The 264,234-nt window shown below is 37.1% G+C and overlaps 11 protein-coding genes and 1 long non-coding RNA gene across 20 annotated transcripts; 8 read left to right on the top strand and 4 right to left on the bottom strand.

The window, feature by feature from the left end:
• The first annotated feature begins 13,702 nt into the window (after positions 1-13,702).
• Positions 13,703-15,514, top strand: atp6v1g1 (ATPase H+ transporting V1 subunit G1). The gene is made up of 3 exons (XM_062988513.1): positions 13,703-13,888; positions 14,395-14,495; positions 14,780-15,514. Exons 1-3 carry the CDS (start codon positions 13,807-13,809, stop codon positions 14,951-14,953), a joined length of 357 nt encoding a protein of 118 aa, XP_062844583.1. The 5' UTR covers positions 13,703-13,806; the 3' UTR covers positions 14,954-15,514.
• Positions 15,515-24,816: 9,302 nt separating this feature from the next.
• Positions 24,817-39,837, top strand: slc31a1 (solute carrier family 31 member 1). The gene is given in 6 exon segments (XM_062989016.1): positions 24,817-24,915; positions 31,650-31,776; positions 32,576-32,648; positions 33,740-33,908; positions 37,742-37,887; positions 37,890-39,837. Coding segments are annotated over 5 exon segments (546 nt in total). The 5' UTR covers positions 24,817-24,915; positions 31,650-31,659; the 3' UTR covers positions 37,931-39,837.
• A 4,402-nt stretch (positions 39,838-44,239) lies between these two features.
• On the bottom strand, positions 44,240-50,064 carry cdc26 (cell division cycle 26 homolog). 3 transcript variants are annotated; one of them, XM_062988742.1, is made up of 3 exons: positions 49,971-50,064; positions 49,546-49,678; positions 44,240-44,654 (listed from the first exon to the last, which is right to left on the bottom strand). In XM_062988742.1, the coding sequence occupies exons 2-3, from the start codon at positions 49,624-49,626 to the stop codon at positions 44,475-44,477; spliced, it is 261 nt and encodes an 86-aa protein (XP_062844812.1). In that variant the 5' UTR covers positions 49,627-49,678; positions 49,971-50,064; the 3' UTR covers positions 44,240-44,474. The 3 variants fall into 3 exon arrangements, with proteins under 3 accessions (XP_062844812.1, XP_062844811.1, XP_062844810.1); XM_062988741.1 differs by lacking the exon at positions 49,971-50,064 and adding an exon at positions 49,828-49,961; XM_062988740.1 differs by lacking the exon at positions 49,971-50,064 and having other exon boundaries at positions 49,546-49,961.
• A 236-nt stretch (positions 50,065-50,300) lies between these two features.
• On the top strand, positions 50,301-62,418 carry prpf4 (pre-mRNA splicing tri-snRNP complex factor PRPF4). 2 transcript variants are annotated; one of them, XM_062988969.1, is made up of 14 exons: positions 50,301-50,531; positions 50,617-50,817; positions 52,486-52,672; positions 52,800-52,887; positions 53,011-53,090; positions 58,991-59,084; positions 59,167-59,261; positions 59,414-59,472; positions 59,553-59,676; positions 59,764-59,853; positions 59,930-60,052; positions 60,339-60,446; positions 60,535-60,653; positions 61,061-62,418. In XM_062988969.1, the coding sequence occupies exons 2-14, from the start codon at positions 50,655-50,657 to the stop codon at positions 61,252-61,254; spliced, it is 1,524 nt and encodes a 507-aa protein (XP_062845039.1). In that variant the 5' UTR covers positions 50,301-50,531; positions 50,617-50,654; the 3' UTR covers positions 61,255-62,418. The 2 variants fall into 2 exon arrangements, with proteins under 2 accessions (XP_062845039.1, XP_062845040.1); XM_062988970.1 differs by lacking the exon at positions 50,301-50,531 and having other exon boundaries at positions 50,576-50,817.
• Positions 61,651-76,335, bottom strand: rnf224 (ring finger protein 224). 2 transcript variants are annotated; one of them, XM_062988971.1, is made up of 3 exons: positions 76,042-76,335; positions 72,384-72,594; positions 61,651-61,932 (listed from the first exon to the last, which is right to left on the bottom strand). In XM_062988971.1, exons 1-3 carry the CDS (start codon positions 76,080-76,082, stop codon positions 61,651-61,653), a joined length of 534 nt encoding a protein of 177 aa, XP_062845041.1. In that variant the 5' UTR covers positions 76,083-76,335. The 2 variants fall into 2 exon arrangements, with proteins under 2 accessions (XP_062845041.1, XP_062845042.1); XM_062988972.1 differs by having other exon boundaries at positions 61,651-61,911.
• A 205-nt stretch (positions 76,336-76,540) lies between these two features.
• Positions 76,541-110,206, top strand: pisd (phosphatidylserine decarboxylase). 3 transcript variants are annotated; one of them, XM_062988703.1, is made up of 8 exons: positions 76,541-76,621; positions 77,471-77,535; positions 86,113-86,267; positions 103,801-104,037; positions 105,739-105,877; positions 106,799-106,948; positions 107,109-107,269; positions 109,553-110,206. In XM_062988703.1, the coding sequence occupies exons 1-8, from the start codon at positions 76,566-76,568 to the stop codon at positions 109,781-109,783; spliced, it is 1,194 nt and encodes a 397-aa protein (XP_062844773.1). In that variant the 5' UTR covers positions 76,541-76,565; the 3' UTR covers positions 109,784-110,206. The 3 variants fall into 3 exon arrangements, with proteins under 3 accessions (XP_062844773.1, XP_062844771.1, XP_062844772.1); XM_062988701.1 differs by lacking the exons at positions 76,541-76,621; positions 77,471-77,535; positions 86,113-86,267 and adding exons at positions 92,978-93,249; positions 99,131-99,296; XM_062988702.1 differs by lacking the exons at positions 76,541-76,621; positions 77,471-77,535; positions 86,113-86,267 and adding exons at positions 92,993-93,073; positions 99,131-99,296.
• A 15,752-nt stretch (positions 110,207-125,958) lies between these two features.
• Positions 125,959-127,773, top strand: LOC134303624 (uncharacterized). Its single transcript, XR_010007678.1, has 4 exons — positions 125,959-126,123; positions 126,225-126,269; positions 126,572-126,652; positions 127,636-127,773. It is a non-coding gene; the product is annotated as an uncharacterized LOC134303624 (long non-coding RNA).
• A 9,918-nt stretch (positions 127,774-137,691) lies between these two features.
• tmem150ab (transmembrane protein 150Ab) lies at positions 137,692-146,666 on the bottom strand. Of its 2 annotated transcripts, XM_062988686.1 has the most exons (8): positions 146,490-146,666; positions 144,879-144,985; positions 144,675-144,722; positions 143,232-143,318; positions 143,018-143,085; positions 140,696-140,823; positions 140,368-140,545; positions 137,692-138,413 (listed from the first exon to the last, which is right to left on the bottom strand). In XM_062988686.1, the coding sequence occupies exons 2-8, from the start codon at positions 144,941-144,943 to the stop codon at positions 138,103-138,105; spliced, it is 885 nt and encodes a 294-aa protein (XP_062844756.1). In that variant the 5' UTR covers positions 144,944-144,985; positions 146,490-146,666; the 3' UTR covers positions 137,692-138,102. The 2 variants fall into 2 exon arrangements, with proteins under 2 accessions (XP_062844756.1, XP_062844757.1); XM_062988687.1 differs by lacking the exon at positions 146,490-146,666 and having other exon boundaries at positions 144,879-145,133.
• Positions 146,667-146,931: 265 nt separating this feature from the next.
• slc25a46 (solute carrier family 25 member 46) lies at positions 146,932-164,420 on the top strand. Its single transcript, XM_062988571.1, has 8 exons — positions 146,932-147,313; positions 149,764-149,806; positions 149,895-149,952; positions 152,327-152,404; positions 155,085-155,185; positions 161,282-161,338; positions 162,100-162,157; positions 162,462-164,420. The coding sequence occupies exons 1-8, from the start codon at positions 147,070-147,072 to the stop codon at positions 163,050-163,052; spliced, it is 1,230 nt and encodes a 409-aa protein (XP_062844641.1). The 5' UTR covers positions 146,932-147,069; the 3' UTR covers positions 163,053-164,420.
• A 9,699-nt stretch (positions 164,421-174,119) lies between these two features.
• wdr36 (WD repeat domain 36) lies at positions 174,120-196,615 on the top strand. The gene is made up of 23 exons (XM_062988519.1): positions 174,120-174,382; positions 175,211-175,238; positions 175,808-175,908; positions 177,289-177,406; positions 181,377-181,509; positions 181,641-181,695; positions 182,022-182,154; positions 182,280-182,455; positions 182,714-182,834; positions 183,535-183,600; positions 186,063-186,146; positions 186,298-186,452; positions 186,540-186,654; positions 186,780-186,945; positions 187,495-187,603; positions 189,584-189,663; positions 190,040-190,147; positions 193,249-193,346; positions 193,472-193,614; positions 193,702-193,818; positions 193,984-194,065; positions 194,166-194,353; positions 196,337-196,615. The coding sequence occupies exons 1-23, from the start codon at positions 174,227-174,229 to the stop codon at positions 196,484-196,486; spliced, it is 2,682 nt and encodes an 893-aa protein (XP_062844589.1). The 5' UTR covers positions 174,120-174,226; the 3' UTR covers positions 196,487-196,615.
• A 12,320-nt stretch (positions 196,616-208,935) lies between these two features.
• kcmf1 (potassium channel modulatory factor 1) lies at positions 208,936-229,743 on the top strand. 2 transcript variants are annotated; one of them, XM_062988557.1, is made up of 8 exons: positions 208,936-209,129; positions 219,319-219,486; positions 219,574-219,713; positions 221,032-221,133; positions 222,983-223,160; positions 223,401-223,686; positions 228,989-229,304; positions 229,583-229,743. In XM_062988557.1, the coding sequence occupies exons 1-7, from the start codon at positions 209,114-209,116 to the stop codon at positions 229,248-229,250; spliced, it is 1,152 nt and encodes a 383-aa protein (XP_062844627.1). In that variant the 5' UTR covers positions 208,936-209,113; the 3' UTR covers positions 229,251-229,304; positions 229,583-229,743. The 2 variants fall into 2 exon arrangements, with proteins under 2 accessions (XP_062844627.1, XP_062844626.1); XM_062988556.1 differs by having other exon boundaries at positions 228,989-229,465.
• A 7,045-nt stretch (positions 229,744-236,788) lies between these two features.
• On the bottom strand, positions 236,789-262,417 carry ntrk2b (neurotrophic tyrosine kinase, receptor, type 2b). Its single transcript, XM_062988542.1, has 18 exons — positions 262,224-262,417; positions 259,472-259,546; positions 259,309-259,380; positions 259,072-259,140; positions 258,757-258,902; positions 258,435-258,586; positions 256,922-257,054; positions 253,947-254,255; positions 253,830-253,844; positions 253,393-253,410; positions 253,257-253,288; positions 252,980-253,079; positions 249,230-249,418; positions 248,836-248,966; positions 247,136-247,308; positions 246,743-246,983; positions 238,725-238,883; positions 236,789-237,225 (listed from the first exon to the last, which is right to left on the bottom strand). Exons 1-18 carry the CDS (start codon positions 262,415-262,417, stop codon positions 237,040-237,042), a joined length of 2,394 nt encoding a protein of 797 aa, XP_062844612.1. The 3' UTR covers positions 236,789-237,039.
• Positions 262,418-264,234: the final 1,817 nt, after the last annotated feature.

Raw genomic sequence — 264,234 nt, 5'->3', positions numbered from 1 at the left:
GAAAACCAATAAAGAGACTGATTAAAAAAGAAAGCCTAACAACTATCTCCTCACCAAGTCAGGTGGGCTCTCTTGACTCTGAACAAGCTGCATATGGTCTGCAGGAATGTGTGAGAAACTGGAATCTGGCCAGAAGAATGGACTAAATCAGTCTTTATTCCACTGCAGCAAGTACAAGACTATCGCACTGGTCTCACATGCTAGTAAGATCCTGCTGCGAGCAATCCTAAATCGAAAGTACACCGAGCTGAAAAAAAAACTGGATTTAAGCCAAGAAGAGGCACATAGGATCAGATCACAAGCCTCAGGATCATCATGGAGAAAGAAAGAGAAAGGAACCCAGAACTACTTTATGTTTCATTGATTTTACCAAGACGTTTGACATGGTACAGTGTGACTAATTATAGACATCTATGCCTGAGATGGGTTTCCCCTCTCACACCAGGTCCAACTACTAGGGAATCTGTATAGCCAACAACATGCTGCTGTCAGGACAGCCAATCACACACCAGCATTGTTCAGGGTAAAAAGGAGGTCTGACAAGTATGTAATGTCTTACTATGTCTGTTTAACATCCTTGGAGTACCAGTTATGAGAAAGGCACTACAATGATTTGCCACAATGAACGCTACAATGATTTAGGATTGGTGCAATTTCAGGTATGCTGATGATATTGTATCAGTGGTCACATCACCAGAAGAACTACAGGTGCTGGTGTGTTGTCTCAAGAAGGCCTGCAACACTGAAGAAGTACTAGAGACTAAGGTGGAAGGTAGAAAATTGGAACAAAGGAATCTTATATTTGAAAAGTATAGTATTAAATACTGCAAAATGTGCTGGTGAAGTGATGGCAATGAGCACAGTGGGAATGGCAAATTGGCAAAGATTAATTAGTACCATCACCAAACAACAGTTGATGAAGACCTTGGTTTGGCCAGTAGCCACACATGGATGTGAATCCTGGACAGAAAAAGAAAGAAAGATGCGTTCAGGCTTCCAGGTTTTAAGTGCATCAGAAAACTTCTAAAAATCTTGTGGAGGACGATAATGACCACTGAGCAAGATGGCCAGAACAGAAAAGGATCTACTGAAGTTAGTTGCTTTGGGCATGTTATGTGATCAGTGTTATGACAGGACATGTGAAGATGAGAAAGACCAAGAATAAATTACATTGACATCACCATGACATGGATTGCATTATCAGGTTCTAGTTTGATATAAGTGACATAAGAAGGAGAGCATTGGAGTAAGCTTACTTATCTGTGCAGCCAACCACAAACCGATGATGGCTGGATCTCATACCCTGGATCCAAATACTGGAAAGCTGATTCTCTGTCTGTATAACTATGATTTTACTTTCCATCAAGAATCTTTTTATTGAGCCCACCTGCCTGGTAGCCCCAGTCCCCTGGGACATCAACAGGGTGTTGTGAAAACCCTGTTAAAAAGGTTAACATACTACATGTCGAGAGAGGTATGCTCATCACTAAACACACAGGCCCCCCAAGAAGTCATGTCAACTTCTTTCAAGGGAGGCACTTTCCATTCAGATATATGTTTTGTCTTCATGTTCTGCATTTGCAGAGGTTGCTTCCTGCTGGCACTTTTAAACCTCTTCCCATGCCACAAAGACCTTGGACACACCTCTCAGTAGACTTCGGCATGGAGACAGTGAAGGTAACACCACTGGTAGTGAAAGATCAGGTTTCTAAAGAGTCTAATCCATGTTCCGGGTCTTTCTACTGCTTACCTTACTTTGGAAAATTTATTTCAATATGTCTTTTGGCCATAGAGAAAGATCATCTCACCAGAGAAAATCATCTCAGACCTTGGTGCAGAATTTATCTCACAGGTATGTAAAGCTTTCATGGAGTGGTTGGGAATAAATGTAAGTGTTACTTCTGATTACCACCCGGAATCCAATGAGCAAGTGGAGTTCTGTATATCCTGTGTTTATAGGTACTATAGCATAGGTTTGCATTTTTCATAATTGTGTAGGATTTTCAATTTAGTGCTTTCTGCACTCTTATGCCAAGTTCACACTACACGACTTTGCAAGTCGTCAGGTCGCTGTACAGTTCACACGACTGGATCTATTGTAATCGGGAGTCTTTCAAGTCGGTGTGTATTTCACACTACATGACTGATCGGCGATAGAGGGTTTCACACTACATGATCTATCACCAACTGGAATCGCAGGCGAGCTTCTCTGGTCTCCCAAACTACGTTTTGTCACGAAAAACAAACGCGAGAAATGACGAAAGGTTTAATGATACCACATTCAAAAATGCACGTCAACAAGTAGTGAGCGAAGTTTGTGCGCTGATGTGCAGCGTAAAAACAAAGAGTAAAAATAAATGAATCTGAGTGGATTTAGCTTGAATTGTTCTATAGTGAGTTGGAGGTTAATAAATATTTTTTGCAATGCAGCGTTGATGTTTTGTAGAAAACGATAAGGTCAGAAATACTGGAAAACTTGAGTGTGTGCTGGTGTATTCTGATATAAACTATATTAAGCCCCTGTACCACCTTTTACACACCTCCCCTGCATTTCCCCTCACACCGTATCTTGTGTTCTCATTGGCTGTTCAACATAGCACTCATTGCCAGTCGGCCAACTCAGATCAGATGTCTGACATGCTAGAAATCTCTATTCGGTCAAGCCACTCGGATCGAGTAGTATAGCGATCGAGAGCCGAGTTTTGATCACCGAGCGAACGCCGAGTTGCTTCCGAGCTGGCAAATCTAGCGCCGACCAGTCGCCTAGCAAAAATCAGGGCAAAAGTCGTGTAGTGTGAACTACGCATTAGTCACCTCTTCAAATTACCATTTAACATCGGCAGGGTAGTGTTGGACTATCAATCAGAAGATGGGTTTGAACCTCGGCTCTGCCATGCAGCCACTGTTAGGTCTTTGTGCAAGGCTATTTACCCTCTTGGCTCCAGGGCCGCTTTATAATGGCTGACCCTGTGCTCGACCCCAGCTTCTGAAGGAGCTGAGATAAGCAGAAAACAAATTTCAATGTACTATACAAATAAAGTCATTATTTTAGCACATTAGCAGTAGCGTTATGTGGTTACCATTACCATTTAGCATTATAATGTCAAGTTTGTTAGCACACTTCTATTCTCATTGGGTGTTTATATCTATTTATTATAGCGTTTTGTTGTATCTGTGTAGTGGCTTATGTTCTTGTTATTTCCTGTATTGCTTATTGTTTGTAGTAAATACATCAGTGTTTTAACTATAAGTGTCTAATGTTTCTTTTAACTGAGTAGAGAACTACATGCACAAATCTACAACTGGATCTATACTTACATAACCTTCTAACTGCGTTAACACATGTATGGCAGATTATCAGATGCTTGAAGGATCAGAAATTTAACTTCCAAACATTATACATTTCACTCTACTAGGCATAAAACATTCACGGATTGATTGTTTTCATATCTCTATAATAAATTTAATTTGTTATAGCAGGTCTTTCCTGTTGTTATATCTTATCATTTTCCTAGAGTGTATAAGTTTAAATTGGATAATCCTGGACAAAAAAAGATTTACATTTAATACCTTAGTTAAAAAATAATGATTTTCTTTTACAGCCTAAAGCTAAACTTCAAACTGCACTAAAAAAACCTCAAAAAGGTGAAATTAATCAGTTCTAGGTGGATTCAAAATTTAATGAACTATGAAAGAGGGCATGGAGAATTCAGACAAAAATTATTTGCTAAAAAAGGTATACACTGTTAGCCCGGACTTTATATTTAATCAAACATTTTTAGTACAACTTACATAAATTATTTAAGTTTTTTTGCTCTACTAAAAGTTGCAGAGTACAATGTACTCATTTGAGTACACTTTTAAATGTGCTAAAAGATTTAAGTTTACTAAACAAAAAAAAATACTTTTCTATCAGATTAACTTAAAAAAGTTAAGTTAAGGTACTAAAACAGAAAAACGTCCACCATTTACACGTAAGTCCGCCTTTTTTCAGCTTGCTGTTGGTGAATGAGTCAAAAATGATTTTCTTGTGTTCCTGTTGCAACCTGTTGTTGCAAATTACTTTTTACTTGTCATTTAAGGCTTTTTGCAAAAGTAAACTTGTCTTTTGTGAAGTGGAACATTTTCTTACTCATTATGCTATTTTTGAGTAGCATGTACACCAGTGTGATGGGACTTTTTCATCTTCCGTCCAATTTTGGTAAGTGTTGTACTTTACTTAACAATTATGTTTAAAATAAATGATCTTAATGTTGACACTAAATAAATAATCAAACAGCGCTGCTTTACTTGCCGTGTTTAGGCTACATGCTAGCATGCTAGCCTTCATACGAAGCAAAGAGTGTGCTGGCTTGCTTTATTTTAATCCTTAAATGAATAGTATTAATGTTGATATTAATAATTCTGTTTCTTGTTTCTTTGTTTTGTTTTAGAGAGCTGCAGCCAAACGTTAAGAAATCAGCTTGCTGTGTGAAACTGAGTACAGGTTCATGGTTACTGTGAAGAGCTGTTTGTGTTTCATCAAAACTTTATATACAGTTTGTACAGTTTTTAAGATGTTTTCTTGACATATTGTATTTTAAGTAAATACTTCTGAAGTGAAATAAAGAAAAATAACTTTATTATTCTGTCTGTTTTTCTATAAACATTTCTAATTGATATTTAATACGTAATTAACATGAAAACTAAGAAGAAATCTATATTTTTGTCCATTGAGCTCAAGATAATAAGTAGAATTATTGGGAAAAGCAGTTGGTATAACCAAAAAAAATAAAGTTTAATCAACTTGCCTTTTAGGTGTAATAACTTAATGTTTTAAGTTATGCTAACTCAAGTTTTCATTATACATTACTTAACTTTTTTAAGGCAACCGGTTTCCTCAAATTTTTTAAATAGATTGAACTTATCCGGGCTTACAGTGTACTTCCACATTACCCCAAAAGTTATAGCCCTTTGTCATTAATCCTAATATTGTATTCAATAATATTTACACACAACATACATTTTTGTCTCTTATTTGAAACAACTGTTGGTGTTAAAAGGTTTGAGGCTTTATACATATGCACCACAGGCATATTGGTGTGTTAAATATTGGATTAAATTTATGATGAGGTTTAGGGTTTCACACCTGCAATGCCAATTAAAGTTAAATTAAGTTAAATGCAGTATATTTCACTCTGTACCAATATAAATGTAGTATTCTTACATAAGGGCACCACTTGTGAATGCAGGATAAATTATCAATATTAATTAAACAGTAAAAAAAAATTATTACGAATGATAATAAATACTACAGTATGAGCTAGCTGGCTAAAAAGAAAACAGAAAAAGAATGGTAAAAACAATGAATAGGGAATCATCTCACTCAGTGAATCAAATAAGGTATCTGAAACTAAGAAGGAGAGTGCTATCTGGCACTGTGACCTGTGAGGTCAGTGAACTAGCTAGTCGGTCTACCCTATACACAGACATACATAATGCTTTTCCGTCAACCCTAACAAAAAGAAAAAAAACAACAATACCGGTTCTATATGACAGAATTTGATGACAGTATTTATTAGTCATTTGGTAAAACAGGAAGTAAACAGTGAAGTGGCTGGGAATCAGATAGGCAATTAACAAGACAACTCTCATAATTGTACTGAGGCATCGCAGCACTGTCCAGCTACCTTACAAGCTGGATCATTGGTGAATTGAAGACTCAGCTTTGTCCTGAACTGCAGGGCTTTATTATATAGCTCCGGAATCAGCTTTAGCATTATTTGTGTAGTCTTTTAGTGGTCCTTTTAGAACTATAATGGGTCAGTCTTGCAGTCTTTTGAGAAATTGCCCGCTATCAGAGACAGTGCTGCAGAGGGAGTCTGGCTTAGTGTTCTTGAGCAAAGTCAAGCTGCAAGCAGCTTCTTCTTCTCAACCCCTCATTGGGTATCAGAAGGTGAGAAAAATGTTTGTTATCAGGCCTTACGTGTTGGGATAGAACTGCTCCAACCCCCATCAGAGGCATCCACAGTTAAAGTCATACGTTTACATACAACCTAGACAGTTAGTTTATGACAATTCCTGATACGTAATACCTGCACACATTCCCTCTCTTGGGTCGCTAAAGATCCCTATTATATTTTAATAATAAAAAATGTCACAATTATTTATTTTAGCTTTTAATTCTTTAACATTGCCAGTGGCTCAAAAGTTTACATATGTGTGGTTAGTATTTTGTAGCAATGCCTTTAAATTATTTAATTTTGGTCAAACACTCTGGCTAGCCCTCCATAAGCTTCTTACAATAAGTTGCTAGACTTTTGGCCCATTCCTCTTGACAGAACTGGTGTTAATAAGTCAGGTTGGTAGGCCTTCTTTTTAGGTCTACAATGTCCTTGCTGTAGTTCTTGGATTGATTTGTATTTTTTCTCACACCAAAGTAATTTCATCTCTAGGAAAAAAATGCATCTCCTTCCTGAATGGTATGATGGCTGTGTTGTCCCATGGTGTTTAAACTTTCTTGCATATTATCATTTAAACAAGACTAGAGGTCCACCATTTTTTCTAATGTCTTTTCTTGTTCTTGTGATTTTTAGTGATGTCAAGCAAGTAGGTCTTAGGGAAAGGCCTTGAAATACTGGTACCCCACAGGTACCCCTCCATTTAACTCAAATGATGTCAAAAGCAACAGTGCATTGTAGTATGTAAACTTCTGACCCACTGGCCCATCGGAGACCTTCACCACTCTTCGCCGCTAACACCACAACACCCTGGACTACACACTGGACCTATTATTTATTATTTATCATTCGCATCATTAATACCATCAACACCCCGGACTACACACTGGACTGTTATTATTATTTAGCATTTGTACCTGCACTTTGCCAACACCCCGGACTACACACTGGACTGTTATTATTATTCATCATTTGCACCTGCACTTTACACAACTGTCATACCTACCTACCTACCTACCTACCTACCTACCTACCTACCTACCTACCTATCTACCTACCTACCTACCTACCTACCTACCTACCTACCTACCTAGTCACCTGACCCCTTGGTCCCACTGCTGATCCCTTGGCCCCTCTGCAGGTCCCAGGTGGCCCCTTGGCTCCTTTGTCAGTTCCAGCCAGTCCTTCGGTCACCCTGCCATTCCCAGCCGGTCCCTTGGGCACCCAGCTTGTCCCCGGCCGGTCCCTTGACTTCTCTGCCGGCTCCAGCCGATTCCCTGGCCCCTCTGTCAGTTACAGCCAGTCCCCTGGCCTATCTGTTGGTTCCAGCCTGCCTCTGGCCCTTTTTGCCTGTGCCAGCCAGTCCCTTGGCCCCTCTGCCTATTCTTTGGCCCCTCTGCCAATCCTAGCTGGTGCCTTGACTCTGCCATTACCAGTCATTACCCTGGACACTCTGCCTGTTCCAACTGGTCTCCTGGTCGCCACTGCTTCTGCCGGCTATCCAGGGTCCTTGCCACAGATTCCAGCTGTCAAATAAATTTGACTTGACCCTCCAGGGTCCTCACTGCCACTTTATGCTGACTCTCCAGGATCCTTGTTGACACTTTCAGTCATCTAAACTCAATTCTATGCTAAACGCTAAGATAACTTAGACCCTATGCTACACTATATTGCAAAAAGTATTCGTTCGTCTGCCTTCACACGCATATGAACTTGAGTGACATCCCATTCCTAATCCATAGGGTTTAATATGATGTCGGCCCACCCTTTGCAGCTATAACAGCTTCAACTCTTTTGTGAAGGCTTTCCACAAGGTTTAGGAGTGTGTTTATGGGAATTTTTGACCATTCTTCCACAAGCGCATTTGTGAGGTCAGACACTGATGTTGGACGAGTAGGCCTGGCTTGCAATCTCCGCTCTAATTCATCCCAAAGGTGTTCTATTGGGTTGAGGTCAGGACTCTGTGCAGGCCAGTCAAGTTCTTCCACACCAAACTCGCTCATCCATGTCTTTATGGACCTTGCTTTATGCACTGGTGCGCAGTCATGTTGGAACAGGAAGGGGCCATCCCCAAACTGTTCCAACAAAGTTGGGAGCATGAAATTGTCCAAAATCTCTTGGTATGCTAAAGCATTAGGTGTTCCTTTCACTGGAACTAAGGGGCCGAGCCCAACTCCTGATAAAACAACCCCACACCATAATCCCCCCTCCACCAAACTTTACACTTGGCACAATGCAGTCAGACAAGTACTGTTCTCCTGGCAACCGCCAAACCCAGACTCGTCCATTGGATTGTCAGACGGAGAAGTGTGATTTGTCACTCCAAAGAACACGTCTCCACTGCTCTAGAGTCCAGTGGCGGGGTGCTTTACACCACTGCATCCGACGCTTTGCATTGCGCTTGGTGATGTAAGGCTTGGATGCAGCTGCTCGGCCATGGAAACCTATTCCGTTAAGTTCTCTACGCACTGTTCTTGAGCTAATCTGAAGGCCACATGAAGTTTGGAGGTCTGTAGCGATTGACTCTGCAGAAAGTTGTCGACCTCCGCGCACTATGCGCCTCAGCATCTGCTGACCCCGCTCTGTCATTTTACGTGGCCGACCACTTCGTGGCTGAGTTGCTGTCATACCCAATTGCTTTCACTTTGTTATAATACCACTGACAGTTGACTGTGGAATATTTAGTAGCGAGGAAATTTCGCAACTGGACTTGTTGCACAGGTGGCATCCTATCACGGTACCATCACTGAGCTCCTGAGAGTGACCCATTCCTCCAGAAATGTTTGTAGAAGCAGTCTGCATGCCTAGGTGCTTGGTTTTATACACCTGTGGCCATGAAAGTGATTAGAACACCTGAATTCAATTATTTGGATGGGTGAGTGAAAACTTTTGGCAATATAGTGTATGTGGGCATTAAACTTAATTAAACTTAGAGCCACCACCATCTGCAGTGACCAAACGCACCCCTGCAACCACCTGTTCACCTTAATGCCCTCTGGACGCTGTTTCAGGAGCATCAGGGCAACAGAGAAAGTGTTAAGGTTTAGCACCAGGTTAGACAACTTGTCTCTCGCAGCCTTAGATCCAACAAGTAATACCTCTGAAAAGAAAAAAGCATTTGGCCCATGAGAAGACAATAACCAATAGCCTTGATGTGGATGAGTTTCTACTAGAAGACTTCTTCTATAAATTCCTTATTCTGAATTCTTCTGAATGTTTTTGAGTTTGGATCCACACTTTAAAAATACTGATTTAATTTATGTACATGTATATAGTAACTTGTTCGGAAATATGATTACTATTGTTCTATAATATATATTTTTATAACATTTTCATCTCATGTTCTGTGTGAAGGGTAGGGTGGTTTTTATTTAATTCAGTTCAAATTTATTTGCATAGCCTTTACTATACTGTACTTGGTCTTTGTCTAAAGCCGGGGTGGACAGTCCTCATCCTAGAGTGCCAAAAATCTGACCCAACATATCAGCATTTGTATGCTTTGAAAAGCTGTTTTCAAATAATCAACTGTCATCTATCCACTGGGAGCCAAATAAATTCTGCCTCAATTACAAAATACTTTAACTAACCTTCAACCTAAATTAGAAAAGGTTGGAACAGTATGGAAATAAAAAAAAAACAGAGTTCTTTATTTTGACTTACAGTATATTATTGCAGACAGTATGAACCCAATATATTTCAGGTTTGGTGTGTTTAGCTTAATTTCATTTGTTAATATACAGTGTATCACAAAAGTGAGTACACCCCTCACATTTCTGCAGATATTTAAGTATATCTTTTCATGGGACAACACTGACAAAATGACACTTTGACACAATGAAAAGTAGTCTGTGTGCAGCTTATCTAACAGTGTAAATTTATTCTTCGCTCAAAATAACTCAATATACAGCCATTAATGTCTAAACCACCGGCAACAAAAGTGAGTACACCCCTTAGTGAAAGTTCCTGAAGTGTCAATATTTTGTGTGGCCACCATTATTTCCCAGAACTGCCTTAACTCTCCTGGGCATGGAGTTTACCAGAGCTTCACAGGTTGCCACTGGAATGCTTTTCCACTCCTCCATGACGACATCACAGAGCTGGCGGATATTCGAGACTTTGCGCTCCTCCACCTTCCGCTTGAGGATGCCCCAAAGATGTTCTATTGGGTTTAGGTCTGGAGACATGCTTGGCCAGTCCATCACCTTTACCCTCAGCCTCTTCAATAAAGCAGTGGTCGTCTTAGAGGTGTGTTTGGGGTCATTATCATGCTGGAACACTGCCCTGCGACCCAGTTTCCGGATGGGAGGGGATCATGCTCTGCTTCAGTATTTCCCAGTACATATTGGAGTTCATGTGTCCCTCAATGAAATGTAACTCCCCAACACCTGCTGCACTCATGCAGCCCCAGACCATGGCATTCCCACCACCATGCTTGACTGTAGGCATGACACACTTATCTTTGTACTCCTCACCTGATTGCCGCCACACATGCTTGAGACCATCTGAACCAAACAAATTATTCTTGGTCTCATCAGACCATAGGACATGGTTCCAGTAATCCATGTCCTTTGTTGACATGTCTTCAGCAAACTGTTTGCGGGCTTTCTTGTGTAGAGACTTCAGAAGAGGCTTCCTTCTGGGGTGACAGCCATGCAGACCAATTTGATGTAGTGTGCGGCGTATGGTCTGAGCACTGAAAGGCTGACCCCCCACCTTTTCAATCTCTGCAGCAATGCTGACAGCACTCCTGCGCCTATCTTTCAAAGACAGCAGTTGGATGTGACGCTGAGCACGTGCACTCAGCTTCTTTGGACGACCAATGCGAGGTCTGTTCTGAGTGGACCCTGCTCTTTTAAAACGCTGGATGATCTTGGCCTCTGTGCTGCAGCTCAGTTTCAGGGTGTTGGCAATCTTCTTGTAGCCTTGGCCATCTTCATGTAGCGCAACAATTCGTCTTTTAAGATCCTCAGAGAGTTCTTTGCCATGAGGTGCCATGTTGGAACTTTCAGTGACCAGTATGAGAGAGTGTGAGAGCTGTACTACTAAATTGAACACACCTGCTCCCTATGCACACCTGAGACCTAGTAACACTAACGAGTCACATGACATTTTGGAGGGAAAATGACAAGCAGTGCTCAATTTGGACATTTAGGGGTGTAGTCTCTTAGGGGTGTACTCACTTTTGTTGCCGGTGGTTTAGACATTAATGGCTGTATATTGAGTTATTTTGAGGGAAGAATAAATTTACACTGTTATATAAGCTGCACACAGACTACTTTTCATTGTGTCAAAGTGTCATTTTGTCAGTGTTGTCCCATGAAAAGATATACTTAAATATCTGCAGAAATGTGAGGGGTGTACTCACTTTTGTGATACACTGTATATAAAGACTTACACAAACACATAGTTTATGTGTAGATTAAACACACATGTAGTTCTTATTAGCAATGTTAGCCTTGTAAGCCAATTACTTTAATGAACAGTTTAAACATTGTGGTACTAACCTAAACAGTTTTGAAAAACAGCAAAGAAAGTATCATCTTAACGTTTATCACTCACAATTGATGACATTTTGATTACTGATAGAAATTGTATGGTTGATACTTTTAACCAACACTTCATAAAGTCTGGACATGCCCCTGCTTCTAGAATTTAAAAGTTTCATGTGATTCGTTTTCCTGTCCTGTAGTTCCAGTTTTGGTCTCTGAGTCAACTCTGCCTCAAAGATCCTAGCTCAAGACCATTACCATTACCAGCAAGGTCAGATGACGTAGATCCATTCTCTTAATAAAATCGCAGCACCCATTATTGCTGCTTCCTTGATCTTTTTCATTTATCCATTCATACTAGATAGATAGATAGATACTTTATTGATCCCGAAGGAAAAACTCTACATGAACCAACAGACTAGAAAATTGCACTGTCTAGAAGACTAGAAAGTCTAGGAGAATAGAAAGTCTAGGAGACTAAACAGGCCAACAAACTAAAAAATTGCCAAATTTCTGCATAAGAACATTGCTATAGGTCTATTTCCATCTTACCTTGTATTTCCAAATTTTGGAGAAACTAGCTACCTAAATTACAATGATATTTTGTTCAGACAGGTTATGGTCATAAATGGTGTTTTGTCTGCATTGAATGCTAAACAACATTGTGCTGCAATATTTATTGACCAGGCTTTAGTGTTTGATTTTGTTGATCATGTTATCTTTAATAATACATTGGATAGCATAGGATTCTGAGATAATTTTTAGCATGGCTCACAAATCTTTATTGTTACAGAATGTTAAAATGTTCTTTCTTAGCCCTGTCTGGTTATTAAAAGTGTCCCTCAAGGGTCAATACAAGGTCCACTTTGTTTCTATCTATAATATTTATTTAGCTGCTGGTAATGCCTTCATTCATTTATATGCTGATAATATATTTGTATACTGATAATGTGCCACACGCTCTTTGCATGAATCTGTGATGTCAACACTCCAGGACAGCTTCCTTTAGGTTCAAAATGCTTCTGCTTATTTTAAATTGTCACTGATCATCTCAACAACCAAGATCATATGATTTGCTGTCTTTATTCTCTGGTCAACTGGCCTTCTTTACACACTCGTTGCAATAAACATAAATCATAAATCAGTAATCTCTGTCGTACTTACCAACTTTGATACAGCCAGTATTTACAACTGACTGTCCAAAAATCAAACACTTTTTATGGCTCCTATTTATTTCAGTCTGCTGTTGCACGAGTTGCACATGAGTGGAACACACATGGCAATTAACACTCAAAACGAAATAATTAATTTTAATTTGTTGTTTTAATAAATGTTTCATCCATAGTTCAGACATAAATCCCTTTGTTGTTAAATGATCTTCTTATGGTTGCCACTGATACGTTTGTCCCAGCCTTCATCAGATCATCCTGAAGCAAATTAGGGGTGGTTAAGTTCTCAATTGGTTAATTGTTTAACAAAACTTTAATTCATACAGAATTGCAGTAGGTTTTAAGCATTTAATAATTATCATGGGTCCTTTCTGTGTGGAGTTTGCTTGTGTAAAGAGGAACTACCATTTCTGTCATGAATGCAACCAAAGAGTGTAGAACATGACGTTAAAATCCTAACAAATAAACAAATAAATAACAATATTTTGTATAAGGTGGAATAATTGTATCATGGTTCTCTTATTAAAATATCCTGCTACATTAAAAACTCACTGTGTTCATTTGCTGTATCATTCTACTGACTAAGACTTAATTTTAAGCAAAATCTAGCTCTGCGTATGAGTTTTAATTTATTTCAATCCTTATTTTTTGGGAGGTTAAATATTTTCGAATGCAGCTGCCGGTACAGTATGGGTTACTTGGCAATTTAATAAAAAGTGGTACTTGCAATGAAAAAGGGCATTATGAAGGGCATTATGAAATCAATAGTTCACTCCCTGGTTAAATACATTAAATTGCACATTATTGTTCCCTTAACTTATACTCGTAATTATTAATAGTTTTAGCATTAAAATAACGTGTTCGTTTAACAATTGGTTTGGTTAAACGCATTATACAATTTGACAGTTTTGAAAAATTTTCTACAACATACTGTATACTAAACTTAGTATATACTGTATACTGCACCTACTATATACTGTATACTGCATAATGATTTGTGGCTCTATCGAGCACAGCCATACTTCCAGCAGAAACACTGGAAAAAGCGGTGCGTGCGTGCGTGCGCGTGTTTCAAGGATCACATGATTTAACGTTCGGTTCCGTAACGTGACGCAGAGTCAGCTGATTTCCTCGGGTTCGCATTTGTCCTTCTCTGTAAAAAATACAGTGGGGATATTCCCTTATTTCTAGTGTATAATTGTTTGAATTATGGCAAGTCAGTCTCAAGGTATTCAGCAGCTTTTACAAGCTGAAAAACGGGCTGCAGAAAAGGTCGCTGAAGCCCGCAAACGTAAGTTGTTTTACATTACAGCAGATGCTTAATTACCTAGCTGGCAGGGTATTAAAATAGCATTTTTAGACGATGTCTAGTGATATTCATTTATGGGGCAGGTGCTCTGGTTTGTGAATTATGTAAAGCATTTTTTATTATTCATTAAAATGTTGCGGGCACGTCTCGTTGTTAGTGAATTGGCTATATTTCTAGCAAGCAGCAAGTAATCGGTAGCCATCCGTTTGTCACGAAACAACAACTAGGCCAACTGTCTTACTTACCGAATCAATATATGACCAGCATAGTAAGGCCTGTTTTTAGTTTCAACGGTACTTAAAAATATGTAAGTATTTGGTACCAACTGAATCCTTACCTATTGATAACAGGAAAACGTATAACAACGGGTTATGTCAAACCCCATCCTTGCTGCTTTCTTAGTATTAACCTAATGTATATGTGATTACAAATTAATACCGTTTTTCCTCTGTTCATAATACTGAAGTGGATATATATTTTGTCACCAGGGAAGAACCGACGCCTGAAGCAAGCCAAGGAGGAAGCTCAGGCAGAGATTGAACAGTATCGTCTGCAAAGAGAAAAAGAGTTTAAGACCAAGGAAGCTGCAGTGAGTTAGCATTTAGGAAGTTGTTGTTTTAGGACACGTTGTTTGATGGAATGAAAAAACCCCAAATCTGTTTATTGCCTTATGTAAAATTAGAGATTTTCTGTGATCAGATTAATGCACTGTAAATTTATAGACACTTTTGTAGCTCTTAATTGTTTTGTACATTTAAACAGTATGTAAATAGTCAAAACCCTAAATAAGTGATGTATTTTAAACAGTTTAAAGTCAAATAAATTAAGTGCCGTATTCATATTTTTATTAAGATGTTTGTTTTATATTGTTAGGCTCTGGGCTCTCATGGAAATTCTGCTGTGGAGGTGGATAAAGAGACCGTGGACAAGATGAGCCACATCCAGAATAGTTACCATCAAAACCGTGATGCTGTACTGAACAACCTACTGAAGATTGTGTGTGACATCAAGCCAGAAATCCATGTCAATTACCGTGTTGCTGGATAAATTCCCTTAATGTATTTACAATTTTATCACAATATCTTTTATGCAATGGTGATAGACAAATTCTACCATTGTATAGGCATACATGTGTAGGTATTGCTGTAACAGAGCCATACTACCACTATATATGTCTCTACAATTTTCTGTTTTTCTCTGATGAAAACTGTAAAGATAAAATATGGAATTTATGTGATTTAAGAAATCGTATTGAAATCAATTGGAAATATATTTAGTTGTCTCTGCTTGCTTAAGCTTTAGCTGTGTTTTTTTTTTAAGGATTGCGTCATGACTGGTTTAGTACATGTCTCTGCGTTATTAAATAACTACTCTTTTGGACTATCAGTGTTCTCTGTGTAAACTTACCAGTAGTTGTGTTTGGCTATGCAGTGTATTGGTAAATTATTGATAATGTGTTGTGGTTGCAGCATAAAACAGTGAGTGGCAAACTTAACAAACCAATCTTGCGAAGAAATATCAATTTAGTTATCTGTGGCTTCCTTATTTGATATTAATGTGTAGCATTCATTGTTAAACCAGTGTGGTAATAAACCATGAATAACTTGACCTCTTAAGGTTGTCTTTGCCCTTTATTCTGACAAATGGAAATGCTAAGCTATTAAACACCCAAAATCTGTTGGCTTTATTAGGTTTAATTTAGAATTAAAAAATTTTTTTTTTTAAATACAGGTTGTAGGGCATTGACAAAAAACAAAACAAAAAAACAATCATTTGTTTAACTTGTATTTTTATTGTCCAAGCATTGTTCATGGGTTTTTTCTGTGTGTGTTTCCTCTCACAGTCCAAAGACATGCTGGGTGTTTCTTGCCTTTCACCCAGTGAATTGGACCCACTGTGGATTCTTTCTCTGAGACTCGTATATTTTGACTAAATATTACATTAATTTTTTTTCCTGAGAACAAGCAGAAACAAGCACTCATCTGACCATAGTACCCGTTTTCACTTTTAGGTCTAAAACGAGTTTCTGCATTAAATTAATCTATGGCTTTCCCTTTGCATAATAAACGTTCAGGTTGCATTTCTTGGTGCAGGGGTGAACTGTGTTCCACAGATGTGATAATGTTTTTTTTTTTGCATGGGTAAGAATTCATGAACTGTAAAAAAAATAATTATTATTATTTACTGTAGATTTTAATACAATTAAAGTATTGTACTTGTACTACTTACTACAAATGCATTTTAAAATAGATTTCCTACATTATGGAAACAGTAATAGATCATAAAAAAAAATACAAATTAAATCTAAAGTTTAAAATAATGAAAGTTGTCATAGTTATCTTGTTATTTGTACTACTTACTACAACTGCATTATAGAAGTCGTACAGTATGTAATAGATCATTTGTAAAAAAAATACTAAAAATGTAATGAAGGTTGTAGTAAATACCAAGAAATAAGTTACTACACTGCATTACAAAATAAAAGTCCTACAGTATGGGTACAGTATTAAATCATAAACTGTAAAAGATAAAATAATTCGATGTAGATATGAATATAATAACGATTATAGCAGTTAACCTGTCACTTGTATTACCTACTACTATAACATTAAATAAAATCAAATGCAGCATGTAGTTTATGTAACTAAGTAACTACTACAACATTTATAAAAATTGACATTTTTCGATTTTTAGTCATTGTGTTTTACATTTCATGATTTGTTACTGTACCAATAGTTTATTTTGTAATGCAGGTGTAATAAGTAGATAATGTATCTCGATAACTACTATAACCTTCATTATATTAAAATGTGATTTTTAGTTATCATTTTATTTATTACTATACCCATACTGTAGTTTTGTAATGCAGGTGTAGTAAGTAGTTTGTATATCTAGGTAACTTCTACAACCTTCATTTTAATAAAATGTACATGTACTGATTTTTAGTTATTTATAATATTTTATAATTTATTACTGTATCCAAGCTGTAGGACTTTTATTTTATAATGTAGTTGTAGTAAATAATACGTCACTAGGTTACTACGACCTTGGCATGACATGGCAGATTCAAACCTGCTGGCTTTATCTGTAGGTGGACAAAAAGGTACATCATGGGGTAAAAACAGGAAAATGTAGTTAAATATGATATAAACAAAACAATTAATAATCAAAACTCTGCATAGTATGAGACTCTCCCCTAATTATTACAGCCTAACTAAAAGGGGGAACTAGAAGATACGACAGCCATTAGGGCTCTCACGGGTCAGTCCCCACCTCCCCCACCGTCAACAAACCAGAGTGATTGCATGTGAAAGGCAGAAATCTCTGTGACTATGATCCCTAAGCTCTTTGTCTGAAGCAAGGGTGGACAGTTCTTATCCTAGAGGACCAAAACCCAGCACAGCCAGATGACCCAACATATTACATAAATCAGAGCCAGCAGACCAGGAGAGCAAGAAACTGACCAGACTGTAGACTCCCAAAACCAGAGCGATGCACCCGTATTACAAAGATTTATCAAATACCTGATTAAATAAGTATGTTTTCAATTGTTGCAACCCAAAGGTGGCTCTAGGGGTAAACTGAGTTGCTAACATTTAAGATTTCGTTTAGGGGAATAACATACCTAGCTAACAAAGTAACAACAAATTATTTTATTTTTATCATTTATTAAAGGAGTAGGAGAAAAAAACAGTTATGTACAATATTTACAGATTTTACAGGAAATTGATTAAATGTACCCACAATTAAGGTTGATATTTCTATAATTCCTGAAGGTGATATTTCGAGGGGTAGGGCAAGAAAGTAATAATTTAAACAGAACAGCTTTATAATCAAAGATGTAAAAATCAGTGCCATGCAAGTTAGAGATTAGAAAGAGAAGTGTTCTCTGTAGTGCAGACAAGGTCCACATTATGTCCTTTAGTGTGTGTGTGTTGCAAAGTTTACATGCTGAGTTAGATCACAGCATTGCAATAAATAATAAAGTGTGCTGATAAAAGATCACCTGTTGACATCACCTGTGTGGAATCACATCATTATTTAGTTTTTTCACCTCATTCCTAGCCCTATGTTGCCCCGTCCCAACTTTTTTGGAATGTGTTGCAGGCCTGAAATGCAGGAATGGAGATATATTAACAAATGAAATAAAGTTGAGCAGACAAAAATGAAATATCTGTCTGCAATCAAATAAAACCATTTTTATCTTTATTTTATTTGCATTTTCCATACTGTCCCAACTTTTCTGACTTGGGGTTGAACATTTCTAGGAATCAAAATAAAAAAGGAGGCATTTGCATAATACTAAGGTGCAGAAACATTAAAATGTAAATACAGATATCTTGAGCTGCTATTATAAATAGCATTTTTTACTAGTCAATTTGTAGATATCCAACTTCATTATGAATAATTATAATCAGACAAAAATTTTTTTTTAAACGTGCATCGTTTTCAGATAGAGCAGTATGAGTGCTTTATGTTTGACCTGCTCAATCTATGTTTTTGAGTGCCATCTGGCAACAACACTGTATTTCCAACATTGGATAATTACTAAGGCCTGTGATAGCTCAGTGGTTAAGGTACTGGACTAGTAAACAGAAGGTTGCCAGTTCAAGCCCCGCCACCACCAAGTTGCCACTGTTGGGTCCCTGAGCAAGGGTCCCTGAGCAAGGCCCTTAACCCTCAATTGCTCATCGTGTCCAGCTCATTGTGTAAGTCGCTTTAAATAAAAGCGTCTGCTAAATGCTGAAAATGTAAATGAAAATGTACTAAAGTTCATGTTCTTAGGGTAGAGCTGGCTCTGACTAATGTTGTGCCCTAGGCAAGATTTAGGCTGGTGTCTGTTACTTCATTCATCACTTAAAGGTTTGAGATTTTCTTTTAGAAACAAAAATTAGTATTAAACAGTAAAAACAGTATTAAAGAAACAAATTACTTTAAACGAGCTATAAATACAATACAGTAAAAATAATATATAAATAATATATATATGTAAATATTTAAGCAATAGAACACGAGAGGGAGTGTGTTATCGTGAATAACATCACGGCTGCAGACATCCCAAGTTGCACAAACTGATTTCAGGGAGGTAAGAACAACAACAAGAAGGCGACAAGAACCTCCGAAGGGAAAAAAAGAAATAAAAAAACCTCTCGCACACACCAAAGGCTATGGATGAAAACAGAACTACTAGGAGCTGCTAACTGGGCTTAACTAACTGTTCGCGTTACAAACACATTAATGTTCCCTACATAGTGCACTAGATTGTGTATCAGATCAGGGATATATGTTCCCTACATAGTGCACTAGATAGCGAAATAGACAATTGGTTATGTTCCCTACACCAGCGCGCGAGTGGCTGATCGGGGGCGTGGCATTACGAGATTATGCTTGTTAAGTGGTGACGTGTCGACCTTATGATACGTCACATCCGAGTCCCTCGTATTTTCAATATGCTACACAGTGCTGTGTGCCGTACTGCTTCAACAGGTCCGAGTCTTTTTTTTACCGCTTTCCTTGCGATTAGATATCATGAAGTAATATTTTTGTTCATAATTCAATGTAAAAAGGTAAACTGTCATTGTATATTCATTACACGTGTTTCAAGCTTTTTTTTTTTATTTCATATAATAATGTGAGATTCTGGATTTTTACTATATAAGCTATACTGATTAAAAGTAAAACCAAAGAGTTAGAAATGTCAGTTTTCATGTAATGAATTAAAAATATGACCGCTTACCTCTTGATGAGGTGACATGAAATGAAATAATGACATGAACTTTTCATGATAATCTGATTACCTGAAGTGCACTAGTGTACTGCACATCTTGTCTTATTTGTATCTTAATGTACAGGGGTTGGACAATGAAACTGAAACACCTGTCATTTTAGTGTGGGAGGTTTCATGGCTAAATTGGACCAGTCTTCATTAATTGCACATTGCACCAGTAAGAGCAGAGTGTGAAGGTTCAATTAGCAGGGTAAGAGCACAGTTTTGCTCAAAATATTGCAATGCACACAACATTATGGGTGACATACCAGAGTTCAAAAGAGGACAAATTGTTGGTGCACGTCTTGCTGGCGCATCTGTGACCAAGACAGCAAGTCTTTGTGATGTATCAAGAGCCATGGTATCCAGGGTAATGTCAGCATACCACCAAGAAGGACAAACCACATCCAACAGGATTAACTGTGGACGCAAGAGGAAGCTGTCTGAAAGGGATGTTCGGGTGCTAACCCGGATTGTATCCAAAAAACATAAAACCACGGCTGCCCAAATCATGGCAGAATTAAATGTGCACCTCAACTCTCCTGTTTCCACCAGAACTGTCCGTCGGGAGCTCCACAGGGTCAATATACACGGCCGGGCTGCTATAGCCAAACCTTTGGTCACTCGTGCCAATGCCAAACGTCGGTTTCAATGGTGCAAGGAGCGCAAATCTTGGGCTGTGGACAATGTGAAACATGTATTGTTCTCTGATGAGTCCACCTTTACTGTTTTCCCCACATCCGGGAGAGTTACGGTGTGGAGAAGCCCCAAAGAAGCGTACCACCCAGACTGTTACATGCCCAGAGTGAAGCATGGGGGTGGATCAGTGATGGTTTGGGCTGCCATATCATGGCATTCCCTTGGCCCAATACTTGTGCTAGATGGGCGCGTCACTGCCAAGGACTACCGAACCATTCTGGAGGACCATGTGCATCCAATGGTTCAAACATTGTATCCTGAAGGCGGTGCCGTGTGCATGACAATGCACCAATACACACAGCAAGACTGGTGAAAGATTGGTTTGATGAACATGAAAGTGAAGTTGAACATCTCCCATGGCCTGCACCAGATCTAAATATTATTGAGCCACTTTGGGGTGTTTTGGAGAAGCGAGTCAGGAAACGTTTTCCTCCACCAGCATCACGTAGTGACCTGGCCACTATCCTGCAAGAAGAATGGCTTAAAATCCCTCTGACCACTGTGCAGGACTTGTATATGTCATTTCCAAGACGAATTGACGCTGTATTGGCTGCAAAAGGAGGCCCTACACCATACTAATAAATTATTGTGGTCTAAAACCAGGTGTTTCAGTTTCATTGTCCAACCCCTGTATGTTTCTAATATACAGTATATACAATATATGTATATAATAAGACCTTTTCTCGTCCAGACCGCTATTGAGAAGGACTAGACATTTATGACTCGGGTAATGTTTGTAAATCCAGTTTTCAACGACAGCAACACGAGTTCCTTAAGTTTTCCACAAACAGAATTTATTTTAACTTTCTTCTTACATTGACTTATCCGTTAATCCAAGTTTCTTATAAAAACTCACTATGTTCGCAATTGGCGTATAACAAACAAAACTACGATCATAAATATGTTGCTCCACGTCCTCTTTCTTTCCGTATATTTGATAAATGTTGTCGGTATATAGAGTCAGTACAATTCTGCCCCCCGCAGGCTCCACCGAAGAGGACTAATGAATAACAGCATACACTGATTACCAGGAAAAATCATCAATAGCTGAAATACCAAGTCTCCACCTCAAATAAGTATTCTTTAACCAAACAGAAAATATTTATGACAATAAACATAGATCATTACAATTAGTGCAATATGGATCTTACAATATATATATAAAAAGGTTCACAGGTTTAGCCATAGTTGTTTGCGTTTGCGATTAGGTTCGTTTGGCCCCGGAAATGACGCTTGACGTCACACTTAACAAGCGAATTATGAACCGGTGGCACATGAGATCGAGCGGTGGTTCATCAAGGGGAGGGGGGCCTGGTGGAGTACGTGCTAGGCATCCGCGCCTGAGCCGTGGTTCATCAAGGGGAGGGGGGCCTGGTGGAGTACGTGCTAGGCATCCGCGCCTGAGCCGTGGTTCATCTAGGGGAGGGGGGGCGTGGCGGAAGCGGAGCTAATTTAGTGCCAAAACTTCGCAAATAAACAGAACGTATTCTGTAAATATGATTCGATTTGCAAACAAACACAACACGATCTACAAATAAAAAACACTATTTGTAAACAAACACAACACGATCTTCAAATAAAAAACACGACTATTTAACGCACACAATGTTATTTACAAATGCAAAACACCACTGTTGCAAATGCATATGTGACTTTCAAATAAATGCACAGCTGTCTTCTAATACACTGCACTTCACAAACAAATAGAACACGTTTTACAAATACAAACGCTGTTCCGCAAATGCCGTTCGTGAATCACGTGACTTTTGGCACTGTTCTGGCGCTTGTGTCACTTGTCAGATTTTCTCACAAATACATCCCGACTCGTACAAATGCATCGCACCTGAGCAGTAGGGGCCGCTGTGGGTCCACGTTACAACATGTGAATGAGCGAGAAGAAGCCACTCCAGCCGGCTTGTGAGTCTAGGTGGATGCAGCGCTTTGCCTTTTTGAATGAATTATTATTTTATACTGTAGGTCGCGCATCTCGATAGAGCCACTGATCTGTATCTCAGTCATATATCTCAAGTTTATTTATTTATTAGGATTTTACCGTCATGTTTTAAACTTTGGTTACATTAATAACAGGAACGGTAGTTACTCATTACACGAGGTTTAACAGTTTACAAGTTTAATATCAAACACAGTCATGGACAATTTAGTGTCTCCAGTTCACCTCGCTTTCATGTCTTTGGACTGTAGGAGGAAACGGAAGCTCCAGGAGGAAACCCACGCATGTCAATACATTCCCGTCCATTTACTGATTTATTAACAACAACACATCCTGAGTCTCTGGAGGACGTGTCTACATTTTAACATATGTAGTTTGGGTGTACATTCTGCACATTAAAATGTACCCATCTACTGCAGAGGTCACACGGGTAACACTTTAAAAAGAAAAAAACAGTAAATAATGTCCACAATAACGTTATAATAATAAAGTTACAATGAGATTAAATTCTCTGCATTGTCCTAAATTACCACTCAGCCCTGCTGTCATAAGGTTCCCTTGTCTTTACAAAAATTCATATTAATTCATGAACACATAGGCATAGTTTAGCAACTATAATTTAGCACATAGTTTAGCAAAATTCTAGCAATTTTTCGCTTGTTATGTTCTTCATTCCTGACTGGGTCAACATCATGATAATCTTAAACATATTTTATAGTAAATTAGACTTAAATAAGACCATAAACACAGCTAAAATATTTGGCCACACTGTCACAGTTTCAATGTGGACATAACTTAAACTATATATATAAACTATATATATATATATATATATATATATACTGTATATATATATACTGTATATATATATATACAGATAGATAGATAGATAGATAGATAGATAGATGGAAAAATAATTAAAACAGAACTGCCAATTGAGCAGCAACAAAAATGTTTTACTTATAAACAGTTAAGTACAAGATAACGTAAAAAATGCTCAACACATTTAGTCAGTAATGAACTTTATTAGACCCAACCTTCTACTTAACTGCAATGTTCCGTAATGTTAAGGTCACAGATAGCTATTTAAAAACGATTGGCTTCCCTAGTTGTATGAAAAACCGCTTTAACTATAACCATAAAAATTAAAACTAACTAACCGCTAGGAGAAATAAAGCAGGCAAAAGTAGCACAGAATTATAGACAAATGCTCGGATAAATTAAGTGGCTTCTTCTCGCTCATTCACATGTTGTAACGTGGACCCACAGCGGCCCCTACTGCTCAGGTGCGATGCATTTGTACGAGTCTGGATGTATTTGTGAGAAAATCTGACAAGTGACACAAGCGCCAGAACAGTGCCAAAAGTCACGTGATTCACGAACATCATTTGCGGAACAGCGTTTGTATTTGTAAAACGTGTTCTATTTGTTTGTGAAGTGCAGTGTATTAGAAAACAGCTGTGCATTTATTTGAAAGTCACATATGCATTTGCAACAGTGGCGTTTTGCATTTGTAAATCACATTGTGTGCGTTAAATAGTCGTGTTTTTTATTTGTAGATCGTGTTGTGTGTGTTTACAAATAGTGTTTTTTATTTGTAGATCGTGTTGTGTTTGTTTGCAAATCGAATCATATTTACAGAATACGTTCTGTTTATTTGCGAAGTTTTGGCACTAAATTAGCTCCATAGGAAGCTAGATTGTATATCAGATAACTGATTTAAAACGCGACCGGGACAAAAAGTCTGTGTCGCCTGCGTGCGCGTTTGTGTGCATGAAGCTTGTCGTTAATGGTAACGCGTCAGCGGAGTAATACAGTTGTGGTGTGAAAAGACCGTGCTGTTATCACATATATCGGCACGGTTAGAACGCTTCTCAACCAATCAGATTGTAAGGTCGGAACTAACTGTTGTATAAATAAATATAGATAATACATAAATAGAGTACAAATAATATATAAATAAGGTAGTACAGAAAATATCATATTATTACTATTTCCTTTACCCTGCCTTTGTTGCTGCTGTGTCGAACTCATAAAGGCCACTTAAATACCATTGTGTCCCAGAAACTCGCTCGCACCTGCTCTTGTTCAGAAAAATAACATGCAGTAGAATCTTAACTTAGAGGATGTTTGGAGCAGTGAATGTTTTAGAAACTATAGACCTCGAAGTCTGATGCTATGGCGCCACCATCAGGCAAATCGGGCTGAGGTCGAGCGCCTGCGGGGAGGGTGGATACTACCTGTGTTGGCCATGTCTCATGAACTTACGGTTTACGGTTTCTTCTGTGCGTTTTATTGAATAAAAAAAGAAAAAAGTCCTATAGAATTTACAGAAATGCGACCTCTATAAAGATTACTCGATCGAGTTACGGTTAACGGGCTGAAGGACATTTAGAATAAAAGTCCTCAGACACGTCAATGATTGTGCTGAGGTCTCAAAAAAGGGGACTTTTGTTTAATTTTATTAAACTTCCTTCCTTGTGTTTACGTGTTGTTGGCAAAGCTGTGTGCACGAAAAGATTGATCCTTCATGAAAACTATTTTATTTTGATATTACAAAACACATCGCGTCTGACCAGGGATTGAAATCCAGTAAGTTGTTGGGGTAGTGGCAAGTTTAGCCAACAGTTAAAATTAAGACATTGTTGAATGATTCTGTTGGTTGACCTTACTGTTTGCTTATGTTGACTTGATACTTGATGTCAGTTGGGTACTGGTCATGTGTGACTGTGATAACGATAGTCATGATCGTAAACTTTGTGCACTGATTTTCAGGCGTTTTAGAGAATGATCTGTAATCGCACAAAGTTTAAATAGCTAACAGGCTGCGCATTAGCTATTAATGTTTAGGATATGTACTGTCTGTGCTATAAGATGCTAAAAACCTTATTTTTTTGTGATAGCGAAATTTGTTAATTTGGCAAATGGAACGAACAGTAGTATGAGAAAATATATAACGTATAATTAATTATGTGCCCTGAAGTCCCCTGGATCAGCTGTAAGTCTGAAACCTATGTATAAAAAATGTAAAGTAAAGCCACATTCTTATAGTACAATACAAGTGACTTGTATAACTGACATTTATATCAAGGAGTAATTGTATTTAAAAAAAAAACCCACTTTTTATATTTTAGTAAATGCAGAAAGATATAATAAACCAACGGTAATAGTTTGTATCTCATAGTGAAGGAATTGTGTTCAAACAGGAACTTTATTTCTCATACTGTCTTTTTGCTGATTAAACATAGACCATAGTTTATGGCACTACATTGATTCTTGGAAGGCAAGTTCTCTTTACTGCCATGTATTTTCTTGTCTTTGTTCTGTACCCATTGAAATGCGAATGTAAAGTGAATTGCTTGTGTAATGTGAGTAAATACTAAAGGAGCAGTAAAACATGTAAAAGTGCATCTGTAAGATAAGATTAGATAAGTGTCATTAACACTGTTGCACGTAATAGTGTTAAAAGCTCAATATAAGACTATGACTTTGTGGCTAACTTGCACAAAATTCTCAGGATCAAAATGTCTTAGAGTAATGATTAACCAACTGTGACACATGACAGATCAGAGTGGTGTAATAAATATAAATCCATTGTGGCTTAATAGGCTAAAGTATGCAAAGCCTTAGCATTTTCTTCTTTTTTTTGCTATGGGAGGTAAGGGATGTTAACTACCCAGGCACAAAGGGCACTTTAAAAAGCATCAAAAGAATGAATGATTCTTTTTGCCTGCCACAGTGGATCATTCAACCACATATTTTAATTGGCACAGGTTTCTTCCTTAAGCAACCCTCCAAATTTTTCAGGCTTGGGATCAGCACCTAGGGTGCACTGATATGTGTCCCCCCAATGGCTAGGTTCATGTACCACTACATGCCTTCTATATTTCTGAGCCCAGCCTGGGATTTGAACGCCCAGAATTCAGGTGCTGCTATTACCAACAGCCTGGCTTTTACCATTACTCCACACAAGCTAAGAAAATAATTCAGTGGACTAAAACAGGGATTACAAAGCTCAAGTTGGAAATATATATAAAATGTTTATAGAAAACAATATTTGGTGTTTTACTTAACCTTTTATTGTGTATGTATTTTTAAGTTACAGCTATCCAAATTGCAATACCTGTTATACATTCCAAAAAGTTGAGCAGGAGCATGTTTACCACAGTGTTACATCACTTTTCCTTTTAACACCTATTCATTGTTTGGGAAATAAAACATCAACATATCCAGGCCTGCCCCTTTTATTTCATGGATGTCTTTAAATGTGCAAAAGTACAGAGCATTATTGGCATATTTTATATTACATTGTATTACACCACACATTTTAAGTGGGTGATTACACATTTATACATTGTCTGATTACACATCCATGGAGAGTGTGTACTGATGTTATATTTAAATAATAAAAAAAAAAAAAAAAACACTCATTTGCTAAAAACTTTTCAATAAACTTGACAATTAGCCTAGATAATGTTGTCAAATGTCTTGAACTCTGAATTGTACAATCATAACTTGAATTTAAGGATGCAGCAGTGAACTGTTTATTGATGTTTTTTAGAAGGTATCCCTTACAGAGCCATTTCAATATTTAATGCAGTGCCATTCAAGGGATTAAAGATTGGTGGTATTTACTAATCAAGTTGGATAATTTTCATTCATCGGTTTGATGCAAAAAGTATTGTCCCACCCTTTATGCTATTCTAGATTATAATTATAAAGACAATAATAAGTAATAAAACAACATGTATAAAAGCTATGAAGTTCTAAAATATACATAGGAAATTAAAAGGAATTTATTAATATAATTTTACATTTAAGGCATTTAGCAGATGTTTTATTCAAAAAAAAACTTACAATTATGACTGAATACAATGCAAGCAATTGAGGGTTAAGGGCCTTGCTCAGGGGCCCAGGTGTGGAAGCTTAAACCAACAACCTTCTAATCGCTAGTCCAGTATGTTAACCACTAGGCTACCACTACCCAATAATATAGTATATAATAATGCTCTTTGTCTAATAGTGCAGCTTAATGTAGCGTGAAAAGTGAAAGAGACCTGATAAGGGTATTAGGAAACATGGAAGTGTATAAAGAGAGCGTGGCACAGCTTTGTGATTGGCTTACTATCTGCCAGAAAAATTACTGAAAGACCGGTCAGCTTAGGGAGGTCACTCACACTCATTCTACAGCTGCACACACCCAAGAGCCAAGTTCCATTCTTTTATCTAAATAGTCCTTTCATGACCTTGCTTAACAAATCTTTAGAACTTTTAAAATCTGAGGATAGCTAAAAGGACATTTTTATTAAGTGTCTTAGAGGACCTGCTTGTCTTTAAGAACTGCAGAAATTCGGTAATCCTGAGGTAAGTTGAACCTGTTTTTAAGTTGTTGTGGTTTACAGCACTTAAAATGCAATTAATATACCTGCTAAATTTTGTTCAGCTAGCTTAATCTTACATGGTTGAACAAATGAGAGAAATACAGTTTCTAATTGAAGTAAATTCATTCAGAGAAAGAAAAATCCTCCAAGAAATAATTATTTTTAACAAAACCACATGTGCCACAATTATTGGCACCCCTGTATTTAATACTTTGTACAACATCCCTTTGCCGTATAAGAGCTATAGGATAATAAGAGCAGGGAATTTGCAACCATTTCAATTTGCCAAATTTTTTAGATTGTCTATGGCATTTTCTTAGAATTGTTAGGAGTGCAAAAGCTAATAACCTTTTTAAAAATAAGAATTAATTTTTGATACAGGGTTAATCTCACAATGAAAAATTGAAAAAAAATTCAACCTTTATTTACAAAAAAACTAAATTACCAACAGGTAAATGTATTATAAGACTTTATTATAATATGTTTCATGGAACTGTAAATAAAATCACTGTAGATCACCATGTTTTTAGAACACTTATTAAGTAAACTTAGGTAGATGCTATCTTTTCACAATAACATTTTAATTATGTTTATTTTGCGTCTACATGTCAGCATCACAAACTAAAAATTAGAAAATTTTCTACACCCTTCTAAAAATGTATGGTTTGAACGTGGCTAATTTTAGTGTAGACTGGTTTAGAAACCGGGAACTGGTGGTTTACTAGGCAAAATTAGTGACTAAAGCATATTTACTTATGTAGAATTCTCAGAACAGGACAATGTTAGATGATAGAAGTTAGAAGCTGTCTCTGGACCTACTCATTGCTGTCTTTGACAGACTGGTAAAATTTGTTTTGGTGTCTTTCCTCCAGGCTGTATCCAACCTTTAGAAAATTGTGTTATTTTCACATTAGTACTTTAATTAATTTGATATAGGAACTTATTTGATTACAAAGAACAATGTTTGTGAGTCTGTAGCCTGAGGTTGGTAGCAAGCATGACCAGTTGTGTTTTCTTTGCTTAAAAAGAATTATCTCTAAATAACATTGATTTATTGAATAAAAAGTAGCATCAGCATCATACCCACAGCACATATTTAAACTGACGTAACTTGAGGAGCTGTAGTTTAAAATGTTTACACCTTAACAAAAATACTAGTATTAGGGTCACATTCTGTACCTACTACAACAGTGTGTCTTTGTAGATACAAAGTAAGTGTGTGGGCAATGGCAGCTTAGTAGTTGAGGTACTGCCAGTTTAAGCCTCATCACCACCAAGTGGTCACTGTTGGACCCTTAAACATGGCCCTTTATTCCTCAATGGCTCAAATAGTTTTTGGTCAGTGAAAATGTAATTGCAAAATACAATTTAGTTGGTCAGTGAAAACATTAGAAAACATTTCTCATATTAAGTTAAAATAAAGTTATATGAACAGAATGAACAAATCACAGATTCTTGTTTTTATTGCTTTTTACAGAAATGTCCCATGTTTTACAAAAATGGGTTTTGTAAATGTAATAATCACAAACAGTATTCCTTATTAAGTCATTAGTGAGTGCATATGTGGAGAGTAATTGCTTCAACAGACTGTAACATTTCAAATATTTAATATATATCTCCAATTAGCCTGTCATGTAGTGCAGTGCAAAAAATCTGAGCTTGACCCAAGAGAGCTTCATTTTAATGTTTTCATGAAACATCAGAAAAGAGAGAAACTGGAATATGGGTTGATTTGACTGTGGAATGCTTGTTGGTACCTGACAGACTTGTTTAAGTAAGACAAAAATGTCATTTTCAGTCTCTAGAGTTTACACAAAATGGTGCGACACAATCCACACTAAATACAGTTTTGAAGGTGGAAATGCCTTGTTGAAAAGAGGTCAAAGGAGAATGGTTGTGAGAAAGGCTGCTGTAGCATAATCATTCTTTAGAAGTGTGGTGAGCAAATTACTAATACATGAGCAGCTGAGAGATTCTACAGTTTTAACCAGAAATTTACATCATCTCCATATAAATGCCATGATTTTGAAAAAAAAAGTCATTGTCAGGTGTCCACATACTTAGGGGCATAATGTATATTAGCTGCATTATTTTGTGCAGCATTTTGTAGGACACTAAAAGTGAGGTGGGTATGGACTCATATAAAATATCAAACACGTTATACCTACATGGTAGGACATCTCTGTTCTAGAACCAATACACATAATTTCCTGTTTTAAACAGGATGTGATTGTCTTAAATGTGTAAGTGGTTTGTAAGTTGTAGACAAAGAGTCAAGAAAAGAACATTACCTAAAGATTAGGGGAAAGATTAAGAACCTAATATTAAACAGACAACACATGGCAATTTCTTTGAGAGCCACCAAATGATACAATCAAAACTTTACTGTGAAGTCACAATGTCACCAGACAGACATTAGCTTATTCACTCATTTTCAGGTAATGTCGGAGCCTTCTATCTTTCACACAACTTTTACATAACCTGACTGCAGCCATTTACTAAGGAGACCTTGTATACGCCATGTAATGTGTAACAAATACGACACAGTAGATTGTGCTAATGTATGCTTCAATTACTAACCAGGTACATTTTCATTTCATTACATTGTAAATTGTACACACTGTGCTAAAATGTACTATATATGTTTAGGCTTATTTAATGAGGGAGGAATGGTCGAATGAGTTACAGCCGGATTGCCACACTACCACTGTCTGATTGAGACACTTGCATGACTTTCGTAGAACATCAGAATCAGAATCAGAATCAGAATCGGGCTTTATTGGCCAAGTATGCTCACACATACAAGGAATTTGCTTTTGGTTACACAGATGCTTGCAGTGCACGAAAAATACAATACAGACAATCTTATTCACACAGCTCACTCTCTCTCTAACACACACATTCATACCTGTAAACATAGAAAACATTGTAAACATTTAGCATGTGCAATTTACATTGTAATTTTAAAAAGGTGCAGTTTTGTGCAATATAAAAACTATAGAAAATATAAAAATATATAAATATGAAATGCAAGTAAAGGTGAAAATCCTGTGTATGCCATTACATAAATGAAATAGGTAGTTTTTGATGTGCAAGTGTCCCGAGTATTAACAGTACAGTAGTGTTCAATTGTTCATGAGCGTAATGGAGTTTGGATAAAAGCTTCTCTGTAGCCTGGTCGTTCGGGTCTTCATGTGGCTGAAGCGTCGGCCTGATGGAAGGCACCGAAACAGGTGATGACCAGGGTGAGACGGGTCAGTGATGATTTTCTCTGCACGCTTCCTGGTTCTGGAGGCATGCAGGTCCAGCAGTGTGGGCAGCTTTACACCGATGGTCCTCTCTGCAGACTTGATGATTTGTGAACATTACAGAGAAAGCAGCATTTTTTTGTTTTTATGTGCTGAGGCTCTCTGTAAGAATTCACCAGTGTAAAGATGCTTCACACATGTTGGACAAAGATATGTGTCTGCCTGCATCCTTTTTGGCCAATGTGGGTGCCAGCTGGGTTCACCAGGGTGCATGGTGAAAATTTATATTAAAATTGGGAAAATTCTAAAAAACATTTTCTTTTTACACTTTTTTGCTTTATCCATTTTGTTGTAGGGAAATAAAACATGTAAATGCTGTTTCTTTAGAAAAGTATTGTTTATAATAAACAATTGGACAATTTTTAATGTCTCTTACAATGAATATCAGTGTTTCTCATGTATATTATATTGGTTATCAGTCAAGGAATAATTTGTATGAACATGTCTTATGACAACACAAACAATGAATTAAGTAAGGATTTGCATTTCAAGGATGTGATATTGCACAGATCATAGTAAATGCCCTTAAAAAATAAAAATGGAAATGATATCTGAAATGATGAACCAGTAGCACAATAAAATTCTGACAAGTTTGTAGTGGAAATGCTCACTCGTTTACTCCCATTTGTCTTTCCAGATTCAGAAACATGGCAATGCCACATGCACACCATAACCATAGTGTCATGCATGCTCCTGCATTGATGGACAATCATGCAAACCATACGGGAGATCATGGATCGGGAGGCCATGAAAACATGTCAATGGTTAGTAACTTTTTCAGTGTGGTTGTATGACTATAGTAAATGTAATAGATCCACTTAAAGTAAAAGTAAGGTTAAAATACACTATATAAACAAAATTATTGGAACACCAACACATTACACCTACAGGAGATTTTATTACATGCCATTGTAAATCTAGGCATTAATACTGATCTAATGCTTGGTGTTGTGTTGATCATGGAGCGTTTTATTTATTTATTCATATTAAGGAGCATTTTATTTATTTATAAGGATTTTAACGTGATGTTTTACACTTTGGTTACATTTATGACAGGACATGTAGTTACAGGTAACACATGATTCATTAGTTTAAGTTCAGTGTCAGGCAATTTTATATCTACAGTTCACTTAACTTACATATTTGGAGGAAACCGGAGATCCCCACAAAGACACAGGGAGACCATGCAAACTCCACATAGAAAGGATTCGGACTGCTCCACCTGAGATTTGAACCCATGACCCTTCTCGCTGTGAGGTGACAGTGCTACCCACTGAGCCACCGTTCCACCCCTGATATCTAGGAGAGAAGAAATTTTATAAACAAACACAAACTGTCGCAGCAGTGACATTGTATTATAGTACCATGCTCAAATTTACTGAGCTCTGTAGAACAAACAATTTTTTCACAAATGTTTGTAAAGGCAGGCAGAATGGCTAGGTGCTTGATTTTATACACAATGTGGCAGTGTGACTAATTGAAACACCTGAATTAAATAATTAAGAGATGTGTCCCAATACATTTGTCTATTTTATATTCTTTGTCAATTTTTGGTTCTTTCAGCAAATGACCTTTTACTTTGGCTATGAAAAAGTAGAGCTGCTATTTGCTACGCTTGTCATTAACACACCTGGAGGTAAGCCTGAATTATATTTTATACAACTGGTAGTTCACACTCTAAAACATTTCTAAAGTTCTAGTGTAAAATATGGTTATTTCATCATACTTATCATTCATCATTAGTCAGGGTCCTCAGTGCACAGTAACAGAAACAGTCCTTCTTGGAAACAGTTTATTTATGAATAATGGATAAATTGGACTCATAACCTTTTTGCCCTTATGCCTTTTCTTTCCCTTAACTCAATATTTAGGCAACCTGGTGCATACAGTGCGCTCATAGACACACAGGCATTGAAAGTCTGTTTGATACCTTTCCAGCCTGTATATAGATTATAAGTAAGCCTCTACTTGATTCACAGCCATGAAAAATGCGTCACGAATCGTGAAATGAGCTTTTCCCCATGTAATGTGCAATTGGCTGTGAAATCCAAAGTTTAAAGTTTGTGTTTAGTGTTCAGCATTTTTCATTCATGTAGCGTTTAAGTGCCTCACATTTACTGGTTAATTTGCACTATGAGGCGCTCCGGCGCTCCGACCAATCCTGCAGCAATTCAGTTAGCAATCAGTAAGTCAAAATCTCCAAGATGTCGAAGTCTAAAGCAGCTAAAAACACTACTTAGGTAACTGAGTTTGGAAAACTCCCAACCAATTCTGTCGATGCAGAGGGGGCTGTGTCAAAACACGGACGAGAATTTTTGTTTTTCAGAACATAAAGCCTTGCACCGTCACTGGATGTTCTAGGTTTCAACCATTAAGATAGGCCATTCTGTGTATTGTGGCTTCCATTTATTTTATCATTTAATTTGAGTGTTATTTAATAACTGCTGTGAAATGTGGCACTTTTCTTTAAAAATCTGAGAAATCTGTGATTTTTGAAAAACAAGATCAATTAAATTAAGCACATATCCCGTAAATTTGGCAGGGCCCTACTTATAAGTTGAATTTTAAACAGCATTTAAAGTTCTATGTCTATGTATGTTATAAAACTAAAGTATGTCACACACCTAACATTTTAGAACTTTACAGTTTTATATTTATGTGGACTTGCAGGAAAAAGTTGGTTTTTTTAATTGTGCCTTTAACTAACTGCTCCAATCCTTATTTCAGAGATGGTAGGTGCCTGTATAGCAGTGTTTTTGTTATCTGCATTCTATGAGGGTTTGAAGATTGGTCGTGAGGTCTTGCTGAGGCGAAGTCAAGTCAATGTTCGCTACAACTCTATGCCTGTACCAGGCTCTGATGGAACTGTACTTATGGAAACACATAAAACAGTTGGGTGAGTTGCCAGAAAAAGGAGTCAAACTTTTTACTCATATACCTAAATGTATTTATTTAAATGATGCTTTACATATAGGTGACAAGGGGGTAAAACCCAATCTAGCATTTCCTGCCCTCAGACACGGCGAATTGTGTCTGTTAAACAACGACCAAACTGGAGGCACTGATAAAGCTCAAACTTGTGGGCTAGACTGCTGCTTCACCGCAGTGCCTTAAATTTATAATTATCCAGAGGCAGGAGGGTTGGGTGATAGGAATAAAAAATGACAATGCACAAAGGATAAAATCCAGACAGTTGCCAGTTTTTAATTTACACCCTCTTGTTCTATAAAAACTAAAATCTTAATATATTTTGTATTCACTTTATAAACACTTATTGTCTGTATTGGCCCATAATTATTAGTTATTTTAAGTAAATCCCTTTTTACTAGACAATTACTAGGGATTGGGGTAAGCAGGTAGAAAAATGCATTCATATGTGTGCTGTGTATACTGGTCATAAAAAAGTTGATTTATTTCAGTAATTCCATTCAAAAAGTGAAACTTGTATATTATATTCATTCATTACACATAGACCGATATATTTCAAATGTTTATTTTTTTTAATGTTGATGATTATAACTGACAACTAATGAAAACCCCAAATTCAGTATCTCAGAAAATTAGAATATTACTTAAGACCAATACAAAAAAAAGATTTTTTAGAAATGTTGGCCAACTGAAAAGTATGAACATGAAAAGTATGAGCATGTACAGCACTCAATACTTAGTTGGGGCTCCTTTTGCCTGGATTACTGCAGCAATGCGGCGTGGCATGGAGTCCATCAGTCTGTGGCACTGCTCAGGTGTTATGAGAGCCCAGGTTGCTCTGATGGTGGCCTTCAGCTCTTCTGAATTGTTAGGTTTGGCGTATCGCTTCTTCCTCTTCACAATACCCCATAGATTTTCTATGGGGTTAAGGTCAGGTGAGTTTGCTGGCCAATTAAGAACAGGGATACCATGGTCCTTAAACCAGGTACTGGTAGCTTTGGCACTGTGTGCAGGTGCCAAGTCCTGTTGGAAAATGAAATCTGCATTTCCATAAAGTTGGTCAGCAGCAGGAAGCATGAAGTGCTCTAAAACTTCCTGGTAGATGGCTATGTTGACCTTGGACCTCAGAAAACACAGTGGACCAACACCAGCAGATGACATGGCACTCCAAACCATCACTGACTGTGGAAACTTTACACTGGACCTCAAGCAACGTGGATTCTGTGCCTCTCCTCTCTTCCTCCAGACTCTGGGACCTTGATTTCCAAAGGTAATGCAAAAATTACTTTCATCAGAGAACATAACTTTGGACCACTCAGCAGTCCTTTTTGTCTTTAGCCCAGGCGAGACGCTTCTGACGCTGTCTCTTGTTCAAGAGTGGCTTGACACAAGGAATGCGACAGCTGAAACCCATGTCTTGCATACGTCTGTGCGTGGTGGTTCTTGAAGCACTGACTCCAGCTGCAGTCCACTCTTCGTGAATCTCCCCCACATTTTTTAATGGGTTTTGTTTCACAATCCTCTCCAGGGTGCGGTTATCCCTATTGCTTGTACACTTTTTTCTACCACATCTTTTCCTTCCCTTCGCCTCTCTATTAATGTGCTTGGACACAGAGCTTTGTGAACAGCCAGCCTCTTTAGCAATGACCTTTTGTGTCTTGCCCTCCTTGTGCAAGGTGTCAATGGTCGTCTTTTGGACAACTGTCAAGTCAGCAGTCTTCCCCATGATTGTGTAGCTTATAGAACTAGACTGAGAGACCATTTAAAGGCCTTTGCGAGTGTTTTGAGTTAATTAGCTGATTAGAGTGTGGCACCAGGTGTCTTCAATATTGTACCTTGTCACAATATTCTAATTTTCTGAGATACTGAATTTGGGGTTTTCATTAGTTGTCAGTTACGTATAATCATCAACATTTAAAAGAAATAAACATTTGAAATATATCAGTCTGTGTGTAATGAATGAATATAATATACAAGTTTCACTTTTTGAATGGAATTACTGAAATAAATCAACTTTTTCATGATATTCTAATTTTATGACCAGCACCAGTATATCTGATGACTGCCCCCTATTTATTTCATATGGTTATGTATTAACAAATAGGCATGAAGAATATATTCAGTATAAACTGACAGCAAACCATGTCCAAAGTCCCAATTCTGTTGGTTCAGGTCAGGGCATTAGGAATGGGACTACTCTCTGGCAACTTGTCCACAGTGTGCAAAGTCCGAGGTGGCTGCAAATAAGCTGCATGTTATATTGCTGATGGAGTTCAACAGAAAGAGTTTTTATAAGAAATAAGTCACCACCATTTATTGGCCATGGCAAGTCCTTATTTTAAATGGCTGTGGGTACAGTGGCCCTAAATATGCCATCATAGAGATAAAATAAGGATAATTAAACAATGACTTTGTACAACTCCAATTTCAAAAAAGTTACAATGGTAAATAAAATGCAAATTAAAACTGAAAGTAGTGATTTGTAAACTGTCATTTACATGTATGAAATTGAAAATGGCATAGACAAACACATACAAACCTCATATCTGGAAAAAGGTAGGACATTTTGTAAAATGCATTAAAAAGAGTGTCATTTGCTAATTTTCTTAAACCTTAATTTGCCTGACAAATGTATGATCTTCAATGGTTTCACTGAACAACTTGATTGTATTTTGTAAATATAGCACACACAAAGTTAGGAGGAACTGGGGATAGTAGTTTTGCTCAACGTTCTGTGGTTGTTATAGTCTGATTTGCCTGTTTTTGATGCACCATACATTTTTTTTTATTATTTTAAATAATTACTTATTACAAAAGTATTTTTATTATTTTTCACATTGTTAAACTTGAACTTGCATACAAACAGTGACCACTACACATTATTTACATATACAATATCCAAACTCCCACACTGTGTTCAATTTTTGATTTACACCCATTTATACAGCCATAAATAATAAATAAAAGATAAAAAATACATATATACAAACCCCCAACTTAAATACAAACTTCTCCAGTGTCCCAGTATAATAATTGGTGATCAGAGGATAAATCAAAGTTCCTAGCCACTCTATTATTTTTTCCAAAAACATTCTTGAGATTCGATCACCAGTATAGTCCAAAAAAACCAGTCCCGATATTATACCAGCACCATAAATTTTTAATGGGAGACAGATTTGAATGGCTAGGAGGCCAGTCAAGCACATGCAGGATGTCTGTCTGAAATCCCAATATATGCTTCAGTGTCAATAGTACATTCATACATATGCATGTCTCCCATTCTGTGGGCACTTATGCACAACCGTACCATGAAAGATGAGGCTTTTGCATCAATAACTGATACCAGTCTGGATGGCACAAAGAACCTTTTCGTCTTTGGTACAAAAAACTTGATGTCAGTTTTGACCGAAAATAAGCTGAAATGTGAACTTATCTGACCACTGCACACATTTTTACTGTCTTTTGATCTATTTGTAATGATGTCGGGCCCACAGAACTCAGGTGAAGGCTTTCTGTTTGCATAATAGAGTTTCAGGTTGCATTTCTTTTAAACTTTTCTGCCTCATACCAACTTTTTTAAATGTGTGTTAAAGGTACAATTTGTTTGGATGTTTGAAATACAATCAAGTTGGTCAGCCAAAACCAACCAAATTACCATCTAATAAGTAATTTGATTAAGTTGATTAATTAAAACAAAAATCTTTTAATTATGTTTTCAAGTTAACTATAGATCAAAAGGTCTTCTGTCTCAACTTTTTTAAAATTGGGTTTGTAATAGACACTCTTTTTTTACTCTCTCAGACAGCGGATGCTGAGTCTTGCACATATGCTTCAGACGATTCTGCATGTTATCCAGGTTGTGGTCAGCTACTTTCTCATGTTGGTGTTCATGACGTACAATGGCTACCTTTGTATTGCTGTGGCAGCTGGAGCTGGTGTGGGTTACTTCTTATTCAGCTGGAAGAAAGCAGTAGTAGTGGACATTACTGAACACTGTCATTAGGACCCAGACTAGCCACATCTCTCTTCCCACAAATATGTTTACACAAATATTAAAAACATACCCAACATTGTAATTTCAACTAATTCCAAGCATTTGTTGTTTTAATACTAGTTTGCTTAAGAGTAACAAGCACATTTTGGTTATTTTAAAGTTGTCTTTCCCCGCTATGAATTTTCATTAATTTATTTTATTATAGAACCAATATTTCACAGTCCACCACATCACAATTGTGAATGCTTTTATCGAAATGTGCCATTTTCACAGAGGTTTAGCAAACTTTATGTTGTATAAAGCATTTTAATAATATGGCTTTACAAACAGTAAAAAGTTTGTAATTTTGTAAAAAAATATGGTTAATTTAAAAGTATGAAAAATATGAATTCCCACTCAACTCTTAAGGATTTGGCCAGTGTTACAAGTTGATACCTTCAAGGACTCTTGTAGCATACATATTACAATATTTTGTATTGTCAAATTGCCTATCCCTAGCAAAATATTACAGTATTACTTTCCTTTTGAATTTGTAATTGTTATTTGTAATTGTAACAGTCCTCTATGTATACTAAACCTCTTGCCTTAAAATTAAGTCTTTAAAAAGAGTAAAACATGGTATGGCTTAGGTATGGCTTAGGAGTGATTGATGCAAATCCAGAATTGTTAAACTATTTTGAAGTTAATTTGACAGAGCGTTCTTACTTGTAACATTGCAGTTCAGGGTCGAATCATGCTTTCAAACTTGTATATGACCTTCTTATGTTTGCACAAAGCGGGGGAGGGGAAGAGAGACAATCTTATCTGTCAAGTTTTGGAACTATATTTACAAAGCTGTAGCTGCAATTTCTTCTCTGTAGAGTAATTGTATATACATACAAGGAATGAAGAAATATAGTGTTTATTAGTGTCTCTTAAGATTCATTGTTATAATTTATATTTGACACTTTCTTTTACTTTCTTACTACATGACTATATGAAATGTTTGTACACTCTGTCTGAAATCTTTAGCTTTATGTAACAGCAATTTAATTGTGCTTTTTGGCAGATGGACCATATTAAGGAACTTTTTAAAATGTTATATCCCAATATATAGAGGATTTGCATTTTACCGAAAGACTTCTGTATTGTTAATTCAGTAAAATGCATGTGACTGAATTTGTAAGCATGTTTGAGCAGTCATCAACTAGGGACCCACTGTTATTAATTTGTTAAAATGAAAAATGGGATTAGACCAGTTACAGTCCTAAGATTTTTTTATTGACTGTTATACAACAATTGTAATTAATGATAGTGTCATTTGCCAACATTATGAGCCCTATATGAATGACTAGTATCAGAAAAAGTTGGGACAGTATGGATAATGTAAAGAAAACAATGTTTTTTTTTTATATTTACTTTTGTTTTATTGCAGACAGTATGAATCCAAGATATTTAATCTTTTGTCTTCATTTAATTTGTTAATGTACCTCTATTCATGCATTTTAAGCCTGCAACACAAAAAAGTTGGAATGTTAAAGCATTTACCACTTTATGATGTTGCTACACACTTGAAAGATGTTTGGGCACCAAGGATACCAAGCATTAAAGTGTTTCAGGTGTTTGTCACATTCTTCCTTCAAACACACCTTAAGGTGTACAGTAAGGGGTTGTCATCACATTTAAAAAAAAAAAAAAAAAAAAAAAAAATTCTACACACACAATGAGGCACCAGATGCCTCCAAGCCCAGAAAACACAACGCCATTTCTGGACATGGTTAACAAAAAAGGCTTCTTTTTTGCACCTTGAAGTTTAAACTGGTTTAAAGTGGCATTTGTAAATGTAAATCTGTATTTTAGTGCTGACAAAGTAATCCCTTGCCCATGTGCTTATATCCAGCTATTAATAAATGATTGTTCCTGATGCAGTGCAATACCTTTTTCCTAGGAGATTTAAACTAGTAATGTCTAAATTAGACTAGGTTGTTAAATGCCTACACTTTACAATACATTGTCAGGACAAATGTATTTTCGTAGAATTAAAAAAAAAAAAAAAATTGTCCTAAAGCAAATTTACAGATTCAAGGAACAAACACCTCTAAAGAGCAAACTGTAGGCAACAGTGGCAATGAAAAATTGCTTAAATAGTACATGCAAAAAGCCTCAGGAGGAACCAGACTTAATCCATGCTCCTTGGGGAGCCTATGTAATAATTTAAATGAATTAAAATTAGATGAAATAAAAAAGCAAACAGAAGCAGAAAGATTATTTCAAAGCCATATAAGAGAACACTCTTCACCCTGCTGTGAATTCTTTTAATTTTAGAAACTAAAAGTAGCCCTGCACCTTGTGAATGAAGTAAACATGCTGGGTTCTAGTCCTCAATCAATTCACTTAAATATGCCAGACCTGTTGAATCTAAACATCACTTAAATAGAACCCGTCACTGAAATCTACCAGCCTGGAAAAGGTTACAAAGCCATTACAAGGGCTCTGGAACTCCAGTGAACCACAGTGAGAACCATTATCCACAAATGGAGAAAACGTGGAACAGTAGTGAACCTTTCCAGGAGTTGCTGCCCAAACCAAATTTTCAGTAAGAATACACTGATGACAGACAGGAGGTCACAAAAAACAAAACATTTAAAGAACTGCGAGCCTCACTTTTATTAATGTCAATGTACACGATTTAAAAATAAGAAACACCCTGGGTAAAATGGCATCAGTGGGAAAGGGGCAAACCACTGCTGACCAAAGAGAACAGAAAGTCTTTTCTTGCATTTGCCAAAATATATGTAGATGATCCCTGGTATTATATATTATGTAAGTATGTAATTTATCAATCTTTGTGAGCTTTAGCATATTTTAGCCCTTTCACCCTGTTTTCCTTCCATAAAGTGGCTTGTTGGCTGCTACCCTTACAAAAAGACCATTCATGATCAAGCTTCTTCGGACTGTAGAAGGGTCAGCTTGGCATCCTGATGAAGCTGCCAGATGATGAGTCAGGTCCTGGCTGGACTTTTTTTCGATCTCTCAAAAAAGGAACTTTGGAAAACTTATAAAACTTTATAACAGCTTGAGTATCACACCGTAAGTATCCAGTTTGTTTGCTGATTATTTTTCTGAGTGGCCTACCCTCTTATAAATATTAGCAAACTTTCAGTGAATTAAACTCATGTTTGTAGTGCTCAATTACACCTTTAGACCTTTTTGTACAGCAGTCATTTAGACATGAAATAGTTGGACTAATACAGGTGTTAGCTATGACATTAATTAGGCCTCCATTCTATTTAAGAGAGCCAGGCTCCTGCTACTGCTCAAGTGTGAGGGACGGTCATACTAAATACCCTGTAGAAGTGCTTTTTTGTTTCTTTTTTCAATTCTGTATACAAATTTGCTGTATTTTCTGGTTGTATTCTAATCAAGAAATAAGAAAAAAAAAAACATGGTCATTATGCCATTGCTAAAACAACATATCTAATGTTGGCCTAGGAACTTTGCACACACACACACACACATTTGTTAAAACTTTGTTAAAACAGTGATTTTATATAAAAACTGAAAATTTAGAACGTGTTAATTATGCTGTTCATGATTGGCATTAAAGGCTATTCTTTTCTCCCATTCCTGATTCACTAGCTGAATGCTAGTACAAGCATCAACAATTTAGTTCTTTTATATATATATATATATATATATATATATATATATATATATATATATATATATATATATATATATATACAGTATATATATATATATATATACAGTATATATATATATATATATATATATATATATATATATATATATATATATATATATATAAAATTTGTTTTAAGCATTTTCTACCCTTTTTTTTAGCACGTCCAATTGCCCGATTACGGCATGCTTCCTCTCCACCAATGCCGATCCCCACTCTGATTGAGGAGAACGAAGCTAACCCACGCCCCCTCTGACAGCCGTATGCATTTTGTCACCTACACTTTGACGAGTGCAATGCGGATCAGCACTGTGTATGGAGAGACACACCCTGACAGCACTTTTTTTCCCGTCTCTGTGCAGATGCCATCAATCAGCCAGCAGAGGTCGTAATTGCATTAGAGTCCCAATACGGCTTTTAATATCCCACTCCCATCTGAACAACAGGCCAAACATTGTTCATGTGGTTGCTCTGCCCAGCCAGCAGGAAGAGCTGAGACTCAATACAATGTATTTGAGATCCCAGCTCTGGTGTCAGCATGTGTTTTTACTGCTGCGCCACCTGAGCGGCATAACAATTCAGTATTTAATATAAACAACACTGTATATTTACAGAGTAAACAAGTCCCTTGACTTGATTCCTCAGATAAAAATCCAAAGGGGTCAGGTCAGGAGAACATAGTTACCACTCGATTGGACCCCTACAATCAATCCGCTTTTACCAAAACTGCACATCTAAATAGTCTGTATTGCATCCATAACATGGTGGGTTACCATCTCAGAAAGTCAAAAAATGTTCCACCTCATACAACAATAAAGAAAACACATTGAGTAATTGATTAAGTCAATTGAGTAACAGTCTGCTCTTAATGTTCCATCAATGCAAAATGGTCCAACAATACCATGACTTTAGGTGAAGCAACTGTGTTAGATTGATCAGTCCAGTTAGGGTTTGTTGACCTCACCATTTACAAAAAAATTAGCATAATCACTAATCAACACCTGATAGAGAAAACAAAGATTTATTTGAAGTTCCATCCCAAATTCTATCCCACGATCTGTGTAGAGACAACTTTATGAGTAGACAAAATCTACTGAATTTCTACGAATTAGATGTCACACACCTACAGTACCTTACCATTTGAAAAAGCTGAAGTTGAATCCAAGATGTCCACCATGTTGCCGACAGGTTTCGACCTTCCCCCACAGCTTGTATCTAAAATTGGATCACCATCTGCCAAACTGTTTTCATTTTTATATGGGTGATTCCTTACATTTGAATCACTTTGTACTTTAAATGAGTGTGCGCTTATTTTCGAGCTATTTGTTGAGTATGTATGTATTTTATCATTGAGCAAGCTTTTCCCCATATTAATTTTAATTCTAACAGGTGCGACATTATCTAAAGTTGTTTGGAATACAGGCTCTTAATGTTGTGCTCGCTTATCAAGCTGGTGACAGTCATTAATTCAGGTAGGTTATCAACACACCTGCAGTAGACAAATATTGTTAGTTAAACACTATATTAAGTTAATATATTAAGAGATATTGATCAGAGATTGAGTTTTGGGCTAAAACAACAAGGTTGTCTATGTCAGTACTAAAGTATGTTTACAGTGGTGAGTAGGTCACATTACATTCTACACTCTAAAAAGAATCAAGTAAAAATTGTGCTTAGGATTGTGCTTCATAATGAATACTAAAGTTAAAGCTATTTAATGGAAATACTTAAACTGTTGTTTAAATGCTTAAGTAATCAAAATAGGGACATTTTAGTATTTCAGCTTTAGACAAAGAAAATTTTAGGATGGCTGTAAATCTCCAGTCTTTCTTATTTCTCTGCATGTGTTTTTTATCGCAACCTTACTAACAAAGGGGAATACATTCCAAAGATCAGAACTGCAATAAAAATGTTTTCAAAGCACAGCAACATTAATGGGAATAGTTTTATAGTGGTGGTTAGAATTTCATACCATGTGGTACATCTTTTAAATGTCCACTAAACAAACCACTGGGCAATAGTAACTGAGCACTTAAGATACTGCAATCAAAAGGTTGCCGGTTCAAATACCACCACCGCCAAGTTGCCACTGTTGGGCCTCTGAGCAAGGCCCTTAAACCTTAATTGTTCAAATTGTATTTTGAGATTGCTAAGGCCTCAGGATAAAATTCTGAGTTTCTTCCACAGCCAGGCAGGTTTTCTGCAATTAAGGACTTTATGGCTAGACTCAAAGATGCATGAGACACAGAAACTGTTGACTGACCAATTTGTATAGGCCTGGACAGTTTTGGGACACATGGTCTTTTGCATATTTTTTCTCTGTTTACTGAGACTACTTGTATAATTTTACATAAGTTTATTCATACGTTTATATATTGTCAAGATAGAAAACTAGAAAACCACGTTGTTCAATTTTAACTTTAAAATATTTCAACAGTATCAATAAATATTATTTTTCTGTTTTCTGAAAGTTCATGTTGTATATTTCCATTCAGTTCAATGCACATCACCATAATACTTTTAAAGGTAAAAGCGGCTAAATATTCACAAATGCAACTGTACATATACACGTTTGTGTCTGTGTGTGCCAGATTGCATGAGTAGTGTAATGATAACACCAACATTTTAAGGACAGTTTACTGTTCTGTATTTATTTACTGTCATTCACTCGGTGTTGCTGTACCTGGTATTGATATGTTTATGCCAAGAAAAACACTGAGAAAACTTTACTTTGTTTAACAACTATGTACAACATGGAAGGGTTATGTCTTTAAACACTTAGTAAGTAGCAAAAGACCATTCCTGGTCAAAACTGCAAAAACGCAAAAACTTAAAAACATTTTAGGTAAACTGGTGGCCTAAAATTGAAGGTTTCCAAAGAAAGATGATAATGTGTTTGGCTTTGGGTGAGGCTTATATCCTATTCGCTCATGTATCTGCTCTCTTATTTTCCCTTCAGAAGTTCCTGCAGCACCGCTCATATCGCTTGTCGTTGCAACGCCAACTACGTCTACTTCCTCTCGTTGTTTCTTTCGACTCTGTAGATAGTAATACAAAAGACATATATGACTATTCTATGTACACTTTGCCTTATAATTACTTTTTCATGTAGGGCTAAACATTTTTACTTGAGTAAAAGAAACAATTTTAAAAAGCATTTTTGGTCTTTGTCTAATTTAGAATAAAATACAATTTTGTCTAAAATAGAATAAACTAGGAATGAGAAATTCTTTTTCACAGCACTGAATATCTGTTTAACATATGGAGACATGAACAAATTAGTTGGTACTAGGGGTATAACCGATCACACATCTCACAGATTGGATCATGTTTTTTTGAATCACGGATTGGATCGTTTTTTGGATCAGCATAAAAAAAGTAAACTGTACTTTACTTTTATTAATACTTAAAGAATGTTAAGAAAGTTTTAAACATGGAACTTTTGTCCATGGTCTTAAATGAAAACAACATTCAAGATGTTCAATCTTTATCATCAAAATAAAGTACTTAATGAAAATCATCAAAATAAAATACTTAATACTTATTAGTTGTTCTGCTTTATGCCGCTTTATCTGTGGCTATGTTCGATGTACTGCCATGGTCATATCGCTTTCTGTTGCCACAGTGCCTACACACTGTACAGATTTTGTCCACCACCATTTCTCCTCCATCAGCATATGTACCAGGAAAGCAAAAATTTTCCTATATTTATGTGATATAAATCATATAAATGATGGGAGAGACTTTACAAGTTCTTCCTCTCTTCCAGCAGCTATTACTGACGCTGTTAACTGCTTTAAACATGCTCTGTTTACTTGACATACAGAGGCTTTGTCTGTGTCTTTCCGCTGCAACTCTGCATCGAGATTTAAAGAATGATCACTTTAACGAAGTAATAAATTCACGCCTTTAAGAATTTTTTTTTATTATTACTACAACTTACTTACTAAACCTCTGTTCCATATTCAGTGTGGTGAACATGATGATACCAAACAGCAGAGTGAATACTTTTCTCAATTTTAATGCTTTACTCTATGCTTTACATATCAAGGTATGCAGTCAGTGATTTTAATTTCCTCACATTTCAACAAATTTGTCCACACTAAAGTTTGCAGTAATGTTCATACACTGTGTTGATCTACAACTGCACAGAACAATGCACACCTCAGTATAGCATATGGACTGCACCATTATCACCACGCTATACTACTACTTGTACAGGCGACATACACTGATCAGCCATAACATTAAAACCACCTCCTTGTTTCTACACTCACTGTCCATTTTATCAGCTCCACTTACCATATACTGGTGCTGGTCATAAAATTAGAATATCATGAAAAAGTTGATTTATTTCAGTAATTCCATTCAAAAAGTGAAACTTGTATATTATATTCATTCATTACACACAGATTGATATATTTCAAATGTTTATTTCTTTTAATGTTGATGATTATAACTGACAACTAATGAAAACCCCAAATTCAGTATCTCAGAAAATTAGAATATTACTTAAGACCAATACAAAAAAAGGATTTTTTTGAAATGTTGGCCAACTGAAAAGTATGAACATGAAAAGTATGAGCATGTACAGCACTCAATACTTAGTTGGGGCTCCTTTTGCCTGGATTACTGCAGCAATGCGGCGTGGCATGGAGTCCATCAGTCTGTGGCACTGCTCAGGTGTTATGAGAGCCCAGGTTGCTCTGATAGTGGCCTTCAGCTCTTCTGAATTGTTGGGTCTGGCGTATCGCATCTTCCTCTTCACAATACCCCATATATTTTCTATGGGGTTAAGGTCAGGCGAGTTTGCTGGCCAATTAAGAACAGGGATACCATGGTCCTTAAACCAGGTACTGGTAGCTTTTTGCACTGTGTGCAGGTGCCAAGTCCTGTTGGAAAATGAAATCTGCATTTCCATAAAGTTGGTCAGCAGCAGGAAGCATGAAGTGCTCTAAAACTTCCTGGTAGACGGCTGCGTTGACCTTGGACCTCAGAAAACACAGTGGACCAACACCAGCAGATGACATGGCACTCCAAACCATCACTGACTGGAAACTTTACACTGGACCTCAAGCAACGTGGATTCTGTGCCTCTCCTCTCTTCCTCCAGACTCTGGGACCTTGATTTCCAAAGGTAATGCAGAATTTACTTTCATCAGAGAACATAACTTTGGACAACTCAGCAGTCCTTTTTGTCTTTAGCCCAGGCGAGACGCTTCTGACGCTGTCTCTTGGTCTCTTGTTCAAGAGTGGCTTGACACAAGGAATGCGACAGCTGAAACTCATGTCTTGCATACGTCTCTGCGTGGTGGTTCTTGAAGCACTGACTCCAGCTGCAGTCCACTCTTTGTGAATCTCCCCCACATTTTTGAATGGGTTTTGTTTCACAATCCTCTCAGGGTGCGGTTATCCCTATCGCTTGTACACTTTTTTCTACCACATCTTTTCCTTCCCTTCGCCTCTCTATTAATGAGCTTGGACACAGAGCTCTGTGAACAGCCAGCCTCTTTAGCAATAACCTTTTGTGTCTTGCCCTCCTTGTGCAAGGTGTCAATGGTCGTCTTTTGGACAACTGTCAAGTCAGCAGTCTTCCCCATGATTGTGTAGCCTACAGAACTAGACTGAGAGACCATTTAAAGGCCTTTGCAAGTGTTTTGAGTTAATTAGCTGATTAGAGTGTGGCACCAGGTGGACCCCCACAGGACCACTACAGAGTAGGTATTATTTGGGTGTTGGATCACTCAGCACTGCAGTGACAATGACATGGTGGTGGTGTGTTAGTGTGTGTTGTGCTGGTATGAGTGGATCAGACACAGCAGCGTTGCTAAAGTGTTTAAATACCGGGTCCACTCACTGTCCACTCTATTAGACACTACTACCTAGTTGGTTCACCTTGTAGATGTAAAGTCAGAGACGATCGCTCATCTATTGCTGCTGTTTGAGTTGGTCGTCTTCTAGACCTTCATCAGTGGTCACAGGACACTGCCCACAAAGCGCTATTGGCTGGATATTTTTGGCTGGTGGACTATTCTCAGTCCAGCAGTGACAGTGAGGTGTTTAAAACTCCATCAGCATTGCTGTGTCTTATCCACTTATACCAGCACATTAACACACCACCACCATGTCATCGTCACTGCAGTGCTGAGAATGACCCACCACCCAAATAATACCTATGCTGTGGTGGTCCTGACCATTGAAGAACAGCATGAAAGGGGGCTAACAAAGCATGCAGAGAAACAGATGGACTACAGTCAGTAATTGTAGAACTACAAAGTGCTCCTATATGGTAAGTGGAGCTAATAAAATGGACAGTGAGTATAGAAACAAGAAGATGGTTTTAATGTTATGGCTGATCAGTGTATTTTAATACAGTATATGGTGCATTTTATATAATACATTCACTGGCCACATTTTTACAAATACCTGTACACCAGCTTCGTTATGTCATTCATTCAAATTATTAAACAAATTGGTAAAATAATAAAACATTTTAAAATTGTAAACAAATACATAAACTAAAACAAGAACAGACCAAAGTAAAATAAATATCCAAAAAAAGATTGTAGATTTTTAGATTTTAGATTGTACCGCATGTTAATCCAGATTACAGGTGCAGTACACTGCATAAAACCCACATAAAAAGAAAACAAAAAGGTTTTAGAGAAAACAAATAATTAATTAAATCCAGTGTCTATCATGCCTTTAAGAGAGAATGAACCACACAACCTTAGCATACACTAAATTTTTACTAATAAATTATGGATCTTCTTGTTTGTCATTACAATCATTGTGGAGTTGAATTACATTTCTTTTCTTCTTTGTGTTACACAGTTATGTCATGGATACACTAGTATACATTACTATGCTTATTTTCACCCATTTCTAGAAAAGTTGGGGCATTTTGTAAAACACAATAAAAAGAAAAATCTGTGATTCTCTTGATATAACTTAACTGCATTTTGTAAATATAAACACACTTAGAATTTGCACTTAGAAGATGGGACACAGGCCTGTTTCCCCCTGTGTTCCATCACCTTTCAAATTAATGATACTTTTTAATGGTTTGGAAGTGAGGACACTAATAGTTGCAGTTTTGTAAGTGGACTTTTGTCCATTTTTGCTTGACACAAGATTTCGGCTGCTCAACAGTCCACAGTCACCATTGTCTGATTCTCCCTTCATGATGCACCATATATTTTCAATAAGAGACAGAGCTGGACTGCAGACAAACCAGTCAAGCACATGCATCCAGTCATAGAGCATACAGAATGAGGCCTGCCATCTGCTTGCTGAAATACCTGAGAGCTCAAAGGTAATGCACATTTGCCTGCATGTTTTCTGGCTTTGTCATATACAGACTAAGATATCTCCAGATTGTCTTAATCTTTATACACTATTTTGAGCAGTAGATGGTGAAAATTATTTGCAATCTTACATTAAGAAATGTTCTTTTTGAACTTATTGGCAATTCCCTCCGTAAGTTTGGCACAAAGTGGCGAGCCACAATGCTTCATTGCTTGTAATGATCCTTTCTTTACCACGACACTTTGGTTGTTTGTGGTGGATCCTCCATTTATACCTAATCATAATTCCAATTTACAAGCTTATTGTGAAACACTGTAACTTGAATGTATTTGAATAACGTTTTACTCTTAATTAGCTGACAAGGACAAAGAAATTAAGTGTACAATTAAACTGAAAATGGCAATAAGTTCGGTGTACGAGATCTTACAAAAGAAATGTTTTCAAGAGCTAGAGGAATACATGCCACAAAAAAATTAGTCTGAATAGGTCCTATAGTGGCCAGTGAGTGTAAGTATTCTGATACTTTTAAACTAAAGCGAAAAGCACTGTAATTACTACATAACCCAATCAACTGGACTAAAGAGTGATATAGAAAACACTGTGACCTTACTGCAGGCCTACCTCTATTTCTTTTTTCACACTTTCGAACTCCTCTGTATCATCCAGTTTCAGCTCCAAGCGTGTTGGTTTTCGGCGTAGCATTGCTTTGGGTAACTTGATAAAATTTTAAGACGTGAAATGTAGACAGTAACTCCTGACAATCAAGATAACAGAAATAAAAACTGTTAATGTCACAATATTTTTAGCGTGACACTTTAATGCCCAATGATTTTGACAGGAGAGGCTTTTACAGGTCGAACAGGATTAGATTGCTAGAAAGGACTAGAAAGCAGGTAAGATTACTCTGGTAAAAGTAACTCAGTCTAGTTCCAGCTTGATCTATATTTTGCTCAGCTAAGACATCAACTTCACCAAATTATAAATTGTGTTTTGGCACGAGTTATCTCGGATGAACGTGTAAACTTGCAGCATCATTTTTCACATACCCCAGAACGGCGAGGCGGTTATTCTATAAACAGGAAGCGTACAATGGATCTTTGGGAAATGTAGTTGGTTTGAAACGAACGCGCTGTCAAACTTGGACGTACATGCAATTTACTGGTGTAAATTGTATATTTTATTAGTTTAAATATGGATAATCGTGTATAAATTGCTTCCACTTTAAAGGTTCCCAAAACCTTTTACGTAACAGTTTCTAAAGTTTTACCACATAAAGCTCGGAACTCGGATTTTTGTCTTGCGGGGACAGCTGTGTTGTGAACACAATTGATTATGTCATTTCCTGTGCGACGTACACATTGAGGCGGTTTATATCGTGGAGCAATTACCTTTTTTTGAAAAATTTATTAAAACAGTTTAATTAAAACACATTTTAACGTAAGTTTTTATTTAAAAAAACAAAACAAGGTGCTTTGGTTAAAATCAGAACGGTTTGTATTGTAATATTCACGTGCAGCTGCTTTAGAGCTGCTTAGGCTTTCGAACTTTTCAGGCTGAAGTTTGTCGTGTTTCGTCCAGGTTCTCGTTCTGCTGCCTTTCTTTAACGGGTAAGTCCGTGTTATTGCTTTTTGTAAAACGTTATTATTTGTTTTGGAATTGCTTTTTAACCATGACCTATTTTGCTTCAAGCAGTTTGTGTTGACTGAAGTAGAGAAATAGCGTTTTAAAAGATGTCGGATGAGGATGAAGTCCCATTGGTAAAAAAGGCTCGGATATTTTATGGAAGCATTGAAGAAAAAGAAAAGGAGCGTCTCAGTCGAGAGGGCGCCACCGCGTCTGGAAAAGATGCAATTAAAGCTGGAATCGAGGCTGGCAATATTAACATCTCCAGTGGTACGCTCTTTACTCTCTTACATATTGTGTAAATCTGTACTTTGATAATGTTGTCATACATTCAGGACTGAATTAAATGTCCAGACAACATTTGGCAAGCTGTTGTTCTACCCATACATGTCTTTACAAGCTCATACATATTTCGTTATTTGCTATGAACTACTGTCGTTATATTAACAAAATATTAATGTTTTGTTATTTTATCTACAAACGTATATTGAGCAAAATATTAAAAGCAAGAGACCAAATGCTAGTAACAAATTTGTCCTAACACAGTGATAAATGTATGACCGTATGGAGATGAACGTGCTATTTTGTTTTGTTTTGTGTGTATATCTAAATATTTAATGCAAAATAATGGATGCTTTAACGGAAACTGTCAAGCATTTATGTCCAGTTAAACATTAAATAACTAATAAAAGTAGATGAGAACACAATACAGTTTAGTTTACTTAGTTAATAAACAGTTCCATACATGTACATTAAATTTGGAAAGAATTCTAACCCATTGGCTTTTTGTGCTCTGTGTTATGAATTTGATTTGGAAAGAACTAACAGTTTTAGTTTCGAAATCAAATATGTGGATCAAAAGATATAGTTACATACCGAATTGGTTAAGACGCGGATTAACACCGTTCGCCTCCAGTACTGTTGATCAGCAGGGTACTGGTGGAACCTGTGCTACTGTTGGGACAAGGAGAATGAGGAAGAGAGAGGAATTCATATGAAACTCCATCTGCTTGATACCTAAATATCTTAGGAGATTCATCACTGCTACAACTTATAAACATTGTTTGTGTAAAGCACAACAGAATAACCGGTTGCAGTTGGAAATTAATTCATTACTATAGGTTGGTTATTGAGATTAGTAAAGGCAAGATTGAATGTTAAATGCAAGTTTATATTCAGTATGTATTCATTCATTTTATGTTGTAAGTTACTTTGTTAGTGGTAGGCTAGTGCATAAGAATGCAGTTGAAATTGTTAATTATGTTTAAGGGTAATAGAAGGGCTATTTTAAAAGCTGTAGCTTGTGTTTTTGTAATTGTGGATTTTATTTAGATTCTTGACACATTTGCTCATTGTAGAAATTTAATGGAATAAATTATCAATAATCAGTTTCCTACCCATGAAATGTTTCCTTTGCCCCTGCCACACACTTGAAATTAAAAGGAAATCCACCCCATGCTTAACAGTTGGTAAGGTGATTTGGTGATTCAGATTTAATCAGTCTTGTACCCCTGGCCTATCTAAATGTTTTGCATAGTTCAGATGTTGACTTATTTGAAGAGGTCACTTTGACTTTTAGATGTCATTTCTGACTGTGGAAATTGTGAGCTGGGAGTACTTTAGTATTTTTTGGTTCCCTTTCTGGCCATGGCTTTACTTTTGGGTTCTTAATAAACTGCTCAAAAAGCTTATGGTTGTTGAATCTTACATAGACACCCTAGCTTTGTTATTAGTTAATAGTTTTAAATAACAATTCTTGATCTTCCTAACAAGTCATTAACAGCCCAACAAATTGTGATTTTACAATTGTAAGGTTGTCCAATGTTGTATATATGCCTCCTTTAATTCCTTTAGGTTCAAGTGCTTTAGATTCACTTACAACCGGATATATCTGTAAGTCTATCTGTCTCTTAATTAATTAATCATTCATGTTTTCAGGTGAGTCCCTGGAAATAGAGGAGCATGTGAGTGAGCGGCAGGCTGAGGTACTGGCTGAATTTGAGCGTAGAAAAAGAGCCCGACAAATCACAGTCTCTACTGATGACACTGAAGTCAAAGCTTGCTTGCGTAGTCTTGGAGAACCAATTACACTGTTTGGAGAGGGCCCAGCAGAAAGACGAGAGAGGTGAGGGTACACTGCCAAAGTGTAATAAAAAAAGTTTGGAACTTGTTTTTGGGTTTTTAGGGTTTTTTGTCGTCTTTCGATTGTATGTTTGTTTTGCTTAACAGTCAGTTAAATCATGTCTTCACAGGTTGAGAAATATTTTGTCAGTAGTGGGCCCTGATGCTCTTAAGAAATCCAAAAGAGATGATGAAAAAGCAAAACGTTCCCAAGAAGAAGTATGTAAACTTTATATTTTTCAGCAGTTGTTGCATGTGCAAATTTTCATTTGCACATGTTATTACTGCATTGTAAAATTAGTTTTTGCTAACATCTCATGTTAATACATGTTTTTGTTTCAGTCTCAGCAGACATGGTATCATGAAGGCCCAGAGACTCTGAAGGAGGCACGTCTTTGGTTGGCCAAATTTTCACTGCCCAGGTAAGTGCACTTTAAAAAAATAAGAGTATTTTTTTCAATTGAAAAAAAAAAAATCCCATTAGTAATAATAGTCCTTTACCGCTATGTGCCACTACACTTGTGCCATAAAGCTTACCAGCTATTATAAAAATAAATAAGCGCAGCACCCGTCCAGGAGGGAAGTACTTTTGAACTGCTTCATCAAAAGTATACAAGTTATCAACAAAACCTGTGCTGAATGTAACACTTAACTTATTGGGTCCTTGGTGGTTTTAGGAACACTTAAAGGCTCAGTTTTTTGGATCCTTTTCCTAATCTTTGACTTTGACCCCAGGGCCTCTTGGGGGCCCTAGCCATGCTTTTGGGGCCCCTAGCCATGCTTTTGGGCCCCTTATGAAAATGGATGAGGCGTTGTGGCACTGCTCTGACTTCGACTTCTGGCTATTAGGGGTCCTAGGAAAGAGGGGGGCATATTTTTAGAGGGCCCTGGTTATGAGAGCCCCTACCAGGGGGCCCTAGAGAAGAGCAGGGCATACCATTAGAGGGCCCTTGATCACGAGGACCCCTGCTATGGGGCCCTTGACTTCCATAGAAGTCGTTTACCATGGCTCCTTGACTTTCTAGGGACCTACAAATTGCCAGGCAAGCTACCATATTTCATAACAGACGTTTTGTTGCAAATATGCGATTCAGGCCCTTACTTAATGTTTCTGAATTTGTATTGTTTCAAAACTATTATGTTCAATTTCTCTTAAGCGCAGAGACACAAATTAATTTAGCAATTTTGCAATTATTTAAATTTAAGACAAGCAATTTGTCTGATGAATACTATCTTTGACACCGATTAAATTGAGTGAATTTGGCCAAGGGTGTGATTCAACTTATGTGAAAACAACAAGCCATTTCACTAGTTTCATGTTTCCCCTTTAATAAACAACAGTAAAGAGACCAGTGGTCACTCTAGCTCTAAAGGAATGCATGAAAGGAAAAGTGCCTTTTCATACAACAGAACTGCAAGCTGATTTTACTGAGTAGCACAATTTTGGTTTGGTGACAGATGATGAAACAGTAAGTGGTTTTGTTGTAGTAGCTGTGACTGCGTATGCGTGTAACCCTGATATTTTGTTTGAGGATTATTTATTGGAAAACATATTTTATAAATATTTTTATATTATATTATACTATACTATATTGCATATATTCTGTTACATTCTTTTCATAGTCTTTTCAAAGGCTTATATATTATATTATATTACATGATATACTATTATACAGTCGAATCCGGTTAATCGGACCACATCGGGATGCGATCGTTTTGGTCCTAATAACCGGCTGGTCCGATTACACGAACATGCCCTATGTTACAAGACGGGACGTGCTATAATTTATGTAACATATTAAATGTTTATTAAACCTTTATTGTGCGATATACTGTACACGTATAGCGAACGTACAAACAAGAACTACAGTTGCTTACGAACTTTGTTCATTGACTTCCTTTCGCCGAAAAGCGGAGATGCAGATGGATCCAATAACCACGCTGCTGGCTACTGGGTGCTTCGTTGTGGGAAAGAAAGTGGTGGGCGTGTTCACCTCCCGCTGGTTTTGCTCTTGTCAACACAACTTTTCGGATTTCCTAACCTTTGATAAAAGCATAAATTCTCCCGGGGAGCCCAGGAATCCTCCCATATCTCGCTGACCCGCTTTGCATCCGCTCTAAGTGGCGACTTGTGGCTTCTTTTTCTTATTCGCTCTCACGTTCTTTGGTCCGATTAAACGGAATTTTGGTCCAAATAAGCGAATAACATTACACGTACATAATAGGATTTGTTTCAGTACTTTAGGATTCGGTCCGAATAAGCGGCTGGTCCGATTAACCGGTGGTCCAATTAACCGGATTCGACTGTATTACTATATATAATATATTAAACTTTGAAAGGTTCACAGCCTTTTTCAAGGCTAGTGTAACGTTGCTAACTAGCAACTCACAGCTTTTTTAAAAGCTTATTGTTATTTGCATATTACATTATTGATAATAGTTGAAGTGTAAGCTTTATAATATTAGTACATACAATACATTTACAATAACAACAATTTATAGCTAAATAGTTATAGGTCAGCCTTTTTTTTATTACATATTGTATCTGGTTCTACAATTTTGTGATTGTATTTTTTTCCTGAACATACAACATAGAAACAACATAGTAAGTATTGGATAGGAATTTGCAAGACAAGCCTCTATATTTGCATCTTAAGAAACACTTGCCATTCATAACATGGATCCCAAACAAAAAAGTGGTGCCTCAAAAAGAAAAGCAAAAAAGATTAAGGAAGCAAATCAGGCAGATTTCCTGAAAAGCGTTCCTTTGATCTCAAACTTCTTTGAGAAACCGCTGGATATGAGTGAGACAAGTATTGCTAATGTTAGCAGTGATCAGAGTTCTAGCAATGAAGATGTGATCACCACTGGCTTAGTGTCACCTGTCAGTGACTATGTACCTTTGCAGACCCAGTCAGGTGCAGAGCAGGAATGCCAGCCCTGCCAGGCTACCACAGACCAGCAGCAGAAAGACCATAAAAGGAAAGTTGCAGGTGTGTCAGACCCACAATCAGACCAGCCAGCTGCATCGTGTGAGTGTCGTTTTTCAAATGAGGAGGGCAAGGACCCCAACTCCTGGTGTGAAACGGTCAACGACCCTGCTTTATGGCCCAGTACCATTACCGACCAAGCCAAGTCGATTCTTGTTAGTAGAGGAGAAGCTGCATTTCAAAACAGAAGTGCTAAGTACCCAGCCTCAGTCAGGGATAGAGGCATTGGGGGTACCAGTAGGAGCTTTACAAATGCTCTGCTTTATAATTGCTTTCTACCCAACGGGCAAACTGTGACTAGGCAGTGGCTACTTTACTCTTCTTCAACTGGCTGTGTGTATTGTTTTGCTTGCAAACTGTTTTCCAGTAAGCACAATACTTTTGTTCATGGATTTTCTGACTGGAAACATTCAGAGCAGATTGGTGAGCATGAGGGGAGTGTGGAGCATAGGGCTTGCATGCTAGCATTATATAATCGCTCCAGAGGCACATCAACAATTGATTCTGATATTGTCAAACAAATTGATGCAGAAAGACAATACTGGCGGGAAGTTTTGAAAAGAGTTGTTGCAGTCATCCAGTTTTTGGGGGAGAGGGGATCTGCTTTCAGGGGAGATGATGAGCTATTAGGATCAGCCCACAATGGTAATTTTTTGGGCATCATAGAACTCTTAGCCAAATTTGACCCATTCCTAGCTGAGCACCTCCAAAGATTTGGAGGTAAGGGAAAAGGTTCTGTGTCCTACTTATCATCGACAGTGTGTGAAGAATTTATCCATTTGATGGGACAGAGAACAAAGCAGGCAATTGTTAATGAGATCAAAGAATCAAAATACTTCTCTGTTATAGTTGACTCCACTCCAGACCTTGCTCATGTGGACCAACTTACTTTTATTTTCAGGTTTGTTAATAATGACGGACATGTAGTTGAGCGTTTTCTAGCTTTTGAGCCTATTGAAAACCATAGTGGGGACAGTTTGGCAGAGTGTGTCGTTGCTATGGTGGAGAATCTGGGCCTAGACTTATCCAACTGTAGGGGCCAGTCATATGATAATGCAAGTAACATGTCGGGAAAGGACAATAGAGTCCAAGCTCATTTTGTGCATCATCTACACACAGATGGGGAAAGGTTTTCCGTGATACTGATATTAAACTCACACTGAAATCACTGTCAGGTACTCGATGGAGCGCACGAGCTGAGTCAACTAAGGCTCTTTGGAAATATTATGCACAACTGAGAGAGGCATTGAATGATATGTCTAAAGATATGGAGGAGAAATGTGTAACTCGAAGTGAAGCCTCTGCACTCTGTGACAAATTGGACACGTTGGAGATGGCCTTCATGGCATACTTCTGGGACACAATACTACAGACGTTCCAAGTCACAAGCCTGCAGCTGCAGAAGTATGATATTGACATATGTACAGCTACACAACTTCTCTTGTCTTTACGAGACTTTGTGGCAGCACAGAGAGATAACTTTGAGGTGTTTGAAGGGGCAGCTTTAAATGTCACCACTGCTGTCTCCCAAGAGTACAGGCATGACCTCCAGCGTACAAAGAAGCGCAAAATTATGTCTGATGATAGTGCAGAGCCAGGTGTAGCATTTAACGGAAAGGACAAGTTTCGGATCGAAACTTTCAATGTTGTCATTGACAAACTTGTGTCCTGTCTCAACCACCGTTTGAATGCATACACACACTTAACTGAGCTATTTGATGTTCTTTTCATGCCTGACAATATGTCCAACAGTGAGCTCACTTTAAAGGCTAACTCACTCGCTGCAGCATATCCTTCAGATCTGAACATGAGCCTGGCAGATGAATTGATACAATACAAATCATTCATAACAGAAAAAGAAAAATGTCCTAGTAAAATGCTCAAAACCATGATAAATTTGAATTTACAGTAAACCTTTCCAAATGTCTACATAGCACTTAGACTTGTTTTGACTGTGCCTATCACAAATTGTGAAGGGGAGCGTTCATTCTCCAAACTGGCTCGTATTAAGAATGAACTCAGGATTAGGATGCGCCAAAACCACCTGAACTCACTGTCACTTCTGGCCATTGAATTAGATTTGGTCAGACAGCTTAATTTTGATGAATTAGTGGATGACTGCAAGAAAGACGAGTAGAAAGAAACTTATATAAAATAGATTCTTGTGTTAGGGTTAGTTATTGACAGGTTGTTTAATGTATTAATTTATTTATGGTTTTTTTTTTTGGGGGGGGGGGGGGGGGGGACAGACTATCCTTAATCCGTCCTTGCCTCTGTCTGACCAATCAGTACATGTGCTTTTAACTTTTTTGCATCCAACTTCTCATACAGCTTGCCATTCGCCTTTGCCACTTTTCTCTTTGCCTTACATCGCATCTTCTTATACTCTTGTCTATTGTTCTCATCTCGCTGAAGATCCCAGATTCCTCATCATCCTCATTCCACCACCGAGTGTCTTTGGCTAAGCAGCATTTTCTTTAAAAAAAATTAAATAATAATTTAAAACATTTTGTTTACTTGAACTATCTTTGTTTAATATTAAAAGTAGTTTGATCTGAACATGTGACACAAATATTAAAAAATGAAGAAATCGGGAGGTGGCAAGTATTTTTTACAGAACTGAATTTTCGAACCACATTTCTAAAATTTATTTATAAAATGCAATAAAAACAAGAATTTGTAATTTGTTGAGCCTTCATTTCACTAAATAAAAAAAAAAGTACAAAACAATAATGTTTAAGCTGACCAACTTGATTGTATTTTGTAAATATATATATATTTTATTTCATTCCAGCAACTCGCTCAATAATAAGTTGGAAGATAAGTGTGAAAATTTGGTAAAATACTTAGGTTACACTGTATTAAAACCTTTCACAATAAACTTGTGACTTGGTAACAGGTGAGGGTATCATGATTGAGTGTAAGTGAATAATCCACCAATGACATCTTTGCAAGCAATGATGAGTTGAGGCTCACAACTTTAGAAAATTAGGAAATCTCTGTAGGGCAAGGTGGGAAACCACTGCTGATGTGCATGACCTTCAAGACGTTTTTCGCGTGTACTGGCTACTATTTCACGTTAGTTTGAAATGTGATTAATTAATTCCAAATGCAGCTGCATTCCCAGTTGTAATAGGGTGTGCACAATGATGCAACCACATTATTTTCCTCTCTAAAAGAGTGCAGATTTTTACATTTAATTGCACAAGTTATAGGTCACATTAATTAATAACTAAATCTGAAAATATTTATTGGTTTTTACTTCACAGACATCATAACGGGTGTATAGCATTTTATGTGTTCTGTATTTACGTGTGTGTTTATGGTTTCAGGGCTGTAAAGAGATTAGATGCTGCACATGAACAAAAAAGAATTCCAGAATCAACACGTACTGTGCGACAACAAGAACTTCACAAGACTCTTAGGGTAATATTGCTATGCTGAAGAAAGTGAATACTTTTTAGTATACATAGTTATGTTTATAATGCATATAATTTTTTTTTGTCAGAATCTGAATAACTTTTGCAGTCAAATTGGAGACGATCGTCCAATATCCTACTGCCAGTTTAGCCCTAACTCCAAATTATTAGTTACTGCGTCATGGTGAGTTTCCTTTCTTCTTTGATTATTTATTTTAAGGTTTACAGTAGGTTCAATAGGTTGAAATCAGTCAGCTTATTAAATGTATAATATTATTTATACATATACATTTATACATAGTGTAATATTTATTATTTATCCTTAAACCTAACTAGGAGCGGTTTGTGCAAACTCTGGAATGTTCCAGACTGTAGTCTTGTCCGCACATTAAGAGGTAAGCACTATTCAGTTTTTTCTACTTAGAAATGGACTTTTGACTATTATCTTATTGAATGTGTGTATCATCAATTATAGGTCACAACACCAGTGTTGGAGCTATAACGTTTCATCCACAAGCCACACTCACACTTCAAGAATCAGATGTCAACATGGCCTCCTGTGCTGCAGATGGATCTGTTAAGCTTTGGAGTTTGGACAGGTTTGTTTATATGTTGTAGATAGTAAATGGCTATTAAATTTAGTCAGTGAAAATGAATACATTTCTTTAATGCTTCCTTCTCTGTAGTGATGAGCCTGTGGCAGACATTGAGGGACACTCTATGAGAGTGTCTCGTGTAGCATGGCACCCATCTGGGCGTTTTCTGGGTACAACTTGGTAAGTAAATTATGAAGATTCATGTGTCGTGTCAAAAAAAAGAACTTTGCTGAGACTTTTTTTCAACCACACCTAGTTATGATAACTCATGGCGTCTATGGGATCTTGAGGTCCAGGAGGAGATTCTTCATCAGGAAGGCCACAGTAAAGGTGTTCATGACTTGCACTTCCATCCTGATGGCTCTTTAGCTGGAACTGGGTAAGAACCAAAGTTTAACTATTGCTGCTCTGCACATTTAAGCTTTATTTATTTGTGCATTAAAACAAACTCTAAGCTGGTAACAAATAGGTTTTGTTTTTTTCAATAAGGCTTTTGAAGATATAAATTTCATTGTTCAGTAATGAATTTATTGAGCTTGTACTGAATTTACATAATACTGTATTGCTAATTTTGTTATACAAAAGTTCCAGATATTTCTTGAGTCATTTGTTTCAGTAAGAAATGCTCCTGGTCCTAAGCTATAGTTTTTCCCTGCATGCTTTAGTGGCCTGGATTCTTTTGGTCGCATATGGGATCTGAGGACTGGTCGCTGTGTCATGTTTCTCGAGGGCCATCTTAAAGAAGTCTATGGAATTAACTTCTCCCCAAATGGGTAAAACATGTTAAAATAATTTATTTAAGCTAGAAAGGTCACAATTATCGATTATCGAAATTAATATTTTATAATATGTTTAATGTAGTTTTCATGTGGCAACGGGAAGTGGAGACAACACATGTAAAGTATGGGACCTGCGAAAGAGGAAGTGTATATACACCATCCCTGCTCACCAAAACCTGCTGTCCTCTGTCAAGTTCCAACGTAAGTGTTTGAAGCTTTAAACATGTATCGGGTTTTAAGTATAATGAGCATTGTGTTTACAGGTGACATTATTGGCACTTTTAATAGTTCATATAGTTTTTTAAGTGATCTTTCTTTGTGGTCAATTTTACCATATTTTAAAAACTCAATATTAAAACAAAGCTATTCAGTTGTTAAACATCTTTTTTTACATCAGGTTTTATTCATTTGAATGTGCTTGAACTGTGAACAGTGCAGCTGTATGTTCCATCTAGAAAAAATAAATGTCATCAGTAATGGTACTTAGTTTTACTGTACTAGAACCTGCACAAAGTAAAAATACTGAATTTGAACATCCCTACCATGAAGCTTTTGTAATATGATTCATTTATAACAACTTTGTTAAATTTTCCATTTTTGTCCAACAGCTACAGATGGCAATTTCTTGTTGACCGGTGCATATGACAATATGGCTAAAGTGTGGACTCACCCTGGATGGTCTCCTCTAAAGACTCTGGCAGGGCATGAGGGCAAAGTTATGGGGCTGGATCTGTCACTAGATGGACAGCTCATTGCAACCTGCTCCTATGACCGCACCTTCAAACTCTGGATGTCTGACTAAGAAACTTTCAATTGTTCATTTGTGCTTCCGTGTTGGATAATAGTTTTTGGCCTTTTTTGTGTTTGTTAAAATATTCAGGAACTTGAAACGGCAACTTTTATAGTATTTTTTTTTGTCATTTTTTTAAAAGCATTTTTTGTGTAATGTGTCTTTTGCTTTGTAATTAATCATACTGTTCATCATATCATAGTTAATCATAATCAGCTGTTCATTCTGGAGTCTTTATTAGCAACACAGATTTTGATACATTAAACATAAACGACTAGTGTAATTTTATTAAATGTTTTCTTATTTTAAGCTTTAATTTCCTCCTTCATTTTAGCACATGATTGCATATTGCAATTAATACCTTTTGCAATTGGTGATCAAATGCCATTATGGTATATTTTTGTGGCTTTAACACCACCAGCAACAGAGCAGACATTGTCTACAGCATGGGCTTCTGTGTATTCGGCGCTCTGCCAGTGCTACGTTGGGCCAGGTTGAAGGAGGCTGATCTGGGATTGGCAGCTTAACAAATGAGGACTTGGTGTCCAGTGAAGGTTTGTTAGGGTTGCTTCGCTGGTTCTCCACCTCTGCTTTGACACCCAGAAATGCAGCCAAGTCGAGGTCCAGTCCAATGGCGCCTCCTCGAGGCAAGGGAGTATTCTGTCTGCACTGTGGACAAGGGATCCACAACTGAGGTGAACAAAAGACAAAAGAAATTAAACACCTGAAAAGTTTAAAAACATTTTCAAATGTTAAGAAAGTGTTAACTGATTTTAGTTTTCAGTTCATTGCATTTTTGTGTTAATTCTGCAACTGCTTTAATCGGCCTTCCTTTAATAGGCCTTCCTTTAATAGGATGTCAGAGATGATATCAGAGCCTAAAGTAAATATGCAGTGATTAATCACACAATCATTAACCAAAAATTCTAGAAATATATATCACAAAATGAGCCAATCAAAGAAATAGTTGTTTTAAAATGTAAGTCAAAAGGACACACAGGCAGGTTAAATGAAGATTTAAAATGGCCCTAGGTATGTGTGCGTATGTGTTTGCCCTGTGATGGTGGCGACCTGTCCAGGATGTTTCCTTTTGCCCAGTAAATTGTACCCACTGCAACCCTGATCAGGATAAGGCGGTGGTAAAACAGACAATGAATAAACAAATGAATTTCTTTACCATACCTAATTTCTTTACATTTACCTAATCTGACAGTAAACTATAGGAAAAATAAAAATAGATTGAGCAAATTAAAATAATTAACTATTATTGTTGTTTAAGACTTGCTTAACATTCTAACTAACTCACTGGAAGAAAAGGCTGTTTTACCCATTGTATCTGTGTTGGTGTATTATATCATATCAACAATGAAGTTATACCTTGGTAACTGTATTTCAGTATATTTACATTAAATGTGAAAAAAAAAAACTTGAATTTTTTTATGTTCTTTTTTTAATTTTATACAATTTTTTAAATGAAAAGCTTACCAAAATGACAATAACACCAATAATTTTTTTAAAATATAAATTAAAAATGAATAAGAATTAATAACATAAATATTCATTACTATGTAGAAGCCCCAGTGGCAACAATTACAGCAGCAAAAAATATTTTTGAAACATCTCTGTAAGCTTTGCATTCTATATTTTGACAGTTTATTTCACGTTTCATAGCAGATTCTCCATTTACTGGTAAATTTTTCATGATGAAACTGCCCTGAGAAAATAGAAGTGACTCATTCACAAAAAGAACCCAGTAAAACATTTAACATCTTGCTATAGGATAAGCAGAAGGTCGCTGGTTCAAACCCCACCACTGCCAGGTTGCCACTGTTGGGCCCTTGAGCAAATCCCTTAACCCTCAATTGCTTAGACAATGTAAGTCGCTTTGGATAAAAGCGTCTGCTAAATGCCAAAAATGTAAATGTAGCTAGGATGGTGTTAGAAGGTGAAAAAACACTTTTATCCTAAAGGAGCATGAATACTCACTGTTGACATAAGGCACTGCACACATGCCAGCTATTTTGGGTGGAGAGCCCACTTGCATGATTTTTCTTACCACCCATTTTTTTTTTTTTACAACTAGTGATTTAATTAATGTCCTTATACTTGCTGTCTAAGCTATGATTTCATGCAAATCAAAATGCAGTATTTTGCCAAATATATGCCCAATAGCTTAGAAGTACAAGGCTTCACTTCTGTCATGTGGTCTAGCCCATAATTTACAGTCTCTGCAGATAAAGACCACATATTGGAAATTTGAATAGGCCAGGTATTTCAGATCATTTGTATTCAGATATGTGGCTTTGCAAAATGCTTGCCTATAAAACTTAAAATTCCTTAAGCTAAAATTTGAGATTCACTACCAATCAACCTTAATATAGCCGACCAAAGGATGGCCTTTTAAGAGGCTTCGCCCTCAGCTGGAGCCTGAAAAGAGGCTGAAATGATCTCCCAATCCCTGACCAAACTTGTAGACTGCAATTTGATTCTTAATATTGATACATGGTGATTAAGGTACTGGACTAATAATCCGAAGACTGCTGGTTCATGTCCCATCACTGCCAGGCTGTCACTGTTGGACCCCTGAGCAAGGCCCTTAACCTTCAGTTCCTTAAAAATTTTAGGTTGTCGACCATCTATTTGTTCTATCTATCCACAGTTTTCAGAGATCAATAACCTTATTAGAAAGCTCCACTTCCGTATTGTCTTGCGGTTATACCAGAGTGATTGTTAGTAGCTCTGATTTTAGCCAACCTCAGTGGTTTTTTTAGCAACCCTGAAAAGGATTTTTTTTTTGTACATGAAATAAATATTCTAGCATGTTAGCCTTCATAACATACTGTTAGGATAGGGGTCATTTAAGTGTCAACAAATGTCATTCAAAACGAAATAACTTGCCAAATATGAGGAAGCTGACTCTCCTGGACTTTAAAGTGATGGTACCAGGAATCACTGAAACATTGAGATTTTATCAATAATAATAAGATTTGTCTGCAAAACATGGTTCACTGCCAAACTCATTTAGCAGCCAGGGTATGCTGGCATGCAATGGTTCTATTTTCATTTTTGCATGTGCATGGCTTTACCTCTTGTTTTAATTGGGGGGTGTGACCCACCTTGTTACACTTGGAGCAGCATGAGTGCTGTTAGCAGGTTATCCAACAATGTAATCCAACTAAATTGCCTTAATCCAAGTTCCAAAATTGAACTAACTACTTTAATTAATTCATCATTCAAGTCATTGCACTTGACCATATTCCAATACACTTACTCCCTGCCATCATAGAGTCATTGCTTACCGTAATAAATACATCTCCTAGTACCGAGATATTAGTTTAGCACCCGCTGTAAAAAACTTTCTGGTTCCTTTCAGAAATTTTTTACTTGTAATAATTACGGAGTTGTTCCCTGCCACAGTTGCCGCTGGCTTGTTTAATTGGGGTTTTTGGTCCTGGAATCTGTTAAGTTGCTTTTTGAATACATCCATCGTAAAAATGCCTTTTGCCAAATATACTCCTTATTTCTTGCTGCTGTTTACGTTTTGTTTTAATATTGTGTTATGATCTTTATAGTGATAAAGAAAGTAGTTAGTGATTTTTTAAACCCAAAAGGCATGGCCTGATGTATGCTTTACCACTTCAGCCATTTAAAAGTTAAATTATACAATTTCATATTCGGAAGCATCCATACCACCAAATAGCTACAAAAACATTTTGTAAAATGCAGTAAAACCAAGAATGTCTGATATGTTAATTCTCTTAAACCTTTATTTAACTGACAAATGTACTAATTATGTTTTTTTAGTTTTTCATCATTATTGTCTTACCAATTTTATAAATATAAACACATTTAGAATTTGATGCCTGCAACACACTCAAAATAAAAGTGAAAAGTTTATAGAATATTTAAGTTATACACCATTTTAAAACATTTCACATTTAGCATGTAACAGGTGAGGGTATAATGATTGGGTATGAAAAGGCATCCACCAAAGGCTCAGTCCTTGCAAGTGCAGAAGTGTCAAGGCTTATCACGTTGATACTTATCAGTTAAAAAATAACTGATACTTATATACTTATCAGTTAAAAAAAAACTTTTCTCAATGCAACATTGTATATAATTTAGGTCTTTCACCATCCACTGTACATAATTTTGTGAAAAGATTTTGGGAATCTAGAGAAATTCCTGTGTGTATGGCAAGGTGGGAAACCACTGTTGAATGTGTGTGTTTTGAGCCCCTTCCTTCCAAGAAGCACTGGAAGGAAGACCAGATGAAGAATGTATAAACAAATTCTGGGCATATTCTGCCCAAGGCAGGACACACATGCACAGACATGATATGCATTATAAATTACTTGAAATGACACAAAAATAAGCTAAAACACCAAATTAACAAGGGACCTAGGATAGAACACATCCGAAAAGATCTATGAACATAAACACAAATAAATGAACACTAGACATGACATGGACTAAACCCTAAACCCAAAGTTTTGCTAACTACTAATAATAAACACAAAGGCTATTCCCTACACCAGGCTACCCTGGGCTACACAAAGAAAACATAATGCCAGATTTCTATGATAAGCTAACCGCTTATGCTAAAAGCTAATGCTAAATATTGAAAACAAGGAGCTAATGCATATGCTAAGATCTACTAAGCTAATAGCTAAACCAACCAATTTGAAAAAAAAAAAACAATTTTACTGTGATAAATATAGACACATGGATAAAACAGTCTATACAGTCTAGTAATGCATCAAGAACCACAACCTAAAACATTGTATTACAAAGTGAAGCACAAGACAGATAATAATGCAAAACACCACCAGTTATAAATTACATAAATACACACAGTACAAGTGTGTGCTAAATGCTGTGCCTATGCTTTAAGTTATAGATAAGTGGCTATTAGTGCTAATGTTTTAAGTAATTGCTAACGTGACGACTATGATAAATGTTAAACCTGACAGACAAAGAAAATGTAACTATACTCTTCTACTGTTAACTAAGATAAACTACTAGGAAATGCTAGGGAAACACCAGGATTTGAAGAGCATGGTAGGTACAATGCTGTGTACTGGGGAGATGGACTGGAGAAGTAGCTGATGTCATGAACTTCTGGTGTTTGTACTCGCCGCGAATGAATTTTGTCTAGATTGTGCTTTAGGACAGATGTCAATGAAATTTCAATTTTAGGTGGGGGTCTATGACATCCCTCCCAGTTCAACAGATACTGAAGCTGTCCCCTGGTCCTGCAGGGGTTCAGAAAAGCTCTTACTGTGGATGTGGGTGCTTTATCCATCAAGAAGGTGTTGCCATGTTTTTGGGGACATCTTCATGTAGGGGGTTCTCCAACTGCACATGGGCAAATTCCTTTACCTCCCTGCTGTGTCATTTGTTGACTAATAAGACTTCCTCATGGCCATGATTCCATGAGAAGAGAAGATGTTGGCATCAAAAGAAGCACTGGAAGGAAGACCAGATGAAGAATGTATAAACAAATTCTGGGCATATTCTGCCCAAGGCAGGACACACATGCACAGACATGATATGCATTATAAATTACTTGAAATGACAAAAAATAAGCTAAAACACCAAATTAACAAGGGACCTAGGATAGAACACATCCGAAAAGATCTATGAACATAAACACAAATAAATGAACACTAGACATGACATGGACTAAACCCTAAACCCAAAGTTTTGCTAACTACTAATAAACACAAAGGCTATTCCCTACACCAGGCTACCCTGGGCTACACAAAGAAAACACAATGCCAGATTTCTATGATAAGCTAAACGCTTATGCTAAAAGCTAATGCTAAATATTGAAAACAAGGAGCTAATGCATATGCTAAGATCTACTAAGCTAATAGCTAAACCAACCACTGACAAAAGGAACTAATCCTTACACTAAGCTACAATAAGCCAAGAGCTAAACTATACACTGAAAACACAGACTATTAAAAACACAAGACTATAGCAGAACACTGGGAAAAACATCTGAAGCAGGGAAACAGGGAAACAAGCAAACAACAGAGGATACAAGAGTCTAAACCAAAAACAAAATCAATTGTAAAATGCCCAAAATGAGAACATAACAAAAGGGGTACCAAATATGCAGACTAATTATGGGGAGACATGTGGAACAGCTAGACATGATGAATTAAAACACGAATAACAAAACGAATAACAAAAATATAGCCCATGTCTTAAGCCATGGAGGAAGACTGAGAGCCCCCTTTAGAGAGCGATGCCAATCCTCAAGGGCCAACTTTATGCCAAGTAGTTCCTGATTATCCACAACATAATTTCTTTCTGCAGAGGAAGTGACGAGATATTATTTATCTGGATTACATGGTGAACACTTGATTAATAGCAGATGACCAGGTAAATTGGCTATGGGCACCCTCCGAGGAGGGAGGTAAGAGATGCAGCTGCAGTGCTTAAGTTAATGATGAATCTCTTGTAGTAGTTTGCAAATCCAAAAGAACTTTTGGGGCTTAACACACAAAACTGAAATTTTTTAGCATTGACATACAGTTGATGGGACTGCAGTGGTCTCAGTACCTCCTTTACACAAACTACAGTTTTTAGGTGACCCCCAATGCTCTTAATAAACATCCTCCTTTACCAAAATTCTTGTTTTTTTTGTCTCATTATGCCATGAAAATCAAAATAAATTAAGTTTACCTTTTCCAGTTGTATTTACACATTGTAACCCTAGTGAAAAGGCCACTTTAAAAAAAATCTGATACATCACAAACATAGCCAGAAGCAGTGATATACCAGTCTAGTAAAAAAAATCTGGTTTGGATTAGTAAATCAGCCACTTAGAGTAATCATTATACATTTGCAAACTTCCAGATCACACACCAGGCTAACTGGCCCACACCCCACATCAGCTGTAGTAGTTCCGATTACTTTAGAATAAACCAGCTTTTCCTTGAGGATTCCCCTACTAGTAGTGCATCATAACACAAGAACTCACCATGGCTGGAAAAGTGATTTTAAAAGGGTTCTGTGATAAAGTTATGGAAAGGCACCAGTTAGTGAGAAGGATACAAAAAAGATTTCAGCAGCTTAAACTAAGTGAGTAACATTCAAAGCATTATCCCTCTGAGCATTATCCCTAATAAAGTGTGGCACCACCAAGACCTTGCCAAGATCTGTCTCTTCCTCTAAAGTGGATGACCAAGCCAGGAGGATGGCAACTGGGAAATTGGTCAGGACTGAGAAAACAGATGCTGCCAAGTACTACCAAGTACCAAACTCTTGAGGAAAGCATGTGGCCCTCAAAGAACACCACCAAAAAAAACAAAGTAGTGGCTTAAGTATAGAAATACAAACAGTTTGACTAAATTGGAAAATTCTGCAAGAATGGATGGGCAAATTTTCCCTCAATCTAGGTGTGCAGAGCAGGTAGAGACATATCCAAACAGAATAATGGCTAGAATTACAGCAAGAGGTGGCTCTGCAAAGTACAAAATCAGGGTACTTTTTGAACCCTGTAATTCTAATTTCCTTTTTCCTATTACTTGAATGCTTTAAAGCAAAATGTGTAAATAAAGCTAGAGAAAGTTTTTTTTTACTGTAAGATAAAAAAAAAGTCTATTCAAAGAGATATAAAAAAACAGGCACTGTATATGCTCCTCCATGTAGTGGGAATATACACCAAATACACCAGCAGGTTATAAATCACTTCACTGGCAAGGCCATAAAGCATGAACAGGTACTCAGTGGTTGTGGAAAAAGCTCATACACATCTTTAAAGTCTCCATGTGTCATGCCAAAAACTGACTTGCACTGACTTGTGAATTTATGTGGAGGTGTAAATTGGTATAAGACCGACATATGCTGACATTAAGTCATGTTTTTCCTAAGTCTATGGTTATTTCAGCAAGACAATACCAAGCCTCAATCTGTATCTGCTACAGCAGTGTGTCATAGTGCTTGACTGGCCTCTCTGCAGTCCAGATCCGTTTCCTATGTATGGCACATTGTGAAGAGGAGAATCCAAAAAACGCTGACTGTTGAACAGCAGAAGTCTTGTATAAAGCAAGAATGAAAAAAAAATCTAATAGCAAAATTACAACAATTACTATCCTTATTTCTCAAATAAATAATAAGAATAATCAATAGCAAAGATGATGTAACGCAGTGGTAAACATGCCTCTGCCCTAACATTTTTGAGTGTGTTGCAGGCATCCAATTCTTAATTTGTTTATATTTACAAAATAATTGTATTTTGTGCAGGTCAGTGAAAACAATGAAAATAATTTATTTGCACTTTCAACAGTTAAAGAAAGCTTTTAAAGAATCAACAAATGACAGATTCTTGCTTTTATTACATTTTACAAAATGTCCCAGCTTTTTCGCAAATGGGGTTTGTACATTTTTAGCCTCATTCTAGGTTTTTTCCATTATACAAACAAACTTTAACAATTATACTGTGTACAAACCCTATCGAATAATGTCAATTATTATTATTATTATTTATTTATGTTTTACCATTAAGCTGATTCAGACTCCTGGCAACCATATGGATAATGTATTCTGCCTTCTGTTTGTATTTTTGTTTGAGTCTTCAGGCTTTTTAATGGCTCATCCATTCTATCCTCATCAATCTATCCTTTTCTCTTATTCTATTCTAATCTTTCTATCATTCTATTCTATTTCTAATTCTATCCATCATTCTTGTTGCTGGCTGTCTGCTCCCTCTTTTACTTTCAACTCTCCCAAGCTTAACTGACTTTTCCAATGAACTGTTTCTTCTCATAATGTGTCATATAAAAATAATTTTTTAGCATGGAAAAATTTTGGACTGTGACGTTCTTTACATTTTATGGCTGGTAAAATTTTGTATTTAAAATTAAAGTAGATCTATTGTTGGCATACCACTCCTAATCAAATAGTTAGGTAATGCAACCCAAATCAGAAAATGTTGGAAAAGAAAAAATCAAAATATGAAAAAAAAATTGAAAGAAACAAAAACAGTGATTTCCCCTAGATATTTTATGTTTTGTCTGGTCAACTTCATCCATATCTGGTCAAATATTTATCTATGCATTTCAGGCCTGCAACACAATGTAAAAACAGTTGTGACGGTAAAGCATTTACAACTTTATGTTGCCGTTCTGTCTCACAAAAGATATTTTGGCACCAAGGACACCGAGCAATAAAATGTTTCAGGGATTATTTAGTCCCATTCTTCCTGTAAACAAGTCCTAAGTTTCCAAGTAATAAGGTGTTGTCATTGCCACATGTTTTTTGCACAGTAAAGATATAAATGGTATTTGTGAATGTAACTCCATTATGTAGTGCTTGACAAAGGATTGCCAATAACAATAATGTCTGTTTGGTTACTGGCTATTGATTCTCCTTGATTCTGAGTGATCAGATATCATTGGTGTTCATCATTACGCTTGTGCCTGTGTCCTTTACGCACTGAAATCCCCCCGAAGTCTTTGAATTATTTAATGATATTATGCAAGGTAGAGGAAGACATATGCAAATCCCTTCCAATCTTTCTTTGAGGAACATGTTTGAGGAAAGATTGGAAGGGATTTGCATATTTCTCCCTCTACAGTGCATAATATCATTAAACAATGTATAGAATTGGGAGGAATTTCAGTGCGTAAAGGCCAAGGGCGCAAGCTTAAGTTGAACGCCCGTGATCTTCAATCCCTCAGATGGCACTGCATTAAGAACCGCCACTCAACAATAACTGATATAACCACATGGGCAAGGGATTACTTTGGCAAACCAAAGTTTTTCAAGCACTACATGCAAAAATGTCACTTAAAACTTTACTTTACTAAAACTTTATGTTAACCATGTCCAGAAGCAGCGTCGACTTCTCTGGGCTTGGAGGCATCTAGGATGGACCATCACACAGTGGAAATGTGTATTGTGGTCATATAAATCAGCATTCTTGGTCCTTTTTGGAAAAAATGGACGCCATGTGCTCCGGATCAAAGACGAAAAGGACCATTGGCAACAAGTCCAAAAGCCAGGGTCTGTCATAGTATGGGGCTGTGTCAGTGCCCTTGGCAAAGGTCATTTACACTTTTGTGATGGCAGCATTAATGCAGAAAAGTACATTGAGATCTTAGAGCAGCATATGCTGACTTCAAGACATCATCTTTTCCAGGGACGTCCATGCATTTCTCAACAAGACAATGCAAACCCACATGCTGCACACATTACAAAGGCATGGCTGCGGAAGAAGAGGGTACGGGTACTGTACAAAACGTCTTTTAAGTGTGGTGAAAAGTAGTGGCAACATTACAAAGTGGTAAATGCTTTACTGTCCCAACTTTTTTTTGTAATGTGTTGCAGGCCTGAAATGCAGGAATGAATGTTTATTAATAAATGAAATTAAGTTGACCAGATAAAACATAAAACATCTCAGGTTCATCCTGTCTGCAATGAAATAAAAGTCAAAAGTAAAAGAAAATAGAAAATGTATAAAGTCAGATGACTTGGGAAGCTGTTTTTTTTTTTTTTACCTGTAAAGTGTTTTCTGACATTTTTGATAGTTAGGCTTGATATTTATACAGTATGTCCATTGTTGTTGGCCTTGGCTATCACTGTCCCTGGAGTTGGTAGAAGGTCCATCTTACTTGTCAAAGCTGATGCCGTATTTTGCCAAATGCTGGGGTCATAACATGTAATATCTGGTTAAATGAGAGGATTATTGCCCTGAAGAATGCTCTTGTTGTACAATATGAACACCCTTAATTATTCACTACTTCCACCATTTGCACCTGCACTGACCATCCCCCAAGAAGTAAGTATTTGTGTTGGAGTCATTTTCACACAAAACATTGTAAATAATTTAGGATTTCTGGCATTAATTTAGGCACTGTATATGCCTTGTTTCAGCTATTAATTTTTGGATTGACCTCCGGATTGTTAGCTGATTTAGTGTTTTTGTATGTTTGCTATTGCCTGGTGTTTTAGACTTGTTTAGTGATCGTGTTTTTGACTTGTCAAAGTATAATTCTGTGCATACAAACCACAACCTTTTGCCCAGTCTGTTTTATATAAAAAATGAATGCATGAACTGGCATGTTTTATCTTAACAACTGCATATAATAATAATAATAATAATAATAATAACAATGGTGACCAACCTGCTCATTAATGACCATATCCAATCGCTTTAGGCAAGCCTGACAGAATGTATGACCACAGTAGAGCTTTCGTGGAAGTCTATCTCCCAGGTTGTAGCCACTGTAACAAATAATACAGTCCAGCCTTCGATTGTCCTTAGATGGCTGAGCTTCTGGTATTGTATCATCCTCAACAGAAGCCACTGACACAGGGACCTCACACTCCATCATCCTGTTAAAAAATAACTTGCATTTACTTGTTTTTATCTAGTGTCCTTGTTATTTCTGTCCACCCTCTGTGTGTGGCAGCTGTGGTGGTAGATGTGTACCAACAGTATACCCATGGCTTCTGACTGTAATACACCACTGCTGTAATCTGAATCCATGGTATCTGTTTTCCAATGTTGGTCTGATTCACTGAAGTAAACAACAGCTTTAGATTTTAATATAAAGTATATATTTATATAAGTCTGGTTATTTTGTTTTATAATTCATTAATACAATTTCATTAACTTGTCACTTATGTTGATGTATCACTGCAAAGTATAATGTTAAATGCTGTATAGAATTTCATCTAATTCTGTTCAACCTTTGACTATCAACTTTTAGTACTAATACCCAGTATTTAAATATATTTATTTCTCCTAGAAATTTCCATTTAACAATGTCTTTGCTACTAAGAGTTATATTGTTATTTTTGTGATAATGTGTTGAATAACAGAAATATTGTATAAGCCTTTTAAGTTTACAAACATATTAATCCTTGTAAAATGCAAGGAACTTTAAATATGCCAGGATATACAAATGAAAACATGACCTTAAATCAGGGCCGGCGCTAGGGCGGGGGCTGGGGGGGGCATTGCCCCCAGATTTTCTCACTGCCCCCCCAAGTGCAACGCAAGCTAAGGCTTTTTTTTTTATTATTATCTCTGAACCTGTAACAGGGTGAGCGGCTTCTGCCACTACCGTGGGAATTAGAAAGCGTTTCATTATTATTTTAAGTAGTGTTTTAGTCTTTGTAACGCTGTGTGTGTGCAGGTTATATCAATGTGTTTAATACACCGCTGTTTGAGTAGTGCAGTGGGCAGAGCACATCTCGCATATTGTTCTCTTGCACTTAATACTATGCTATAACTTTTGAAAGAGGAAAGGGGAAGAAAGAGGGAAAAAAGAGAAAGAAAAAATAAAATACATATAGGTACAATATAGTATAAATAAACATTATTTTTATGAACATTTAACTTAACCCTTAGAATATGATTGCTGGCAGTCAACATAGACAGGCATAACATCTTAGCATGAACTGTGGACAAACAGCTTTCATAATCTTTAATATTTAAAACCAGCCTTCCACAAGCCTCTTACACACATATACAATCACAGAGCCATTGTATTTGTAAGGTAATTCCATTTTCCATTTTATTATTAACCAAATGTAGCTATCTCAATAATTAACCTTAGTACTTAAAAGGAAATATTACGTTTAAGGAGGCTGGAGGAAACTATGCTGTTGTTGGGCAAGGGAGGAGAAGAGGGGGAAGAATGTTTTACAGCAGAGATGCAGAAGGATATGAAGATGGAGGTGAGATTTTGAACGTTAAACTTGAGGACTATGACTGGTTAAGGAAGAGAGGTAGCTGATATGATGAAGAATGTAGTGGAAGTGAAAAGAGTCTGATAGAGTGATGAGTGTTAACATGCCATCAGTGCATATGCCCCACAGGTAGGCTGTGAGACAGAGGAGAAAAAAAGCTTTCTTGAGTGACTTAGAAGTGGTGGAGATGATACCCTTTTTTGGTAGGAGCTGGGATTCAAGCTGACTTTAATGGCACATTGGTGCAGGACCAAGAATCGGATGGTAGAGGTTAAAGGAGAAAGACTGAGGCATTGAGTGGTGGTGAATAGGTGCTAGAAAACTGGGTTGTTGTGTTGTGAGAGAATCATCTAGGAAGGTACTTGGTGTGAGGAAGGAAAAAAAGAGACTTTGTGCGGGAATTAGAATGTGCAGGAACGTTTAAGAAGAAAGAGTTTTGTGAAAAAGAACTGGCATCTCTAGAGAAACAAAGATAGTAGACAGAAGTACAAGGAGATGTGATGTGAGGCAAACAGAGAACTGGCTAAGAAAAAGATGTATGGCAAGCTGAATAAGAAGAATAACTAAGTGAAAAAGACTTGTACAGATTGGCCAGATGGAGAAACAGAGTTTGAAAGGATATACAGCAGGTTAGAATGATAAAAGATGCAGAAGGTGGAAAGAGTAGTGTAAGCTAATTTAAGAGTAGTGAAAGCTAGGTTGAGAAAAGAAGTGACTACTTGTGAGCAGCAATATAGTTTATTGCCAGCAAAGTGCGCCACAGACAGTATGTGATGTTTATTTTGAGAATGTTGATGGAGAAAGTTTAGGGAAGGCCAGATGGATTTGCATCATGTGTTTGTAGATCTAGAGAAAGCATATTATAGAAAGGAGCTGCTGTATTGTAGGAGAAAAATTTTAAATGGCAGAGAAGTATGTGAGGGTGGAGCAAGATATGTATTAGGACAGTGTGACAGCAGTGAGATGTGCAGTAAGAGAAGTGGGTCTGGATCAAGGGTCAGCTCTGAGTCCTTCTTGTTTGCCATGTCATGGACAGGCTGAGGGACAAGATTAGGCAAGAGTCTCCATGGATAATGATGTTTGCGAATGACATTGTGAATTGTAGCGCGAGTAGGAAGCTGTTTGATGAGATTGAGATTGTATGCTGTAAATGAAAATGAAAATTAGCAAGAGTAAAACAGAGTATATGAACGAGGAAGAGCAGTGGAAAGGTTAAATTGCAGAAAGTTAAGGTCATGAAAGTAGATTAGTTTAAATATGTGGGGTTGTGTGTACAAAGTAATGGAGAGTGTGGTATAGAGGTGAAAAAGAGAGTGCAGGCAGGTGGAGTGGGTGGCATAGACTGGCAAATGCAGTATGTGATAGAATGGTATCTACCAGAGCGAAAGGGACAGGACAGTAGTAAGGCCTGCTATGTTGTAGGCAGTAAGGCCTTGTAGGCAATGACACTGACAAAAGCAGGAAAGGGAGCTAGAGATGGAAGAGATATGAAGATGCTGAGATTCTTGTTAGGAGTGATGAGAATAAACAGGAATGAGTTAATTAGATTGAGAGCACAGATAGGATGTTCGTGAAAAGGAAAGGAGGAGAGATTTAGATGGTTTGGGCACATTTTGTTCTCCAAGCAATACACATTAGCTTGGTTATATTAGAAAACATAGTTTAGCGTAGTTTGACAAATACAGAGAATTTTTGCCTTGTCATTTTAACAATATTTTTTGAGCTGCACAACATTTAGTGGGTAGTAAAAGTAGTAAAGCTAGACTAGGACTCTTTATCAATATGTGCAGGAAAAGACCCACAACGCCTGATCCAGTATCAGCTGTCAAGCATGTGACACATTGCCCGTCTTGTGTATCAGGTATTTTAGTAAGTGATCACATTACAGCACAGTGGTGGTACAAAGCTCTGTTGTTTGCAGCCTGTGCTACACTCTTCAAGGCTAAAAGGAGGTCTGAAAGCAGATCAGCTAAAGGTTGATCTCCAACAGCCACCACAATATTACCTACCTACACCGATCAGCCAGTACATTGAAACCACCTCCTTGTTTCTACACTCACTGTCCATTTTATCAGTTCCACTTACCATATAGAAGCACTTTGTAGTTCTTCAATTACTGACTTCATAAGGTCACCTGAATTGCCAACGCATTGTTTACTTGCCAAAAAGATAGAGACGGGAAGACTGGAATGTACTGTGGGACGATACACCTTACAATGTACAGAAGTTCAAGTATCTGCTTGTAATGTCCTGGTACCAGATACCACGAGGAAACCGGAGCTTCCAAAGAAAGACATGGGGAGAACATGCACACTCCACACAGACTACAATGTTATGATAATCACATTTACAAGAACACATGCTGGTTCTATAGTGACGTTAACGATGTTCTGCAAACTGTAGATAGAACATATGGCGCTACTACTCCAACACAGTAGATGGCATTACAAACTTCTGTAAACCTTGCTTGCCAGCACCGAACCCTTGATCTTCAACGCATGAAAACAGGAATTTCGTTGAAACGATAGTTTAAAGATCAGTGAATATCTGCAAAACTGCTGAAAGTCTGACCCGGGAATGAAACTTCTGTATATTCGCATACAATCAAAATGGCAGCGCCCTTGTGCAAGGTGTGTTTCTCCTGGTTGCCAAAGAAAGGAAAGAGGTAATTATTATCAATACACATGTATGCAGTATATGATTTTATTTTATGGTTGAGAATTACATGTTGCCACGATCAAATGTACAGTTCAAAGTTGTAATGTATCAGATACAACATTCACGTGTATGTGAACAGGTTTGCCTTAACGGCAGCATATTTGTAAAATTTTCAAGTGTTTATAACAAAAAAATCTGTAATTAATGTGTGTTTTTATTAACAATCAAACAATATATTATAATGTATTACAAATAATAAAATACTACATCAACCACCAGTTATAACAGGAATAGTGCCAGGCTTATCATATGGACTGTTATACAAAAAAAGTAATCAGAAAATAGTCTGCAGTGCTGTTCTGTTTTTACAATTTGAAAAAGTATTCATATACATATTTTGAAAATGTTTTAAACCATTAAGAAACTACACAAAATATGTCCCAATATAAAGAAACCTGACGAAATACACGTCTAGGAAAATGTGACGACCAGTAATATGCACCAGATGCCTAGCAGACACATTCATACTGGATAAAAACATCCATAAATTTGCAGCCACTGCTCCACCTATGGATATAGACATACCAAATTATAGGAATATATATTATTATCTATATTTATATAACTGATCATATAACCATTAATCTACACTTAAGCAACCATTATGATGTAGTAAAAACTTAAGACTTAAGAGTTTCCTCATTTTTTTAAATCATAAACTGAAAACTATTTTTCACAAAATTATTTGGACCCATTATTCAATACTAAAGCCAATTACAGCAGAGTCAATTACAGCAGAGTCTTTTTGGATACATCTTTCACAACACTATAACAATATAACTTTCTTTGTGTGCAGTTTCTTGTTATTACGTGATCCTCAAGGATTAAGATGTAATCAGCATATACGTACATTTGCCAAAGGTAAGAATCACATTTTTTTCTTCTTTGATGTTAACAAAGGATTTAGCAAATGTCCTTGGTAAAGGTGTCTGATCAATTTCATAAATGGTAAAGTTAATAATAAAAAATCCAAAGCTGGATTACTGGGACTTGGAGGGCTTACTGGATTAAGGGTAAGGTGTGCTGTTTCAGGATGCATGCAGGCCACCAAGGAACTTGGGTAGGGTCACCACCTGCAAGATGTAGGGTCATATCCTAGCAGGCATGTTTTACACAGATTAGTGTTTGACAGTTGATACAGGCTTTGGGAACTTGCAACATGAATTTACGCACTAAATAGCAGTTTGGAAAAATCTGCCTCAGAGTACATGGGTGCTGAAAAGGGTTCAACCTTGACTTTTAGTCCCGCAATCCTGCCCCATGGTATACCCCAGAGCTAGCATGGCTTAAAGCTAAAGAACGTCAGCTGGAGCTACTTAGCAGGAAAACTGGTCTGACAGTACACCAGCTTGCCTATAAAGACCATATCTTCAGTTATAAGAATGCTTTGCAAAAGGCAAAATCTGACTTTTACTCCAACGCCATCAGGAATCGCCACGTAATCCTAGAGCCCTTTTTGCCACTGTTAATAAACTTCTGCAGTTCATAAATAGCTTTCCATTACCACCGAGCTGACTTTCTGATATTTTTTAATAAAAAGATTTTTTAATTCCTCTGAGCTCTGTCCTCTAACCAACAATTATTTGTTTTTAACTAGTTGATGAAAGCTTTGTGAGTAGACTTTGTAAAGAAAGTAAATCGATGACTTGCCCTTAGGGCTGGACGATATGGCTAAAATTTATATCACGATATAACTCCTAATTTCGGTCGATACGATATAATTCCGATATCGATATGAATAATACAAATGTCAGAAAAACTGTCAGGAACACCAACATTGAAAGGTTGTACCTGCGAACCTCTGAAAAATTTATTTGCAAAGTCTATGAAATCTCACCCTTTACAACTACATACTATTTTAGAAATAATAATAATAATAATACAAATAAATTAGCTTTCACCTTTTACTTGTATTCAGCATTTGTATACAGACAAAAACACATCATTCTCAAATAAACATAAGCTTTGACAATATATAATATAATATGTTAACATATGTCTTAACCAGAGGTGGAAAGACTAAAATATTGTACTCAAGTAAAAGTACTATTACTTTAATGTATTTTTGCTTAAGTACGAGTAAAGTTACTAGTCTAAAAATCTACTCAAGTAAAAAGTAACTCATTTAAAATGTACTCAGAGTAAACTTTCCTTTGTTACTTTATTAACAGCAGGGGGGGTCTCTTCTGTGTAATGCAAACAGGACAAGTGGATATAAATCTCACAATAGTTGTTTTTAATTCAAATATAATAGAAGAAACATGTTGATACAACATTTAAAACATTTAGGGGTGTGTAATGTGTCATTTTAGTCCCATAAAACTTTTTTAAACTGTATAACCACTAGTGATGTGTCGTAGAATTATTTGAATCTATTGAACGGCCCTTTAAACTGAAATAAAGGAATAGATTCGTGCTTCTGGGAGTCGTTGTGTATATATACGGCTCTTTAAAAGGAACCGAGAAAAAAGATCCGACTCCCCGTCGCAAAATTCACTGCAGCAGTTTCCCAGACGCGATTTCTTTAGCGTTTTTATTTTACTCAGTAACGGATCTTATTTAAAATGTAGCGAATTACAATTCTTAATACAAAACATACTTAAGTAAAAGTAAAATTACAGGCTGTGAAATCTACTTTAAAAAGTATAAGTACACAAAAAACAAAAAAGTACACTCAATTACAGTAAATGTAATTCGTTACTTTCCACCTCTGGTCTTAACTAACTTTAATCCACAACATGGACTGATTATTATTTGTATGTAAACATTTTCGAACAAAAGTGCTCAACCAGGATAAAAAATATAAAAAGTGCTTAAGAGTTGCTGCAGAATTTGCTGCAGCAGATGTTGTGCTTAAAGAATACAGAAAAAAAGAGTCTAGTCTTTCCTCTCTTATCAACTATTTCTACTGCTTCTTTTTTAACTGTGGATGCTCGTTCACTCACAGCTGTTGAACTCATTTAGCCGCTAATATCCACCGTGTTGTAGCGGAGTGTAATCAGAGCGGTAATGCTGAGCACTGGCGTCATGCCTGTGGCGTACTTCATCACGCACTGATGTATGCATATCGATCGAATTTATTTAAAAATCATATCACTGTTATTGAAACATTTTCTATCGCGTTATATATCGATATCGAATTATTGTCCAGCACTACTTGCCCTCTTGACCATATGCCGACACCACTTGTTAAAGCATGTTAGCAGAACACCTGACCAACAATAACATATTTAAACAATTTCAATCTGGGTTTAGAGTGCACCACAGCACTGGAACTGCTTTGGTCAGGGTCTTGAATGACTTATTGATGGCACCTGACTGTATATATGCTTGAGCTTCTGGATCTCACAGCAGCGTTTGATACTGTGTCCTGTGATATTCTGTTTTACAGACTGAAGAATTTGATTAGTCATGTCTTACAGGCAGTTTGTTTCATTTGGCAGTTTTAATCCGTCCATTCTTTCTTGTGATTCAAATTTCAGAAAATGTAGTTTTTATTGCATTTTTAGAAAGTGTCCCAACTTTTCTGTAAATTGGGTATGAGTTTAGCCCTCATAATAATGATCTAAAATTCTTTTTCAAAATTACTGATATACAGACAAGGTCATGGTCGAATAGGTCTCTTGTTCCAATGCTACAGTATTTAATTCTGAAATATTCTCTATTATAAAGTATAGAGTATAGATTATAAAGTAGTCTATTCTCGAGTAGACTTGGTGTGGTGCTGAGCAGTTTGTATAATCCCTGCTTGAAGGATATAGTTTTCTTCAGATGTCATCCCAGCTCATTTATCCTTTTATTATTTTTTTTTAATTTATTTATTATTTTTTTGCAAGGGCTTTTGTCTAATTCTCACCCTCGATGAGTCCAGATTTGTATTCAATAAAATATTAAGGTTTCCACTAGGGCTGGGCGATATATCGAGATTTTATGAAATATAGATATAATTTCATACGCGATATAAGATAAGACAATATCGCTTATATCGATATAGATGTTGCGTTCCAATTAGATCTGCCAGTTCTTTCTGCCCTCAGAACACATTTCTGTAAGTAAAACTCCCATGATAGCATGGAGACGGTTGAGGAGCTGCTTAGTAAAAAGAATAATAATGGCTTAGTTATTTGCAGATGGTTCGGATTCAGTGGTGGAGAAGTGTCAGATGAGCAGCAGAATAATGTATTCTGTAGAAAATGCCGAAAACAAGTCCAGACAAAAGGTTCCAGCTCCGTGTACCTTTGGTCATTCGTTTTTCACTTCAAATTCCAAAGTTGAAAAACAAGAAAACGAGTCGTTATTCGTTTCAAAAACCAATATTGGAAAACGGAAATAAACATGCACGCGCTGACATGCACGTATTTACTTCATATATAAACAGTGTAAATCAAGCACAAGTGTTGAGAAAGTAATAATAACGTAACGGTGCGTCTCCTGTTGTTCTGACTTGTGCGTTTGTATGTGTGACGTACATATATTTGCTCTATCTGTAAAAAACAAACATTATGGGGAGTGATTTCTGTACTGGATGTTGTACGTGGTCGTGTTAGTTTATACTGGATGATCGCCCGAGGTCCGACACGTCATTTATTTATTCATCTTGTATTATAGTATTTCTTGTTGTCGGCCAATAAACATCCAAAAATTAATAAAATTGCATGAACTAACTCTGCAGTAAACAAGGAGCAAACAGCAATTAAACAACAAATAAATCTGTTAAATAATAATAAAGTGCATGAAGCAGAACACTGATTAAAATGCATTAAATGTTGTAATAGTTACACAGTAACATGAACGATTAGTTATGCCTGTATTGCAGAACTGAGTTCTATACGGTAAAAAAAAAAATAATAATAATGCAAATGTCAATGTTGTGGCAACTGATGTAAAATAATGTATAAAGTCCAAACATGTGAGGGGGGGGTTTAACGAGAACGCTACTTTTAATGTCACACAAGCTCAGTGCAAAACAACAGAAGAACATGAGCACAGCCGGAAACGGTCAATTCTGATCTCTTCCCTACACACTTGCTCCCTGTGCCCTATAGTGCACTTAACATTCTTAAAGAGCCAGACAATATATTTGTAATTCACATGACACGACAGGTGAGACGGTAAAAAACAACAAACTTTTTCTTAGAATAGTTCTTTTTTTGTCTTTTAAGGAAAAATAGTTCTTGTGTGAAGCTTCCCCAGCATGAATATTAATAAAAGTGCCTGTAAAAAATTTGGAACATGTAGCTTTGTCTCAGAAGTGTCTTTTTGTTATTACCTTATGGGATGAAAAAATATCGAGATATACAGTGTATCACAAAAGTGAGTACACCCCTCACATTTCTGCAGATATTTAAGTATATCTTTTCATGGGACAACACTGACAAAATGACACTTTGACACAATGAAAAGTAGTCTGTGTGCAGCTTATATAATAGTGTAAATTTATTCTTCCCTCAAAATAACTCAATATACAGCCATTAATGTCTAAACCACCGGCAACAAAAGTGAGTACACCCCTAAGAGACTACACCCCTAAATGTCCAAATTGAGCACTGCTTGTCATTTTCCCTCCAAAATGTCATGTGACTCGTTAGTGTTACTAGGTCTCAGGTGTGCATAGGGAGCAGGTGTGTTCAATTTAGTAGTACAGCTCTCACACTCTCTCATACTGGTCACTGAAAGTTCCAACATGGCACCTCATGGCAAAGAACTCTCTGAGGATCTTAAAAGACGAATTGTTGCGCTACATGAAGATGGCCAAGGCTACAAGAAGATTGCCAACACCCTGAAACTGAGCTGCAGCACAGTGGCCAAGATCATCCAGCGTTTTAAAAGAGCAGGGTCCACTCAGAACAGACCTCGCGTTGGTCGTCCAAAGAAGCTGAGTGCACGTGCTCAGCGTCACATCCAACTGCTGTCTTTGAAAGATAGGCGCAGGAGTGCTGTCAGCATTGCTGCAGAGATTGAAAAGGTGGGGGGTCAGCCTGTCAGTGCTCAGACCATACGCCGCACACTACATCAAATTGGTCTGCATGGTTGTCACCCCAGAAGGAAGCCTCTTCTGAAGTCTCTACACAAGAAAGCCCGCAAACAGTTTGCTGAAGACATGTCATCAAAGGACATGGATTACTGGAACCATGTCCTATGGTCTGATGAGACCAAGATTAATTTGTTTGGTTCAGATGGTCTCAAGCATGTGTGGCGGCAATCAGGTGAGGAGTACAAAGATAAGTGTGTCATGCCTACAGTCAAGCATGGTGGTGGGAATGCCATGGTCTGGGGCTGCATGAGTGCAGCAGGTGTTGGGGAGTTACATTTCATTGAGGGACACATGAACTCCAATATGTACTGTGAAATACTGAAGCAGAGCATGATCCCCTCCCTCCGGAAACTGGGTCGCAGGGCAGTGTTCCAGCATGATAATGACCCCAAACACACCTCTAAGACGACCACTGCTTTATTGAAGAGGCTGAGGGTAAAGGTGATGGACTGGCCAAGCATGTCTCCAGACCTAAACCCAATAGAACATCTTTGGGGCATTCTCAAGCGGAAGGTGGAGGAGCGCAAAGTCTCGAATATCCGCCAGCTCCGTGATGTCGTCATGGAGGAGTGGAAAAGCATTCCAGTGGCAACCTGTGAAGCTCTGGTAAACTCCATGCCCAGGAGAGTTAAGGCAGTTCTGGGAAATAATGGTGGCCACACAAAATATTGACACTTCAGGAACTTTCACTAAGGGGTGTACTCACTTTTGTTGCCGGTGGTTTAGACATTAATGGCTGTATATTGAGTTATTTTGAGGGAAGAATAAATTTACACTGTTATATAAGCTGCACACAGACTACTTTTCATTGTGTCAAAGTGTCATTTTGTCAGTGTTGTCCCATGAAAAGATATACTTAAATATCTGCAGAAATGTGAGGGGTGTACTCACTTTTGTGATACACTGTATATCGTATATCGCCATTCAGCAAAAAAATATCGAGATATTATTTTTGATCCATATCGCCCAGCCCTAGTTCCCACCACATATAATTAGCTTTGAGTTAGCCATCAGGTCAAATATTCATTTAGAAACCACTTCCTGGTAGAGCATAAACATTTAATAATCAATAATGTTACCAACACCCTTCCCCCAAAGTAATCATTACAGAGCAGCCTTTCTTATCCTTAGCATGTGTTTATATGTCAGTGTATTTGAAATAATTATAACAACTCCTGTGACCTGCTTTATATGATGATGCAAACATATGATTAAAGCCTTAAATCTTTAATTTCTAGAAGGAATGCAATTTTGCTTGATCTTTTCTAACTCTGGATTGGATTTTACATTTCTTAAATAGATTTAGCACACCATTACTGCTGTATGAAATTATTTTACTTCTGGATTAGGTAGCTTTTCATCTGTTAAAAGTGTTTGTGATTCCTGCCTCCCCACTCAACAAAGCAGAGCCAGCACTCCTCCTTAGTATCACACACGGCAAACAACGCTGTAAACCTGAACACAGTATCAATATAAAATATTGCTTATTTGCTTTTTCTGTATCAGGCTGATTAGGATATTTTGTAAGCTGTTGCAGGGGCTCAAGGGTTTAACATGAGGGTTAAACACTACAACAGCAACGTCATGACAAGACAAAAGTCATATTCTACTTGTGTTACTTAGAACATGTAAAGGTGTTAGACTAGCCTATCTGCTACCTTAACCATGTGCAAATTTAGCCCCCCCTTCTGCTCATTTACACACAAGTACTTGGTTTTACTTCTGCTAACTGTCATTTCCCTTCTCTTCATTGCATACCTCCTCCTCTCCAGGCTCTTCGTAGTCTGCCCCCTACTCTCGCTAAAAATCATAATGTCAACCCCTTGGATACCCCTGACTAACTTTGTCTGTCAGCCTGTCCATGACCATTGCAAACAAGATAGGACTCATCTTTGTCACACTGTCCTTATACATACTGTATCTTGCACCACGCTCGAACGCCATTTCTGATTTATTCAGAGAGTACCACCATCAACACTCTAAAAGCAAACATCGCACGTGTTGTGCTCTTTGCTGACATGAAACCATAATGCTTCACACAAATCCTCACTTCTTTTTTTCAACCTAGCTTCCACTACTTTTTTTCCCAAATCTTCATGCTGTGGCTAATCAATGTTATGCCTCTGTAGTTACTGCAGCTCTGTATACCACCCCTATTTTTAAAATTTTTTAACATTATTAAGGTTATGTTAAACAATCTAACTAAAAATTTTACTGCAACCTCTCTAAAACATTTCCCTGCTTCCAATGGTATGTCATCTGGGCCAACTGCCTTTCCACTATTTATTCTCTTTATACCAGTCGTCACTTTCTACTTGATAATCTAAAAAATAAAAACTCTGTGGTGCACCCAACCTTCTCTCTCTATTCATCAGCTCATTAAAGTACTCTTTCTACCTTTTCAATACACTCCTCATTTGTAAGTACATTGACATGTGACATCAATTAAATAGAGTATATATCCAGTATAGATGTTGTATTTTGTGACAAAAAGTAAATAATTATTCTACTAAGATTTATGGAAATTCTAGTGATATAGAATAAAAGAAATAGCACTTTTAGCAAATGGCAAATTTAAAACCCTAAATCAGGTGGGGTTTTTTACAGTATGAACCCATATTTTGTCTGGTCAACTTCATTTTTATTTGTTAATTTACATCCGTTACTGCAGTTTAAGCCTGCAATACATTCCAAAAAAATTGGGACAATTAAGCATCTACCACTTTGTAAGTTCCTGTTCTTTCTCACAACAATTAATATACAGTTTGGCACCATGGATACCAAGCAATTAAGTGTTTCAGATGTTATTTTGTCACATTTTTCCTGCAAACACATCTTAAGGTGTGTAGCAGGTGGTAGGGGGTGGTGGTGGTTGGATTTGGACTGGCAAGGTAATTTCATGTTATTGGTGGCATCATGGCAATGTGGCAGGGGTTTAAATATTTGACAAATGCATCAATAATGCAACTATGTTATTGAACTTTAATAAATAAATAGCTACTCTTTAACAAGACAACTATTAAATGCAAGCAAATTGTATATTTAATTTGTTTTAAAAAATGACCTGTGTTTTGCCTAGTTGGAATGTTATTAATATAAAAGCAGTGATTTAATCCACAAGGTTTTAATAGGAAAAGCCCCACGTAAATTTAAATGCGAGTAACGGATGCTGTTCTAACTAGGGGAGTTTATTTGTGAAAGCATAGTCAGAATAATTCAGTTGAAGCCATTTTTAATGTAATGGACGACTCTTTTATTCTTCTTTTGTTTGGTTATTCTTTTCTTGGTTTTTTTCTAAATTTTTTATACTAAACAGCACATTTTTAATTAATCTAGTCACCATCTAAAAGGCTGTTGATTTGTGTAGGCCTGGTTTTCTTATCGGTGTATGTCTTTTGCTTTAGGCTTCCAAGGCTTACAAGCTCGTGTGTGGCCACTTCCTCTTTTAATTGCTACTGGTGGTGGCTACTTTGGATACAACCAATATGAACGTTATAAAGAACACGAGCTACAGAAACTTGGAATTGAGGTACCTCCACGCCTAGCCAATGACCTACAGGTGAGGGGTAATTTTATGCTTTTTAATTGCCCTGTTAACAAAATGATCTGAAATCCACAATTGGAGTGTCTTCAGATTCCAAGGTCATTGCAAAACTTAGATTTTAATTTTCTGAAAGCATTTCTGTGCTTATTTAAATGTAGTTTAGGATCATAATCTTATCAAATGATTTATTGATGGCTAGGTCTTAGTCTACTAGAAGAGGCAATTAGATTGTGTGCTAAATCATATTGGTAGTACTAGACTATTGCACAACTTTAGTAAACTGTAGTTCCTACTGTATGATGCTGTTTATATTATTTTGTTAGTTGCTCTTAGAAAGGGCTTCTTTCATCTAATCTTTCTACACAGCATGTTATAATAAATGAGTCAGTATGCTCATATGTCCTATATCCTGCAAACATATTCAACCTTTTTTTTTTATTATTTCTTACATTGTCAGGCAATAAATTGCTGTTTGCAAATCTTTACTTTAAGTGGATGTCCTATTAGGAAAAAAATACAGTTTACTAGTTTTGCAGTACAAAAAATAAAGCACGACTTGAGAGTGAATTTTTTAAAAATTGTACAACTTAGATTCCTGAAAACTTAGAACGTTAGAAAAGTGGTTGTCTACTGTGGTTTGTGCTGGACAAACAAGTCTGATCCATGGAGGCCCCACTTACAGGAGTTAAAGGATCTGCTGCTAACATCTTGGTGCCAGATACCACAGCACACCTTCAGGGGTCTAGTGGAGTCCATGCCTTGACTGGTCAGGGCTGTTTTGGCAGCAAAAGGGGGACCAACACAATATTAGGAAGGTGGTCATAATGTTATGTCTGATCGGTGTAATTGCCAGCTATCATCTATATGTTTTTTTTATTTGTTTCTCTTAGTTTGTATCTTGGATTACTTCCCTCATTTGACCTCAAACAATCTGTCTTAATACTCAGCTTGTCTTTTCTTACAGTATTGTAAATGTTTTTTTTTTTTAATTTTTATAAAGATAAATTTAGCCAAATACAATAATCTGAAAATGTATTCAGGTGACTGGTGTTGCCAGGACAACATATGTTCTCACTGCTCCCTCTACAGTGCATAATAATTGGAATTTTGCTGCATAAAGGGCAAGGGCTCAAGCCGAAGCTGAACAGCGGTGATTTCAAATCCCTCAGACGGCACTGCATCAAGAAATAGTTGTATATCAATAGCTGATATAACCATGTGGACAAGGGATTACTTTGGCAAACCAATAATGCAAAACCACATGCACACACATTACAAAGGCATGGCTGTACTTGACTGGCCTGGTATGCAGTCCTGACCTGTTCAATAGAGAATGTGTGGAGAACAAAAAATTTGAAAACAACTGGAATGTCTTTTAAGTGTTTTGAGAATGAATGGCAACATCATAAAATGGTAAATGCTTTACCATCCCAACTTTTTTGGAATGTGGCTTGAAATTCAGGAATGTATACTGAATGAAATGACCAGAAAAAACATGACATATCCTGTGTTCCTACTGTCTGTAATGAAAAACATTACAACATTACACACACGGTTGTAATTTTTTCTTTTCTTGGTTTATATAACACTTGTTGCTGAGTAGTCTAGGGTCAGTGCTTTTCCTCTTTGACCTGGAAAACACAACACTCATTATTTTCAAAAATAACTGGACAGGTGACGACAGAAGCCAGCATACATCCATCTGAGATGAACTTGGCTTATAAGCAAATCAAACTGTATGTACTGACAAGGGTTTTATAAAATATTTCATAGCCCATGTGCTTATATTTATCACAGAAGCTTATTGTTTTTTTTTATTGCCAGGCTTGTGAGGGATCAAAGGTCATGAACATTCAATATTGGATTTTGACAAACCGTCCTACTGAGCCTTTTGAAACTACTTTATTTTTACCCAGTCATGATGGCATTTATTTGTTTAATTGTGGAAAGTTGTTTATTTGTGGAAATCCTGGCTAGGCTCACATAATACAGAAGGTACATGGAGTTAGGTGAACCTAACCTGGGTGGCTGAGCACAGCTCAGATAAATTAGAGAGTTGCATATTGAAGAACATGCAAAACTGCCAAAAAACTGTGGTGAACCGTAACAGGAGGCGCAAAAAGGAATCATTTAATCATTCATTCAATAGGGTTTCATAAATTAGGTTACATATTACGGAATGACAATATTTGTTTACTTGTTGCCAAGTCAAAGCTGGCCTAACACTTGGAATCCGAGAGTAGAGTGACAATTTGTTACATGTCATACCTTATGCATTTTATTAGATAATTATTACAGAGCTGTAGACATTGTACCTCCAACGTGGATTTGTTGACTGTTTGACCTGCTATTGACCCATGTCACTGTGTCCAGAAACAGTCCCCTAATAACATAAACAAAATTGGCCATTTTTAAATCCTTTGTTGTTTATCTTGTTAATTCTTTGTTAAAATAACCAAAGCTACATTTATTACAAAGCTGCATTTATCAGAAGTACAAAAAACTAAATATTGTTACTGTAATAAATAAACTTAAAAATCTACATGTGCCACATATGCCATTCACATTTTATGTATTATTATTTGACACTAACAGTTAACCATGACTGTTTCATTGGGGTAAATATGAGTTGACACAGATGGCTAATCTTCTTATCAGTTACTATGAGAAAGGCCAGAGAATACAGCAACCAATACAAAAGGTTGTTAGGTACCACATATCAAGAAACCAAATAGCCATTTCTGTGAGGACAGTAATGAGGAAGTTAATAATAATAGCAACTGGATATGCGAATAATCTCCCTGGTAAATAATCTATTGGGATTTCTGTGGGTGGGCGTGAAATTTTATTGGATGTAATGGATAAAGGTTAATCCCAAGGGAAACTGTGTCTTTACAGCGACAGGAACATAGTATGTTTCAAAGTACTTTTTATACATTTTACAATTATGGCTAATAGTGTTTTGTAATGGCAGAGATTGATCATTTAGCGATTGATAAAGTGCAGCCATAGTCATATAAACAGAAATCTGTTCATTTTTATACAAAGCTGAGCGCAGCTATTGTGACCAAGGTTTAGAAAATTGCTGTTTTTATTTATGTACAAGTGCACTTGGGTAGGCAGCAGGGACAGGACATCTGCTCTGTTCTGCTCTCCTCTGGATCTCTCTTCTCTTTGCCAGCACACTCTCCTCCTCTCCTCTGGTACCATATTCTAATCTCCTCTTCAGTATTGCTTCTTTTCTCACTTACCTTCATGCCACCTGCTCTCACTGTCCTGTCAGCATCCTTGCTCCCACTCTCACGCCTCTGAACGCATCAGAGTGAACATTAAAGAAATATTATCAGTAATTTGATATTTCTGATCATCAAGGTAAGAAATATCAAATTACTAGCAGCCAGTCAGAGGACTCATAGGATCCGGGTTCTTTGAGATTTCGGACTCGTGATTTCTGATTCATTACAAAGATTCGAATCATTAACCCGGTTGATTCAGGAACCGCCCAGCTCTAGTATTGAACAGTCTAATCTGCAGCATTTCTCTCCCATTGATAAAAATACTCATTTACCTACACAAATACTGCTTTTTATCATAAGCAAGTACTGTCACACAGTATACTATACGAATATGCAATACATGAAAGCTCCTACCATCTGGCATGTTACATGTGCATCACTGCAATGATTGACACTTTAGTGAAACTTCATGTGGGTTTTCTAACAAGTATAACGTAAAGACATTAATGTTAGTTGACAATACCTGTGACTATTGTTGGTTGCAGCGTGAATGTGCGGCTAACTTATTTTCTGGATAGCTTACGTATAATAGCTAACATTAGGGATGGTTGGTTGATCGGCACTCATGAGAGACGAATTCCACTTCCAAATTTTGCATCTTTTTTCAGTTCACTTGTCCTCACTGCTTTCCTTTTAGGGTTGGTTGAATTACTAATCTTTTCACTAATCACTCATCTTTTTAGCCACATAATTAGCTACAATTGTTACATAAAGTCACATTTGTGTGACTACCTCTTATGCAATGCTGTTTTAGGGTTCAAAGGTTGCTCACATTCAACAGTGGTTTTCAGCCTTGCCAGAGATGTAGAGATGTCTTCTAATTCATGGAATCTTTCCCCAATGTTTTATTCAGTAGATGGTGAAAGAGCAAAATCATATGCAATGTAAAAAAATAAATATTTTTCTTTTTTGCATTTTCTCTTCTTTTTCTCCCTTTTTAGCACGTCCAATTGCCCCATTGCATCATGCTTCCTCTCCACCAAAGTCGATCCCTGCTCTGATTGAGGAGAAAGAAGCTAACCCACGCCCCCACGTAACACGTGGGCAGCATGCCGTATGCATCTTATTACCTACACTTTGACGAGTGCAGTGCAGCTTAGCTGCGTGTACGGAGTGACACACCCTAAGAGCACTCTTTTCTCATCTCTGTGCAGGTGCCATCAATTAGCCAGCAGAGGTCGAAATTGCACCAGTCATAAGAGAGACCCTATCCGGCTTAGTCCCGCCCATCTGAACAACAGGCCAATCGTTATTCGTGGCTGCTCAGCCTCAGCCGGCAAGGCAGAGCTGAGATTCGATACGATGTATTCGAGATCCCAGCTCTGGTTCCAGCATGTGTTTTTACTGCTGCGCCACCTGAGCAGCCTAATCATGTGCAACGCCCCATCTTTGCTTTGGTGGATCCTCTTTCTATCATGATGACCTCACCTGTTACCAATTCACCTTTATATTGTGGAAGGATTTAAAACGGTCCTTTATAAATATTGTATACTTTTTCCCCTTCCAGCTTTTGTAAGTTTATTGCAAGCATTAAATTTTTTCAAATTTCTATATTTACAAAACACAATGAAGCTTGTTCAGGAGGATTAAAAAATCACATTCTATTTTTACAAAACTATTTTGTAAACTATTTACAAAACAAAAATGACATTTTACAAAACATCAAAACTTTTCCATCAATGGCGTTTTATATGAACTTTACTTTTAGATACAATTTAAGCATACACAAATATCATATTTTTTGTTTATGATATATCGGAACATCAAGAATTTTCACCCATTTGAATTTCACCCAAGTGAATTAGAAATGTATGCATACTTTGACTATTAGAATAATCAAAAGTACTGGCTATTTTGGATATTCAAGACTGCTTTGAAACAACAGAGTAATAAGAAGAGGAATAAACGAGGGGTTTTGTAGTTCCGTGAGCACATGGTTCCACCAAACAAATGTTTTTGTATTTTTCATAGAAACAACACAGACCAAATGAAATCCTCACTCGTAGCAGCATCAGGATTTTAGACTTTTTCCTCCCTCAGGTGGTTTCTGGAAGAGGCGTTCCTAGTTGTCAACCAGCCAATCACTGACACAGCAGAACTGGTGACCAATTGGGGAGGCTGGGCTTTCTGTAACGGAGAGCGGCGACAGAATCCAGGGAGGAGAGGAAACAGGAGTTAGGTGGGATCAGAGCCGTAGATAGAGAGAGTTGCGACACTCCTTGATCTCGCCGCCACGCGGTCACGTGGTTCATGTAACCCTCCAATAGTTCCAAACAAACCCGGCGCTGTCATGTTCTCATATGGGACAGGCAGCAGTGAGTGAAATATTAAACATTAAATAATAAACATTTGTACAATTTCTGGGTATTTTCACCTGCCTTTACATTTACTGCATCTGCTTTAATATCAATTTGGTATATGAAGTGGAAGATTGATGTTTATAATGACTTAATAGGTCGTTCTTGTTAACACACAGTACATTATATTAGCATACATTACATAATGCGATATCATTAAGTAGTAGAGACAATATACAGTACAGAGATTAAAGAGTTTTTTATGTTTTGTTTTTTACATAAACTAATCTCCCTTCACTTTCCCGAGGATTCATAATAATAATCATTTTGGTTAAACACTAAGCCATGTGGCTGGATTCATAAGGTTTACCTGCACTGAATGAACAGATTCATAAACACACTACCGTACCAATACCTTTAACATTATAGTGCAGGTACATGAAATAGCATTAATTCATGTCTTATTTCATGAGTAAGTAATAATTTATTCCTACATGTAATACATGAAGTAATTCATAATTAATATGCACTAGTTCATTTTGTCTAATGTAAGTGGTGGACAAGGTACACAAACCATGTAGTTGAGTTGAAGTAGAATATCCAAGGTGAAATATTACTCCAGTAAGAGTAGTAATAAAAGTAAAATACTCTTTACCTCCACTAAAGTACTAAACTAAATTTACCTTCAAATGTACTTAAGAATGAAAGTAAAAGTAGCATGATTTATTATGGCTCTGATGTTTTATTATCATTTCTGTAACAAGACTCTTGATTAATCAACTTTTAATTAATCAATTTTAGGTGAAAAGACTCGTGTCAATAATTTAGCTTAGCTGACTAAGCTAAATTCAGTTATACCTATTAATTAAGATAAACATGTAACATTTAGTGCTGAGCAAATGCTAAACAATAACAGTATTAAGTATATTAATGACATCAAATTCATTATTTTTTTAAAACAAAGCAACAAACAGCTAAAAATGCTTGATAAGTAGTGGAAATGAATGGGGCTCTATGGGATGTTTGGAACTATACAGAGCTCCACAACCCGGAAGCTGCACAGAAAATATGTCCCGCCCCCTTTCCAACGGTTCCCTATGGGAGTGTCGCCACTCTGTTCTCTCTACCACTCTGGGTGGGATGAATTGCAGTGTTGTTATTTCTACAGTGTAATCATGTGTGAGCGGAGCTTGAAGCGACAGCAACAGCGCAACGGGGTCAGGAAATGGTGAGATGTTGCAGGACTTTACACAGGCCGTCTTCTTGCTACAATCTCCACAGAGTCAGGGTTGATGCGCGGCGCCTCCGACCATTTGGGTCCTCCTTAACAGGAGCAGCTGGGGGGTCTGCGGTTGAACTTAAAAACGACAGAGCCGTTGAGATCAACCGTCAGAGCCGATTCAGGTACCTCGAGTAAAGGATGTTAGAGACTTGGATGCTAGATTAGAGGGGCGTTGTTTGTGAAAATTAAGTAATATTGGTTTACTGGAATGGATGAATTGAATACAGAGAATACATGTTGCAGGTGAAGGAGCAAGATGTATAAAAATGATTTACTGTGGAATAGATCAATAACTAATTTGCACGCAGGAATAATATACACGTAAACAAAAAAAAAATAATATTGAGTGTGTAGCTTAGCTCTAAATTGTCCTATTTCAATTTGGCCTAATTACGGTGCAATGTCTTTAAAAGCGTCTGCCAGGCATCTCGTGTGAACAATGCATGCGGTGTAGTTCATCCCAAAGTGCCTTATTCCCGCATTTGCATCTTACGATAGGATCCGTGTTAGAGAGATATATTTAAAAAAAAAAAGATATTCAAACCATTAACCTTATCAATTTCTTTTTCGTTATTTTTCATTTTTTATTATTATTTTTTTACTTCCTATTTGAATTAAAAAAGAGAAAAGTGTCAACATTTGTAGCGCCCATAAAGGTTGCTTACAAAGGACGATAATATTTATTTTTAATTTTGTTTTACTATACGTTATACTTCTAGAGTTAACTACAGCACAATTGTTTATTTCTGTTGTCAGAATAGCAAATAAGCTGTAGTGATTTTTAAACCAGCTGTGCCAGACAGATTGGGGGAAGGGCACTAAAGCCTTTAGCCTAGTATGCCAGATAAAATATTTATAGCTGGAGACATTTAAAGCCATTAATATCTATTGTATGGGACGAAATAACTATTTATTGTCATTTATTTTGTAAGGTTACGTAATATAATAAGAATCAAAGCGATTATGATACAAAGTGAACATAATTTAAAAGTAGATACTGATAACCTCGATAAACTGCAGTGCAGATTTAAAGCTACAGTGTACACTATATGAATTCTTTCTGTTATAGTAGATTATCTGCCCAGTGGGACAAATTAAACATGTTACAAATGTAATGTTACCAAGAGAAATGCTTGTATGATTAAAAAAGGCACAGTATATTTATTATTATATTATTTTAGAACAAATTAATATTAGATAGCATTTATTTTTAGTTCCAATTACAGTTGAGTGCAAATGTCTCCAAACTCGTTTTAACGGAAAACGCTGCAGTGATGTTGAAGTTTGAAGTTAGAATGGTGTACAAATTAAAATATGTTTATAATATATTTAGAGAGGAAGATGCCGACTTTGACTTCGTGTAATTTTCCCCCTCTTATCTTTTAATATATACATGAATAAAGTTTTAAAATAATACTTAATTTAACCAGTGGAACGAATACTGAACTTCCTCATTCAACAATTTGTTTACTGCCCTTAAGGTGACATTGCATTATATTAAGCAGGTCCCTGCTTTAAAATTACATTGATTTTCACCGCAATACTTTTGGGATTACACTGTTTATGTGGTGTTATATTGGCTTGCAATACAAGGGAAAAAAATAATAGTGAGTCTACACAGACAACTGTAGTAATGGGTTATTTCTTTGAAAAACTTAATTTTTACAAGTAACGTGCATCACACAGTATAGTGTAGGTTTAGTTGCATGTACAGTGGATATAAAAAGTATTTACACCACTAACAGGTTTTTGTGATGTAAACAAATAAGACCAAGATAAATCATTTTAAAACTTTGTTCACCCTGTAATGTGGGGGGGGGGGGGGGGATAAAGTTTAACCTTGGTCTCATCAGACCATAACATATTTTTTCCACATGCTTTTGGCAGAATTTATGTAGGTTTTTGCTACATGTACTCAGACTTGAAAGGTTTTTCTTTTGTCACACATTAAGAGAAATCCCTGCAGTTCCTTTAATGTTGCTGTAGGTCTCTTGGCAGCCTCATAGGCCAGTTTTTCTGCCCAGTGCTTGGTAATGTCACTGTTGTGACAATTTTTTTTTTCACTTGCTGATGACTGTTTTGACTGTGTTCCATAGTATATGTATTGACTTGTGAAATTATTTATCTTGGTTTAGATTTTTTACATCTCAAAAACCTGGCATTTTAACAGGGTTATAGGTGTGTGTTGGGGGGGGGGGGGGGGGGGCATAATGTCAGATACATAACAGCTTACTCTTAAGACTATTAGTATGCCTTAATACTGCACAATTTGAGCAAAGATGTATCTTATATATAAAACAACATTAACGTTGGGATAAACAAGTATTCAACCACTTATTTTATTTACCTCTGGTGCATGTAAATGATTACAAACACAATGTCAAAAAGATCTTAATTGTGGTTAATTTTCCAATAATTTCTGATTAAGGACTTTTTGTCTGATTGTCAGAACTTTTTGTCAATAACTGTCAGAATCTTATTAAATTACACTGAGTATTGACAAAAAGTGGTGTTAGGCCTTAAGCCCTCTTTGTCTACAGCTTATTGTTGGGTCTCATCCTGATTAGTGTATTAGCTACTATAGATAGCTTCTGCACAGATTTGTCTATCAACTGCTCTAATGCTAGCTCATCATTTTCAGTTCTAAATACACAGAAAAACAGCTGATCTGTTTTGTGCATCTAGCAAACTTTCACACTAAATGTACAGTGCTTTAGAAAGAACTTACAGTAAAGTTTAAGCAACCAAAAGTCACCTTACATGCAATGCCCTTCTCCCTTTATTCTCCCCAAAAATCTCACACTTGATAACACTCATATAGACAGGGCTAAAATATCGACACACTCGCACTTCTTTTAGAAAATGCTTCTCTGCTTTTCAAAATGGTAAGGAACAATTAGATTTGAATAATGTGATGTACCTTTAATTTGTGCTTAAATTTACCTGTGGCACATAACAGGTTCTGGCATTCTACAAATCACATTTGCAATAAGTTTAACTTCAAAATACAAAGACTGAGTCAACTTTCCTTATGTCCCACACTAAGATGGAAAAAAATCTAGAGCAAATAATTGTTTACAGTCTATGGTACTATAACTGACCAAATAAAAAATGATTAAAGATTGCAACAAAGGATTATTTAAAAAGTGGATACTCAACCAACCTCCAAACAAATGCAAGCTGATCTGCAAGCACAGGGTACAACAGTCGGTGTCAGCTCACACCACTCACTGTCATCTGAATGGAACGGAGACCGAGCAGGAGCCCACTGCTGACACACAAACATAAAAAAGTCAGACCAGAGTTGCCAGATCTTACTTGAGGAAGCCACAATTCTTCATGGATAGTGTCATATGGATGGATAAGACCAAAATAAAGCTTGTTAAAGCACATGATGGTACCATTTACATAAAACTAAATGAGGCCTTTAAAGTAAAGTCCACAGTTCCTAGGGTCGAATATGGGAGAGCTTTAAAGTTTTTTTTTGCTTTTGGAAACTGTTTATAGAAGATTGATCTCAATTTTTTTTTTTTTTCAATGGTGTGCTCACAAATATTAAGTCGAGGCTGCCAATAATTTTGGCAAGTTCATTTTTGGAGTTTCGTGTTGATTAATGTGAGATTTCACTTTTATCTCAAATTTTTTGTGCTGTTCAAATGCAATAAATAAACATAAGCTAAGCAAGGTTGTGCATTTTTTAAAAGAAGTGCAAAGGTGTCAATATTTTTGGCCATGACTGTTTATGTGTAATCTGCTGTTTGCACCATTGATGTCTGTGTAAAGGGTTACTGATCCGCTAGACCAGGGGTTTTCAACCTTTTTGGACATGCGCCCCCCTTCGTGTGCCAACCGTGAACTTGCGCCCCCCCCCCCCCCTCCCCCAACTTGCGCCATGCCCCCCTCCCTTTCGTCAACCACCGCACAGAAATCATTGAGAAAGCTTCTGACAAGCTAAAAGAACGTAATTAATGTTGTGCACATTATATAATTTTGCTGATTGAAAATATTATTTTAAAAAGATAATACAGTCCGACCCCATCTGAGCCGATTCTATCAGCACATTATATCAGAGTCAGTCAGAGTCAGAGAGGTTTTATTGTCATTTCAGCTACATACAAGTACATATTGAAACGAAACAGCGTTCCTCTAGGATCACGGTGTAACACGGTACAAAAAGTGCAAGACAATACAAAAACAGTGTAAATACAAAAATAATTACAAAAAATCCTATAATAAATAACTACAAAAGATATTCCTAATTATCCCTAATATAAACAAGTAATTAGAAGACAGGACTAAAGACAAGTGTTAGTACATGATGGTGAATAGATGGTACAATGGTTCATGAGGTAGTGACATGTTGTACATTAGCAGCGTAAAATTGGCAATGCCGATAAGGTGCCTAAAAAGTAAATAAGGTGCAAAAATACAAGTAAGGTGCAGAAATTACTTGAGCAGTATAAATTATAAATTCGTGGTTCACTTTGGTAAATCATAAGCGGTTCTTGCTTTTTGATGTAGATGAGAGCAGAAAACGTTACTTCACAGAGCATAGACAAAAGTTCATCAATTACCAAGTTGGTTAGTTTGGGATCATCTGCTCTGACTGAAAACGTTTAGCCCCCCACAGGTTGAAAACCCCTGCGCTTGACTGGTGCACAATATTCATTGGTTCTTTTTCACAAGCTAATCTTATTTTTACGCTAAATAAACTATTAATGTATTTTAAGGTTTGGTTGTTGAGTTCAAGGTGAATATTTAGAGCATTCTATTGGCTGCTGTTTAATGTATTGTACTGGACCTAGATATAAGAAATTGAGCTCTAAAAGTAGATATGTCAGCGTATTATAGTTGACCTAGACTTATGTGGTAAAACAAAAGTTAATGGAGCAGTGAGCTGATAAAAACATAATATTTATATTTTTTAAATCAACATAAATCAGCCTATAAACATGGCAGATTGGCAAAATTGATTAATTTATTGATTAAACTTTAAAAAAATGCTTACTTTATTACAGACTAGTGAAGTAGCTTTTAGTTTAGAAGCTAAAAATGATAGTAAATGTAGTTTAAAACAAATACTTGGGCAACCTAAAAATAGTGTATGTTGGCTATAAAGTACTCAAGAAAAATATCACTAGCTAGATTAATACTGTTAATTTATTTACAATTTCATTTAAATCATTCTTTACATTTATTGAACCAGTGGTTGTCAACTTTGTGTGCACTATGTAAATACATTTTCAGATTTATCAGATTTTAATTTTTTCAATTTTAACTGCTCTTAAGTAAAGGTTCTGATATTGTGTGTATGTGTCTTTCCTATCTCCTTAAAAATACAACCCCAAATCAGAAAATGTTGGGGCACTATGGAAATTGCAATAAAAACTATTTCTTATATTTACTTTTTCTTTTATTTATATGCAGACAGTATGAGCACAAGAAATTAAATGTTTTTAATGTCTGGTCAACTTTTTTTATTTATTATTATACATCCATTCCTGCATTTCAGACCTGCAACACATTCCAAAAAAAGTTGGAACAGTAAAGTATTCACTACTTTGTAATGTTGCCATTTTTTCTCCCGACGCTCAAAAATAAATCTGGAGTACTGATATATATGATCACAATACATGTTTCCACTGTGTAATGGTCCATCCCAGACGCCTCAGAGCCCAGATAACTCAATGCCGCTTCTGGACCCGGTTAGCATAAAGCTGGAAAAGTGTCTAGGCCTAAAATGCACAAATTGATGTATGTTATCAAATGAAATAAGGCTGACCAGACAAAACATGAAATACCTTGTGTTACTGTCAGCAATGAAATAAAAGTCAAAGTAAATGTATGAAGCACTGTGGGGTTTTTTTTATTCAGATTTTCCATACTTTCCATACTTTTTTCTGATTTGGTGTTGTATTTAAATCAGTATATGCAGTATCACACTTTTACTGTAATATTGCTTGCATCCTGGGCCTTATTGGCTGCATCATGCATGTTGCACAGGTTGCAGTTCCCGCAGTGGGGTTTGCGGCGGCGACTTGGCCAGCTGAGCTGTATGTCCCGGCCCACTGCTCGGCTGCGCTCATGGCCACTGTCCTTTCTTCACTACATACTACCATATGCTGTACTCCAGTCCCTTGCCAGGGTCGGGTGGCGTCCTACCAGCAGAGTAAGTTTCAGGAAGTGTGTATGTGTGTGTTTGGGGGGTGGTTTGGGGGGAAGGTTTCTGTGTAACAAGATTTTTGTAACATTAACTGTGTTATTTATTTTAAAAACATGTTATTGGTTACCTAGCTTTTCTGAAACAGTGATAAGCCTGTTTTGATTTGAGATCAATTCCTTCTCCCTAAATTTTATTTTTTCTGATTATGAACATTTTAAAACAGTTTTCAGAGCAGCATAAAATATTGAGGGCAAAACAGCTGGTATAGTTAGCCGATTGTTATTTTCAGACTTATGTGAAAGGATCCCTTTGTTCTGCTTTGGCACATTGAATAAGCAATTCTTTGTCTGCTTGTTCACTGCAGTGGGACAAGTGGGCCATCTGTTCTCGGGCAGCACAATTGTTTAGTATCTACAGGATGTTCAGGCAGGCCTGACTGTTTATATGCACCCCTGTGTGCATATAAAAGCCTTTTTTTATTATTATTGAGGATTATATTTTCCACTGTAGACAGATTAAATGTTTTTCTATTTGATCTTTTTAAAAAAAGTGTATTTGATGCATGTTACACAAAACATGTGATTTGTAGTAAAAAAAAAAAAAAAAAAAAAGAACATGAAGTGCGTTAATTTCATATTTTTTGCTAGGGGTTGTACAACCTTAACATTATATCTAAGTATTAAATAAGTTTAATCTAACTAGGACTTTTATCTTATCCTATAAAGCCAAATGGATTTCAGTCCAGCAATCAATAAATTTATCACAAGTACACACCAGGAATTGACTTTTTTGCATTACGCTTCATTCCCAATGCACTAAATTGTGTACATAATCAGCTGTGTTTATAGTATGGAAATTGGGATACAGCTTTAGTTTAAAAAGTATTTTTTTAACACATTCATTTATAATTGTCAAGCGATGAGCGCAGTCTGTTGTAAAGCTAATGAACAAAAATAACACGATTGATTAAAATGTAGGTGACAGAAAGGAAGTGTTTGTAAATATACACTGACAAGGCATAACTTTATGACCACTGACAGATAAGGTGAGTAACACTGATTACAGTGCCTTGCAAAAGTATTCAGCCCCCTTGAACTTTTCAACCTTTTGCCACATTTCAGGCTTCAAACATAACGATATGAAATTGTAATTTTTTGTGAAGAATCAACAACAAGTGGGACACAATCGTGAAGTGGAACGAAATTTATTGGATATTTTAAACTTTTTTTAGAAATAAAAAACTGAAAAGTGGGGCGTGCAATATTATTCAGCCCCCTTGCATTAATACTTTGTAGCGCCACCTTTTGCTGCGATTACAGCTGCAAGTCGCTTGGGGTATGTCTCTATCAGTTTTGCACATCGAGAGACAGATATTTTTGCCCATTCTTCCTTGCAAAACAGCTCGAGCTCAGTGAGGTTGGATGGAGAGCGTTTGTGAACAGCAGTTTTCAGCTCTTTCCACAGATTCTCGATGGGATTCAGGTCTGGACTTTGACTTGGCCATTCTAACACCTGGATACGTTTATTTGTGAACCATTCCATTGTAGATTTTGCTTTATGTTTTGGATCATTGTCTTGTTGGAAGATAAATCTCCGTCCCAGTCTCAGGTCTTTTGCAGACTGCAACAGGTTTTCTTCCAGAATAGTCCTGTATTTGGCTCCATCCATCTTCCCATCAATTTTAACCATCTTCCCTGTCCCTGCTGAAGAAAAGCAGGCCCAAACCATGATGCTGCCACCACCATGTTTGACAGTGGGGATGGTGTGTTCAGGGTGATGAGCTGTGTTGCTTTTACGCCAAACATAACGTTTTGCATTGTGGCCAAAAAGTTCGATTTTGGTTTCATCTGACCAGAGCACCTTCTTCCACATGTTTGGTGTGTCTCCCAGGTGACTTTTTATAGATATCTTTGAGAAATGGCTTTCTTCTTGCCACTCTTCCATAAAGGCCAGATTTGTGCAGTGTACGACTGATTGTGTCCTATGGACAGAGTCTCCCACCTCAGCTGTAGATCTCTGCAGTTCATTCAGAGTGATCATGGGCCTCTTGGCTGCATCTCTGATCAGTCTTCTCCTTGTTTGAGCTGAAAGTTTAGAGGGACGGCCGGGTCTTGGTAGATTTGCAGTGGTCTGATACTCCTTCCATTTCAATATGATCGCTTGCACAGTGCTCCTTGAGATGTTTAAAGCTTGGGAAATCTTTTTGTATCCAAATCCGGCTTTAAACTTCTCCACAACAGTATCTCGGACCTGCCTGGTGTGTTCCTTGGTCTTCATGATGCTCTCTGCGCTTTAAACAGAACTCTGAGACTGTCACAGAGCAGGTGCATTTATACGGAGACTTGATTACACACAGGTGGATTCTATTTATCACCATCAGTCATTTAGGTCAACATTGGATCATTCAGAGATCCTCACTGAACTTCTGGAGTGAGTTTGCTGCACTGAAAGTAAAGGGGCTGAATAATATTGCACGCCCCACTTTTTAGTTTTTTATTTCTAAAAAAAGTTTAAAATATCCAATACATTTCAATCTACTTCACGATTGTGTCCCACTTGTTGTTGATTCTTCACAAAAAATTACAATTTCATATCGTTATGTTTGAAGCCTGAAATGTGGCAAAAGGTTGAAAAGTTCAAGGGGGCTGAATACTTTTGCAAGGCACTGTATCTCTTCATCACGGCACCTGTTAGTGGGTGGGATATATTAGGGAGCAAGTAAACATTTTATCCTCAAAGTTGATGTGTTAAAAGCAGGAAAAATGGGCAAACGTGAGTTTGACAAGGGCCAAATTGTGATGGCTAGACGACATCTTCAAAACTGCAGCTCTTGTGGGGTGTTCCTGGTCTGCAGTGGTCAGTATCTGTCAAAAGTGGTCCAAGGAAGGAACAGTGGTAAACCGGTGACGGGGTCATGGGCAGCCAATGCTCATTGATGCTCGTGGGGAGCGAAGGCTGGCCCGTGTGGTCTGATCCAACAGATGAGCTACTGTAGCTCAAATTGCTGAAGAAGTTAATGCTGTCAGAATACACTGTGCATCGCAATTTGTTGCGTATGGGGCAGCAAAGGTGGGGGGGGGAACACAATATTAGGAAGGTGGTCATAATGTTATGCCTAATTGGTGTATATGTTAACTCTAAATTAGTTCAACTTTTAACTGTTTTCCACTGACAGCAGGTGGCACTGTTGCATAGGCAATACGGTGAAATCCTAGTTGGTCTTTCCTCCTTCAGCAGATTGTGCGCATGTGCAAGTTATCCGTAGCATTCACACACACACACACATCCGATACCATGACAGACACTTTTCATTGGTAAGCTTTAGAATTGTCCTTTTCACCTTTTTAGGCGCCAAGAAAGGAGACCATATTACACCAGTCCTTGGTTTTGCTGGCTGCTAATTCAAAACAGGATACAGTGGTTTTGTTTGTTATCAAAGCACTAAACGACTTGCATCCCTCTTATATTGGTAATTTGCTCACATCACATCCAACAACACTGGTGATCCCTGAGCTTATTCTCACAGAATTTGTTGTCTATTCCTAGGGCTTGTCTTCCACCCACTATTCGCTAACCCCCTTCAGTCTGTTTTTAAGTCAGGGCTAGAAATATACTAGTACAAACTTGTGACTGCTGTGATTGTGTGTTTTAGAGTCAGTGTTTGCTTCATCTTATCTTTTTTTATCTTCATATGTTTTTGTTGTACAGCACTTGGGTCAAGTTGTTTTATAATGCTTTGTAAATAAATTTTACTTACTTTTTAGTTACTCTTCGGCCCAAAGTACTTGACATCCATATTTTAAAAACAATTTTAGAGGTGCAATCATCAGACCACAGCACATGCTTCCATTTTGTGTCTTTTTATCTCGGATGAGTCGAACGCATTTCTAAATGATGTTATATGGCTTTGCCTTTGAGTCCTAATTCCATTTGTAGTTGCAGCAATAAACTGTAATCACTGTCAAGTGTTTTTTGACTCTTTAATGTTATGAATTGTAGATAGTAGGGATGTTATTGATGAATCCATTAATTGATTACTGTCAAAGACATCATTGTTCCATTAAAGCTGTCTGTTAAAAAGCCAATTATATTCATTTTTTAACATCTGTTGCTTTTTTTAAACTAAAAGCACATGTACATATCTCTACACACAAGAGGTCAGGCTGCTGATTTGAGCCTCACCCACCCTCCGTGATACAAACTAAAACAGTAAATCTTCTTTTATTAATAAGGTTGTTGTTTAAGCTAGAGAACCACTTTGGTTTAAATTTTCTATAACTTTAAAAGCCTCAACCTTTAGGCAGATTAACTGTTACTGCTGCTGCTTGGAAATTAATACATGAATAAGCTAGCATTGAAACACTTTGTTAATACACACAAATTTAACATACAGAAGCATTATAAATTCATATCGGAGTTACTTTTCTGTTTTTGTGTATAACACTAATATCATGGCATTATTGTTGTCTATTTAGCAGCCAGAATCCTAACTAAACCTCTGCTTGTTTAGGTTACCATATACAAGTCCATACCCACAAGGCTGCTTTCCAGAGCTTGGGGTCGGCTGAACCAGGTTGACCTACCTGTGTGGTTGCGGAAGCCTGTTTACAGTCTATACATATGGACATTTGGGGTGAACATGAAGGAGGCAGCTGTAGAGGACTTGCAACACTACAAGAATTTGGGCGAGTTCTTCAGACGCAAGCTTAAGCCACAGTCCAGGCCTGTATGTGATTCACAAGGTGTGGTAAGTGGACAGTGTAATTTTAATATATGTTGACTTTGTTAGGGATTCTGTGATATTTTTATCTTTATTATGTAAGTCACCACAGTAGTATTGATAATTAGTAAGACTAACAGAAATTGATAGTTTAAATAAAATCAACATAAACTTAAAAGACAAGATAGCAGATTCAAAATAGCAGAATCTGTCCTGTTTGTCATGAATGTTACACCTAATATTACTGTTGGAAGAATTTTTAGTATGGTTCTTCAACAAGTGTATTAATTTATATGATGACAATAACAGGTTGTATGAGGTACTGAGAAGAATAATTTTCATATCAGTACAATATTTTAGTCACATGGTAAACAAAAATGGACAGGATGCAAGATGATAATTGAAAGACATCCTCTTAAAGCAAGGGGAAAAGAACTGTATTTTGTGTGTTTTATTTGTTTCTGTTGGGGATTCCTCAAGTACACTGTTTTCTTCCCCACGGGTGTGTGAGTCAGTAAGTTGACCTGTGATGGATAGGTGCCCTGTCCAGGGTGCATTTCCAGGTGGCCTCAAACCCATGAGACCCTGAACAAAGCAATTAGTTAAAAAAATATTGTTTTAAATATTATAATATGATTTAGGCATCATTCTGCCAAAAATATTATTTAACCCTTGTGTGGTGATCATAGTTTTGTTACTCTGCCAATGTTTGCGGGTCTGGTGGACCCACCACATTTATTGTGTTTTAAAATCAATACAGCCATAACTAATATCATATGTTTACTTTAAGATGTTTACAAGCAATAAAGACAGCTGTCTGTCTCTCTGCCTGTGTCTCTGTCTGTCTCTCTCTCTGTCTGTCTTTGTCTGTATCAGTATGTCTCTCTGAATGTTTGTCTCTCTCTGACTGCCTACCTTCCTGTCTGTCTCTGCCTGTCTGTCTGTCTCTTTCTGTCTGTCTGTTTCTCTCTGTCTGTCTCTGCCTGTCTCTGTTTTTATCTGTCTGTCTGTCTGTCTCTGCCTGCCTGTCTGTTTTTATCTATCTGTCTGTCTGTCCCTGCCTGTTTGTTTCTCTCTCCGCCAGTCTCTCTGTTTCTCTCTGTCTGTCTTTCTCTCTCTGTGTGTCTCTGTCTGTTTCTCTCTGTCTTTCTGTCTGTCTGCCTCTCTTTCTGTTTGGCACTCTGTCTGTCTCTCTCTCTCACACGCAGAGACACACATACTCACAGCAGGACATGTTGTAGTAGGACAGAGTAAAGGGACACGCTTTTATACCTGCGGGTCCAGTGGACCCGAACACCACATGTGTAATATAAATGTGTAGGGGGGGTGTACAGTGTGAACTCATTAAAAATGTGTTGTTTTTTATGTTCTTCACACAAAATGAGCCAAAGGCAAGGAGTCTGAGGTTAAACTAATAATAAATAGCATCATTTTTCTTTTGGTAAACATTGAAAACGGGTCTCACAGACCCAAACACCACACAAGGGTTCAATTAAGATGAGTGTTTATGGACAAGGCATACTGAGTACCACTCTAGCAAAGTATTAAGCTTTAGTGTATTGGGTATATTAATTTCTAAGATCATGGTAAAAATTTTTTAAATAATGTAATATCTTCAAATTAACACCTATTTTAGCAATATGTCTTGTAATAGATATTCATCTTAATGAAAGCATCTATATCAAGGCAAAATGCTATCACTGAGTTTCTTGATTTGTACATCCGTAGATTAGTCCAGCTGATGGAAAGATTCTTCATTTTGGTCGTGTAAAGAACTGTGAGGTGGAGCAGGTGAAGGGGGTCACCTACTCTCTGGAGACTTTTCTTGGTCCATGCACATGGGCTGAGAGGTTAGCTGTCAACACTAGTAAGTTCCTTGAATATGTTTTAGAAAAAAAAGATAGGATTTTACAGTAAAGAAAATACAATTAAAAGCAGGGATTTGTGAACAGACTGTTCTGTGTAACTATCTGAAAGAAAGATTTTTTACATTATCAGCTTTGTTTTTATGCTAATTCCCAATAAGACATATGCAACTTGTAAAACATTAAGACAGGCCATGTAATACTGCAAAGTTTGTGAAATAATCAATCGCACCTGTTTTGAAATAAACGGATAAATTGGTATAATTAATGAGATAAATGGAGCATTAACAAACGGCTCAGTCATTTACAAACAAGGATGGGTCAAGGTTTGCACTGAACCAGTCAAACTGCTTTAGTAATTTTACCATCTACAGTTCACAACATTGATTAAAATATTTTTTAAAGATTGAGAGAATCTGTAGAAATCTTGCTTAAAGGGCAGGGCCAAAAACCAATCCTTAAAACAAATGATACGGCATTGAAAAATTACTTCAGTAAAGAATATAACTACCTAAACATTGGGAATACTTTAAGAAACCACATTCAGTTAACACACAGTTTTGCTTTATCTACAAGTACAAGTACAAGTTAAGATTCCAGTACTATTTAGAGCAAAAGCCTCTAAATGCTGTCGACATTTCTGTCTTTAAGATGGACCAATGCAAAGTGTAAATGTGTGTTTTGGCTGACTTGTCCACATTGAGGTTGTTTTTGTGAACAAAGGATGCAGCTTTGAAAGACCATCCTGATTGGTACCACTGCAAAGTTTAACAGCTAGCGTCCATCTTGCCAATGGCATGGGTAACATAAACATGACATTTTTCCTACTATTCCACTTTTTGGGTCTGTACTGTATATTCCGTTCTGTGATTTTCTGTAAATTGCAGTTTTAAATGTGTTTTTGTCATATAACCTCTGTTCAGATGAGGGTGACCACAGCAACTTCCAAAACCTGTTAGTGACAAAAGAGGGTAATGAGTTGTTCCACTGTGTGGTGTATCTGGCCCCAGGAGATTACCACTGCTTTCACTCACCCACTGATTGGAAAGTTGTACACAGACGCCACTTTCCTGGTAAGGGCCAACTCCACCTCTAAAACATTTTTTGTATAATTATAAGGTCTTAGCTTCTAACTATTAAATAGTTTAAGTAATTCGGAGTACATCAACTGTAATTTGTTTTGTCTTGAAAACTCTGACATTGCCTGAATGAAAAAAAAAATGTGTTTTGCAGGTTCTTTAATGTCAGTGAACCCAGGGGTAGCACGATGGATTAAAGAGCTCTTTTGTCATAATGAAAGAGTGGTGTTGAATGGGGAGTGGAGACATGGTTTTTTTTCACTGACTGCTGTTGGAGCCACCAATGTTGGGTCGATCCGAATTTACTTTGACAAGGTCAGTAAATAGTTCTCATTTATTCTCATTTAACTCTGTTTCAAATGTTTCATTTATTGTACATAGTAGTTTGTTTACCACAGTTTTGTTGAAAAGGGGAGAATTTTGCCCAGACCTTTTTTTAAGTGGTGCGTGAACATCATGTGGTGTATGCGACAATTAGGGAAAAGGCTCTAGTATTTTGCCAAATGTAAAAAATTTTTTTACCAGGGTCCATATTACACTTCATGTTACAACTTTGGATATATTGTGTTAATTACGTGTTTTTAATTTTATATGTGCAAAATATTTTACTGACATCAAATCTAATTAAACAAAAAGCATACATTTGTTGTTTTGCATATTTATTCACCTTCTAAGTTAATACCTCATCAAACCACATCTGTATTCTGATATTTTTGCCCATGTATTTTGATAAAATTCCTGGTGGGTTGGATGCAAACCATTGGTTAACAGGTTTTGCTACTGATTCTGAATTCAAGTAAGGTCTTTATTTTTGTTGGTCATTTCAAAACATGGTGGTTCCTGGTTTTGAACCACTTAATTGTAGCTTTGGCAGTATGCTTATAATTGTAGCTTTGGCTTTTTTATTGGTTATAATGGCAAGTATTTAGTGTGACCTCTCCCTATACTTGAGTAAAAGCAGGAACCTGGCACTTGTAAACCTAAATGGAATAATGGAATAGAACTTTAATTAATGTCATTGCCAACACCTGTATTTGTCCCACTATTTCATGTCAAAATGACTGCTGAATACTATTTACTGTTTTCTTAAAATATTACCTTGTTGTAACCTGTTGATTGATATATAGTTGGATTGTTTTCATTCTCATGTAATGGTTTGTTCAAGTTTACTTTTTTCATACTGTACTGTAGATATGCTGTTACATTAGTGCAGTTTATATTTGTGGGCTTAGTTGGAGAAAGTGGCTATTTTGTTGTCTGGAAATAAAAAAAATAAAAAAAAGACATTGAACAAAAAAGGCAAATATTTATGGAAAACTATTTGTCCCATTTAAATTTTTTATAGTTTTGGCTAATTTGTCACATTAACATACTTCAGATCTGCCAACTAATTTTAATATAAGCTAAATTACAAGTTAACATAAAATGCAGCCTTTAAATGACCATTCCATTTAATAAAAATAAAGATTTACTCACAACCTAAATAATCCATGAGGCAAAGTAATTGCCACTTAGCAACTAAATCAACTATTTAACCAGATTCGCCTAACAACTGTGTTTAATTTTACTAGCCACACCCAGGTGTGATGACTGCCAAAGTTGTCGAATTAAGGCATTACTTATATAGAACCGGTCTGGCAACGTTAAGCAACCTCAAAAAACAATACATGATGCCACCTTCTAAAAAGATACAGAGGTGAAGTTTTTCAAATATACCAAACTGGAAATGGTTACAAAGCCATTGCTGAGGCTCTGGGACTCCAGCAAACCACAGTGAAATCCATTAGCCACAAATGGAGAAAACTTGGAACAGTGGTGAACCTTCCCAGGAGTGGCCGGCCTGCAAAATTTTACCAAGAATGCATCAATGACCTGGAGGTCACAAAAGAACCCAGACAAACATTAAAGAACTGCAGGCCTCACTTATCTCAGTTAAGTTCAGTGTACAATTCCACAGTAAGAAAGGCACTGGGCAAAAATGGTGTTCATGGAACAGTTGCAGGGTGCAAACCACTCCTGACCAAAAAGAACACAAAGGCTTGCCTTGCATGTGCCAAATACATCAAAATGACCCTTCAGAATTTTGCGATAATATTCCGTTGACTGGTAAGTCCAAGGTTAAACTTTGCGAGAAACTTTGCGGGTCCCGTTACATCTGGTGTAAAGCTAACACCGCATTCCATCATCAAGAACATCATTTCAGAAGTTAAACATGGTGGTGTTAGTCTGCTGGTCTGGAATTGGACCTGGACTACCAGAACAATAAATTCTGTTCTTTATTAGCAAATACTGAAGAAGAAGAAAGTCCACCAAAGCGCAGTTAGGTTATTCAACAGGAAAATTATCCATCCAAAGCACACAATCAAGTCCATTTCTGAATGACTTAAAAGACACAAAATAAAGATTTTGGAGTAGAAATTGAGAGGGCAAATAGTTGGTACCTTTAATAGCATTATCTTGTCCTAATCTTTTAGTTTAAGGAAGCATGCAAAACAGACATGAGACATTATACTGCTCATATGTTCTTTATGCTGTATGTTATATTAAATATGGATTAACCACAATTAACAAATCCTTCTACAATGATTTTCTTTTCAGGAGTTGCACACAAACAGCCCTCGTTACCGTAAAGGTTCATTTAATGACTTCAGCTATGTGTCCAAAAACAACCACGAGGGCGTGTGTCTGCGTAAAGGTGAGCACTTGGGCGAGTTCAACCTGGGTTCCACTATTGTGTTGCTGTTTGAAGCACCACATGACTTTACCTTCAACCTCAAAGCTGGACAGAAGATCCGCTTTGGAGAACCTCTTGGGACTATGGAGACATGATAGTGGATTTTGTCTGTAGTTGCATTAAGCAGACGTACTTTCAAAAAGGGTCTCACAAACTAACACACAATGGACACCAAGGAGCTCACTGGATTACACAGAGCTCTGTTTATTTTTACACACATTGTTGAGTCCTCCCAATTGCTTAGGAGAGGTTTTTAACAATGTTGTTTTTATTATTTGTTCTCTGTTAAAAGACTAAACCTAAACCAACAAATGTCGGTTTTAGTTATATTTTGCAAACTGTTTTTTTGCTTATACTGCCTTTGATCAGATTCATCAGAATGATATTTGTAATTTGTACTCAGACCAACAGCTTCAGTTGTACACAACCTGTTCCAAACTTTGTCTTGATAATTTATCCTGTTCTTTATTTTACAAAAAATCTGTCCAACTTGTAATAAAAACAAATTCTCATTTAAACAGTGGTTTTACTGGTTTATACATTAGTTCTGTAGACAACACTACCACAAAATTGCTTTGACTTTTTAAGTAATTGAACTAATCAGTTAATTTATAAAAAAAAAAACACATCTGGGTTTTACTTCTGTCGGTAAAAAAAAAACACATGAAAGTTTTCTTCTAAAAACTTTGGTCCTACTTAGTCCACTATTAAAAGTGATATACAAATATTGCACTGTTGCTCGCCAAAACAAGTCATTTAAGATAGTTGAAATAAAACATATCTGCTGTTATACAGTTTATTAGTTTATTTTGGCATCCCAACCAACAGCTGTAATTGTTGGGTGTCAATAGAATGATCATCTTAAGTTGTCACAACATGCCTCTTTAGATAAATAAGTATATGACAAAAGAAATTACCACAGACATGCATGATTGCAGAAATTGTTTTTACATTAGTTTGATATTAAAGCTGTAATATCAACCGTGGATTAATTCATTTTAAAATATAACCATCCTTAGCTATCATCTCAAGTTTGAATCTCGGCTCTGCTACCAGCAGGTTGAGCACAAAGGGTTGGGAATGCCAAGATTCCTCAAAACTGCTGCAGTTATGACCACTGCTTGCTGGTCAATGGCTTTTGCACAGTGACCCTGCAAGAGTGAATAAGAAGCAGTCGGCTGCAGCACACGTCAGAGGAGGCGTGCGTTAGTCATGGCTCTCAGTCAGGAGTTGAGGACTGCAGCATTAGAGGAAGCTAAATGCAATTGGGTAATTTTATTCAAATAAATGCAAAAAAAAAATGTATGCACAGCTTTTTGTCTTAAAAAACAAAACTTTGCTTTTATAACAATAGATGTTACACAAAAATTATAAACATAGTTCCTTTAATGGCTAGATTTTAAAGTTTTTAGTAAACATGGTACCACTAGAAGATTTAAGAATGGTCCTTGCCTTTGGTCTAAAAATGCATTTAACTGATACTGTAGTAAGCAAAAAATGACACTGTTCAGAATTGTTTAGGTGTTATGGGTGGCACTAAATATACATAGTTTGCAGTTAGAAAAAAGCTTTTGTCTCTAAATAAAGTCAGAAAGTTTTAGGCTTTAAATGCAACACTGCTTATTGAGACAACTAGCAGTTTGTCCTGACTCAAAATCAGTTATTTGATTGTTTATGCTAACTCAGTTTTTTTAACCCGGAGCTGTTTTCTGTAGGCATTCTGTTTCAAACCGGTTTAGTTGCTGTTACTGTGTGACTGTCGAGACTTTTTCTACAGAGACAAAGCCAGTAATAATTCAGAAGGCTGCTTAATGCACAAACACTTATCTGATAATGGTAAATATATAGACCCTAGCTAGTTCAGTTATTCAGGTTACAAATGCCAAAAATGACTAATTTATCATGATCTTGTGATTATTCTTAAACTCAAATTTATTAAAAGTATCAGCAGTAACGTTATACTCAATATTATTTGTGACTATTAAGTAAAATATCTAGCTTTTTTTATTGCTTTTAAAAACTAATCGAAGATTAGATTTAAAAGTCTCATGGCTTCCACATACATTTTTGTCTCTAATGTATTTGTTAACCATTGAGAGATTTATTTAAAACTATTTCTTCCTGAAGGTTGTTGACACTAGATGCTAAGATACGCCTTAAAGTATTTGCTTAGTCATAAGACATTATGTTGTTTTATGTTCGCACGCATCAGTGTTTAAAAAAATCCCAGGTATTTTTTAACTCTGGTTTAACCTGATTTGCTGGTTTAACTTACACATACTGAGCAATTTATATGCATAAGTAGTAAAGTTCAGTCAAAGGCACAGTTTAATACCAATAAACTTCTGAAGCAAGTCCCAAAGGCTGGGTGGAATAGAGTGAAACTAAGTGAGAGGCTGCCTCACAGGGTGGGGTTCACCTGAAACTTGATTCTATCTTTTCACCAAGAATACAAAGTAGCACAATGGTCAAAAGACTGAAAACAGTACTCCCTTAATAATAATAAGTCTTAATAATTTGGACACTTAGTCATTTTGCATAAAGCAATCTGAAGAGAGAATTAAGGAGTTCTTCAAAATCAAATACTGCTTGTTAAAAGGTTTGGATTCAGAAAGTATTCAGACCCCCTGACATTGTGCACTTTGTGTTGTGAATTTATATAATTTTTGTTTTTTTATCATCAGCTTACACTAAACCACCTATGATAATGTAAAAACATGTTTTTAAGAGTTAAAAACTTTAAAAAAAAAAAAAAAACTTTAAAAACGTTTAAATCTTAATTTCTTATGCACAAAATTATCCAGACCCTTTGCTGTGGCACTCCAGATTGTGCATAGCTGCATTCTGTTTAATTGTTCTTGAAATGTATCTAGAGCTGGAGTCCACCTGTTGCAGTTTGAATTGATTGAACACTCTGGGCAGAACAGCAATCAGTAGTGAAACATGGTGGTGGCAGCATTGTGCGATGGAGTGCTCCTCAGCGACAGGTAAGAACTAAACAACGGATAAAGGCAGCCAAATACCCAAAAGAAAATTTCCTCTAGACTGCACGCAAACTCAGACTGAGGCAACACTTCAGCTTTAAACATACAGTCTTCGAATGCCCTTTAGTGGCCCAGCCAAAGCCCAACTGTGGAAAGACCTGCCATCCAGTCTGATAGACTCTGAAAGGATCTATCATTGTGTTGGATTAAGGGTTTAAATACTTTTGTCAATAGGATCTTTCAGGTTTTGGTTATTTATTTATTTTTAAGAAAACGTAAAAACATAATGGGTGATGGAAATGCATTCAAAATCAAATCCTTAACACAAAATGTACAAAGTCAGGGGATCTGAAACTTTCTGAATCCAATGTATCCTGTTTACTTTCTCTCGCTTTGTAAATCCAATCCATGCTTTTTCCTACACAAGGCTGATTGGCTTTCACTTCTTTCTTCGTCGGAAGCAGCAGCAGCAGGCATAGCAGCGACTCACTTGCTCTTCATCCTCCTTTACAGTGTAGGTGCCCTGGTTGTATGGAGAGGCATTCTGGTGGCCATCTTTAACCTCTCCATATGCAGGCATGCCAGATGGAGTCCCCCCTGCCTGAGGTTTAAAACTCCCATAAGGATTCCCGGAAGAATTACTATTGTAGGAGCTCTCCAGGGCCATAGGGTTAATGATAACTGTGCTGGAATCGCCATTTAGATGCAGTTTGGCTCGAGGAATGGTGACATCACCATAAGGGTTGTCCAAAGAAAGATTCATGGTATTAATCTTGGCTTAAGATTGTTAGTCAATGGAACCTTTACTTCCTAGTCAGAGTGAAGGACTCTTCTGTTATTAAGCCATTAACCCATAGCCTCTAACAGGAGACACTGATGAGAAGAGATGGGATGTTCTACAACTTGATATCTGTGTAAAGAAAATATTATAGTAAAATAGAGTTAATGGGTTATATTATACAATATTTTATTTATGTGGCAGTTGTAGCCTAGTGGTTAAGGTATTGAACTAGTAATCAAAAGGTTGCTGGTTCAAGCCCCACCACTGCCAGGTTGCCACTGTTGGGCCCTTGAGCAAGGTCCTTAACCCTCAATTGCTTAAACTGTATACTGTCACAGTACTGTAAGTCTCTTTGGATAATATCGTCTGCTAAATGCCGAAAATGTCAAAATGTGTCAGTATGTGACTACAATATTTTGGCTTTAGTTTAAAAAACCCTGTAGTTTTTACATATATTTGTTTAAAGAGTTAATTCCAAACAAAACTGTACTGTTTACTCAATAGTGATTGTTATTGTATTGTGTACATATTTCTATATTAAAATTAAACAAGTTTTTTTAAATTACACACCGAATAAGCTGTGTAATGGCATACACATGTAGTAAAAGTACAGATTAGGAATGAAGTTCTTACCGCTGAAGACGTGTGTTCTGAAGATAAAAATGGTGGTGTTGTCAGGTCCCAGAGTAAGTGTACTTTATTTCAGTAAGCAAGATATCAGTTTTACTTTAATTTCTTTAACTCACTGTGGAATACTTGAACCATTGTGAAAAAGGTGGCTGCCTAGGTGAATGTCACCTTCTGTTTAAGCCTCACAGGGAGTGTATCTTTAACCCCACCCCTGTGTGTTCAAGCAGAGCCACAAAGCTGTTGAGTTTCTGTGGGGGGGGGCTGGGGGTGGTTGGCTCAGCAGTGTCCCTCCCACTTTCATACATATACACCTAGATTGTTCATAACAAATGAATTCTTTGGGAATTCTAATTGTTTATAGGAACAATACAATTCTCATGATGTCAACTAATACATTTATTGCATAAAGCTGTTACTGTCTGGTTTCACTCTGGTTAGGTTTGATTCTATTTGAAAAAGAAACATATACAGTGTATCACAAAATTGAGTACACCCCTCACATTTCTGCAGATATTTAAGTATATCTTTTCATGGGACAACACTGACAAAATGACACTTTGACACAATGAAAAGTAGTCTGTGTGCAGCTTATATAACAGTGTAAATTTATTCTTCCCTCAAAATAACTCAATATACAGCCATTAATGTCTAAACCACCGGCAACAAAAGTGAGTACACCCCTAAGAGACTACACCCCTAAATGTCCAAATTGAGCACTGCTTGTCATTTTCCCTCCAAAATGTCATGTGATTTGTTAGTGTTACTAGGTCTCAGGTGTGCATAGGGAGCAGGTGTGTTCAATTTAGTAGTACAGCTCTCACACTCTCTCATACTGGTCACTGAAAGTTCCAACATGGCACCTCATGGCAAAGAACTCTCTGAGGATCTTAAGAGACGAATTGTTGCGCTACATGAAGATTGCCAACACCCTGAAACTGAGCTGCAGCACAGTGGCCAAGATCATCCAGCGTTTTAAAAGAGCAGGGTCCACTCAGAACAGACCTCGCGTTGGTCGTCCAAAGAAGCTGAGTGCACGTGCTCAGCGTCACATCCAACTGCTGTCTTTGAAAGATAGGCGCAGGAGTGCTGTCAGCATTGCTGCAGAGATTGAAAAGGTGGGGGGTCAGCCTGTCAGTGCTCAGACCATACGCCGCACACTACATCAAATTGGTCTGCATGGCTGTCACCCCAGAAGGAAGCCTCTTCTGAAGTCTCTACACAAGAAAGCCCGCAAACAGTTTGCTGAAGACATGGCAACAAAGGACATGGATTACTGGAACCATGTCCTATGGTCTGATGAGACCAAGATTAATTTGTTTGGTTCAGATGGTCTCAAGCATGTGTGGCGGCAATCAGGTGAGGAGTACAAAGATAAGTGTGTCATGCCTACAGTCAAGCATGGTGGTGGGAATGCCATGGTCTGGGGCTGCATGAGTGCAGCAGGTGTTGGGGAGTTACATTTCATTGAGGGACACATGAACTCCAATATGTACTGTGAAATACTGAAGCAGAGCATGATCCCCTCCCTCCGGAAACTGGGTCGCAGGGCAGTGTTCCAGCATGATAATGACCCCAAACACACCTCTAAGATGACCACTGCTTTATTGAAGAGGCTGAGGGTAAAGGTGATGGACTGGCCAAGCATGTCTCCAGACCTAAACCCAATAGAACATCTTTGGGGCATCCTCAAGCGGAAGGTGGAGGAGCGCAAAGTCTCGAATATCCGCCAGCTCCGTGATGTCGTCATGGAGGAGTGGAAAAGCATTCCAGTGGCAACCTGTGAAGCTCTGGTAAACTCCATGCCCAGGAGAGTTAAGGCAGTTCTGGGAAATAATGGTGGCCACACAAAATATTGACACTTTAGGAACTTTCACTAAGGGGTGTACTCACTTTTGTTGCCGGTGGTTTAGACATTAATGGCTGTATATTGAGTTATTTTGAGGGAAGAATAAATTTACACTGTTATATAAGCTGCACACAGACTACTTTTCATTGTGTCAAAGTGTCATTTTGTCAGTGTTGTCACATGAAAAGATATACTTAAATATCTGCAGAAATGTGAGGGGTGTACTCACTTTTGTGATACACTGTACATGCCTTTTTATCTACAGAAGGGGAGTTTGAAATAAGAATTAAATGCAGGTCTAAAATATATGGTTGTTTCGAACCAGCCTGGTCATGCACTTCTGAACTCTTCTGAACAGTCTTCGGCCTTCCACCCTCAGACATAACTAATTATGTCTGTATGTAGACGTCCGACCAGCCGATAGCACCACTGGGGATTTAAACCCTGGATTCAACAGACAAGTAGTTGAGTTTTATTTGATTGTTTATTTGTTTATAATATACTCACATACATTGACACCACTGGATGAGTTTTCTATGGCTTATTTTTTATACAATGGTACCTTGTAACTCGACTTGCCCTAAACTCAAAATCTTTGAAACTTGATGCCCGTAGTCAAGAAATGTATACCCTTAAGCTCCTTAAAGGTGTTTACCTTAAACTCGGCATGTGTGCGACTGCCGCTTTGTTTAGCGCTTGGCTTGAGTGGTGCAGTAAATCATCATCAAAGTGCGAGCATGAGACGAATATGATTTTTGTTGAATAACCGTCAAAATCACTCCGAAAGCATCCACATGTATCTATGTTTAGCTGGATTTTTCCCATTTCACTTTTAAACTTGTGTTAGCTCGGGGTGCTGTGAAATAGTGAGATTCAGCTTTTCAGAGAGTCTAAAATGCTTATCGTTAAATAACTGCTCATAAGTTCTATTTACTAATGAAATTCTTCTCTCGTTGTTTACGGTATTCCAAGATCAAGCATCTTCAGAATTAAGAAGCATAAGAAAACAATTAAGACGTAAAGGTAAAGAGCAGGTTTTATTGTATTTAACTCTTTTTCAGTTGTATTTCAGTTTTTTTATATTATTATTTGTATTATTTTTAGTGTATAAGTTTTAAAAACAACACTATTATTTTACATTACCCTAAAATATTTGCAGTTCCACGAGACCATGAAATGCATTAACAGGTTTCCCTTTTGGGGAAAAAATTCCTTGAAACTCAACGCCTTTTAAACTCACTCCCAGAACCAATTGACATTGAGTTTCAATGTACCACTGTAAATGGTTTTAAGGGGGAAAAAATACAAATTGAAAAATACAAAGCTGACAGATAAAGTGATAGATACACAATGTTTTTTTTCTTAAAATGTGCACATTATGTAAATGTTCATACAAATATCTTGTTTTATTTAAGGTCTTCCACAAATGCTAATTTATGCTCACTGCAACATGTTTATGTGCACACACTGGTTTTAACACATTCTTCTGTTCTTTGACACAACTGGAATGTAGATCTAGCAGATGTGCTAGATAAGGCAGGTGGGTCTGAAAAGCTTCATTCAGATTCAGATGTGCTAGATAAGGTAGGTCTGAAAAGCTTCATTAATCAAATGCCTTATTATTATTATCATCATCATTGTCTGAAGTTCACTAAATAATCAAAAGACAGTAAAGACTATTACAAGTACTTTATATTAACAAACAAACACATATGAGAAAACAGTACATAACGGTCAAATCTATTCACACAGCCTAATAATTTACACTGGTTCTTTTACTTAATGCTTAAATAGTATAGGACAAACCTGTGAAAAGAACTAGACATGTTATTTTGCTTTTGTTGCATTCTACATGTGCAATCCTTCATAAAAGCTTTTTTGTAAATCAGTTTGGACTTGAGTTGTGCATGTTTTACAAACCTTAAAAAAACAGTAAAGTAAAAATGGTTGTTTTTAGTATGACATTTAATTAAAAATATATAAATATGCAGTCTACGTTGTCTTAATTAAAATATATATTAATAAGCAGTCTACATTGCACAACACTGAAGTGACGTACAATTTAAACCTAGCTAATCTTACAACAAATGTGGGCAAGAAGGTCCTGGGTTCGATCCCCAGGTGGGGCGGTCCAGGTCCTTTCTGTGTGGAGTTTGCATATTCTCCCTGTGTCTGTGTGGGTTTACTTCAGGTGCTCCGGTTTCCTCCCACAGTCCAAAGATATGCAAGTGAGGTGAATTGGAAATACTAAATTGTCCATGACTGTGTTTGATATAACCTTGATATAACCTTGTGAACTGAACCTTGTGAAGGGCCAGCTGTAGCCTAGTGGTTAAGGTACTGGACCAGTGATCAGAGGGTTGCTGGTTCAAGCCCCACTACTGCCAGGTTGCTGCTGTTGGGCCCTTAACCCTCAATTGCTTAGACAATTGCTAAATGCTGAAAATGTAAATGTAACTGATGAACCTTGTGTAACGAGTAACTACCGTTTCTGTCATGAATGTAACCAAAGTGTCAACATGACACCAACATGACATTAAAATCCTAATACAAACAAACAACAAATGTGGCACAGAGAAAACAAACAGCAATGTGTTTAAGTCTGATTTTTATATTTTAGTTTGTTTTTTTTAACTTTTTTTTATGAAATCAAGTTTTATTTAGGTTAACTATAAAGTAAAAGTTAGATATTACTCGCTAAATAAACACACTAAAACATGTCTATATTATAATATTAGGGTAGGTAAGATATTATTTGTGCTATCAGCTGTATCCGTACAATTGTTATGGTAAAGTAAACACAGATATTTAAAGGGTTCTGCAAAGGACAAATCAAAGGTTAAGTTCTACAGCAATTGTGCATGTGTGTGCTTAAGGAATCACTTTGTGCTGCCAAAGGAAGGGAAAGGAATTTCAAATGATGTGGTGGCGTTCTATGTTGGCTTGGGCAATCATTTGCAAACATTCAACAGGCTGCTAGAAAATATTTGAGTGACCTTTTCTTAGTGAAAGACATAGGTTACTACTTTCTGTATCTTCTTTATTTGTTACAGCAGCATTTTTGCAAATAGCACAAGAGCATGCCTGAATTGAATTGAATAAGTTTAAAGTTTATTTACAGACTGTTTTTAAAATTAGGGGATGGATATGATTTGTACAGTTGTACAATCAACTATAATGTAAACATGTAAATAATAGGCTAATTATCAATTTATAACAAATCTCATGTTGTTTTATACAAACCCTGTCTCCAGAAAAGTTGGGAGAAGGGACATTGAGTAAAATGTAGAAAAAAATACTGTGTGTGTTTTTAAATTCTCCTAAATCTGCCGGTGACAACTTTTAATCTGATTTTGACATGGACCTTTTACCTACTTAAGGCTGAAGCTCATTTGTTTAATGATGTCATGATGTCCAATGTTGTTCCTGCTTTGTAACAATGTGTATTGTAAAAAAACCCAGTATATATTAATAAATTTACTTAATCGGCTGATACTTGGTCCAAACCTTAAGGATATGATAAGGATGCCCTGCTAAGTTTTACTCTGACTTTAGACAACTATCAGCCTGTTACACTGAAAATTGGTAACCATTTTGTATAAACGTAATTTCCTTCCACCCCAGATCATTCACTTTTTAGTTTTAGCTAGGTTGACATTCCACAATCCTTGCATGCAAATGCATGCAAAGAAAGTTATCTGGTTGGTCCTCTGGTTGTCACAGCCACTGTTTCTGTGTCCAGTGTAGCTCCAACTCCATTGAGACTCCCATTTTTGTATCTATAAACATTTCCAGGGAGTATAAGGACCTGGCAGAGGTTTTAGTAAAATTAAATAAATTAAATAAAGTGTCAGCTGCACTGGAGCAATTGCATGGAGTCACAGGTCCAGTTACTGCAAACTGAATTCAATTAAAAACCACCCTGTCCACATTGTTTAGTCACTACAAATTCACTTTCATGCTCTTTGTTTTTTTACTATGTCGATTGGTTGTTCTGAGCCTTGGTTTTTGTTGTCCTCTAAAATATGCTTCACCACTTGCTGTAGTCTACATTGAGATCTACTCTGCCTCCTTGAAGAATCACATCAGACATGTGCGGGCAGTATTGGCCCAATTATTATAACACAAATGATATGTTAATTTGGAGATGTGTACTTTCAATTTAACCACTGTTAATTCTGGTATGTCTTAAGTCCAGAGGGTGTAGAAGGATAGTATAAGAAAGTAAAGGCAGTGATGTTAACACTGGAGAAATGGCGTCACTGGCTTAAAGGTGCTCTCCACCCATTTATACCAACCATTGTAATGGTTTAAGTAGGATCCAACAACTCCCACCTCAACACGAAGCAGACTGCAACCACAGTGAGGCTCTGGAATACTGGCCTGAAAAGAGAGTGTGCTTATTGCTGTGTAATTAAACAAAATTAACTCCTTTTATGTCTCTATTCTTAGGTCAGTAGTTTCAAGACCCCTGCAAGATGCTGTGCAGAGGTGTATTCAAAGAGATACCCTTCATCATGCTGAAATAAGGGCAGCAAGATGTATATGTACCACAAACATCATATGTACAGTACATACCAGTGTAAACAACAAATGCAGTAAAGGCTCTTTTGCACTGCAGCAAATGAGGTAGCTTCAATACTTGGAAGGTTATGGCCCAGATGAGAGATCATAACAATTTACTGTGGATGTTTTAAACTGTATGTTGAAAGCTAACTTTAGTGACTTCCGGACTGGCCAGTACCTTGTCCCTGAGCCAGATTCCCCAGTAAGCCTTTAGGAGCTTCTGTAACAAGTTGCCCTTAGTTGTCTTCAGCAACTTACCTCCAGTGCTCAGTTTCCCCAATATTCCAGTTTTCATATGTTTATGTTTTATTGTTTGTTGTTTTCTCTTCTGTTTAATGTTCATTGGTCTTTCAACCATTAGCCAATTATCTGTTCCACCTGTGTCTAAATCATATCTAATCATGTAGTGAACTTAGTTTCTGGTCTTGCATGTTCTTGTTTGTATGTATCTGTTATTCACACCAATTGTATCTTGTTCTCTTTGTCTGTGCTACTTTCATTCACTGTGTTTTAGATTTTTTTTTTAACTTAATAAAATATTACTCAAGCACTGAGTGGCTTTTTTGCTCTAAGCATCTGGCGGACTCACCTTAACTGAACTCCTCCTACCTTTACAAATATCATTGTGCAATTAGAAAAGGACAATAGTAGCAAATTGTATTGTGGAATACAGTGTAATAAAAAATAATTTTAATTGGCTTTTGGTGTAAGTGAGTCATAGTGGTGCCTAGTGTTCTGCAATAGATACTCTGCCTGGGCTGTATTTTACACCCAGTGTTTTCTGGTGGTGTGATTGTGATCATATGACATGCAAGTTATGTGAATCAGAGATACAAAATTCCCTGTGACAGTGTATGACATGAACTTAAACTGATGAATCATGAGTAACCTGTAATCTGTCCTGTCATGAATGTAACTATACAATGTAAGTGTATAACAGGACGTTAAAATCATATCACATCAATAAATAAATGAGAGATTAGAGAAAAGAAAGAAGTAAAGAAATGTATAAATATTAAATATAAATACACATACATGAGGCATGTGTATGTGTATAAATACACTTACCACATACAATGATGCTGATTGTAATTTTTTTTTTAACTGATCCTTTTATTCCACCAGTTATATCAATTTAGCAATTTTTCCAAAAAAAAAAAAAAAAAAAATTTTATTTTATGGCTTGTCCAAATTAATGCTCTTATCTGCATGAAATGTAATGTAAAATTAATGAGACAATTGTAATAAAATTGCATGATCTAATATAGTAAATGGGTGGCACGGTGACTCGGTGGGTAGCATTGTCACCTCACAGCAAGAAGGTCCTGGGTTCAATCTCCAGGCGGGGTGGTCCGGGTCCTTTCTGGGCTGAGTTTGCATTTCCCTCCTATGTCTGTGTGGGTTTCCTCCGGGAGCTCCGGTTTCCTCCCACAGTCCAAAAACATGCAGCCAGGTTAATTGGAGACACTAAACTGCCATATAGGTGAATGGGTGTGTGTGTGAATGTGTATCAGCCCTGTGATGGATTGGCGCCCCGTCCAGGGTGTTACTGTATGCTTTGCGCCCATTGAAAAGCTGCGATAGGCTCCAGCACCCCCCGTGACCCTAACTGGACAAGCGGTGAAAAAAGTGAGTGAGTAATATAGTTAATAATTTTCTATAGTAAATAATGTTCTCGGGTAACGAAAAGTCTATATAAAATCTTAGTATAGGGTGAGTCAAAAGTCGCAGGACACTCTTTTATTTCAGAAACGAAAGGGAAATGAACATATCTGAATACCCCAGCAAGTAATGGGTGAGGGGGCCTATCTTTAGGCTATGTCCGGAACATGGCCGCCATCTTGAAAGCCGCCATACTGGATCAAGGACAAGTTTTCCCAGTGAGAAGGTGGTCATGTAGCATATCAAAGAAGACCAGAATTTTCTCAGAAATCGATTGCCTGAATCAGATTTGGTGTATGCGTGGGTTTACTCCGGGGAGTCCGGTTTCCTCCCACAGTCCAAAGACGTGCAAGTGAGGTTAATTGGAGACACTAAATTGTCCATGACTGTGTTCGATATAACCTTGTGAACTGATGAATCTTGTGTAAGGAGTAACTACTGTTCCTGTCATGAATGTAACCAAAGTGTAAAACATGACATTAAAAATCCTAATAAACAAACAAACAATCAGATTTGCAATATCTCTTGTGGTTCAAAAGCACTAAAACTTGAACTTTTCTTAAGTTTCCAGACAGTGCTATCAACCTACCATCCAGTCACAGTCAGCTATGCCTGAGGGACAGATTTTGATTTGGTTTCATTGCCACTACAATTGCGACCTCTGCTGTCTGATTGAAGAGCATGCACTAGTGATGGTTGATTTGCACATTGCATAGTGTGTGACTGCTCAGTACAGGTTATTTAAGATGTATTGTATGGCAAACCGTTTTAGCTTTTAATCCTCTTTTTAAAATTAAATTCCTGATATCAAGAATTAAATTCTTACTAGTAAAAATTGAATTCTTACTAGTAAAAAATAATTTTTTGATATCAAGAATTAAATTCTTACTAGTAAAAATTAAATTTTTGATATCCAGAATTAAATTCTTACTAGTAAGAATTGATTTATTATTACATGTTCTAATGATAATTAGTTGATTTGCATGTGGATTTAAAGGCGGGGCTAACTTGGGTTGTGCTTTTCTTAAAGAGACAACATCATGAACTACATGTACTTAAATCTATGCTCATCTAATCTATTACATTTGATTTCCAATCTCTTGCAATGCCTGTTTAAGTCAAAGCTCCTGATTCTCAGTGTTTCACATGACAGTGATTTGAGACGAAAATCACTGTCAGATGTGTGTAATGCCAGGTCTATGGTCAGTGTAAAGGGAGTATGGTTGCCAGACACCTATGTAAGTCATCTTACAGATGGCAACAACAAAAGCGCTACAATAACCAAAACTAAAAAATATTAACTACTTTGGGATTAGCTAAACACTTTAAGGAAACATTAAGAAAATGTATTAAGTTTAATATAATCCATTGTCATTTTATTAATCACTGTCATTTATCAAACTCACATAAGAATTGTAAGAATTCAATTCTTAATATAAAAAATTTAACTATGAATTTTTGATATCAAGAATTGAATTCTTACTAGTTAAAACTGAATTTTTGATATCAAGAATTGAATTCTTGATATCAACAATACAATTCTTGATATAAAAAAATACAATTCTTGATATCAAGAATTTAATTTTTGATATCAAAAATTGAATTCTTGATATCAAGAATTTAATTTTTGATATCAAAAATTGAATTCTTACTAGTAAAAACTTAATTCTTGATATCAAGAATTAAATTTTTGATATCAGAAAATAAATTTTTACTAGTAAGAATGAAATGTAAGAATGAAATTGTATTAAAATGAGTCTGTTTAAATATATCCAATAGTAGCCCATACTATGGCAAGCCGTTTTAGCTTTTAATCCTCCTTTTCTTGATATCAGGAATTCAATCTTTGATATCAAGAATTAAATTCTTACTAGTAAAAAATTTATTCTTACTAGTAAAAATTTAATTTTTGATATCAAGAATTAAATTCTTACTAGTAAAAAATGAATTCTCAAGAATTTAATGACTTACATAGGTGTCTGACAACCATGCTCCCATTACACTGACCATAGACCTGGCATTACACACATCTGACCGTGATTTTCGTCTCTAACACTGTATATAAATCACTGTCATGTGAAACACTGAGAATCAGGAGCTTTGACTTAAAGAGACATTGCAAGTGATTGGAAATCAAATGTAATTATTAAAAAATCTAAGATCTGTTTTTTCCCCTAAAATAATCATCATTAATAGAGAAATCAAATAAATGTGTATTTATTTAGTAGACCGTTCAGTCTCTGGTTTCCAAGTGCCATCTACTGGACTGTTGCACATTGTAAGTTGGACCAGAGAAACTCCATTAGAAAGTTTGTCATTAGTGTAGTTGACTTTGTAAAGTGTAGATGTGAGAGAGTTGGGATGCAGTAATGAAGTGATGTTACATTTTACAGCTTTCATACACGTCATTCCACACATTATTAAGACGTCTGCGTCTACAGTATGTGTTTATGTATGGAACGTATGACGGTTTTATGTTTCAGTACGGAACAAATAGAGCGACGCACACATGTATGCGGGGTTTAGTGTGTTTATACATGTGATAGTTGAAGTTCGTTACTGTTGTACATTTAATAAATATAAAATAAGCTAATACAAAGTTTTAACCGTCCATTCTGTTTATTGACACGATAGTCAAGAAAAGGAACACAGTGAAACAAATACTGATATGTAGATTACGCGATAGAGCATAGATTTAGGGGTTAGATGTGTTTTCAGTCTGCAGTTTTTAAACCGTTTTTGAAAATGTTTTTTTTTAATGTAATTGCTCGAGTATGCTGCAAAATCTGTAATGTACAACCTTTACTATTTTGTTTACAATGGCTTGCAGTACATGTAGTTCATGATGTTCTCTTTAAGAAAAGCACAACCCAAATTAGCCCCGCCTTTAAATCCACATGCAAATCATCTAATTATCATTAGAACATGTAATAATTAAATTCTTGATATCAAAAATTAAATGTTTACTAGTAAGAATTTAATTCTTGATATCAAAAATTGAATTCCTGATATCAAGAAAAGGAGGATTAAAAGCTAAAACGGCTTGCCATAAAGAATTAAATTTTTACTAGTAAGAATTTAATTCTTGATATCAAAAATTGAGTTCCTGATATCAAGAAAAAGAGGATTAAAAGCTAAAACGGCTTGCCATAGTCGTGTGCCTTTATGCACAGCAAAAGACCCGCAGCATCCCCACCAGACAGCGGCTAGGTGAGCCGACTCTCTACAGTAGCAAGTGGCTAATGCTAGCGGTAAAGTGCCGCGATAGTGAAAGTAAAAACACGACAATATTTTCGTTAAGTAAAATATAAAAATATCTCAAAGACAATGAAATATCGGAATACATGTAATCACAATATACAGTGAGTGCACAGCAAGGGATTTTGGGAATCTGTGTAACCTGCTTAACGTTACTAGACCTATATATACAGTATATATATAGGGGGGCCCAAAATTATTTTTTGCACTGGGGCCCATGAGCTCCTAGTTACGCCACTGAACTCTGTTGTCTTGCGTTGTGTACTGATTTTATGAAAACCATACGTGGGGGGCCCGCAACCAGCCGTAGCCCCCGGGCCCACAGGCAGGTTAAATCGCCTCTGTATATATACAGGGCTCTCAAGTCTCCCGCATTGAGCGTGAGACACACTCACTTCAACAAGCTCACACGCCACACATGGTATTTCTCACGCTGAGAAATGATTAACTTCGCCGCACAGAAATGACTATAGCCTATCCTACAAACGAGTCAAAGGCAGACTACTCTGAGCTCATACAGCTGTCTTGAATTAGCGACCTATCGGCCAATCAGAAAATAGAATTTCTCAGCCAATCAGAAAATAGAATTTCTTGTTGCTGGGTGAGGAGTTCCTGTACTACCAGTTGATGGACATCCCTATGTCCCAAGACCCAGTCATGTTTGACATTGAGGCTTTCTAGGGGAATATGACCTCACTGAAGAATAGGGTAAGAAATATTCAGCACACACCCATTGACATGAGCAACTAAATAACTGCAAAAATATGTAGGAGTGTAATTAGGCTTCCTTGGTTCATTTTTTTCCAAAGGTGACTGGTATGAGCAGATTTCCGAGGCTGTCTACACTCTAAGAAGTAATGTGTCATTTTTTCTACACAGCTACTTTGTCCTGCAGTCTGTAACACGTTTTGTGTCATTTCTGGCCCCTTTTTACACAGACAAGTGTAAAGTAACTCCAATAGTTAGTCTACACATTTATGTGTAGAACTGTGAGAAAATACATTGTTTAAAAATATATATTTATTCAATTTTACTTAAATTTGTTGGATAAAATAATGGCATTTATGACTAAAAACATAGATTATTTCACATGTAAGATTTAAAATAAATTAATAAATAAAAATATGCGTTAACCAATCACATTTCTCCTATCAAGTATATCTGTGTTTCACGGTTGATTCCCTCTTTCTGGACCATGCAAGGAAAGGCAGCAGGACCCGTCCTTATACCCTTATTGGTAAGTTGCAAAAGGAACTAGTATTGACTTTGTTTTATTAATGTTTATGTAGATCATGTTTATCAGTGTTTTGTTGTGTGTTTTATGAAGTCAAGCAAAGCTATAAAACGTAGGTTTTAACCCTGTGACCTGTTTTAACAATCGACTTTAATTGACAATTGACTTAGTTAAGTAAAAAAGGAGGCACTGAATTACATTAATATAAACCTAAGTTTGCTTTTCTGTTCCTATTGAGCAATGAATGTTCTGTTAAACCTGACTAGTCTTTCTTTTTATTGGTATTATTTATCGTTAGCCAACTGGCTAACCGTTAATTGGACTTTTAGTTTGCTCAAAATGGCACCAAAACAGACTGACTGGATAAAATTACCTCAGCAACCCTCTGTTTGTCGTTTTCTCAAGGTAATTTACTTAACTGACTATGTGATTACAGCGATTAAGTAACATTATTTAAGTTAAATCTCATTATGAGAAGCGAATTTTAATCATTTTAACATTTGTTTTAGCTTAGTTTAGCTCAGTTCGTTTTACTGAATCGGTTCTTTTAAATCATCTGGTCCTAATGCAGTTGGTTCGGAAGTGCAGAATTGGTTCGGAAGAATCGGTTCCTTAAATCGAATCGTCAGCAACATTGCTTATTGTTATTAGCATTAAAGTAGTAGTGGTGGATATTTAGGGTAAAGCACAACCCTTCCAAAATGCATCATCCGATTTACTTTATTCTGGTAAAGGAAACAGCTTGTATGCTGTAACTGTAGCTTTCAGGTGACTTGTTTAATAATTTGTTAAACAGCCTATGTGAATAATTAGACAATAATCTGATGACAAATTTGGATGAATAGTAGTTGTTAGCTGATTACTCATTTGGTTGGTTGACTAATCAGAATGTTATTCAAAATATTAAATGTTGTACATGTCTCAGTTAATATTTTGTATTGTGATTACACAGTACCTTGTAATGATATTTTTTGTCTTTCTTTTAGGACAGAGGAGCAGTCGTTTTACGAGTTTTTGCAACCATCTTTAAGAATGGAAAAGAAAGTTCAAGGAAGATATATTTTGTACATTTACTGTTAAACTTATTGAAACATTTGTAATATTATACAGTAAAATAAAATGGCTACATGTGTATTCGTCTTTATTTTACCCATTTTCTTGATTACACATGATCAACACACATTGTGTGTGTTAAGTATCCTAACACGGTGGGTGTGCAAAAACAGGATGACACATTTACTGTGTTTAAATCAACACAGTATGTGTCGTCCCTGAGCACACTCCTTACATGTGTTGAAATTCCAAACAGTGTGTGTCGTTTTTAACACATGACTTTTTAAGAGTGTACGATTGCCAAACTGGTATTAGTTCTGCCACACTCAAATGCAGAGAGGGTTTTTCCCATGGTAGGGCTTAATAAAACCAAAACCAGGGACGTGATTCATGACCATGAAAATGGCTGACATTGAACCACAGTGCTTTAAATGGGAGCCCCCAATATCAGTCATCAAGGCATGAAAATTTGCCACAAACACTTACAACACACAACATCACTCATAAACACAAACACACACAGAGGGACAGAAGAACCACCACTGTTCAAGGGGTCCATTTGTTTTTCTTTATTTAATTTGGGGTTTTTTTGTTCGTTTAGAAAGGCATAGCTAAAACAATTTATTTAATATTACAGAATTTAGTGTAAAGTGAAGAGACAATGACCCCCCCCCCCCCCCCCCCCCCCAAGAGTCCTGATATATACTGGTGCTGGTCATAAAATTAGAATATCATGAAAAAGTTTATTTATTTCAGTAATTCCATTCAAGAAGTGAAACTTGTATATTATATTCATTCATTACTCACAGACTGATATATTTCAAATGTTTATTTCTTTTAATGTTGATGATTATAACTGACAACTAATGAAAACCCCAAATTCAGTATCTCAGAAAATTAGAATATTACTTAAGACCAATACAAAAAAAGGATTTTTAGAAATGTTGGCCAAATGAAAAGTACTGTATGAACATGAAAAGTATGAGCATGTACAGCACTCAATACTTAGTTGGGGCTCCTTTTGCCTGGATTTGACCTTGATTTCCAAAGGTAATCTGTGTCTTGCCCTCCTTGTGCAAGGTGTCAATGGTCGTCTTTTGGACAACTGTCAGCAGTCTTCCCCATGATTGTGTAGCCTACAGAACTAGACTGAGAGACCATTTAAAGGCCTTTGCAGGTGTTTTGAGTTAATTAGCTGATTAGAGTGTGGCACCAGGTGTCTTCAATATTGTACCTTGTCACAATATTCTAATTTTCTGAGATACTGAATTTGGGGTTTTCATTAGTTGTCGGTTATAATCATCAACATTAAAAGAAATAAACATTTGAAATATATCAGTCTGTGTGTAATGAATGAATATAATATGCAAGTTTCACTTTTTGAATGGAATTACTGAAATAAATAAACTTTTTCATGATATTCTAATTTTATGACCAGCACCAGTATATTGAAACGAGACAGAAGGCGAAAGGTTTTTCAAGTTTCAGATTATTTAAATTTTCAGGAAAATAATATTTACCATGACTGGGAATGAAACAAAACAATAGTTTTATTAAAGCATGTGTTTCCTACATATAATTTCATTCAAATCTAGAAATGATTTTCTTTTAAGACGTTATTTTATGTAAGGGCGTGCGCTTGTATAAGATGAGTAGTTTAATCAAGGTTACTGCAGCCTTTAAAACCAAACACAGAATGGTCCAAATTCACTGAATAAAAATAAGCACAATTTACTAATATTAATGTTAGGGTTTACCCCCCAAAAAGTTATTTATAGATTAAAGCCCAGCAGTTTGTATTGTCAACATCTTATCATCAACCATCTCCCTCTGGTGGAAACAAGCGCCAACAAGGAAAACTATTTTAGGCATTTTGAGCTCAGGACGCGGATTCGTTGACTATACAATTAGTTAAGATTTGCTTCTTTCCTTTTTGGACTTTTTTTTTTTACAGTGAACAGCAAAAATAGTTCAACATGGTAAGTTTTTTTGTGAAACAATACACTTATCATTGTGTTGTGTACCTTGAACTATCTTGTCTTTCGTTTTTGTTCTGACATTTGTAGGTTGACATTGCAAGGCGGAAGTCGTAAAATTGGTTATACGATAAAAAGCAACGACGTTTTTTGAGTTTGACAAAATCGTTAAGGCAAATCTCAGAAAATTAGAATATTACTTAAGACCAATACAAAAAAAGGATTTTTAGAAATGTTGGCCAAATGAAAAGTACTGTATGAACATGAAAAGTATGAGCATGTACAGCACTCAATACTTAGTTGGGGCTCCTTTTGCCTGGATTTGACCTTGATTTCCAAAGGTAATCTGTGTCTTGCCCTCCTTGTGCAAGGTGTCAATGGTCGTCTTTTGGACAACTGTCAGCAGTCTTCCCCATGATTGTGTAGCCTACAGAACTAGACTGAGAGACCATTTAAAGGCCTTTGCAGGTGTTTTGAGTTAATTAGCTGATTAGAGTGTGGCACCAGGTGTCTTCAATATTGTACCTTGTCACAATATTCTAATTTTCTGAGATACTGAATTTGGGGTTTTCATTAGTTGTCGGTTATAATCATCAACATTAAAAGAAATAAACATTTGAAATATATCAGTCTGTGTGTAATGAATGAATATAATATGCAAGTTTCACTTTTTGAATGGAATTACTGAAATAAATAAACTTTTTCATGATATTCTAATTTTATGACCAGCACCAGTATATTGAAACGAGACAGAAGGCGAAAGGTTTTTCAAGTTTCAGATTATTTAAATTTTCAGGAAAATAATATTTACCATGACTGGGAATGAAACAAAACAATAGTTTTATTAAAGCATGTGTTTCCTACATATAATTTCATTCAAATCTAGAAATGATTTTCTTTTAAGACGTTATTTTATGTAAGGGCGTGCGCTTGTATAAGATGAGTAGTTTAATCAAGGTTACTGCAGCCTTTAAAACCAAACACAGAATGGTCCAAATTCACTGAATAAAAATAAGCACAATTTACTAATATTAATGTTAGGGTTTACCCCCCAAAAAGTTATTTATAGATTAAAGCCCAGCAGTTTGTATTGTCAACATCTTATCATCAACCATCTCCCTCTGGTGGAAACAAGCGCCAACAAGGAAAACTATTTTAGGCATTTTGAGCTCAGGACGCGGATTCGTTGACTATACAATTAGTTAAGATTTGCTTCTTTCCTTTTTGGACTTTTTTTTTTTACAGTGAACAGCAAAAATAGTTCAACATGGTAAGTTTTTTTGTGAAACAATACACTTATCATTGTGTTGTGTACCTTGAACTATCTTGTCTTTCGTTTTTGTTCTGACATTTGTAGGTTGACATTGCAAGGCGGAAGTCGTAAAATTGGTTATACGATAAAAAGCAACGACGTTTTTTGAGTTTGACAAAATCGTTAAGGCAAATACTACATACTGAAAACTTAGTATTAACTGTATTTTAATTTTGTAAATACTAATTTGTACATTTTTTTTCAAACAACAGCGTTAGGTGACTGTAACATATACAAGAAGAAAACATTTATGAAGGTTGGAATCAAACTGACCATCGACAAAAACAGCAAATCACAAAATATATCATGCGAATGTAATTAAAATTGTAATGTAACTTTAATATACACTATTTGACGGTAGCAAGGATGATGACCCCCGGTGTATTGTATTACATGTATTTAGGGGTTGCAGTTAACTTAAAATTAAAATTTCTTGTACTATCCGACATTGTCAGGATGAAAAAATCGATCATTCAGTTTTGATATTGATTCACACACTTTAAAATGTTTTAAAACATTAATATATTTGATACATCAATGCAGATTTGTAATTACCAATTTATAAAACAAGTTTTGTCCCCATACACATTTTATACAACAGTTCGAATAGAATGCCTTTATTTGTCATATACAGTATGATATTATCATATATTATTATAATATATAATAAAAAAGAATGATTAATAGTGTCACTCCTTTAATTTTATTGTATTTATTTGTATTTGTATTTTATTTTTAATATAGACAGAAACTATGCAAAAGTTTTAGGCAGGAAAAAGAAATAAACTTTATTTATTTGGCTATATAGGATTTTTTATTGTGGGTTTATTGTCTGCATTATTATTATTATTATTATTATTATTTTATTATTAATAAATTTTTATTTTAGCTTTTAACTTTGCCAGAAGCTGTTATTTTCTTATGATCAGGAGGGGAAAAAATGCCATCTACTGACAAACCCTCTTATTTGTTATAAGTTATAAATTATTTCTCAATTTAACTGGTAACTTAAATGTAAAAGATTTAACATTAACTTAAAATAGAGGGGGTAGCAGTCAGGAATGATCTTTAACTCCCAGAGCTCCCAGAGCACACAAGCTTGAGTACTTTATCATAATCAAACCACCAAAAATGAATGTGATAAGTTAGACTTATTTATTCAGCCTTGGTCTAATAGATTTTTACTTACTTTTTAACCCTCTTATATAAGGATCTTTTGATATCTTTCTTATGATATCTCACGACTCTATGCAACTTGCCAACCACAGAGACGGCAGTGTACATTTCTCATTTCCCCACTGAATACATTTCACATTTTCTTCCAGTAGCATCCTTTGGCATTAATGTTTTAGTAGCAAAGTATTAAATAAACAACTAAACTTTAATTTTTTGGTGGGTATTCACATTTTTGTCAGACTTTTGGTCAGTGTGAACCTACAATTAATCTCTGCTTAACTGTTGAAGTTAAGTTGCTCTGCCTCTTGTTGCTGATTTAGTTATCAGTTATATAATTGTCTAAGAGACTAAGGATCAGCAAGGTTAGGTTTAACATTATTGTTGCTCTTTTCATTCGCTGATAAAAGGAGTGGAGAAAAACGCCTTGTACATGTAAACTTAGAATAGCACTGTTGTGATGTATACAATACCCATTATTTTGTAAACAAATGGTTTGGTGTCTCTTTTTCATGCTGTTTAGCACTGCTTTACTCTTGAAAGAGCTTGTTAGTACTCTTGCTTGAAATGTGTATTCTCGGTAGTCCTTAAAACCATTTACTGGAAGGGCACCTTTGTCCTTAAAGGATACTGATATTGTTATTATCAGTACTGATCTGACCCCCTATCTACAGTGCCTAGCAAAAGTATTCGGCCCCCTTGAACTTTTCAACCTTTTGCCACATTTCAGGCTTCAAACATAAAGATATGAAATTGTAATTTTTTGTGAAGAATCAACAACAAGTGCGACACAATCGTGAAGTGGAACGAAATTTATTGGATATTTAAAACTTTTTTTAGAAATAAAAAACTGAAAAGTGGGGCGTGCAATATTATTCGGCCCCTTTACTTTCAGTGCAGCAAACTCACTCCAGAAGTTCAGTGAGGATCTCTGAATGATCCAATGTTGACCTAAATGACTGATGGTGATAAATAGAATCCACCTGTGTGTAATCAAGTCTCCGTATAAATGCACCTGCTCTGTGATAGTCTCAGAGTTCTGTTTAAAGCGCAGAGAGCATCATGAAGACCAAGGAACACACCAGGCAGGTCCGAGATACTGTTGTGGAGAAGTTTAAAGCCGGATTTGGATACAAAAAGATTTCCCAAGCTTTAAACATCTCAAGGAGCACTGTGCAAGCGATCATATTGAAATGGAAGGAGTATCAGACCACTGCAAATCTACCAAGACCCGGCCGTCCCTCTAAACTTTCAGCTCAAACAAGGAGAAGACTGATCAGAGATGCAGCCAAGAGGCCCATGATCACTCTGAATGAACTGCAGAGATCTACAGCTGAGGTGGGAGAATCTGTCCATAGGACAACAATCAGTCGTACACTGCACAAATCTGGCCTTTATGGAAGAGTGGCAAGAAGAAAGCCATTTCTCAAAGATATCCATAAAAAGTCTCGTTTAAAGTTTTCCACAAGCCACCTGGGAGACACACCAAACATGTGGAAGAAGGTGCTCTGGTCAGATGAAACCAAAATCGAACTTTTTGGCCACAATGCAAAACGTTATGTTTGGCGTAAAAGCAACACAGCTCATCACCCTGAACACACCATCCCCACTGTCAAACATGGTGGTGGCAGCATCATGGTTTGGGCCTGCTTTTCTTCAGCAGGGACAGGGAAGATGGTTAAAATTGATGGGAAGATGGATGGAGCCAAATACAGGACCATTCTGGAAGAAAACCTGTTGGAGTCTGCAAAAGACCTGAGACTGGGACGGAGATTTATCTTCCAACAAGACAATGATCCAAAACATAAAGCAAAATCTACAATGGAATGGTTCACAAATAAACGTATCCAGGTGTTAGAATTGCCAAGTCAAAGTCCAGACCTGAATCCCATCGAGAATCTGTGGAAAGAGCTGAAAACTGCTGTTCACAAACGCTCTCCATCCAACCTCACTGAGCTCGAGCTGTTTTGCAAGGAAGAATGGGCAAAAATTTCAGTCTCTCGATGTGCAAAACTGATAGAGACATACCCCAAGCGACTTGCAGCTGTAATCGCAGCAAAAGGTGGCGCTACAAAGTATTAACGCAAGGGGGCCGAATAATATTGCACGCCCCACTTTTCAGTTTTTTATTTCTAAAAAAAGTTTAAAATATCCAATAAATTTCGTTCCACTTCACGATTGTGTCCCACTTGTTGTTGATTCTTCACAAAAAATTACAATTTCATATTGTTATGTTTGAAGCCTGAAATGTGGCAAAAGGTTGAAAAGTTCAAGGGGGCCGAATACTTTTGCTAGGCACTGTATCAGTGTACTATTTACTATTTTGTAAAGTCATATCTGCCCATGGCCTCTCTTACCATTCCTATGCTGATGGTACGCAGCTCATCCTGTTATTCCATTCTTCAGGCATCAAACTCGCATCTCAACTTGTCTGGCAGATATCTCATTATGGATGTCAGGATGTCATCAGCTAAAACTTAACCCCAGTACAGCCGAGCTGATATATATTCCTAGAAAACTGTCTCCATGCCAAGACCTTGTTCCACCAATCAAAACTTTTTAAACACACAGCAATCAACAAAATATGGGACACCTGTATTAACTGTCTACATCAACTTTTTATTGCTGCAGAACAGCTTTGATAGGTTTTAATCCAAGACTTGTTCCCTGACTTAGCCTGTTATAACTGCTTACCTTTGTACATTTACATTATTACTGCTTAAAATGTAAATTCAAATAAAAAAAACAACAACATTGTATTTATATGAAAGGTGTACAAATTTGCATGAGTCTTTTCAATCTTGAATTGCACCCATAATTTTCTAACAGGAAAGCAGACTAAAAGCTTCTCAGAGAGAAGCAGAGGAGGTGAAAGACATTATGCTGGACAATTTAAGTAAAGCAGAGGAACGAAAAGAAAAACTGGAGGATCTTGACATGCGGGGCGCAGAGTTACTGAAAAAAGTAAGCACGCTTCTCTTTGTATGTTCAGTTGAGACATTTGTTAGAATTTGATGCTTGTAACACACTTCAAAAATGTTGGGTGGATACTCACCTTTCCTATTAATTAAATTTTTTAATGGTTTGCAAACTGAGGACTCTAAGTGTTGCAATTTTGCAAGTACAATTTTTCCTAATTCTTGCTTGATACGAGCTACTCTAACAGTCCATGGTCACCAATGTTTGATTCCCTGCTTCAGGCTCCACCACACATTTTCAATAGGAGACAGGTGGCTGTTACCAATTTACCTGCTTAGTGTGAAACACTAACTTGAATATTTAAGAAACTTTTTACTCTTATTTTGCCTCTGTCCCACTTTTTTTGGGGTGTGTTGCAGGCATAAAATTCTAAACGTGTTTTTTTTGTTGTATTTACAAAATACAATAAAGTTGATCAGTAAAAACATTGTAAATTCTTTCTTTCTACAGTTGTCAGTTAAATAACTAATCAAGATAATTAAAATCCCAGATTCCAATGTCGGAAATGGAGTTTGTAGATTAAATGAAATTGTTCATACAAAATGTATTTTTAGTTAGTCCTCTTTGTGTAATATCTGCCGTTGTTTTATTTAACTATTATTCATTGTGCCAAAATGCAATATATCAGGTAAGGTGAAATAAATTTGTCACACCACTGTACATTTAGATTTTGTACAGAGTATATAGTATATTTTGTATATATTTTTATATGTTTGTCATTTACTGACAAATATAGCATGTAAATACACTTAGTAAAAATAATAATTAATTTACAATTTTACAAATTTTAAATTTATCTTTTTATAAATTTAAATAAAACTGTTACATTTTTAAATGGTGCAAACATACAGAATATGGTCAAAATGAGGCACAACTCCCTCCTGATTACTGAGTTAATAGGTGTGATAAAATCAGTTATATAAAATAAATTATAAGCCTCTAATTTTATGGCAAAAGTTTTGGGAAGGCACTTTCCTGTGCACAAAGTGATACACACAAAAACTACTAACTACACTGTTTCCTGTGCACAAAGTGAGGTCTATAAAGACATGGACTGACAATTTTGTTGTGGATTCTGCACAGGACCCCAACCTCTACTTCACTGAATGCACTTAAAATGAATTAAAACGTCAGTTGGGAGCCTGGCTATCCGACATCAGTGCATGCCCATAAAAATGATTTATTGACTGAGTAGGCACAGATTTCCCATATGCAAAATCTTTTGCAAAGTCTTTTTAGAATGTGAAGGCTGTTATATAGTCGCACTGAGGGGGTCAACTTTATACTAAGCTCATGTTTCCCATGTTTTTCAACAAGCTTAAAGTTAAATGTTCCTTTTTGGCCATATAGTGTATATGAACAAAACAAAACAATATTTGCACAGCATACTTTGTGCATTTTTATTTATTTTGTGGTGTAGCTTTTTGGATTAAAAAAATAAAAAAGATGAATAAGTAGGTTTTTTTTGCATATTTAAATTGTGCTTATTTTAGTCACAGAAATTCAAGAAGAAGGCAAAGGAGGCCAAACAGAAGAATAGAAAAGACTATCTAAGGAGCAAAGCAGGACTGATAGCTGTTGTGACAGTGTTGGCACTGGTAATCATCATCATATTGGCTGCCATGTTTAGCAGCACAAGCTCAAGTGATAAAACTGTGCAGAGGGCTGCTGTGACCTCTAAATCAAACATATCAGAGCAATCATAGCACTTCTTTGTAAAAAGAAAAAGTAACTGTTGAGCCTTTCAAATCACAAGCATAGCCAGCTGACAGTGGATTACACTGTATGGTCAAATCAAAATGTTTGTGTATATTCACTGTATTGTGTATACACAAACATTTGATTAACTAAAACGTCAAATAGGATGTCAATTTGATTAAAATGTCAGCTTTGTACAATATATTACTTTTTGTTAGACATCACTCACATTTAACATTTAACAGGTGAAGGTAATAGTGATTTTGCACTTTAGTAGTCTTTGTGTGTATCAGGATCAGTCACACTGTGTTCTTAAATGAGAGTGATTACAGTAACATATGCTAAGCTTAAATGATAATGACTGCCAAAACATTTAGGGATGTCACTAGTCTCACTTATACTATGTATAATAATTTTCATTTTTTAATAAACACTTGTTTCTTTCACTTGTTTAAGCCTAAATCCTTAAGAAACCTGGAATCTAAACTGGAACTTTTCATCTTGCTCTTCCATAATGATAAACTTTCTCCAATAATGTGTAATGCAGCTGGAACATAATGTCTGTAATGAATGCTGTAATTTTAGCTGTATGTTCCTCTCAGGTTATGCCTTTTTATCAGTACAAGCTTTGGCTGGCCAGGTAAACCCAGCTGGCCATAGTGGCCAAATGGTGTAAGGTCCAGTGTGGCACCAAACAGCATGGTCACATGTAGACATTTATTCAAATTATTTCTATTTGTAATTTAAACTGTAATTCTTTTTATTTTATTTGGCAGAGGCATTAAAACTTTTCATTTGTAGCAAGATAAAAAACAACATGTCATTTTTTAAATTTGGGTTATTTGGCTCAAATTTATGTAAGCAAAAAAAGTTCTGTGAACCAAAGATAATTGCTTTACTATGTCACTAAGACAACCCTCATTAAAAAAGAGACTAATACTAACCAGTTATTGCTATACGTCTCTGTTTTATACATTAAACATATGATTTTATCAGACTGTCTTCTATTAAATTGTATTTCAAAACTGAATATTGCACCCACCAAAAACCCACTATTTGACCTCCTTGGAACTTGCTTGTTACCTGGCATCAACCTATTTTAATTCACCTGTACTGTACAGCTGAATTTGTTAGTCATTTTAAAGTCAGGCTATTCATGCAGTGTTTCAGTTAGTATTTACATCATCTGTATATAAGATTCTTTTCAGTTGTAGAACATTTTTTATAACACTAGCTTAACATTTTACAAATGAGTGAATTCACTATAACATGACAACACTTTCCGGGGTGCAGTTGAGGTGTGCAGAGGTGCTGCTTCCTCCAGATGACTTTAGGCATTGGCCACCACAACCCATAACAACCCCTTTCCTAATGTCCCCTACAATGGCTTCTGAGCCTGAGCTGTTGTGTGGCCTATACTGAATAAGGACAGCCATCATAGTTTCACTGCTGACTGTGCCAAACTCATAGGTAAAAGTTCCATAATAGATCAGGACAAGAACAGTGAAGATCCATTCACAAATGGCCGCAGCATGTTGCAACACAAAACTTTCATGGATGAAGAAAATGGCACCTTTGATGTAATGGTTAAAGAAACCAACAAATATGATTATAAAGAAGCTTACTGTCCATTAACTTCATGACAGACTGTGAACGATTGTGCTCTGAACATTTTATTACACTTTACTCCTATTCAGTAAATACTGAGGACTTAAATCTTTAGCACCATCTACAGAATAAAAACTATTGACTAGGATGTACACATTCTACAGTCATTACACTATTTACAAACTAAGGGTTTTAATACACTGCCTGGCCAAAAAAAAGGTCACCACCTGGATTTAACTAAGCAAATAGGTAAGAGCCTCCCATTGGATAATTACTGCATGGGTGATTATGTTTCACCTGGCAACAAGTTATTTAACCCTAACTGATGCAGTGAGAAGCTTCTCATTTGGTAAACAACCATGTCAAAAGACACATCCTGTGGTCGTGGAAAAGATGTTAATCTGTTTCAGAAGGGTCAAATTATTGGCATGCATCAAGCAGAGAAAACATCTAAGGAGATTGCTGAAACTACTAAAATCGGGTTAAGGACTGTCCAACGCATTATTAAAAAGTGGAAGGACAGTGGGGAAACATTATCTTCGAGGAAGGAATGTGGTCGGAAAAAAATCTTGAATGATTGTGATCGGCGATCACTTAAACGTTTGGTGAAATCAAATCGTAGAAAAACTACAGTAGAACTCAGGGATATGTTTAATAGTGAAAGTAAGAGCATTTCCACACGCACAATGCAAAGGGAACTCAAGGGATTGGGACTAAATAGCTGTGTAGCCTTAAGAAAACCACTTGTCAGTGAGGCTAACCGGCAAAAACGGCTTCAGTTTGCTAGGGAGCATAATGATTGGACTCTGGAGCAATGGAAGAAGGTCATGTGGTCTGATGAGTCCAGATTTACCCTGTTCCAGAGTGATGGGCGCGTCAGGGTAAGAAGAGAGGCGGCAGAAGTGATGCACCCATCATGCCTAGTGCCTACCGTACAAGCCTGTGTGGGCAGTTCTATGATCTGGGGTTGCTGCAGTTGGTCAGGTCTAGGTTCAGCAACGTTATATGCCCAAAGAATGAGGTCAGCTGACTACCTGAATATACTGAACGACCAGGTTATTCCATCAATGGATTTTTTCTTCCCTGATGGCACAGGCATATTCCAAGATGACAATGCCAGGATTCATCTGGCTCAAATTGTGAAAGAGTGGTTCAGGGAGCATGAGACATCATTTTCACACATGGCTTGGCCACCACAGAGTCCAGACCTGAACCCCATTGAGAATCTTTGGGATGTGCTGGAGCAGTGCAGTGGTCCAAATCTCCCATCATCAATACAAGATCTTGGGGAAAAATTAATACAACTCTGGACAGAAATAAATGTTGTGACATTGCAGAAGCTTGTGAAAACGATGCCACAGCGAATGCTAAAGGCAGTCCAACGAAATATTACAGTGTGTGACCTTTTTTTTGGCCAGGCAGTGTATATTAACTGTTAGAATTATTAAAAAAAATAATTGACTGAATCCCAACCAGGAGAATATAAACAAAAAGTGCCAACAATGTGTCTCAGAGAAAGTATCGCATCTGAATGCCCACTTATAACAAGGGCTTGTTTTTAGTCACTATCAGGCTGATATTTTAACATATATGATATTTGGTATACTTACCAAAAGCTAGCGATAAACAACAGCCAGTGAGAGCACAAAAGAAAGTAGGTGATTATTAATCACAACTGCATTCTTTATGTTTTTTGTTGAAAAATATTGGGATTATGAATCATATGCATTTGAGAGTGAAAAAATAATAACAATGTAAGCCTCATTAGCATTTACACAGTGTTCTTCATATTTGCTTTAATTATGTTCCTAAAACCCAACAATTAAAAGTATTAGAATTAGTTTTAAACTGAGTACTAATGACACTGATCTCAGGCAAAAAGTATTACAACACAATTACTCATAATTCAAAAAGGATACTGAGAACGAGAGAGGTCAATGCTCCAGCTGACAGAGCCACTCGTATGTGAGCCATCCAGTAGTCAAGAGCTGTCTCAGCAATCCGGTACGTAAGCACACACTGGAAACATAAAAAGAGCAGGCCAGCAGGAAATGCAACACCAGCCCCCACATAATGCAGAGTTTTTGCATGGTCAACCTGTGAAAGACAATAAATAAATAAAATAAATAAGAGAGTAACATAATTTCAATCCTCTGTATGTCTTGTACATATTGCAGTATTGACAATAAAGTTGACTTTGACTTTTCCATTCATTTGTCTACTGTTTTTATGATACCATTTACCCACCTGGAAGTTGCCCACCATGACAAGTCCCAGGGCATTAATGCAGCCAGAAATCAGAGCAGTTGTGTTGACCCAGGACTGCTGGCTGTGCTCAATCACCTGAGCATAACGTAACATACATACCATCACCACTGGAAAGGAAAAGAGAGGGAGGGGATGAGAGAGAGATTTTAGGTTTAACACCATGATGAACTTTTACAACAGTAAATTATGGTTTGTTAAAATGCTAACTCTATTCAATACAGGTACCAACAAAACGTTTAAATGAAAACCAGCTTCTCTTGTTCTTCATCTACACATAAAAGCTTTTCTACAGTCCACATCTCACAAAAATCTACAAAAATGTAAAATAGTCATACTCCATCGTAAGATACGCCCTTTAAACATTTCCATTTTTCCAGGATTAACTAAGCCAGTACCTTGAATATTTTTTCTTGTTTTCCATATTTTAAGTTTTGCTGTCCCATTGAGTAAACACTCAGTAAAATGGTGTTTAAAACTTTTTACAATATATCAACAGTTTTATATCCACAGTTTTCTCAGCTCTACAAAATATACATTCAGATCTTATTGCTGGATTCAGGTGTGCCATGTGTGTTAGCTATAGCCTCATCTGTATATTTGCAGTGCATTTTTCAATAAAGCATAAAAACCTCCCAATGTTGCACCACTAATATATAAACTATGTTTATCTATGTACAAAGATGGGCCATAACTTTAGAGAAACCTGCCTAATATAATGTCAGAACAAGAACTCTGACCTGCCAAAACATGAACTCAACAAGACATCTGAAGGAGTCCTGTGTTATCTGGTATCAGAACATTACCAGAAGGTCCATCAACTTTTGCACGTTTTGAGGTTGATCATCCTACAGTACATACAGGTGCCATCTGTTCTACATTAAACAGTGCACAAGTGCCTGACCATCTATATGATTTTGATAAAAATGTGATTCTTTAGATTAGTTTACCTTTTTTCATCACTCCTATATTCAGTTCTGATGCTTGCATGCCCATTGTAGACACTATTAGGAACAGTGGTAGCCTAGTGGGTAGAGCATTGGGCTATCAACTGGAAGATTGGGGGTTCAAATCCAGGCTCTGCTATGCAGCCACTGTTGGGTCCTTGAGCAAGGCCCTTAACCCTGTCTGCTCCAGGGCCCCGTACGATGGCTGACCCTGCGCTCTGACCCCAGCTTCCAAACAAGCTGGGATATGCGAAGAAAGAATTTTATTGTACTGTACACCTGTATATGTATAAATGACAAATAAAGTATATCTTCTTCTATTGACAGTGGACATGTGTTAGCATGGTCACTTTGACTGGCCTGCAACTATGCATGCAGCCCCATACACAAAAAGGTTTGATGCCTCCCCCACATCCCACCATCAACAAGATTACATTACTGTTGTAATTACAGCTTTTTAGTTTTCTAATGTTAGATACATACATGTCAACAAAAACAAACACTATCCCATTAATTTATTTTTTCACTTAATAACATAAAACTGATCTATATTTTTGTACTTTTATCACCATACTAAACCACATGAAAAGCATTTGTTTAATCTAGAGAATAGAACTGGTTCTCTAACTGAGAAGCAAATTCTGATGTCTGCTCATATTTACATCGTCATATTAATCCACTTTTATTTAGTTCTGATCATTTAAAAAAGTGATGTTCTCCACTTGCTCAGTTGCAGACATGTTCAATTTGCTTGTACTGTATTGCCTTTTACCTAGTGCCAAACTTTGCAACAAGTGTTTGTTTTACACCATTATTTTCCTTACTACTGATATTGCTGCCCCGGAGTGCCGTAATCAAGGTATTTCCTGGAGCCAGGACAGAATGGAAGCAAGAGCCAGGACAGAATGGAAGCAAGAGCCAATCCACCACATTTAAAGCTCTGCATGTTTCCTATGAAAAAAATTATGTCGGCTAGTTTTAAAACATGTACACCTGTCTAAGGGAGCAAAAACATATTTCAAAGCTGGAGAGTAAAGCCATTCTTGCAGCACTTGCCAACTTTCCAAAACAAGGAAGTTTGTGTTTAATAATTCATTTGGAATAAAAGGAGGAGCTTTAGAGGCTGTAACCCTGGTAGTGCTCAAGACCAATGAACCAAGACCAATGAACCAACTGGAATAACCGGAATAAAGATTTCGCTTCTGATAATCCTGACACGACCTGAACAACTACAGAAGAAAAATGTTATAAAAAAACACCCCAAAACATCCTCCCAACATTTGCCTTTAACTCTATCCAGCAGACAACAGTCAAACTACCAGTTTTAGTTTAATTTAAGCAAAAAGTTGCTTCTTACCCATAAAGGCTCCAACATTGCCTATGAGACTAAAGAGACAGCTCTCAGGTGGGTAGCAGCCACATTTGCTGAGAAAATACAAAAAGTAGCATATTCTGTCAATAAAAATCAAATATACGATTTACATATTTAAAACATTATTAAATTATTAACATAGTACATTGTGAAGTATTTCTAAGCACATTTTAGGCTGTAATAAAAGAAAAAAAAAAACCTGATAAGTGGAATGTCCTGTGGAGTGCAGCAGCTTTTAGGGAAGCCTCTCTTTGCTGTCTCCTCACTACATGTTACATTGTACATCCTGTAATGGAACAGTGCATGAGTTGGTGGTGAAAAGCAACCTGTCAGGACTTTTTAACATACACTATATGCTTAAAGTATTTGGACACCTGCTTGATGGACATCCCATTTCAAAAACAAGTGGTATTAAAATAGAGAGATCTTTATGTGATCTTTTCAGCCTCTGAGAAGGATTTGCACAAGACTTTGAATCTTATGTCTGGGAATTTGTGCACATTAATTCAAAAGAGCATTTGTATGGCTGGGCACTGATGTTGGTCAAAAAAGCAGTTCACTTGGGCTGGGGTCAGGGTTCTGTACGGGTCACTGAAGTTAAACCAAGCTTTTCTTTATGTCCTTATAAACCTTCATGTTTATATAAAGTCATGTTTATCCCACAGTCATGCTTGAACAAGAAAGGGCCTTACCTAAACTGTTGCTGCAAAGTTGAAAACATATCATTTTCTTTATATGACTAATTTATTACACATGTTGTAATATTTTTGTTTGTGGCTGGAACACATGAATTCAAAAATTAGAAGGGGTGTCCGAATACTTTTTACCATATACTGTACTTAATTTCTAGCACTTTTCTTTTTTTTCTTTTATTGTTTTTTGCCATTTGCAAGATGGCCTAATTTACTGCAGACAAGTATTTTAAAAAGGATCTGGCTTATGGTTGGCTTGCCATTTATTTGGACTATCTCTTGTGTGGAACCACACATGCCATGTGATTAAACCACTTGCAGAAAACATAAAGGACATTAATTAATAACAGTCAGCTCTTTCGGCTGAATAAGACTCCTCACCACACTGTTATTTTTCTCAAACCATTCCTGAAATTTTTTTTACAAATTTTTAAAGGGGTCAAGCAGTTGACTGGCCTCCAAATGTCACAGATCTCTATCAAATCAAGCATCTGTGGGATATGCAGGACAAACATGCCCAATCCATGGAGGCCCCACCTCACAACTTACGGGACCTGAAGGATCTGCTGCTAATAGAGCTAGTTTGACAAAACTAAACAGAATCCACTTGATGGCACTTAACACTACTACTACTACTACTACTACTACTACTAAAAATAATAATAATAAGGTACAGTGGCCTTTTTTTCAGCTCAAACAGGTTTGGTCATGTTTGTCTTATAACAAGGAGTTGCTGTGCACAGTACTGGTCCACATCCCGCACTATTCCCAGGGGACCAACTGTTTCTAAAATACTCAAACCAGCATGTTGCACCAACAACCATACCACAGTCAAAGTCATTCAGGTCATTTTATTTCCCCCGATCTTTTTTTACCCATGTAAATGCATAGTGCTTGTGCCACAAGACTGGATAATTGTATAATTACATCAACATGAATTCCTGACTTACCAGTTTTCTACTGGACAGACATGGTGGTTCATCACTGCCATGGCATACCTAAAAATAATAAAAACTTTTGTTCATAACCTGATACATAATTACAACATTAAATATTGTATCAAAGCATTTTTTTTGAATTACTCATTTAAAACATAAGCCATAGGAGAAAACTGTCATGTAAAATGTACAGACATACAAATCTTACAAACTTACACTATCCAAATCCCTGTGATGGAGAATGCTGACAGGCTGACTGGCAAGACAATCCAGGCAGTCATTGGGCAGTTTTTGTAGAGCCTGTTTCCAAAGCATGGGGGGAGCTGCAGAATTAAAGTGTGGTGAAAGGACAAGAGATGCAGTCAGGAAAAACAGATGAAGCCATGCAGTGCAGTAAAGGTGAAAGCAGTATGGGACCTCAGTACAGGTCAAATACGGGTTTAATTACATCTGACAGTCTTCAGAGGTGATGAAAGTGATGATTGGTAAAACATTTAACACAAGGGCACAATGGCAAAAAAATATAGACTTTTCAAAATGTCCTTTATCCACAATTGTAGGACTTTTTATTAAAAAAAACATAGACAGTGTAGAGGCTAAAAATAAAGGCTGAGACACAGCTAATCAATTGCCATAAAGAAATATTTTTTGTATGGATGGATCATTGTTCTGTCAAAGCTGACCAGTCAAAATTATGAAATTTTAGCTAATGAATGTCATTAGCAATTTCTGCCTTTTCTTTTTCACTGCATGTTGTAAATTATTTGCAATGTAGTTGTATTGCAATTATATACTTACTTTATAAATAGACATTATTAAATAGTAACAAGTAACAAAAAACTTTTCTAAAATACAAAGATCTATTCTAAAGGTCTTTTAAGGCAAATGAAAAAAGTAATTACAATAATGACAGTAATTTCAGTGTATTTCTAAAGTAACTAATATTTAGGCTTGGCATGGTGTTTGGCATTGCATAAAGATGTAGGACTGTGGAACTTGTAAATGTAAAGTCAAGCAAAAACACATGAAAATATAAATGTTATTTAGACCTACCGAAGCTTAGTTAAGGAATTTCAAATAATTCCCCTGGAATATCTTGGGGTGGCTCAGTCTCCAGATTTAAATCTGATTAAAAAATCTTTGGTGAGCATTTGCAGCAAGAAAGCCATCAATTATGGCTTGTGGAGAAAAATTTCACAAGAGAGGTCTCAGTAGCTTGTTAGCACTTACCAAAATCACTTATTATAGGCTGGGGATTTGAATAATGAACATTTGCACATGGACATTTGTCTGAAGAACTAAATGTTTTTATTTTAAAATTATGACAACATAACTGTATGTATGAATAAATGTTCTCTGTTTAAAGAGTATATTTTCATCCAATTTTATACGCATCATAATACCCTTTATGGTGATTTAGTTTGAATATGTCAGATTGCAACTGTATGTATTACATTTAAGGTATTTTAGTAGTGATTATATATAATGCAAGCTATTGAGGGTTAAGGACCTTGGTCAGGGGCCCATCAGTGGCAAATTGTTGGTGGGTGGTGGGGCTTGAACTAGCGTCATTCCGACCACTCGCCCAGTATCTTAATCGCTAACACTGCCGATTTAAAGAAGTGTAAGTAAACACAATAAAACTGTACTCAAAAATGGTCGTCATTCACCAATGTGTTCAGCTGTCCAGTAGGCTAAACAGGCTGACAACTGTAAACAACTTCATATAATGATCGGTGCAAACCTTGCATACATTGATTCAACAAGAAACGTTTTGTCCTTTGTTGGATATCGCATGTTTAAAAATCAGAACTAATACAGACTTACCTCAACCTTTTAGATCTATAAATGAATTACTGACTTCATTCCTTCATTCATTCATTCATTCCTTCATTCATTCCTTCATTCATTCCTTCATTCATTCATCAGTTGATTTAAGCTGTGTTGAAACGAGCGCCGTGCAGACGCGCAGTGCATCCTTATACATTCGCTGGTAGGTACAACGTTTCTTTTTTTTTTTTTTTTTTTTTTTTTTTTTTTTTGCAGAATTACGAAAACACTATAAAATTATACAGCTATTTTTAAGTCTATATTAAAATAGCATCATAGAAATATGTATGCATACAAGCTTATCTAGAATATATTTTTGGGTTTATTTGGGACTTTAATCAAATAACATATCCCATAAAGCGGAAGCGACGAAGGAAGGTCAGAGTTGAACTGTCAGTTAGCATGTTAGTGTGTTTTGTCACACAAACGCTAGCTGGGCAACAGCAAAACAGAAGTGTTAATTTATCTCATTTTGACATGTTATGTTTTCAGTTCAGTTGTACTTGGGTGCGCAGGTTTTAAAGAACTGTTAAAGCGAATATTTTTCGTTCAAAGTAATTTGTCTCTTGTCCTCAACATGACTTTTCGACGACCAGATAGCTTAGATGACTTGGGTTATAGGACCAGGGAGGATCCGTCGTTTGCTGGAGGCTATTCGGGAAGGTCGTTTAACAGTTCATCCAATATTGATATTCAGAATTGGGTCACCACTCCTCCAGATATACCTGGTAGCAGAAATCTGCATTTTGGTTATAGCACGCCGCAGAATGAAACGGCACCCGGGGCAGGAGACGACATACAGTCAGTTGCTCCACCACCTGGTAGGTTGGGATAAACATGATTTCACTAAGAACGAAAATGCAGAAAAATATTAAACATGCCACTGAATAATTTGAGGTAAATGTCCACACATTGCTGGCTCTACTTGGCAATACTTTGGGCACAACTTTGTTTTATACTGTGTATTTAACACTTATATTACTTATACGTGTCTTACTTATATTGAAGCTGAAAGACTGGTCTGGCTGCATTCAACACCTGTCTTTTATTGAAAATGATGGCTTATTGTGAAGCTTAATATTTTAAGTTAAGTTAAATATTTTAAAATGGAGCATCGAAGTGTTGTCTCGGGCAGTGATGGGAAATATTTTAGTTTCTCATTAACAACAATTTGTGTCCTCTTTCCTAAAATAATTACAGAGCATTGTATAAAGGACTGTATGTTGTGGTGAAAATGTATCTTTAGGAATATCCTGAGTTTTTATATTCGGTCTCTTTATGCTATAATCCATATAATGCTGTTTTTTTTTTTGATAGTTTAGTACATATATATGTTTATACTGGTTGTGTATTGTTGCCATCTGTTTATACCGATTTTGTAAGAGACTTGCATACAATGCATACTTGTATTACACTAAAAGCATGTTTGGGTTGCAATTATTTTTGCATTGAAAAACAAGAGTTTGTAATGTCTGTACTGCTGACGTGTGAGGCAGTAAAAACACAATGTTCAACACAATCAGTAAGATAAAGCACCTAAATGAAACGTTTGAAATGTTTTGGGGTTACCATTTTGGTGAAATGCTGCTACAGTTGGAAGTCATTGTAACTCATTTTTATCCCTCCGTTAAATGGATCCATGTCAACAAAGTATAATTTTCACCTCTAAACTATTTCATTTTTAAAATTCAAAAATTCAATTTGTTTTTGAAATGGGATGTCCAAAAAGCTCTTGGTCAGGTGTCCAGTACGTTTGGCCATATAGTGTATTTAATATAGCAGTCCAGTGTCGCTGCAGAGAGTTCAAGTTTCCATGTCAGAGTCTCTGTGGTGCTGTTGGTGTCTGGTTGGGTGCTCAGCAAACACATTTGGCATAGTATGAGGAAGGGATTTAGGAAGTATTCAGCCCTCTTACATTTTTTTTTTTTTTTTTTTACACTTTTGTGTGTTTTTTTTGTTTTGTTTTGTTTTTTGAATGCATATACCTGTCATTTGCACCCATCAAGCTACACTTAATCACAAAGCCAAAATTTAAAGTAAAAGATCCATTGCATTGATTTAATGTCACTCAACCTTTTAACAGAATAAACAATACATGTAGGTTTGCTTTTAAAAGCATCACACAGTAAACTGTAATACAGCTGTGTGATGATCGCATTTCATGATTAAATTTGTATTCAGTTCTGACATATTTAGCATTTAATTCTTTAAAATACAAGCATACATGCATGTTTTTTTTCTGTTAAGAGGTCAGGCAATGTTAAATCTATGCAATGGATCTTTTACTTTTCATTTTGGCACATTTTCTGCATGTCAGTCTTAAGCACAGTCGGTGCTTAAGACAGACAGTGCAGTCACAGACAGGCCAGTTCAAGCCCCACCATCGCCAAGTTGCCACTGTTGGGCCCCTGAGCAAGGCCCTTAACCCTTAATTGCTTGAATTGTATTCACTGATAATTGTAAGTCACTTTGGATAAAAGCGTTTGCTTAATGCCGCAAATGTAAAGGTCTCATCTGTATTGCATTTAACATTTTTCACTGTAATGATAGCATTTCAATGTGACAGTCATGTTTGAAACACCGCACGGTGGAAAGCAATAATTTGTGCCTTGATTTAATTTCACAGTCAAATGTAGACATTTCTGATGGAAATACAGCATCAGTGTGTACTGATAATAACCATTTTCAGATTCAGGTTTGTCTGTCTTAGCTATCGCTAGAAATATTCTGTAAAAAGCACTGTGTAACACCTAAATACTTTTATGAATCGCCCCAGCTTTTGCTTTACTACTGCGCTTTAACCTGAAATAAACTAAAAATAGGATGTTTATTTGTATTACTACTAAGGTAACTTAATGAGGTCTAATGTTCTTACTGATTTGAATGGGGTAATTTAAAACAAGTTTAATTCGTTTAAAGTACCAAATGCCTTTGCTCATTCTAGCTCTAACAGGTTAATTTAGGCTAAGTAAGTCTGGAATCTATAGTATCTATAGGCAGATGAGTTTTTGCATTTTAGCACACATTTCAGCATTACTTGGTGGAGACTTTTCCAACAAATCTGATCCAAGAAAATTTCTGAAATCTGAAATTAGGGAAATTTGTTAAGGTCAGTGTTTCCCCTGATATTCCACAATAAAAAAGCAAAGTTGTCTACAGTGATTTAAACTTTTTTGTAGTATGAATGTAAACTCACAACGTAATTAATAATAAAGTATATTAAATAATAGTATATTAAATGCATATTATTTCTTCCTTTGTAAACTTTCAGATCAACTGAACAGATTTGCTGGCTTTGGAATAGGTCTTGCAAGGTAATTTGTGCTCAGTGCACACAATTAAAATACAGTGACAAACATTTATTAAGAATTTTAACAGTATTGTGTTGTTTTTTTTCCTCAGCCTCTTTACAGAAAATGTACTGGCACACCCTTGTATTGTGTTTCGGCGCCAGTGCCAGGTAAGTACCAGAAAATAAAGAAACTTATTATCAGCTCGATTGGCCTGATGGTGGCGTTATAGCATTGCATCAAACTTCTCCTACCCCGTTTGAGAGGCCTTAAAAACCGTGTAGCTCCGTCCTCTTAGATTTTAAACTAATTTGCATTATAAGCAAAATCACAATTTTTTGAGCATAAACTAGTTGGAATTTCTGTACACTGATTCTAAAACTTCAAAGGCACATACCATAGGAGGTTTGTAGGCTATAGCAAAAAATATGGTGTAACTGCAGTGCTAAGTGGTGCTATAACATGCAAAATAATTAGAGTCCTGACCTCAACCCGACAGAACACCTTTCGGATGAATTGCAAGCCAGGCCTTTTCGTCCAACATCAGTGTCTGACCTCACAAATGCGCTTCTGGAAAAATGGTCAAAAATTCCTATAAACACACTCCTAAACCTTGTGAAAAGCCTTCCCAGAAGAGTTAAAGCTGTTATAGCTGCAAAGGGTGGGCCGACATCATATTAAATCCTATGGATTAAGAATGGGATGTCACTCAAGTTCATACGCGTGTGTAGGCAGACGAGCGAACACTTTTGGCAATATAGTGTATATTGTCAGAGCAGCTCTGTGCAATAGAGTTTGGCTGCAGACATGCACTCACAACCAGATGCATTCTCAGCCTTAGTGATGTCACATCACATGCACATACACACTTCTGCCAGAATGGCAGAAACAGCACAGTGACATGTCACCATGTGTTTGTTTCTGGTTAATGAGTCAATCTTTAAACAAATCTTTAAACAGTATTTAATACACCTATTTAATTTTTCATGCAGCGTAGCAGTGACCTTTTTGCTGTTTCTGCTAGTAAAATTTACATGTTATTTCTATTAATGCTGCCCAGAAGTATGATGATTGCAATTTTTTTGTTTATGACGTCATGAATATGCTGACAGTGCATGTCAGGCTGTGAGTGCATGTCTGCAGCCAGATCCTTCTTGTTTTGTGTATTTTTAAGTTAGTTAAACCTCTGTCACTCCCATTCTCAAGAAGCCAGGTTTGCATACAGCCACCCTTATCGGCACATTATGGGCCAATTTCTAATCTGCTTTTTTTAGCCAAGCTTAGAAAGGGTCAATGCATAGCACTGAGGCATCCCTTTTACAGGTTCCTAATGATTTTGTCCTTAATCTGCAGCTATAAATGTTCTACTCCTTTTAAATCTAAGTTCTGAATTTGACACCATTAATCCTGATATACTTATAACCCACCATTCAGCTGTTGGCATTACTAACACTGCCCTTGCCTGGTTCATATACTAAATCACTAATAGATTTCACTTTGTTTCCCTTGGTGAGCAGAATTCTGCTATTAGTGCTGCTACACAAGGTGTTTCCCATGGATTAGTTACTCTATTCCTTTACTCATTTTCTATATATGTTATCCCTTGGTCAGATTATCTGCCATCATGGACTTCATTTTCAGTGTAATGCTGATGACATTCTATTATTATTAGGGCTGTCGAAGTTAACGCGATAATAACGCATTAACGCGATTTCAATTTAACGCGATTAAAAATAATAGTGCCGTTAACGCAAATTCTAGTTAATGTTGAGACTTGACTGGTAAAACTACAACGCTCGGTTACATTATGTTAACAAAAACGTTTTAATGTCGGACTTGCCACCGTTTTTCATTTGCGGTTTGTTAACATAATGTAACCGAGCGTTGTAGTGATGCACTTATAAAGAAATAAATACACGCTATATTCACAAGTTGTCGGGAGCAGAACACTTTTATTAACTTATTCTGTTAAGGTACCAAATACCGGAAAGCTGAGTCAAGCACGTTAGTCCATGCACTATGGAAGCCCCAAAGGGTCAAAACACACTCACTTCGTGTAGAAACGGCCATCAAACCATTGTCACAATACAACCACAGAAAAGTCTGTTACAATAACTATGCCTTATCCCACCTAAAGCACCGCTGATCTAAATGTTTGCTGATGGAGAAATTCTAAACTACAATCTGACATTTACTGCCTAGTATGTGAGTGAATAAAACTCCCTTACAGTTTTCTCTTGTCCCAGCAGTTTTTAACATCAGTACATTTAGCATAAAATGTGTTCACCATTTTAATTGTAACATTTCACTTAAAAATCCTTGTTTTCTATAACATTTACACAGATTTTTTTTAATGCGATTAATCGCGATTAACTATATGAAATTCTGATATTAATCGCGATTAAAAATTTTAATCGTTTGACAGCCCTAATTATTATACTATAATTATTCTTATTATTATTTTTCTTATTGTTGTTGTTGTTATTAACTGTGGTTTTTGGTGCTTTTGTTAACTAAAACCTTTTTAATGGTGGTCTGTTTCAGGTCAATTACCATGCTAGATGCTACCACCTGTCACCATTGTCTGCTCTTAATGTGATGTATAACATCACGAAAACTCAGGTAACAAAGGCTCTATACCTTTTATATGCAAGTTACAATTGTAGAATTCAGGTCCCTAACCATATTGACATTCTTAAGCACCTGCATTTAGTTTCTTCATCCAATGCATCTGAAACAAGTACTTGCTACAAGATGTGTTACCTACAGGGTATACAAATAAACCAAATCTGTGGGTTTTGGAAAATATTTAGTTTTAACCATATTGTAGGGGTGGATATTACCAGCTCAGTCACTGGTACCTTTTTATTTCAACAGTTAATTTGTAAGGGTTAAATACTCAAAAGCACATGCAAAATGACTGCTGTGCGATACACATAATTACAGCTACATTTGGAAATATTTAACTCCCAAAGAAAATAAAGAATTATAACTAAAAATATTCTAGACAGTTTATTTTGATTTAAATTAAGTTTTTATCAGTTAAATAATACAGTAAAAGAACAAAGGAAAGAAATGATGTTTTACTTTAGATTTGCAGAGTATCTTGTCAATACTGCCACATCACAGTTATTTAACCCCTACATAATATTGCTGATCCTAAAACCTACTGCTGTATGAAAGTTGAGTTAGAACATACAGTGGGGCCAAAAAGTATTTAGTCAGCCACTGATTGTGCAAGTTCTCCTACTTAGAAAGATGAGAGAGGTCTGTAATTTTCATCATAGGTACACTTCAACTATGAGAGACAAAATGAGAAAAAAAAATCCAGGAAATCACATTGCAGGATTTTTAAAGAATTTATTTGTAAATTATGGTGGAAAATAAGTATTTGGTCAATAACAAAAGTTCAACTCAATACTTTGTAACATAACCTTTGTTGGCAATGACAAAGGTCAAACGTTTCCTGTAAGTCTTCACCAGGTTTGCACACACTGTAGCTGGTATTTTGGCCCATTCCTCCATGCAGATCTCCTCTAGAGCAGTGATGTTTTGGGGCTGTCGCTGGGCAACACAGACTTTCAACTCCCTCCACAAATTTTAGGCCACTCCAGGACCTTGAAATGCTTTTTACGGAGCCACTCCTTCGTTGCCCGAGCGGTGTGTTTGGGATCATTGTCATGCTGGAAGACCCAGCCACGTTTCATCTTCAATGCTCTCACTGATGGAAGGAGGTTTTGGCTTAAAATCTCACGATACATGGCCCCGTTCATTCTTCCCTTAACACGGATCAGTCGTCCTGTCCCCTTTGCAGAAAAACAGCCCCAAAGCATGATGTTTCCACCCCCATGCTTCACAGTAGGTATGGTGTCCTTGGGATGCAACTCAGCATTCTTCTTCCTCCAAACACGACGAGTTGAGTTTTTACCAAAAAGTTCCATTTTGGTTTCATCTGACCACATGATATTCTCCCAATCCTCTTCTGGATCATCCATATGCTCTCTGGCAAACTTCAGACGGGCCTGGACATGTACTGGCTTAAGCAGGGGGACACGCCTGGCACTGCAGGATTTGAGTCCCTCTCTGGCGTAGTGTGTTACTGATGGTAGCCTTTGTACTTTGGTCCCAGCTCTCTGCAGGTCATTCATCAGGTCCCTCCGTGTAGTTCTGGGATTTTTGCTCACTGTTCTCATGATCATTTTGACCCCACGGGATGAGATCTTGCGTGGGGCCCCAGATCGAGGGAGATTATCAATGGTCTTGTATGTCTTCCATTTTCTTACAATTGCTCCCACAGTTGATTTATTCACACCAACCTGCTTGCCTATTGTAGATTCACTCTTCCCAGTCTGGTGCAGGTCTACAATTTTCTTCCTGGTGTCCTTCGACAGCTCTTTGGTCTTGGCCATGGTTGAGTTTTTTCTGACTGTTTGAGGCTGTGGACAGGTGTCTTTTATACAGATAACGAGGTCAAACAGGTGCCATTAATACAGGTAACGAGTGGAGGACAGAAGAGCTTCTTAAAGAAGTTACAGGTCTGTGAGAGCCAGAAATCTTGCTTGTTTGTGGGTGACCAAATGCTTATTTTCCACCATAATTTTCAAATAAATTCTTTAAAAATCCTACAATGTGATTTCCTGGATTTTTTTTCCTCATTTTGTCTCTCATAGTTGAAGTGTACCTATGATGAAAATTACAGACCTCATCTTTCTAAGTAGGAGAACTTGCACAATCAGTGGCTGACTAAATACTTTTTGGCCCCACTGTAAGTAACCCATTGGGGAATCGATAATGAATCTTAATTTGCTTCAGTTTTGATATGTTATATAAACAACATCCAGAGATGTGTTCAAGATGTCTTGCAACCATGGTGAAAACTATGATGCTGCCACCCTCATGATTTGGGATCATTTTCTTTGGCTTGCAAGCATCCCGCTTTTCCTTCATATACTGTACAATGATGGTCATTATGGCCATCATAATTTCATTTCTCCAAAAAGTAAGATCTATGTGCAGTTACAAACTGTAACTTGGCTTTTTTTTGTGCTGGTTTTGGAGCACTGGCATTTTCTTCTGTAAATACTGTATTTAGAAATCTATTTAATCAGTAAATCAAATTTATTTTTTTTATATTTATCCAGCCTTGTGGTTGGGGGAATCATTTGATGGCAAACAGGCTAAGACAAAAGGACCACTGGTATCATTCAGGAATCCACCATATATGCAGGAGAACCTATATAAATTTTACTTGTACTGACAAATCAACAACAAATGTAACAGACATTACTTTTCTCTCTTACAGGGTCCAAAGGCTCTTTGGAAAGGTATGGGTAGCACTTTTGTGGTCCAGGGAGTGACGCTTGGGACTGAGGGCATAATCAGTGAATGTACTCCATTGCCAAGGCAAGCAAAACGTAACATTTATAACGTGCTCTGGGCTCTAGACAAAGTCTTTTTCAAGGAAATTACAGTTTGTTTTAGCAATACAACAGGAGCTTACTCCAAGTCTGCTTTCTACCTATATTTTTTTAATATTAACATCAATGTGAGCTCGGGTGGCTTAGCGGTAAAACATGCTGGCACACCAGAGCTGACATCTCGAGCTCGCGAGGCCAGGCGCTTATACGGACAATGACTGGCTTGTCCAAGGTTGGGAACTGCTGCAATTACTGCCTCGGCTGGCTGAACGATGGTGCCTGCACAGAGACGGGATAATCAGGAGATCAGTCTGTGACTCTTCATAGCCTACATGATACTGATGCCCATACAAGAAGATTGGGAGAAAATTTTTGAAAAAAAAATTAAAAAAAAAAAAATTAATGAAATACAAATTTGGCTCATTATTTAATGTTGTAGTAGACAGTCGGGGACATGGCATATCTGCCTCGAACCTGCTTACCCATAACAAAGCTCTAACCACACCTGTTCGAACATTTTTACTAACCCATCTTCAAAGTTAGTCATTGATTTTAGGAGCTTTTGGTTTTAGGAGAGTTCTTTTAAGTGTTTCCATTGCCTTTACGTGGTCTGATTAAAAAAGCTCTCAAATGACACAAAGTACACATGATATACAGTGTATCACAAAAGTGAGTACACCCCTCACATTTCTGCAGATATTTAAGTATATCTTTTCATGGGACAACACTGACAAAATGACACTTTGACACAATGAAAAGTAGTCTGTGTGCAGCTTATATAACAGTGTAAATTTATTCTTCCCTCAAAATAACTCAATATACAGCCATTAATGTCTAAACCACCGGCAACAAAAGTGAGTACACCCCTTAGTGAAAGTTCCTGAAGTGTCAATATTTTGTGTGCTCACCATTATTTCCCAGAACTGCCTTAACTCTCCTGGGCATGGAGTTTACCAGAGCTTCACAGGTTGCCACTGGAATGCTTTTCCACTCCTCCACTCACGGAGCTGGCGGATATTCGAGACTTTGCGCTCCTCCACCTTCCGCTTGAGGATGGCCCAAAGATGTTCTATTGGGTTTAGGTCTGGAGACATGCTTGGCCAGTCCATCACCTTTACCCTCAGCCTCTTCAATAAAGCAGTGGTCGTCTTAGAGGTGTGTTTGGGGTCATTATCATGCTGGAACACTGCCCTGCGACCCAGTTTCCGGAGGGAGGGGATCATGCTCTGCTTCAGTATTTCACAGTACATATTGGAGTTCACGTGTCCCTCAACGAAATGTAACTCCCCAACACCTGCTGCACTCATGCAGCCCCAGACCATGGCATTCCCAGCACCATGCTTGACTGTAGGCATGACACACTTATCTTTGTACTCCTCACCTGATTGCCGCCACACATGCTTGAGACCATCTGAACCAAACAAATTAATCTTGGTCTCATCAGACCATAGGACATGGTTCCAGTAATCCATGTCCTTTGTTGACATGTCTTCAGCAAACTGTTTGCGGGCTTTCTTGTGTAGAGACTTCAGAAGAGGCTTCGTTCTGGGGTGACAGCCATGCAGACCAATTTGATGTAGTGTGCGGCGTATGGTCTGAGCACTGACAGGCTGACCCCCCACCTTTTCAATCTCTGCAGCAATGCTGACAGCACTCCTGCGCCTATCTTTCAAAGACAACAGTTGGATGTGACGCTGAGCACGTGCACTCAGCTTCTTTGGACGACCAACACGAGGTCTGTTCTGAGTGGACCCTGCTCTTTTAAAACGCTGGATGATCTTGGCCACTGTGCTGCAGCTCAGTTTCAGGGTGTTGGCAACCTTCTTGTAGCCTTGGCCATCTTCATGTAGCGCAACAATTCGTCTTTTAAGATCCTCAGAGAGTTCTTTGCCATGAGGTGCCATGTTGGAACTTTCAGTGACCAGCATGAGAGAGTGTGAGAGCTGTACTACTAAATTGAACACACCTGCTCCCTATGCACACCTGAGACCTAGTAACACTAACAAATCACATGACATTTTGGAGGGAAAATGACAAGCAGTGCTCAATTTGGACATTTAGGGGTGTAGTCTCTTAGGGGTGTACTCACTTTTGTTGCCGGTGGTTTAGACATTAATGGCTGTATATTGAGTTATTTTGAGGGAAGAATAAATTTACACTGTTATATAAGCTGCACACAGACTACTTTTCATTGTGTCAAAGTGTCATTTTGTCAGTGGTGTCCCATGAAAAGATATACTTAAATATCTGCAGAAATGTGAGGGGTGTACTCACTTTTGTGATACACTGTAGATTCAGGGCCGGCGCTAGGGGGGGCTGAGGGGGGCATTGCCCCCCCAAATTGTGTCTTTGCCCCCCCAAGCAAATGCAAGCAACGGCTATTTTTAAAATTATCTCTGAACCAATCACAAAAATGCATTTTGTTTTACAGTGTGAAGATATTTCCTTGCTTATTCCTGATTGGCTCTTTGAGTCATATAAAAATCGGCAGACTGCCCCAAACAGTTCAGTTCGGCAGTATATGTTCTGTTAGTGTGAGCGAGAGGCAGGTATACTGGTAAACACTTTTTTTTTTTACAGAATTAGTATTCTTTTGTTTTCTTTATATTTTAATTTCCCAATAATATAAATATTCTCACTCATTCCTATTTCCACGTTTGAATATTCTCAGTCTGTGTGTAGGTACATTTGTCAGCTTTGACTTAAATTAGTATTAAAGCCTTTCAAGAAATAGAGTTGTTCTATTAGTAATGGCAATTTAATTAAGGGGGCGTATTAAAATGAAATACAATTAGATAATCTTTTTTCTCCATTTACATAATCAACATGTATTTTTTAATCATTGGGTTTTAAGTTTAAGTTCGAAAACATGCATTTTTATTTCTTTACCTCATACATCACTTTAAGCCAGTATCAATAGCTTGGCTGTCATCATTCATGCACAAATCAAGCCTTGAATATATTTCTGGCTTCAAAAACATGACTATCAACATGCCCCCTCATTAGGTTTTACTGCCCCCCCAAGCAAAGCAGTCCAGAACCGGGGCTGTATAGATTGTTCATTTGTATTTCTGCCTTTTTTGTACCCCCCTTCGACCAATCTGGTTATTTTCAGTATCCAACTACAATTCTTTTATCACTTGCACCACTAAACACTGACCAGACAGCAGAGGCTGCTATTGCAGCAAAAGCTCAAAAAGTGCTCAAACTGTTGTGGTGGGCTGGTGTATTAGACTACAACCACAATAAAATAGACTCAAATCACAAACAATACTAAAATAACTTTCTCTAGAATTGCCTCGGAATTATCCTGCTACCATTTTGTAACTGAAAAGTGTAAAGCATATTATACATACTACAGGTTATTAATTGCAAACAGAGCTGCACAGTTAAATTACATTGATTGCCAATTAACAGCATGTGTCAGCTGTTAAAGAGCTCTAACAATCGGCACACTGATCTGTGAGTTAAAATAAGGCAACTAACAGTTCCAAAGAGGTCAAATAGTCATTGTACAAAATCAGGTGCATTAGTCACAATACCTACAAGACAATTAAAGGGGGATATTAAATTAAGAGTGTAACTTTAATATAATACATTAAAGTAAAACTTTTCCCCTAAGGAATTCTGCTGACTGTTCTTAAAAGCTGTAAGTAAAAAGTTAAACAGTTTTTCCAAATTGGTTTTAAAAGAACTAACGGTAGGAATTTTTTTTTTTTTTTTGCAAACATGGCCATTGGTCTGTGCTAGGAAACAGTCATTTTGGGATTTCCCCATTGGTCCGAGACTTGTGTAATGGCTATCTGAGTTTGAGTCAAAAATAGCTTATCTGGTTATAAAGCTCCATAGTTTACTAAAGAAATAGGCAGGCCATTAATATGCAAGAATGTAATTTGGAACAATTTGATTGAAATGTAACTAAATCTTAGAATATGTACAGATTAAACATAATACATCCAAAAGTTTGTTAATTGTGTTTTAATCAGTCTATAAGTTCATTATTTATTGTTCCAAATTCTCCTTTACATTCAGTATGGAAAAATGGTTGTTACATGTATACATCAACTGTTATAATAATGACAATAAATCTAAAAAGTCTAAAAAGTGACTAAGTTGTAAAAATACTTTAAATGCAGTTGTTGTATCCCTCCATAGGCAAAGTAGTAGGTATTTAGATATATGCAACATGTGTGAAAAGACAGAGAAAGCCAATGAATATATGATTAATACTTTTTTTTCCTCTGTTGAATTGTGGCTGTTTAATGCCTACAAGACCCAGGTTCCCTGACATGATGAATAAAAAGAACTTTAAAATGTGCACAGTTATCAGAAATGATTAACAATTCAACAATGCTCTCCAGCTGGTAAAACAACTTTAAATATGCTGGCATTCTGATTTAAATCAAATTGGAACTATGTACAGGTCCTTCTCAAAAAATTAGCATATTGTGATAAAGTTCATTATTTTCCATAATGTAATGATAAAAATTAAACTTTCATATATTTTAGATTCATTGCACACCAACTGAAATATTTCAGGTCTTTTATTGTTTTAATACTGATGATTTTGGCATACAGCTCATGAAAACCCAAAATTCCTATCTCAAAAAATTAGCATATTTCATCCGACCAATAAAAGAAAAGTGTTTTTAATACAAAAAAAGTCAACCTTCAAATAATTATGTTCAGTTATGCACTCAATACTTGGTCGGGAATCCTTTTGCAGAAATGACTGCTTCAATGCGGCGTGGCATGGAGGCAATCAGCCTGTGGCACTGCTGAGGTGTTATGCAGGCCCAGGATGCTTCGATAGCGGCCTTAAGCTCATCCAGAGTGTTGGGTCTTGTGTCTCTCAACTTTCTCTTCACAATATCCCACAGATTCTCTATGGGGTTCAGGTCAGGAGAGTTGGCAGGCCAATTGAGCACAGTAATACCATGGTCAGTAAACCATTCACCAGTGGTTTTGGCACTGTGAGCAGGTGCCAGGTCGTGCTGAAAAATGAAATCTTCATCTCCATAAAGCTTTTCAGCAGATGGAAGCATGAAGTGCTCCAAAATCTCCTGATAGCTAGCTGCATTGACCCTGCCCTTGATAAAACACAGTGGACCAACACCAGCAGCTGACATGGCACCCCAGACCATCACTGACTGTGGGTACTTGACACTGGACTTCAGGCATTTTGGCATTTCCTTCTCCCCAGTCTTCCTCCAGACTCTGGCACCTTGATTTCCGAAAACAGTACTTTGGACCACTGAGCAACAGTCCAGTGCTGCTTCTCTGTAGCCCAGGTCAGGCGCTTCTGCCGCTGTTTCTGGTTCAAAAGTGGCTTGACCTGGGGAATGCGGCACCTGTAGCCCATTTCCTGCATACGCCTGTGCACGGTGGCTCTGGATGTTTCTACTCCAGACTCAGTCCACTGCTTCCGCAGGTCCCCCAAGGTCTGGAATCGGCACTTCTCCACATTCTTCCTCAGGGTCCGGTCACCTCTTCTCGTTGTGCAGCGTTTTCTGCCACACTTTTTCCTTCCCACAGACTTCCCACTGAGGTGCCTTGATACAGCACTCTGGGAACAGCCTATTCGTTCAGAAATTTCTTTCTGTGTCTTACCCTCTTGCTTGAGGGTGTCAATGATGGCCTTCTGGACAGCAGTCAGGTCGGCAGTCTTACCCATGATTGCAGTTTTGAGTAATGAACCAGGCTGGGAGTTTTTAAAAGCCTCAGGAATCTTTTGCAGGTGTTTAGAGTTAATTTGTTGATTCAGATGATTAGGTTAATAGCTCGTTTAGAGAACCTTTTCATGATATGCTAATTTTTTGAGATAGGAATTTTGGGTTTTCATGAGCTGTATGCCAAAATCATCAGTATTAAAACAATAAAAGACCTGAAATATTTCAGTTGGTGTGCAATGAATCTAAAATATATGAAAGTTTAATTTTTATCATTACATTATGGAAAATAATGAACTTTATCACAATATGCTAATTTTTTGAGAAGGACCTGTATATATGGTACAATCGCCACATGTGCCTGTTGGGTACTTGAGTATAACTGATGTACTGTATTTCTTTTTTGATTACAGGGAGTTGCCACAAAAATGGAATCCAAAACAAATTGTGGGGCATTTCGTGCTGAAAGGGTAAACAGCTTATTCACCAAACATCAAACAGTATTTATAAGATTAAAGTAATATTTCTGCCCTGTATTAGGGATGTCATTATTCAATTCCAATAGCAAGGCTTGGAGTATAGCCAATACTCTGTTGCTGTCTTATGTGGATATTCTGTAAAGTGTTATTCCATTATACACATGTTTACTGGATGAAAAATATCAGTGGATCAGATTGGGAAATATTCCTCATTTAATCTGATACAAATTCAGCTATTTAGAAACATACAGTATAAGGTTGAGATAACGCTAATACACATTGTGGTCTGCTTTTCAGGATCGGATTTGTATTTGATGTTTACATAGCCTTTAAAAAAAATACATAACCCTGGTTTTGTGCATGTGATTTGTTCATATTGTTTTTAATTACACCTAGTAAACAATGTGTCTATTGTATCTAGTGTCTAGTGTGTGTATTTGTATAGTTTCAGCATTAGTAGATATAGCACATTATTATGCCAGAAATAGGCAGTGTTTAGGCTAAATAAAATCAAGACATTAAAACCTTCGATGACCAAGTTATATGTTTGCTCATCCAAAAATAAATAATTTAAACTAAGGCTTGTTTTATTTTAATTTTTTTATTAAAAAATCTTTGTGGTGTTTTTTCTGTTTCTGTTAAGGTCTAGAAATTGTAAATAGGGAATTCCTAGCATTTGACATTTTAACAATTTGTCATCCTCTTATCTCACACTGTTTAAAGTTTTCACGTTGTGTTTTTTTTCCCTGCAGCTTAACGTATGTGGTTGCAATGCCATTTTACTCAGCAAGCCTAATTGAAACTGTCCAGGTAAGTTGTGTAGTTTTGTACATTGAGTAAATGCACTCTGTCTACAGTTAAACTATATCAAGCAAATTACACATATAATGTCAAACATAATTAAACTGTCAAATTATTTTTTTTTATTATTCTTAAATAATTTTTTTATTTAACTTAAATTCAGCTAGATCTGTGCTTTAATAACATGTTGCTTTTATTTGAATACTGGTCTTTTATTGCAAATACTTTTTTGCCATCTTTATTTTTTTAATTTGTTTCTGTTAGCAATAAGTTTTCCTTATTCATTCATTAATTTCTATATTTACCTTTCTAGAGCGAGATTATTCGTGACAATCCTGGCATCCTGGACTGTGTGAAGGAGGGACTCGGGCGTGTCTTGGGCCTGGGTGTGCCCCACAGCAAGCGCCTCTTGCCTTTGTGGGCGCTGGTCTTTCCCACTGTTGTGCATGGCATCTTTCATTACATCTTAAGCTTCAGTGTGCAGAAGCTGGTACTCTATATGTTGCGCCGCCACAGCAGCATAGGATCGCCCAAGCGCCCAGGTGCCGAGTCTAGTTCAGATGTTGTACAGAACATGCTAGATGCTTACTTTCCTGAGCTCATTGCTAGCTTTGTGGCTAACCTCTTTACTGATGTGCTACTGTTTCCTCTGGAGACAGTTTTGCACAGGCTACATGTCCAGGGAACTCGCACCATCATTGATAACACTGACTTAGGCTTTGAGGTGTTTCCGATTAATACTCAGTATGAGGGGATGAGGGACTGTATAAACATAATGCACCGAGAGGAGGGCCTGCTAGGCTTCTACAAAGGCTTTGGCACTGTCATGATACAGTATTCACTACATGCAGCAGTGCTACAGATTACCAAAATAATTTATTCAACTCTACTGCGAAATGCCTAAATGAAAATAATAAAATATTAGATTTTTAGTGCCTCATTTTTGTGATGTGGTAGGGCCTTCAAAGAACATAATTCCAACAACCGTGACCTAAATACTATTGTATGTAATGTTACTTTATTTAACCATTAGTAGACTTGCATGTGGCATTCAGTGTGTCATTGGTATAAAGGTTAAATATTTTACTGTTTAATAATGGCACAATTAAAATACCCAGCTAATTATACTTTGTTCTACTGCATAGAAAAATCATCATGTGGTTTCTACCGCTTTTTACTTCCAATTTGTCCTCTTTTAGTATCTAATTCTGTCATTGTGCACAATTTTGAACTGTTATTGCAATGTTTTTAAGGCTCTTCCATATTGTGTAAATATTTATTGTTCATAAAAAAAGTATGAGATTGTAAATGTAATTTAGTTATGCACTCAAAATTTGTTTTAATAATGCATTTAATTTTTCACCATCTTTCTTTAATGCAGCCCCATAAGTAAAAAGTGCTACACATCAAAAGCTGATACATAACTATTCTGTTTCAAAACAATACAATGTGACAGCAGCACTTCTAGAAAAGTCTTTTAGCTGCACTTTATAAAAAGCTAGCTACACTGGGTATTGTGATTAAAATAAATGGATGTTACTGTTGTGTAGAAAATTTTTCCATTTTGCTGCTGTGCTTTTGCAGAACCTGGATACTTTCTCATAATTGATTGAACCATTAATTCTGCTCCCTACCAGAATATCACAAGTTATTGCACACATTTCATTGTAGTTGATAATTAGGTTTAGGGAGGGGCAATTTTTTTCCCCACATGGATAATATAGGTTTTAAACAAATCTTTGTCTACAGTAAGTGGAATAATCATTTAAAAGCTGCAATGTTTGCTTGTGTTGTCTTTATCTTATAATAAACCTAGTTGAAAGATCTGAAAATTTTAAAGGTGACAAATAGGTGAAAACAGAATAAATTGGGAAGGGTCAAATACTCTTTCCAAATCTCTGTAGCATAAATACAGTTTTATATTTGTGTGTACAAATACATCTATTAAGTTTACTAGCCACTAATCACTTGGGTTTTACAATGCTTTCTTTCATTCACAATAGCACAAGGTCTTTATTGGCACTGTTACGGTCTGTACATAACCAGTACATTTCTCATCTACAACCCCAAATCAGAAAAAGTTGGGACAGCATGGAACATGCAAATAATAAAACACAGAGTTTCTTAAATTTTTTGCAGACAGTATGAATCTGAGATATTTCATGTTTCGTCTGGTAAACTTTCATTTATTAATAAACATCCATTCCTGCATTTCAGGCCTGCAACACAATACAAGTAAAAGTTCAAATAAAAGTTGGGACAGTAAAGCATTTACCACTTTGTAATGTTGTCATTCCTTTTCACCACACTTAAAAGACGTTTTGACACTGAGAATACCAAGCGATTTAGTGTTTCAGGTTTTATTTTGTCCCATTCTTCCTGCAAACACCTTTGTCTTAAGATGTGCAACAGTACGGGGCCATTGCTGTCACATTTTTCATTTTAAAATTCTCCACAGATTCTCTGTTGGCTACAGATCAGGACTGCAGGCAGGCCAGTTCAGTATCCCTACCCTCTTCCATTGCAGCCATGCCTTTGTAATGTGTGCAGCATGCAGTTTTGCATTGCCTTGTTGAAAAATGCATGCATGTCCCTGGAAAAGATGACGTCTTGAAGGCAGCATATGTTGCTCTAAGATCTCAATGTACTCTGCATTAATGCTGCCATCACAGAAGTGTAAATGACCTTTGCCAAGGGCACTGACACAGGCCCATACTATGACAGACCCTGGCTTTTGGACTTGTTCCTGATAACAGTCTGGATGGTCCTTTTTGTCTTTGGTCCAAAGCACACAGCGTCCATTTTCCCCAAAAAAGACCAGGAATGCTGATTCATCCGACCACAATACACATTTCCACTGTGTGATGGTCCATCCTAAATGCCTCTGAGCCCAGAGAAGTTGACGCCGCTTCTGGACATGGTTAACATAAAGCTTCTTTTTTGCATAGTAAAATTTTAAGCTGCATTTGTGCATGTAACTCTGTATTGTAGTGCTTGACAAAGGTTTGCCAAAGTAATCTCTTGGCCATGTGGTTATATCAGCTATTGTTGAGTGGCAGTTCTTGATACAGTGTCATCTGAGAGATCGAAGATCATGGGTGTTCAGGTTAAGCTTGCGCCCTTGGCCTTTACGCACTGAAATTCCTCCTGATTTCTTGAATCGTTTAATGATATTATGCACTGTAGAGGGAGAAATATGCAAATTCCTTCCAATCTTTCTTTGAGGTACATTGTTTTTAAACATTTCAATCATTTTCTCACACATTTGTTGACAAACTGGAGATCCTCTGATCATCTTTGCTCATCAAAGACTCCTGGAAGCTACTTTTGTACCAAACCATGATTACAGAGAGGACATCACCTGTTTGGAATCACATCATTATTTAGTTTTTTCACCTCCCAACTTTTTTGGAATCTGTTGCAGGCCTGAAATGCAGGAATGGAGGTATATTAACAAATGAAATGAAGCTGAGCAGACAAAACATGAAATATCTTGTGTTCAAACTGCCTGCAATGAAATAAAAGTCAAAGTAAATGTAAGGAACACTGCATTTTTATTTTATTTGCATTTTTCATACTGTCCCAACATTTTCTGATTTGGGGTTGTATTACACATTTAAAGACAAAGAGTCTAAGCAATGTTTTAATTACACATACTAACAGTTAACTTTATCTACAGATGTCTCTTGTGACAGAGGAAAAATGTGCAAGCCTAAAATGAGCTTAAATTTTTTAATATAAATATAGCTGCAAATGGCAATTAGCCCAGTGAGGCCCAATACAGTACAAATTTGGCATAGTCTTGAAGTCTTATTTTGTTCATGAGACTCAAATTTGGTCTCAACTGGACAAAGTATTCACGCTCTAAAATTTGTATGATATTGCATGTTATGCAAATTAGCTAAATATGTGGGTGGAGCTATATGGTTCTTGAGGCTTTTTGCAGGGCATGAGACAAGTAATCGGGAAAGAAAGAATCTCTACCCAAACGAAGTAAAACATATGAACCTTAAACTTTGACGCTATGCTATGGTGCCACCATTAGGCCAATTTAGCTGAGCTTGAGCATCTGAGTAGCAGGAGGATATACTACCCATTGACCAAGTTTGATCTGTGTGGCAGGTCAAATACTTCCTGCAATCTGATTGATGAGTGACAGCAATGTTTTTCTGAATATGACAGCAAGAGCATAGAGGGTGGCATGGTGGCTCAGTGGGTAGCACTGTAGCCTCACAGCAAGAAGGTCCTGGGTTCAATCCTTAGATGGGACGGTCCGGGTCCTTTCTGTGTGGAGTTTGCATGTTCTCCCTGTGTCTGCGTGGGTTTCTGGGAGCTCCGGTTTCTTTCCACAGTCCAATAACATGCAGTCAGGTTATTTGGGGATACAAAATTGTCCATGACTGTTTTGACATTAAACTTGTGAATTGATGAATCTTGTGTAATGGGTAACTACCATTTCTGTCATGAATGTAACCAAAATGTGTAAAACAGGGGTATTCAACTAAAATTTGAAGAGGTACAGTTAGGGAAAATTTCTTGAAGCAAAGGTCCGGAATGTTTAACTATATAGCATATAGCATATATAGCATTTAGCGGACACTTTTATCCAAAGCGACTTACACAATGAGCAACTGAGGGTTAAGGGCCTTACTCAGGGACCCAACAGTGGCAACTTGGTGGTGGTAGGGCTTGAACCGGCAACCTTCTGTTTATTAGTCCAGTACCTTAACCACTGAGCTATCACTGCATAACATATAATATATATATTGATATATATTATATATAAGTAGCCTAGTAGTTGTATCAACATCTGCATGTAATCAATAACTGACTGTCAAATCAAATGTCTGTTTGTTTATTAGGATTATAACGTCATGTTTTACACTTTGGTTACATTCATGACAGGAACGGTAGTTACTCATTACACAAGACTCATCAGTTCACAAGTTTATATCCAACACAGTCATGGACAATTCAGTGTCTCCAATTCACCTCACTTGCACGTCTTTGTACTGTGGGAGGAAACCGGAGCACCGAAGTAAACCCATGCAGACACGGGGAGAACATGCAAACTCCACACAGAGAGGACCCGGACCACCCCACCTTATCAAACCTTTCTCTTATCAAATTAGGAGAAAATAAAAATAAATTGTGCTCCAGTGGGAAGTAAGAACAGAAATGAGTCTCTCCATCACGGATTAAATGCTGTAATTTCGCTGTACACGTTTCTTTTTTGGAGAGCGTCATTTGTCTCCTGTCTCACTCGTCTTTTCTCAACTTTCTCCGGCACGGTCGTCTGTATCTCTCCCTTCGTTTGTTCTACGTTCGCTATCTTTCTTTTTCTTTCCACCGTCTTTTCACATGTAACTCGCCTCTAACTCTCTCATCTGTAGAGTTGCAGTGTTTACCGACTGGAATGCACAGACTTGATTGGCTGAGTGGTGTCACGTGATCTCTGGTGTCTGTGCGTTTTCTCATCCACTAAACCGCTACCGTAAATGGTACAGAAGCTGCGCCGGTTAAAATAGAAGCGCTCCGTCAGGTTTCAAATCATAACTTTCTGTTTTGGCTGTAGGTCCGGGTCCGTATGGGACAGCTTCTGGGTCCGGACCGCGGTCCGCCTGTTAGTGACCTCTGGTGTAAAACATCACCTAGCACTGCAGCACTATATTATTGCCTTAGCCAACAAACTGCCCATGGTACGTGCCTTTGAAGTTTGGTGACAATCAGTGCAATGGTTTCTAAGTTAGAGCAGTATATGTGCACTTAAAATAGGTTGTCCCCACCCAATAAAACTGTAGACAGATTCCCACATTTTTAATAATTATTACAGTTCAAGTTCTCAGGGTAATTCGATACCACATAGGGAAGAAAAAGAAGAAAAATTCTAACAAAACGATTGGGTTCCAGCATCTTTGGTGCTTGAACCCCTAATTACATCACTGTGATTATATAACAGACATCAGTTTTTGCATTTTTTCTCAACAGCAGTAAGATGGTTCTATATTATAGCCACATATAAAATATATAATAAATAATAATAGTAAAATAAAAGAAAAAACATTTCATCACTAACAAAGCATGCAGAGAAACAGATGGACAACAGTCAGTAATTGTAGAACTACAAAGTGCTTCTATATGGTCAGTGGAGCTGATAACAAGGAGGTGGTTTAATGTTATGGCTGATTGGTATATATATATACAGTGTATCACAAAAGTGAGTACACCCCTCACATTTCTGCAAATATTTCATTATATCTTTTCATGGGACAACACTATAGACATGAAACTTGGATATAACTTAGAGTAGTCAGTGTACAGCTTGTATAGCAGTGTAGATTTACTGTCTTCTGAAAATAACTCAACACACAGCCATTAATGTCTAAATAGCTGGCAACATAAGTGAGTACACCCCACAGTGAACATGTCCAAATTGTGCCCAAATGTGTCGTTGTCCCTCCCTGGTGTCATGTGTCAAGGTCCCAGGTGTAAATGGGGAGCAGGGCTGTTAAATTTGGTGTTTTGGGTACAATTCTCTCATACTGGCCACTGGATATTCAACATGGCACCTCATGGCAAAGAACTCTCTGAGGATGTGAGAAATAGAATTGTTGCTCTCCACAAAGATGGCCTGGGCTATAAGAAGATTGCTAACACCCTGAAACTGAGCTACAGCATGGTGGCCAAGGTCATACAGCAGTTTTCCAGGACAGGTTCAACTCGGAACAGGCTTCGCCAGGGTCGACCAAAGAAGTTGAGTCCACGTGTTCGGCGTCATATCCAGAGGTTGGCTTTAAAAAATAGACACATGAGTGCTGCCAGCATTGCTGCAGAGGTTGAAGACGTGGGAGGTCAGCCTGTCAGTGCTCAGACCATACGCCGCACACTGCATCAACTCGGTCTGCATGGTCGTCATCCCAGAAGGAAGCTGACGCACAAGAAAGCCCGCAAACAGTTTGCTGAAGACAAGCAGTCCAAGAACATGGATTACTGGAATGCCCTGTGGTCTGACGAGACCAAGATAAACTTGTTTGGCTCAGATGGTGTCCAGCATATGTGGCGGCGCCCTGGTGAGAAGTACCAAGACAACTGTATCTTGCCTACAGTCAAGCATGGTGGTGGTAGCATCATGGTCTTGGGCTGCATGAGTGTTGCTGGCACTGGGGAGCTGCAGTTCATTGAGGGAAACATGAATTCCAACATGTACTGTGACATTCTGAAACAGAGCATGATCCCCTCCCTTCGAAAACTGGGCCTCATGGCAGTTTTCCAACAGGATAACGACCCCAAACACAACCTCCAAGATGACAACTGCCTTGCTGAGGAAGCTGTAAGAGTAAAGAGTAAAGAGTAAAGAGTAAAGGTGATGGACTAAACCCAATTGAGCACCTGTGGCGCATCCTCAAGTGGAAGGTGGAGGAGTTCAAGGTGTCTAACATCCACCAGCTCCGTGATGTCATCATGGAGGAGTGGAAGAGGATTCCAGTCTTCCAGACCACCTGTGCAGCTCTGGTGAATTCCATGCCCAGGAGGGTTAAGGCAGTGCTGGATAATAATGGTGGTCACACAAAATATTGACACTTTGGGCACAATTTGGACATGTTCACTGTGGGGTGTACTCACTTATGTTGCCAGCCATTTAGACATTAATGGCTGTGTGTTGAGTTATTTTCAGAAGACAGTAAATCTGCACTGCTATACAAGTTGTACACTGACTACTCTAAGTTATATCCAAGTTTCATGTCTATAGTGTCCCATGAAAAGATATAATAAAATATTTGCAGAAATGTGAGGGGTGTACTCACTTTTGTGATACACTGTATATATATACCGATATATATTATAAAACTCAACAATTTTTATTTACATATAGGCGGACAGTTTTTACCCAGCAGTTATACTGAACTTAATTGATGTTTACTTTTAAATGTTTTCATAGTACTACATAAAAAGTAGGTAAACACGTGAAATGGGCTTTATTTGTTTGTGGCTAAACAGTTCAAAACAAGAATTCACTGGACCTAAGGACATCCATGAGATGGCTGCCAAGAAAATATAAATATCCCCCTTACATACCACTTGCCAGCAGACATTGTGGGTTAAAGGTATCCTCTGGCTTCTTCCAAACACAAGTGCTACCAGATATGGGAAATTTGTTAAAAATGTAAATATTGTAGTTTTCAGTTACTTAGGAATTCATGTCTTTACTAATTAGCCAGCTCAAAAATGAATGGCAGTTTTCAGCATGGCTTTTAATACTTTTGCACTTATAAATAAATAAATATTTAGATTTTGCTATTTGTGATAGAGGAGTATCCAAATGCCTTTGGCCATAAATGGTATATGTGTAAATAAATTTAAAATAGTTTAAGTCTGCCTATAGACAACTTTGAGTTTGTCTATAAACAACTATAGATAGTTGGCATACACATAAAAAAAATCTGATTTTTGTAAAATGTAAACATTTTAAAAAACTTTTTTGTGTAAAAATGTGTTTACTTACTGATTTTCATGTCACTACACCTAATTAACATCTACAAACAGTTGTCAGTTTACTTTTCCAATTTGATGAATATCTTATTGAATATTTATGGGAATAGTCTTTGCTGTCAGTTGCACAGAACACTTAGGGTTTTCACATTTTGACTCATCATAAATATAGTAAGTCTGTTATGTGTAATCACTTTTCATGCCACAAAGTGAAAAAAGATAAACCAAGCTGATAATATGTAGTAGTTAATTTGAGCTTGGTTATAAAAGAACCTCCATCAATCACTGCCCCCAATAGCTCAAGATAAACAGAATGCTTACAGGTAAGAAAGAACCTTGGGTTGGAAGTTAATAATTGGTTTCAAAATTAAATGCATTACTTATTAATTTATTTTATTTTTTGTTAACAGAAAATTTGTGGCTGGTTTTTGTTTTGCTTGCATTCAAGATGGATGTGAGCCAGCAGAGAAATCAAACTGCATGCCTTCAAAATATTCAAACTCATGCCCATAGTATAATCATTAGGCATGTGGAAGTAAGTGTGTATAAAGCACCTCTAATGTTTATGCTAAAATTCTTAATCTAATGGTTTTTGAATATAAATGTGTACAAAGTTTATAGAATTGTAAATAATGTAGTACTTTAATACTGATTATGCATTGGGAATAGTTTGGACCTGACAATTTGCAAACTTTTTTCACAGAGGCTACCAGAGGCTCAGAAGTGTAAGAACACCCAGCTTAATAAGGTAGGCCTTAATGGTCATTTTTATTCTAGGATAATATGTATATGTTATGTTGTAACTTTTGTATCAGATACACCAGACAAGAAATTATTACATTGTGCAGGTTTGTGCTCTCTTTTTTTTTAAATTAGACACACACAGAGCCTAATTGTATTTTCCGCTGGATAAATGAGAAACATTTGAATTTGAAAAAATCTGATGCACTGAAGACAGTACTAAAGTTACTTGGACAAGCAAAGGTAAGTCGTAACACTTTTGTTAAGCAAATTATCCTTCTGTTATTTTCTCTGACAAGCAGTAATACAATATTTACTTGTAATTGCAGAATTCAACCAACTGCAACACCACAAAAGATCTGAAAAACAAGAAGACTCCCAAAAAACCTTTAAAGGCTTTTTTTAAATGCTGGTGTGTGTTTATCTTAAAAAATATTAACCTTAAAACTGCTAGTGATCCTTGATGCTCATGCCATTATTTTCCACTCTTTACGACTTGGGCCATGGAATTAAATTGGTTATTAAAGAAGGATACACCAAAAGCTCAGTTTTTGCAAGCAAAGATGTGTCCCCACTTTGTGCCGATTTCATGAGAGAATTGTCAGTCAGTTTAAAAGAACGTTTCTTGTTCTGCAAAATTACAACAATTATCCTCATGTGCCAAATAAGTAAAAAGTGTAAGGAAAGGTGATGTAACACAGTGGTGTTGCAGACATCAAAGTTGTTTATATTTACAAAATCAAATTAACTTGGTCAGTAAAAACATTGAAAATATGAATAATTATGAATAAATGTCAGATTAACAAATTAAGATTCTTGGTTTTATTTATAATGCAAAATGTCAAACTTTTTTTTTAAAAAGGGGTTGATACCCTTACTGAAAACATTTAAGTAATGAAAATATAATTGGCAATTGAATGTCACACAATGTAATTTGAAAAACAATGTAAAAGTTAAGTCTTGTGACCTTTACATAAAATGCTATTTTGCATTTTTCTCAGATTTAATGTGTTTTCATTGTAGAACATGTAATTAACACTTAAAAAAATTTGAAACATTAATTACACTACTAAAACCAAACACATTTTGAAATGTATCATGTTAGTTCTTTTGTAATAGAGGGGGACCATATTGGTGTGTAATAAGTGATTAGATGTAATTTTATTTTATCTACCTATAATTTCACAATCAACAGATCCAATGAAATAAATCATTCATACCTTGCAATTTGTGTTGTGTTTTCTGATTTGGTGTTGTATTTACATTGCTGAAAAAAGAACAAGCTCAGATTACACCCAAGTGGATTCGATTCACTCAGAATACTTAACTTTACAGATATTGTTCACCTATTATAAATATGGTCACACTAGAGGTTTTCAGCAGAACATACTAAGTAGCATGTTGACAGTGGGGAAACCAGATCATTTGGCAATAATAGATCTGATACATCAGTTGTATGTGACATTGGTCTCAAAGGACAGGAGTAGTATCTAAACCACTTCTAAAGAAGGTGAACAATACAAAATGCTTGGCATTGGATAAAACATAATAACATTTCACAGTATATTTACTCTGGGCACTTGCACAACTAAACCCTGACAAAGGAGAAGTACCAATCAATTTTTCATGCTATACCTGAGTTTAGATCCTTATGGAGAAGAATTATACTGCAGCAGTATAATGACCCAAAACAAACCTCAAATCCACACAACTACTACTTGAACACCAAAGAACATTATGCTGTCATTTACTTTCTTCTATAGTTCTTTGAACTAATTTTAAACTTGCACATGCCTCAACTTATGTATTCTTCACAATGACAAATCTGTTTGATTCCAGCCTTGCTGAAGCACACATAGATTATCACCAATCCTCCACTAAATTTCATAGTGGCTTTATAACACTGGGTCTGTCTCAAAACCAAGTGATCCCCAGTTATAAGGGCAACCACATTAGTTTTTATTTTATTTATTTATTTATTTTTTCCATCCAAACGATTTCAGTTTGTTTCTCAATTAAATTGCACAGATCATAGGTCACATAAAGTTGGAAATAAATCTGAAATTATTTATCTTGATCAGATTTTTTACATCACAAAAACCTGGCATTTTAACAGGGTGTGTAGATTTGTATATCCATTGTATAATGACAAAATAAAGACATGCTTTTAGAGTTTATTGTCAATAGTAATATACTCACAAATGTGTAGCTCGTAAAATAATAAATACATATAAATGACATATGTGTATTATACATTAATTACAGGGAAATAACAGCTGCAAAGAACAATAAATAGTATTGGGGCAATATGCTATCACATTAAGTGATGTAATGGGATATTAGGGGAGAATGTAATCTTACTGGCAAAAATCCATTGCAGCCCCTTCCTTGCGCAGCAGTTTTAGGATCAATTACAGTGTAAAGCTTGACTGTGGACAATGCCACCCATGTTCAATATAATTCAAACAACAGAGAATAAATAAACGACTCCTAATGTTAATGTCTATGCTGTGTAACAATACACATTTTCAAATTAGATTTTATTTGGACGAATTGATAGTGTTTACATAAGGATTTAACGAATAAAGGATTCATCAATAAAGATTTATTTAGTTATTTTAAAGAAAAACAGCACGAAACACCTCGTATCAATGACCATTTTAACTCTTGAAGGTAGGAACTGACTTCGGAAAGTCGCTACCCGGAGCGTTTTCAATGTTACCCTTTAAGTTAACAGCCATCGTTTAGCTGCTTGATAGAGAGGCGAAACAGTGTTTTATTCTAGAAACGGCGACTTCTGTAATAATGTATTCAGTGTAGTTACAGATTAAATTAAACAAACACAAAATGTCCGGTGGGGGTAAAAAGGGAAGCGCGATATTATCTGGTTTCAGGGCACTGGGACTTTACTCAAACCATTTAGCACACGTGGTGCGTTTTCATAAGAGACACCGGGAGTTCTATGTGGTGACAGCAGTTGGACAGTGTTTCCACACATACAATGTAAGTCATTAAAATGTGTTTACCTATAGCACCATGTAGCTAATCTAGTCGGTTAAAAATTTCTTCAAATACGGATCACTGTGTTTACTTTCAGTGAGGAGGTGTAATCATATGATATTACTAGTATACAGTGGCTGACATGGATCAATATATAAGATGTATTAACAGCGCTGATATTTAACACATTGTTATAAGACTAGATGGACATTTTACAATGTTGATGCTCAGTGCCCAAAATGCAGAAAAACAATCACTAGATAATGAGTACCTTTTAATGTCAGGTTGCCACTGTTGGGCCCTTGAGCAAGACCCTTAACCCTCAATTGCTCATACTGTATACTGTCACAATACTGTAAGTCGCTTTGGATAAAAGCGTCTGCTAAATGCCGAAAATGTAAATGTAATGTCAAATGGCTTTACACAAAGATGTGTAGGAACAAAACTATGACCCCTGAACAATAGAAAGAAGTCATTTGTTGTACGATACTGCCACCGTCTTTATTTTTTAAAGAACTGGACAATTTATAATTTGCAGAACGATCCACCATTTAACAAAATTCTAAAATAATGAAAGTTGTTTCGAGTCAATGGGTGGCCCTATTTTGTAATTGCTTCTAAATATTAATATAGGATTATTTGTATTTTGCCAACCCCTCGTAGGACTTAATTTCTACTACAATTGTTTTAATCTTTTCATGTTTAATGAGCAGGAAAAAAGAATAGAGAACCCATTTTTAATAAACCATAGAGTTGCTACAAAATGCTTTTAATGCCACTTGCATTTTTGGGTAAATTTAAATTTTACTTTATTCTCTACTCACTCTGCAGGTTAAGAAACTAGGAATTGTTGCTGTCAGTAAGTAATGGCAATTTATTTTTCTTACAATTATTATCTAATTAACCACTATACACTGATCAGCCATAACATTAAAACAGCTTCCTTGTTTCTACACTCACTGTCCATTTTATTAGCTCCACTTACCATATAGAAGCACTTTGAAGTTCTACAATTACTGACTATAGTTGATCTATTTCTCTACATACCTTTTTGGCCTGCTTTCACCCTGTTCTTCAATGGTCAGGACCCCCACAGGACCACCACAGAGTAGGTATTATTTATATGGTGGATCATTCTCAGCACTGCAGTGACAATGACATGGTGGTGGTGTGTTAGTGTGTGTTGTACTCTGTAGTGGTCCTGGGAGAGTCCTGACCATGAAAGGGGGCTAACAAAGCATGCAGAGAAACAGATGGACTACAGTCAGTAATTGTAGAACTAGAAAGTGCTTCTATATGGTAAGTGGAGCTGATAAAATGGACAGTGATTGTAGAAACAAGGAGGTGGTTTTAATGTTATGGCTGATTGGTGTATTTGTTTTATAAATAAGGCACCTTTGGTTAACATTCGTTTTGGGTTTTTTTTAGGCAATGCTCTTTCTACAGACATTACGTGCATTGCTGCTGACCGAATGCTTGTCTATGCTGCAAATGGACAAGTTATCTCAGCTTTTGCAAAGAATCGTGAGGTAAAGTATATATTAGATATAAAGATGATGCATGGACTGTTAATCTTGGTATAGTGGGTGATCATTTGGCATAGAGCATATTCTAGAGTAGAACTGCAATTTAGTTTTGAGGTTAAGATAATTTCTAATTGCTTGAATGCTTCTCAAAGGCTGTACTATTCATGTTTGTTGAATTTTTTTTAATTAAAAAAATAGAACTCTGCGACAAATGCAAGTCTCAAACTCTGAGACAAATGTGAAATAAGACTAAGGTTATACAAGTAACAATTTTCTGGAAGGTTAGCAGTTTAACAATTAGCAGTTTCACTAATATGTGAGGCCATCAAGAGTGAGTATAAAAGGACCATCCACCAACGGCTTTATCTTTGCAAGCAAGGATGGGTCGTGGTTCACTACTTTGTGCCAAAATTTATGAAAGAATTATCAGTCAGTTCAAAGGCAATGTTTCTTAGCACAAGATTGCAAAGAATTTAGGTATTTTACCATCTATGGTTGATATCATGAACAGATTCAGGGAGTCTTGAGAGATTTCAGTGCATAAAGACCAAGGGCACAAACCACTGCTGAATGTGTGTGACCATAGAGCCTTAGGCAGTATTGTTTGAGAAACCATAATGCTGTCTTGATTGATGTTATATTCTGCAGTACTTGTCACTTAACACAGTCCACCCCTGCATCAGGAAATGCAACCTTAAACTGTAGAAGGAAGCCATATAATAATCTTTCACAGAAACGCTGGCATGTTTTCTGGGTTTGAATTAATATGAGATGGACTGAAAGATAGTGAAACAAGTTTACATTTCTGCTTGTATTTTGGAGAGACATGCTGCTGTCAGAACTACGGAACTCAAAGTGTACTTTCCCAGGAACTCCATGTTTATTTCAGTAGGACAATGCCAGGTCTCATTCTGCATGAGTTACAGCATGGCTTTGTAGACATAAAGTGAGTGTGCTTGACTAGCCTGCCTGCAGTCTAGATCTGTCTTCTATTGATAATGTGTAGTGCGTCATTAGGAGAATTAGACAACGGCAACCCTTGACACCACTTGTATGCAATGAGAGTGTTCAAATTACAGCAGTTGGTATCTTCAATTTATATGCGATAAAAAGTATAATTAAAAAAAGCTTGTAAACATGCCTCTGTCCCAGTTTATGAGTTTGTTGCCGGCATCAGTTTCTAATTTGCTTTATAATTTAACGAATAGAATTAAGTCAATGATAACAATGAAATTTATTTTTTTGTCATGTTGTCTGTTCAAGTAAGATTCAAGTAAATTAACAAATTACATATCAGTCTTTATTAAATTTATATCCTTATACACTTATGCAATTTTGCCCTCACGATACAGAGAATTTTTAAGATGTTAAACTGTATTTCAGGTTGTCAACACGTATGAAGGCCACCAAGCTGACGTCAATCTTCTGCTGCCATTTGGAGACCATTTCATATCAGTGGACAAGGAAAATAATGTTATTATCTGGGATGTTGAGTCACAAGGTTCGTATAATTGTGTTATTAATTTAGGCATGAATTATAAAAATCTTTTAAAAATTGCTTGAACAGGATTGATTTGTACCTGATCGTGGATCTTGCTTAAGAAACCATTTTCAAGCAGTGGAACCATCATGTGGTATACTGCTTGTTTGTTTTGTTACTTTCAAACCATTTATATTAAGTAGGAATCAAATCAGTAATTTGAATTTACCAATTTGAAAGAATAAATAATTATATTGCTAAAGTTTAAATTTTTTTTTTAATTGTGCATGACATGAACATGGCCTGTAATGGAAGCGTGGACCCATAAATAAGGAAGTATGAAGTAGTCAAGTCAACTTTATTTATATAGCGTTTTTACAATAGACATTGTCTCAAAGCAACTTTACAAAATCCAGGACCAACAGATACAAAAACCCCTTGTTGAGCAAGCCGAGGGCGACTGTGGCAAGGAAAAACTCCCTGAAATTTACAGGAAGAAACCTTGAGGGGAACCAGACTCAGCAGGGGCCATCCTTCTTGGGTGGCCTGGAGGATACTTTAAATAAATAGGATTTACCCAAATCATACAAACACAGAATTAAATGAACTAAAAGTTATAACTTATTATTAAGTAAATAAATAATAATAGAGTTATTAATAATAAAAGAGTTATTAGTCAGTTCAGAATGTATTGAAGTCTGTAGTGAGTTCTTGTCATTCTTGTTGCAAATACTCTAGGCCCGTCACATCCAGCAGGAGCAGCATCATTTGCATGGTCGTCTCAACTTCAATCCTTAACCTCGGGTGGTTAAACAGGTTTCCATCAGAACCACCTCGGGGTAAAACAGTGCTAGTTGAAAAAATATAAGTTTTACAGAGAGTTTTAGACTCCAGCAGCCCTAATTATTACGAGCAGGTAACAAGGTTATGAAGGTTTTCACAAAACATCAGCGCCCATCTCCCCACTGTCATCAAACCTGAGTGATCGGATAAGAGAGGCAGAACGACAGCAACCCAACATCCCTGATCACCACAAGTTTCTATGACCAAGAACCCCCAAGCTCTGCGCCTTTGTCTATACTACTCAAAAGCCTGAGAAAATAAATATGTTTTTAGTCAAGACTTAAACATTGAGACTCTGTCCGAATCCCGAACAGAGGCAGGAAGATTATTCCAAAGTTGTGGAGCTTTGTAAGAAACCACCAGCCGTGGTCTTTTTAATTCTAGGAACTACAAGTAACCCTGCATCTTGTAAGCGAAGTGGACGCGTTGGGTCAAAAAAAAAAAAAAAAAAAAAAAGCTTAATGTGACCTAATGTATTAAAAGAACGACTGTTTTTACTAACAAAATTCCTGGCTCGTTGTTTTAGTACAATAAGGCTTGTTAAGCTTTGTACACTGCCACACTCCATAGGAAAATAATGGCACAGCCAGCGCAAAACCGATAGTGTTTTTTTTTTTTATATTATATTTGTGTTATTTTCAGTGTATAAGTGTCAAACACAACCCCATTATTTTCCATTAGCTTAAAATATATGCTGTTCCTTTGGACCATGGAATGCATTAACAGGTTTTCCATACATCCTTATGGGAAAAAATACCTTGCAACTCAATGCCTTTAAACTTGACGCCACTCCCAGAACGTTATGTTTCAAGGTACCACCGTAAAAATTTTAATCGGTGTCAGATTAGTAGAAATAAGACGAGTAAAACCCAAGTATGTAAAATAGGAACTGTGTGGGCTCCTGCTGGACTTTTTGTTGTGTAATGTGGCCTATATGTTTTGAATATGGGGTTACAATGCACATCATGTAGTGGCGCCGAGATTCTGAACTCGGTTCGAAACTCTGCATTGCCACCGGTCGGCTGGGCGCCATCTAGCGGGCATAATTGGCAGTGCCTCAAGCAGACAGGCTGTGTAAGGACCCTGATTGGCAGATAGAGAGGTGCCTGTGCAGAGTGCATAGGTGAAAAAGGGTTATGCAAAGGGCTGTGCGCAGGTCGGAGGAGACATAAGCAGCCATATTCCCACCTCTACTGCAATCAGGGATCCCCCAGCAGCGAAAGACAAATTGACTACTCTAAATTGGGGAGAAAATGCATAAATAAAATAGTAAAAAAAAGAATGCACATTATGTGAAATATTTTGAATTCTTACTGGCTTAGCTCCCTGTGCATTGCTGTTAGATACAGTGTATCACAAAAGTGAGTACACCCCTCACATTTCTGCAAATATTTTATTATATCTTTTCATGGGACAACTCTATAGAAATAAAACTTGGATATAACTTAGAGTAGTCAGTGTACAACTTGTATAGCAGTGTAGATTTACTGTCTTCTGAAAATAACTCAACACACAGCCATTAATGTCTAAATAGCTGGCAACATAAGTGAGTACACCCCACAGTGAACATGTCCAAATTGTGCCCAAAGTGTCAATATTTTGTGTGACCACCATTATTATCCAGCACTGCTTTAACCCTCCTGGGCATGGAATTCACCAGAGCTGCACAGGTTGCTACTGGAATCCTCTTCCACTCCTCCATGATGACATCACGGAGCTGGTGGATGTTAGACACCTTGAACTCCTCCACCTTCCACTTGAGGATGCGCCACAGGTGCTCAATTGGGTTTAGTTCATCACCTTTACCTTCAGCTTCCTCAGCAAGGCAGTTGTCATCTTGGAGGTGTGTTTGGGGTCGTTATCCTGTTGGAAAACTGCCATGAGGCCCAGTTTTCGAAGGGAGGGGATCATGCTCTGTTTCAGAATGTCACAGTACATGTTGGAATTCATGTTTCCCTCAATGAACTGCAGCTCCCCAGTGCCGGCAACACATATGCAGCCCAAGACCATGATGCTACCACCACCATGCTTGACTGTAGGCAAGATACAGTTGTCTTGGTACTTCTCACCAGGGCGCCGCCACACATGCTGGACACCATCTGAGCCAAACAAGTTTATCTTGGTCTCGTCAGACCACAGGGCATTCCAGTAATCCATGTTCTTGGACTGCTTGTCTTCAGCAAACTGTTTGCGGGCTTTCTTGTGCGTCAGCTTCCTTCTGGGATGACGACCATGCAGACCGAGTTGATGCAGTGTGCGGCGTATGGTCTGAGCACTGACAGGCTGACCTCCCACGTCTTCAACCTCTGCAGCAATGCTGGCAGCACTCGTGTCTATTTTTTAAAGCCAACCTCTGGATATGACGCCGAACACGTGGACTCAACTTCTTTGGTCGACCCTGGCGAAGCCTGTTCCGAGTGGACCCTGTCCTGGAAAACCGCTGTATGACCTTGGCCACCATGCTGTAGCTCAGTTTCAGGGTGTTAGCAATCTTCTTATAGCCCAGGCCATCTTTGTGGAGAGCAACAATTCTATTTCTCACATCCTCAGAGAGTTCTTTGCCATGAGGTGCCATGTTGAATATCCAGTGGCCAGTATGAGAGAATTGTACCCAAAACACCAAATTTAACAGCCCTGCTCCCCATTTACACCTGGGATCTTGACACATGACACCAGGGAGGGACAACGACACATTTGGGCACAATTTGGACATGTTCACTGTGGGGTGTACTCACTTATGTTGCCAGCTATTTAGACATTAATGGCTGTGTGTTGAGTTATTTTCAGAAGACAGTAAATCTACACTGCTATACAAGCTGTACACTGACTACTCTAAGTTATATCCAAGTTTCATGTCTATAGTGTTGTCCCATGAAAAGATATAATAAAATATTTGCAGAAATGTGAGGGGTGTACTCACTTTTGTGATACACTGTAAACCTGGTGTGCTGCCACTATAAAAGTCTACAATGAAAACACACTATTTAAACACAAAAGCTCTAGATTAGAGTCAGTAGTCCAAATTAAAACACCAATGGCTCTTTAGACATTAACCTACTTTCATAACAAAACGATTTGATTACGCTTTTAAGAAATGTTGCGCTAATGCAGGATTTTTTTTACTTAACTTAAACTGTTTGTTTTCTAGACATATACCTGCAGATTTCATTTGATAAAACATCATTTGAAGTTAGAGCTGTTATGCATCCAAGTACCTACCTAAATAAAATACTGTTTGGAAGCAGCCAAGGGACTCTTCAGTTATGGAATGTCAAATCCAAGTAGGTATTTTTAATATAGAATATTGAAATGTACATTTGAATAGCTAATTGTAAGAGTGTATATAGAAATGTGCCTAGTTCCTTCAAATGTATGAGGTGTAACTGTTTATGCAATTAAATCCTTTCCTCAGCAAACTTTTGTTCACATTTCCTGGATGGGGATCAGCAGTCACTGTTCTTCAGCAGGTTAGTGCTGCTTTTCTAATCAGAATTTAAAATCAACAAGTATTTATACTTAACTTGTGCAGCCTAACATGGTAAATGTGGCAGCTATGTAACAGCGTGAGAATAGCTAGCTCTTAATGTAAATTTTGGTGGCCAACAGTCCATTACAGCAGCTAACAAAAAAACAAACTGGCACATATGCACCAAGGGTAGGTGAGTGCAAGTCAGAAATGTATGCTTTTAAAGAAAATGATAATATTTTTAATTCAAATGACCTTCTTAACTTAACTTCGTTTTATTCTTTAAAGATCCCTAGTGATTTATACAGCTTTTTTATTTCCTGATAGACTCCAGCTGTGGATGTAGTTGGTATAGGCTTGGCTTCGGGAAAGATCATTGTCCACAACATCAAATTTAATGAAACTCTGATGACGTTTCAACAAGATTGGGGTCCAATCACTGCCTTATCTTTCAGAACAGGTATATTTTTAATTGTTTTTATTGAAGTATTAATTTATAACTTTTCTCATTTTTAGTATTATGAAAAAAAAAAACGTACAGAATCACATGTTGCTTTGTTAATGCATATTATATTGTTTGTGTAGATGGTCATTCAATTATGGCTGCTGGAAGTCCTGTTGGGCACATAGGATTATGGGATTTAGAGGAAAAGAAGCTGGTGGGTCAGATGAGAGATGCACATACCACAGCTATTGCTGGACTCACCTTTCTCTATGGAGAGCCACTTCTTTTAACTAATGGAGCTGATAATGCCATTCGGGTCTGTTTGCTTTTGTTTTTTTTCTAATAAATGTCATACATTTTATTTACATGAATGTTGCATGTTTGTTTATGATTGTGTATTATTAAATTAAATTGTGTATTATTATTAAATGCTATAATTCTCATTGTACATGGTTAATTGTACCATCACTTGCATTGTAAAGAAGTCTGATATTCTACTGGTTTTCATAATTGTAAGCAATATATCTCCATATAAGAGTTGTGTTTATTGATTGCTTGTCTGTATATGATGTAGGTATGGATTTTTGATGCAGCAGAAGGCGAAGGACGTCTTTTAAGATTTCGCATGGGACACAGTGCACCACCTACCAATATCAAGCACTATGACCAGAGTGGGCAAAACATTCTCAGTGCTGGTATTCCTGTTATTTATTTATTAATTTATAAATTTTTTACATACCACCTGCAAAGGTAATACAGCTAATAGGGAACAATTGTGTACCTTTTGGGATGGCCTAAATTTTAGCATTACTTAATTTTAAAATGTGATGTCATTTTTATTTAGCTTGAAATAATGGAAAACATTACGACATACAAATGTACAAGTACAAAATGTACTTTTCATGTTATTATTAAAAACACTAGTCATTTACAATTTCTGCTTTAGGGCAGCAAGGGTGATACAGCAGGTAGTGTAGGTGCTGCACAGCTACAAGGTCCTTAGGACATTTGGAATATTTTGTGTCTTCTGGGTATTCTGGTTTTTTCCCACCTCTCAAAACACAGTAGTTGTGTTGGCTAAACTTAATTGAATGTCTTGTGCTGGATTTACGCCCAGGGGATATTCCTGCTGTTCTCTCAGGATTAAACAATTAATAAATATCATTTAAAAAAAAAGTCAACATCTGGAAAAGGATTTCTAAAAAATTATTTCTTCATTTTTAATTTTTTTATTATTTGCTTTGATAAAGTTATTGTATAATTTTTTTTTCTTAAATAATGACACCACATTTTATTAGTAATTACAACAGGGAAGAAATGTTTCACAAACTTTACATTTTACCTAAATGTAATATAGTAATTGTTTTTATGTTTTTTTTTTATATATCGTTTCAGGCCAAGATGGATCACTTCAGTCCTTTTCTACTGTACATGAACGGTTCAATAAGAGTTTGGGGCACGGTAAGACATTCCTTGCTGAACATGCAGTCCAGCCTCCTATAGTCAGCTACAACAGTGAATCAGTTCTAGTGAGAAGTGTATATAGTGAGAAATACCTTTTTATATAATATACATTTGCAATCAGAAAAATTAAACCCCCCTCACCTTGAAAGATATTATGATGATGTGTAAAATTTAATAAAAATATACAACAAGAATTATCAGTACATTTTTCTTGTCCAAATTCTTTCAGCTTATTGAGGTTAGCACTTTTGTGCTGCAACTGTGTGGGACTTTTTAATCCCAGTGAAGATTGTCTATGGGATTTAATCTGGAAACTAAAAAAGACACTCCATGATGGTCCAGGACTGATAGCATCTTTGGTTGTCTTGGAAGTGTGCTTGGGATTGCTGTCTTTCTGGAGTACTCTTATCATTAAGGTTCAGCTTCACCACTGGAGGCATGTTGTTTCTCCTCAAAATGCCCTAGTATATCTGTTGATTCATGATGCCAGTCACATGAAGTCCTCAGTTGTTAACTCATCTCATGGTTGACAACAACCATCATCGTCTTATGGTTGCCACTGATACATTTGTCCCAGCCTTTATAAGTCTTCTGCTGTCCCAGCCTTTATAAGTTTTTCTGTGTTTTCCTGAGGAGAAGGCTTTTGAATGAAATTTTGGGCTTTTTCCCATGACCAGGACGGTTTGCTGCTGTGCCCCGTGTTTGGAACTCCTGGACAATACACCCAGTAGTGTATCTAGGAATGTTCAGGGTCTTGGAAATTTTCTTATACAGATTGTGCTTTTGGTGCAATAATTTTCTTTCAGCTTAAGTGACACTTCCTTAGTTTTTCACCTTGATTGCAACACCTTTAACACTTGAATCTCTGGATGTTGTTTATATAAAGCATCACAGCTGAATCATAATTTTTGAGTTCCCAATGGATCTGATCATGTTGTAACTTAACTTTAGATCATACAGACTAGCAACAGGTTTTAAGATCAGAGTATTATGTGATATTAAATCATTGTGACAGGGCAGTATATACATCATCCGCTTTCTTTGTTTATTATAAATCATTTTTTTGGAAAATTGAATATTTCTGATTGCATTTGTACTTACACAGCATATTAGGGGTACTTACACAACACCGTATTAGGGGTCCTTGCACATGAAACAGCAAAACAACTCAGTGCTAGGTGTGCTATTATTTACATACAGAATGGGGGTGGCACTTACCTTGCTGGACTCCTTGTCCTGCCACACCATTTTAAAAGCTTGCAAATTTGCTCAAAACTAATACACAGACATTACGGCTGAATCTCATCCTCACATTTCTACAGCACCCTGATCTGTTCAATGTAAATTACTGTGATTACATTGCTGGATTTTGGCCCACTCTCCTTTGCAAATTGTTTTAATCAGTTAAACAGTTGACATATCAGTTGACATATCACAGTACATTTGACATATCAGTCCAGGAATATTATTCTAAAAATCTTTGGTATCATCTGAATGTTTTTAAATATGTTTTTTTAAATATTTTTTGTGAGGGCTGATGGCCATTAAGCGTTTGTCTGGGTTCTTTTATGACCTCTTGAATGAGTCACTGATGCGATCTTGATAAAATGGTCCCAGGATGTTTCACCACTGTTTCAAGTGTTCTTCATTTAATTATAATTAATAATGGCTTTCTCTGATTTGCTAGTCCCAGATTTTTGTAACCCTATCCAACCTTCTGACTGTTAGTCTAGTTCCTTAACTGCTGAGTTACCACTGACCCCTGTGCCTTTATTTTAACAAGAATGGGATAGTGGCAGCGACTGATCCACAGTGTTTTGCCATCTAGACAACATCGTTCTGAGGGATGTCCATGTGTGTTTTAGTAAAATTATTCCAGGTCACATTCTGCATGTTATAAAAGCATGGTTTTTTAGAGTACAGTTGCTTGACTGGTCTGCCTTGCAGTCCAGACCTGTCTCCTTTTAAAATATTTGAAGCATTTTGAAGCACAATAGTTAGGGTGAACCTAACAAAGTGGCCAGTGACTGTATGTGTAAATGTTACATTAAAATAAAGGTTTGTAATATTAATGATGGAAATTAAGAAACACCTAGTTTTATGGAATGTTTCAACACATTGTAACTTTAACTTCTCACTCTTATTTTGCCTCTGTCCCAACTTTTGTTGGAGGCATCAAATTGCAAATGTTTATATTTACAAAATACAATTAAGCTGATCAGTTAAAACATTGACAAACTTTTCTTTCTGCTTTTGTCTGATAATAAAGATTTAAAAGAATTAACAAATCACAAAGATTTAATATAACATTATCGTATTAAAACACATCTCTGTTATTTAGTGTAAATAAGTAATTTTGTTCAGTCCCCATGTCAAGTGCATGTACAGGACACGGGAAAGGTTTAAACCTGTTTCCCTAACTGTATAATGATTTGTAATTATTTAAATCCATTAATCAGGGTCTTTTACCAAGAAGAAAGCCAGAAAGAAAGGGGTGATGTATGACACAGCAAAACTTCCACCCATCACCACTTTTGCTTCAGGTGTGTAGAGCTACTTTAATCATTTTTTTGTTTATATTTTTCAACTGTTGTATTTGGATAAAACATTCAAAATGACATTTTTATTTTTGGTCTTAGTTATGTGCATATCTGCTACACTGTGTAATTGTTTAATCTGTGTGACCATATATAGAAAGTGCTCGTCAAAGTGACTGGGATGGCATAGTAGCATGTCACCAAGGTTTTCTACTTACCACAACCTGGAACTATCAGAAAGGCTCTATGGGGGCTCACAAGATGGAACCAGAGCGTTTTAACAAGAACCGGGCTCTCAATGTTCATGCCACAGTCAGTGTGTTTGTTGTTATATTATTAATTTATGTACAACTTATTATGTATGTACAATATATTGCATTGTTTTTCTCTCTCTGACAGGCTGTGGAAATCACTTCTTGTGGTAACTTTGCAGTGATTGCCCTGTCTTCTGGACACATAGATGTGTACAACATGCAGTCAGGTCTTCACAGAGGACATTATGGAGAAGACAAAGGTCAGCCTTTAATATCAGTACTTTTATAGAAACTCTATATTTCTGTGCACATTATTACTTTTAAGGTTGCTCCAAACATTGTGGTTACTGAACAAAAACTGATCCAGTGTTGTGTGTGCGTGCAGCGCACTCTGGAGCAGTACGTGGTGTTGCTGTTGATGTACTTAACCAGCTGATGGTCAGTGCTGGAGCTGATAAGCTGCTGAAAGTCTGGAGGTTCAAATCCAAAGAACTTTTACACACAATCAGCCTTCCAGCATTACCTGCTTCCATGCTGTTGCACAGAGAAAGGTGAGATCTGTCAGTTGACTGGGTCAATCAAGGAGAATTGCATACTTTGTGCCTAGTGATTCTGGGAAACCGAACCCACTGTGACCCTGACCAGAATAAAGCGGTGGTGAAACATAAAAATGTAATAAAAATAAATACACATCCTATTGGTGCTGGAGTGGCACAGAGGACTTTAATTGGCCGCTACTGGCCTGCCATTCATTTACACATAAATTGGCTATGTCTGGGAGGGGGGATGCCGTAGACCTGCGAAGGGTAAAGTGATTAATAAAATGAAATATATCTTATTAAATACAACATAAATGTTATTATTACATAAAATGATTATAAAATATTCAGGATTAGTTAGGAGCATGTACCTGTCATTGTGCAAGCCCCGCCACCACCAAGTTGCCACTGTTGGGTCCCTGAGCAAGACCCTTAACCCTCAATTGCTCATTGTGTAAGTCGCTTTGGATAAAAGCGTCTGCTAAATGCTGAAAATGTAAATGTATACATTGGTTTAAACTAAATGTAAAAAAAAAATCTGCTTAACTGATTGCTTTGTAGTGGGATGCTTGCCATTGCTCTTGATGACTTCACAGTCAGTATATTGGACATGGAAACAAAGAGGATTGTACGCCAGTTTTGTGGCCAGCGTGGTCAGATTAATGATATGGTAAGTGTAAGCATTTTATTCTCCATTAAAAGGTCATACCATATCTGCAGTTCCACTTAGTTATATTTTCACTAGGAATACAAATTCTGCCAAATTCTTTTAACTCATAACTGAGTATCATTGGTCAAAACACTAAAATATATTAAACACATCACTAAGGTTTGTGTCAATTGTGGCATTAAGGTTATATTAAAATAAATAACTCTTATGATAGCAAATATGTGGAACAAATACCTGCACATGAATATCAAGGCCAGTTAATTCAGCATTCAGAATCTATATTAGTCAATAGTTTGCAGTCTATTACATCTAAATATGCTTATTAATAATGCAACCAGTATATTTATTATATTCAGAGTTCAGTAAAGTCTTTTCATCATGATTAATTATTAGACAAAGTATCAGAACCATGTTAGTTGAAAAGCTATTTAATTACTGTCGCTTCACTTTCTTTGAGGTGAATTTCAGATGTGCAGTTTCATGATACCACTGTAAAATGTGTGTGCTGAGAGTGTTAAATTTGAATTTCATCACAGCGCATTTTTATGTTTTATTGTTGCTGAGAAGTGCAAGCTCCACTCTCAGTTTAAATCTGAACCTTTAACAGTTTAAAAATTTATTTAAATTGCTTGCCTATGATCTTATTAAAATATCTTGGAATTCTAGTTGATGCATGTAACTCGTCTCGTTTAGACTACTGCCACACCCTTTTACTGTATGGAGGTAAATATGTAGCAAAACTTGCACACCTGTGAAAAATTTGTATCTGTAAAAAAAAAAAAAAAAAATCTGTACCTGTTGTACAGATGCAGGTGTAGTAAGTAGTGCAAGTGACTTGACTTGGTAACTACTACAACCTTCATAAAACCATTTTATGATTTGTTACTGTGCCCATGCTGTAGGGCTTTTTTCTGTAATTTAAGTGTAGTATGTGGTACGTGTCACTAGGTAACGACATAGTTCTTGTTTCCAGTTGAACATGCCTCTAGCTAATAACTACAACTCGGCTTCATGCTCTTTTTAGAGGCTTCCTTAGCTTTTCAACGCAGATGAACCTCACAATCACGGAAAAGCGTTAAATAAAAATTAACGGAAAAACTTTTTTGAAACATATTTGATTGTAGTTTATTCCTTGTTTACTGCAGAGTCAGTTTGTGCAGAACATGATGAAATAATCTTGAAATGTCAGTCAAATGTCCAAAATAAAAACAACTTTACCACAGTTAAACGCAGTAGCTAATAAGTTGACAACTAGCAAATACGTTATTATGTCCCATGATCCAACTACATAGATCACACACTACTTTTGGTAATTATTTGGCATTAGGCAGCCAAACAGACAACCTTTTCAGTGCAGTTTTGCAACAAGCCTACTAAGATAAATGTTGGAATGCTCATGGTGGGCAGATTTGAAACTGTGTTTTACTATCTCATTGAAGTATGGTAGACTGATGGTAGACTGTTCAGCATTATGGCACCCAACCTATTCATTTTCTTCTTTAAAACTCGGCTAAAAACCTACCTTTTCTCTCATTACCTCTTCCCTGCTCCTCTGTCCTAAGTGTTTATGTAAGGTGACCTTGGGTATTAGAAAGGTGCTATATAAATGCAACTTTTTTTTATTATTAGTTTAATTATTAAATTACATTATTAAGGCTTTTAATAATAGACTAAGATCCGCATTGCTCTATTTTTTTTAAATATATATATTTTTTAAGCTTGATTCCATTTCAGTCGGCACTAATTATCTAATACATCTTCAATGTTATTAGGAAATTACATGTTTCTTGGCCATACAGAGGTGTATATAGACGTGTATTTATTTGCAAAATGTTCAGTTATTGTTTAATCATTAACACCCGCAGAACACACATTAGTCTAACACTCAGAAATTATAAAAGCTTTATTTGAACACATGATTGCAATTCTGTTGCTCTAGGTACGTAATTAATGAATGAAAACTTTTTAAAATGTGTTTAGACTTTCAGCCCAGATGGACGATGGCTGATTTTAGCCTCAATGGACTGCACCATCAGGACATGGGACCTTCCCTCTGGCAGGTAACTCCATCAGGAATGTTTTGGCCTTTGCCTTGTTGATCTTATTATACTTGCTAGTGAAATTTGGCACCACCCAAGTGCCAAAGAGTTCACTCCTTTTAAGGTGGGGAAGTCCGGGTTTTTTCATGTGGTTTCACTTTCTGAATTACCTTGAACTACTTAATCTGATTTTGTGTGATGACCTTTTTGTCGAGTCATACAGTGTTACACAAAAAGCAACCTGTAAAATCATCCCTACAGAGATAATGCTTATCTTGTTTAGTGATGCCTAATATATAATGGTTTATCAATTGCTATTAAATCCCCTATCTAGCCTTGTGGTAACAAGACTTTCCCCTTCTTGATCTTTTTGCACTTTTACTTTCTGTCTCAACAGTTTGGTTGACTGTTTCTTGGTAGACTCAGCAGCAGTCAGCATCAGCTTTTCACCAACAGGAAACGTCCTTGCCTCCTCCCATGTTGACAGTCTGGGTATTTATTTATGGTAAGATTTTGTGTATATCATAAGGTTATTTAAGCATAGTTCAAGAACTGCAGTTATTGTTTTTATTATTAAATTATAAATTATTAAGTGCACAGGTATTCTGATCATTATGTTTAAGCTACAATAAAGACATGCTGATTTAATATCATATTACTGTGCAAATGTTTATCATGCTAGCCCATTACCATCTCATCAAGGGCACCAGCCTGGTTGTTTGCTATAGACACATTGGCTGGGTCTGAGGTAGGTGAGGCCAGATGGGATATTACTTCGTTGCTCCTGCGACTGTGACTCCTATTGTCCGGTTGAGGTGTCAGAATGAGAAGCAGATGAATAGTTGGAGTATAGCGTGTTCTCTGTGCGTGTTACATCAGACTGCATTGAAAAGACTTCTATGTTTATATTAAGATTCCTTTAAGACACAGCATTAACAACTATAAATAGACAACTGACATGTTTGTAAATATTATTTAAAAGACATCTAAATAAATAAGTGAATACCTTTCCAGTTTTTGTGACTGTTGCCCTGCAATTCAGGCATTTATTATATAGACCGATCAGCCATAACATTAAAACCACCTCTTTGTTTCTACACACATTGTCCATTTTATCAGCTCCACTTACTTTATAGAATCAGCCATAACATTAAAACCACCTCTTTGTTTCTACACACATTGTCCATTTTATCAGCTCCACTTACTTTATAGAAGCACTCAGTTCTCCCAGTACTGACTGTAGTCCATCTGTTTCTCTGCGTGCTTTGTTAGCCCCCTTTCATGCTGTTCTTCAGTGGTCAGGACCCCCACAGGACCACTACAGAGCAGGTATTATTTGGCACAATAATAGCACAACACACACTAACACATTACCACTATGTCACTGTCACTGCAGTGCTGAGATTCATCCACCACCTAAATAATACCTGCTTTGTGGTGGAACTGTGGGGGTCCTGACCATTGAAGAACAGGGTGAAAGCAGGCTAAAAAGGTATGTAGAGAAATAATTGTCAGTAATTGTAGAACTACAAAGCACTCCTATATGGTAAATGGAGCCAATAAAATGGACAGGTAGTGTAGAAACAAAAAGGTGGTTTTAATGTTATGGCTGATCAGTGTATGCTGTTAATTAGAAATTGCCTTAATATAACTTACATTTGCAGCTGTGTGTGGAATTCTAATTTAGTGACAAGTCAAGCAATTGTTTGTATGGTGTGTCTGGTATTTTTCTACCTTTTGGATGCAAACAAGACAACAAAAATAATACTTATTGTAGTGTAAGCATTACTGTAATTATCAGTGTGATGTTTACTGCTCATGAATGCTGTAGATGAGCACATTTAATATTTTAATAAGCTAATTAAAAAGTGAAAATGATTTAATGTTTTGGACATAAGAGTATTTCCTCTGTTTTTATATTTTCAACACACTGCTCTGGTGTTTTTTGTTAACATTTAAGTAGTGTTCAGAGACACTTTTCAAAATGTCTAGAAAGGCCTTTTATATATTTAGAGGTTAAAATACAGTGGTGTTCAAAAAAATAGCAGTGATTTTAAAAAAGTGAATAAAGCACAAAATCATTATAATAACTTTTATTTCCATGAATGCAAATGCACTGAAAATACTACACTTTCAATTCTAAATCAAAACATTAACAAAATTTAGCCAGTTTGTGTTAATCCTTTACAGAAAGTTAAGAAAAATGAATATTAGGCTGTTCAAAAAAAAATAGTGCCAGCATTTTTCTTTAAAAACTCAAAAAATGTATCTATAACATGAAAAAATGTTTGAGGTTTTACTTTACTTTAAATTACTGAACTAATATTTAGTGGCATAACAATTGTTTCCGAGATCTGTGGTGCATGGAGTCGACCAACTTCTGGCACCTCTGAACAGGTATCCAGTCCAGGATGATTAGACTACATTCCACAGTTCTTCTGCATTTTTGGGTTTTGCCTCAAAAAAACGCGTTTCAGATGTCAGCCCACAAGTTCTCTGTGGAATTGAAGTCAGGGGATTGGGCTGGCCACTCAATGACCCAAAACATCTTGGTTACAGACAAACAAGATTGAGGTAATAGTCATGATGAAACACCCATGTTAAGGACATTTCTTCTTTGACATAGGGCAACATGATCTCCTCAAGTATTCTGATATATTTAAATTGATTCATGATCCCTCGTATTCGATAAATAGGCATAACACCATCCCCATATCATCATTTTGTACCACCTTGCTTAACTGTCTTTACAGTGTACTTTGGCTTGAATTCAGTGCTCAGGGGTCGTCTGACATACTGTCTACGGCCACTAGACCCAAAAAGAACAATTTTGCTTTCATCAGTCCACAAAATGTTGAGCCATTTCTCTTTGGACCAGTCAGTGTGTTCCTTGGCAAATTCAGGACGTGTCTTTTTCTTAACAACGAAACTTTGCTAGGAGTTCTTGCTGGTAAATTGTCTTCACTTAATCATCTTCTGTACTCACTGGTAACTTCAGATGTTCCTTGATCTTTCTGGAGGTGATTACTGGCTGAACGTTTGCCATTTTGGCTATTCTTTGATCCAATCGAACTGTAGTTCCACGCTTTCTTCTGAGTCTTTCAGGGTATGGTTGTCACTTTAAGGCATTTGAGATCATTTTAGCTGAGCAGCCTATAATCTGCTGCACGTGTCTGTATGTTTTTTCCCTCTACAATCAACTTTTTAATCAAAGTACACTGTTCATCAGAACAGTGTCTGGAACAACCCATTTTACTCAGTGTTTCAGAAGGAAATGCGCTATGACCAAGCTGTGCAACATTTGCCACCCTCCTACCTTAAATAAGGGCCAAAATTGACACCCGTTCTTCTGCAAAATGAATGACTTCACCAATTGAACTCCTTACTGCTATTATTTTGAACAACCCCCTTTCAATCAATGCTTCGATTACTCAGAATGAGTGGCATGCATGTCCTAATTGTTGGGTTTGTTTTGTTTATAATGCTCTACTGCACTTTCAAGTAAATTTTTTGCTAAAAACATTGATTTATCAGGTTAATGGTGTTGGACAGCTATTTTTTTGAACACCACTGTACATTTCTGAAAATCATGGCTTTTTGTTCCAGGTCCAACAACGCATTGTGTAGTTTGGTTTCATTGCGCCCTCTACCTGCAGACTATGAACCTACTGTTATCATGCTACCTGGCACTTGCCCAAGCAAAGGCAAGTTAATATGTACTGTAATATTTTATTCTTGAGACAATAGTAATTAGTAATAATTTGTAGCAAGAGTAATTTTGTAATTCAACCTAAAACCAGGGAATTTCTGCGTTTTGTTGACTTGACAGATGATGAAGAGGAGGACTTAATATCAGAAAGTTTAGAAATGGACGAGTATGTGTCTCCAGCACAGCTGGATGAAAAGCTGGTCACACTCTCTCTGCTGCCTGATTCCCGCTGGAAAAACCTTTTACATCTGGACATTATTAAGGTGAGTGTTACATGTTTGCCTGAATATAAAAGACACTTTATCATGCTTTTATTGAAGGAGATTTTCAACTGAATTTTGTTGCTACAGAAAAAGAACAAGCCAAAAGAAGCCCCCAAAGTGCCAGGAGCAGCCCCTTTTTTCATCCCTACCATTCCAGGGCTGGTACCTCAGTTCGCGCTACCTGATAAGTGTTCAGGAGAACAGGTCATCACATTATTATTATTATTATTATTATTATTATTATACTACTACAATTTTTGAATAGATAATTTGTATAGTATTTAGACTTGTATTAGGACTTGTGACATTCTGAATTTACTTTATAGGATTATCATTAGTTCTTATTTTCTGCTGATATCTTCTTAACAGTCAAAGGTGGTCAACTTTGGAGTTCTGACCCAAAGGTCTAGTTTCTACCTACAGCTTGAAGAGGCACTAGACAATAATCTTTGTAAGGCCAATAACTATGTGTGTTTAATCTTTTGCCTAATTTGGTTCCAAATATCTAAATATATTTGTGAATAATGGCAAATTATCTTAATGTTTTTCAGATGAGGGCCCACTGAAGCACCTGAAGGAGTTGGGTCCTTCTGCTATTGACACAGAGCTGCGTTCATTGGCACCAGATATGGGTGGAGATATTCATGTAATGCAAAGTTTCCTCAGGATGATTGGCACCATGCTGCAGTTGAAGCAAGATTTTGACCTGGCTCAGGCCTACTTAGCACTCTTCCTCAAAGTATGACTTTCTGATTCATCACACTTTATTACCTTGTTTAAAGTTTGATACAAAAAGAATTAATAATAACATATCACCAGTGCAGAGTATAGCATGAGCAACAATTACAAACAAAATCAGAAAAAGTTGGCACAGTATGGAAAATGCAAATAAAATAAAAATGCAGTGTTCCTTACATTTACTTTGACTTTTATTTGATTGCAGACAGTTTGAACCCAAGATATTTCATGTTTTGTCTGCTCAACTTCATTTAATTTGTTAATATACCAAAAAAATTTGGGACAGAGGCAATTTAGGGCTAGTAATGAGGTGAAAAAACTAAATAATGATGTTATTTTAAACAGCTGATTGTAATCATGGTTTGGTACAAAAGCAGCATCTAAGAAAGGCTGAGTCTTTGATGAGCAGAGATGATCAGAGGATCTCCAGTTTGTCAACAAATGTGTGAAAAAATTATTGAAATGTTTGGAAAGATTGGAAGGGATTTGCATATTTCTTTTTCTACAGTGCATAATATCATTAAACGATTCAAGGAATCGGGAGGAATTTCAGTGCATAAAGGCCAAGGGTGCAAGCTTAAGCTGAACGCCCGTGATCTTTGATCCCTCAGACGGCACTGCATCAAGAACCGCCACTCAACACTAGCTGATATAACCACATGGGCAAGAGATTACTTTGGCAAACCTTTGTCAAGCACTACAATACAGAGTTACATGCACAAATGCCACTTAAAACTTTACTGTGCAAAAAAGAATATCTATGTTAACCATGACCAGAAGCGACGTTGACTTTTACTGGGCTCTGAGGAATCTAGGACGGACCATCACACAGTGGAAACCTGTATTGTGGTCAGATGAATCAGCATTCCAGGTCTTTTTTGGAAAAAATGGACGCCGTGTGCTCCGGACCAAAGATGAAAAGGACCATGCAGACTAATATCAGCAACAAGTCCAAAAGCCAGGGTCTGTCATGGTATGGGGCTGTGTCAGTGCCCTTGGCAAAGGTCATTTACACATTTGTGATGGCAGCATTAATGCAGAAAAGTACATTGACATCTTAGAGCAACATATGCTGCCTTCAAGATGTCATCTTTTCCAGGGATGTCCATGCATTTTTCAACAAGACAATGCAAAACCACATGCTGCACACATTACAAAGGCATGGCTGTGGAAGAAGAGGGTACAGGTACTGGACTGGCCTGCCTGTAGTCCTGACCTGTCCCCAATAGAAAATTTTGAAACAAAAAATGCGACAACGATGACCCTGTACTGTTGCACATCTTAAGACAAAGGTGTTTGCAGGAAGAATGGGACAAAATAAAACCTGAAACACTAAATTGCTTGGTATCCTCCGTGCCATAACGTCTTTTAAGTGTGGTGAAAAGGAATGGCAACATTACAAAGTGGTAAATGCTTTACTGTCCCAACTTTTATTGGAATATGTTGCAGGCCTGAAATACAGGAATGGATGTTTATTAATAAATGAAATATCTCAGGTTTATACTGTCTTTAATGAAATAAAAGTCAAAGTAAATGTAAGGAACACTGCATTTTTATTTTACTTGCATTTTTCATACTGTCCCAACTTTTTCTGATTTGGGGTTGTATTAGAGCTTAAAGGGGACATAATACACTAAATGTAGTCAGCATGAAAATACAAGATGGTTTCCCACTGTGAAACAGTCAGTGAAACTAGATTAATAATATTAAGCCATTTAAATTACATTTTTCAAACAACAAGTGTAAGGCTGTATAGCATAGCATGTGACGTCATGGTGTTGGTTGTCTTGGTAGACTTACATTATTTTACATTAGTGTTAATGTAGAAAATCTGTCTTACTTGTCCACTACAGCTAGCAAATGGGTGATATGAACTTGCTTTAACTTTTTAAATGCCACATAAACACAGCAAACACAGAACAAATCTTTAGTAAATTGATTTGAATGAAGTTTGTTTGTAGTTAACTCATTTATTTTATTTTAGCTTCACCTTGGATTAATTGCAAAGCAGCCTCTCCTGAAGGAGGAGACAGAAAAAGTGCTTGACCTGTTAGATGAGAGATGGACTTCAGTCCAGACACTTATGAAACAAAGCATGTGCCTTCTATCCTACATCAAGAGTGCTCTGCTGTAGGAAGTCCACATGCACCCTTGCCCTGGATTATTTTTTTAATGTTTTTTTTTTCTATTGTTAAATAATATTTTGTGCAAGTGTATTAGATTTTTGTTGCATATGCTTGTAATAAAAAAATACATTGTACAAGTGGCTTGTTATAATTTTTAAGACATCTACAGTGATGTGAAAATATGTTAACTATTTCTAATTTAATTGTTTCAGATCTTCCAACTAATTTCAATATAAGATAAAGACAACACAAGAACACAAAGCTTTTTAAATGATCATTCATTTTATTGGGCATTTAAAGTTTAAATATTGTATATTTGTATAAAATTATTTATTTATTTATTATTTAAGATTAATTCAAAACCTATATCACCCACATGGAAAAGTAATTGCCCCCTTCACCTAATAACCATGGCAGTAATAACTGCAACATTTGCAATAACTTGCAATGAATCTTTTGCATTGCTGATTTTTGGTTTAGTCTTTCCCTTTGTTCACAATCCTCACACCCACCTCCATCTACAGCTCCACAAAAATTTCATGTTTTTGTTCATTCAAAAAAAACTTTAAAAATTTTAATAAATAGTAGCTGTGGTAATTTAGGGGTTAAGGTACCTGCCTTGCATTTCTAAGTGTAGGTTCAAGCCTAAAATCCCCAGGTTGCTGGGGCCTTCGGCAAGGCCTTTAACCCTCAAATGTTCATATTTTATATGGTCAGAAGTGTAAGCATTTGGCTGCCCAGCACTAAGAAAAAGTAGTCACCCTGAACCCCAGCACAGTATTTTCACAGTTCCCCTATGATCACTCTTCATTTACCACCAGAAACCCTGGAGGATCCACCCCAAACAGTACTCTAACTCATCATTCTAAGCTAAATATCTTCGTTTCCCAGTGCTGAGTGTGGTATGTTTCCTTATTCTCTTTATGTTGCTAGTAGTAATTTTACATGTGATAAGTGTAGATTAGTTGTTAGTCTGATGAAGTCCAGCATTAAAAGGGTGCATTTGGGCTTTGAAAACTGTTTATAAAGAATACTTTTTAAAAAACTGTAAACAGAAAAAAATCCCCTAGTACAGAGGTAGGGCCCTGACACAATTGAGCCCTCACAGCGAGGTGACTGGGTGACGTCTCTGGAACATAGCTGTAAAGCTGAATGGCAAACTTTTTAGGTCCACATGCCTAACAGATATTCCCTTCTTAGTGACTCACCCACTGGGAAACCTGTTAATAAAAATGCTCTGGTTATCGGAGACTCTCAGCTTCGACATCACGAATTGCCACCCCCACAGACACCAGCAATCATTTTCACCTGTATTTTGGGGGTCAGGGCAGAGCAAACCTAAAAGTGCTAGCTAATGCTAAATGTAGATGTGTGAGGTTGACTTGTCGGATTCAAGGTTGCAATGGACAAGTTGTCTAGCCTGGTCTGTCACTCCCAGCTCAGTTGTAAAAAAAAAAAAAAAAGTACTTGGGCGTCAATAGATTCAGACCTCTCCTTTGATGCACATATCAGTAATATTACCAGAGTAGTTTTTTCAATCTGCATAGTATTTCAGAAATAAGAAATATACTTTGTTAATGATGAAAAACTGATTCATGCATTTATACTGTAACTTCAAGGTTATATTTTTGCAATGCCCTTCTCACCAAGGACGGATTAAGGATAGTCTGGGCCCCTGGGCAAAGAGTTGCAGTGAGTTCAGGGGGTTTTGGCGCATCCTAATCCTGAGTTCATTCTTAATACGAGCAAGTTTGGAGAATGAACGCTCCCCTTCACAATTTGTGATAGGCACAGTCAAAAAAAGTCTAAGTGCTATGTAGACATTTGGAAAGGTTGACTGTAAATTCAAATTTATCATGGTTTTGAGCATTTTACTAGGAACTTTTTCTGTTATGAATGATTTGTATTGTATCAATTCATCTGCCAGGCTCATGTTCAGATCTGAAGGATATGCTGCAGCGAGTGAGTTAGCCTTTAAAGTGAGTTCACTGTTGGACATATTGTCAGGCATGAAAAGAACATCAAAAAGCTCAGTTAAGTGTGTGTATGCATTCAAACGGTGGTTGAGACAGGACACAAGTTTGTCAATGACAACATTGAAAGTTTCGATCCGAAACTTGTCTTTTCCGTTAAATGCTACACCTGGCTCTGCACTATCATCAGACATAATTTTGTGCTTCTTTGTACGCTGGAGGTCATGCCTGTACTCTTGGGAGACAGCAGTGGTGACATTTAAAGCTGCCCCTTTAAACACCTCAAAGTTATCTCTCTGTGCTGCCACAAAGTCTCGTAAAGACAAGAGAAGTTGTGTAGCTGTACATATGTCAGTATCATGCTTCTGCAGCTGCAGGCTTGTGGCTTGGAACCTCTGTAGTATTGTGTCCCAGAAGTATGCCATGAAGGCCATCTCCAACGTGTCCAATTTGTCACAGAGTGCAGAGGCTTCACTTCGAGTTACACATTTCTCCTCCATATCTTTAGACATATCATTCAATGCCTCTCTCAGTTGTGCATAATATTTCCAAAGTGCCTTAGTTGACTCAGCTCGTGCGCTCCATCGAGTACCTGACAGTGATTTCAGTGTGAGTTTGATATCAGTATCACGGAAAACCTTTCCCCACCTGTGTGTAGATGATGCACAAAATGTGTACATTGCCTGTACAAAGTCAAAAAAACGTCCAGCTTCTGGGCTACTGTCAACAGCATTGACACCAACTAAATTCAGTGAATGTGCTGCACAGGGGACATAACAAATCAAAGGGTTTCTTTGTTTAAGATGAGCTTGGACTCCATTGTACTTTCCCGACATGTTACTTGCATTATCATATGACTGGCCCCTACAGTTGGATAAGTCTAGGCCCAGATTCTCCACCATAGCAACGACACACTCTGCCAAACTGTCCCCACTATGGTTTTCAATAGGCTCAAAAGCTAGAAAACGCTCAACTACATGTCCATCATTATTAACAAACCTGAAAATAAAAGTAAGTTGGTCCACATGAGCAAGGTCTGGAGTGGAGTCAACTATAACAGAGAAGTATTTTGATTCTTTGATCTCATTAACAATTGCCTGCTTTGTTCTCTGTCCCATCAAATGGATAAATTCTTCACACACTGTCGATGATAAGTAGGACACAGAACCTTTTCCCTTACCTCCAAACCTTTGGAGGTGCTCAGCTAGGAATGGGTCAAATTTGGCTAAGAGTTCTATGATGCCCAAAAAATTACCATTGTGGGCTGATCCTAATAGCTCATCATCTCCCCTGAAAGCAAGTCTCCTCTCCCCCAAAAACTGGATGACAACAACTCTTTTCAAAACTTCCCGCCAGTATTGTCTTTCTGCATCAATTTGTTTGACAATATCAGAATCAATTGTTGCTGTGCCTCTGGAGCGATTATATAATGCTAGCATGCAAGCCCTATGCTCCACACTCCCCTCATGCTCACCAATCCGCTCTGAATGTTTGCAGTCAGAAAATCCATGAACAAAAGTATTGTGCTTACTGGAAAACAGTTTGCAAGCAAAACAATACACACAGCCAGTTGAAGGAGAGTGAAGTAGCCACTGCCTAGTCACAGTTTGCCCGTTGGGTAGAGAGCAATTATAAAGCAGAGCATTTGTAAAGCTCCTACTGGTACCCCCAATGCCTCTATCCCTGACTGAGGCTGGGTACTTAGCACTTCTGTTTTGAAATGCAGCTTCTCCTCTACTAACAAGAATCGACTTGTCTTGGTCGGTAATGGTACTGGGCCATAAAGCAGGGTCGTTGACCGTTTCACACCAGGAGTTGGGGTGCTTGCCCTCCTCATTTGAAAAACAACACTCACACGATGCAGCTGGCTGGTCTGATTGTGGGTCTGACACACCTGCAACTTTCCTTTTATGGTCTTTCTGCTGCTGGTCTGTGGTAGCCTGGCAGGGCTGGCATTCCTGCTCTGCACCTGACTGGGTCTGCAAAGGTACATAGTCACTGACAGGTGACACTAAGCCAGTGGTGATCACATCTTCATTGCTAGAACTCTGATCACTGCTAACATTAGCAATACTTGTCTCACTCATATCCAGCGGTTTCTCAAAGAAGTTTGAGATCAAAGGAACGCTTTTCAGGAAATCTGCCTGATTTGCTTCCTTAATCTTTTTTGCTTTTCTTTTTGAGGCACCACTTTTTTGTTTGGGATCCATGTTATGAATGGCAAGTGTTTCTTAAGATGCAAATATAGAGGCTTGTCTTGCAAATTCCTATCCAATACTTACTATGTTGTTTCTATGTTGTATGTTCAGGAAAAAAATACAATCACAAAATTGTAGAACCAGATACAATATGTAATAAAAAAAGGCTGACCTATAACTATTTAGCTATAAATTGTTGTTATTGTAAATGTATTGTATGTATGTACTAATATTATAAAGCTTACACTTCTACTATTATCAATAATGTAATATGCAAATAACAATAAGCTTTTAAAAAAGCTGTGAGTTGCTAGTTAGCAACGTTACACTAGCCTTGAAAAAGGCTGTGAACATTTCAAAGTTTAATATATTATATATAGTAGTATAATATTATATTATGTAATATAATATAATATAATATATAAGCCTTTGAAAAGACTATGAAAAGAATGTAACAGAATATATGCAATATAGTATAGTATAATATAATATAAAAATATTTATATATATTATAAAATAATATAATGCAGTATAAAGGGCAATGAGCCTTTAAAAAGGCTGTTGGTTGCTGATCTGGTAATAGCAAGGTAAAAGTTGTAGTAAAAGCACAGAGCAAGTTTGCAAGCTGAACTGTCTGAATGTGAGGAGTTTTGATACTGGCAGGGGGTTTTATATAGATCTTGCATCTTCACTTGGAAGTTCTCGCAACACCTGATTGGCTCAGCCCCCGTGGGAATTTAGGGCAATGTAACAATTTTTCACCACTGAGTGAGAGAGTGGGGGAGGGGCAGCCACTATCTACTACAAAAAATGCTGTTTTGTGTGTGTGTGTGTGTGTGAGAGAGAGAGAGAGGCATGGAGAGGGAGACAGGGGGAAGGTTTTGAATATATTAAAAATGCTGTGTTAATGATATTAAATCAAGTTTAATTATTGTCGAGACCCCTTCACACTGCCTTGAAACATGTCAAGTCATGTCAAACTGTCATTGAATAGTCATTGAATAACAAGCTGAATAAAATATGTTTTCCAATAAATAATCCTCAAACAAAATATCAGGGTTACTCGCATACGCAGCCACAGCTACTACAACAAAACCACTTGCTGTTTCATCATCTGTCACCAAACCAAAATTGTGCTACTCAGTAAAATTTGCTTGCAGTTCTGTTGTATGAAAAGGCACTTTTCCTTTCATGCATTCCTTAAGAGCTAGAGTGACCACTGGTAAAGGGGAAACATGAAACTAGTCAAATGGCTTGTTGTTTTCACATAAGTGAAATCACACCCTTGGCCAAATTCACTCAATTTAATCGGTGTCAAAGATAGCATTCATCAGACAAATTGCTTGTCTTAAATTTAAATAATTGCAAAATTGCTAAATTAATTTGTGTCTCTGCGCTTAAGAGAAATTGAACATAATAGTTTTGAAACAATACAAATTCAGAAACATTAAGTAAGGGCCTGAATCGCATATTTGCAACAAAACGTCTGTTATGAAATATGGTAGCTTGCCTGGCAATTTGTAGGTCCCTAGAAAGTCAAGGAGCCATGGTAAACAACTTCTATGGAAGTCAAGGGCCCCATAGCAGGGGCCCTCGTGATCAAGGGCCCTCTAATGGTATGCCCTGCTCTTCTCCAGGGCCCCCTGGTAGGGGCTCTCATAACCAGGGCCCTCTAAAAATATGCCCCCCTCTTTCCTAGGACCCCTAATAGCCAGAAGTCGAAGTCAGAGCAGTGCCACAACGCCTCATCCATTTTCATAAGGGGCCCAAAAGCATGGCTAGGGCCCCCAAAAGCATGGCTAGGGGCCCCAAAAGCATGGCTAGGGGCCCCAAAAGCATGGCTAGGGCCCCCAAGAGGCCCTGGGGTCAAAGTCCCTAATAGTCAGAGGATCCTTAAAATGGAGGGCCCTCGGAAATAAAAATATATTAAATCATAAATGTTGATAGGCATCGCAAAATGTTTTGGGCCAGGGCCCCCCCGGGGCCCCCTGACCTCAAGGGCCCCTGGGCGCTGGCCCCACTGGCCCGGTCAGTAATCCAGCCATGCTTCTCACTGGATGCACTCCGGTTGGTTAAAAATGTGACAGTTCGAGTGCTAACTAGAAATAAAAAGTTTGATCATATTAGTCTTATTCTACTCTCTCTGCACTGGCTGCCAGTTAAATTGCACATCAATTACAAAAAACGTTTAGTGACCTTTAAAGCCCTACATGGCCTGGCTGAATGTATTGAGCACTACAATCCATCACATTTACTTTATTCATGTGCAGGGCTATTTATAGTTCCTTGAATAAAACAATCACAGCAGGGAGAATAGTGTTCTCATACATAACCCCACAACTTTGAAATAATCCCCCTGCCTCTGTTCAGGATTCAGACACGGTCTAGATTAAAAAGTTAAGAAGTCACTTTCTTATTTAGGCTTTTGACTTTTTTTTTTCTAAACTAGTCATAAGTCTTTTCCAACCAGGAATGTGTGACTCAAGCCCTGGGGATATGGGGTCTGAACAGTCTGTTGCTATAATGTTATATCACACTTGCTGGACAGGTTTTATGAAATGTTGTGTCATCTTGCTGTGATGGGTTCAGCCTCCTAGGACTGGGACTGTCCATCCTGATTATAGACAAAGGCGTAGAGGTTGGGGTTTCAAAGTCATAGAGATTTGTGTTAATCTGGGTTCTTGGGTTGCTGCTGTTCTGCTTCTGTTGCGCAATCACCACACCAGAGCTACTCTCTGCACAACTGACATCTTATTATTAATGATTCTGTTCATATTACATTTGAACTTCTGTTTATCTTCTGTTTATTCCAAGGTGGTTCTGACATAAACCTTTTTACCCACCTGAGGCTGAAGCCTGTTGGTTTGAGGCTGCCATGCCAACAATGCCGCTCCAGCTGGATGTGATAGGAATCAGCCGTGAATGCACTCATGTCCAGAACTCACCAACAGACTTTATTCTACCACAGACTGAACTAAAAGATGGTGAACTTTAATTAAATCTTTTTTTTTTTATCTTTTTTTTTTTTTACAATTCTAGTTTATTTAATCTAATTCATTCAAATTATTCTCTAGACCACTCAAGAAGTAAGGGTCCCTGTTGAGTCTGCTTTCTTTCAATGTTTCTTTTCTCTTCTGGGTTTTTGGTACTGGAGTCAGTAATGTTGCTTTTAGACAATGTTGATTGAAAAAAGCTCTAAATTTGACTTGACTTGCATCTACTGTAGGTGTAAGTGAATAAATAGGTGTGATGGTTTGCTGCCCTGTCTAGTTTGTAATTGTGCCCTCCTGTTTAGGTGGTACGTAACCCACTGGAAACCTGATCAGGATAAAGCAGTTATTAAAAATGACTGAATGCTCTGATGAGCGCTACTGAATCCTAGGGCAGCCCAGCGGTTAAGGTACTGAACTAGTAATCAAAAGGTTGCTGGTTCAAGCCCCACTACTGCCAGGTTGTCACTGTTGGGCCCTTAAGCCTTAATTGCTTAGACAATATACTGTCCCAATACTGTAAGTCGCTTTGGATAAAAGCGTCTGCTAAATGCAGAAAATGTAAATGTACTTGAATTCAAACACACTCAAGAGTGAGAGGATGAGTGATTGTGCAATGCCCTGCAATAGACTGGACCCACCATGACTGATCAGGAAGTGGTTCTTTGCACAAAGTGGTCATTTGCACAAATGATCTTTTTTTTATGCTGGAATCAACATTAGTTTTAGTAATCACTAAGAATTAAGTGTGTCCTTACATTTAAATTATCCAATCAGTTTAACTTGTTTGTACACAAGCTCACTCACACCTAAGGGCAATTTAAAATCTCATGCATGTTTTTCAAGAGGAAACATGAGTAACTTGAGGAATGGTATTTTGCCTCATGCTGCAGACCTCCACTCCTGACGGAGGAGGGCCATAACTAACACATGCCCCCTCCAACGTGTGGAGTAGCCAGGCACTTATTTTCACATGCACAAGGCGGGTTTATATTAATATCTGTATCGTGCACAGAGAGTCACGCACTTATCTCCTTTATCCCCTGTCCCCTGTGCAGGTGCCATCGATTAGCCAGCAAAAGGTTGTAAGTAATGGGCTAGCGTGTTTTACCACTGTGCCACCTGAGTGCCATGTAGAATCATGTTAATACAACTTTAAACATAAGATGCAGACAGCAACAGAATTTATTCCAAAGTATTATTTTCGAGAACTAACAAATCATAAATTCTTTTTATTGCATTTTATGAAACTTTTTGGAAATGTGATTTGTAACTGCTTGTAACTGTAAGCAAATGCTTTTAGCAACTAAACATCTCTGAAATCAGGCTTTAAAATCAATATGGAGGAAACTTGTCACATATTACCTTGCAAATTGCCACACCACAGAACTTGGAAGAAAATTATTTTTGGCAAATGTAAGACAGTGTTTTATATTTGTTTTATATACTGGTTTTGTTCAGTCTCTTTCCAGTGTTAGAATTGTGAACACTAACCTTGAGGCCTGCAGTATCTAATATATTTTTGTGACTTCCTGTATGAGATTTTTCAAAAATTTTGGTAGACCAGCAACTTCTGGGAAGATTTTGTAATGTTACTGTAAGTTCTTACTGTGTGCCCTTAAAATGGCTTAATATCTCTCTTTAGGCTCATATATTTTAATACATTTCTTTTTTTCTTTTCCAAATGATGAAATTATGAAACAAATAAATAAAAAATAAATAAAAATAAAAACTGAAGTTTGTCCAACACTTTTTAAAAGCCCCTCTGCCAGCAATTGCATCTTCTTCTTGGATATGTTATCACAAGCTTTGCACATTTAGATTTAGGAAGTTTATTCCATTCTTCTGTGATTAACTTCAGATCCTTTAAAGTTTCTTGCAGACTAGATAACAGGTCTCTATAAAAATATTTGATGGGGTTTATGTCTGGGCTTTGGCTTTCTTCAGTGATGTCTCTGAATTTGGCTGCACTTATCTGTCCCTTGATTTTCACTAGTCTCACTGTCCCTGTCAGAGACATGCAGGCTGTTCTGCCAAAAAGAGTTAAATTTTTAGAAGGTTTAAGGTTGTGCCAAATTTCTATTTCAAAAAATGTAGTGTCACTTTATTACCATATGTAAAACTAACAATAACTATCACTTTTTTAAAAACAGGTTTTTAAATGGCTAAAATGGTGTAAAAAATGACAAAATGCAGCTTTATTGTACAGTGGTGTTCAAAATAATAGCAGTCCAACACCATTAACTTGATAAATCAAACTTTTTAGTAGAAATGCTATTTCTACATAGCAAAAAATTTACTTGAAAGTGTAGTAGAGTATTGAAAACAAAACAAACCCAACAATTAGGACATGCATGCCGTTCATTCTGAGTAATCGAAGCATTGATTGAAAGGGGGTTGTTCAAAATAATAGCAGTGAGGAGTTCAATTGGTGAAGTCATTCATTCTGCAGAAGAATGGGTGTCAATTTTGGCCCTTATTTAAGGTAGGAGGGGGGCAAATGTTGCACAGGTTGGTCATAGCGCATTTCCTTCTGAAATACTGGGTAAAATGGGTTGTTCCAGACATTGTTCTGATGAACAGCGTACTTTGATTAAAAAGTTGATTTTAGAGGGAAAAAACATACAGAGAAGTGCAGCAAATGATAGGCTGCTCAGCTAAAATGATATCAAATGCCTTAAAGTGACAACCAAAACCTGAAAGATGCAGAAGGAAGCGTGGAACTACTGTTTGAATGGATCAAAGAATAGCCAGAATGGCAAAGGTTCAGCCAGTGATCACCTCCAGAAAGATCAAGGAACATCTGAAGTTCCCAGTGAGTACAGAAGATGATTAAGTGAAGCCAATTTACCAGCAAGAACTCCTTGCAAAGTCCCGTTGTTAAGAAAAAGACATGTCCTGAATGGGTTCAAATTTCCCAAAGAACACATTGACTGGTCCAAAGAGAAATGGCTCAACATTTTGTGGACTGGTGAAAGCAAAATTGTTCTTTTTGGGTCAAGTGGCCATAGACAGTATGTCAGATGACCCTCGAGCACTGAATTCGAGCCAAAGTACACTGTGAAGACAGTAAAGCATGGTGGTACAAAACTATGATATGAGGATGTTTTTCATACCATGGTGTTACGTCTATTTATCACATACAAGGGATCATGGATCAGTTTAAATATATCAGAATACTTGAGGAGATCATGTTGCCCTATGTCGAAGAAGAAATGCCCTTAAAATGGGTGTTTTAACATGACAATGACCCAAAACATCTTGGTTACAGACAAACAAGATTGAGGTAATAGAGTGGCCAGCCCAATCCCCTGACCTCAATCCCATAGAGAACTTGTGGGCTGATATCTGAAACGCGTTTTTTGAGGCAAAACCCAAAATTGCAGAAGAACTGTGGAATGTAGTGTAATCATCCTGGACTGGAATACCTGTTCAGAGGTGCCAGAAGTTGGTCGACTCCATGCAACACAGATCTCGGAAACAATTGTTATGCCACTAAATATTAGTTCAGTAATTTAAAGTAAAGTGAAACCTCAAACATTTTCAGTTTATAGATACATTTTTTGAGTTTTTAAAGAAAAATGCTGGCACTGCTATTTTTTTGAACAGCCTAATATTCATTTTTCTTAACTTTCTGTAAAGGATTAACACAAACTGGCTAAATGTTGTTAATGTTTTGATTTAGAATTAAAAGTGTAGTTTTTTCAGTGCGTTTGCATTTATGGAAATAAAAGTTATTATAATGATTTTGTGCTTTATTCACTTTTTTAAAATCACTGCTATTTTTTTGAACACTACTGTACATTAACAGTTTCTTAGCATACATTTATTTTAACTGGGTTATGAATTTCAACATACAGGAAATATCAGGTGAGCAACCACACTGTAAAATGATGTTTTTTTCCTGGATATTTTCCTCTTTATCTCCCAATACAGTCATTTTGAATTCCTGTACGGTGAGCCACGCTATGCGGCCATGTAGGAGTCCATGTGATTCTGCTGAGATTCAAGTTTGAACACTCATCAGTAGTGTGCTAGCATGTTAGAATGCTGTTCCATCTGAGTGCCCAACATGAGATATTTTAACATTTTTACACATATTTTGTGCATTATATATGTATGATATGTGTATGATATATTGTGTATCAAATGTCATCTTCATAGCATCAAAATTGCATAACAAAAAAGATATACTAATTCATATACATGGTCTGGGTTTAAACCATTTTAAAATACAGGTGTAAAACCACATGTCATGGTACAGTACCCACCTAACCCTTCTCAAGAAATGTATATACTTTTACATCTGATGACCCCTTATTCAGACATTTGTAGACATAGTTTCTACAAATGTTACTTTGGTTTTTTACTGGGTGCACTCCATTACCCACCTGGTAAATATGTTTCTGTGCCATGTAGACATCGTTTCTACTTATTTTAAAATCAGCTGTGTATGAATGGTCAAGATGGTTCAGGTAAACCTTATACACATTTGATGACCTCTTATTCAGATATTTGAAGACATAGTTTCTACAAATGTTATTTTGGTTTTTTACTGGGTGCACTCCATTACCTACCTGGTAAATATGCTTCTGTACCATGTAGACATAATTTCTACTTATTTTAAAAACAGCTGTGTATGAATGGTCGAGATGGTTCAGGTAAACCATATATACATTTGATGACCCCTTATTCAAAAAATGTATATGCTTTTCCATAAATTTTGGAAGTTGCTAGTAATCTTTGCAGAAACGTTACTTGTTTTTTTTTTACTCATTTACCGACCTGGTAAACATGTTTATGTGCCATGTAGACATCGTTTTTACTTATTTTAAAAGCAGCTGTGTAAAAATCGTCTAGATGGTTCAGGTAAACTGAAGACACATTTAATGACCCAATCACCCTGCTCACTATTTTTAAGGCATGCAAAAATGAAAGTCATCTTTTCTGTCTGACCTCAAAATTTAGAGACCAAGTTTTTTAAACATAAAAGCTCGTTAAACAATTTTATTACCTTTTGTATGACGCAATTTTAATATTGTAATTTCTGTACATGATAACTAGATGGTAGCATCACTCAATAATATAAACTTAAATTGCAAAAACGTGTTAAATAAAGGTTTTCATATGAGAGGAGAACTGTGGAATAATGTGACACAAGATGTTTTTTAATTTAAATTTACATTCATGTACGATTGAAAAAAAGTTTTGAAATTTTCCGTCACTAAGCACCGCTGAAGAAGAAAAATGTGTAGTGGATTTTGTTGCGCCCTCTGCAGGTGTCCTAGGATAGGCGCTCCATCGCCTGTGGCTTATGACAGACGGGGAAAGCGAGAAGTGGAAGCCCCGGATCCGTCTTCAAGCGAAAATAGAAAAGAGATCGCTGTGTCCAGTTTTTATCTCGTTTTTAGCGGCATCTTTCAGTGCAGCACAAGTTCGGGGCCCGAGGAGCGGGCTGTGTCATTGTCTGTAGGATGTCCCGCCATGAAGGTAGGTAAAAACAGTTGAGCGTTGCGTCGTTCTGTAAGAATTTTAGCATCTGGCTCGCTAGCTTTCAGGCAAGGGTTGCCATGTTTTGTATTGCAGTACATTGGGAAACGCTCACGATGGCCACGAATATGAAATTTAATATATATCCTTAACGCAGCTATTTCTTGATGATTTAATGTTAATAATGTTAAACAGACCCATCCGTCAAAGCGTTTGCTCTCTGCTGTACAAGGTATCTTTCGACGCGTCTGGCCGTGTGATGGCTAAGACCTTACCTTGCTGTTAGCATGCTAATAGCAGGCTAGCGCTCAGGTTTCGGCCTGGCGCAAAGGGCGAACAGAGCGCAGATAGCTACCGGAGTGCATTTTGAGCTACTCCAATCTGTCCGGCTGTCCGTCACATGATATGCGACTGCACTGTCATCAGTGCCCTGCTTTAGTGCCACTTTACACTAGTCCCTAAGCATGTTTATGCTACCAAAGCAGGATTATTCAGCAAGTCATGTTGTGGCCCAAGTTAAGCTAAAGCTCCGGCTCGTCGCCGGTACCGACAGTAAGTCAGATCACCCTCGCCTGCCCTTGTTGCTCAGGCTAGTTAGCTGCTTTCAGTCTGTAGACGGTAGCTCTGTAAAAGTGAATGACTTGCACCTCTCGATTTAGCATTAGGCTAACACTTGCTTCCTTGTTAGTTGAATCACTATCAATAAATTGTTGTTGATTATTCGAATTTCGGAATATAACTCATAAGATTTTTTTTTTTTTTGCAAATGCACAATATGTGATTTAGCTAGATTTCGTATTTTGTGTACAGTGAGGTGTACCTTTAGCATATTAGATATGCTAACTACTTGTTTGAATAGCTTGCCTTTATGGATTTTACATTTAGACGAACACGCTGGTTTACTAGTTATTAACTGGTAACCTGCTTCAAAAACTGAATCGTTTTAGAACAAACACTGTCGTTGGGGATCTGTCGTTATAAGCTGATATTGCAGTAATTGATATGTGACACCACCCTACTAAATTAATACGAATATAAGTGGCGCACAATATAATGAATTATAAAACGGTTACAAAACTTTTTGGAATCTAAAAACTGCATCTGGTGAATAGATTTGTGAAAAATGTATACACTAAACATAAATACACTCATATGTAAGAGTGTCCAAATAAGTCATAAAATTTGAATGTTAGGTCTTGGCAGTTTAGCCAAAATCCTTTTACATATATTTATTATTAAATATTATAGTAATCGGTCCATACAGGGGTTCAAATTTAGCTTAAAAATTAATTCTACTTCTAATTTTTATTTCTACTTTTTTGCACATTTGTCACAGTGATTTATTTTAAAACTGTTCGAAATAGTTTAAACATAATTTAATATATCACCAAGACAACCTAAGCTAACTCAAAATAGATTACTTAAATTTAATAAAGAAAAACATTAACACTAACTTGGTAAAAAAGTGATTGCTTAATTAACAATTTATACACATTATATAAATAATTGGGTTTAGTCAAATTGGACACACCCACAACCTATTAATTCTATACATCACTTAAACTGAAACCAAGGATTTAAATTTTGCCAAATTATTGTAAACATTAACTGACCATCATTAGTTGGCGGTTAACTGCAACCCCCATGATCATTACTGACTCATGTAAAGAAGGGTTTATGCTTTATTTAATTAAACAGTTTAATGTGTGAGTAATGTAGAACAGTAACAGGAACATTAAAACCGGTGCCAGTTGAGTATTTGGTGTGTGCGTTTCATACAAAGTTAGCAGGCAGTTGATCAAAACTTGCACAGTAGTAGCTTAGTGACACTACTATTGATCAAAAGGTTGCTAGTTCAAGCCTAGTTGCCATATTTAGACCCTTGAGCAAGGTCCTTAACTGTCAATTGATTGCATTGTTGGCTTTTACAATTGGAATGAGCTTTTTATAAGTGTCTTCTAAATGCCTTAAATGTATTTTGTAATGTTTAATAGGACATTGGTAGCTCAGTGGTTAAGACTCTGGTCTAATCAAAAGATTGAGAGTTTAAATCTTTGCCCTGCCAAGCATCCACAGTTGGGCTCCTGAGCAAGGCCCATAACCCTCCTGGATCCAGGGGAGCTGTACAATAGGTAACCCTGCACTCTGATTTTAGCTTTCTGATTGTCCTTTATACATTCATATGTACATTATATATGGCTACAAAGCATTTTTCAGGGCAGTGGTAGGTTAGGGTACTCGAGAAGTGATTAGAAGATCTCTGGTTTAAGCACCTACGACTCAGTTTCCACTGGCCTCTGCAAGGTCCCTAACCCTAAATTGCTTACATTGTCTAGTTCTGTGAAAATGTATTTGCCCCTTTCAGTATTAGACAAAGATATCACAGGTTAACACAACATTCTTGATTTTAAATAATGATTTCATTTATTGAGGGAAAAATGCTGTTGAACCTAACTGGCCCTATGTGAAAAAGTAATGGCCCATTTAGCTACTGTATCAATCACACAACCAAATTCAGTTGACAGTTGGGTTCAATTTTACCAGCCACACCCAGGTATATTTGCTGCCAGACCTGTTTACGTTTATATTTTCGGCATTTAGCAGATGCTTTTATCCAAAGCGACTTACAATTATGACTGAACACGATTTTGAGCAGCAACCTTCTGATTACTAGTCCAGTACCTGAGTACCTATCACTGCACTACCTGTTAAAGCTCAAGAACACTTGAAAAAGATACAACATTTTTTTTCAGTGAGGTCTTAAAAAGCAGCACATAATGCCACACACGAGATTCACTTATAGCTTGAATAGTTCTACAAAGTCATTTCTAAATCTCTGGGACTCCAGTTAACCACAGCGAGAGTCATTATCTGCCAGTGTAGAAAACTTGTAACAGTAGTAAACCTTCCCTAGAGTAGCCTGTCTACCATAATGTAACTAAAACACATTGACAACTTATCCGAAATTCTTTCTTCGCATATATATATTTTTGAAAGCTGGGGTCAGAACGCAGGGTCAGCCATTGTACAGCGCCCCTGGAGCAGAGAGGGTTAAGCCTTGCTCAAGAGCTCAACAGTGACTGCATGGCAACGCTCTACCCGCTAGGCTACCACTGTTCCAACATTAGTTAACATTAACATTATTTGGAAGATCTAAAGCATTTAAACATGACAAATTAACAAAGATAGAAAAAAAAGTACTTTTTACAGCAGTATAATTCTTCACATTTGTTAAGTCTTTCAATGAAAGCGCCTGCTAAATGCCTTAAATGTAAAGCTAAAAATGCTAATTAGAGATGCAGCAGTCATACATTTGTATTGGAGTATGAGGCAAGGAATCCAAAATATTAATCTTTTTTTTTTTTTTTATATATTTTCTTTATGCATTTTCTCCCTTTTTTCTCCCTTTTTACTGCGTCCGATTGCCCGATTGCATCATGCTTCCTCTCCACCAATGCCGATCCCTGCTCTGGTTGAGGAGAATGAAGCTAACCCACGCCCCCTCCGACACATGGGCAGCATGCCGTATGCATCTTATCACCCACACTTTGACGAGTGAAGTGCAGCCCAGCATGTGTACGGAGAGACACACCCTGAGAGCACTCTTTTCTCATCTCTGTGCAGGCATCATCAATCACCCAGCAGAGGTCATAATTGCACCAGTCATGGGAGAGAGACCCCATCCGGCATCGTCCGGCCCATCTGAACAACAGGCCAATTGTTGTTCATGTGGCTGCTCAGCCTTAGCCGGCAGGCAGAGCTGAGATTTAATACGATGTATTCGAGATCCCAGCTCTGGTTCCAGCATGTGTTTTTACCGCTGTGCCACCTGAGCGGCCCAAAATATTAATCTTTGTTGAAAAATTATGTATTTCACATCCACTCATGCTTAGTTTATTATCATTGCTACATGCAATAATGTACACAGAATTACAAATTGGGAAGCAGCTTTGCATCAGTATGGAGTCCTGACTGCATGTCAAGCACATGTGGGTCTACATGTAACTTTGTTTGCTTACAAAAAGTGTTCTAGCCTTTGGATATTTTGCATCTTGATCCAGTGTATGAGCTAGGGTTGACATTTATGATGATAAGTCAGGATTTTAACACTATTCTCTGACATTAAAAGTGTGTGATATCAGCACTCTGTTCTTAATTTATGTAAACCGTTATCTGTTGGAAATAAATAGCCAGTCTATCATAATGCTTTCAAGAGCACATAATTGACTGATCGAGTAAGTCACAAAAGAAGCCAGACAAACATCTAAGAAACTGCAGATTTCACTTGCCTTGGGTAAGGTCAGCGTTCATGATTTTGTGATTAAGAAGAGAACAATGGTGTCATTGAGACAGTTGTTGGCAAAAACCCTGCTAACCAAGAGAAACGCTAATTCTTGTCATGCATTTGACAAACCAAGAGAAACTTTAAGGCTTGTCATACATTTGACAAAGAGCTCCCCAAGCCCTCTATTTCACTCTCTGCTTTACTGTGACCTCTATAGTTGCTAACCAGGGAGGGCCACAGAATAGCACAACATCCTCCACCAACATCACGTAGTGACCTGGCCACTATCCTGCAAGAAGAATGGCTTAAAATCCCTCTGACCACTGTGCAGGACTTGTATATGTCATTTCCAAGACGAATTGACGCTGTATTGGCCGCAAAAGGAGGCCCTACACCATACTAATAAATTATTGTGGTCTAAAACCAGGTGTTTCAGTTATTTTGTCCAACCCCTGTACATGTGTATATCTCCCTGTACAGTTCGTTAGTAGTCCACAACATGGCAGTGTTGCATAAACCAAAGTAGAAATATCCACTAAACTGAACACATTAAAAAAAAAAAAAAAAAAACCCTGCTCAAACAAGATAACACTTAAACCACACATTGGCTTTTGATGAACAAAAGTTTTCATGTTGAAAAATTTTATTAATATAATTTTTCTATTTGTTAAGAACAATGGAAACCAAAATCATTAACCCATTGAGGCCTGGATACAAAATCACAGCAAATCTTCTTGCAATGGCACTTGCTGACATGGATGTGCTACCTGGAGCAGCTGGAATACCTGTGCAATTTGAATGGGCTGCAGGTACCACCTCATTCTACCAGTAGTGAAAAGGACACTAGCAAAATGCTAAAATAGAGAAGAATCAATCAGAACGGATAAGAGGAGGGTAATTGTCTGTGCACACCACCTACAAAACAATTTCTTTTTTGTGGGGTTGTCTTGCTGTTGCCTCTTCAGTGCACTTTTTCCTTTGCATCAAAGTAGGTAGTCAAGTCAAGTCAACTTTATTTATACAGTGCTTTTTACAGTAGACATTGTCTCAAAGCAACTTTACAAAATCCAGGACCAACAGATACAAAACCCCCTGTTTGAGGAAAAACTCCCTGAAAATTACAGGAAGAAACCTTGAGAGGAACCAGACTCAGCAGGGCCCATCCTTCTTGGGTCGCCTGGAGGATACTTTAAATAAATAGGATTTACACAAATCATACAAACACAGAATTCAATGAACTAAAAGTTATAACTGGCAATAAAAAAATAAAAAAATAATAATAATAGAGTTGTTATTCGGTCTAGTCTTCAATAAAGTCTGTAGTGAGTTCTTGTCATTCTTGGTGCAATTACGCCAGACCCGTCACATCCGGCGGGAGCAGCATCATTGTCACGGCAGTCTCGACTTTAATCCTTAACCGTGGCGGGTAAACAGGTTTCCATCAGAATGTCCTCGGGGTAAAACAACAGAGAATGTAGTTAATAATGTACAATGCTAGTTGAGTAAAACAGTTTTACAGAGAGTTTTAGACTCCGGCAGCCCTAATTATTACAGCGTAACTAAAAGGGAGAGCGAGCAGGTAACAAGGTCATGAAGGCTTTCATAGGACATCAGCGCCCACCTCTCCTACCCAAACCTGGGTGATCGGACAAGAGAGGCAGAACGACAGCGACCCAACATCCCTGATCACCACAAGTTTCTATGACCAAGAACCCCCAAGCTCTGCTCCTTTGTCTATACTAATCAAAAGCCTGAGAAAATAAATATGTTTTCAGTCTAGACTTAAACATTGAGACTGTGTCCGAATCTCGAATAGAGGCAGGAAGATTATTCCAAAGTTGTGGAGCTTTGTAAGAAAATGCTTTTCCACCAGCCGTGGTCTTTTTAATTCTAGGAACTATAAGTAACCCTGCATCTTGTGAACGAAGTGGACGTGCTGGGTTGTAGTGATTAATAAGTTCACTCAGATACTGTGGAGCCAGACCATGTAGTGCTTTATAGATTAGTAAAAGTATTTTGTAATCAATGCGGAATTTAACTTGCAGCCAGTGTAGAGATGATAGAACAGGAGTAATATGATCAAATTTTTTTAGTTCTAGTTAGCATTCGAGATGCTGCATTTTGAACTAACTGGAGTTTGTGTATGGATCTACCAGAGCATCCAGTTAGAAGAGCATTACAATAATTTAACCGAGAAGTTATAAACGCGTGGATCAGTTTTTCGGCATCATTAACAGATAGATGGGCAGAGGATTTTTAATTTGTCCACAAATATCCACAAAAAGCTTAACACCTGTGATCTGAAATTTGTACATTAATATGCAGTCCTCCGAAATGACTGGCAGAGTGCCTGTGTGAATGGGGAACCTAATCCTTTAATTGGGGCGGGGGCATAGTGGGCTACAACCTGAAACCTGGTCTAGTGGTAAATGCATTACTGTCCCAACTTTGGAATGTGTTGCAGGTAGGGCTGGACGATATGGCTAAAATTTATATCACGATATGACTCCTAATTTCGGTCGATACGATATAATTCCGATATCGATATGAATAACACAAATGTCAGAAAAACTGCTAAAAACACCAAAATTGGATGGCTGTACCTGCAAACCTCTTTTCTGGTTTCTGGCAAGAAATACAAGCTGAATACACCACTGAATTAGTCCTTCATCTCTTATCAGCTATTTCGTCTGCTTCTTTTTCAACTGTGGACAGTGGCAAAGCCAGACAATTTCCATAGGGGTGGCCAGACTGAGACCATTGCTCACACAGGGGTGGCACAGAAACTGTCTGATACCTTATTTTTGTATGTGGCTAGTAGCTGTTGATCTAGTAGCCTAGTATAATAAACTTTTTATTTTTTCTCATTTTCCCTGTGAAAAACTAAAATATAGCCTATAACCTTAACAGAATTTCAAAGATATTCCTTTGCAATACTTGATCATTTGATTGCAAACTTGTGTGTACTGATGAGACTCATCTGAACCCCAGAACATGCTAGTGTGAATGCATGGAAAACACATTTTAATTTTCTTTAAAGAATATGATACATTCTGACCAACACTATTAAGCCAAATCAGCATTGAAAATTGACTTTACTTTTAATAGCCTTCTACAATGCTGGGGCTTCTTAAAACTGAATATTCTCTTTTCAATAGAAGTGTTATTTAAATGCTATTAAATTGTTTTTGAAAAAAAAAACCCCGCCCAATTAGGAGGAAAAGAGCCCAATCTGGCAACAGTGGAACGCGAATATCCCGTTGATGCCTTTATTCGTAGCGCGCCACAACTAATAAGAAGTAATATTAATAACTGGTATTAGTACTCAGTACTAGTACTTTTTCTGTAATTGTGTTGGTGGTTGACATTTATGTTGAGTGTGTAACTGCACTGTTTTGATGGAGAACTACTCGCTTGAGGTGCGCTGTTGAATTGCGTCCCTGTGGGAACACCTGCGAGCAAAAATGCTTCAGCAAAAAAGTAACACGGGCAAAGCGCACTGACGTATGCATATCGATCGAATTTGTTTAAAAATCATATCACCGTTATTGAAACATCTCTATATATATCGATATCGAATTATTGTCCAGCACTAGTTGCAGGTCTGAAATGCAGGAATAAATGTACATTAACAAATGAAGTTGACCAGACAAAATATGAAATATCTTTGGGTCATACCATCTCAAAGAAAATTTAAGAAACACCATTTTTTTATTTGTTTTTTCTATACCATCCCAAATTATTCTATTTCAGGGTTGTATGAAAAGTAACCACAATCTTTGTTTTCAGTTTACAAAACAAAACCAATACTGCAGAGAAAAGGACTTGCTGTGAAAATACAGTTGTACTTTGAACACAGTTATTCCGTTGTGTTTCTTTAATCTCAACTAAAAATATATATTAGTTATTTGTTTTACGCTACATTTACCACATATGCTGAGTATATGTTATATTGACTTGAGATTTAGACTCTAACCTAAAGACTCATGATTTCACTTGGTCTTTCGGACTTGTAAACATCTCTGCTGGTGTGAGTGTATCGTGGTAGAGTTTGTGGTGCTGGACTAAATGTGTTATGTGGGTTTTGTGGTAATTATATGAGTGTTTCATGGTGAGTGTTGTTCTTCCAGTGCTTTATCAGTAATTAGGTGGTGGTCAGCTTGGCACCAATTGTTTGATTTTTGTAAATAAGAGATCTTAAATTTTACCATTTTTTATTTTACATAATATTATGGTTGACTTGTTTAAATTCTGGTATAACATTTCTTGAGTTGCTTCAAGCCAGATGTAATGGGACACACTTTTATTATGCTTTACGTTTCTTTTTTTGTCAGTTTTCACCTTCCAAATCATGCAAACAATTTTACATAGATTTCTTCTAATGTTGGCATTAGGAATTATTATATTTTGCATTTTTTTCCTCAAATTGAATGGTCTGAACTTTTGGGCCTCGGCTTTATGTTTCTGTAAGTTTCATTTTCAGAGTTTGTTTGAATTGCGTCATTGTGCTGCTTCTAGATTACATTGCTTTAAAAGGTTCTTTTTAACTGATTATTAGATTTAGCAGACTGAATCAAGCCTGGATGCGTCAAGTGTGGTTTTATTTAAATTTTATGCATATGCATTGCTCTGAAAGTATTTACTCCGCTCCCAATTTCTTCTATTTTTGCATTTGTTAGACTTGTTTTAGATCATCAAACTACTTTTAATATTAGAGATATTAAAGATTATCAATCCAACAAACAGAAAGTTCACAGTGGTTGTGAGACACTGTGGTTTTTTTAAGTTTCAGGTCTTCTAACCATTAGATGATCAAGTGTGATCAACTAAAACATAATACCTAGCATGACATAGCAAATAAATCCAAATAAAATAAATAAATTAATCTATTGAATTAATCTCTTCAGTAATCTGTGGTTTATGCAAATGTACTGGTTTAACTGGTTAAGAGTATTATTACATAGTGTATATAATGTGGCAAATGCCAAAATGATGGGGAAGGAATTAAGTAATTTAGTATGCAAATCATGTTTATATAAGTACAGTTATTTTGTTTATTTGTAAGTAATCGTTATTCTGTTCTTCATCTTTAGTTTCATAAATTGGTTATCGTATGTATTTAAGAACTTACTGTATATAACTTACCTACTTGATTTTATTAGCACAGGCTCATTAACCAATAAAGTTTTACAAAGTCAGCCATTAATTAATTAATTTCCTGACACAGTATAATATTTGTTCAGCTTGATCTTTTTTTGTTTTACTCAATTTAGAGCAAATATTAGGAAAAGTATCTGTTTTATAAATGTGGCATGGTCTACACTTGATGACTGTATTGATTTAAAGTTAAAAGCATTCATTGAAGACATACATTTTGCATTTCCTAAGCATTGTAGCAAATTTTTTTAGCTTTTACTTATTTTGACACAGTTCCTTTGTCTTCTTCATAGAGACTCAGACACTTAGCTTTTTCTGGAATGCTTAGGATGAGATGGTTGTAGAACCTAATGCATCTGGATCTTCCTAGATTACTATTGGTTGGAGTTGATGCAGTGACAGGGCATACAACAAAAAAGATATAGTTAGCAGTTGTTTACTGTCATCATGCTATTAGATTGCAAATGTTGCTCATGAAAATGCCAATAGATAGGTAGATGTGTGCCTAATAAAGTGGCCAGTGGATTTTTTTAATTGGAAATTTTAATTTCAAAGGATGGAATAACTGTTAAAGTGAAATGTATAACAGTTTAAAAACAAAGTTGTAATGCTTCCTTCTTACTGTTGGAAAGTGTAACTAAACTTTGCTACAAAGATATACTCTACTATAAAATAACTCAGGATAGTAAGTGGAACATGTAGACTTGATGTAAACACTCTTGTCTGTGTACTCTTCCTGACTTGCAGGTGTGAGCTGTGATGCATGTTTAAAAGGAAACTTCAGGGGGCGCAGATACAAGTGTTTAATTTGCTACGATTACGACTTGTGTGCATCTTGTTACGAAAGTGGAGCCACTACAACTAGACACACCACGGAGCACCCTATGCAGTGCATACTAACCAGGGTAGACTTTGGTAAGTAGCTGCCTGCGTTTGTAATGTGGACTTTTTTAGACAGCTTACTGACATTAACCTGTCTGTCTGGCTCTCTGCTTTCTGCAGATCTGTATTATGGCGGAGAGGCATTTTCAGTAGAGCAGCCCCAGTCGTTTACCTGTCCCTATTGTGGTAAAATGGGTTACACAGAAGTTTCTCTACAGGAGCATGTCACTTCAGAGCATGCAGAGACCTCCACGGAGGTGGTAAGTGCTGTATACATGTTCCACTGCATATATCCACTTCAGATTCATAAACCATGTACAGTAAGTTCTCTATATGCACACCAGTTTCATTCCAAAAGTGGGTTTGCATGTCTAAAAGTTTGCAAGTCCAACAAAGTTAGCCTAGTCATCCAGTTCATGAGTCTCAACACCTGTCTTGCTTACCGCTAGTGAGATAGCCTATGTATCAGGTCCTACAGCTATTTCTGCATAATACAATTGTTATAAAAAATTATTTCTTGTTATCCTAATTTAGGAAAAAAAATTATCTTACCTTGTGAAGTAGAACAGCTTTCATATTGAGACTGACTTTGAATGACGAAACGGGACAACAGTCCTTTTTCCTTGTTCCACTTTTCCTGTTTTCATTGTAGTGTCCATTGGTATTGCTTGCCACTTCTTGGCATTACAAGCAAGATTGCTGCTTTGCGCTTAATACCAGACATCATTGGTTTAAAATAGTGCAATGTTAACACAAAAAGGAAGTACACAATTGGTAACACAAGCACTTGGTAATGAAGCCTGCACGTGACTGAGACAGCTGCTGCGCAATTTGAAATTCTGCCACAGTTTTTAATTTCACACTTATTTCAATATTTTAATTTATTGCACATGCACGTTTGCATCTTTAAAAGTTAATTAGGTGAAGGTTCGCACCTAGAGGATTTACTGTATATTTACTTTAAACTGACAAACATTTACAGAAGAAAACTGATACATGCACATGTAAAAAACAACAACAACAAATGCACAAAAAATAGCTTAGCTACAATATTACAACATTATGTGTATTGTCCACCCAATGGGTTGTATGCTCAATAGTGCAACCTATGTAAAGAAGAGTGCACAGGAGTTAGGGATATTTCTAAAATATGTCAATGAAAAAGGGAAGGGGGAGAGTCTTTATTTAAATGTTGTAGAACTAATTGGCAAAATGTATAAACATCCATAATAAACTAAACTAATTTGAATTTGAATACTTATGGATTACTTGGTTTACGAGTTCACAGTAACAAGAAACTAGTTCTTTTAGTCTGTTTTGTCCTTGTAGTCTGCTGTGAAGTCATTTGGTTTTATCAGCCAGCCTATTTCCAGTTGCATACAGTCTACTTTTGTGCATTACAAAGGGGCCAATAATGGCATCTTGCTACTATGCCTGTCTAAAGTTATTAATCACTACTGGTTGGTAGCTCAGTAAAAAACTCTGTTTTGCCATTTATTTTCAGCATATTTCATATTACTTTTGAACAATAGCATCAGAGGATAGGAGTATACATTTACCACTCTCTTCTTCTTTTAGATCTGCCCGATATGTGCAGCTTTGCCTGGAGGTGACCCCAATCATGTGACTGATGACTTTGCTGCTCATCTCACACTTGAACACAGAGCACCAAGAGATTTGATATCCTTTTTAATTTTATTTGTTTTAAGAAGTGTAAGCTCAATTTGTGCCAGTGGCAGAAAAAAAATGATCAAAAAATTTATCTGTTTTTTCCAATACCCTATAAAATGTGGCCACCCAGTTGTAATCACTGACGGCAGTGGCATGGTCAGTAGCCCATTTGGAACACAGCTATGTTGTCAGAGGACAGGAAATTTGCCATCAGAAATTGAACAATAGAAATAAGAAAAACAAAAAATAACTAATAAAAACTTGGTCATTATTAGCCTGATTTAGTTAAATAACTATGATCTCAAATGTAAAAAAAAAAAAAAATCAAAAACTTAAATCTCTCATCACAAAAGTATTTAGACACTTTATTCAAAATTTGGTAGAAGCCCTGTTGGTAGTAATTGCACCTTCAGGTTAGTTGTCACTACAAGCTTTGCACAACTTGATTTGGACAGTTTATTTCATTTTTAGGGTGGCTCAGTGGGTAGCACTGTCGCCTCACAGCAAGAAGGTCCCGTGCAAGTCACGTGCAAGTCGCGTGCAAGTGAGGTGAACTGGAGATACAAAATTGTCCATGACTGTGTTTGACATTAAACTTGTGAACCGATTAATCTTGTGTAACCATTAACAACCATTTTTGTCATGAATGTAACCAACATGTCATTTTTATGTCATATGCTCTTAAACTCATTCAAATTTGATGGCAAGAGTCTTCTTCAGGTAGACTTTTGATGGGGTTTAAGTCTAAGTATTGACTGGCCACTTAAAGAAAATTCAGAGACTTGCCCTGAAGCCACTCCAGTGTTGTTTTGGCTGTATGTTTCCGGTCGTTGTAATGTTTGAAGTGTCACCTCAGTCTGAGTTTGCTTGTGCTCTGGGGGAGCTTTTTTTTGAAGGATATTTCTGTATTTGGTTATACTCATCTGTTTCCTAATTTTACCAGTTTCCCAGTCCCTGCTGTAGAGAAGCATCTCCACAGCATGATCCCACTGCTTACATTTTACCACAGTTGTTACAGTAACAGTTAACAGTGTTTACCTAAGATAACAGTTACATTTTTATTTCATCAGACCTGAGAATCTTTTTCCTCCTAAATGCCATTTAGCAAACTTCTTGCAGAGTGTTCTGTCTTTACTCAGCAATTCCAGTTTGCAAGAACTGGTCATCTCTCCAACAGGTTCTTTTATCTCTTCATGGTTTTTTTTGGCTATTTTAGTCTTCACTGAGTCGTTGGTTTTTTTTTAAGATCTTTGACTAAGACCCTTCTTTCCTGAATGCTCAGATGGCTAAAGTTGTGCCAATTTCAAAATTATTAAGGCCGCTGTGGTCCTGGGAACATTCAAACCTTGGATATTGTTTTTTATTCTTTCCCTGACTTATGCCCTGCCAAAATTTGATCAAGATGCTCCACAGACAGTTCCTTAGACTCCTTAGACTGGTTGTTGTCTTGCAGTGTAACTTTTGCAACTTTGTCCATTTATAGCTAATTGCCACAGGTGCACTCCAAATAAGTTCTAGGCACACATACACGATAATTACAACATGCAACAGGCAATAATTTTCATTCAGAATCAATCAATCCACTACAAAACAAAGTGTGCAAAAAGTCGAGGGGTCTGTGTCCACTGTGTCTGAGTGGAAAATGTTTTTCTTAAATTGTAAAAACAAATGTTAGTATTTTACTAGATTTATACAGATGCACAAACGCATATCATATTTGTCATTTATTATTTAATAAATAAGGCTTTTGATCACATTTCCTTTTCTTGCAGTATATCAATCATAATGCAAACTTTGTGGAAGGCATGTGTTTGTTGTGTACTCTTTTCCTCTTGGCCCTTAACAGTGAAGTATTTACGATGAAAGCAGCGGCGTGCGGCATGTGCGCAGGATGTTTCATCCCGGGCGTGGGCTGGGTGGGCCACGGGCACGGAGGACTAACATGCACTTTACTAGCAGCTCCAACACAGGGCTTTCCTCCTCACAAAGCTCATCCTACTCTCCAAGTAATAGGGAAGCCATGGACCCTATAGCAGGTATGTTTATGCTATGCCAGCTGTAATGCCAGCTGCATTTTATTTTTGATTGTCTGTGTCTAATTGTAGTCATTGTAGTGCTGCCCTTAAACATAGCTGTGTCATTTCTTTGCCTCTTAATTCATAGGTTTATATCCAGTTTGTAAGACCTATCTCAAGCATATTTTAGTTGGATATTGACTTTTTCTCTCTCTCTCTCATTTCTCTGTATGTCTTGATCTCTCTCTTATCCTTTCTCAGAGCTTCTGTCTCAGCTGTCAGGTGTGCGGCGTTCAGCAGGCGGTCAGTTAAATCCTTCGGGCCCGTCAGCCTCACAACTCCAACAATTGCAGATGCAACTGCAGCTTGAGCGGCAGCAGGCACAGGCAGCACGCCAGCAGCTGGAAACTGCACGCAATGCTACACGCCAGCGCAGCAATGCCAGCAACATTAGTGCCAGTATGCCACCGCCCAGCACCACAACAAACACAGTCATAACCGAGAGCAACCCAGTGGTCACCCACAGCTCCCAGTTTCTTCTTGCACGGTATGCATGTTCACCACACAACGCAAATTACATGAGCATGCCTAAAGCTCAGAAACTGCTAAATGCTGTACTATGCTAACTGCCTAGTATGCCAAGTTAGTACGTAGGAGTGTAGCTACAGTGTATCACAAAAGTGAGTACACCCCTCACATTTCTGCAGATATTTAAGTATATCTTTTCATGGGACAACACTGACAAAATGACACTTTGACACAATGAAAAGTAGTCTGTGTGCAGCTTATATAACAGTGTAAATTTATTCTTCCCTCAAAATAACTCAATATACAGCCATTAATGTCAAAACCACCGGCAACAAAAGTGAGTACACCCCTTAGTGAAAGTTCCTGAAGTGTCAATATTTTGTGTGGCCACCATTATTTCCCAGAACTGCCTTAACTCTCCTGGGCATGGAGTTTGCCAGAGCTTCACAGATTGCCACTGGAATGCTTTTCCACTCCTCCATGACGACATCACGGAGCTGGCGGATATTCGAGACTTTGCGCTCCTCCACCTTCCGCTTGAGGATGCCCCAAAGATGTTCTATTGGGTTTAGGTCTGGAGACATGCTTGGCCAGTCCATCACCTTTACCCTCAGCCTCTTCAATAAAGCAGTGGTCGTCTTAGAGGCGTGTTTGGGGTCATTATCATGCTGGAACACTGCCCTGCGACCCAGTTTCCGGAGGGAGGGGATCATGCTCTGCTTCAGTATTTCACAGTACATATTGGAGTTCATGTGTTCCTCAATGAAATGTAACTCCCCAACACCTGCTGCACCCATGCAGCCCCAGACCATGGCATTCCCACCACCATGCTTGACTGTAGGCATGACACACTTATTTTTGTACTCCTCACCTGATTGCCGCCACACATGCTTGAGACCATCTGAACCAAACAAATTAATCTTGGTCTCATCAGACCATAGGACATGGTTCCAGTAATCCATGTCCTTTGTTGACATGTCTTCAGCAAACTGTTTGCGGGCTTTCTTGTGTAGAGACTTCAGAAGAGGCTTCCTTCTGGGGTGACAGCCATGCAGACCAATTTGATGTAGTGTGCGGCGTATGGTCTGAGCACTGACAGGCTGACCCCCCACCTTTTCAATCTCTGCAGCAATGCTGACAGCACTCCTGCGCCTATCTTTCAAAGACAGCAGTTGGATGTGACGCTGAGCACGTGCACTCAGCTTCTTTGGATGACCAACGCGAGGTCTGTTCTGAGTGGACCCTGCTCTTTTAAAACGCTGGATGATCTTGGCCACTGTGCTGCAGCTCAGTTTCAGGGTGTTGGCAATCTTCTTGTAGCCTTGGCCATCTTCATGTAGCGCAACAATTCGTCTTTTAAGATCCTCAGAGAGTTCTTTGCCATGAGGTGCCATGTTGGAACTTTCAGTGACCAGTATGAGAGAGTGTGAGAGCTGTACTACTAAATTGAACACACCTGCTCCCTATGCACACCTGAGACCTAGTAACACTAACAAATCACATGACATTTTGGAGGGAAAATGACAAGCAGTGCTCAATTTGGACATTTAGGGGTGTAGTCTCTTAGGGGTGTACTCACTTTTGTTGCCGGTGGTTTAGACATTAATGGCTGTATATTGAGTTATTTTGAGGGAAGAATAAATTTACACTGTTATATAAGCTGCACACAGACTACTTTTCATTGTGTCAAAGTGTCATTTTGTCAGTGTTGTCCCATGAAAAGATATACTTAAATATCTGCAGAAATGTGAGGGGTGTACTCACTTTTGTGATACACTGTATATTAAAGTACTAGTTAGTACAGTAGTATATAGTTTGGGGACACAATGTTCATGTCAGTAATAAGCAGTAAAACTACATTTGGAGGCCCATTTCTTTTAACCCAGTCTAGATGCGTGCAAAACCATGTTACATAGCGCAATATTGCAAAACTGCAAATTAAAAGCACGTTTTTACTAGGGCTGTCGAAGTTAACGTGATAATAATGCATTAACGCGATAATCAATTTAACGCGATTTTAAAAAATAGTCCCGTTAACGCAAATTCTATACAGGAAAAATTTACCTATACAGGCAGTGAGTGCCATGTAGAATTACATCACGAAGACCCGCATTGTTATGTTTTGTACTTAACCATGAAATACAAATGACACTAGTTATGTGGAGAACGTGTTGTCTTTATTGCTTAATCCACAACTTTAAGCATCACACTTAAACATAACACGCTGGTCACCTGATACACATATCAGCTCAGTGACGTACAACACACAGTGGTAACGTGATACGCAGATCACGTAAATGATATATATCACACGCATGATAATAATAAGCTTTTTTCTCTCTTAATTTTCCCTGACAAGTGAAAAACCAAAATATAGCAACCTTAACATTATGAGGAAGAATTACAAAGATATTCCTTTGCAATACTTTATCATTTCAAGAATATGATACATTCTGACCAACACTATTAAGCCAAATCAGCATTGAAAATTGACTTTACTTTTAATATCCTTCTACAATGCTGGTGCTTTTCTTTTAAACAGAAGTGTTATTTAAATGCTATTAAATTGTTTTCCAACAAAATTCGCCCAATTTGGCAGATAACCGCCCAATCTGGCAACACTGGAACGCGTTATTATTATCGCATTAACTTCGACAACCCTAATAAAAACGTATTCTGATATCCAGTTAGCAGCGTAGGGTTTATATAGCAACAGGTAGAATAAGGTGAGAATAAGGTGAGAATAAGGAGCAAAAACAATGCAATATTGTGCAAAGATGCAAGTAATATAGTCACTAGTATGAGTTGTCAGAACCCAGGGAACAAGACTGTGTTGATTGTGAATGAGTTTTTGTGTATGTTAGTGTATGTACACCGATCAGCCATAACATTAAAACCACCTCCTTTAAAAAAAAAAAAAAAAAAAAAAAGTGATTAATCGCGATTAACTATATGAAATTCTGAGATTAATCGCGATTAAAAATTTTAATCGTTTGACAGCCCTAGTTTTTACATCTTTACTACACCTGCTTATCATCAAAAACAACTAAATATTTAAAAATAGACACGACAATAGCAGGGGGCAACACAGCAAGGCAAATGAATGAGGCATGTTTAAGCACTGCTAGCATAAAATGGACAGGTTTGTGAGAGGGCTTCCAGCTAAATATACAAGCAAATGTTCAGGTTTTAGTTTTTTATTTTCATAGGAAGCTGGTTACCTTTTAAAGCCATTTTTGTACAAAAAGGCAATTTTGCAAAAATATGTTAAAAGTAAAAAATGCGTTAAACAATAAACATTTAAGTAAATAAACTTTAAATTTAAGATACATAATGCATGTAAATTGTAATAATTCCACTGTAAAGGTGATTTGTCACTTTATTTTGTTTTGTTCACTAAAAAGTTGCCTGTGTCACCTGTGCGGAAAATCCATCACATACATTTAGGTGCTGAACATGTTCATTCAAGGTTTACGGTTGGGGAATGTTTGAATGCTCTTTACATTGGTAACAATGTCCATGCAGAAGTTGATGATAGCTAAAACTGGGGAGGTACAGCTGTTTAAGTCTGTACAATTGTCCTAAATCGCTTCTAGTTTAATAAAATCCCAGTCTGTCTGGTCAATGCAGTCTTGTAGCTTAATCATGGCTCTTTCTGGCCAAATTCTGACAGCCTGCTTGGTGGGCTTTGTTTTGGCTATAAGGGTTCTTCTGTATGCTGTGGTCAGGAACAGAGAAATGTGATCCGATTACCCAGTATGGGAGGTGGGTCTGCCCTCTGCAGGCATTTATAACATTGCAGTAGACAGGCTTTAATAAACACTTCATCTGAATACAAATTTGTTTGTAGCATTTTGCATTGCAGTTTGCTTGTAGCATTTTGCAGTTTAGCTAGTGCTAGCTTAGTATTAGCTTGCAGAGGGATGTAAACTGCTGTGAGAAACAAAGCTTTGCACTCCAGGATTCTAAATTTAGGTAACAGGCATTGCTCACATACAGTATATACACACCTCTGCCCCTGTCTTTACTGAAATCAGCTGAGCGATTTGAGCGGTAAACAGTCTGGCCCACTAGCTCGATAGCTGCATTTGGGATGTTGTCATTTAGGCAGATAAACAAGACGCAGCTGTTCATTCTTTGCAAAGAAATTGTCAATCTTTAAGACCAAGGACTGGGTGTTTGCTCCAACCATGCTGGGTAAAGCTGACCTGTTTAAGGAACATTATAGTAAATAGTTTCAGTAAAAATGTGTTGCATTTTTTCCACGGTTTTTCTCCGTCTAGTCGTATCCAATTACCTGATTGCATTTTGCTTCCTCTTTACTGATGTTGACCTCCACTCTGACTGAGGAGAGCCGTGACTAACACATGTCCCCTCTAACACGTAAATGGCGAGTTTATATGTGGATCAGCTTTGTGTACGGAGAGACACACCCTGATCAGACATCATCCCTCGCCTTTGTGCATGCGCCATCACTCAGCCAGCAGATCTTAATTGCATCAGCTATGAGAAATCCCCTCTGGCACCCTTCTTGAACAACAAGCCAATCGTTGTTTGTTAAGGCGCTTAGTCTGCAGAGCTGAGATTCAAACCGACAAGTTTGAGATGTCCGCTCTGGTGTGCTAGGGTGTTTTACCTTTGCTCCAGCTTCCCACATATGCAAGTCACTGTGGGTACCAGTCACCCTAATACCATGACAGATGTTGGTTTTTGCATCTTTAGCTGATAAGTCTAGATGGTCCTTTCATCTTTGGTACAGGTAACTTGATGCTTTTTTCCAGACCCAGACATGTGGGCAGAGTTTCTGCATAGAATTGATGGTTTGGTGCCAACAGTGTCAATTGTGGGTCCTTACAAATCCAAATGTGTGCCTTTACAATGTCCATTCCACAAAACAAAGAGCAAACATGCCAAAGGGGTCTGAATACTCTCTGAATCCACTGTGTATTATCTATATTTCAACCCCATTTTTGTTTTTTGACTTTGTTAGTGGAACAGTGTATTAGTTTAATGGTTCTCCTCAGTCCAAAATAAATTAAAGGACAAAAATGTTGGCATTATGCATTTTCTGTTTGATATTGTTAGTGTAAAAGACTATACCTGTCATTCATTTAAACATTTTTTTATTATTTAAGCATGTACTTTTTTTATTCCACAATCAATATTAGCCATAGTTCTACTCTGTGTATCTTACAAGCAGTGCTAAGTAAAAATTGTATTAGTTTTTTTATGCAAAGAAAATCATTAGTAAGAAGCACATAAACTCTTTAAGAACAACAGAAAGTAAACTGATTATTTGTGGGGTTTTTTTTTTGCTGCAGATTAAATGAGCCAAAGATGTCAGAGGTGGAGCGCCAGGCTCTGGAAAGTGAACGAGCAGACCGTAGCCTCTTTGTGCAGGAGCTACTACTGTCGACACTGATGCGTGAGGAGAGCTCTTCCTCAGATGAGGATGAACGCCGAGACTTCGCTGACTTTGGTGCCATGGGCTGCGTGGATATCATGCCTTTGGACGTGGCGCTGGAGAACCTCAACCTGAAGGAGAGCTCTGCAGGCAAAGAGCCTCCACCTCCTCCTCTTTGATGATATCCCACCATCACGCAGACACTGTCCTCTGTGCTGTAACTGCCAATGACGGTGGGCAAACACACAGCTCTCAATTTTTTTTTCCTTTTGGCTTTTTTGTGATTGTTTCACATCTGTCACCTCTGTTACATTGTAAAAATCCATTAAAAAGTGAGTGACAGAAAAACAAGTGAGAATAAGCGTGTGAAAGAATTACTAAATACAGTGCAAATGTGAGAGAAAAGTATAATTTTATACACATATATACATAAAAAGATATATATGTATATGTGTGTGCGTGTGTTGATAATCAGTTCCATATTTTTATCTTTTTTTTCCCCATTTATCAGGTGAGTGTAGGTAGCTGTGGCAGACCTCTGCTTCCTGTGTCTAACAAAAGGCTCTTCTTATAAATACTCCACATTCAAAAACTGAAGACAGAATCCTTCTCTATTGAAGCTGCTGTGTGTATTTATGAATAGTAATTAATAAAAAGTGCTTGGATGATTTACCATACTTACTGCATGAGGTTATTTGCAGCGTGCATGATTTTAATGACCCTGTCATTAAAATGGCAAAAATTCCAAAGCTTTTCTTCAATATTTTTTTTTAAGTACTTGAACTAAAGTGTTTAGAAATAGGATGCTTTAATTTTTTTTGTTTTAAAAACAAAAAACTACAAAATTGGAATCTGCATTGGAAAGAAAGCAATGCAGTGCTTTTTCTTTCTGCTCCAATCTGCTTTTCTCTTCCTTACAAGCAACCAACAACGATACCTTGATGTACCTAAAGCTGCAAAAACAAGAAGACCTAAATTTACTAATTTAATACAACAGGCGGTGGCTTTCCTTTTGCCAAGAAATAAAAAAACAAAAAACATAAAATAAAGCAATGGGCAAAATGCTAACCTGCCTTCTAATGTTTTTTTTTTTTTTTTTTTTTTTTTTTTTTTTTTTTTTTTTTTTTTTTTTTTTTTTTTTTTTTTTTTTTTTTTTTTATAGATATTGATGTTTTTGTGACAATTGTGTTATCACCAGATGTACTTTCCAAACATTGCACCTGTACAGAACAGTTAATCTCTTCATGCTCATTGAGCTCTGCTTTTTGCATCTGCTTTTATAAGTGACTAGTGCTCAGAATAAATCTGAGTTGGAGTGCATATCTAGAATTTTTCTTTTCAACCATTAAAATCAAGAGAAATCTCCTCCTTTATCAGCAGTTTGACTTGCTAGGTTTTTTATAAATTTATACCCAACTCTTCTCTTTACAGATACCGTTTTCTCTTTTTCAGTCAAAGGAGAGCTGAAGATTTGCCATATATCTGGCCGTTTTTGTTCCATTTTTAAAAAAGATTGACATTTTAGGTCTTGCTCTGCTGAGGATAGCACCTTCTATTTATTTAGTTTTTTTTTAAATTCATTATTCTTAAGCGTTGTGATTAAATCTCCATGCCTATACTCTTCTATGTAATATACAATGTATACTGAGTTTGTGCGTTAACTTTCATATTGGTTATAGGATATGGGCAGACTTTCTTTTATAATGTAAATTTAGAATACTACAATAAAAACACTGCACAGCTTTTCAAGAAAACAAGTTATAGTTCTCTCGCTCTTTGTAGCTGTCTTTACATGCAGTCATTAAAACACTTCCTTTTATGTACAACCCCAGTAACAAAAAGTTGGGACAGTAGGACAATGTAAATTAAACAGACGGCAATGATTGTAAATCCTTTTTGACCTGCATTTAATTAAACTTAAATTAAAATTAAATTCTAACTGATCAAGCTGATTTTGTGTATACAAGCTTATTCTAACTTTTATTACTTTTAACTTTTAACATGTTTCAAAATAGTTGGGCATGTTTACCAATGTTTACCACATTTTTCTTTCAGTGACATTTCTAAATTGTTTAGGGACTGAACACCAATTGTTGTAGTTTTAATAGCGACTTAACACCATAAGATTTTAAGGGGAATCAGGATTACAGAAAGGCCACTCTTAGCACCTGCACATGCAGAATGTGCTTAAATCTGGTCTTTCTAAAACATACACGAACGTCTTAGAATAAAGACCTATCTATCTGTAATTAAAGGTAATGACCTTGGCCTGGAGCCCACCTGTGGACACTGGGCAATAGCAGGGCTTGAGCCAGTGAGCTTCTGTTTGCTAGACCAGTATCTTAATCACTATGCTACAACTGCCCTTGCCTTTATAGATAGCAGCATTAATAGTGCCTTCCTAGATGTGAAAGTAATGCGCACTAACGGCACCTGCACAGTTCAATACCATGACGCTGGGTTTTAAACTTTGTATTGTTAATAATTAAAATGCGCCATTTCTCTTTGTCCCTGGAAACACAATGTCCCCTATTTCTCAAAATAAATCAAAACTTTAAATCATATTATGAACTATGCATTTTAAAAACTTTAAATTTATTGCAGTTATTTGTAAAGAAATATCAATAAAACTGTCTGTGTTCTCACAGAATTGTTTGCAAAAGTGACAAACGTTTTTTTCAAAGCTTTTTAATGTTTTATAGAGTTACTTGTTCTAATTGGCCCCTGTCCCAGCTTTTTTGAAATGTGTTGCAGGCATTAAATTAAAAATTTGCATACAGTTATAAGATAAAGTACGCTCTTTTAATTCTGTGTTTTTATTTATCAGTCATTTTATTCCAAAAGTAAACCTTTTGAAAATGGTTGGGGGAAAAATTAGTACATCTTCTTATTTCCACAATCAAGAAAGTGCAGTAAAGTAATGCAGTAAGGTGTTACTAATCAAATGCATAAGACTAGTTAATAATCAAGACTTTTAATAGTTTGGTGCTCTGTAGCACTCCGGTGTGTCTTCATCATATCAGGAACAAAGGATGTCAGCCATGGCGTTAAAAAAAAAAAAATCTGTTGTCATTAACCTTGAAAGGTTTATAAGGCAAACATTTTAGAATTTACCAATGTACAGAGAGAACTGCTTACGAATGAGAGCCTTCAACGCATTCCCTTAATTACATGACTTACAGAGCACATGAAATGTTAGTTCATGACAGAAGAAGACTGAATAGGTAAGGCTTTTATAAAAGGATGCCTAGGAAAAAGCACCTTTAAACTGACATCTGATGACAGAAATGAAGGTGTTAAAACCCAGATATTAACCTTAAGTTGCTGTGGCCCTATAAAAAAGTTGTCTATAATTAAACACCCTCAAACGTTATTGATTTACAGCAATGTTGAACATGAGTGGGGCAAAATTTCTTCTAAATGACGTGAGACTAATAAACTCACATAAAATGTTCAGATTATTGTTTGTAAAGGTTATTCCTCATGTAACTAAATTATAGGGGGTACGTCTTTGTTCCCCACCTGGTTTTTAAATATTGGTATATTAGTATATTATGTAGGCCCTGATCAATAAAAGCATAGAACTGAAGATGTACTTTGTTTTTTTCATGACCATAAATTTAAAAAAAGTTTTTTTTAAGTAAATGCATATTAAATACAGTTTACAAACAAATGCTTTTTAGTTTTATTTGCATTTTATCTACTGTCCTAACTTTTTTGAAACTCGAGAAAATGTTCTTGGATTACAGTTTTAAAACCTTGAAAGGTGTCACCTTTGCTTCTAGTCAGCAGAAATACTTGTCAACTCAAATTTTTTTTTTTTGCATATTTGCCCAGTTTTCCTTCCAATCTAGTTTTGTCCAATTTGCCGATCACATTTCGCCTCCTCTCTGCTGCTGCTGACCTTCACTACTGACTGAGAAGAGTCATGACTAACACATGCCCCCTCTGACACGTGCAGTAGCTGACTGCAATTTTCACCTCGTGGGTTCATATGGGGCTCAGTCTCGCGTACGCAGTCACACAGATCTCCATTATCCCACGTCTCTGTGCAGGCACAATCAATTAGCCAGCAGAGGTCGTAATTGCATCAGTTATGAGGAATCCCCTTCGGCATCCAATGGACGAGCAAACAAACGAGTAACCAAAGTACATGAGTCAATTTAATCTTTTGTATCTTATCTTATTTTTGACATGCCCACTCTTAAATTTAGGAGTGCAGAATTTTCTTCATTTTTTGATAATGGGTTATTTTTTTTAGTGCAAGTTTATTTTAGTTTTTTTTCAATGGGTGTCATGGTGGTGTTCTGAAAGCTGTACAGTGGCAGGCTCCTGGGGTCAGGGTTCAAACCTCACTATTTTTAGGTGTGGCTTAGGTTGCATGACCTTTTTGTGGTTGTTCTTTTAAAACTTATTTGTTTTTACTGACTGCTTTGTTCGAGTTTGGGTCCCAGTAAGTCTGGCATTTTTGGAAAATGATGGTGCAAGGCATGAGCACACGTCTTAGGGTGCCAATCAGTCTTAGACACAGACTTGCACCTCTGCTTTGATTTTAAAATCTGTTTTTTTATTTTTTTATTTATTTTTAGCAAGTAGATTTTATTATTGTGTTATTTGCTGAACAATGTCAATGTGTAATTATGAAAAAATTCTGGTATTTTACAGTGCTTTGCAGCCTTATCAAACTTCATGCACCTTTACATCTCTTAAGGTTGTCTGTCATTTGTTTGTTAGAGAATGATCTTTTTAAGATGAGCAGACATTGGACTTTGTGTGCCTGTTTATATGCCTTATATTACCTCTACATCCAATACTATGACATCACACCTTTTGTCCTTCTTATTGTTTTCCAATCTGGACTGTGTTAATCAATAGTTATAGATGTGTTAGAGTGAAAAGTAAAAGTACAATTTCTGTACTATCAGTAGTTTCTGAATATGTTTGTCTTTTTAAAACATTTGTTTTAGTTTCAGGCAGGTTAAAATCAAAAGCATCTGTAGATTTCCAAGGTGTATATTGTTGCACTAGCAGAATTAGCATTAAAACATGGAAGTGCAAGACATACCACTTTTATTAAATACATAGTAGTACAAGGAACATTTTCACTGACTGCAAAGAAGCTGCTCACAGAATGAACAAAGCATAGGATACTGATATTCTAAGCAGTGAAACTGAGTCTGCCAGGAGCAAAAAAAAATTAAGCTGATAATACACTCACACAGGCACATACTATGCACAAATCTGCTAGTAAACAAACACAGTCACTCTTTAAAAAGGCTTCTTTAGAAGAAGTAATTCGAAAAGTTTTATAAATAGGAAACTAAAGACAAAAACAAGATGCGTTAAATTTTAAAAAGGCCCACATTTTGTGTAAATACATTAAAAAAAAAAGTAATACAATGTTTTAGTGCTAATTCACACTCCTTTTTTAAAAAGGAATAGCGGCGATTGTAAAGTTGGAAAGAGTTATAATTAGCATGATTGGATTTAGTGTTGGTCTTAGCTGTGGCTCTTATCATAAGAATGTCAAAAATCAACATGGAGGGCGATGTAACATACAGATAAAATTATAAACCAAAAACAATGCTGTGTCTTTTTAAGTGGTAACTAAAGAAGCAGAGGAATCAAATCTTGCAACACATTGTCACACTAATTAATATTTACACACACACACACACGTTGGTTTTGGCCCAGGAAAAATTTTTCTTCCTACCCTTTATAATAAGTGTTGCACGTCTGACAAGATAGCTCTTCTTAAACAGAATATATATTTATATAACATCATATTAATATACACAAACATTTGAACTGTACAGCATTTGATATGATGTACAGGCTGGGTATTTATAGCAGACATGTATCTTTACAGAAGTTATATATATATTCAATGAAACTGATAGTTTTAATATCAAAACAATCTGGGTTTTAGGAGAGACTTAGACTTTATTTAGATATTACTATTTAGATTTTTTTTTTAATTAATGAATTAATCATAAATTTATGTTTACCTATTTAAGGTTTTAGCTAATTTAGATGGTTGGCTTAATGCACATTTTAGGGATCAACTCTATCTTAACTTTATTATTTTTCTTAATTAACATCCTAAGTAAAGGATCTGACCAGCCATTTAAAAATATGCATTTTTGCAGTGCTTACAATTATCTGATTATTACGAAATGTACAATTTTTACAACTCAAGCACTTACATAAAAGTTTTCTGGTTTATCAACAACCAGTTTCTTCCACAATCCAACACTTTTCATAGCGTTGCTGTTTGCACTCACAAAAACTTACTCGCAACAAGTAACTAGTGGACGGACATCAAGGATACCTTCTATAATAAATAAAATAAAACAATAAAACACCTGTGTTGTAGTGTACATGAAACAATCCAAGTATTAGTTGTAGTAAACAAATAAATTGTCACTTTAATTACCTTTAAAAATGAATACTGTGAGTTCTGAGACTAGTAGTAGGTTAATATATCATGAATGTTTTTTCAAATCAGGTAAAACACAAACACACAGACATTGAATTCTGATTCTCCCTTCATAGGGTCTTCTGTGACCTCAGGGAGTATTAAGCTTCATCATACCACTCTCATCATCACTCATGTCACAGTGCCCACAAATTTCATTGCTTTAAAACTGCCCACAATACATCAAAAGTAAATATAGCAAGAGAGAATTGTTCATACATATAAGCTGTTATTTTATAGTAAATCAGAATATATAAAAGTACATGACTAATCAAAAGTGCAAATGCAACTGTAGTGGGTTTTTGGTGTAGGTTGTTACATATCTAAGTTCTGTGATTTCTAAAATGCTAAATTTTTTTTGATCTGATACAGTATCAGGAGAGAGGAAATGGATTCAGGTTATCCATACAGCCTTACTGGTTCTTATAAGGAAAAAACAATTAGCAGAATAAATCTAAATGTGATTCATTTTTGCCTCTGCCCAAAGTTCGGAACGGTTTCATTTGATGCTGTCAATAATGAAATGATCAGTAGCAAGTTCAATTTGTCCTTAAAAGTGTAATATGCCCTCATCTTTTCCTTATTCCCAAAGACATGTCGAATGCCTCTGCTGGTGAATGCGCCACTGTGCTCTTATTAAAACCAAATGAAAATGATCAAATAAAACCTGTCCTCAGTACAAATGCTTAACAGTGACAATCGAATGGTGTCAATTCTCCAGTTACTCACCCATTATTCCCACAATTTTGAAGGGAAAAAGCTTAGCTCTATCCATAGAACTAAATCATAAACCTGACGCTTAAAATGTTTTGGGTTTTTTTAGAACAAAAAAATTGAGGATTTAACTAGATACATAAAATTATTGAATATATTCTTATGGCTAAAATATATTCAGAATTGTTAAAAACTGTATTGCAGTCCACACTTAAGTTGTTACGTGTGGCCAGGGAAGCGACAGAGTTGTGCTGACAAATCAGCCATGATGATCAGTATCTCAGGAACATCATCCCTGTCTTAAAAATTGTGTAAAAATGGCCTCATGGTGGCTAAAAAGAAACACTGATGAAAACTGATTGAAGTTGGTCATATGACATCCATAGAAATGTTTTCTGTAAACTCCAAAACATTCAGGTTCCACAAATGCCTACACTGAAGTTGACACACTCAAGCCACACTGAAGTCTGTTCAAATGGTTTTTTGTTTTATACTTTTTCCTTAAACATTTGCTTCTTGAAAAAAAAACTTGCCACTAGTTACTGTGATATAAAAAAGCCTCCAAGTTTTGCTGTCCACACTCAAAAAAGTTTTCACATCAATCAGTCTTAACCTCTTTGTTTGCCACCGGTATCCAAAAAGTTTGCTGCAGGGCTGTTATGGATGTCTTCGAGAAAGGAATTTACAGAAATAAATAAACTTTAAGGCCTTCAGTCTCAGATCACATAAGCCCAATGTGTTACACACACACACACAACACAACACACCCAGGATGGTCAGCCCAGGATGTCCAGATATACAGGTGAGGCCTTAGCCAGGCTTTGAAGCAGATTGTGAATTTCTTTGATGTTGATTCTCATGTAGGGTTCACGCTGCCAGCAGCCCAGCATCAGGTCATAAACTTCTTTGGGACAGGTACGAGGCCTCTGCAGTACCCTTCCCTGTGTGATGCACTCAATTACCTGCACATCAAGAGCTATTATTTTACATCATTTCAATGCAACAAGTAAAAAATATGTATGTTTCTTAAAGTACATGAATAAAGTATATAAATAACATCAAGTGGCATTAGCAAATACAGATTTTAATATTAAACTAACTTTTTTTCCAAAAACTAAACCAGGTGGGAAAAATATGTACACCCTACAACTGAGTAACATGTAGAACACATTTAGCAAAAATAACTTGAAGTAAACATTTTCTTTGGGAGTTTGGCCATACTGTAAGGGGGCTGGATGTGCCTCGTTAGAATGATTAATTCATTGCCAAAAAAAAGCCAAATTATTAAAAATTAAGTAACAAATAAACAACACGAAAATGTATGCAACCTAGAACTGAGAAAATGGATAGAAAAGAAAAAGTGCATAAATAACACCTGGATGTCACAATATTACAGACCACCAACTCACACTCTTCTGCACACCCCAGTGGTTTTACAGGCAAATTTAACTCAGGAAACCGGGATTTCTTGCTGCCTCTTCAGCAATTTATTCTTCCAGGGCAGTTCCCTTTCCTTAAAGCCTTTTCTTACAAAAAAATACATCCAAATTCGGCTACATTATGCAAAAACCTACATCATGTCCACCAAAAGAATTTAGGGAAATGTTTTAACAGTGAAGCATGGTGGTGGCAGCATTTTGCTTTAGGGCCGTATTTTTCAGCTGGAACGGCAGCTGTAGTCAAAACAACAACCCAAAGCATACCTCCACATAAACAACAACAAAAAAGGCTTCATTAGAAGAAAATCAAAATTTTGGCCCAGACATGAATACAATTGAAAACCTGCGGGGTGATTCATCTAATTTTTAAGGGTAGTTGTAATAATTTATTAATGTCCTCTGATAATGGATGCGTGTCTTTTCTTGTTCTATTAGATCATAGTGCTGCATTTGATACTGTAAATCACAATATTGGACTGGATAGGCTAGAACATACAGTAGGTGGTAAAAGGAGTGGTAAAGGACTCACAATCTCTTGGTTTAAATCCTATTTGACTGACCGCTCTCAATTTGTTTATGTAAATAATAAATGCTCAGAAACTACAAAAGTAAAGTATGGTGTTTCACAGGGGTCATTATTAGGACCTTTATTATTTACACTCTATATGCTACCATTTGAAAAAAAAAATTCATAAACATGGTATCAATTTTTACTGCTTTGCAGATGGCACACAGTTGTATATACCAGCCAAACCCAGTGACATTAACACAATCAGTAAGATTAAGGATTGTGTAAAAGACATAAAGGACAGGAAGTTGTGTAACTTTCTCCTCTCAGGCAGTTATGGAAATGCTACACTGATGGCAGGTGACTGGCAAAGTAACTAACAACAACATTGCTGCTTTATCCTTATAACCATTAATGTTTATCTGATGTCTGAACAACTTTTTATTACAATTGTGTACGTAACAATAATTCAAATCAAATCAAAATCTGGGTGAATTCAAAAGTTAATGCTGACCTCATTATTCGAGAGCTGGTACCAAGGCTGCTTGCCATATGTGAAGATCTCCCACAGGACGACACCCAAACTCCAGACATCACTTTCTGTGGTGAACCGTCGGTACATGATGCTTTCTGGAGGCATCCAACGAATAGGCAGCATAGTGTGACCACCCACCTGCAACAACAGGTAAATGAATATGACATGCCAAAGTTTGGTGAAGCTTTTTAGCTCCTATATCAAAAATATAGATTCTTTTAATTTGGCGCCTGGTTTTACACAGTAGAGGGCATTGAGAGTCCATCTTGCTTTCATTCTCGCTCTCTCTTTCACACACACACACACACACACACACTCACACTCACACACAGATACATACAAACAATGCTTGCTGTCAGCTGAATGCGGGCAGAGGCATGGGGTGAATTTGGAAGAGCTCTTCCGTGTCAGATGGTACAATAATGGTAATAATTAGTCACATTAATTAACATACAGCAAAGCTTTTGCAGTAGATCTTTCGTGGTAATCAGAATTACAGTTCCTAACTGCCATACAGGAAGATGCTTTCAGTTGGAGGGGATGGGGGATCTGCCAACTGAATATAAAATTATGAAGCAATGCAACACTGTGTGGCAGCAGTTTTATGTTCTACCTGGCATTTTAACACTATCTTATGGATCATGGTGCTTCATAAACAAGTTTAAAGTTACTGTCTAAACCTCTTTAAACAGTCTAAAAAGTCTGGGTTGTGGATGCACCACTGTCAAAAATGTGGCAACTTCCTGGTCTCTTTAAACACAAACATCTTTGATTGACCAGTCTTATGTTAAAAAATATGCTTCCTCATCTAATATTTATTAATACATAATTCAAAAGCAAAAAATATACAGTGTATCACAAAAGTGAGTACACCCCTCACATTTCTGCAAATATTTTATTATATCTTTTCATGGGACAACACTATAGAAATAAAACTTGGATATAACTTAGAGTAGTCAGTGTACAACTTGTATAGCAGTGTAGATTTACTGTCTTCTGAAAATAACTCAACACACAGCCATTAATGTCTAAATGCCTGGCAACATAAGTGAGTACACCCCACAGTGAACATGTCCAAATTGTGCCCAAAGTGTCAATATTTTGTGTGACCACCATTATTATCCAGCACTGCCTTAACCCTCCTGGGCATGGAATTCACCAGAGCTGCACAGGTTGCTACTGGAATCCTCTTCCACTCCTCCATGATGACATCATGGAGCTGGTGGATGTTAGACACCTTGAACTCCTCAACCTTCCGCTTGAGGATGCGCCACAGGTGCTCAACTGGGTTTAGTCCATCACCTTTACCTTCAGCTTCCTCAGCAAGGCAGTTGTCATCTTGGAGGTTGTGTTTGGGGTCGTAATCCTGTTGGAAAACTGCCATGAGGCCCAGTTTTCGAAGAGAGGGGATTATGCTCTGTTTCAAAATGTCACAGTACATGTTGGAATTCATGTTTCCCTCAATGAACTGCAGCTCCCCAGTGCCAGCAACACTCATGCAGCCCAAGACCATGATGCTACCACCACCATGCTTGACTGTAGGCAAGATACAGTTGTCTTGGTACTTCTCACCAGGGCGCCGCCACACATGCTGGACACCATCTGAGCCAAACAAGTTTATCTTGGTCTCGTCAGACCACAGGGCATTCCAGTAATCCATGTTCTTGGACTGCTTGTCTTCAGCAAACTGTTTGCGGGCTTTCTTGTGCGTCAGCTTCCTTCTGGGATGACGACCATGCAGACCGAGTTGATGCAGTATGTTGCGTATGGTCTGAGCACTGACAGGCTGACCTCCCACGTCTTCAACCTCTGCAGCAATGCTGGCAGCACTCATGTGTCTATTTTTTAAAGCCAACCTCTGGATATGACGCCGAACACGTCGACTCAACTTTTTTGGTCGACCCTGGCGAAGCCTGTTCCCAGTGGAACCTGTCCTGGAAAACCGCTGTATGACCTTGGCCACCATGCTGTAGCTCAGTTTCAGGGTGTTAGCAATCTTCTTATAGCCCAGGCCATCTTTGTGGAGAGCAACAATTCTATTTCTCACATCCTCAGAGAGTTCTTTGCCATGAGGTGCCATGTTGAATATCCAGTGGCCAGTATGAGAGAATTGTACCCAAAACACCAAATTTAACAGCCCTGCTCCCCATTTACACCTGGGACCTTGACACATGACACCAGGGAGGGACAACGACACATTTGGGCACAATTTGGACATGTTCACTGTGGGGTGTACTCACTTATGTTGCCAGCTATTTAGACATTAATGGCTGTGTGTTGAGTTATTTTCAGAAGACAGTAAATCTACACTGCTATACAAGCTGTACACTGACTACTCTAAGTTATATCCAAGTTTCATGTCTATAGTGTTGTCCCATGAAAAGATATAATGAAATATTTGCAGAAATGTGAGGGGTGTACTCACTTTTGTGATACACTGTATATAAGTATACTATTATGCTATTTAGCCTGATCAGGGCCTGAATGTAAGGATGTGAGTAAGCACTGTGTCAACAAAATAATCCAAAGCAAATCCTTAAAATATGAGGATTGTTTTAAAGTCAATACAATAACTCAACAAAAATTATTTGGGTATGATACCCATAATTTGCTGTATTAAGCTTAATCTAGACAGAGATGACACCGCTTTAGCTTCAGCTGGAGAACTGTGGCTCAAAAAAATCACAAAATCCTACAAAGTAGCCTCGCCACTAGTCGGTCTCTAATTTAGCACACCGTTTAGTAAATAGGATGGTATTTGGGACATAACAGCTCTCTGCAATCTGCTTTCCTTTACAGCCTGATACAAGAAGTTACAGTCTGTACATGTGATGCTTCTTATTCATTTAAGTTTATTTTTTTCATTTTTTTAAATCAACTGCTTTATTTACATTTACATTTACATTTTTGGCACTTAGCAGACGCTTTTGTCCAAAGTGACTTACATATACAGTCGAAGCAACTGAGGGTTAAGGGCCTTGCTCAAGGGCCCAACAGTGGCAACCTGGCAGTAGTGGGGCTTGAACCAGCAACCTTTGGATTACTAGCCCAATACCTTAACCACTAGGCCACAACTGTCCTTTATTCTAGTCAGGGTCATGGTGGGTCTGGTTCCGTCAAAAAACAATGAGCTGAAAGCAGATGTGCCCTGGATGGGGTAAAAAATCCATCCAAAAATCCAAAGGGGCTTTGGCCATCTTCCCTCAAACATAGCCAATCATTCGAACACGGATCTCAGTGGTGGATGGCCAGGGGCGATTTAATGCACGGGCTTACCAGGGGCCCCGAATAATTGAGGGCCCCGGATTGGCTGTTTTATGTTTTATTTACTTTGTTATGAATGGGGAAGCTAAATCATTTACACGTTATTCATATTTCTGACTATTGATTGGCCAGATAATCTCTAACGAGCTGCTGTAATTCTGATTGGTGGTTTCAGTTAAGCAACGTGAACATTCGAGCTAGTATGTGAGTGACATTCAGCTCAGCAAATCAGAATGCAGCACTAGGTTTATACATGTGCGTTCGGACGTTCTGCAGTCAGTTTTGTATATGAGACTCGCCTTATGGTCCCAGCATGGAAGTTCGGGTTCTGGAACTAGGCGAGCTAAGGTGCTGTAACGCTCATTGAAGTCCTGACTAAACAGTTAAAGTGACTCTACCCTGTCGTGTGGCTTTATTCCCACACCTCCACCACCGCAAAGCAAAAGACCCGCAGCATCCCCACCGGACAGCGGCTAGGTGAGCCGACCCTCTACGGTAGCAAGTGGCTAATGCTAGCAGTAAAGTGCTGCGATAGCGAAAGTAAAAACATGACAATATCTTCGTTAAGTAAAATATAAAAATAACTAAAAGACAATGAAATATCAGAATACATGTAATCACAATACACAGTGAGTGCACAACCATACAACACCTATATATACAGTGTATCACAAAAGTGAGTACACCCCTCACATTTCTGCAGATATTTAAGTATATATTTTCATGGGACAACACTGACAAAATGACACTTTGACACAATGAAAAGTAGTCTGTGTGCAGCTTATATAACAGTGTAAATTTATTCTTTCCTCAAAATAACTCAATATACAGCCATTAATGTATAAACCACCGGCAACAAAAGTGAGTACACCCCTTAGTGAAAGTTCCTGAAGTGTCAATATTTTGTGTGGCCACCATTATTTCCCAGAACTGCCTTAACTCTCCTGGGCATGGAGTTTACCAGAGCTTCACAGGTTGCCACTGGAATGCTTTTCCGCTCCTCCATGACGACATCACGGAGCTGGCGGATATTCGAGACTTTGCGCTCCTCCACCTTCCGCTTGAGGATGCCCCAAAGATGTTCTATTGGGTTTAGGTCTGGAGACATGCTTGGCCAGTCCATCACCTTTACCCTCAGCCTCTTCAATAAAGCAGTGGTCGTCTTAGAGGTGTGTTTGGGGTCATTATCATGCTGGAACACTGCCCTGCGACCCAGTTTCCGGAGGGAGGGGATCATGCTCTGCTTCAGTATTTCACAGTACATATTGGAGTTCATGTGTCCCTCAATGAAATGTAACTCCCCAACACCTGCTGCACTCATGCAGCCCCAGACCATGGCATTCCCACCACCATGCTTGACTGTAGGCATGACACACTTATCTTTGTACTCCTCACCTGATTGCCGCCACACATGCTTGAGACCATCTGAACCAAACAAATTAATCTTGGTCTCATCAGACCATAGGACATGGTTCCAGTAATCCATGTCCTTTGTTGACATGTCTTCAGCAAACTGTTTGCGGGCTTTCTTGTGTAGAGACTTCAGAAGAGGCTTCCTTCTGGGGTGATAGCCATGCAGACCAATTTGATGTAGTGTGCGGCGTATGGTCTGAGCACTGACAGGCTGACCCCCCACCTTTTCAATCTCTGCAGCAATGCTGACAGCACTCCTGCGCCTATCTTTCAAAGACAGCAGTTGGATGTGACGCTGAGCACGTGCACGCAGCTTCTTTGGACGACCAACGCGAGGTCTGTTCTGAGTGGACCCTGCTCTTTTAAAATGCTGGATGATCTTGGCAACTGTGCTGCAGCTCAGTTTCAGGGTGTTGGCAATCTTCTTGTAGCCTTGGCCATCTTCATGTAGCGCAACAATTCGTCTTTTAAGATCCTCAGAGAGTTCTTTGCCATGAGGTGCCATGTTGGAACTTTCAGTGACCAGTATGAGAGAGTGTGAGAGCTGTACTACTAAATTGAACACACCTGCTCCCTATGCACACCTGAGACCTAGTAACACTAACAAATCACATGACATTTTGGAGGGAAAATGACAAGCAGTGCTCAATTTGGACATTTAGGGGTGTAGTCTCTTAGGGGTGTACTCACTTTTGTTGCCGGTGGTTTAGACATTAATGGCTGTATATTGAGTTATTTTGAGGGAAGAATAAATTTACACTGTTATATAAGCTGCACACAGACTACTTTTCATTGTGTCAAAGTGTCATTTTGTCAGTGTTGTCCCATGAAAAGATATACTTAAATATCTGCAGAAATGTGAGGGGTGTACTCACTTTTGTGATACACTGTATATGTATGTATATATATACGTATATATATACAGTGTATCACAAAAGTGAGTACACCGCTCACATTTCTGCAGATATTTAAGTATATCTTTTCATGGGACAACACTGACAAAATGACACTTTGACACAATGAAAAGTAGTCTGTGTGCAGCTTATATAACAGTGTAAATTTATTCTTCCCTCAAAATAACTCAATATACAGCCATTAATGTCTAAACCACCGGCAACAAAAGTGAGTACACCCCTTAGTGAAAGTTCCTGAAGTGTCAATATTTTGTGTGGCCACCATTATTTCCCAGAACTTCCTTAACTCTCCTGGGCATGGAGTTTACCAGAGCTTCACAGGTTGCCACTGGAATGCTTTTCCACTCCTCCATGACGACATCACGGAGCTGGCGGATATTCGAGACTTTGCGCTCCTCCACCTTCCACTTGAGGATGCCCCAAAGATGTTCTATTGGGTTTAGGTCTGGAGACATGCTTGGCCAGTCCATCACCTTTACCCTCAGCCTCTTCAATAAAGCAGTGGTCGTCTTAGAGGTGTGTTTGGGGTCATTATCATGCTGGAACACTGCCCTGCGACCCAGTTTCCGGAGGGAGGGGATCATGCTCTGCTTCAGTATTTCACAGTACATATTGGAGTTCATGTGTCCCTCAATGAAATGTAACTCCCCAACACCTGCTGCACTCATGCAGCCCCAGACCATGGCATTCCCACCACCATGCTTGACTGTAGGCATGACACACTTATCTTTGTACTCCTCACCTGATTGCCGCCACACATGCTTGAGACCATCTGAACCAAACAAATTAATCTTGGTCTCATCAGACCATAGGACATGGTTCCAGTAATCCATGTCCTTTGTTGACATGTCTTCAGCAAACTGTTTGCGGGCTTTCTTGTGTAGAGACTTCAGAAGAGGCTTCCTTCTGGGGTGACAGCCATGCAGACCAATTTGATGTAGTGTGCGGCGTATGGTCTGAGCACTGACAGGCTGACCCCCCACCTTTTCAATCTCTGCAGCAATGCTGACAGCACTCCTGCGCCTATCTTTCAAAGACAGCAGTTGGATGTGACGCTGAGCACGTGCACTCAGCTTCTTTGGACGACCAACGCAAGGTCTGTTCTGAGTGGACCCTGCTCTTTTAAAACGCTGGATGATCTTGGCCACTGTGCTGCAGCTCAGTTTCAGGGTGTTGGCAATCTTCTTGTAGCCTTGGCCATCTTCATGTAGCGCAACAATTCGTCTTTTAAGATCCTCAGAGAGTTCTTTGCCATGAGGTGCCATGTTGGAACTTTCAGTGACCAGTATGAGAGAGTGTGAGAGCTGTACTACTAAATTGAACACACCTGCTCCCTATGCACACCTGAGACCTAGTAACACTAACGAGTCACATGACATTTTGGAAGGAAAATGACAAGCAGTGCTCAATTTGGACATTTAGGGGTGTAGTCTCTTAGGGGTGTACTCACTTTTGTTGCCGGTGGTTTAGACATTAATGGCTGTATATTGAGTTATTTTGAGGGAAGAATAAATTTACACTGTTATATAAGCTGCACACAGACTACTTTTCATTGTGTCAAAGTGTCATTTTGTCAGTGTTGTCCCATGAAAAGATATACTTAAATATCTGCAGAAATGTGAGGGGTGTACTCACTTTTGTGATACACTGTATATATAGATAGATATATATATATAGATATATAGATATATAGATATATAGATATATATAGATATAGATATATATAGATATATATATAAATAGATAGATATATATACACACGTGGGGGCCCACAACCAGCCGTAGCCCCTGGGCCCACAGGCAGGTTAAATCGCCTCTGTGGATGGCTAGCATAATAGACTGCTGCACCACCCAAGTACCTGTTTTAATCTTCCCATTCCTTTTTTTTTAACGCTTTATTCACTCAAGTTTTTGGTGTTGCAACAATACATGCTTCTGGTTCCCAGTCAGTAATGGCATTCAAAATGTCACTGCAGCAGTTTTATAGTGGCAAATAAAAAAACAACTATTTGAAACACTTTGTAGAATTTCATAGACATTTATAATCATTCAATTTCTTTGAATATCATAGAAAGTAATTCATGGTAATTATATCATAATAAAAGACTCAACATGCAGCACCAGGGGGTGGGCATCCTTAGAAGCATTTTTGCTAGATTTTTTTCCCCCCTCCCACTCTTTTCCCCCCTCATTTCTAATTCTTGACTGGATTATGTTGCTTGTGTGGATGACAAATTGCAATTGCAAAAGCAGGTAATTTATTAAGTAATATAGAAATTTGTTAAATTTTTTAGAACAAAGTAGGATAACTAACATCTACATTTTCAAAATGTTTCTACCATAACAGCTGTGTCTGAAAGGACAGTGGAGGTCCTGAACAATTCTTTTTTATGTAAGGATACTTACTCGATAATAATCTGTGCTGTACACATCTCTGGACATTCCAAAGTCCCCTATTTTAACAAGCAGATTCTCTCCCACCAGGCAGTTGCGGGTGGCCAAATCTCTGTGAACAAAGTGCTGTGAGGCCAGATACACCATGCCAGCAGCGATCTGCTGAGCAATATGTAGCATCTGTGACTGAGTCAGCTCCACCAGTAAACTCTGCTGCCCGTCTGCCATTAACACTGCATCTGGCCCATGAGCCCTAAAAATGCAAGAGAGAAAGAAAGTAAAGGGAAAAAACATTTGTACAAATGTACCAATAAACACACATGTGGAAACACTGCATTTTTAGATTTATATTTTAAACATTTGTTAATTTACAGAAGAAACTGTCAAACCAACAGCTAAAGATACCTGAGGAACTTATTGAGGTCTCCATGCTTCATGTACTCGAACACCATGATAAGGGGATCGCTCTCGACACACACACCATAGAAGGTAACAATATGCTCATGCTGAAGATTAGTTAGTAGCTCTGCCTCTCGATGGAAGTCAGCCCGTCCACTCTCACTTGCCTCTTTTAAAGTCTTTGTGAGATAAAAAAAAAAAATGCAATAAACATCATTTTCATGAACTCTGGCCAAATAGTATTCCAGTATTTTACTTAGCAATTAAAATATGCAAAACACTTTATTCTTCATAAAATAAGCCATCAGCTGAGGGCCAGATGTTTTATGCTTTATTAACCCATTTTATACACAAACATATTCTTCACCATTCTTTGTTTTTTTTATTATTAAATTCGGGAGCCTCTTATAGATATACTGTATTTTACGTGTACATGGCAACAGCTTATTCATCTTTTTAATGTATCCTTCCATCCTGTCCTCTTCCTCTTTAACCTTTGGGGCAAAAGATGGGATTAATAGGTAAGGGGGTTGGGATAAATAGGGTTGAATCCTTGGTGTTTGAATCTTTGAAACAGGCTATAGGCTGAGATGCTGGAAGTACAGAAGAGAGACTTGGATTTTGGGACTGTATAAAATACAAAAGAAGCGCAAATGTTTGAAGCAGGAGCGTCTATTTTGCGGACATGTGCTGGAGAAGAAAGTGGTGACGCATGAGGTAATGCTTTTTAGTGCTGTGATGGTTACAGCAGGTTTGTGAGGAGGTGTCGGCAGAAGTGGAAGATGGAGAAAAATCTCAAATTTTTCACATACAGTGATTAGACTTCAGACACAAACTCAGGTTCTCAGGAGCCTTGTGCTATGTAGAACCCACACTACCTGCCTGCACCATTGTGCCACAGCTAACAAAACAACAAAAAAATTATGCCACCTGGATAATTTTAATCAACTGTGATTGTTATTACGGTCTTATTAATACAGTCCAAATATTACAGTCCATATGTTGCATGTTTTGTAGGTTTTGGACACTTTTTGTTTTTTGTCACAGCAACATAGACTTCCAATTGTTATTTAACACAAAATTACCCATCACAGTGGTTTTGGCACGATTTTGAAAACAGTGCACTAATCCATCCCAAGGCATCACACTCTCGCCCATTTACTCACTCACACTTAAGGATTCAGACCAGCCAATTCACTTTCAGCTGATCTATGGTTGAATATGTTCATAATTACACAGCATTTTATACATTAAATTAAACAGTTATTCAAATAATGCTGCAGATATATACACTATATGAACAAATGTATTGGGACACACCTCCTAATCTTGAATTTTATCCTGCTCAGGGTTGCGGCAGGTCCGATTTTACTGGGAAACATTGAGCGCAAGACAGGAATACCATGGACAGAGCACAATCCCCCCACCCCCAGACAAAGCCAATTATTTCTGTGTAGGTAGCCATGGTGGATATATTAGATCACTGCACCATGTGAGCGGCCTTTCATAATTTGTGCATTTTTAAATATTCAATTTTTTCACTCAAATTGTAATGCAGATTATTGGTTTTGTAATGAAAAAACATGCAAGACAAGAAATATGTAAACCAGAAGCATAATCACTAGTGGTCGCAGACCTTTGACCTCTACTGTATGTACATTTGGACCTAATACGTCTAAATATTTCTAAATCACAAAGCTTCATACCTTGACAGCAACCAAAATCTTTTCCTGGTCTGGTGACAAATTGTAGCATTCAGCAAGGAACACTTTCCCGAAAGCGCCCTCTCCCAGTTCTCGCTTCAGGACTATGTTGTGACGTTTGATGTGTTGCACAACTATTAAACAAAGCATAAAAAATCAGCCACCTTGCAGCAAAATGTTTTACTGCATTATTTGTCATAGAGTAGAACATAGTCACAGTCCTAGTTTGTAAAATGTACATTCAGAGTGACACTTCCATGTGGAGGTCATGGTGGGGATTTAACATATGACAAAATGAAATAAGGTGTTGGGGGATGATGTGAGTGTATGTGTGTGTATGTGTGTCTGTGTGCATTAGTGGATGTCTGTGGCAGCGTGGTGTGCCATGGCAACTCACAAGTGTCAGATTTCAGCACACTGCCAGGGTTGCGGAAGTACTGCGGGTTCTCAATGACTGGGATCTTGGTCATGCCAATAATGACAGCATCTGGGCCCATCTCAGAGGATGACGGAGTGTTGTTGCCATTGGAGACATGGTGGAGTGGGCTGGCAGAGTCGTCATCATTGCTGATTACTGAGGATGAACCTGTAGTTAAGGAAAGAGACCAATCAGCTCGTCTGAAGAGGAATATAATTTCATCAATTTAAATATTTAGTTATTGTAAAACATGCTAGCCCACCAGTGCTGATATTTAATTAGTTTAAATTACAGTTCTGCTATCGGTAGGGCCCTACTAAATTCACGGGAAAAAGTGCTTATTTCCATGGACCTCGTTTTCCAGAAAATCACAGATTTCACAGATTTTTAAGGAACAGTCTGGACTGAATTTTAATTGGTTGGTTATTGGGAATATTCACCACTGTTTAACCTATCCTCCATTTAGAGATAATTCATTTATTGTGGTTTGCTGTAGTCCCAGTGCCTTGGACATGGTTTTCTGACCCTTTCTAGACTGATATATATTAATAACTCTGTATTATTTCTACCAGAATTGCTTTTAATCATGACATTGTTTACTCTTGTTGAGACATTGGTGTGTATTGTCCAACAAAGTCCAATAATTAATTAAATTCAGTAATTGAGTAATTAATGGGGCAATAACTTTTTTACTCAGAGCCAGTTCATGTTGGTTGTCAGGTTAACCTTGTGTTTAAATAAATGTATTTTAAATAAATTATTCCCTGTCACCAACATGCAAAAATAAAGAGAATCAGAAAGTGCAGGAAATTCTGAAAGGCAGATACATATTAATGACCTAACAACATCCACACAGTCAGTAAGATTAAATGCTGTGTAAATGATATAAAAGACTGGATGTCATGTAACTTTGTTCTATTTAATTCAAATACAACAGATGTATTTCTTGTTGAATCCATGGCTGCAAGGGATAAGTTGTATAACCTGGTGCTAAACCTTAACATTTTTTTTCTGTGACCCCCAGCTCAGCTGTAAAAACTTGGGTGTCACAAGAGATTTAGTCCTCTCCTTTAATGCACATGAGTACTCTTACGAGAGTTGCTTACCTTCATCTGTGAAATATCTTTAAAATAAGAGATATACTTTGTTAATGACACTGAAAAACTGATCTACGCGTTTATAACTTCAAGGTTAGGTTATTGCAGTGCTTTTCTCACTGGATGCTCTTGTAAAACCATAGAAAAGCTCTATTTGGTTCAAAATACAACAACTTGAGTGCTTACTAGACCTAAAAAGTTTGATTACAAAACACTTTTACTTTATAAAGCCTACATGGTCTGGCTTCACAATATTTGAGTGAACTGAGCATGAAAACCCAGCATGTTAAATTCGTTCACAAGGTGCAAAGTTACTTACAGTTTATAAAATAAAAAAGTCACAGCAGGGGTAAGTGCCTTCTCATATATTGCCCCACAACTTAGCTTTTATTTAGCTATGCTGGTATAATTAGGGATTCTCTACTAGTCCTATGCTGCAAAGTTGCCATCTTATTAATTATTTAGTTCATATAACATTTTAACTACAAGATTTGTCCCTGACAGGCGATGAGCTCTAAGTTAATTATGCTTTTCACTTGATAAAATGGCATCAGAAATGTTTAATTTTTTACATATCTAGCTTATTTAATCTAATTTTAATTCTATATCCTCTCAGCTACACAAGGAGGATAGGTGGTCCCTGTTGAGTATGGTTCCTCTCAATTTTTTTCCCTTACCAGTTTTGCCATAGGTTTGCTCATTAGGGGTATTTAGTCCTGAAATCTGTAACGTTGCTTTGAGACAATGTCCATTTTAAAAAGTGCTATACAAATAAATTTGACTTGACTTTGAACCTGCAACTGAACCTTGAACCTTTGGCATAATTTAATTTAATTAAATGGATTGGGGCACCTTAGAGATCATGGGAAGAGATCAGCAAGAAACTGATCAAATCCAAGGTACAAGGTTTATTTACCAAAGACGTCATTTTATGGGTACACACTCTTCTTAGTTATCCATGCATTTACAATGATTTTCACTCTTACCTATTAAAAGCCACAGTGGACACGTTTTTATACTTATAAAGTCACTAGAAAGTATCACTCACTTCAGGAACAGTAAACCAGATCAAGCATGTGTGGCTAACTTGGCCAATCCTTTGTTTTGTAATCAGTTTTAATGTAACTGTAACAAACTGCAAGTCCCATCATGCTCTGCGCATATCACCTGATCGTCCCCTACCTGAAGCTCATCCCACACCTCAAAGCTCATCCCTCAGCTGATTCTTGCCCCTCTTATAGATCTATAGCCTTGTCACTCTACTGCGCCATTTACTAGCATTAGCACTGTTTCTCATCTTAGTGTTAAGATTTACAGTGTTTTTAATATACTGCATGGTGGATCTTTGTGTATTATTGAACTGTTTTGTAAAACAAATACCTTGTACAAGTGTTCACTAACCTGTGTTTGAGCATCCATTGTCATAGAATGCTATGCCAAACAATGTACGCTGCAGGCTGCTTTCATGCCGCAGTTTAGCTCCATGAGGTTTTTAAGCCCACTGAACAGGAAAAGGTATTCTTTATAATGTCCCGGCTAAAGGGTACCCCCACAAAGGTTGATGTAACAGTTCCAACATGATCAGGGCAGCCGAACCAACTGAGTAAAGGACTTTGTGTCTGAAAGCACAATTCTCAGGTGACATGACTCCACTTCATGTGCCCACTGACGATGCCACTTTACTTCCTGTGCCCATTGGGGATGTTGATCTTGATGCTTTTGCTCAGTATGCTGACCCATCTATGTCAGCCACCAGCTTTCATGGGGAAAGGAAAGACAGTTCCAGGTGATCTCCTAGTGCGGTTTGCCAGTTCCAGCTATTTCCTGGGCCCTTTTTTGGATCCTTCCCTCTTTTCAGGTTTCAGCCAGTTCCCCAGAATTCTTGCTGCTTTTAGACAGTTTCCCTGAACTCTTGCTGCTTCCAGGCACCTACCCTGGACTCTTGCTGCTTACAGACTACTCCCCTAGACCCTCGCCACTTTCAGATGGCACCTTTGCAATCTTGATGCTTCAAGGCTGCTCCCCTGAACTTTTCAGATAGCTTGCCTGGCTTGCTGCGGGCTCAGCCGGCTACCCTGAAGCCTCACTGGTCCCAGTCAGCTCCTTATAGTCTCACTGGTTGCAACCAGCTCCCCTGATATCTGTTTCATATTTGTTTCCTACTGGTTACCTTGAGTTATCACTGGTTTCAGTTTGTTCCCTAGGATTGCTGCCAGTCCCAACCAGCTCTCACCTCAGACCTGTTGCTGGTCTCTGCTGACTCTACAGACCTGTCTTTAGCTTTTATACTAACCAAACCACCTCTAGCCACCCCATACATAAAAATTTTTTTTCCCAAGTTTAGGACCTCCCTAGTATGATGCAAAGCACTTTGGGAGCCCTGCATGAAAAGGGAAAATCCTTTTGCATTTGCATAAAGACAAAACAAACACAGTTATAACTAGGTCAAATTTGATCCTTTAACTGTGGATCTGGTACTTTAAATTTTTACAGTGTTGGTTGTTGTTAATTATTATTCAAATGAGATACTATGACATGAAAATTACATATTCAGTGACATTTTTAGATACTGTGTATTTAAGAATAATTGAAAATAATTGTAACTATAATAGTAAATATAAGACATGCTTACCCTTCAACCCAAATTTTGAGTTTCTGCCATACTTGAGGAAGATCAGCATTAGTATGCACCCAGTCAGTGCAACTCCAGCTATCCCCACCACAGCATATACCTGAAAAAATAAGCATATGGATTAAGAAATAAGTTTTTAATGAGTTAAAAAAATAAATCATTTATTTACTATAATTAATACCACCCAGTTTAGTGTTTCCAAATTAAGCCCCTGATCTGAAATAATACATTTAATCCCATATAATCATTGTAAGTATTAAATGTAGTTTATACTTACAGCAACCTTGCTCTCCTGAACTCCTGAGGTTTCTAAACAAAACATTAAAACCGAACATTTTATAAATCCATGAAAAAGTCCAAATATTGTAAACATGCCAACAGCTGATGATGGTAATGTATCCAAACTAACATACCTGGAATGTCAGTAGTGTCTAAACAGCAAATTCCCATCCAATAGCAAAGACAATATGACACAAACTTGTTAGTTTTTAAAAATACAATTAACTTTTTTTTCATACGTCATTTTACCACAATCCATTTTTTTTAAATATAGAAGCTCACTAAAATTTAAAACTACAACAGAGATATAACAGTAAATTAGGATTTTAACTGCAGTTTGGAAAACCCAATATTTTACACAAAAAGGAGACAACAATGGATACCCAGGACTGAATAACAGCTCCTGCTGGAGGGTAATGACTGGCACAGTAAACACAAAACCAGTACATCATGCATACACACATTCAATTAAATTCAATTATTATGTGTTTTAAAAGAATCAGGCAGATACAGTAGTTCATTGTTATAGTAACTATGCTGAAGTCATGCTTGAGTTTATGAAGCAACTTACCATAGTAGAATCCATCTGTAGGCCAGACAAACACATGGTTAAAATTTGTATAACACAAATGTGAGAAATTAAAATATCTTTATGAAGCTAACATTATCTCAGTATACATACACCCACCTGAGGGCTCCACATCAGGGATGTGCATAAAGTGTGCAGTAATGTTCCTCTGGTCCTCACCATACTCATTGGTGGCCACTAGCGTGTATATTCCATTGTGAATGTGTGTGGGTATATCCAACTGCAGGCAGCCAAGGTACTCATTCTCTGTTGATTCATGGATCTTTGTCTTGATGTAGTCCCGCTCTTTCAATGGTTGGCCTTGGTGGTACCACTGCAGCTTAGGTTCAGGGTTGCCTGTCACACTGAACGGAATGCACCAATCCTGGTTGCGCTTTGGCTCATCTAACTGCAGGATGGTTGGGGGAACTGACCCAGGGATGGGTGTGAAAGCAGGATAAGGAAGAAAAAAGGGAGAAAAGGAGAGGAAGATAGAGTGACAACAGGGACATGGCAGAGGACAAACCAGAAGGATAAAGGAGGTGTGTGGTAAGATTCCATAGTAATTTGGTGTAGATTGAAAGGGAAAAGTACAGAGGGAATACTAGGTGGAGAAATTAAACAGAACAATAAGAAATAAACAGGCATACTGGGCTTTAGCGAAATGTACACAGATCAGCCAAAAGATTAGGACCACCCCTCCATAAATATGTCTGGCAATGCCTTTTTTCATAGTAAATGTGCATGTCATAGTTAGAGATCTATTAAATGTTGGTCTGATGGTAGTTACTCACAGCACAGGTATTAAAAGCAGACATGCCATGAAAAAGAGGACACAAGCCATGAACCGCAAACAGGTTGTTGGGTAGACAAGACTAACAGACCAACAAGAGGACTACCGTGGATCAAACTGCAGATAATTTTACCATGAGGTGAATGTGTCACAACACACTGTGTATTAAGCCCTTCTGTGTATGGGGCTGCAGAGTCTCAGGCCAGTCAAAGTGCTCTTCATGTCTCAATGGACCAGAGCTGTTTTAATAGCAGATAAGCTGGTGGTCCTAATGATTGGCTCATCAGTATTTATTGAAATGTTGCCTCTGCGGTTAATAAAACATACCTCTAAATAACAATTTATTTTGAATGACACTGGGATCACAACCAATGAATTGTAAAATGTAAAAATAATAAAAAAAAAAAAAAAAAAAACAGAAAAAGTTCTGCTAATAATAAGGGTGTGTCCTTTGCCTTACCTCACCTGCTTGTTGGAAGATCATGAATGAAGTATTTTTAACAAAACTAATTATAGATTTCATGGTTTAGAATATCATTACACATTGTGTAATGAACGTGGGATCTTCAGTGTACTGTATAACTACATAGTTTATTTATACAAACCCTGTTTCTGTTAGTTGGGACATTTTGTAAAATGCATGAATCTATGATTAGTTTATTCCCTTGAACAATTATTTAATTACTTTAGCAGGTGAATTGGTAACAGCTGAGGGTATTATGACTGAGTATAAAAGGAGGACCCACCAAAGATCTTTGCTAGTGAAGTTGGGTCTTGTGTCACCACCTTGTGATAGAATTGTTAATTATTTGTGCATTATTTGGTCTTTCACCATCTACTGTACATAATATTGTTAAAACATAATATTGTAATAGATCTAATAGATTAGATGTAATAATATTGTAAAAAATCTTTATTTTTGAAGCTGCTGTCTTGTTAAAACATCCAGATTTTGTTTCCTGTCCAATAAGTTTAAACTCTCATCCCACTACATTACTCCATTTATGTTTACTTTGATGACATGTAACGCCTAAATCATGGTATCTTCCACACTTTTCTGTGGGCATGATTTTTTGGTGATATTAGGACAAGGCTGTTTTTCAAACATATTATTTGCAGCAATAATATCTAAAAAAGTCTTTTTTTAATGTCATTTTTACAAACCATGGGGTCCAAAATTCTTAGACCACTAGTAAAAATGTTTTTCATTTCACATTGTAAACTCAGCATAGCAGTTTGAATGAAATGTTTAATCTTTGGGGGGAAAACTGTGTGAATTTCCGAATTCTTGCATTTAGCACTGGTCTGGGTCACGGTGGGTCTAATTCATTAAGCAAAATGTAGGAAACCCAGTTCATTCCCTGTCAACTCCTTTGCACACAGGGGCTTTCTTACCATTAAATCATGACTAAACTTAGGGTTTCTAAGGGGCCAATGCTTGACACTATAAAAAGTATTGCAAAAACATGATTTGTATCCAAACCACTTTCAGGAAGACACAAACTTTTTTGCTTAGAGAAACTTGAATATAGAAGAATAAAAGCATATAAAAAATATTAAAACTATTGTCAAAAGAAATAAACAAAGTAGTGGTCACAAAAGACAAGTACCAGTATCAAACAGACATAAAATACTACGAAATTCAGAAATGCTGTTAAATTTGATCTATTCTACTTGGCTAATAAAGGCAAGCAAGAGTGTTGTTGGCTGCAATATTATTACTGATTTACCTTTCTGATTCCCTGTGACTGCAGCTTATATTATCAAATTTATTAGTAAACAATAATGAACAATTGTTCATTCTTTGATTAGTATCGATTTTTTGATTTTCAAGCTCAGTTTTTGCTAACTCAATTTCATTTAACTTAATTAAATTAGAAATTAAAGTGTTATATATCTCAGATACATACAAACATCTGTGGATAGCAAATGTACATCTGCTCTGCCCAGGAGCACATAAATACAGCTTTACTGAGTTTTATAGTAACTAATAAATAGATCTAAATCTTACTAATCAAGATTAGCTAGTCAGTTATCCCATAAAGAACCACACGCATGTACACACACACACACACACACACACACACACACACACACACACACACACACACACACTGAGCACAGTTAATCAATCACAAAAAATTATATTACTGTATCTTTGTTATCAGGGTCTACATTTAACATACCTTTTCAAAAGTTAAGGCACTTAGATACTAGTAAAAACAACCCTAAAACTATACCTCAAAGTACACAAAAGGACAAACACACACACACATACACACACAAATTGCTGAATACTTACAGAGGATATTAAGGATGACAGAGGATTCATTCTGGCCCACAATATTCTCAGCACTGCATATAATCTCTCGACCATTGTCACTGGGGGAAAGGTCTCTCAGTGTCAAGATGGACTGCAAGTCTGATATGTTCATCTAATTGAGAGGAAACAGAAAGACACTGTGGCTGGGCAGCTTCTAACTGTACAGATAGACAATAAACCAGTTTCTCTAGGGAAAAACAACCATACTATAAAGGGCATGAATTGAATATTGTATTAAGGTGTTATAGTCTGTTGTAAAGAAAAACATGCACTTAAGAAATGTAGCTCCAAATAATTAGCGGTGTAGGTAAAGAACAGGTACCAAACAGGCAAAACAGTAGAACAGGTTCAAATTTACATACACTTGTAACAGATGTGTCAGTAGCTGTCCACTACTGTTCTTTTTCTGTGACTGAATAATTGGAACAAATTGGTTTTCAAAAAAACACGTTTAAGAACTTTCATAATAATTTCATGAAAACAGCAACATAGAATACAAATTTGGTTGTGTATAAGATTCTAAGATGTTTTCCAACATTAAGTCACTGAAAAAATGAGTTGCAGAGATCATCAAAATTCCGAGATAACATCTCTGAACCGTACATTCTGAAAAGCTAATAGCTGTTTTAATAAATGTCGTTACAAATAGGAATCAATAATTAATAGGTTTGCGCTCAGGTGGAGCAGCGATCTGTTACGCTATCACACCACTGCTGAGATCCAGGTTCAAATCACCACAATGCTATTGGCCTCTACACAGACATCATTGGCTATGTCTGGAGAAGAGGGTGGCTGAAGCCCTGTAATAGATTAGCACCCTGCCTCGCACCCAGTTTTCTGCCTTGCACCCAGTTTTTTCCAGTTAAATCAGACCTGCCGTGACCCTGACTACTATAAAGTGGTTGATGAAAATGAAATGAAAATGTTAATTATATAAATGTCAGTAACTCCACTAGCACATGTGTACCAGAATCCCATAGGCTTCTGATTTTGAGAGGACACAAGAGACTCTTTGTTGTAAATATTATTGCGGCAGCATTAAATATTAATAGAAAACATGAGGCTTTTAGGAGTTACAGACCTGCAACTGTGGTCAGAGTATCTTATATGGATTTACCGGCCCATTACTGGATGTTATGGCAATTAAGTGTTTGAGTGCTTGTTCTTAATGCACACATTTGTTTTATACAAACTATCTATGATTTATATGTAGGTTATGTGGTTATACAGAGGACATTAAAGTGTTTAAGAAACTTACTTCAATCAAAAACAAAGGGCAACTTTGATATTAGTACTGTGGTGTACAAGTATTCAGATGTACATATGCTAAGGATTTTTATAAATTTTTACTTAGCTGGCAGCCCACTTGAACTTAAATAGGCAGATTGCACGGCCATTAAATGCAAATGGGTAAACACTGATGAAAATGAAATATAATGATTGTGTAAGTAATGATCTTCAAATAACTTTGGTTTCCAGGAATGTGTTTTACCTCATGGCCTGTTGTAAGTGGAGGATGGTCATTGGAGTTAAGATTCCAGAAAAGCACAGGAGCTGGAGATCCATAAGCACTGCAGGCCACCATTGCATCACTTCCTGCCATTTGTTTAATGATAGGAGGGTCAACTTCTACCCGTGGATACTCTGAAGAGTGGAAAATATAAATGATTTTCATATGCTGCTTTTTCTGCCTGAATTACCCGATTACCCATTAATGAAGATTTAACTGATAGTGAATCACAAATAATTGATTATTGATTCAATACATCTATTTAGGTAATTGGTTTCATGTGCTGCCAATCTTTCGTCATTACCACATGAGGGTACAGTAAGTTTGGAGAGGGTTCTCAGCCTCCCTCCATCCAGCAGGCACTGTAATTGATCTCGCTCACTCTCTTCCAGCCATGCCTTGATCCACATGTTTTCGCATGTACACTGAAGTGGATTTCCGGCCAAAAGCCTATAAGATAGAGAAAAGGTACCAATTCTCCAACATTTGAGATAGCAACCCAATGAATATACAATAAACAAATCTGTTCAATCACAGACAGAAAGAAGGATGGTCAAGCCTTATTGAAAGTTTTGTATTTGTGCATTTTAAAAGTGTAATTAATAGCATAGACACTTACAAAGTAGATACATTTGAATTGCGAATTGCTGTCCATGACAGTGTTGACAGTTTGTTGTCTCTAAGATCCCTGTAAATTAGATAATTTTGAAAATTTCAAGAGCTGTTAATATTAACAATAAAGCTGATAAAAGCAGATAAACTGTTATTAACTTTTTAATGCAGCATCAGTATGAATAAAATACAGTAATGTCAAACCTATAAATAGTTTTATGTTACTGAGGGAAAATACACTTACAAATACTGAAGTTTGGCATTGTTGACAAAGGCTGTTGATGATACAGATGTCAGTTGTGTATTGATGGCTGTTCTGTAATGAACAAATGTTTTTTTTTACTATTAGACAAAATATTCACGTTATAAACAAAATAATGAAATGTAATAGTAAATTTGATACTCACAAATTCTTGAGATTTGTGTAAAACTTAATGCTGTCCTCTGTGAGTGTAAATAATCTGTTTTGATTTGCAATATATCTAAAACAAAAAGTTATAATGTCTTAAAATTTATCTCATAATGTATCATTAACCAAGTTCTTATAATAGACATATTCAGTGTAAACTAATAAATAAAAAGCTTACAAATTATTGAACTTTTCATGTTTTTATTGGCCATAGTTATTAGTCACAGTTCAAACTTGAATAAATGTCAGTTTTATAAAACCTTGTATTTTAAAATGCTTGTTTGACTGCAGTTACATATTCTGTAGCTTCTAAACACATTTGCACAAAAGTGGAGGATTTTCAAATTACACAGTCCTCTTGAGGTCATGTCATAGCATTTCAGTTGTGTTAAGGCCTTACAACTTACCACTTGGCCAACCCAAAACATCCACTGATTTAATTTTTTAAATGATCTGTACATTCACTTTCATGTTTGATTATCTAATTGAATCATCTGCATTTAAGTAAGCATCTGGTGATGGCCTACTACCATGTATATTTTATTGTTAAAATTTTACTTTTAATAATGGCAACATGACCAGTCAATGTCCTACTGTTATGCTTCCATTATGGATGAGTGTTCTTGGACTGTCTGCCTAGCCCTTTTACCTTAAACATTGCAGTGTTCTGCTAAACACTTCCATCTTGTCCATTCACATAGCACGAAACATTGTCCCAAGCATTGTAAATTATCCAGGTAGTATTATTTACATTTAAGATTTCGGCCATGTGTTTTAATAAGCAAATGGTGTTCAATTTATTTTCTTTAGCAGTTCCCACTGTTGAGACATAAACATAGACTTCATCAAGCTTATCTCACAAGTCTTTTACTTGTACCCTTGTATTATTTTTGTACCTTTTTTCTTGTGTGTTTTTTGCAAGATGTCACTGCTGACTAACACATGTACTACATTTTTTATATTTGAGAATACATTTTATGGTGTTTTGGTATTGTAGTTAGAAAGTGATAATTGGTCTTTTTCAGCTTTAAGAATGTATATATATATATTTTTTTTTTCTTATAAGGCCCTAAATTTTGTTTTTATCAATGCATCGTTTACATGTGCAATCATAGACCTTTATTTGAAAAGCAGACTCAGACTTTGTTGTGAAATATTTAGTGACGGGCAACTTTACAAACCAATGCTCGCAATCTCATCTTACTTGGACCACCTGGATTTTAAAAAGCCCATAACCCAAGGCTTTACATTGACTTTTTTTAAATATAAATTAATCAGTGTATTAATTAAAGATGTGCAAAGTATCTTTAATTAATTGTTATTTCTTTGTCTGTAGTGCCTCTAAGAAACTGAACTTTAATATATAATTGTCTCACAACTCAAATTCAAGTGCCAAAGCCTTTAATAATTTACTAAAAGAGGAAACATATTAAGGATGTTTACACATAGTGAAAAACAAACAAAAAAAGTGCAAAGCAAAAAACAAAAAAAAATTCTGCTAAAGTCGAAAATCTGCCAACCTTTTAGCAAAACACCCAAAATGCACTGCCAAAGCAACACTGGAGTGGTTTAAAATAAAGAAGGTTGATGTTTTAAGTGGCCTAGATGTTACAAGAGTTCTTATCTTAACCTAACTGAATACATCTAGTGAGACCCAACTAACCAAGCAGAACTTTAATCCGGTTTTAAAAAACGGGGCAAAATTGCTCTGTTCTGTTTAGCAAAAAATGGATTTACATACAAATAATATAAAAATACTGTTTGTGATTGTTGTCAACTGTGCTGTTCTACACACTCGGATGTAATCCTGAACAGAGTGGACCACGGCACAGAAACATTTGATTTAAGCAGCACGATGGCGCTATACACCTGCCTTAAGTAGCTTTACCGAACCGTTGTCGTGGAAACCTAGTGACATATTTGCGTAGGAGCTGATGTTGATTAGTTACACGTTAGTCTCTAAAAACTAAGTCATGCACTAAATAAAATAAAGATTTGGTGAACAGGTGTGTGATTTCTAAGTCACTTATAATAGTGCATTTTATTTATTATTGCGTAGCGTTCATTTGTATCGTTTTCATGTGTTCATTGTTTAATTATATCATAATGTCGCTCATTATGACAGTTTTTGAGTATCTTTTCATGCACCAGTAGATAATTACAGGGCATTATATCTCGGTTGTGCTTTATGTACTATTTGAAAATGTCAGCATAATGGAGAAAACAAACACACGCCATCCTATTTCTATCCTGATCGGTGTTATTGTTAGCTAATCGGAGGAAACGCTAGATTTGTCTGGCCTTACATATGCCACAAATTTTATTTACCACACCACTCGGCCGTTACAGATGCGCGTTCACGCTCGCGCAGCAACACTCCAGGATCGCGCAACACGCACACGCGCGTGCGGCACGCTGGCGCACACGCTCGACCATTTACGTTAAGATATAGGTTACTGTGAACATGTTTACATATTTTAAATTAAGTATAACTTCAGTTTGTTAAGTAAACCCACTGAGCGTTTTGTGATTCCGCTACATACACTGTATAATTGTGCATGAAGCAAGATATATACGATAAACGATGTCGTGGTATCACTTGCGATTTGGACACGACATTCAAACGTTTTTGTAATATAATGCATTACATTGAAATGACTGTTTAAAACGCTCACATTTGCATTCTACAGCCGCACGACACGTATTCTCGCCACCAGTTTACAGAGTGATTCACAGCCTATGATACTTACATGTCGGTGATGTTTTCCATGTCGCTTTCTGGTAGCAAGATAGGAAAATCCTCAATGCCTGGCTCTTGATCGATACAAAATATCCTGGAGGTATTACAAGAACAAGATGTAGGGCAAGAAGCGCTGAGCTTTAGTAACCCCATCAAAACCCCATAAAATCCCCAGCCAGCCATTCCAGTAACCCCTGTGACCATGGTAGGTTTGCGCGACAATGCCCCAGCGCGCGATAAAATCGGCTCCTCTTCGGTTTTAGTTGAGGGGTTGCACTTCAATGATTCCTGCGAGCAGCGTTAAGCCAGAAAACGCCGCTGATGTGAGATGCGCAAAAACGTTCGGCGCGAGGCGAGACTGGCATGGAGTGGCCTTCGGCTGTCTTTGCAGAATTGTGGGCTCACATCATATATGTCGACTCCACATTTCACAACGGCGGGATGCTGCGTGTTTTTCAGTATGGATTCGAGTCGTCTTAATATTTTTCGCTGGAAAAAAAAGACGCCTGTGCAACTATTTTTTTAACCGTAGACGTTAGTGGAGTGGAATAGGATTAGTTCCGACCAATACGGCCGTGCAATAGTAGGTTATCCAAAACCGCTTGGCTGACGGCACTACAATCCCGCCTCCTGTTTAGCGTCGCCGTTTATCCCCCCTCCGTTATTCCCCAAGCAAAGCCTACGAAGCAAAACCTTTGACTTTGCCAGCCATATTTTTGGTCAAATAGGTTTGTGTGTTTAATTCCGGAGCGATTGCCAGTCGTTTACATTGTGTTGCTGATAATGAGCACTTGTAGGCCAGACGACCGAAGACCCCGGGTGGGAGGGAGCGCTGATGCCAGTGCAGTGGTGCAGCGGGTCTAAGCGATGCGATCGACGTCTTTCACCAAGAAGCTAGAACTGCGTATGTAAAACGTGGCACCACAGACGCTGTCAGAGGGCGATGGCACCTGATCCAGCGCCATTAAAGAAAACAAGCATGATTGATGCCTAAAGTTTGACACCATGTGTGCGAGACAGTGTACCTGCCAGTGTATTGATTACTGCGCTGGAGCATCTCCCCAGCAGTCACTGTAATAGTATTTAGACGAGAAGGTTTAAGCTCTTTCCAATGGTGTCAGGTCTACATTTATCATCAGTACTGTTAATGCTGATCACTGTGAGATAGATATGTGTAGTCACGGACACGTACTTGAAATGTGTGTACTCGTGTGTGTTTTATCAGTCAATTAAACACGTTGAACCGCGTAAGTGTTTTAAAAATTTGGAATGAATTTATTTCTAACGTTTGTCAAAACTGTAACTGGGCACGCGCTTAAGCTGCCATGCAACAGCTCTTAAACAATAGTCCAACTCCATGGATAGCCATTACCCGAGGATGACGTGCGCTTGACGCACAAGATGCTTTGTATTTGAGAAAAATAACTTCAGAACAAAAAATGCTCGTTTAACTGCTCTAGTAAAGCACGTATTTTAGCAAAAAGGCAGAGGAGCAGAAAAAGTAAGCAAGACAATCGTTCTTTAATAAAACCTACACATTACAACGCTCTCCAGATGTTTTTTATGCGTGTTGCGTAACTTTTGAGTGTTGTGCATGGGAGGTGTTGATATACACATAAGGCATGTAGTCTTTCTTTATACTACAATGCTAATGAAGGCTAATAAAAATAAAATAAAAAAATATTATATAATATAATAATAATTATTATTATTATCTTATATAATGATATGATGATGATAATAATAATAATAATTATAATTATAATAATAATAATTATTATTATTATTATTATTATATACAACCCCAAATCAGAAAAAGTTGGGACAGTATGAAAAATGCAAATAAAATAAAAATGCCGTGTTCCTTACATTTACTTTGACTTTTATTGCAGACAGTTTGCACCCAAGATATTTTATGATTTCATGTTTTGTCTGCTCAACTTCATTTCATTTGTTAATATACCTCCATTTCTGCATTTCAGGCCTGCAACACATTTCAAAAAAAGTTGGGATGGGGGCAA

Source organism: Trichomycterus rosablanca, chromosome 26 (assembly GCF_030014385.1).
Source record: "Trichomycterus rosablanca isolate fTriRos1 chromosome 26, fTriRos1.hap1, whole genome shotgun sequence".
NCBI lineage: Eukaryota > Metazoa > Chordata > Actinopteri > Siluriformes > Trichomycteridae > Trichomycterus > Trichomycterus rosablanca.
This window is presented reverse-complemented; position numbering and strand designations above follow the sequence as displayed.

Coding starts and splice junctions, on each gene's coding strand:
- atp6v1g1 (XM_062988513.1), top strand. CDS start 13,807: ATGGCAAGTCAGTCTCAAGGTATTCAGCAGCTTTTACAAGCTGAAAAA. Junction 13,889..14,394: donor GGTCGCTGAAGCCCGCAAAC/GTAAGTTGTTTT, acceptor TTTTGTCACCAG/GGAAGAACCGACGCCTGAAG. Junction 14,496..14,779: donor TTAAGACCAAGGAAGCTGCA/GTGAGTTAGCAT, acceptor TTATATTGTTAG/GCTCTGGGCTCTCATGGAAA.
- cdc26 (XM_062988742.1), bottom strand. CDS start 49,626: ATGCTACGCCGAAAACCAACACGCTTGGAGCTGAAACTGGATGATACA. Junction 44,655..49,545: donor GTGTGAAAAAAGAAATAGAG/GTAGGCCTGCAG, acceptor TACTATCTACAG/AGTCGAAAGAAACAACGAGA.
- prpf4 (XM_062988969.1), top strand. CDS start 50,655: ATGTCGGATGAGGATGAAGTCCCATTGGTAAAAAAGGCTCGGATATTT. Junction 52,888..53,010: donor CAAAACGTTCCCAAGAAGAA/GTATGTAAACTT, acceptor TTTTTGTTTCAG/TCTCAGCAGACATGGTATCA. Junction 60,654..61,060: donor GTCCTCTGTCAAGTTCCAAC/GTAAGTGTTTGA, acceptor TTTGTCCAACAG/CTACAGATGGCAATTTCTTG.
- rnf224 (XM_062988971.1), bottom strand. CDS start 76,082: ATGAAGTCAGTAATTGAAGAACTACAAAGTGCTTCTATATG. Junction 72,595..76,041: donor CTACAAAGTGCTTCTATATG/GTAAGTGGAACT, acceptor ATTTTTTAACAG/GATGATGGAGTGTGAGGTCC. Junction 61,933..72,383: donor ATATGGTCATTAATGAGCAG/GTTGGTCACCAT, acceptor TGTTCACCTCAG/TTGTGGATCCCTTGTCCACA.
- pisd (XM_062988701.1), top strand. CDS start 93,071: ATGGTGAGATGTTGCAGGACTTTACACAGGCCGTCTTCTTGCTACAAT. Junction 99,297..103,800: donor GGTGGCGTCCTACCAGCAGA/GTAAGTTTCAGG, acceptor CTGCTTGTTTAG/GTTACCATATACAAGTCCAT. Junction 106,949..107,108: donor ACACAGACGCCACTTTCCTG/GTAAGGGCCAAC, acceptor TGTGTTTTGCAG/GTTCTTTAATGTCAGTGAAC.
- tmem150ab (XM_062988686.1), bottom strand. CDS start 144,943: ATGACTGCCTGGATTGTCTTGCCAGTCAGCCTGTCAGCATTCTCCATC. Junction 140,824..143,017: donor CAATGTTGGAGCCTTTATGG/GTAAGAAGCAAC, acceptor TTTCCTTTCCAG/TGGTGATGGTATGTATGTTA. Junction 140,546..140,695: donor TCATGGTGGGCAACTTCCAG/GTGGGTAAATGG, acceptor TGTCTTTCACAG/GTTGACCATGCAAAAACTCT.
- slc25a46 (XM_062988571.1), top strand. CDS start 147,070: ATGACTTTTCGACGACCAGATAGCTTAGATGACTTGGGTTATAGGACC. Junction 161,339..162,099: donor GGGCATTTCGTGCTGAAAGG/GTAAACAGCTTA, acceptor TTTTCCCTGCAG/CTTAACGTATGTGGTTGCAA. Junction 162,158..162,461: donor GCCTAATTGAAACTGTCCAG/GTAAGTTGTGTA, acceptor TTACCTTTCTAG/AGCGAGATTATTCGTGACAA.
- wdr36 (XM_062988519.1), top strand. CDS start 174,227: ATGTCCGGTGGGGGTAAAAAGGGAAGCGCGATATTATCTGGTTTCAGG. Junction 174,383..175,210: donor AGTGTTTCCACACATACAAT/GTAAGTCATTAA, acceptor CTCACTCTGCAG/GTTAAGAAACTAGGAATTGT. Junction 186,946..187,494: donor ATGCTGTTGCACAGAGAAAG/GTGAGATCTGTC, acceptor ATTGCTTTGTAG/TGGGATGCTTGCCATTGCTC.
- kcmf1 (XM_062988557.1), top strand. Junction 219,487..219,573: donor ACTAACCAGGGTAGACTTTG/GTAAGTAGCTGC, acceptor TGCTTTCTGCAG/ATCTGTATTATGGCGGAGAG. Junction 221,134..222,982: donor ACAGAGCACCAAGAGATTTG/ATATCCTTTTTA, acceptor TGAAGTATTTAC/GATGAAAGCAGCGGCGTGCG.
- ntrk2b (XM_062988542.1), bottom strand. CDS start 262,417: ATGGTCACAGGGGTTACTGGAATGGCTGGCTGGGGATTTTATGGGGTT. Junction 254,256..256,921: donor TGTCATCCTTAATATCCTCT/GTAAGTATTCAG, acceptor TCCCTGGGTCAG/TTCCCCCAACCATCCTGCAG. Junction 248,967..249,229: donor TGTGCTGAAATCTGACACTT/GTGAGTTGCCAT, acceptor TTTGTTTAATAG/TTGTGCAACACATCAAACGT.